The sequence below is a fragment of the Leuciscus leuciscus genome (genome assembly GCF_965113295.1).
Source record: "Leuciscus leuciscus genome assembly, chromosome: 17".
NCBI classification, from domain to species: Eukaryota; Metazoa; Chordata; class Actinopteri; order Cypriniformes; family Leuciscidae; genus Leuciscus; species Leuciscus leuciscus.
Window position 1 is genome coordinate 38,086,161 of NC_138741.1, and position 288,358 is coordinate 38,374,518.

Consider the following 288,358-nt stretch of genomic DNA (forward strand, 5'->3'; position numbering starts at 1 on the left):
CGTGTGTATCTGTCTCTCTCTCTGTGGTCAGAGGTGTGGTTAATGCCAGATAAAAACACATCTTTCCAGGAACAATGAGCTCAGCGTGAGGCTGCGTCTGACAGACTGCTGAGAGCACAACAGATGCCAGGGAAATAAACACCAGAAATCAAAGTGGACTGCAGAAACATTAATGCTGTGAATACATTTGCCATCTTTGCATAAAAAGTTTGTCAGAGATTCAATAAAAAAGCCTCGAAACGACCATATTGGTCATAAGGCAGAAAGTGAACCTGAACTCTGTGTGTTGTTTGGATGAGTTAAGCTTTATAAATGAAATGTTAGGCTGGTCTGTGTATGCGTTATGTTGGTAAGTCCTCGACTTTCACACAAAGTCTGAGTGTTTTTCGTGTGCGATTGGTTTGTCATCATCTGTGCAGGTGTTGAGTTAGTTGGGACGTGTAATGTGAGCCGCTTTGGACACAGAGAGCTGAAAAGGCCACAGACAAACGCTAAGGAGTAAATTCAGCCAGAAGAAGATGAGAAGGAAAGGTCAAGCAGGCGATGTATTGAAACAAGGCAAGAAGACATTGACTTTGGTATAGGACACAGGAAATCAATTTGAACATGAGCTGTGCATTTTCAGTATTCTCCGTCTGTTGTCTTTTTAAGTGCTTACGGCTTTTATTCACATTGTCAGCATGAAAACTGGGCCATTTTTTGAAAGCGAAAAATTTGGAATAATTTAGATTTTATTTGATAACAATTGAGCATCAAATCCTCATATTAGAGTGATTTCTGAAGGATCATGTGACACTGAAGACTGGAGTAATGATGCTGAACATTCAGCTTTGATCAGGAATAAATTACACTTTACTATATATTCTCATAGAAAACAGCTGTTTTAATAATAATAATATTTTTTTATAATTTTTCATAATTTCTGATTAAATAAATGCATCCTTGGTGAGCAGAAGAGACTTCAGTATATAACAGTGTCATTGTTGCATGGATTCCAATTTAAACTGGTTTTGTTCAGTTATAAGCAAAAACACTCCCATAGAAATAATTAAATTAAACAATTTTATTTTATGAATTTTAAATTGAAACAGTATTTTTGTTGATGTGCAGAACACTTACTGGCTCGCTTTACTGACTCCAGAAATTAATGTGAGTTTTATTCATTTTTCTGGTGTTTTTTTTTTTTTTTTTTTTCAGAAAAGATGATGCATATTTTAAAAAGACATCAGAAAAAAAAACATTAAGGTCTTTCGAAGTTGTCTATTTAATAGTAAGTAAACTTGTGAAATTGACTAACAAAATGTTTTATCTTGAGTGAAAATTCTACTTTCATAATTGTTTATGATGAATTAAGCCCAAAAAAAAAAATATATATTATAGTGGCCAACATTACGTAACACTTTTGCTTTGTCTTTGGGAAAATATTAAATACAAATTTAAGGATTGAACCAAACCATAAATATAATTTGGCTGTGACAAATTAGAGTATTTTTGTTCACGTTTTTCCATAATGTTGTTATTGTTTTTTTCAGTGCAGCTTCAAAATAATTAAAAAGTGTTAATGTTGACAAATTCATCAATTTTAAAATGCATTCAATTTGAACTATAAGCAGCTCTACAGAAGACAATAGTGTCATTATTCAGCTCAATTCAAACCTGTCTGATTATAATCTATAACAGAATTTGGTTACACTTTATTTTGTAACATTCTGTCGACTATAAGTAACTTTGCAACTACATGTCAACTAACTCTCATTAGAGCATTAGTAGACTCTCTGCTTAATATCTGATAACTCTTTATTGTGATGCTCTTCAACAGACATTCTACAGACTATAAGTAACTTTGCAACTACATGTCAACTTATTCTAACCCTAACCCTACCAGTCTACTAATACTCTACTAATACTCTAATGAGAGTTAGTAGACATGTAGGTGCAACGTTACTTATAGTCAACAGAATGTGTTAAAGGGACCATCAAAATAAAGTGAAATCCACAATTGCAATGCATTTAAGGCATTTACACATTTTTAGCAGTTCTTGCATTTCCCTGTGAATCAAACCCATGAAGTCGCCATTACAAGCTCCATGCGCTACAGCAATGCATTTATGTATGTTTTACTCTTTTAACATCGTCACCTGTTAAAGCGTTACAGCACAGCCTTGTCAAACACCCGTGCTGATATCTCCTCACAGGAGCCCCAATGAGCCGTCACACGCGTCCCCGTCTGCCAGGACTTCATACAGGGACACAGATGGAGCTCCAGAGCTTTCATCCGAGTGGATCCAGAGCAAATGGAGCCGAACACACGAGCACAGGTGAGACCAAATCAGCCTCGAGAACATGTAGAACGCCGTCACTGCAGGGCTTCGGCCAACAAAGTGTGAAATGCAATCTTTTCCTTATAAACGGCAAGAAATACAAACAGAGTCCTGAGCCAGTTTGTATAATACAAGTATTTCCTGGGTGTGTAGATTGAATTCACACAGTAGAATACACCAGGGAATCTGCACACTAAGCAAGTTCAAAGTCTAAGATCCATTGAGAAACGAATTGTTTTTACTGAAGATTTACATAAAGTCACAAAAGTGAAAAAAATTTAAACACAGCTAACGTTTCAGTCCATTTTGTACTATGTTCAATGCTTTAACCTTTTCAATATTAGTCAACTATATATATTCACGCAGTTCGAGGACATTTTGCAGTTTTCATTCACATGTCTGGCATATACAGCACCAGCTACAGCATTTCAATCACTAAAAACAGCGGGAAACACTAACATTAAAAACACTTAAAGTGCCTTAATGTGCTAAAACAGTGATATTAAATGATCAAATTCAGTATTTATATTGCATACTACTGTATATACAGGCGAATATGAAAGCAATGCACTAAATGGTTAAGCATTTTCTTTGTAATGGTTTACTATGGAAAAACACTTAACGAGAAACTTCACGTTGCATTTATATTCTGAGTTCATCTGCTCGCTCGTCTATAGTATGGATCATCAATGAGGTTTATATTGAATTTGGTCTTATCAGTGTCTTTATACACTTTATATAAATTAGTACTTAGCACTAACCTGGTGAAAATGACTTGCGGGCAATGGAGGAGAGCCTTGTTTTGCCCATAGGTGGGCGTTAGTAAACAGGTGTGACTTCACGTGAAAACTATGAATTGGAGACACCAGATAATGATCAAAATTAGAAGGATACTGATTAATTAATTACTCAGTAAGTGAATAATATGTAAGTTACGGTTACGGTTGCTACATCTGACCCAGGAGCTGAGTTACACATAAACTACCCAAACAATGGGTTATTACTTCTGAACCAGGAGCTGGGTAACACAAAAACTACACAAACACTGGGTTGTTACGTCTTACCCAGGAGCTGGGTTACACAAAAACTACCCGAACTCTGGGTTGTTATGTCTGACCCAGGATCTGGGTTACACAAAATCTACCCAAACTCTGGGTTGTTACGTCTGACCCAGGAGCTGGGAAACACAAAAACTACCCAAACACTGGGTTGTTATGTCTGACCCAGGAGCTGGATAACACAAACACTGGGTTGTTACGTCTGACCCAGGATCTGGGTAACACAAACAGTGGGTTGTTACATCTGACCCAGGATCTGGGTAACACAAAAACTACCCAAACACTGGGTTGTTACGACTGACCCAGGATCTGGGTAACACAAAAACTACCCAAACACAGGGTTGTTACGTCTGACCCAGGATCTGGGTTACACAAAATCTACCCAAACTCTGGGTTGTTACGTCTGACCCAGGAGCTGGGAAACACAAAAACTACCCAAACACTGGGTTGTTATGTCTGACCCAGGAGCTGGATAACACAAACACTGGGTTGTTACGTCTGACCCAGGATCTGGGTTACACAAAATCTACCCAAACTCTGGATTGTTACGTCTGACCCAGGATCTGGGTAACACAAACAGTGGGTTGTTACATCTGACCCAGGATCTGGGTAACACAAAAACTACCCAAACACTGGGTTGTTACGACTGACCCAGGATCTGGGTAACACAAAAACTACCCAAACACAGGGTTGTTACGTCTGACCCAGGATCTGAGTAACACAAAAACTACCCAAACACAGGGTTGTTACCTCTGACCCAGGATCTGGGTAACACATAAACTACCCAAACACTGGGTTGTTACGTCTGACCCAGGATCTGGGTTACACAAAATCTACCCAAACTCTGGGTTGTTACGTCTGACCCAGGAGCTGGGTAACACAAAAACTACCCAAACACTGGGTTGTTACGTCTGACCCAGGAGCTGGGTTACACAAAAACTACCCAAACTCTGGGTTGTTACGTCTGACCCAGGATCTGGGTTACACAAAAACTACCCAAACTCTGGGTTGTTACGTCTGACCCAGGATCTGGGTTACACAAAATCTACCCAAACTCTGGGTTGTTACGTCTGACCCAGGATCTGGGTAACACAAACAGTGGGTTGTTACATCTGACCCAGGATCTGGGTAACACAAAAACTACCCAAACACTGGGTTGTTACGACTGACCCAGGATCTGGGTAACACAAAAACTACCCAAACACAGGGTTGTTACGTCTGACCCAGGATCTGGGTTACACAAAATCTACCCAAACACAGGGTTGTTACCTCTGACCCAGGATCTGGGTAACACATAAACTACCCAAACACTGGGTTGTTACGTCTGACCCAGGATCTGGGTTACACAAAATCTACCCAAACTCTGGGTTGTTACGTCTGAACCAGGATCTGGGTAACACAAACAGTGGGTTGTTACATCTGACCCAGGAGCTGGGTAACACAAAAACGTAAAAAAAATATAAAAAATTAATTACTCAAAAGGTTCAACCCAGGATTTGGGTAGAAAAAACAACCTAAGATTTTTTAGAGAGCTGCAATAGTTTTTCCTCAATATTAGAATATCTGCCGGAGAAATTAGCTCAATTAAACGTCTGGCAACCAGAGATTTAGGGTCACAGCAATATTTTGCCTTATAAATCATCTCATTTTCTGTAGGCACAAAAACCAACAGGAAAAACTTCAGGAAAGGAAGCAGAAGGATGCGACAGCGAGGTGAGAAAAACAGCGGCTGCCGCCTCAGACAGAAAAAAGATGTATAACTTTAATAGTATCCTTTAACATCTCCTTACCCTGGCGCGCGGGACTCCCCTCACCCCCCCCACCCCGCGGCCCCGGGGCCGTTCCCTCGAGGGCTGTTTGATTCTCCTGTCTGGGGCCGCTGATGAGCTGCTCAGGCCACCGTGAAATGCACCATAACCTGCCAGCGCGAGCGGCCCGAGCGAGATTGCCGTATTTACTTTTTAATCTGGCCGCCTTAATACACACGATAAAAACTTTGTCACATTAGATGGTGACAGATGGGCCCGGAGATGTTATTGCTGGTCCGGGGTCCCGCAGCTGGGCGGCTGGCGAGGGGAAACGTGGCGTTTCGGGAGCGTTTCGGGGGGAAGGGTGAGAAAACGCTCTGCCCAATCACGGTAATTTTTCATCACTCCAATTACATTGTTGAGCGCGCTGCCGCACACACAAACACACACACACACACACACACACACACACACACACACACACACACACACACACGTCTGGTTCGCTATCTTTGTGAGGACTCTCCATAGACGTAATGTTTTTATACTGTCCAAACTGTATATTATTTCCCCTTACACTAACCCTACCCCTAAACCTACCTATCACACACACACACACACACACACACACACACACACACACTAAGCTGACCCCTAAACCTACCCATCACACAAAACTTACTGTACTTACTCATTCAGTATGATTTATAAGCTTTTGTACCCATGGGGATCCGCTGGCTGGTCCCCACAATGTAATATAAACCTGTACACACACACACACACGAAGACTCTCTCTCTCTCACACACACACACACACACACACACACACACACACACACACACACACACACACACACACACACACACACACAAACACACACACTCTCTCACACACACACACACACACACACACACACACACACACACACAAATACTCTCTCTCACACACACACACACACACACACACACACACACACACACACACACACACACACACACACACACACACAGAGAGAGAGAGAGAGAGAGAGAGAGAGATGGTTCAGTGCTTCCAGTTCAGTGACATCAATAAGATAAAATGAGGTCTCTTCCGCACAGTCCATTTTCTCTTAAACAAGGCCTAGGCTGCACTACATACTGTGCTGTTTATACCGCAAACTCTCTACCGTTTGTCCAAAACAGTCTGCATTGTGCAACAATAAACATTTAAAACACACTTAACATTTAATATTCAACAATATTTTTGATCTGCCTGCATTGACACCATTATATGAAATCTGAACTGAGCTGGACGATGACATCACTGTTTTCTCCAGAGCGGCTAGATATATAAACTAAATTAATAACTTTTTTACAACAAAAATGAACCACCACTGAACTTACTTAAGCTGGACTGCAGAAACAAACTTTGTTGCAGTATTTTCCTGTTATCACAGTAAAGCTGCTTCAATAACGGCATTTCAGGATTGAGTATAAAGGTAGTAGTGTAGACCTTATGTAGCCCCGCCCCTTTTCAGCGCGGCACTCGTTGTCTTTTGTCTTCTGGTCTGTATATTCACAGTGATCTTGCGTATTTATGAATGAACGGCTCGTTTAATATCTTCCCGGTCTACTGACATTTGTTAAGACATCTTCTTTAAACATTACAATCCTCATGATAACTTTTGTTAACTTTACAATAAGTAAATCCACTTCTCCAGCTAATCACTCCTCGACAGCGATGCCATAGAGATATACAGAGCGACAGCAAAAACGGAAGATCAAAGACAATATTCTAAAGATGCTGCACGCTTGTTTCTCTGGTGCATCAGGTCTATACCGCGGCAGCCCTCATGTGAAGACCGAAGAGTGTGAAGACCAGCGACTCTACCTGCACGAATCCACCGAGCAAGGACACAGACAAGGCACTTGAGTATTATTTTCTTGTTGTTTACTCTCTCTTCTACACACCTTTTCTTCTCATCTTTCTATTTGTGACCTCTCTTTCACTATGTGTTTTCAAATCACTACTATTACTAACACACGTAAATCAAATGTCACACGTAGGAGGCAGTACAATCATAGCAACCTGCGAACCTTTCCGGTGTCTTCTAGTACTTTATTCTCTTTTCCCATCGGTCTCTGGAATTGCCAGTCCGCTGTAAACAAAGCTGATTTCATTACATCTATTTCTAGTCATTCAGGTGTCAGCCTACTGGCCCTGACTGAGACCTGGATCAGACCAGAGGACACTGCCACACCTGCTGCCCTCTCCACTAACTTCACTTTATCACATACCCCTCGCCTGACCAGAAAGGGTGGAGGTACTGGTCTTCTCATCTCAAACGATTGGAAATTTGTACCTTTACCACCTCTGTGTGACAACGGTTAATTTGAATCGCATTCAATTACCATCACTAGGCCTATTAAAATCCATTTTGTAGTTGTCTGTCGTCCACCAGGTCAGCTTGGCAACTTCTTGGAGGAGCTTGATGTGCTACTCTCATCCTTCTCTGAGGATGGTACTCCTCTCGTAGTTCTTGGAGACTTCAACATCCACCTTGAAAAGCCTCAGGCTGCTGATTTCCTCACTCCGCTCGCCTCATTCGACCTCAAACGAGTATCTACTGCGGCTACTCACAAATCAGGCAACCAATTGGACCTTATTTACACGCGCTACTTCTCCACTGACCATACACTGATCACTCCACTGCACACCTCAGATCACTTCCTCCTCACTCTCAACCTCAACCTGCCTCAGAACACAACACACACTCCTCCACTGGTCATCTGCCTCAGAACACAACACACACTCCTCCACTGGTCATCTGCCTCAGAACACAACACACACTCCTCCACTGGTCATCTGCCTCAGAACACAACACACACTGGTCACCTTTCGGCAAAACCTACGCACACTCTCACCCTCTCGCCTATCCTCTTTTGTCTCCCAACACCTAGCTACTGGGGTGCCTCAGGTCTCAGTGCTTGGTCCACTTCTCTTCTCCATCTACATGACATCACTAGGATCTGTGATTCAGAAACATGGCTTTTCCTCTCATTCTCTCATCCTCCCACGGGTAAAGGTTGAGAAAGGGCAGGTTCCGTCTCAAACCCCCTGTGAGATCCATTTGCAAACCCCACGTTAAGAGCTTACGTGCTGCTTTGGCAGCAGCGGGGCCCGAACCGCAGGGAACGCTCACCTGAACACCCTCCTCAAAGAGTGACAGGCGAGAGCGGAGCAAGCGAAGCGGCAGCCTCTCACAATGCTCACAGTCAGCCCCCTCGAAGGCTGACTCGGCTCCCAAACACATCACACAAAGTTTGTGTGTATCCCCACCCATAAGATAACGAGGGCAGGGAGAAGCAGACAACTTGAATGATTGTTTGGACGCCATGATAAATATATAATGAAGCTGTATGTTTTTCAACAATAAATATAACAGACAGTTTGACACAGAGCGCTTGTTGAGGCACAGAAGCTAGCGCGGTTCTAAACCGGATGTGCTTTTATCCTTTCCTGGTCATGACGCACATTACCCGCCCGTGACGCTCACTCTCGCCATTGGACTAGTTGACACATGTGCTTCAGACACAATCGCGCAGGGGCGTTCCCAAAGCGTCATCGACGCAGCGCGAGTTTCCTCGAAAGCAAACTTGATTATGGTACGGGGTGTTACATTTACGACACACACTCAAAGCGGTTAACCAGTCACAACAGACTTTGGCCAGCTGACCAATCAGAGTCGACTAGGCTTTCTGGAAAGAACTAAAACGGAGCGTTCAGAAGGAGGCAGCAAAATTATGTGTTTTTTTGTTTTGTTTGTTTTTTACTTTAAATCACGTAAATGTATTCTAACAGGTCACAAAAATAAAACATAAATGTCTATACTGCAACTTTTGATCAATTTATTGCATCCTTGCTTAATAAAAGTAATCACTTCTCCTTTTGTTTTTTAAACTAACCCCAAGTTTTTGAATGGTAGTGTATCATAGTTTCCACAAAAACATGAAGCAGCAAAAACGTCGACAATAATCATAAATGTTTCTTGAGCATCAAATCTTCATATTAGAATGATTTCTGAAGGATCATGTGAAACTGAAGACTGGAGTAATGATGCTGAGAATTCAGCTTTATGCCAGCCAAGCAACTGCCATTGAGATGAATGGGAATAGAAACTGCAGATATTACAGACCTCATCACTGTTTACAGTCTATTTCTGTCACAGAAGATGTAGCGTAATTTTATCGGTGCTATTCCCAAAATAATAAGAATATTAATTCACTTGCAGTGACTTTAATCACTATTCCTCAGCATTTTTTGTAAATGATGATTGTGGTCTCATCAGAAATCTTAAATAAATACAGTCAAATCCGAGTGGTGCAGTTTTATCACAACAGGAGCATAACGTTTATGCCCCATATGCATCCACAGCTTGCAATATAATCACTGAACATTTGTTTTTATTAATTCTTTCTTCATCTCAGTCCACTGCATTTCCCTCTGTCTGTCTCGCCGAGTTTACAAACTCTGATTCCCATTTCCCCGTCTTTCATTTTTGGCTAAATGTAATGAGCAGTTTGTTTGTGAAATGAATGTGGTGGGTAATCAGGAAAGCGGTGAACAGCTGTTGAGGCCGTGGCACGTTGAACCATTGAACCCCGTCTCTGTGTCGCTCTCTCACAAGTGTTATGCTGGTGTAAGCCACTAATGAAAAGAATGTAGTCACAGATCTCATTTTTCAGGCAATTCTTGTGTAAACGGGATATTTTCCAGACTATCCGCTCTGCTGTGAAGGGGCTCCCATAAATCACGCGGGTCTCGACTCCTCCTCGACTGTGACGCCACGCGCTGCTTGACACAGATGCGCGTCTCTCACACACAATCACAATGATATGCAAACCATGCTGGGGAAATGCACCGCCCATTTAGTTAACGCTACAAAAATTATTCAGGTTGTCCCAAATCGTATTTAAGTAGATTGGACACAAATAGAGATGAAATGTTCTGCAATTGTGTTGCTTTAAAGTCCCCCTGTGGTGAAAATCGAGGTTTTAATGTTGTTTATATGTCTATGTGGTGTTTTTAATATGCTTTGCTGAGTATTTTCTCCTTAAAACTGCAGTGAACCAAAGACAGTCTCAAAAACACGCTTTGAAATCGCTGGTGTTTCTGACGTCACAAACTACCTTGTAACCAATCAGATCAACGTGTGATCGTCAACCAGTGGATCTCTGAGCTGAGTGAGTGAGTGGAGGCGGGGCTCATTTGCATATTCATAGAACCGCACATACTAAATGAGGCAAGGGTGTCGAGTTACATTCAAGACAGTCTCAAAAACACGCTTTGAAATCGCTGATGTTTCTGACGTCACAAACTACCTTGTGTGACGGATCGACTGCCTCTCCCTGGTAATCTGTTGGAGTAGAATTGGTGGTACTGTCGCAAAAACAAAATGCGGTCCTAGAAATGCGGTAAAAGCTTCCGGTATTGCAAGAATATAATATTGGCTCCAGGGCTTTTGTGAAAACTACAGATTATACTTCCACATTTTTGTATTCCTGCCCACGAACAGTCGGACCGACAGAGGGTTATTAACAGGAGAGTTGTAAGAGTAGGTTTATCACTAAGAATTGTATCATACTTTGTCTACTCTTTAAACTACATTATGGTAAAAATGGAGCACTATGGCAACAGCTTTCTTACTCGTCCTCGACGGCGTTTTGCGGACAGAACGACAGTTTCTTTCAGTTTTCCCCTCCATTTGGCCTAAAACACTGTGTTTGTGGTCATCCAGTTTGAAATGTTGACTTCAAACACAGAGGTTTTGTCCGATTTTTTGGTATTTACAATTCTCTGCAGACTTTAGCATCCGCCCTCAAAACACAGGAACCTTCACTGGAAATCGACAGTAACTCATTCCTGATAAACATTTACTCTGAATCCTTGCACTCGGGAACAATAGACACCCTAGGACTTTTATAGAAATGTTAAACAAAGGAAGTAAATGGTGTATAAAAATATATTTTCCCATTTATAAATTATTTATTTTTAATCTAGTAAATATAATAAAAAAAAAATATATATATATATATATATATATATATATATATATATATATATATAATCTTTAAACTAACGTATAATATAATATAATATAATATAATATGACATAATATAATATAATATAATATAATATAACATAACATAACATAATATAATATAATATAATATAATATAATATAACATAACATAACATAACATAATATAATATAATATAATATAATATTTCGGCCACCATCAAAAAATCAATATAGGATATACTATAATATAACATTACAATACAATATAATAACCGCTATGGAAACATCTTTTGTTTTGCTAAAGAATACATTCGAAACAACATGATGCTCAACTATCATGTCATTCCAAAAGCACATGATTATAACCTTAATTAATAATAATAATCAAATCAGACCATGATATTGTCCACCTTTTTCATTTTGAATTTCTCTCTTCCTTTATAGAAACAGTGGAAAACAATTAACAAGAGAACATGCTTAAAATCAGCAACAGAACTGAACTCTTTATAAAAAGAACTTCATCAAATCCTCCCTAATAATACAACAACAACACACACACACTCACTCACACACACACACACACACACACACACACACACACACACACACACACACACACACACACGCCTAAGGCAAGGCAACCGGTCGGTGATGCCTGCCTGCCTGCATGCAAGCCACTGAAATGGGTCATTTTTTAATTAAATACAATATTAATTACTGCGAGCATCATTAACGATATGTGAGATTTGACTAATTAGTGTAATAGTTTTGGAGTCACGCTCATTAAATATGAAAATTACAGCGGTCTGAAGAATCGCTTTCGTGATCAATCTTGTATGGACAGAAGGGAAATGATTTAGAGAGGCGCTTTTATTGTACAATTATCTTCATTACAACTCTGCCATACTTGAAGAGCGAGAGAGAGAGCGAGAGAGAGAGAGAGAGGCGAGTATCCACCTTTCACATGCGATCGTCTGCCTTTAACTGAAGAGACGCTGCTTCAGAGATGGAGGCGCTCGGGACGGACTCCCTGCCACAACAGCGCTGTGTGTTGGAAATCGATGGATGATGGATAGACGCACTTTTATGATGGATAGATGCACATTTATCATGGATAAATGCACTTTTATCATGGATAGATGCACTTTTAGATGCACTTTTATCATGGATAGATGTGCTTTTATGATGGATAATGTATGGATGTATGGCAGAGTGATGCGTTCAAGGGATAGTTCACCCAAAAATGAAAATTATCCCATGATTTACTCATCCTCAAGCCATCCTAGGTGTATATGACATTCTTTTTTCAGACGAATACAATCGGAGTTATATTAAAATGTTCTGGCTCTTTCAAGCTTTATAATGGCAGTGAATGGTTTTGAAGTCCATAAAAATGCATCTATCCATCATAAAAGTGCATCTATCCATGATAAAAGTGTATCTATCCATGATAAAAGTGCATCTATCCATCATAAAAGTGCATCTATCCATGATAAAAGTGCATCCATCCATCATAAATGTGCATCTATCCATCATAAAAGTGCATCTATCCATGATAAAAGTGCGTCCATCCATCATAAAAGTGCATCTATCCATCATAAAAGTGCATCTATCCATGATAAAAGTGCATCTATCCATGATAAAAGTGCATCTATCCATCATAAAAGTGCATCTAAAAGTGAATCTATCCATCATAAAAGTGCATCTATCCATGATAAAAGTGCGTCCATCCATCATAAAAGTGCATCTATCCATCCTAAAAGTGCATCTATCCATGATAAAAGTGCGTCCATCCATCATAAAAGTGCATCTATCCATCATAAAAGTGCATCTATCCATGATAAAAGTGCATCTATCCATGATAAAAGTGCATCTATCCATCATAAAAGTGCATCTAAAAGTGAATCTATCCATCATAAAAGTGCATCTATCCATCATAAAAGTGCATCTAAAAGTGTATCCATCATCATAAAAGTGAATCTATCCATGATAAAAGTGCATCCATCCATCATAAAAGTGCATCTATCCATCATAAAAGTGCATCTAAAAGTGCATCTATCCATCATAAAAGTGCATCTAAAAGTGAATCTATCCATCATAAAAGTGCATCTAAAAGTGAATCTATCCATCATAAAAGTGCATCTGTCCATCATAAAAGTGCATCTAAAAGTGCATCTATCCATCATAAAAGTGCATCTAAAAGTGCATCTATCCATCATAAAAGTGCATCTAAAAGTGAATCTATCTATCATAAAAGTGCATCTATCCATCATAAAAATGCATCATAAAAGTGCATCATAAAAGTGCATCTATCCATCATAAAAGTGCATCTATCCATCATAAAAGTGCATCTTAAAGTGCATCTATCCATCATAAAAGTGCATCTATCCATGATAAAAGTGCATCTATCCATCATAAAAGTGCATCTAAAAGTGCATCTATCCATCATAAAAGTGCATCTATCCATCATAAAAGTGCATCTATCCATCATAAAAGTGCTCCACAGGCTCTGGGAGGTTAATAAAGGCCTTCTGAAGTGAAGCGATGCGTTTGTGTAAGAAAAATATTCATATTCAACACGTTACAAAGTAAAATTCTAGCTTCCGGCCAAACGAACATTCGCAGTCTACTTGCGCCTATAAAGCACAACTTACGCAACTTGTGGTTTAGGAAGTCAAATTTTTTGTAATGATAACTTCGAATTAAGTTATGTTCCACTAACAAACAATAGCCTACTGAGTTAGAGGAACAATACAATAACAATACAATTTTACAATAATAAAAAAAAATAAAAAAAAAATTTGATTATTCAAATAAATCAAGTCACTCCAACTGCTTGAGTTGTGGCCGTGGAACCATTTAATCTGATCTATTTCTGTTCCCTTGTGTAACAATAAAATTACACTTAATTTCAACATTTATTCTCCTGATCCTGTTTTATGCAAGGCATAGGGGGAACTAGAAATCCACTGCCCAATCTCCAATGTTATCAAGACAATTTCAGTAAGGTACAACTTATTTAAAAAATAAAATAAAATCAATAAATCAAGACATGCAATCATCAGTGACTCTCATGTGTCTTGGAGTAACTTCTACCTTCTTGTCATCTATGCTGAAGATTTCTTACATTGAGCAACTAACATGAAAATAGGATGAACAAAATCTGAATCTACAACTTCAGACTTCATAAACATAATGACCTGCAATGAGTGAATAAAGTTGACATTCAACACTAAATAATTATATTGTCATAGGGTCAAAATTATATATTTTTAATCTAAAAAATATGAAATACAGTTACATGACAAGTCTTATAAATATTTTTTTTTTTTTAAATGGCCAGTAAGAAATCTTCCTTCTCTAACGCATGTAAATACGAATCTGTCAGTGTCAAATTCGTATGGGAAACACTGGATGCTCATAATCATCATCAATCAACATCTTATTTTCCATTGAAACATGGATAACCTGAGAATTAGTCATTGTTACACTGTACTAACAAATTACCCAAATTTTAAACTAAACTTACTGTAAGTCCTAAACCCTAAACCTAACCATGATTTTCACCAAGTCATATTATATTTAAAGATTTAACCATATCATACAAACTACTAAAGTTGTTTCAGGAAAACCCAGACAACTTCCGGCAAATTTAGATTTGCTCTACAGTAGTCTGGCAAAGAGCTCATTCAAGCCCATTTCTAATCCGTCGAAATCGCGGCACCAATCAGAAACGTTGGGACGGGCTTTACATGATGACGATCGCTCTGATTGGTTTTAGGTCTATCCAATTGCGTCCCAGAGGCATTTGAGCGACGTCTGTTGATGAAGCGCAACAACTTTTAAATGCATTATTATATTCAAATTGCAAACACATGAGGAAAGTCTCCATGAAAGACCCACTGGCAGATGAACATGCTACTACATTTCTCTCCGAAACGGTAGGAAATTAAATTAGATTTAATAGAGGATTTTAACTGTGACAAGATGATTGACAGGGCAGTTTACGTGACAGGACGCACGCGACAGATCCGTCCGATAAAGATGATGAAGTAGTATGTCCCAAAGCTTGCCTACTTTTTTGCTACACATTCAAAAGTAAATACCTTTTCTTCACAAAAAGAGTACATACTTTTATGGGGTAGTGTAACTTGGGCGAATTGTGACGCAGCATATGGCTTTACATGATGACGATCGCTCTGATTGGTTTTAGGTCTATCTAATTGCGCCCAGAGTCATTTGAGCGACGTCCGTTGGTGACGCCCCTTTGGAAATGAGTTATTAATGAAGCTTTGCCAGACCATAACTCAGTTACTACTGAGAATGGTCTGGTTTTAACCAGGCTAACCTTAAAGAGCACTTTCTATCCAATTTAACTGATACAAATTTGTTTTGTTGGTATAAAATCAATAGGTCAAAATAAATAGTGATGTTAAAGTGATGCTCAGTGATGTTAAATCCGACTTTAATAAGCCAGTTAATTCAGATGTTACCATGTTTTATCAGTGTGTGTGTGTGTGTGTGTGTGTGTGGTCTAGAGCAAAGCAGATCATTAGATTGTTGGTAGTTGTGATACGAAATGTTCATATGGAGATTTTTGATGGCAGATTTCAATATCTTGTGTGTTTAAGTGTTTTTGCAGTTAGCCTAATATCAAAAGTGTCGATTGTTGAATACCATAATTTGTGCAATTTCACAGTCTAGAGCTATGACAAAGACCAACGCTAATCATTCTGTTCGTGGTAAAAATAGTATCTCGAGTTATCAAACCATTTCCCTCTGCGTCTTGCATGAGATCTGAAAAGTTTGTGGTCGGGAGCCGCAGTTCTCCCACTAGTAAAGTGAATCATGGATGACCTTGTATCTTTGATGTCTTCACTTTAGCATAAATACATCTCCCTCGCGCTTTAAATACACGCAATAATGCTATCGCCTCTGGAATTCGAGTCCACTCATAATATTGTAATGCTCACCTCCAGTCGAGGTGCCCGATAACCAACGCTTTATCACATTTCATTTATTTTGTATTTTATACGGCCTCTGTCTTTGTGAAACGATTGCACCTGTTTTGATCTGATTAATTTTGTGTGAGCTCAAACAATTATTTCTCATCTTTATCAGTTAAAGGAATCACCCTCCTTTTATGGGTATCATTTATAACAAGCAGACAGCTACCTGTTTATTAGAATTTCAAGCAGCATATCGCCACTGAGATCTTTCACCGTCCATATTTACATTTCAACTTTGGCTAAACAAGCATGACAAATACACACACACACACCGCAGCAGGCCTCATTTTAATACGGCCCTCTCTCCCCCGTTCAGACGGCATGGACTTTATGCAGAAGTTGTCGGCTAGAGCGCGAGTCCAGGGACCTGACAGCGTGCCAGAGAAGGGCTTTGAGTCGGCTTTATGTGTTGCCGATTACAGGTGCGTGTCGATCAGTGTGTGTGTGTGTGTGTGTGTGTGTGTGTGTGTGTGAGCGTCTGTTCGAGTGTGTGTGCGAACGGCCGACAGAAAGAGGGACAGAGATCGTGACCCCGGGAAACACAGCCACGGCTCAGAGGCGCAGGCTAGGAATACAAACATATTTGCATGTGCCACGGCCGGAGCCGCGTTTGACATCTCAACAGCTGTTAATTATGAATTGGCCTGCCGAGAAGTCGACAGAGCTGTGAATATGCAAAACGAGGAGGAGCGGCCAGGGCCCGTCCAACACACGCGTGTCAACTCCCACCCTGCACCCGCGGCTCCCGGAAACGTCAATCATTCCGTGTGGCTGCGCACCTGAGTTGGGAAACTTCTGTTTTCCACTGCCAAATCAAGAAAATACTGTACACTCTTGAAGTTTTTATAAAAACTTAAAGTCCCCCTGTAGTTAATAATTGTATCCCTTAAAACTCATCTTTGATCACCAAAATGACATATTTAAATGTTAAAAATAGCTTGACTGTAACTCTACACTCTTGCCTCATTTAGTATGTGCGGTTCTATGAATATGCAAATGAGCCCCGCCTCCACTCACTCCAGCTCAGAGATCCACTGGTTGACGATCACACGTTGATCTGATTGGTTACAAGGTAGTTTGTGACGTCAGAAACACCAGCGATTTCAAAGCGTGTTTTTGAGACTGTCTTTGGTTCCCTGCAGTTTTAAGGAGAAAATACTCAGCAATGGTGTCGCCTTATGAATTTACACATGGTTTTGTCTTAAAGCATATTAAAAACACCACATAAACATTAAAAACTGGATTGTCACCACAGGGGGACTTTAAAGGGTTCTGTCAGGCACTTCAGATGAAATGCCGGGTTCCTCAAGGATCGATATTGGGTCCTGTTTTATTTTCCATCTACATGCTTCCTTTGGCTGATATTTGTCAGAAACATAATGTATACCTCTCCATATTAGATCCTGTGCCACTCTTGCATTTATACTGTATCTCATGTAAATTATCTTTTCTCACTTGCATTCGACTGCAACTTTAATTTGTGTAATTTTGTCTTATACTTCATAATTCTTGAATGTATGAATGTGTATGTAAAGCACTTTGGCCATGTTTTTAAATGTGCTATGAATAAATGTGATTGATTGATATGTAGAACATTTTCAGATTTCATTTTAGTCAAATTAATTTAGTTAATTTACAAACGAAAAAATCACATACTCTGGGTGGTTGCAACATATGTTCTGTCCTGTTTAGTTTCATTGTGTTCTGATTCTGTTTTCCTGAGTTTCCCCTATTCCTGTTTGCCTTTGTTCCCGGTCATTGTAAGGCTGACCATACACTTGAAGATTTTGAGCCCGATTTACAACCCCCAACGATCTGGGAGGTGTGGCCCGAATCAAGGCTTCTCGCAACTGACTTTTTGTCCAAAAAATCCTCAATTGTGTGGTGTCATTATGATTATTTTACTGCTCCTGATCGCCTTGGAGCCCGCACAATCCCAAATCGTAAATATCAAACATAATTGATATTTACGACTCTTGATCAGGCTGCCTCTGATGTGATACCCATGATAGCCAATGAGAGCGAGGATGTTGCGTGCTTCTATAGCTGAAACTTGGCAGCCATGAAAGTGGTACCCTGAACGTTTTTCTCCTTGGTTTTTATTCCAGTAAAACAGAACTCATGCCAGGAGAACCAGCTGACGGCGTTGATTGTCCTCCATTTGTCTCCATTTTCTTCTCAAGTCCTGTTTGATCTCGCGAATCTCTGTGAGATGTCGTCTCACTGTGAAAATGTTACTACAATCGACATGTGTGTGGTCTCTCGGTGCGGACGAATCATCTAGTGTCTTCATTGCCCTCACTGAGGATCTGCCTTTATGGAAATACTCTGCCCAGTTCTGTAACTTGGACCAGCGTTCCTGTCTGGATGATACCACTTTGAAATCAATTTACTTAATAGGAGCAAATTATTACAGACCGCTGGACTAGCCAGAGATGGGTGATCTCACATGGTAGGAAGCCCTTTTTCGTTGTTTGGACTTTGCATTTCCCTTATCAATGTCCTCACCCATGACCACCACAGATCCAGATCCAAAGCCCAGCAGCAAGCCACCACCCCACTGCACGGGCATTATGCCAGAGCCCACTGCAGACAGAGAGCTAGAGCCTGCCGCGATGAAAGAGCCAGAAACCAAGACTGAACCAACCATCGCCCGAGCCCCACAAGTCTGACCAGGTGTGTGAGCCGGCTACATTATCCGTCCCTGTGGGGTTGCTTGTTGCGTTCAAGGGCATGGAGGGAAGCCCCGCCCACACCCCTGCCGCTGTGGATGTGTTGTGCCTGGCCTCTGGGAATTTTTTTTAAATTAATGACGTTTTCATGGTTCTCCTATCCACACTAATCCCATCCGGCTCAAAGTCTCCTGTGTCTCCAAAGTTCCCGCCAAGCCTCCCTCTCCCGCCTCCTCTTCCATAATCAGCCCCTTTATCAGCCATTATCAGCCTCCTCCGCTGGTTCCCTTCAGCCCCTTGTATCGGCCTCTGGCCTTGGCCTAGGCACGAGGCATGAGGATCCCCCGGCTTAGCCTCCAGCTGCTGATCTCGTCAACTCTGCCTTGGCTCCATCCTCCCTCGGTTCCACCAGATACCACTGTCCTTGCAGCTCCCTTGTCCCTCCAACACCACCTTGGTCAGACGTCACCCTGCCTGCGGCATGGACTTGCGAGCTGTCCACTGCACTTCGTCTCTTCACCCCTTCAGCTCCATCTGGCTTGGTCCTCAGTCTTGAGGCACCCTAGCTCTATCTCGGACGCTCATCGATGCGGCTTCGCCTTGGGGGGGTTGGAACTATAACATCTTCTGTTTAGTGTCATTGTGTTTTGGCTCTGTTTTCCCTATTGGTCCTGTTTGCCTGTGTTCCCGGTCACTGTAAGCTGACCTAGTTTTCTAGTGTGTGCCAGTTTGTTCACTTAATTACTGATTACGTTTACCTGTTTTTCATTTAGTTCCCTCGTTTACCTCTATGTATTGTTCTCATTGTTTTCATGTTTCTTGTTCTATGTTAAATAAATCTTTACTGCTGCTTATACATCCTACTTTCAACTTTATTTGCAACCTATTGGTGACAGTGGTCTTATAAATGTGTTAAGATCAAATTTTATACAAACAAATTTCATCTTACACACACATACAGCAGCAATGTCACCCTGTAGCCCAAGACCGGTTGCCCACTGAAGCTAAGCAGGGCTGAGCCTCAAAGGTGTTCCCTTTCGAGGGAACTCGCACTGCGTCGATGACGACACTGTGGGTAACCCCCCCTTTAGCTTAACGCGTCTGAAGCATGAATGAAACTAATCCAATCCTATTGGTGTTGCGTGATGACGTAGCGTGTAACGGCATACACGGAAGCTACAAAGGGACGCAAGCAAATATTGATATAAAGTTCCTTGGCGGAGGCCCCGTCCGTAGCTCGTATCCGAGGGTCCGGAATCTGCATTTCCTGCCTGAAGACGAAGGCAGGGGCACAGCCGACCCCCCGAGAGGTATGGGACGGGACCATCCTGGTGGTGGTGGGGAGGATGGAGGTGAATGTAGGCGTCAGCATCTGCGAACTCAAGTATTAGAACTCGATTGGATAGATGAGAAGGTAATAAGTGACGTAACAATTGAGTCTTCCCGGCAGAACTTACGCTAAAGCTTTCATTTCTGAGAAGTATTTAAAAAGTAGACTGAAAGTATACTTTCTTATTTTTAGTTTTGCAAACTTGAATAAACTTCTTTTTCGTAAGGGTTGTGATGTTCGATTCTTGGATGAATCCTTCTTTTAAGCCAGGAACCGGTACACAGAATCAAACTGAATCAAACTTTATTACTTTATTACTTCTCGGTAAGTTCTTTTTAAATCACCCTAGTGGAAAAAAAAAGGATACTTTATTGTATTTGAAATATACTCCCTTTTTCAATAGTATATTGCAAATATACTAACAAAAATGTAACTATCTTTAAATATATTAAAAGTATATTAGCATCATCCTTTTACCTATTTTCACAATACAACTTTTAACACACTTTAAAATAATTGTACTTATATATTTTTATTTATATATTTTAGAAAAATGTACTTGAAGTGAAAATTCAGGTGTATTTATTTGCACTTTATTAAAAATTATTTTAACTGTGTGCTGGAAATGATCATTGTAACAATGCATTGAAAGTATATTTTCAAAATACATTATAGCATACAATAGTATTTTGTACAAAGTATAGCTAAGTATTAATCGTCTATTAATGTGCATTAAGACAAAGTGAAGACAAAGTGTGCAATTTGTGATGTAAACTTATGGTCAGTGTCGATAGCCTTGTGGATAAGTGCGCCCACATTTGCTTTGGGAGAACTGAGTTCGAATCCCGGCACGTGGACGTGGACCTTTCCCAATCCCCTCCTCCCTCTCTCTCTCTCATCTCACTTCCTGTCTAGCTACTGTCCTAAGCAAATGAAGGCAAAAAATATATATGAAGAGTTCAGATGCAAAAGCCTCTAAGTGCCATCTGAAATTTTCTTCTACAATGATCATTTTTATCAAGCTCATATATTTAAGTTCAGTAATTTCACTTAAATGACAATGAAAATTACCTATTAATTGTCATTTAAGTTAAATTACTGAACTTAAATATACGAGCTTGATAAAAATGATCATTCTAGAAGAAAATTTCAGATGGCACTTAGAGGCTTTTGCATCTAAACTCTTCATATATAAATACACTTATGGTATAATTCTTGTATGTTTCGAAGACATTTATAATGTACTTGTAACACAAATAAAGTACACTTTAATATCACTAATCAAGCATGTAATTAGTCCCTACACAGGCATATACTTATATTTACATATACTAAGTATACTTGAAGTTATTCCAATTTAGTACACAGAAGTACACTAAATACAATTAAAATTATGCTTTACTACTATTTAATTACAACTAAAATATACTTAGTACAAAATTAATTGTTTCAAAATAGCACACTTTAAGATAACTAATCATTGACACACTTGAAGTATACTAAATTAGTCTGGCTGCAAGTATACTTAGCAAATTTACTATATACTATGTAGGTTTGATTCGTTCATTTTGAACTGATTCTTTGGGTTTTTTTGGGGGGGGTTTTTTTTTGCTCTATCCGCTCAGTATCAGAATCCCTGATGCTGATTTCAACCAGTCACAATCAGACGTCCTACTTAAGTCAAATGTCTGCTTTATGCCTTGAGAACATCACGGCAGGCACTGAGGACCGAGGTTGCGGTGGGTCTGGGCCTTTAATGCGAAGAGTATCTCTGGGAATTTTAATTAATTTCCCTCCCCCAAACGCTGAATCTGCGGTAATATTCCCCCCAAGGACTTTTATAAATTTCATCATTAATAAAATCGGACATTCAATTAGTCCCAAAATCCAGATTGCCAACTGTTTCATAACAGTTGTGCTATGATTTCCCCTTCTTTGTTATAAGTTAGGAGGAGAGGTGGGGTGCTGAAAGTTAAAACTAATTTCATTAATCTAATTGTCATCACTTCAAACCATCTCTTAATTAGCACAAATTAATATGATTAATCACAATAATGACAAAGACTCATTCAATTACAGCTTTTGAATGGCGAGGGGGTGTGCTGGGGGTGATACGGGAGGAAAAATCGGGGGCGGCAGGTGGAATCAGCAGAGCTGGTCAGGATTCGTCTTGATTATTCTAATAACGGACAGGTTATCATTCACCCTCGCTCTTTAATAAGCAGAGAAGAGACACTTTGTCACTCATGTTTTGTTCTTGGTCTCACAAAAGCTCCATTTTGAGCATTAAATGCGGCCCATTTGTAGAGAACCGCCTGATTTGATGCGGTGAAACGAAGTGGCGGCTCTACAAGCCTTGAACAAACCTTGATATTGTTCACATTTATATTGTGAAATATGTTACTGTCATGACAAACAAATCACCAAAGTCTGCGTTTCAATGTGGAGATGCGGGGTTTCACAGGGTCCTTTTTATTGTAAAAATTAAACAAATTATTTAATTATCAAAGTTTTATGAATTCAATTGATTAGACATGCTTTTTGATTATTAAAATGTTATTAAACCATTAATTATTGGAATGATTCAAAATGGAATTTTTAAATTCCATGGAATTATTCATTGGAATTATTAAAAATTAAAATGGAAAACACAAAATTTGGGAAACTATTTTTGATTGGATTTCATTGGGCCCTAAAAAAAATCACATTTTTTGTTACATTTTTAATAATTTGTTGTTGAATTGTAGTTTAACAAAAAAGGATTAGTTTCACGATTCCAGTTAATTAGGCTTCTTTTTATAGAACATTTTTATTTAACAATTAAAATAGAATCAAAATTGGAATTTTCCCCAAAAAGGAATTTGGGAAAAAATGTAATGTATTCATCAGGTTTACAAATGACAAATTACTCAAAGACGCTCAACTTAACTAACCAGGGGTGTGTTTCCAAAAGCCAGCTATTGTCGCAAGTTTCTTCATTACCAACACAATTCAGCAGAACTTGCGACCATAGTTGGCTAGCGATGCTTTTGGGAAATGCAGCAGGAGGGCAGCGGGTCACACACAGATGGGCTCTGGACTCAAATGGGTGCATTGACTCAAATGACCCACCAAACCACGCAGGGGTAACCCTTCAGTTATTTGGACTAGGTGGTTTAGTGGGAAATGAAGCGACTTAGCTATAGTTCAGATGAGAGCAACTTCAGCACATGGCAGCGGATCTTTGAAAATTACCTACAAGTTATGGATGCTACAGGGGATGCCTGGCCAGACAAAAGACGGAGAGCTGTACTGCTTTACTGCCTCTGCACTGTAACAGTCTCGTTCTCCTTTGTTCTGATTTGGTTTCATTTTTCATTTTGTTCCTGTTTTCTCTGTCATTATTAGTTACATTACATTATTAGTAACAGAATACTGGGCCCAGACAAGATTAAATCAACGAAAAACAATGTACTTGCAGTCCGTTTACTCTGCCTGGAGCAAAGAGACCGCTCACTTCCAGACCGCTCGCTCTGCGTATTTTTCCACAAGGAACCCCATGAACGGTCTTTGAGAGGATTTCGCCACGTTTGTGGAGTGGGTGCTGGTGAACAACAGATCGGCGTTTACCATCTTCCATGCCAAGGGGGATATAACCAGCCCCACTCCGGACCCAGAGCCCAGCCAGCCGCCTTACACACACTGCAGGGAGCAAATGCCAGAGCCCACCGCAGACAGAGAGCCCGACTCTGCCGCGATGCAAGAGCCAGAGCCCCGGATCCCGAGCCCAAGGAAAATTCCCTGGCCCCGCTTCCAGCCGACGAGCCTTCACTCCACCTCGGCTCGTCCACTAGTCGGCTCCACCTGGGACCATCGTCCTTATGGCTTCACCGGGCTATCTCGTCCCTCCGGCTCTGCCTTGGTCAGACATCATTCTGCCTGCACCACGTACATACAGACCTTCAGCTGCACTTAATTTGGTGGTTAACAGTGGGACATGGGACACTTATGCATGTCATTTCAGTAATGCTGTGCTGTCGCAACCCACAGCCATATTTGTGATGTATTCGAAAGCCCAAATTGGTTGGATGTCTGTCAGCGAACGTTTCCCTACACGACCACTCAGTTCCTGCTACGTTCTTCATTGTGGACAGAGGGACACCACTCATGGGGAGGGACCTAATGTCTGCACTGCATGAGAGGATTGAAAACAATCGAGTCCTGCCTCCTAATGCCCTTCCGGTGCCAGTCTTTCAGTGCTAAAAACGTAGACCGCATAAAGCCGGATAAACCCATCACACCTGTGCGCCAAAAACTCCGCCGTCTGCCACTCTCTGTTCGTATTGTTGTGTCAGAGGAATTAAATCTCTTGCAAGCAGCTGGGGTGATAGAGCGCATCAACGCCTCTGCACGGGTGTCACCAACTGTTGTAGAAAAGGTCAGGTAAAATTAGTATGTGCGTTGATCTTAGAACGAATGACCGTTCCGTTTGTGTCTTGTTCCTTGGCTTTAGCGGCTGCGGCATTTCAGAAGATGATGACGATAATCCTGACTGGCTTGTCAGGGATTGCAAATTACCTGGAAAACATTATCATCCATGGATGTGACAAGTCTATGCACAACAAAGCACTTCAAGCAGTCTTACAACGACTAAAAGCTGCTGGCTTGAAGCTATAATAAAGACAGGTGACACGTCCGTCAAACCAGACAGCTGTTCTTAGGTCATACTGTACCAGGGGTGGGTCTTCTTCCTGAAGAATCATGTGTACAAGCGATTGAAAATGCCCCTGCTGATTATTTGTCACGTTTGCCCTTACCTGGTTCTCCCGCAGATGTTGCTCCAGCTCCTGTTCATGGTGTTGATGAGGAGTGTGTTGCTTTTATTCTCTGTCAGCTGCAGATGTTGATGCTGCATGTGCTTCTTGCCCTGCTCTTACCAAACTTCGTACACAGATTTCTAATGGTTGGCCTCCTTCACCCAAGGGACTGGCCGTTGAGTAGTTGCCGTACTATAATGTGTGTCTGGAACTGTCTGTTAAGGACAACTTTGTCGTGGTTGTTTGCACCTGCTGCTCTTCAATATGTGCTGGTCTCTGTGGCGTGCAAAGGACATCAGGGAGAGGTGAGAGCCGGGAAACGCCATTGTGGTCTCTGTTGGTGGCCAGGGATGGATATTTGGGTTCATGGTGCTGTACGTTCCTGCCGCTTGTGGGAGAACTGTCGGGTCATGTCCTGCTCCTCTCCGGCCTTCATTTCTGTCATCAGTCTTCAGATGCCATGGAAATCCTTTGAGTATTGTTACTGATACCAGTGTTCAGTTTTCGTCTACTGCTCTCGCTGCTTTTCTGGAAGGAAGGAAAATTCGTCACCATCGTTCCTCTCTCTTCTACCCAGCAACTAATGGTCCTGTAGAGAGATTCAACTGTGCTCAAACACACTGTCCAAATGGCCACCCAGCATTATTATCAGCCATGGAAACCTGTGGTAACTGACTTCTTGCAGGTGTACGATGCCACTCCACATGCTGCAACTTGTACTTCACCCTTTCAGATCTTCTATGGCAGGCAGATGCACAAAAGGCTGTCTAGTTTGCCATCTGCTCCTGTGCACTTGCTAACTGGTTACTCAGCTGCGACACAAAATGAAGAAGTACACTGATGCTAAGCGTGGTGTTCACGCTCCGTGTTTCCAGGAGGGGGATAAATTAAAGGGACAGAACCCCTTGCATATTCCTAAGGGACACAGAAAGTTTACTGATCCTCTCATGGGTGCATGTACATACATTCTTAGTGATGGATAGACATGAGGCGTTTCTCAATACCAAGTACACAAAGTTCGGACTTGGCAAGTTTGACTCAGGAGATTGAACTCCCGAGGATGGGAAGACGCAAGTCCGGTAATTCTGCAAATGGTACAGCAGCATTCTTGATAATGTCACTTACTTCATTTCGCCTTGGCTACTACGGTTATCTGTATGTATATTTACAATAAAACGGCATATGTTATAAAACGCCACCCTGCCTCTTTTCGTTTTCACTTATTAATAGCCACAAAAATGTGGTTCAGGCAACGCGTACATTGATTATCTTCACTGCATGAATGTTTATAGCAAAACTAAATGTAAACACAACACTGCCTCTTTTCGTTTTCATTTTAAAAATATGAAACATATTAATATGTGGTCCAGGCAATATGTGCATATGTACTCTGATTATCTTCACTGTATGTGCATGTACAATGAAATGAAACATGACAAAACACAACCCTGTCTTTTTTGTTAAATGTCAGTTTTAATGATCAATATTCCTCATAAAATGTAAGTATAAAGTATAAGAAGCTATACAATAAGAAATAAAGAAGTAAACAATTCAGTCAAATGTACAAAGTCAGCACTCTACTACAATGGTAAAGTTAAATAATCTCAACTTTCTCACAATTCTGAGAAATAAAGTTTTGCAAGATATAAACTTGAAATTGTGAGGAAAAATCTGAATTGCCAGTTATTATTATTTATATATTATTTATTTTTTTATTCCGTGGCAGAAGCAAGCTTCCCAAGATCACACTTATCTTATAAACGGCATCAAAATAATTGTTTTTGGCACTATAGCAGTACCATTGCTCTCAGTGAAGTACTGTGGATTACCATAAATGTATTTGGTGAAAATGGAAATTTTGGAAAATAATAAATGGAAAATACTATGGTGAATATTTAAGAAGAGGACCATTTTAAGAAAGGGAAAATCAGTGAAAGTTTTCACAGTATTCCAAATAGACAGAATAAAATCCAGCAGAAGGCCAGAAAGGTAAAAAAAATATGTCCAGTTGTTCATTATTTATGGATATGGATTTTTACAAAAGACTTTGCACTCACAAAGAGCATTTTCAGCCAAGTACATATAAGTGCAGATCAAAAACAAGTGAATGTGATTACATCTGTCATCGGTGAGTGAAATACAGAAGTGCAAAAAGCAATATAGTACTGTATGTGCATAGTGCATAGCATAATTTATGGTAAAGTGCACATTTTAAGAGATGCCGATCAAACAGTATTATACAGAATGAGCTTTTATATTTACGATGGAATTTTCCAAGCTTGCTATTTACACTTAAAATTGCCTAATGCACATGCTCATCACAGACTCATACTTTCACACGCCAGACAAGTTTGCACAATATGCATCATGATATTCCCACTCTTCCTACCAAAGTGAACCCAATTTCCACGCTTTCCGGTTTAAGTGCCCCTTCCACTAATAATGTGCTCGAGTGTCCGGTAACTATCTGAGGATGTGATTTATTGATGAAGTTCAGGGCAAGAGTAAGTGACAGAGGCTTCAGTGGGTCAATCCTGCCCTCTACTGGCCCATAAACTCACAGTTCTGAGCCTGTAACACACAGATTTAAGGCTCAAACAGCAAGTGCTGGGAACACTAATGTTCTGTGTTCTTCTGCCTTAAAGCAGAACACACAAAATAACCTGTATGGCAGAAATGTGAACTTTGGATTGAAGGTCTGAAACACGCACAGATATTTTGGTAACACACCTGCACTGCTTCAACTGGGAAAGTCCAAAAAGTCCAAAACTGATGTCAAAATTACATTTTAATAACATTTCTAAACATAAAAGCAAAATCACTTCCTAATGTTGTTCCAAACTCGTATGATTTTCCTCTACGGAACATTAAATAAAATATAGGTATTTGCAGTCCAAATGTTTCAAGCTCCAAAAAGGACAGAAAGGCAACGGCGATGTAAATGTAACTCAAACGACTCAAGTATGAACAGCAACATTTGAGTGGTCATTTATTCTCTATCAAATCAAACCATTGATCAAACATATAGAGCTTAAATCATACAGCCATATGGCCAGTGTAATCTGCAGACTTGCATGAAACCTGTTAATTTAGATGATTTTACATAAAGCTCATTGTTTAGGAAGGAACTGTAATATATATATATATATATATATATATATATATATATATATATTCACTTTTTCCTGCTATTGTAATTCCTGTGTAAATACATTACACTAGTGAAGTACTGAAATGAAAATTCAGGATCTAAAAACCAAAAAAAGTTTATTTAATAATCAATTAATTAATGCAATTTATTTATTAATAATCAACACTCAAATAATAGGCTACTGAGTTGAACAAACATTTAAATTACACATAAGGCAGTTTTTATATTGACTTTTTAATAACAGAATTATGTTTCTACTCCAATTTGTTGGTGAAATATAAACATTTAAACACGGGCCGCAATCGCCTAACTTGTTTTCATGACAGATTTACATTAACAGGCTACATTAAATAATGAAAGAATCATTGCGTTAGGTAAAAACATAATGAACAGGTTAATTAAAAATAATGAATGTGTAATAACATGTCAATATTTATCAAAATGCTCCTCTCTAGAGTTATTTTTCTAGTTAACTATCGAGTTTATGGTCATTGAATGGCTTTTCTGATGTAAATGTGACGTTAAGTGATATTGTTTATTAGCTGTTTTATTTAAGTTTTTCTGCGTATGAAACACTGATTGATCAATTATATGCAACATGATCATTGTATCTTTCAACATATATCTTCTGATGTTTATTCATGTTTATTTCGTGCTATAACTAGTAAAGAGGAAGAGATGATAGGTTCACAAGCCCGCGCGGACAGTGCGCGAGCGAGTGACTTGAGTGCTATTATCCCCTAGATAGTGCGCATACGCTGAACGTGTCTTTCTGCGCTCACGGCCAAAGAAGCTTTGAAACTTTGAAAGGCTCGCGTGCTCATCTGTGCGGAATAGAGTTGTCAAAAGTACCGGCTTTGTTACCAAGTCGGTACTGAAATTTAAAATTTAGAAACGATACCAGCATTTTCCTCTAGTATTTTGAGCGCTGTTGAACGGATTCTTAAACACGGGAGCATTTAAAAGCAGGCGTCTGTCAGTGGATCCCTAATATATCTGCTGATAGACGGATCCACTGGTAGACGGCGCTTTTAAACGCTCCCTTGTGTATCTATGTAAGAGCAAATACGTCATTGTTGATCATTGTAGCCAATCACAGACATGTCTGTTGAGCAATGGCCAATGGCCAACGTCAACACAATGCCCAATCAGAGGTGTTTTAAGAATCCGTTCAACAGCGCTCAAAATGCTAGTGGAAAATGCTGGTATCATCAAATTTTTTAAAAGTCGATGAATCGTGCTTTGAGTCTGGACCGGCCCTGTCTCACGTTATCCTGAGTCCCCGGCCCGGATATGTGCCTAAAGTTCCCACCACTCCCTTCAGGGACAAGGTGATGAACCTGCAAGCGCTGCTCCGGAAGGAAGTTTCTAGTAATCCTGAAGTCCTTGATTAGCTGGATCAGGTGTGTTTAATTAGGGCTGAAGCTAAACTGCAGGACGGTGGCCCTCCAGTTCCCCACTTGTTGAACCCTGAATCGAGTTCCTCCAGTCTCCTTCGGCAGTCAGACGCGGTGGAAGTGTGTGACACCAGGCCCAGTGCTCGAGGTGTATGTCCGGCCGGTCAGCCCCTGTACTGGAACAGATGCCTATATATGCTGTGATTCCCCCTGAGTAATCTCTTATGTGTACTCTCCACGATAAGGTTGGGAATCGAAAATTTACTCCAATTCTGGACTCGAATACTTGAGGTCAGGAATCGGATACTTTTTATAAAATGTAAATTTCGATTCCTTTTATCGATTCCTTTGTGAGTATTTCAACATGACTTTATACAATTTAAGCGTGAGACGACTCACACACTGTTTTCTGTGTGAAGCAGAAAACCTGCTCAGAGAAAATGTGATTTTAAAGCGATTCAAGCGCGAGACGCTTCAGGCTTTCAGAGCTGCAGGCGTGAGTAACTATACTGAGCAACTCTTAAAGTGACAGCAGCCGCCGTCTCCATTATAACACGGATCAAACAACAAAAGACAAAGAGAAAATCTACTCGTTCTTGACTAAATAACTTTTGTAACTATATTTCTAATGTATTATTTTATTTATAAAGTGCAGTGCTATTTTACATTTGATTACAGTTTCTGTTCCAGAAAATCTTAAAAAACTGTTTATTTCAAGCGTATCTTTGTTTATTTGTATATATTTGTTGCGATTGCTAATTTTTAATTTGTTCTTTTTTTTTATTACTGAGTGTTTACTTTTCTTAAATAATGCTTGAAAGTTATATTAGTTAGGCTAGTTGTTTTCTATTGTATTTTAAAGCCACAGGCAAACGTACCTTGCATAAGTGTTATTTAGCCTGTTGACTTTTGTTCATGATATTCAATTAAATGTTTTGCAGTAAGACTAAATGCGAACGATATCTATGTGTTTTTTTTTTTTTTTACCTTATTGGAATCGATGAGCAGAATCGACTTCAGACTTAGTGTCTCCGTTCTCTCCTTCAGGGAACAAGGATTACATCAGTAACCGAGATGTTCTGTGTAAAAATGCTAATGCTAAGCTTAAATGCAGTGTATGGAGTATTAGCATTACCCACTGTATAGTTATATCATGTGCCGTAAACCTATTATAAAACACTGAATCCTTTAAAAAAAAAAAAAGTTTACAAAAACAATTTGTCACAAATTCTAAAAGTACAGCAGCATTTGTGTGCGTTATCCACTGACAGCATTAAAAACCTCCAGACCTTACTGTTATTTCCAGTGCTCGTCTGTTATTTCCAGTGCTCGTCTGTTATTTCCAGACCGTACTGTTATTTCCAGTGCTCGGCTGTTATTTCCAGTGCTCATCTGTTATTTCCAGTGCTCGGCTGTTATTTCCAGTGCTCGTCTGTTATTTCCAGACCGTACTGTTATTTCCAGTGTCCGTCTGTTATTTCCAGTGCTCGTCTGTTATTTCCAGTGCTCGTCTGTTATTTCCAGTGCTCGGCTGTTATTTCCAGTGCTCGTCTGTTATTTCCAGACCGTACTGTTATTTCCAGTGTCCGTCTGTTATTTCCAGTGCTCGTCTGTTATTTCCAGTGCTCGGCTGTTATTTCCAGTGCCCGTCTGTTATTTCCAGTGCTCGTCTGTTATTTCCAGTGCTCGGCTGTTATTTCCAGTGCTCGTCTGTTATTTCCAGTGCCCGTCTGTTATTTCCAGTGCTCGTCTGTTATTTCCAGTGCTCGTCTGTTATTTCCAGTGCTCGGCTGTTATTTCCAGTGCTCGTCTGTTATTTCCAGTGCTCGTCTGTTATTTCCAGACCGTACTGTTATTTCCAGTGCTCGTCTGTTATTTCCAGTGCTCGTCTGTTATTTCCAGTGCTCGTCTGTTATTTCCAGTGCTCGTCTGTTATTTCCAGACCGTACTGTTATTTCCAGTGCTCGTCTGTTATTTCCAGTGCTCGTCTGTTATTTCCAGTGCTCGGCTGTTATTTCCAGACCGTACTGTTATTTCCAGTGCTCGTCTGTTATTTCCAGTGTTCGGCTGTTATTTCCAGTGCTCGTCTGTTATTTCCAGTGCTCGTCTGTTATTTCCAGTGCTCGTCTGTTATTTCCAGTGCTCGTCTGTTATTTCCAGTGCTCGTCTGTTATTTCCAGACCGTACTGTTATTTCCAGTGCTCGTCTGTTATTTCCAGTGCTCGTCTGTTATTTCCAGTGCTCGGCTGTTATTTCCAGTGCTCGTCTGTTATTTCCAGACCGTACTGTTATTTCCAGTGCTCGTCTGTTATTTCCAGTGCTTGTCTGTTATTTCCAGTGCTCGGCTGTTATTTCCAGTGCCCGTCTGTTATTTCCAGTGCTCGGCTGTTATTTCCAGTGCTCGTCTGTTATTTCCAGACCGTACTGTTATTTCCAGACCGTACTGTTATTTCCAGTGCTCGTCTGTTATTTCCAGTGCTCGTCTGTTATTTCCAGACCGTACTGTTATTTCCAGTGCTCGGCTGTTATTTCCAGTGCTCATCTGTTATTTCCAGTGCTCGGCTGTTATTTCCAGTGCTCGTCTGTTATTTCCAGACCGTACTGTTATTTCCAGTGCTCGTCTGTTATTTCCAGTGCTCGTCTGTTATTTCCAGTACTCGGCTGTTATTTCCAGTGCCCGTCTGTTATTTCCAGTGCTCGGCTGTTATTTCCAGTGTCCGTCTGTTATTTCCAGTGCTCGGCTATTATTTCCAGTGCTCGTCTGTTATTTCCAGTGCTCGGCTGTTATTTCCAGTGTCCGTCTGTTATTTCCAGTGCCCGTCTGTTATTTCCAGTGCTCGTCTGTTATTTCCAGTGCTCGGCTGTTATTTCCAGTGCTCGTCTGTTATTTCCAGTGCTCGGCTGTTATTTCCAGTGCCCGTCTGTTATTTCCAGACCGTACTGTTATTTCCAGTGCTCGTCTGTTATTTCCAGACCGTACTGTTATTTCCAGTGCTCGTCTGTTATTTCCAGTGCTCGGCTGTTATTTCCAGTGCTCGGCTGTTATTTCCAGTGCTCGGCTGTTATTTCCAGTGCTCGTCTGTTATTTCCAGTGTTCGGCTGTTATTTCCAGTGCTCGTCTGTTATTTCCAGTGTTCGGCTGTTATTTCGGCTGTTATTTCCAGTGCTCGTCTGTTATTTCCAGTGTTCGGCTGTTTTTTCCAGTGCTCGTCTGTTATTTCCAGTGTTCGGCTGTTATTTCCAGTGCTCGTCTGTTATTTGCATGTCAAACAATCTTTTCATATTTGCTTTAACAACTGATTCCCAGCTAACAACATGTTCTATGAATGTTTTGCTAATGTTCCCATTAAAGGAACTTTTTGGGACTTTAGCTTATTCCCCGTATCCCCCAGAGTAAGATAAGTCCACACATACCCTTCTCATCTCCGTGCGTGCTGTAACTCTGTCTGACGCACCCACCGCTAGCCTAGCTTAGCACAAACACTGGAGGTAAATGGCTCCAGCTAGCATACCGCTCCCAATAAGTGACAAAATAACGCCAACATTTTCCTATTTACATGTTGTGATTTGTATAGTCACAGCGTGTACGAATAACAAGGTCACATGAGACACAGCCATCGTCTAACCGTATACATACTGGGAACTATATTCTCAGAAGGTGAAGCACTGCTACTTGGGAGGAGTGATTTGCTCGCAGCGCCTGAGAAGCCCCGTGGTGTTGGAGCAGAGAGTAAATCACTCCGCCCAAGTAGCAGTGCTCCACCTTCTGAGAATATAGTTCCCATGATGTATAGGGTATGAATGGACTTATCTAACTCTGGGGGATACGGTGAATAAGCTAAAGTCCCAAAAAGTAGGCGTGTTCCTTTAAGGTTTGACAAATTTATTTCTGAATGTTTCCTTAATGTTCAAAATGTGCAGATTTTTTATGTTTACAAAACGTTCTTTCTTGGTTATGTGAACATTAAGGGAACTTTCTATTTTAGAATTTTGCAGACATTATGGGATGTTGCTTTTGAATGTTCTCTGAATGTTCTGAACAAGTAACATGTGATAACATTTTGAGAACATTATTAAAGACCAGATAACTTTGAACGTTATACTAATGTTACTGGAAGAACGTTTGTTCATAACATTGAGAGAACCTTTCCAGACTGTTGGACTAAGTTCTGAGTTGGCTGGGATTCTAGTGTGTTCTCCTGCTTTTCCTTGATCCCTGATGAGTCGTCTCCTTTAAATCTCAAGCAAGGGAAGTCTTGCATGGAGCTGAAGACACTACACATGTTGTAAAACACACCACCAGCCGGCAGGAGAAAGATTTTCCCCTTTCGTCTTTGTGAATCGGTCGTAACTGTCCCATTCCCTGTCTCTCTCTCTCTCTCTCTCTCTCTCTCTCTCTCTCTCTCTCTCTCTCTCTCTCTCTCTCTCTCTCCCTCCCGCTCCCACTCCCTCTCCCTCTCCCTCTCCCTCTCTCTCTCTCTCTCTCTCTCTCTCTCTCTCTCTCTCTGCACTCCAGTGATGTGTCGTTACACACTCGGCTAGCTCCTCGTCCATGACAGACTGTTACCTCCTGAAGCGGAAACGCATTTGATTGTTAACATCTGGGCCATTACAATTGCAAACTAGGGCTCTGTACATCAATCAGAAAGTGCTTTCAAAACAAAGAGACCGTCCTCCAATCAATCTATCGGGAAACGGGGGCATTACATGCTCCTGTAATCCTGGCTAATTAGCGGGATAATGGGAATGAGATTTATGAATCCGGTGCTGTTGAGGAGCTGCTGCAAATGAGCAGGGATGCAAGCCAGAGCCGCAATAAATGCAATGAGCTCTTCAACACATTGTTGTTTTTAATCAACTTCTCTCCTCTTTCCATCACTGATGTTCATCCCATCTATCTATCTATTTATCTATCTATCTATCAATCAATCAATCAATCAATCAATCAATCAATCAATCTATCTATCTATCTATCTATCTATCTATCTATCTATCTATCTATCTATCTATCTATCTATCTATCTATCTGCCTATCTATCTATCTATCTATCTATCTATCTATCTATCTATCTATCTATCTATCTATCTATCTGCCTATCTATCTATCTATCTGCCTATCTATCTATCTATCTATCTATCTATCTATCTATCTATCTATCTATCTATCTGCCTATCTGCCTATCTATCTATCTATCTATCTATCTATCTATCTATCTATCTATCTATCTATCTATCTATCTATCTATCTATCTGCCTATCTATCTATCTATCTATCTATCTATCTATCTATCTATCTATCTGCCTGTCTATCTATCTATCTATCATCTAAATTAATGGGAAAATGTAAAAAAGCATCCATTGTACACAGAATTATTGATCATAATGGCTCCAATTTGATTATAATGGGTTATATATATAAATATATATATACACACACGATGTAAAGCAAAGAAAGGCACAACAACACAATTTATAGGATGCAACACAAAATTATTTAAAGCTACACTGTGTAACTTTTTAAGTTGATTCTTAGCAAAAAACACTTTGTTCTATCAAAAGTATATGTGCTCATTCATGTGTAATTACTTCCACCATCGCTTATTCTCGTAAGCGTAAAATCTGCCATTTATACAGTTTTTCTCAGTCGCTTTGGTGCATTTCTCACATCACTATTTAGATTTGCACAACAGTTAATGCAGTTCTCAAAACAGTTAGTACACACTGCAAAACCTAGTTGATAACCTGCAAAAGTGTGTCACTTGCTCAAAATGGATAGATCATTCCTCAAAAGCAAGTATTCATATCAATGAAAGTGTCAGTGTCATCAAGATGAAAAGTCCTGACACTATTGTTTATGAACAAGATAGTCAAATGGCTTTGTCATGTTTTCATTATGACAGTTTACTCTGTAAATGTTTTCCAATGCAAAAAAGTCAGATCTTGGTGACACTACCTGAGAATGCTCAAGACAGCACTATATACTATTTGCACAGCCATTTGAAAAATACAGTAAAGTTACACATTACTGTATTTAGTGAGGTAACTGAGTACAAGACACTGAATATGTATGTTTCACATTTTTACTGCATATGCTCTTTGCAATTCTAATTTGTTCACAGCATTGTGCAAAATAAAAAGTACACCCTTATTTACAAGAAACATAAACTCCCTTTGGGTAGAGCTGTGCACAACTGGAAACAATATTGCAGTACATATTGGAACTGAACATTGGTTGCAACTAATGCTTCACACACCCCTTCTCATCAGTGAAAGCTGAGATTCACCTGAGAGAAATTGTTCAATTTAGGAGACATTTTCAGGAAAAAAACGTTTTTTTTTTTTTGTTTTTTTTTTGCTTGACAGATTTTGACAACTAGTTCAACATTTTTGTATGTAATGACTCAAGCAATGAAATGAGGACTATTAGTTTTATATGGAATGACTATTCAGCATTCACAAGTATAGTTAATTTTGACTGACATGACATAAGCAAATGATAATGTTATAAAACAGCAGAGAGTTGTATGAAAGCAATTGATGCATGTCCAAAAGCATTTGCAATTTGTTGGAAGGAATGATAAACTGCTACTATGATGTGCACAAATGACTAAATGTTGTGGAGGTTGAACTAACTGTTGTGCAAATGTAAATAGTGATGTGAGAAATGCACCAAAGCGACTGAGAAAAACTGTAATACATACGAGCGAGTCTCTCGAATGGCGGCAGCCATGTTACGCCTCCATCTTGAAAATACATTCGCCAAAGAGGGACATCCCTGGAAATTCAAGCAGTGACACAGAGACGAATGCGAGGGGGAGATTACTCACGACTGCCGGCAGATTTGAAAGATTGCTGATGGAGGATCACGCCTGTTCTCGAGGACATGTAGCAGAGTCGCCAAGCGAAAGAGAGAATTAAAACATCAACGCGACAGGCAAATCAGCAAGACCAAAGTCAATACTGGAGTAACTTTTCCCAGATGGAAAGAGCTCATGAGGAGCAAAGATTTTAAAACGGACGCCGAGGTTGCCTGCTTTCTTCTCGACAGGTAATTCAGCCTATTTGTGTAAATTCGAAGTTTTATAGTTGCTTGTCTAACCATAGGATGGTTGTGCATAACGCCAGAACGACCTCTAGTATAACTTGCGTTACTTTTCCTCGCGTCAATGGTGAAAACGTTTTGTTTACCTTGTAACATAAATCTGTGCTGCGACGGATCACAGGTGATGAAAAGTTTTAAAGGCGCAATTTTTTAAGCTATATAAAAAAAGGACATGCTAATGTAATCTTGGAATAATACGGAGTTAAAACGCCCTCGGAATTGAAAGGAACAGAAACTAATATTCACTGGGTAGTCATATACAATTTCACCACTAGATGGGGGAAAATATCACACAGTGTAGCTTTAAATGTATTCCATTACATTTCATTAATGTAACAAACAACATATTTTCTTAAATGACACAAAAAGTAACAGTATTCAGTTTGCTTTTAGATTAAAGGGATAGTTCGGCCAAAAATGATATTAAACCCATGATTTACTCACCCTCAAGCCGTTCGAGATGCATATGTCAATCATTTTTCAGACGAACACATTTTCAGTTATTTTAGAAAATGTCTTAGATCTTTCAGTGGATATAATGTCAAGTTATGGGGTCCACCTCCTTCAAGTCCCAAACATGTGCATGCATCCTTCACAAAAGTAATCCATCCGGCTCCAGGGGGATAAACGAAGGCCTTCTGAGGGTAATCCGTGCGGTTTTGTTGTAAAAATATACATATTTAAAACTTTATAAATGAAAATAACTGGCTTCCGGCAACGGTCGACGCGCGTTCACGGGAGATGGATGCTGGCGTATGACGTAGGACGTAGTTACCCTCAGAAGGCCTTCGTTTATCCCCCTGGAGCCGGATGGATTACTTTTGTGAAGGATGCATGCACATGTTTGGGACTTGAAGGAGGTGGACCCCATAACTTGACATTATATCCACTGAAAGATCTAAGACATTTTCTAAAATAACTGAAAATGTGTTCGTCTGAAAAATGATTGACATATGCATCTCGAACGGCTTGAGGGTGAGTAAATCATGGGTTTAATATCATTTTTGGCGGAACTATCCCTTTAAACATCTGGAATAATTGTGTGCCTTGAGATGAAAACTTCTCAGATCTCTCCATAACATGTTAGACAGTGTTTCTTCAGAGGTTTCCAGCAGGAGAGCCGTGACTGAGACTAGTATTCATGCGGTGAAACTGATTTATGTATTTATTCATGTGGGGCAACCAATAACTGAGACACAACTTTGACCTGAACACCCATCATTGTGATACGTGTAGCTGTATCCACAGAGGGAACGTGTAATGTATTGTAGATTCACCAATAAAAAAAAATTAAAAAAAAATTAAAAAAATATATAGGCACTGCAAACTTGCAACATCACTTTACCAAAGGATTGAGGAAAACCAACAGCTTAACTACACAGACTAATCAACTGCAACCGCAACAGGTGCAATCATATAACACACTTAGCAAGAAATACATGTTAACGTATATTTTGCCATGATTTTATATTTTCTTATGCAATTATGCTGCTGTCTGTCTTTGCCAGGACACTCTTTTAAAATAGTTTTTTTGGGGGGTTTTCATCATTTTATATTATCAGTAAGGGACAATTTTACATCATCAACCCCATCACCATGATGTCCTATTGATCACTGAAAGCGTGGTGTTTGTAGAAATGAGCATTAACTTTCTTACAAACATCTTGAAGTGACCTTGAGCTCAAGCCTGTCAGTCCTGTTAGCGTCTGCATTTCTAAGCTCCTGAGTTTCAGGTTTGCATCGCCGAGATCATGCGTTTGATTCCCAGGGAATGCATGAACTGATAGCATTTAACATTTCAATGCAATGTAAGTTGCTTTGGATAAAAGTGTTTGCATAATGCATGCACTGAGATGACACAATGATATTTGTTAACACTTAGTTTACTCTGATTTTAACGAAATGGAAAAGCAGCTTTTCCACAGAAAGACCCCGTCGTATTTGAGCGTGTTCTCCTCGACAGCTCGAGTCTCAAACTGCTGTCTCTTCATGGCTTGTTGGTTTGATGGGTCTTGTGTAAATTGTCTTTGTGCCGGACTGTCCCGACCCCCTCTCTCTGTCTAATACGAGCGTGAACAGGAACAGGTCATGAGAGCCGAAAGAAAGGAGTGAACATATGGAGGATCCTCAGCTGGCCTGGCAGATGGACGAGTGTTTCTCTCGCTTTACTTCATCCAGCACGCAATAATGGGCATTTCACAGCAGTATTCAGCATACGTTTATTGGTCTTACATGAAAAAGCAAGAAATACTCTTTTATTTTACTTTATTCATCCATCTATCCATTTTCCAAACCACTTGTCCGTACATTATTCCTGTCGCTCAAACACTCAGGTCATCATGGGTTTGATATGCATGAACTGATGAAATGTATTGCTCGAGTGCAATGCAAAAGCATCAAACACAAGGGCTGTAAATACAGACAGGGCTAACAAGGGAAACTCGGGAACAAAGCCCTGAGACAGTCAAAGACAGCCAGTCTACAGAGGCGCAGGAAACCAAGATTACACAATAAAAGTCAGTTTAACAGATGCATTTCTCTGGTGTTGTTTCAAACCTGCGTAACTTGAAACATAAAATGGTTGGAGTTTCAGGGAATTACAGCGTAACGCTGTCGTATGTCTTCAGAAGAGCTGAGAGTTATATAATGCACATGTCGTATGCTGTGAAACTGGCCAAAGATTTGGGTTTTTTGTCTTTTTTTAGCTTGACAGACGTGGTTAATATCACTGAGATAATATTATAGTTTTATATATATATATATATATTCAATTTGTTTTTATTTTTGTATTTTCCATTTCCATAAATTTAATTTAAAATTGTATTTGATGTTTTTTTTTTATATATTAACATTTTCAGAGTAAGTTAACGTTTATTTAAATTAATGTTTTTTTATTTTTTTTTTATGGTTTATGTTTTAATGAACTATAATAACCCTGCTATGAAGTGCTCATGTGTTCCTCCACAGGTTTGTGACGTCACGAGTGAGAACATGATGACAGATCTTCAACTTTTGGGTGAACTCTGTTCATTTTGAATTTGGATTTGGAAGTTACTAGTTTATACCGTTTCGGCTTTTAATCATTCCCAAGATATGATTTTTTGACATCAACAATTCAACTTTAACTCATTAAAATGATTAATTATTGATATACTGTATAACTGCCTTTTAATGGCAGATCATTGTGATATTTAACTGAACTGCAGATGTCAAGAATCACATTTTCTACTAGTTGAAATTAAATTTTCGAAATCAAGAATTCATATTTAACTAGTGGGAATGTAATTACTGATATCAAAATTAGTACAAATGTAATTTTTCTATCAAGAACTGGATTTCTGCAAGTGATGACGTCATTTATTTCCAGATATCAAGAATGACTATTGTTACTAGTGTTAATATTCCTGATATCATTAATGATCAATTTAACTCTTTCCCTGCCAGCGTTGTTGATCATTTCCACAAAGGTTTCATGGACCCCAGAATATTTTGTTAAATTTTGTAGAATTATGTTTCTGAACATGCATAGGCCTATCTATAGAATGAACAGAGCCTCTGCTTTAAAACAAATATGTTTTTATTCTAGTTTCATGCATTCCTTTTTTATCAACACTTCTGGGTAAGTTTCATTAAAAAAGCAACATTTTGAGCTGAAAATCTTAGAAAATCATGTTGTTGTTTTTTGTGAAAGGCTTCATCCAGATGAGATTCAGAACGATGATCAAAACACAGAGTCCATCAACACCACTGAAGCTTCACATTTCATTCAGTAACATCAGGTAGTTTTGATTTATATGCTGTTTAATATTGATGATCACGTTATTTTATGATTACATATGATATCGCTTGTTTCTGCTTCTTCTTCTCCTGTGTTTTGATCAGTAGATTCAGTAATCTTTCAGAAGATGTGTAATAGCGCCCCCTACAGTATAACAGTGTAAACACGGAGAGCCTGAAATTTCAGTCAATCCCGCTGAAGCGTTTTCTCTTAAATGACGGAAACCTCCAATGGCGTGGAAAGAGTTAACTAGTGAAAACTGTTGATATCAAAACATCCAATCCAGGGAATTATTAAAAAAATAAACGGTGTGTGAGTGTGTAGAGCGTCCGGCGTCTCCACGACCCCTGACCTTCCCTGCCGCCCGAGGACATCTCCCGTTAAAGGCCCGCGTTCAGATTCGGATAAGCCCATTTCTTTTCTTGCAGCATCTCTTTAATGTCAGGCCTGAAATATGAAGTCATTAGGCGATATTAAAACAGTGCTGACAAACTAATTAACAGAAGACATTATACGGGATGGGCTCCATTAATCCGCTTTAATTGCTCTTTTAAATGGAGGCCCCAATTAAAATTAATAAAGATTTACCGGTGATCACACAAAACCACGGCGAGGAGTTTCCGTGTGAAGGTTAGGCAGAAGTCAGGAGTCTCTGAGCTCAAGTTCTGCTCTCTGAGCCCTCCACGATCCCAAGATCAATCCCGTCCTCGGAAACCAGGAAAACACCACTGGAGAACAGTAAAGTCAGTTCGACAGTCTTTTCTTCCCGTATATCCGAGTGAAACGCTTCAGGAACAAGAACAAATGTGGTTTGCTATTGGCTGATCTCATGTGAGTGACAGGTTATAGCCCCGCCCTCATCATCAGAGAAGAGAAGAGATGCTGCAAGAGGAACTTATTCTCAAGATTATTAACACAATAATGATGATGTGCACCGATAAATCATTAAGAATAAATCCTACAATATTCCATAAAAAAAATAAGAATGGTCCATTTTGATTTCATGGTGACTTTAAATACGGCCAGGTTGAGCGCATTGGCTGCATGTAATCATAAGTTATACTCGTGTTGCCATAATAAAGTTTTACATGCAGTGAATCCACTAAACTGATGTGTTTGCTCACTCATTCAGAGCAACTGTGATCTCTCTCTGACTGATGATCCCGCCGCACATTCACACTGAACACAGTCCAGTGTCTCCCTCTTGTGGTCACAGGTGTGAAGCACAACACCAGAGTGCACAACACTCTATGTATGTTTTTGTTTATCTGGATCATTAATATGGTGATATTTCTATGTCCCCTTCATAGGGGGAACTATCCCGAACATGAATATATCAATGTTGATTCTATGCGTTGCATTTCACTTCAGTGATTTGTTTTCAGGTGAAGAGGGACAATTAATTGATGTTTTACGTTGCTGAAATGTAATAACTAGGCCTACAAAAAATGTAATTAAATTCTGTGAAAAGGGGAAAAAAATATCATTAATAGAATAAAAATATTCCAGGTGATTTTTCATTGTTTCTTCTCAAATCTAAAACCTTTTTTTTGTTGTTGTTGTTGTTTTTTTATGTTGTTTTACAGGTTTTTCCTGTCATCAATGTCAAGGGTTATAGTAACAAACAAAAGCCTGTTCATGACGTCATCCTGCAGGAAATGAGGTCATTTTGGAGGGAAATCAGTGAGTATCAATGTACTTGATGAATTCTGTGATTTCTTTCATGTTTTATCATATGGTTGATGTTATTAACATTTCAAAAGATGGTTAAAATTCATTTCAAGTTTGACGTCCTCGTGTAAGTGAACTGTAAATCCCTCTCTGACTGACTTCACAGAAGCTCTTCATCAACGTGCTTCATCAATAAAGTCTGATCTCGACCAAACGTTTGAGAAACCCTTAGAAAAGCATTTATTTTAAATAATTGAATGAGTCGGACACTTTCTAACCCGAGGCAGAAGGTTTTTATATTTTATTATATATATATCAAAATGTTCATTCTGACTCTGATACTGGCATTGGTAATATATGTGTGTGATTCACATGGTGGCGCTGTTTCCTCAGACTCTCAGTTCTGCACATGTGTTTGTTCTTCATCCCATAACCTTTGAACCCTTTTGTTCTAGACATCTGGTTTCCCTCTTGTACACTCAGTGATGTCAATGTCGGCCATGATTTTAGGAAAATGCTGGATAAAAGCTCTAATGTTTTGTATTCAAAACTCGTCGCATGGTTTTCATGCAATTTTCACTCAGAAATTGCCAGTGTTTTCACAAATCATCACACAGACACAGCAACACAGTGAATTAAACTTGACATTTTGAAGTAGAAAGACTGAAATCTGTAATCTGAAAATCAAATGAAATATTGTTTTTACAGTACTGTACATCTAATCTTGTTCTTCACTGGACAGACTCAGACCTGTTGCATCTATTCCTCGAGTTGTTCTTTATAAGCATGTGAAAGATATGATTCATGTGCATATTTCAGTTGTTAGCCAGATCTGAGAGCGTCTGCAGAAAGCTGAGAACTGTATGAACTCATCAGAGAAACGTCTTGCACTTCACACACAAAAACAGTCACAACAAATTAATCTGAGAGACACACCTCGACACAACTGTGTGTGCATTTTAATTGGAAACAGCTCAATTAATGTGTAGTAGATTGATCTAACTGGAAGAGAACGCTGCTTAAATGATTACTACGTTTGTATTTTGTGCTCTTCCTCGCAAACCAATTAAACTAATGTTTTAATTTCTTTAATTTTATCACTTCAGGAGTAATTGCTGCTTGAGTGCCTCGCAGGGCCGGCGGTTTAATGTGTTCCTCTGCCAATATGAAGAAAACATCGATGCGAAACACGGAAGCAGAAATAAACAGGGCTCTTCTGAGTCTGCACACTTATTTGACTCCAGTGGATATTCCTCAGGGTGAGTTTGTCTTTGCAAGTCCGTTTTTATACAGACAGAAACTTTAAAGTCTTGACTAAAAAAAAAAAAGAAGAAAAAAATTATGCTGATATTGACCAGAAAAAAAAGAGACGTTAACGGGGCATGTCGTCACACTGTGTGATAGGCTGTGCTTGGACCCCCAATAATACCTTTTAAAAGACGCATTCTTCTTTAAAATGTCCTCGTTTATTTGGTGCAAATGACTTTAGTGAAGGTTAAACTATAAAGGACCGATGACTTGATATTTGCATAAGTAAGTAGAAGTTCAATATCATTACTAGAAACTGGGAGAAATACTGAGCTAAGTTTTTCATCAGGATCATAGACTGCCAAAAATGTATTATTTAAAATGGTAATTTACTTTATGATAATTATTTTTGGAATCTCAGAAGCATATTGGCCCAAATCTCCTAATTGATTAAATGACAATTAAAATGATTAAAAACGTTTTGTCGAGTTTATGCAGATTGTGCATACCAAATCTTTTGCAAATTGGACAAACGGCCTAGGATGAGTTTGAAAAAGAAAAAAAAGTCAGTGACGAAGAAAATTTCGTATGTAAATGTGTAAGAAAATGATGATTCTAGCATCACAGTTACAGAGTTATTAACCAAAATAACCGTGGTTCAGATTTTGAAAAATTAAAAATGTTCAGGTGGCGTTTGGGGCCTTGTTAGACTTTAGCGATGTCTTGCAACGGCTTTCGTCATGGAGTTTCGATGAGAACTGACGTGTCTGTCTCCTTTTAGTTGCAGCCTAACAGCAGGTTATTACAAACTCTTTCAGAAAGTTATGACATGTTTTTAGTTGTAGCGCCTCCCGTTGGCAGATTTGATGCAACTTGACATGTGTCCTCAGAATTACCTTTTGTCTAGATGTATCAAGTTTTGTTATATGTATCACCCCCTGTGGTGTAAATCCAGCTTTAATGTAGTTTATGTGTGTATGTGGTGTGTTTAATATGCTTTAAGACAAACCATGTGTAAGTTCATAAGTTGACAGCATTGCTGAGTATTTCCTCCTTAAAACTGCAGTGAACCAAAGACAGTCTCAAACACACGCTTTGAAATCGCTGGTGTTTCTGACGTCACAAACTACCTTGTAACCAATCAGATCAACGTGTGATCGTCAACCAGTGGATCTCTGAGCTGAGTGAGTGAGTGGAGGCGGGGCTCATTTGCATATTCATAGAACCGCACATATTAAATGAGACAAGGGTGTCGAGTTACAGTCACGATATTTTAAGGCATGAAGAAAAAACATTTAAATATGTCATTTTGGTGATCAAACATGAGTTTTAAGGGATAAAATGATTCACTACTGGGGGACTTTAAGTTTGAACATTGCATTGACCAGATAAAGGCCAGGGCCCGTATTCATAAAGATTCTAAGAATCCTCTAAGAAAACTCTTAATTTAGCTTAAAAACTTTTACGTAGGAGTCTTAGCTTAAAAGCGATTCGGGACCGATCTGAGAGCAACTCTGAGTAAGGAAAAGACAAAAACTTTCATCTTAGTAAGGAGGCGGGGTTGACCCCGTTGCTATGTATGACACAATCTTTTGAAGACTGTGATTGGTTGGTTGTCCAAGAAGAAAAAAAAAAAAGTGATTTTAAGCCTTCACTTTGAAATTACATGCGTATTTTTTTCCTATTTGACCGTTCTCACACACACATTATACATTATATATATTTTTATATACCATGCAGTTAATTTCCTATAAGGTATTTGATTGGAAAGAGGGAACAATTTTTATCATTCTAAGCCAATTACACTGATTGCTGGCATGTCTATTTAAGTGGTGGTTTTAATGTTGGTTTGAATGTTGGTTTTAATGTATCAAACATGGAATTTTCCCAGTTGCCAAATATCGTAATGTAGTGATTACTTTCATTTCTGGCGCTATGGCATTTCTGTGCTGTGTCGGAGATGTTAGCGTGTCTCTAATAAGATCAGTCACAAACATGATCCCTGCACGATCTAATCTATAACGTCTTATTAACTCACTGTTATTCATTGTCTGCAACACATTTCTTCTCCCTCTTCGTCTTTCTGCCATTTTCTCCTCTGCTAAAGAAACTCTTAAGCCTCTTAAAAGTCCTCGTCCGTGCTCCTAACAATTTTGACCTTAAGACCTCTTTTAAGGGTTAAGATGCTTTCAGAATTACTTTTTTCTTTACTAGGATTTTTTGTTTAATTTTAAGAGTAAACGCCCACATTTCTAAGAATTTTCTTAGAATTTTGTCACTAGGAGCTACTCTTTGCATTAAGATTCTTTATGAATACGGGCCCAGACCATTTAATTGGCTGAAATATTCGAGAGAGGAAAAACAAAAACAAATCTTCATAAAACTTTTATTTTCAAAACTTTTTGTCATGAGGGTCTTGACATGATGTGTGCCGATTTTTGTGCAAATTGACACAACAGTCTATAATGCAGTTCGAAAAAGTAGGCTTTTCAGAACATTTTGGGGAAAAAAACATTAAAAAAGCTACCTAGTGTCCAACGGATGTGTGTGTGTGTGTGTGTGTGTGTGTGTGTGTGTGTGTGTGTGTGTGTGTGTGTGTGTGTGTGTGTGTGTGTGTGTGTGTGTGAGAGTGTGTGTGTGTGTGTGTGTGTGTGTGTGTGTGTGTGTGTGTGTGTGTGTGTGTGTGTGTGTGTGAGTGTGTGAGTGTGTGTGTGTGTGTGTGTGTGTGTGTGTGTGTGTGTGTGTGTGTGTGTGTGAGAGTGTGTGTGTGTGTGTGTGTGTGTGTGTGTGTGTGTGTGTGTGTGTGTGTGTGTGTGTGTGTGTGTGTGTGTGTGAGTAATGCGGGGGATTTGGAACCATCGCACCAGGTTCGGGATCTATACGACTTACGGTCTCTGACAACCAGATCCTTTTAGGGCTGGAAAAGAATAATTGGCAAAATGATACAAATATAATAGTTTTCCAGCACCTTCAGTTCTTGGATCTCTAATAACATGGTAATTAATATTAGTGTGTGCTGGGAAATTGAGACCTGAGATGTACAATAAGCAAACATAACAAATCTGCAGCATTTCCAGATATTTGGCAAGCTAAACACTCCACGGGCCTCAGCGACACATTCAATTCAGTTCAATACAATACACATCGTTCAAAAGCATGTTAAAGTGATCTGTTATCAGAGGTTACTGTCTTATGTATTTCAGAAATATACATATACAAATCACAGTTAGCAAAAAATTTCTTCATTTAAAAAAAAAGTATAATTTAGGGCAGAAACAATGAGCTCATTGAAGTAAAGATTTGGCATGATTTCTCTCTGATTTCGGCATTTCTCAGCGATTCCCACAAAACTGCTGGCGAGTGAAAGTTGGGGCTAAACTCGAGCCGTGTCTGCGGGGTATAAACCCTCAGGGCAGTTAACCGAAGCTGCACTCGCAACACCAACGTCATGGGTTCGACTCACAGGGAATGCATGAATCTATAAAGTATAGACCTTGAATGCAATGAATGCAATGCAAGTCACTTTGGATTAAAGCGAAATACATAAATGTGACCCTGGATCAAAAACCAGTCACGAGTCGCACGGGTAAATAACATTGTATGGATCAAATATCATTTTTTCTTCTATGCCAAAAATCATTAGGATATTAAGATCATGTTCCATAAATATATTTTGAAAATGTCCTACTGTAAATATATAAAAATAATAATAATTGTGAGTGGATGCAGCAAAATCACAAAATAAATGCATAACTTTAAAAGCAATTTTCTCAATATTTTGATTGACATCACAAACCATACATCACTGGAATAGATCAGCTTTCAGATGATGCATAAATCTCAATTGCAAAATATTGACCCTTATGACTGGTTTTGTGGTCCACGGTCATAAATGTAAGTGTTTGTTGTACTAGAACAGCTGAATCAGATTAGGATGTGTGTTCACACAGCAAGTGTCAAAACCTTTACCAAGTTTCGCACCATTACGATGAAGTAAAAAAAAAAAATTATAGAATTAATAGAAGGGCAATTAATAGAAGCTGCACTCGCAACACCAAGGTCATGGGTTTGATTCCCAGGGAATGCATGAACCTATAAAGTATAGACCTCGAATGCAATGCAAGTGGCGTTGGATAAAAGCGAAATGCATAAATGTAAATGTTTGAATCAGATGATGACGTTTGGTGTGTTTGTGAGGCAGTGAGTGACAGGAGTGATGAGTCGACTGCACGGGTGCTTGGAGGAGGAGCGCATGGATTCTGCTGCGCTGGCACATCTCTGCTATGAGCTCATGTTGCACATTACTCATGAGGAGAGAATGCATTGTTGTTGTTTTTAAGACACGGCCGTAGTGAGAGCTCGCGTGTCCCTCACAATGAATGCGGCCTTAGAAATGTGCCTTGAATTGGCCACAGGAAACAATGTGAGCAGCATACTTTCCCCAACAGCCTTTATTTGGTGGATTAGTTGCACCTTAGTGGCCTGGAATCGGGGAAAGATGTTTTGAATGGAGCTGTAGGGACTTACATGGGGGATGTCCAGTTAGCAGAACAGGAACACAGCCGTCAGGAGCTTTGAAAGGGGAAAGGAGGCCTAGCGGCATCAGTGTGTCGTTGTGCCGAACACGTAAGCTGATGTTTGTGAGGTGAAACGCTGAAGGAGAATCTTCACGCAGCTCTTTCCACTCGACCACAGTGACCACAGCCGTCCAAACGGGACAGACGCTACACGGGACAGAACAAACATTCTTCCTGTAACATCAATGAAACAGTCATTCAGAGTTAAAATAAGTTCTCAAAGGGTTAGCACAAAAACCTTATTTATACATCATTCATCATGGGACTTTTGTTTCTGAAATGGACTTTTGTCAAACTTGTTTTAAATGTCGCTACTTGTCACTAAGTAACATTCTAATGTTTGAAGAACGATGAAAACCGAATGTTCGGCAACATTTTCAGCTTGTTTAGCAAATATTTCGTGAATATACACACTGCGCATGTGCACAAGGGTTTGATTCAGAAAGCATTTGGATTCAAAGGTTTCCATATTATTCATTCAATATTTTCCTATTTAAGATCTACTCCTTTCAATCAGACTGAAATTCGGATCAAGCTCATTCAGATCGTTTGAGGTGTTTTACATTCAGGAGCCACTGAGCCATCAGTCCGATTATTAAAGTCCCCCTGTAGTCAATAATTTTATCCCGAAAAACTCATCTTTGATCACCAAAATGACATATTTAGAAAAAAAAAAATGCCTTAAAATATCTTGAATGTAACTCGACACCCTTGCCTCATTTAGTATACGCTGTTCTATGAATATGCAAATGAGCCCCGCCTCCACTCACTCACTCAGCTCAGAGATCCACTGGTTGACGATCACACGTTGATCTGATTGGTTACAAGGTAGTTTGTGACGTCAGAAACACCAGCGATTTCAAAGCGTGTGTTTGAGACTGTCTTTGGTTCACTGCAGTTTTAAGGAGGAAATACTCAGCAATGGTGTCGCCTTATGAACTTACACATGGTTTGTCTTAAAGCATATTAAAAACACCACATAGACACATAAACTACATTAAAAGCTGGATTTACACCACAGGGAGACTTTAACAGATTAGGGTGCATGTAGAAATTGCCAATCATTGTTTGTATTTTTTATTTTTGCTCCATTTTTAACCTTTTGGTTCTCTTTGCATGGTGATCAAATATGACCAATTTTTTATTTATAAATGAGATGAATGTACTATATTTTAATTCTAGAATGTTTTATATATATATATATATATATATATATATATATATACATATATATATTGTATTTGTTATGGTACTAAATAATATGTATGCAGTAATTTCATTTATTAACTTTTTGAGCACAGACCTGAAACTGAAACTTCCAATTAAAACTGTTGTAAATCTTGGATGTTTTGGATCACAGACTGAAGTTTGATCTCTTCTTTAAAGACGACACTTGGCAGATTATTGTTGAAGTGAAAAAAGTTTAAAAAAGTGAATAAAAAAAAAAAGTTTGTATTTATTGGTATGAAAAATGCACATAAATACTATTTTAAATTTGTATATGAAATTACTTTTTTCTAACACACGTTTTACTCTAAAACTGTGAGAAAGTCAAAGCCATAAATCTAAACATGTTGTGATCCCAATTTGAGGTTGATATCTCAGAAAATGAGCTTTCAGTGAGATGTTGTTCGGCTGCAGTACCAAACGCTTCCACTAGAGGATATTCGTCTCACATTCATTTTACAATGCGCTCATTTTTAACTGTGAGGACCATTTAACCTGTTCGAATCATGTCCATGATTATTTTTTATTTATTTTTTCACACAGCAAGTGTCAAAACCTTTACCAAGTTTCATACCTTTCCGATGAAGTAAAAAACTTCAAAACATAAAATGTTTCAGTCGAAAATGACCGAAGAGCATCAGAGGGTTAAATCTGAACACAATGGCGAGATTTAAGAGATGGAAGACTGTCAAACAGGTCAAAATTTGGTCATGTTTTGCTACAATAAAATAACAGCAAACAGGTTTGGATTGTCACAATTTATTTTATTTTTTTAATGTTTTTTTGGAGAGGGGGGGGGGGGGGGGGGGTGTTTCTTTATGTTGAAAGAAAGCGTTTATATCAGAACCCTCAAAAAATTAACCCCATATTAACTGCAGCAATATGAATCTTTTATTATTAAATGAAAAACCACACACTGCTAGATAATGATAAACAAGAATATGAAAACCAGTATACATGAGATTGGCAAATTCTGAGGGAAATGCTTCTACATGCAATATATGTTAATCTGGGGTCCCACATAAACAGCAATATTCCACCTTTACTCATATCATACAGCTAAATTATACTTATTTACACCTTTTTTTAATAATTATTACAGATGCTTCATGAGATACTTCACAGAAGAAACAAATGCACATTAAAAACACAAATCATAACTGCTTTTCCAGTTCATTACCAGGACTAAAAAACACACCACACATTTGTCTACAGTGGCATTATAAAAGCAAAATATATTACATTGAAAAACCAAAATCCAAACTATTATTATTATTATTATTTAACAAGCCTATTCCACAGACAAAATGAAACAAACTCGCTGGCAGTCAACAGCAAAATATTTAGAATATATATTTAGATTTGTCTATAAAGCTGACGATTCACTTATAAAAAGACACATGTGTGATTGACACTCATGATAAATAAAGCGTCCTGTAGGTGGCGCTCTGGGTTTACAGGTAGGAAGGGGATTTGAAGTCCTCGGGAACGTCACTGTCCAGTTTGCAGATGACCTTGTAGATGGCTTTCTTCCAGGAGGGGTCGGAGTCTTTGGAGAGGGAGACGGCGCTGAAGAACTCCTGAAGTGTGATTTCAGCGACCTCCAGGAATCTGTCAGGAACCTGAGGAACACACGTTTGAGACAGACGTCAGTCAGACACTGATTACACACTCAATAGACCCTTTTTACAAAAACGTCACTATGTTTACTAACTGAAAAGCGGTCTATAATGCAGTGTGTGAATCCTCACTAGTGCTACTGTGATCAGACTGAGTATGTAAGTGAAGTGTTTGTGCAACTTTCATCATGAGTGATTCTTCAAATTATGTGTTAATGAGAACAGCAAACCAGATCACCTTAGAAACACCTTAGTTACCAGCCAGAAACACAATGCCAGCACCTAGCAACAACCCAGGACCCACTAGGAACTACATAACAAGCATCCAGAATTCCCCAGCAATAACGTAAAATGCCTTAGCAACCACTCAGAACACCTATGCAACCACTTAGAGCCTCCTAGCAACCACCTAACAACCACCCAAAATACCCCAGCAACACCCTAAAATGCCTTAGCAACCACTCAGAACACCTATGCAACCACTTAGAGCCTCCTAGCAACCACCTAACAACCACCCAAAATACCCCAGCAACACCCTAAAATACCTTAGCAACCACTCAGAACACCTATGCAACCACTTAGAGTCTCCTAGCAACCACCTAACAACCACCCAAAATACCCCAGCAACACCCTAAAATGCCTTAGCAACCACTTAGAGCCTCCTAGCAACCACCTAACCACCACCCAAAAAACACCACCCAAAATACCCCAGCAACACCCTAAAATGCCTTAGCAACCACTCAGAACACCTATGCAATCACTTAGAGCCTCATAGCAACCACCTAACAACCACCCAAAATACCCCAGCAACACCCTAAAATGCCTTAGCAACCACTCAGAACACCTATGCAACCACTTAGAGCCTCCTAGCAACCACCTAACAACCACCCAAAATACTCCAGCAACAACCTAAAATGCTTTAGCAACCACCTAGGACACACATGCCTAGAAACCACTTAAATTTCAGCGACCTCCAAGAATCTGTCAGGAACCTGAGGAATAAACGTTTGAAACAGACCTCAGTCAGACACCGATTACACACTCAATAGACCTTTTTTGAAAAACGATGTTCACAATGTTTACTAACTGAAAAGGGGTCTATACTGCAGTGAGTGAACCCTCACTAGTGCTACTGTGATCAGACTGAGTGTGTAAGTGCAGTGAAACGCCTTAGTAGCCAGGCAGAATGCCATGGCAACCACCCAGAACCACAATGCCAGCACCTAGCAACCACCCAGGACACCCTAGCAACTACATAACAAGCATCCAGAATGTCCCAGCAACAACCTTAAATGCCTTAACAACCACCCAGAACACCTATGAAACCACCTAGCAACCACTTAGAGCATCCTAGCAACCACCTAACAACCACCCAAAATACCCCAGCAACAACCTAAAATGCCTTAGCAACCACCCAGAACACACTAGCCTTGAAACCACTAAACAATGCCTTAGCAACCAAACAGAATTCCCTAGCAACTACCTAACAACCAACCAAAATATCCAGCAATGACCTAAAATGCCTTAGCAGCCACCCAGAACACACTAGGCTTGAAACCACCTAGTAATGCCCTAGCAACCACTAAGAACCACAATGCTAGCTCCTAGCAACCACCCAGCACACCCCACCAACTACTTAACAAGCATTCATAATGCTCCATTGATAACCTAAAATGCCTGAACAACCACCCAGAACACCCATGAAACCACCTAGCAACCACTTAGAGCATTCTAGCAACCACCAAACAATCACCCAAAATACCCCAGCAACAACCTAAAATGCCTACTACTCAGAGCATCCAACATGGCAACCACCCAGAACCACAATGCCAGTACCTAGCAACCACCCAGGACACCTTAGCAACTACATAACAAGCATCCAGAATGCCCAAGCCACAACCTAAAATGCCTTAACAACCACCCAAAACACCTATGAAACCACCTAGCAACCACTTAGAGCCTCCTAGCAACCACCTAACAACCACCCAAAATACCCCAGCATTGACCTAAAATGCATTAGCAACCACCCAGAATGCCCTAGCAACCACCCACAACCACAATGCCAGCACCTAGCAACCACCGAACAACAACCTGAATACCCCAGTAACAACCTAAAATGGCTTAGCAAACATCCAGAACACATATATCCAGAAACCACTTAACAATACCTTAGCAACCACCCAGAATGCCCTAGCAACCTCCATAGCACCCATGCAACAACCTAGCAACCACCTAACAACTAAAAAGAACACCATAGCAACAACTTAAAGTGCCTTAGCCACCACCTAGAACACCCTAAGCCTATAAACCACCTAACAACCACCCCAAATACCCCAGCAACAACCTAAAATGTCTTAGCAACCACCCAGAACCACCATTCAAGCACTTGGCAACTATTCAAAACATCCTAGCAACAACATAAAATGCCTTAGCAACCACTCAGAACCAAAATGCAAGCCCCTAGCAAAAACCCAGAACACCCTAGCCCATAATTTATTTAATGTACAGTATAGAGTGCTTTTAACAGTATAGCAGCTCAAAGCAGCTTTACAGTGATAATAGGAAATTAAAGTGACAGAGATTGTTGTGGCTTTACAGCAGCTCTAGAATAAAGTTATTGTCCAGCCAGTTAGTTTTGATTGATTGATTGAAAAAGTAAAAAAACGTTATCATCTCCACGTAAACGTCAAAAACGTGAATCTATGGAAACGGTGACGGCGTGCTCATGCGTATTACGTGTTTAGTCCATAGACCTTATGTAGCCCCGCCCCTTTTCAGCGCTGCACTCGTTGATAACTTTTGCTAACTTTACAATAAGTAAATCCCCTTCTCCAGCTAATCACTCCTCGACAGCGATGCCATAGAGATATACAGAGCGACCACTGAAACAGAAGTTCAAAGACAATATTCTAAAGATGCTGCGCGCTCGTTTCTCTGGCGCAGAAGGTCTATAGGTATGCGCGCAAGTCCTTGATCTTTACGCAGCATCTTTAATGTTCTCGTTTTAAACCAAATACAGTGTCAGAATCATTAGGTGAGCAGCGTGGATGGACGCTTTGATTGTTGCATCGAACTTAACTGCTCGGAAAATGCATGAAAGGACAGGGTTCCCATCGCAGGAATCCAGGCGGCGCATCACTTTGAAGGACTCGGGCATGTGTGTGTGTGTGTGTGTGTGAGGGTGGGAAGAAGGTGGATCTATCCGGTGGCATTATTTCCCGAAGAGTAGCTCCGCTTCGCTGTTGACAGTTTTGTTTCTCGTGCATCTCCAGACACAAAAGCAGGCCCTGGGAAAGGAATGTCTTGGTGCTGAGGTAAAGACAACTCTCTCGGCTCGTTCCCATCGGCCGGCCCGGCACTCTTGGGATTTCTGGCTTCTTTCGCATCAGTAGCAATCCGAACGGCAGTCAGGCGTGGCCAGGGCATAATCTCAAGTTGTTTTAGCAGATGCTGCAGCTTCCTCTTCCCACAGTTTGGATCTGGGATCTGGGATCATGCGCAGATACAGGTGCGGATCCACTCGCGGGTCAGAACGAGGACACCCGACTGAAAGAACCGGCTCGGACCAGCCTGAATCTCTCTGAGGCTTCGTCTACATTAATCCGGATACATTTGAAAACAGCGTTTTCGTTTAGAAGCGCTCTCCGTCCACACTGGTGTTTGCAGGCGTTTCAGTGCGGATGAGAAACTTCTGGAAAACGCCTGAAAACGCTAAATTCATCTTCACTGCGCATGAGTAAACCCTCACACACACTCACTGAGATGATACAGACGGAAAATAAATTATAAAGTTATCGTGCAATTCTTCTGGCAGGATCATTTTATTTAGCAAAATATCTCCTCATTCACTGAAGCGTCCAGCAAACTCACTCAGCATTATATGTTTGGTGTAAAACGCTAAAACTGCTCTCATGTTCAGCAAATGTGAGTGAATCCTGTCATCTTTGCAGGACTGTGATATGAAGAGTTTGCAAAGTAACATATTTTAGCAACTGTGTGAAAGTGAATCGCACATAACAGACACAATACCGCTATAAACATCAATATCTATTGGTTCAATATGTGTCACATGACTAAACTCACGTCATCGTTTTCAAATACCTCTGTTTTCTCAGTCCACACTACAACACGACACAGCGTTTTCAAATTTGTCCACTTTGGAGAGCGTTTTCAAAAAGCGTTGTTTTCATTAATAAAAACGCCATCTCAGTGTGGAGGGAGGACAAAACGGGCCGAGGACAGCCGACTGAAAGAACCAGCCTGAATCTCTGAATCTGGTTTATGATGCAGATCAGCATGCTCTACGCTAGGATCCAGTCTTGATGTATATGGGTTTAAATATGTGACCCTGGACCACAGAACCAGTCACGAGTCGCACGGGTATATTTGTGGCAATAGCCAACAATACATTGTATGGGTCAAAATGATAGATTTTATGCCGAAAATCATTAGGATATAAAGTAAAGATCATGTTCCATGAAGATATTTTGTTATAAAAAAAATATTTTTGTGAGTGAATGCAGCAAAATCGCAAACATAAATGGACAACTTAAAAGGTGATTTTCTCAATGTTTAGATTTTTTTGCACCCTCAGATTCAAGATTTTCAAATCTCGATTTTAAAAAATGTACCCTTGTGACTGGTTTTGTGGTCCAGGGTCACATTTATCCTCTATTCTTACTAGAGGGTTTATTTAAAATGAGGTTTAAATATGTAAGGTATATTCAAGTGTAAATATGGAAGGCATATTGTTTGTACAATCATTTAATTATATTTTTTCTTTCACCTTTTTTCAGATTGATGTATTGGAGTGGTAAGCCATAATAATAATAATAGTAATAATTGTTGTTGCATACTTCCTTTTTCTTTTTTCCTTTTTTTATTTCTCTGTGTTGTTCTCTTTTCTGATTTTAGGTTATGTTTGTAATGCTTGAAAATTAATAAACACATTTATAAAAACAAACACAAAACATGCTATACGCTGGAGAAACTCTCACTAAATCCTGATGTGCATTTAAACAGTAACTGAACTTTATCTAGCAAATAATCATTATACTTATGTCATTTATTAACAAATATGGGAAAGGGAAACTCCTACAAATGCAATAAAGTCAGCCGCAAAAATAACCCAGTCCACGTCTTTTCAGCACTAATTTTGTCTTTAGTAAACCTGACAGTAGTTTTTAATGCCAAAAGAGGGTTTGTGCTGGAAGCTGTTAGTAAATCTCAAGATGAGCTCAATCGACAGCATTTATGGTATGATGTTGATTACTGCTAAAAAAATTATTTTGGTTTGATCATTTTCTTTAAAAAAGCACAACATGAGGCACTTACAGCGATGCCAATCTGTTAAACATTAAAGTTCCCCTGTAGTCAATAATCTTATTCCTTAAAACTCATCTTTGATCATCAAGTCCCCCTGTGGTGTAAATCCAGCTTTTAATGTTGTTTATGTGTGTATGTGGCGTTTTTAATATGCTTTAAGACAAACCATGTGTAAATTCATAAGTCGACAGCATTGCTGAGTATTTTCTCCTTAAAACTGCAGTGAACCAAAGACAGTCTCAAACACACGCTTTGAAATCGCTGGTGTTTCTGATGTCACAAACTACCTTGTAACCAATCAGATCAACGTGTGATCATCAACCAGTGGATCTCTGAGCTGAGTGAGTGAGTGGAGGCGGGGCTCATTTGCATATTCATAGAACCGCGTATACTAAATGAGGCAAGGGTGTCGAGTTACATTCAAGATATTTTAAGGCATGAAGACATTTTTATTAAGGAAAAAACATTTAAATATATCATTTTGGTGATCAAAGATGAGTTTTAAGGGATAAAATGATTGACTAAAGGGGAACTTTCACACATTTGACCATATTTACATGCATTCCACCTAAAACCAGTGCAGTATCTGCTTGAACTGGTCTATTTAGTTTCAGCAAACATCCAACATTCCGTGTACAGATGTAAAGGCGTGAGTACCTGGAAGTCGTTGGCTTTGTTGTAGTGCATGTTGAGGGCACGGAAGAGCTCGGACTCTCTGGTGATGGAGATGTCTTTCACATCGTTCACGCCGTCTATGATGGCCTGACGAGCAAACTTCTCCATCTGGATGTAGTAGAACTCTCGGAAGTTGCTGAACCACTTGATCAGCTGGGACGTGATGCAGCGATTGAACTAAAAACATTAAAAAATGATATATCAAAAAATATTTAAAAAATACGTGTCAAATTGAGAGGGACTCTTATACGCTGTCTGCATCAATGTAATACATTTTTATCACTGGTCTGACAGCGCTCGTCAGTGTCAGATTGATTGAGATGACCAATCATAAAGAAGGGGGGGTTTACTGTCCAGAAAACTTATTCCAGCGCGACTCTGGAAAACACTGTATCTAAACATTTAAAATCTGTTTGTGATTCAAACTTCTCTACTTTTTTTTTTCTATTTTGCCATTTTGAATTTAAAATACATTATTTACGTGAATTCGTAATTAGATGCGACAAGAGAAGAAACATTAACTTAGTCGTTTCAGCATATTAGGCTCATGATTAAGAGTGAATGGTGCGTATTTTAACCATAAAACATACAAACAGACACATCAGGCTATTTAAAAGAGTGCATTTGACAGAATATTTTAGAGTTGAGCAAATAACTACTTCACTAGAAAAATTACATAATTGTTTTCCACAAATTTTCATGGCCTGGAAATCACAATTTTAAAATTGCCTCAAGTTTCGAGGTTTTCTATGACCATGTTTCAACACTTTGACTATAGAGGCTATAATGTGCTCTTATGATAGTCAGTGTCCTCCTGAGAAGCGATCGGAACACATGGGAAGACTGCATGGAGAGCAGGAGGAATCCCGTATCACAAGCATCAGCAATCTAGAGTCGTGGCACTACTTGTTTCATAAACGTTTGTTGGGAACACTTTATAATTATGGTCCGTCATTAATAAGTAACTACAGGTGAAACTCACAAAATTAGAATATCGTGCAAAAGTTCATTTATTTCAGTAATTCAACTTAAAAGGGGAAACTAATGTATTATATAGAAAATTACATGCAAAGTGAGATATTTCAAGCCTTTATTTGTTATAATTTTGATGAATATGGCTCACAGCTTATGAACATTTTCAAAATTGCAAAGATTTTGAATTTGGGGTTTTCATAAGCTGTATATTGTAATTTGGCTTATTTGCATGTAATTATGCATAATTTACTGTTATTACTATAGTAAGTGCATGTAACATATGTAACAAATACACTGTAAAATAAAGTGTTACCCACATTAACACGTCAGCTACTACTATTAACTACTATAGAAACAAGATTAACTAATCAGTAAGTAATATCACATTTAGGAGATAGTTCCTTATTAGTTAATCAATGATTACTTGATGGGATTTGCCTTATTATTAACCATTAACTAAATGACAAATTATAAAGGACATTATCGTGTGTCTGAGACTCAATCAGTCATCATTTTTACTCTGATTATAGTCATAAAATGCATCACTAATTACTCAAGTGTTTCCTATTTTAGCTTATTTTAAAGTGAAAAACATCTTTTCCTCTTTATAATAATGGTCCAGATCTCTAGTAGTTCCTGAGGAGTGACTAGGCAACACTTGAGTAATTACTGAAGTATTTTATGACCTCAGACACGTTAATATTGTGATTAGTAATTAATTAATAATTCTTTATAATTTGGCATAATTACCTATTACCGGTAGTTCTTAATGATGACAATCTGATTAAGTAATTATTGATCACCAAATAAGGAACTATCTTAGGCCTAAATGTGAAATGACTTACTGATTAGTTAAGCTTGTTTCTATAGTGGTTAATAGAAGAAGCTTGGGTTACACTTTATTTTACAGTGTCCTTGTTACATATGTTACATGCACTTACTATAGTAATAACAGTAAATTATGCATAATTACATGCAAATAACCCTCAACCAAACCCTACCCTAACCCTATAGTAAGTACATGTAGTTGCTTAATATTACTCAGTACTTAAATATATAATTACACTGTAACAATGACACCTTAAAATAAAGTGTAACCTTAATGTGTTACTACTCATTAGTCCTGCTTATTAATGACGGACCATTATTATAAAGTGTTACCGAGTTTGTTTGTTGTGTTTGTTGTTATTCTAGCGCTGGCTTTCCACACTATTGTCAGCCACACACTCCTGTTTAATGGGCTGTGGTCACACCTCGTCTTTCCCAGCAATGTCTTGCACACAGAATCACCTCTATCCAAACAGCAGATGAAACCGCTATTCACATCAGCCCTGTTATTACAAGCCTGATCCGATCTCAGAGCTCAGAGCTGCCCAAGGGCTCAAAGACGCTTCTTCTGGTGGAGTGTGAGAAAGGGGTCAGAAGGAAAGTGGCTTCGGCTGACGGGAATGGGATCGGGCACTGGGATTAGTCCAGGCTTTGTGTGCTGTGACTTCCCACAGGAGTTCGCCGGGACTCTCCTTGCTCCTTGATTCCAGTTCACATTGATACGCGGAAGAAAAAATTCGGTATTATTAATTTTTAAGGCCAGACAAGTAATTTGGTGAGGTCAATTTGTATAGAAAGACAAACACGCCTGTGCACATATATATTCAAACGCACACACCTATAGACTAAACACGTAATGCGCATGTGAACGCCGTCTGCGCTTTCACAGATTCATGTTTTTGAAGTTTACACAGAGATGATTACGCTTTTCAACATTTTTCAAGGTTTGCGTTCTCGAGCAACGAGAGTCGTGTTAGCGGCCGCTAAGTTAATAACTAATGATCTTTGCAATGGAAGTGAATCAATCAAAACTAACTTTATCTGGACAATAACTTTATTCTAGAGCTGCTATAAAGCCTAAACAATCTCTGTTACTGTAATCTCCTATTATCACTGTAAAGCTGCTTTGAAACTATCTACATTATAAAGCGCTGTATAAATGAAGGAGACATGACTGGCTAACGATCAGTGGTCAGGAAAGCCTGTGATGGACGAACACACGAGACACAGTGTCAGAAAGCTCCTCATCTACAGTGAACTTCATTTTCTGGGCCTTTCTGTGTGTATCATTTGATTCCTTAAAGTCCCCATGAAATAAAAATTTTAATCTTGAAACAGATAATACAAATAGTCTTATTCTAAATGATTTCTCTGTGACATCTCTTCTCTTCTCTGATGATGAGGGCGGGGCTATAACCTGTCACTCACATGAGATCAGCCAATAGCAAACCACAACCATCCAATCAATTCCCCACAGACACAATCAAGCCCCGCCCACATTTGTTCATGTTCCAGAAGCGCTTCACTCGATATACGACACAATAGACTTCCCGTCATGGATTTGTCACATACTGTTGTGGTCATATTTGTTGCTATTGTTGGGAGAAGAAACATCCTCATGACTGATTCCTGATTTAACCAAACCTTCATGAAACACTACTTTCAAAACCAATATTATCAGACGAGCTTTTGCGCTTTTCTAATGTTAGGCTGTGGAGAATCTGTGATTTAAAACAGAATTTTATAGAAATTATCAAAATACACAGTAACACTTTATTTTAAGCTGACGTAGTTATACGTTCATGTGCTTACTAGTAATAACAGAAAATTATGCATAGTTACAAGTAACTAACCCTAAACCAAACTCTAATGTAACTCTATAGTAAGTACATGGTTAATTAGTATTACTTAATACTTACATCACCTTAAAATAACATGTAGCCAAACCAAACACTTCCGCCTTTAAAATAACATCTCTATCTATCTGACATTATATCTTTAACATCATCAGATCTGTCTGACCACATGATTCAGACTGAAACAGTTTCTCTAATCTCTCCTCAGTATTTTATGTTCATCAACCTCAGTAATTCAATCTCAACCACACAATGTTTTCCTGACACCAAAATACTGGTGTGACGAGGTTTAGTATAAATTGTGACTTTCAACAATGAAACAAGGATTTTTCTTCAATAATGTGCAATTTAGTACAAAGAACAAAACAAAACTGAATCTTATTTAAATATATAATATAGTTCTATGTAATATATAATGTTGAACTTCAGGGTTTGGCTTATGGATAGTAATTGTGGAAATTGTAGCCTTAGAAAGGCTGTAAGCACATGTTTAGGACTGTGGATAATAGTTTAACCTGTTAACTGTCAAATTTGAAGTTGATATCACAAAAAAATATTTTGTTTAGGCGCTGTACCAAAGATCGCCACTGGGTGACGGCCTCAGTTTATTGAATTTTATTGAAAGTGAAAATAGCGATAAATTCTATTTACCCTATGTAAAAAATAGCAGTATTTTCTTAGCAATAAGTAGACGTTAGATGCTGTTTATTAGAGATCGACCGATAGTGGATTTTACCGATACCGATATTTAGCTTTGACCGTACGTGCCGATAACCGATTAATCAACCGATATTTTTAAAATGGATACTAAAAAAAAAAAAAAAAAACATACCACTGCTGAACTGAATTGTGCTAAATTAAATAAATATATAAATATGAATATATTAAAATGAGATGTTCTACAGAACGAATTCTACAGAAAATAATTTAAACATTTAAATATTACAGGTTTCTTTAGCTATAGATAGTTTAAATCTATAGATATAAACTAATGGAAATAGATGGTAACAATTGCGACATTAAACAATAGGTTTGCGTGTGTTTTGTGGCTTGAGGTACTAATGTTAGAGTCATCTCAGCCTCGACGGCGAACACACTGCTGTTCTTTCTCTGCTAATGAAGCATCTAGTCAACAAATTAATTACTTTATAATGATATGGCAACATGTAACGTAGTGTTCTGTATTCATACCATTTGCTGTCTGTGTTTTAAATGCACATCTGAAGTGTCTCTCCGTGAAGCGCACAGCCTCACGTGTTACAATAAACAACTCGAGTCGCCAGTGATAGTTTGTTATTCTGCCTCTAGAGGGCGCTCTCGCTCTGTGTAATCACTGCACACTCTTCTCAGCCGCAACGGACGCAACCAGGAAAAACTGTCGTTATGGATTTTTGCCGATAATGATAGTTCCACCAATCAACTATCGGTACCGATATATCGGCAAAACCAATGAATCGGTCGACCTCTACCATTTATACTTATAAATAGTGGCAGATACTATTTGCAACACTGTGTTGTTATACATTAAACGGTATGCATTAATAGCATAGAGAGTAAATTATTATATTCATTAAAATCATTAGATGGATGCTGCTTTATTGGGACAATAAAGCCCTTCCTAACCCTACCCCTAACCTTAAACACTTTGTTATTAAACACGTTAGACACTTTATTTCCACTTTTTTAATATTTTCTTTATTTTTGTTGAACATAAATGCCTCTCTGATCTCATATGTGATGGGAAAAGGGAGTAAGTGGGTCAGTTGGCGGAGTTAGTGTAAATAGCCTTTTTTATGCGTTCTTCTTTCACAAATCAATACATTTCTGTCACAATATCACTTCTATCAAAACAGCAACCAATATGCGACCTTGAGTCTCCGACCTTTCCGTCCATACATGTTTTGTCAAGATTAGAAAAAGATTTGGTTACAAAATAGTGAAATAAATGTTGTAATATGAAACTTGACACCGCCCACAAGGGGGAGGAGCTTAATAAAAGGTATCAAAGTACCAGTTTCAAAATGTTTTTCACAGGATGATTTATGATGAATACTGAAATATGTGATGGGGGAAAGGCAGCGGGACATTGACAGCTAACGGGTTAAGAATCGTCCATTTAAAAACAAATTTTTTGAAGGATGTGTCCCTCTATATACTGTATATGAGGGACACGAACCCGAAACCGTTTTGCACTCTTGCACTTTATTTGTGGCCCCTGGACAATAAAATCCCGTGGCCTATATTTGTGTGCGGATCTCTTTTTTCTTATTTTTGATTTCCTTTTGGATCTACGCACCGCAAGAAGAAGATATCACTCATCAGTTTGGGACTAATGTTTGGCGCTACGCCTCTCCATCCTCCCGAAATATTCAAGCCCGAATGTTTCGGTTTCCTGGCGATGCGCCCGACTGAATGTGTGTCGTGTCTTAAACACAGGCTCGTTGATGTGCCGTCTGATGGAGAACCAACGAGAGAGTCATGAAATAACACACAAGCTTTTTCCTGTTGTGTTGACTCATCACAACACTTGTGCCTCAGGACACGTTACACACTCACAGGATATGCCGCTAGACACACACACACACACACACTATCCGCGGCTCAGCGCTCTGCTATTGTAGTGTGCTGAAAGCTGGCGGGCTGAAGGGTTAACGCTGAATAGAGGAGGTTGTGCTCCTCTCCACAGACTCTTTTGTCTCCTTTTGCTGACTTGAGAAACTCTTCTTTTAACTTTGTCAGAGTTAAACCAGCAGTTCAGGAATCACCACCCCAACACACAGGAATATTTGCTCAAGCGTCTAATTTTGTGTTATTTTCCTGTATTTCTGCCAAAGCAATGGAACGTTCTTTTCTGAATTCACAATCCATGTGAATTTATTTTATGCTTAACTGATTATTAGGATAAATATAGATTAAGATAAAAGAGATACAAGTAATAATGTTGTACTTATAATATTAATATAATTGGTTTACTGGACACTCTTATAGAAGAAAAGGTTATATATAGAAACATAAGACTTTTCATATAAAGAGTGAATTCATATTTAGTTTGAATTAATAGGGTCCTATGATGACGATGCAGAAAACGCGAACGAAATCGCGGAATTTACTGGATAATGCAGAATTTAACGGAATTTGTCCGATTTTTTATGAATAAATAAAAAGCAGGTCAGTACACTTAAATCAAATCGCGATATAGACTAGTTTCTGTGAATATTAAACCTCAAAAAGACTATTTCTAAATGAATCCTGCATGTTCTGCATGTCTGAATGGTTTAATTTCAACACGTCAAAATAAAATTTTGGTTTAACTTGAAGAAATTGTGACAGAAAAACGTTACTTTTGTACGGTAGCTTTTTAGGTAGGCCTACGTCTCAATGTATTAATAATACAAACACTAATAATAATACATTATTATTAAAACTTTATTTTTTAAGAAACAATCACAATTGTTCTTCCTTTTTTAATTGTAACAGTAAAGCTCTGTTGTGCAGCACTTTGTTTGACAAAAAAGTTTGTTTAAATTCATATGATTAAATTATAAATTAAATTAATGTTTTATGCTTTCATTTGATTGCCAGAAAAAGGCAAACTAAAAAAGAATCATAGAAATGAAAAAAAAGTAAAAAAAAAAAAAAAAAAGTAATTGTTTTTATGAATATAATTGATTAGACATGCTTTTTTATTATTAAAATTAAAATTAATTAAACCAGTAAAATGGAATCCAGAAAACTTAAAACAGAAAACACAGAATTTAGTAAAAAATAAAACGGAACTAGAGAAAAAAATTTAATAAAACCCTAAACATGTAATTTTTGTTAAACCTTTTTTTTAATTGTTGTTAAATTGTATAAGTTTCATGATTTCAATTAATTAGACATGATTTTTGATCACTAAAATTGAACTAAACCCAAAAAGTTTTTTTTTTTAAACGGGATTTGAAAAATAAATAAAACTGATTTAATTTTTAAAAAAATTATTAAATTTTTTTGTACTTTTTTTTTTTTTTTTTTTAAGCAGCTCATAAACATACTTTATCACTGGAAAAAAAAACCTGTTAAACATGAAATTATTATGAAAGACATTCCTCCTTATATAGAACCTTTTTGGTATAAAGGGTTCTTTAAAATTTTGTCTAGAGCCCTAGAGTTCTATATAGAACCCTATACTTTTCTAGTGATCACAATATGAACAACAGGAGAAGCAACACTGACCCATAATTTGACAGACACAAGTGCTCATGTAAATGAATGTGCCTTGTCCCTTTCGAAATAAAGCAAAGATAAACGTACTGAGAGCCACACTAGTGTGAAACACAGAGACATACCTTGACGTCAGGGAAGAAGTTCTTGAGTAAGTTTGAGCTCGGGTAGCGTGTGTAGAAGAACATCAGTTTGGCTTTCTTCAAATGGTTTGGGGTCAGACCTTCCTGAATGTGAAGAGCGTCAAGGCCTCAAAAACCTCACGATAAATAAAGATCACAGAGACTAACCTCGACTCAGCACTGCGCATTAACACACACTCCCAAACAAATACACATCAATTTGTCCAATTCATCGGCCCAAATGAACGAACAGCTCCGTGTTGACCAGAGAGTGGATTAAGACACGACAGCCAGAATAATTAGATTAAGCACCTCCAATACAAGCCGTCCGCTCCATATCTGCAGATAATAATTGCTTTGCTGTAAAACACACAGATGGTTTTCCTCAGTGAGGATGAAGAGGATCAGCTTACGTCCTTTTACATGCTCAAATAATCCTGTTTCTTTTTAAAATACATTGTTTCGCTCAAAGAAACACCGTAAAGCACAAACAGCTGCTATTAAACAATGAAGCACTTTGAAATAAATTATAAAATATAAATCTAATGTTTAAAAGCGAAGCACTCTGCAATACTGTCACATATGTGTGTATATATTACAGTCAAACCCAAATGTATTCACACTCCTTCAACATTTCTCACATTATCACAGTTTATTCGCTATAGTTTAGAAAATGGTAATAAAATATGAGCAGAACTCAGTTGATATTTGACTGGTTTTGTCCGTCCTTCTGTTAGACTGTCTCACACATGAATTATGTTGAATATCTGTCAGCTGTTAAATTTAACTACACAATTAGATAATACCAGTTTAGCTCAACCAATCACCAAGCAATGCTTCATTTTGTTCAGTCTGTGTGTAAAAAGAGCATTAGCAATTAAAGACAAAACACTTCAGAAAACATTGACTGAATCATTTTTGATCTCAACTCTTAATAACTGTTACTGATAATCACTGTATGAAGAATATTTTGGGTATAATATGTCACAGTTTACTGTATTTTGCTCTCCTCACTTACAGAAATGAACTATAGTGTCCTGCACACACTAGTAAAAAACATATCAGAAATGGTTTCTGGTGTCTGAATAATCTTTGGTTTGACTGCAGATATATATATATGTACGACTCTGGCCATTGATGGTGGTGTATAATGATGGCTGAGAGCCTGCTTTTCACAAACAACCAAAAGTGACCTCTCTCATCCACTCCGATCACATCGAGAGTGCAGAAACATATTCCGCACCTTTTCAAGTCCGAGGAGGGAAAAAATCAGAGAATTTCCAGAAGAGAAACTGTTGCTTTTTCTGCCTTTGAAAATTGGCTTTTGTTCCTAACAATTCTTATCAAAGCCTTGTATTCCTTTTTATTTGTCTTTTCCTGGACTTAAAGTCATTACTGAGCCCAGATTAAAGAAGATGCTACAATTTTCTTTGGGGTTATCGAGATCAAAGCAGAAATTCTCCTTGAAGTCTGCGTCGGTGGAACGGCTCACCGCTGCACTCAATCCTGCGATTGTTCGTCGAGCTCGAGAGCTGGTCGTTTGTTCAGCGCTATCTCGATGTTAACTACTGGATATTAAATAAAAACAGTCAACTAAACAAAGAGGGGGCTCTTTCAGAAGCAGCTCAAGCTAAACAAAGAACATCATGCGTGGATAAAAACCTCTCCTTGTTTCGTTCCTGCAAACAACTTTATGAGACTGTGAAAAGAGAAATCATCAGTGAGATTTCTTTAATCTTCTTTAAACAAGAGACTTTTCTCTGTCATCTGAGAAGCTTCTAATAATCAATAAGACTTGCAGATTTGCAGAGTCACTAAAGACTGTGACCTCAGTATATAACAGCATTTCTCATCTGCAGATCAGATCAACACTCCCACTTCTGACTCATTTGTGTCTATTTCATTAAGGTTTCATTTTTCATGAGTCTTTAGCCTTTATAAATCTTAGATTATGTTAATTTCAACATTAACTGATCAAAAAGTCAAAAGCTGTAACATGTTAATTAACACAAACAATTGATTTTCTATTATCTAGCATTAACCAATATTAATAAATGCTTTACAAAATATATTGCGTGTACTTATTGCATGTTAGATTATGCATGTTGACAAAATGGACCTTATTGTAAAGTGTTGCCATTTTATTAATACTAATGAATTTCAGGAGAGAGAAAAACCAAACCGAACTATTTTCTGGGCAATATTTGCACACTCTGTTACAGAACCGTAGAAGGCGCTTCTAATACGGAACCTTTTCGGCATTTAAAGAGTTATTTAGAACTCTAGAGTTCCATTTAGAACCCTAAGAGCTTTCATCTCAGTTGAGAGAGATCTAATTTCACTCGATCACTTCTGATATCATTTATTGTTCTGTTGTGGCATTAAAGGAAAGGGATGCACCGATATGAACATTTTGGCCGATACCGATAATTCTTCTTTTTTGAAAGCCGATAACCGATATATCGGCCGATAAATCTAAATCCAAATTTTTATATAATTTTTGAGAGCCTGATTATAAAAGCAAAAGTCTCATAATGTCCAAATCACACAATTATAATGATGTTCTTATTATAATTGTATGTCGCCTATGCGCTGCACATGTTGCACTGAACTGTATTTTCCTTTTTGAAGTGATTTCAATCATATTTCAAGCAATTCAAAACCCTCATGTTGAACAGTGCGCATTAGTTGAGAGAGATGGAAGTTTACTCAATCACTTTTGATATTATCATATCAGCTTTGATATATCGGCCAAATTATCTTATCAGGTCGATCACGATAACATTAAAAATGATCATATATCGGGCGATACCGATATATCGTGCATCCCTAAAAAAGACTTTCTTTCTTCTAAACTGATGTTTTGAGGATTGTCGGTACCCAGACCCTTTAGGTCGGACTGATACAGAAAACACTCGGGAATAATAAAGTGTTATTTATTTTTGAAAGGATATATTGAGGGCCATGAAGGAGCTCCTCTCCATGCTCTGCAGATCCGCACACTCCATCTTAACGTGCGGGAGACAGAGCGAGTCCACCGGGACCAGTCCTGCAGGATGATGGTGCTGACCCAGATGATGAGCCTTGGACCTCATGGCCACGCTTTCCCAGGAATGCTCCATGGAGTCCGGAGACGACCTCTCCAGGGAAGCGGGAACACAGGGAAGCCCGGAGAAGGCCGAGTGCGGGCCGTATTTCAGGAGGTGCTCCAGGATCTGGCTGTCGTGTAAGGGAGTGTTGTAGCCGAACTGGAAAGGGGTTTGGTGGAGCGGGAATGGTCGCTTAACGCCCGGGATCATCTGGGATTGGGAAGGCTTACGGACTACTAAGGATAACGCTTCGGTTTGGCTGTCGCTTTCAAAGTGCTCCCTGCTGACCTCCTCCGAGTCGGATATCTCGGAACGGGAGTCGTCCTGGCTCGGCTTGTACTCCGGACTCGTGCTCGGCTTCGTCGCGAGCTTCTTGAAGATTGAATCGATGCTTTCGCTCACGGTGCGGGTCAGCTCGCACTTCAGAGTCTCCTGGAGGTTCTTCACGCTGGATTCGCGGCTCAGTCCCGGTTTGGGCTCGCCCTCGGAGTCGTACACGTGCGAGATCTTCTCCTGGAGCTGGTGCAGGAGTCTCTGCATGCTCTGGAGCTGCTCCTTCAGCTTGTGGCACTCCTCGTCTTTGCTCGTCTTGGGTTTGGCGTCTGGCTCCTGGTGGAGTGGGAGCTTCTGCTTGCGTTTGTCTCGTCGGGAGCGAGCGGATTCGCACTCTCGTTCCGGATCCCCGTGTGATCCCGCCATTCCTCGGATTATGTTTTCCACGCGTGCACGCTTGGCTTGCAGATGCTGCTCGACGTCCACCGACAGGTCCTCGCCCCCGCTCTGCTCCTCGTCCGTCGCACCGGACTCGTTGGCGCAGTAAAGCATGTCGAGGGAGCTCAGTTTGCTGTGGATAGTCTTCCGCAGGAGGTGGGATATGACGGAGCCGTTGTAGGGAGCGAGAGGCTCGTCGTACGCGCTTCTGCGGAAACAAGGGAGCATCTGCTCGGATCGGTTGCCTTCACACCCGTCGCTCTGCTCTGCTGGACTCAGATTCATGCTTGTCACAGTCCGTTTGAGCCTTGCAAATCTGTATGAGTAGTAAATAAAAATCAGAAATACATTAGGCATTGCAATAACTCTGCATTCTGTACCACACACGGCTGTCTTATCCTTTAATGCACACAAAAATGTTTTTTTTATTAAACATATTCATTGAATTGTGAGAATTGTTTATTATATATATGAAAACAATTCTGTTCATCTTTTTTTTAGTAGTAAATCAAATCAGAAATACATTCGGCATTGCAATAACTCTGCATTCTGCTGTTGATTTTCTTACTGCATTATAAATATATAACGACACCTTAAAATGAAGTGTAACCAATATGTTTAATAAATAATAGTGTTGTGTGCATCTAAGGATAAGATTCCATTTGAGCCTTAAAAATCTGTATTATTAGTAAATAAAATCAGAAATACATTAGACATTGCAATAACTCTGCATTCTGGACCATGCATTACGCATCTTATTCTTAAATGCACACACAACTATTTTTTATTAAATATTGAGTTGTGAGTATTGTTTATAATATATGTTTTACTTTTTTGAGCTGATTCCTGTTATTCAAACAGAACAGAGAAATAACATAATATTATATTACATTAAAATAACATAAATTAACATTATTTCACAAGACTTCACAAGAGCAAAAAAATTATATATTTTTCATATATATTTAAAGTGCGTTTCATATCAGTTTGGACTCATCCACAGATGTTCTTCTAATTCTCTCTATATATGTCAATCTGAATACATACTCTACACATACTTTGAACGTTAATATTCAATGTAAACACGTGTTATAAATATGAAACATATACACATAGCCTACATATTCGACTACGTGTCTCTTATGCCTGTTTTATTATGAAAATAATTATGTTCAACTTTTTTGAGCTGATTCCTATGTTATTCAAACAGAAGAGAGAAATAACATAATATTATATTACATTAAAATAACATTATTTCATAAGATAGTTACAAGAGAGAAAAAAAATTATGTATTTTGATATATTTAAAGTGCATTTCATATCAGTTTGGACTCATCCACAGATTTTCTTCTAATTCTCTGTATATATGTCGATCTGAATCAATATCTATACACACTTTAGCACTCTTTACACACTTTGAACGTTAATATTCAATGTAAAAACACGTGTAATAAATATGAAACATAGTCTACATAAACGACTATGTGTCTTATGCCTGTGACTGCATATGCGTTTCGTTTCATATCAGTACTATAATGAAGAATTACTACGTTTATATCGCAAAGTATGTTTTTTCTCACAGAAAAAGAGGTAAAAAACAAAGTTAAGCCAATAAAATCGGCAGTTTTATGAGAGAAACTTCAGCACATGATGAGAGAGAGGAGAGGAGAGCGCGCGCTTACCTGTTGCTCCGGAGACGCTTGAGTGACAGTGAGCGCTCGCGGGGGCGCGCGCTCTGATCTCGGTCCTGTGGTGTGGGCGTGGCCAGAGCCTTCCGTCATCAACATGCCAGCCAATCAGAGACCAGACACACAGACGAGCGAAAACAACTCGGTCACTGAAGTCGTTTCGTGGATTTTATTTTAACTTTTATGTGAACAATTCATTCATTCATTCATTTTATGAAAATGTGATATACACACACTGCAATGAAAAGATGAAATTCGTAATAGTACATATGATGATATTAACAAGCATACATTATAATGCATTACAACGTGTTATTCTATCCTAAGTAGTACTATTAATAATAAAAAAAAAAATTATAATAAATAGTATAAAACAGTAGACAATATGTATGGTTCACAACAGTATCTATTGCGCATAGAGTCGGTTCGTGGATTTTATTTGAACTTTTATTTGAACAAATCATTAAATAATTAATTAATTAATTATATTATTGGAAGAACATACCTTTTGTTGTTAATTATTATTGCTGGAATTGCTGCAATGACAGGCTATTTGACTTTGATATATATATACAGTATATATATATATATATACTTTTCTTGCTTCTCATAGGAAAAACAAATCTCTACAAAATAAAAAATGATAAAAAAGTAATTTTCCATTTATGAGTAGGCTATAATAAGGTATGGAGTTCACTTTACTTGAGATTACTTAACATAATAAAATAATACATTACACACAGTCATGGACATGAACCAGCACATAATTTATGAAAATGTGTTATACACATGTTGCAACGAAAAAAGGAAATTCGTAAAAGTATACATTATAAACATGATGATACACAATGACCTTCAACAAACATACATTAATGCATTACAACGTGTTATTTTGTATGCTAATTGTAACAGATTAATAATAAATAGTATAAAACACAATGTGTGTGGATCACTAAAGTATATATTGCACATTTAATGTTATTAATGCAGATTGAATTTTAAACAATTACAATTATCTTTACATGATATTTAATGCTACGCTATTGAGTTGAAATAAGAGTAACAAATCAATGGTACATTCCATTCGCTCTCACCCCTCTCTGATTCGTGATGGTATGTTCCGGACTGCTTCCGGATTGCGGCGGCGCTGTTTCCGGTTCTGTGCTGTGTGAGAGCTGCAGTGCGCGCGGTTCACCCCGACGACATGTTGTCCCATTCCCGCTGTCTCTCCCGGAGCCTCGGGCGCTCGATCACCGCCCTGCGGCAGGTACGTGTGTCTTTCCCCGTGTGTGTCCCGCGGAGAGACCGAACGGTGATGAACCGTGAGCGTAACGACCGTTAATGATGACGGCAGCGGTAGGCCGCGCGCAGGCCCAAGGGCAGCAGGACACTCGCGCACAAACTCATATCTTTACATTATATTCATGACACTAACACGGGCTTTTCGGCCTTTATGTGATGCGTTCATCAAACTTTAAATAAATGCTGTAGATCAGTGAGGTCATTTGAGAAACGTCTGCTGTCAAAGACCTCATGTGATCAAGCTGTCACCTCATATAACAACACGACACGCGCTAAACATGTTCATATTCATGTTTGTTGTCATGTGTTATGCTAATGCATTAGTAGTTGTGTGTGTGTGTGTGTGTGTGTGTGCGCGCGCGCTGCTGTCATACTCGTGTGTCAGTCTCTGCTGTTTCATGGCATCACTTTCTCTGTTTTTCTCTTATCATTATCTTCTAAAGTGACTGTATTACATAAAACATTATTTTCGTTATTACTAAGTATTAGTGATATCTACCGTAATTTGGTCATAAAGATTACTGACTATAACTGCATTTAGTAGTCAATCTACTGTGGGTCACTTTCAAAATGTAACGCATACATTTATAATTATTCATTTAAGTGATATTTGAGGAAAACTTGTAAAATAAGCGTTTCATTTCAGTTTGTGCAAACATCTTATCTACAGTAATTAAAATGTACTATGCATCTATAAATATATCAGTCTTTGAAGTCATGAAACAGAAGTTGAACTGGCCTTCTAAAACAAGAACAAATGTGGGCGGGGCTTGATTGTGTCTGTGGGGAATTGATTGGCTGGTTGGATGGTTGTGGTTTGCTATTGGCTGATCTCATGTGAGTGACAGGTTATAGCCCCGCCCTCATCATCAGAGAAGAGATGCTGCAAGTAGAACTTATTCTGATTCAAGATTATTAACACAATAATGATGATGTGCATCGATAAATCGTTTATAATAAATCCTACAATATTCCGTAAAAAAATACGAATTTTTAATTTCAAGGTGACTTTACCAGGGACAGGCACTAGGACAGATTAATTGAGAAGTAGAGGAGGAAAATCCCCCAAATGAGTCTGTTATTTATCAAAACTTCAAACGCATATTGATAATCTTTTTCATCTTGTAGATATGAGAGTCCTTCCCTTTGACCCTGTGACACGCATAGATCACATGACTCGCACATGGGCCTGACTGTCACTCAGCCTTCACATGCCGATAGCATTGGTGTTTAACGGCCTGTCAGACGCAGTCATGTGTCAGTGCGCCTGTTTTTCCATTGATTTATTAGATAACGATGTAAGATTAACTATAAAACAATATGATGTTAAAGTATTACATTGAATATTACTTTTTCTAATATAAAATGGCAATGCAGTTTTTGCAACTTCACAGGTCCTGTTTTTTGGCAAATTATTATTTTATATAGGCTTTGCTTAGTTTTCCATGTGTATTTGATAAGTTCCCTACTCCATATGAAATACTAATGTGTTCATAAGTCACATGCAGCTTTAAATGAACATAGTTTGGTCAAAAATACTCTTCAGTAACGGACGAACACGGTCACACACACACACACACTACAAAGTTCCCGACTCCATGTGAACTGAGAGTCCGGCACTGACAATAAATACAACATGAATTGCAAAGAAACCATTTGTAATATTAACTTATCCTGTTTTTTTCATTATCAAACATAATCACTGTCAGGATAGATCATAAAACAAAGAGCTTCTGTGCGGGGGCGTGTCCGACATGAAAAATACATATTTTAAGACTGTTACGAAAAATAATATTCTAGATTATGATTAGTGATGCTCCGATCAGCATTTTTGGGGCCGATCACCGATTACCGATCACCAAAATCATGATCTGCCGATTGCCGATCACTGCTGATCACAGAATGGAAATATGCTAGAGTCAAGAAAATCTTGAAGAACCACCAATATTTATTTAATTGTAGTTAGAAAACAAGATAACATAAGGCTACTGTAGGCCACCTTTTCCAAATAAGGCACAGTATAATTTTTCAAAACAAAGAGGGGTCAGGCAGACTACAATGGATGTAGTTGAGGAACTAACTAGTACATCAGATCCAAAAAATAAAATAATGACAATGACATTTGAGGTTATTAAAACAGTAAGTCCCGCCCCTCGACTGCCAAAAATAAAAGTGTTCGAGCGAGCAAAATCAGCAGGCGAGAGGAGATCAAGCGCGAGCGTGTGGGGAATGATCATGCGCGCGCGAGGGCAGAGATGTCCGCGCAGGGTTTGAATGAGCTCGCGAGTTCCCGTTTCCTCGCGCGTAGATCTTTTATCCTCTCGCGAATGTCATTTACCGCGCGCGCCAGCATCAGTTGTGCGCTCGTTTATAATTGCCATTGAATTGCCGTCATAGGAGAACTCATTTTGCCACTGTTAAGCAAGCTCTGCTCTGCTGTTGTGTTGCCGCGCATGCGGAAAAGTTGCGCGAGTTATTTACGTCACGTGATCAGCTTTTTTGATCGGCGCTTTTGGGGGTTGCCGATCAAGCTATTTTTTGCCAATATCGGCCGATCATGATCGGCGGCCGATCAATCGGAGCATCACTAATTATGATGCATCAATGACTACGTTTACAAGCTGTTAAAATTCGGGTTATGGTCGGGTTAAGGTCACTATTTGGGTTTCTGAAACATTTTTTACATGCGTGAGTAGAGAGAGTTACTCCTGTATACATGGAATTTGTAATCAATTGGCATTTGGCAATATCCCGATGTAAACGGCGACGCACGGTTAGCGTCTGGACGTACGGACAACCTTAAGACGCAATATGCGTCATTTCCGATTCTTAGGGGTACCCCAGGGATCATATCCGGGTTTTTAAAAACCGGGATATGAGCATATCCGGGTTTTTGCCGGTGTTTACATGGCCGTGCGCGACCGGGTTATTGCTAATATCCCGGTTTTTAACGGGTTATTGGCTGCATGTAAACGTAGTCAATGTCATCGATAACGAAACCTCTGAAAGGAATAGCAGCTTGAGGTAAAGCTGGAGAACATGAAATGAGTTCGCGTTTTCGGAGCCATAATGAGAAATAACTTCTTTATTATTACTGCATTATTAATATCATCAATATCATCATTTTTGTCTATCAAGCTTGGAATATGACCGTCTCAAATAACCCAATCATAGTCAGTATCATCGCTGCATGATATCGAAGAAAAATGCGATAACTCATTAAATAATGCGACATGCGATACGATAATGCTTAAAGTGTGTAAAATAAACTTAAATTATCTTTAAAATATATTATAATGATATAACCTACATGTGTTTCACATCCTTTTTGTGACGAGAAAACATCCCTACAGCTTCTGCCAGTGAACATCAGTGTTTTACTGTATATATAAGAAGTGTTATTCTACCATCAGTGAGGTTCAGGTTATCCTACATTAGGGTTATTAACAACAGAAACTGAATAATCAAGTGTAAAAATAAACACTGCTTTGTTTTCACTGTATGAATTAAATACTGATTCTTATTAAAGCTACAAAAGTTCTTCAGCCGAGAGCAGCAAGTGATTTTCTCTTCTTCTTGTGTTCATGACCCCAGTTATTGCAAGCGGTTGTGATATATCACAATATATACATTTGCGATTAGGGCTGCACGACTTGGGGAAAATGTCATATTGCGATAATTGAGGTCAATATTGCGATTGCGATATAATAAACAAATGGTTTCATGAGTCAACTTGCTTGGTTCTCAAGGAAAATAAATGCACACACAGATTAGTGATAATCTGCCTAAAGAAAAAAGTTCTTTAGTCAAGAGCAGTGAGTGTTTTTCTCTGTTCCCTTTGTTCTTTGATTAACTTAAGCGACAGATATAATTAGTGGCTACTGTGTACTGTCCCTTTAAGAGCAGCCGCTGCTGACAGAGACGCGGATCTCACACGCGCCTCATTCTCTCACGAGTCACAACTCTTCACGTTCATCATAAGACTACTCATATGTTATGATGAACTCGACAAAAAGACATTTTGGCATAATTGTGTGTGTTATTGTTCGTTCAAGCTCGAAAGAGAACTGTATTCTGGGCTGTTTTGTGCGCGCACACGATATCAGCGCGAGTCTTTCTGTGTGTCAGTCAGGACATTCACTGACAGCGAGCTCTTTTTTGTCTTGTCGTGCATGAATGGTTTAAAAGCATTTGCATGAATAAGAGCGGGATCATGTAACACTAGCCAAAGGATGCCAAAAATGAACAGATGTTGCGTTAACAGCGCTAATTTGTTTATTTAATATAAAATCGCAGCATTTTGCGTCGTATAATCGCGTAGGCTTGACATCGTGATTGCGATATAATTAATCGTGCAGCACTATTTGCGATATTTCGATATATTGTGCAGCCCTAGGTCAGATATTACATTTGAGCTGAAACTGACATTTAAATCTGACATTTTGTTGATCAAAGATGAGTTTAAAGGGATGAAATGATTGACTTTAAGTTGTTTGTCTCAGTCTGGCTACATGATATAATCGTGTGTTTGTTGGACATTGCTCTTTGATTGGTACAGTGATGCTTCAGTGCTGTTAGTGCTCATTGATTGATTGCTGTCGTCTTGTTCTTCTAGGGAAACGGTGTTCTTGCCAGACGGGCTACTTCAGGTGAGCTCATGACTCTTGGTGATGTTTCCTCTGTTTTGCATGACATCGGTGGTGTTTTTCTAAAGGTTTTAACAGTCTTGTATCTTTCTTTTTCTGACAGTTGCAAACAAACATGATTAGATGTTCCTTTTTCCTCCAGGTATTTCATCCGCTAGTCAGTGCGTCTCCTTCAAGAACAGCCCGTAAGTATTCCTGAAGTCTGACTCTTCACTGATCCCAGAGGATGTATGTGGTGAGATCTCACTGGATTGTGCTGTTGATTTCTAGGAGGAGTGAGACCCGGTCCAGCGTCTACCAGATCAGATACTTCAACACCACAGCCGCTCACAGTACGTATCAGCTCACGCTCTGCTTCTGTAGGCTAAGGGGAAAGCTGCTAAAAAGGGTTGCACAGCATCATTAGCTGTGTTTCCATCCACCCATTTTTATGCCCATTTTTGGGAACGCTGAATGGAAACGGCAAGATATGCATAAATTATAAATGCGCACACAAAAAAAACACACATGCACTCAATCGAGGCGGATAATTTATCCGGGAAGAAGACATGCACATAAACTATGATGGAAACACATTTACTTAAAAAATCCCTGGATGCACAACAATAAAGTCATGTGACTGTCCTGAGGCTGTGATTGGATAACTGGAGTAACCAGTGGACCAATGGCATCGCAGCATCTCAGATGTTGGTTTGGTGACGTTTCATGGAATGGTTGGTCATGAATATCTGCCATGAATCTATTGGTAAACGTGTATGAATCCTGATTTATACGTTTAAGTATTGAATAATAGTAATTAATGTACTTACTTTAGGGTTAGGATTAGGGTTTGGTTTAGGGTCAGATGTATGTAATTATGCATAATTTGCTGTTACTATAGTAAGTGCCTGTAACAAGGACACTGTAAAGAGCGTGACCCTGAGCTCCTCATTAGTGGGTTTCACTGTTGATTATTTTGCTGAAATGACGGAATCTGAAGGTTATTTCAATGTCAGAATTAGATAATTTTTTTTAGAATAAAGAATAAAAAATGTATTAATTGAACAATAATAACATATGTATTGCATTTCAAAAAACTAAAAATACTGTAAAAAATACAGTCTATTTAAAAAAAAATAGTAATATGAATGAATACTTTTAATAACGGTTTGAATAAATGATTTAATGACTCATAAATACTTGTTTCATTTTGAAAAAAAATCTCTTGGATGAATTTATTCATTGACAAATACATTGTTTAACAGCCACTTGTCGCCACCTACTGGTGTAACGATGAAATCTATATCATTATGTGGAGCATCAAGTTACTTTCAAAATGATGATTTACTCCATTGTGATCGCTTCCGTAGACATCAGTGTTTACATCTGAACTGTGGACTTATCCCAGTACTTCTGTGATATGAGTTATTGTAAGACAGACATAATGATACTGTGTGGTTGAAAAGACTGTTAGTGATGCTGTTTCATACCTGTCCATGAGTGACCACTGCTCTCTGGATCATCAGCAGCTCAAACGCAGATCTAGATGTTCTGGTGTGATTTTGTCGTTTAATAGACACAGACGAATTGTTGTCGTTTAGGAATAAGATCGCGCTGGTGTTTGAATCGAGATTGTGATCTTTTAACGCTTAATCGTGCAGCTCTTGACTTTTGTTTTGTAAAATTATGCTATAATTATTCTGCAAGACACATGCACAAAACAAAAACGGCAAACGGACTGAATGAAATTACAGATTCACTCTCTGACAGTAGGTGGCGCTTATGGAACAGCATTATAGCGTTTCCTTGTTTACCGCTGTACACAGTCTTATAAACACTGCTGTATACGGCCTTAAGAGGACAATGCCATCGAAACCATTCTGAAGACAGTTCCCTTCATAAGCCGCGTTTCCATTTTTCCGATATTTTCGAAATGTCGATAAAGAACGATTGCGAAACGACGTCGTTTCCATTAACCGATGTTATGCAATAGAAAACTTATTTTTTTCCTCTCGTGTTAAGTCACTTCAAACATCATAGCGACAGATGTTGGTAGGTTTACATGTATCTCAGCCCCCGCACTAGCCATTATGTTTAACGGAAGGAGACGTATGTGTGTATCCAAGCATTAATGTCAAGGAAAGACCCTTATACTGTGAGCGGCTCATATGAGGAGTTTCTGGGTGTTTCTCCCTCATTTCTGCTTTAAGCTCTTGATCAATTGTGGCGTTTCTTACGGAAGTGCAAGTAGTTTTTAAATGAAACTGAAAACCGTTGTGATTTATGGTGCATCTCTATTTTCTGGCCATCATCGTGGGCTGTATGTTTGACACCCCGCTTTACATATAACGCACTGGTAAAGTGCGTACAAATGGATGCAGCCTTTTCAAACTCTTATCAGCCGTAGGATGAGGTCTCAGATTATTTTGAAATATTTAGCTTTATTGCATATCTCTAGAATACTTGATTCTAATTCGTCAATCTCAGCATTCAGTGGCATGATTATTATTCTGTGGTTTGTCTTGACTGAAAGCTGCTTGCTAGAACCTGATTTCTTCACAAAACTTTGCTAATAAAAGATTTAACGTTAATTAACTCAAATCAATATTTTGTGTGAAGTAATAAGCGCGATAATATAAAGGCACATCGTTGCCATGGATGCTGATAAATATTTAAAATGTGAGGAATCATGTTGCAATAATGATGCTAGAATACAAATCACGAAACCTGAAATGTTTTGAGTGCAGCATTGCACTTTAAGGCATTTGGTGATGTTTATCGAGTTATTAGCGCTATTAATTATTTACCTTACATGTAATAAACTCAATGCTGATGCAGACGTACTCAGAGCGTTTCTTATCTTTCTGTTGCTGAAGTGTTTGTGTCCACCGCACCTTTTTAATCCAATTAACTAGTGAAACAAATTGATTTTGTTTGTTTGTTTTAAATTACACAACCATTTTAGGCAGGCTCTTCTTTCTGTGCAGTCATGTCTTCAGTGGTGTGAAGATCTCTATTGGTTAACACATTTCTACTGTTGCACACCACATTAAATGTCTCGTGTGATTGCAGGGAATGAAGTTATTACGGTAAAAACCCCAGCGTTTGCGGAGTCTGTCACAGAGGGAGACGTCAGGTGGGAGAAAGGTAAGATGTGTATGTGAGATCAGGTGTGTGTTACACACGGTTAATCTGATTGGACCTCGTTCACCCTGTTTGTGTCTCTCTTAGCTGTTGGAGACACGGTCTCTGAGGATGAGGTCGTCTGTGAAATCGAGACTGATAAGGTAAGAATAGTTTTGTCTGTTTTAGGGGATGCTGTAAATACTGTCGCTTTCCGAAGTTTTTAATGTGATTTTGAAACTACATTAAATGCAATTAAGAACCGTTCTAATAATTGATATCATATTTGTCATGCCAGTGCAACTCTAACTATGTGCACAATGAAAGTCTGTATGTTAAAAAATTATTCAAATCATTATACAAAAAACAAGTAACATAAACTGGTTAAAAAAAGCAGCAGAAGGGCTGCAAACCACAGACTAAGAAGTGGTTTAGCAGGAACACATGTGCTACTCTGAACACAGTGAGCTGTGTGTCAGCACTCCTGCAGTTATAGTTCAGAAACATCAGTCGCATATATTCCAATTTTCAATTATGGTCAGTGTTAAATCTAGATTTGATGTTAAACATTAAATGTTTTGATTAAAATGTTTACGCTTGAGGTTCTGACTAATCAAGGATAGTAATCAGAATTTTTTTCCCCACTAATTGTTTATTAGCATTTTTTAGTAAGTTGTAGGGCGAGATAAATCCTTAACCCATGTGCAAACTCAACCGGCATAATGTACCATGTGCAAAATACACTGTGTTTGTTTCCCATTATACATGTAGGCCCTAAATTAGCCAGTCTTTCAGATTTCAATTCTGCTCTAAAGCAGCTTTTAAAAATATACAATAGTGTCTTATTCAACACAAGTCAATGTTGATTCAGTTCTATTACGGTGTGGAGTTGAGTTGAGTTCAGCTCTGCAGAAGAGGGCTCTGTGGTTGTTGACTGTGTGAGGGCCTGAAGTGTGTGTGTGAGGGCCTGAAGTGTGTGTGTGAGGGCCTGACGTGTGTGTGTGAGGGCCTGACGTGTGTGTGTGAGGGCCTGACGTGTGTGTGTGTGAGGGCCTGAAGTGTGTGTGTGAGGGCCTGAAGTGTGTGTGTGAGGGCCTGAAGTGTGTGTGTGAGGGCCTGAAGTGTGTGTGTGAGGGCCTGAAGTGTGTGTGTGAGGGCCTGAAGTGTGTGTGTGAGGGCCTGAAGTGTGTGTGTGAGGGCCTGACGTGTGTGTGAGGGCCTGACGTGTGTGTGTGAGGGCCTGACGTGTGTGTGTGTGAGGGCCTGACGTGTGTGTGTGAGGGCCTGACGTGTGTGTGTGTGAGGGCCTGAAGTGTGTGTGTGAGGGCCTGAAGTGTGTGTGTGAGGGCCTGAAGTGTGTGTGTGAGGGCCTGAAGTGTGTGTGTGAGGGCCTGAAGTGTGTGTGTGAGTAGGGCTGTGACGGTATGGGATTTTTTCTTACCGCGGTAAAGAAGCAACAAATCTCGCGGTTTGGCGGTTAACCGACCCCCCACCCACCCCAAAAATAAATAAATAAATTTTTTTTTAAATCACCCGCGGCCGCGTCACACACTGCAGAGGCGATCAAGAACGCATGTAGCTTGTAAATGACAATGGAAATGAATAACATAAAGCAGTATTCTTTATTAACAAATAAACAAATTAACAAATATTAAATTGTAAATATTAATAATTAACTATTAAGGCCGGCGACACACTGGCTGCGTGGTGTGAGTGTGGCGTTTCTGTTGCGTGTCAGCTGCGTGGCTTTTTTTTATGTCTTTGCACACCAGAAACAGCGCTGCTGCTGCTAGGTGACATATAAGCCTCATTGGTGATATATTCGACATATGGGGAGAGAGTTGTGGAAGGCCTATACTTAATGTTAAACATAAATATATAACAGCAAAGACAGCGTCGGCAGTATTGATGGCAAAATAGGCTACAGAATATTTCGTTCTGTATTGACAGGTGCAATATTTGAAAATCGATAATATTTTTTTTAATTACATTTATATCTGCATTTATGTCAAAACCTAAACTTTCAAACATCAAAATGTAATTTATTAATATGTATTCATGTCAAAATGACATACAAACATTTTTTTCCTATTCTATTTTGCCAGGAAACGCTTCCAACAGGCTTGCGTGAAAAATAGGCGTCGGTTCTATTTCTAGCATGCACGCTTTTTTCCGCGCGGCTCGTGCCGCAACTGAGACGTGCGTCTCACGCAGGCAGTGTGCGAGCTCTAACCTGTTAACATGGGAGCCGAAATAAAAACGGACACCACGCAGCCAGTGTCGCCAACCTAAGGTAGGTGTTCTGCACTTAAGTCCAGCAAACGCCACAGGATGGTTAATTTTTCTAAGATGTGGTCTTAAGTTAGTGGTATTTCCTCGCGAGACGGATACTTTTGTGCGACAAATACGGCATATTGCCTTGTCCAAATTCACCGGCTTCCCCTTAATTGTCACCTGCCTCAAAGGCGACACAGTATTTGGCTTAGACACTAGATTCGTGGCTATTTTTTAAATCATTCGGCTAGCGCCGTCAACTGTTATTGCCTATACCACATGAGAGAGATCGCTACTTGCAATTAAAATCTAACTCCAACTGTTTACGTTATGCTTGTCTTTTATGCCTGTGTTTGTTTGTATTTAATTGAACATTATCTGTAAACATCACAAGTACTGAAACCTAGCAGTTAATTAATAATAATCAGAAACACACAAAAAAATAAATCCCCCATATGTTTAACGGACTGTCCCTCCCTTGCGCAGGAAGCGTTTTTTTTTTTCTCCAGAAGCACTTGAACATGGGACTCGCAGATACAGTAAATTATAAGCAAATATTAATGTGTTTATAGTTCATATCACACACCATATGCACTCCTGTGACTTTCAAAAAAAAAGAAAGAAAAAAAGTGCGGTGATGACCTCACACCGCGGTAGGCATCTCATTAACGCGATATTGCGGTGATGCGGTTATCGTCACACCCCTATGTGTGAGGGCCTGAAGTGTGTGTGTGAGGGCCTGAAGTGTGTGTGTGAGGGCCTGAAGTGTGTGTGTGAGGGCCTGAAGTGTGTGTGTGAGGGCCTGAAGTGTGTGTTTGAGGGCCTGAAGTGTGTGTGTGAGGGCCTGAAGTGTGTGTGTGAGGGCCTGACGTGTGTGTGAGGGCCTGACGTGTGTGTGAGGGCCTGACGTGTGTGTGAGGGCCTGACGTGTGTGTGTGAGGGCCTGAAGTGTGTGTGTGAGGGCCTGACGTGTGTGTGAGGGCCTGACGTGTGTGTGAGGGCCTGACGTGTGTGTGTGGGCCTGACGTGTGTGTGTGAGGGCCTGACGTGTGTGTGTGAGGGCCTGACGTGTGCGTGAGGGCCTGACGTGTGCGTGAGGGCCTGACGTGTGCGTGAGGGCCTGACGTGTGCGTGAGGGCCTGAAGTGTGTGTGTGAGGGCCTGAAGTGTGTGTGTGTGAGGGCCTGACGTGTGTGTGTGAGGGCCTGAAGTGTGTGTGAGGGCCTGACGTGTGTGTGTGAGGGCCTGACGTGTGTGTGTGAGGGCCTGACGTGTGTGTGTGAGGGCCTGACGTGTGTGTGTGAGGGCCTGACGTGTGTGTGTGAGGGCCTGACGTGTGTGTGTGAGGGCCTGACGTGTGTGTGTGTGTGTGAGGGCCTGACGTGTGTGTGTGTGTGTGAGGGCCTGACGTGTGTGTGTGTGTGTGAGGGCCTGACGTGTGTGTGTGTGAGGGCCTGACGTGTGTGTGTGTGAGGGCCTGACGTGTGTGTGTGTGAGGGCCTGACGTGTGTGTGTGTGTGAGGGCCTGACGTACGTGTGTGTGAGGGCCTGACGTGTGTGTGAGGGCCTGACGTGTGTGTGAGGGCCTGAAGTGTGTGTGAGGGCCTGAAGTGTGTGTGAGGGCCTGACGTGTGTGTGTGAGGGCCTGACGTGTGTGTGTGAGGGCCTGACGTGTGTGTGTGAGGGCCTGACGTGTGTGTGTGAGGGCCTGACGTGTGTGTGTGAGGGCCTGACGTGTGTGTGTGAGGGCCTGACGTGTGTGTGTGAGGGCCTGACGTGTGTGTGTGAGGGCCTGACGTGTGTGTGTGAGGGCCTGACGTGTGTGTGTGTGAGGGCCTGACGTGTGTGTGTGAGGGCCTGACGTGTGTGTGTGTGAGGGCCTGACGTGTGTGTGTGTGAAGGCCTGACGTGTGTGTGTGAGGGCCTGACGTGTGTGTGTGTGTGAGGGCCTGACGTGTGTGTGTGTGTGTGAGGGCCTGACGTGTGTGTGTGTGAGGGCCTGACGTGTGTGTGTGTGAGGGCCTGACGTGTGTGTGTGTGAGGGCCTGACGTGTGTGTGTGTGAGGGCCTGACGTGTGTGTGAGGGCCTGACGTGTGTGTGAGGGCCTGAAGTGTGTGTGAGGGCCTGACGTGTGTGTTGTCCCGCTGCAGACGTCGGTTCAGGTTCCCTCTCCAGCTGCTGGAGTCATCGAGGAGCTGCTGGTTCCTGATGGAGGGAAAGTGGAAGGAGGAACGCCTCTCTTCAGACTCAAGAAAGGAGGTCAGCCACAAAACATCATAATAGGAATATATTAAAGGAATGTTGTGGACTAAATACATCTTATGTTGTGTTCTTTTATGGTTATCAGGCTGTAATCGTTGCCTGACATGATCATTGTGTTATTATGTTAACGATCCGCATAACGTTATGTATATTACTGCCATATTGACATAACTTTGACTCTGATTTTAAGATTGAAACATGCATTTTCTGTGATGCTGTTTTGAGATAATATATTTAATAAAACTTTGCTTCTAAACAAGTAAACTAACTTGTGAAATCTTTATCAGGGCGAAGTATATATGTGTGTATACCCACATTAAAAATTTCCATCTTCATTAACCACAACCATAAAAAAAGTATCAGGTCATTGTGTCCTAGGAAGTGGTTCTGAGTGTAAGTGAGTGATGTTGTGCTGCAGTGGTCTGAGCTGTGACTGTGACATGTTTCAGCTGTAGCTGCTAAGACGACGGTGGCGTCAGCTCCTCCTCCTCCTCCAGCAGAGACTCCTGCTCCTGCGGCTCCTGCTCCGGGTCCTGCGGGCCCCATCCCCTCCAGCATGCCCCCCGTGCCCCCTGTGCCAGCCCAGCCCATCCAGGCCACACCAGGTTAGTGCCCTCCAGGAGGAGTTTTACCTGGCTTACATAATCAAACCTCATCGTTGATTTCAAACGTCATTTCTTTTGTTCTATGGTGCTTATAGAGCCCTATGAAATCTGTTGGATTTTTTTGACCCCAAATTCCATTTATTTGTTCCCAAATTCTATTTAATTTTTTTCCCATATTCCGTTTAATCCCCCCCCCCAAATCCATATTATTGTGATCCCAAAATCTTTCTTTTTTTGTTTTGTTTTAGGTTCTCTGGATTCAATTTCAATTGTTTAATTAAATGTTTAATTTTTAATATCAAAAGCTTGCTAATTAATTTAATTCATTAAAAACAAATTTTTATGAAATGTCTTTTTAAAAAAAAAAAATTTTTATGTTGTCTATTTAAAATGTTCCAGCAATCCAGATATATCGTCTATATATATCGTACAAACTTGATATACCGCCCAGCCCTACCCATATTGTATACATTTTTTATTCTGCAGGTCTTAAAAGGCCTTACATTTGAAATCCTGCTTTTGTTACTAAACATTGCAGGACTGAACGCTCCTAAAACTGTCTTCTGTTGTGTGTGTTGACAGTTTCAGCCATTAAACCCACCGCTGCTCCTGCTGATACTGGGGCCAAAGCTGCCCGGTCAGAGCACAGGGTAAGACACACGTTCACACGGATAGCCTTCCGTCTGCAGGAACACACACTGCAGCTCATATACAGCTCATATACAGCTCATATACAGCTCATATACAGCTCATATACAGCTCATACAGCTCGAGTTCTGCACACTGCTATAGAATGTGTTTTCCACAGCTCAGTTTGACGGCTCTTGCTGCGTACGACCCTAATGTGCTCATTCTATTAGGATTTTTATTGGGTAATATTTAGGGATGCATGATTTAGGGATGCATGATATATATCGGTATCGGCCGATATATGTTAATTTATGATAAGATAAGAAAATTTTGCCGATATATTAAAGCTGATAAGTAATTTGATAAATAATTGAAATCACTTCAAAAAAAGAAAATACAGTTCAGTGCAGCGCAAATCTGTCATATCGGCTACATACAATTATATTGAGAACATTATAATCGTGTGTTTGGGACGTGGCTTTTTTTGGTGAGACTTTTTTTTGTAATCTAATTTAGATTTATCGGCCAATATATCTGTTATCGGCTTTCAGATATAACAAATTATCGTATTGGACAAAATTTTCTTAACTGTGCATCCCTAGTAATATTGGACCAATTACATCAAAGACGACTTGACTAATTTAGGGCTGATTAGACTGTCACAGCATTTGATTACTTCAGTCACTTGTGCAGTTGTTGTACATTAGCATGATCATGTTAGACCACAAAATGTCAAGCCTTCAGTTTCACCTGTGACTGTGATGTGGCTCATTATATCTTGACACTCTTCATCTCTGTGATGATAATCAGAAAGTTTCTATTTGATTTGAAATCACTTAAACGTAGGGATGCACCGATATGAAAATTTGGGCCGATACCGATAATTCTTTATATTTGAAAGCCGATAACGGATATGTTGGGCGATAAATCTAAATCCAATTTTTTTAATATAAGTTTTGAGAGCCTGATTACAAAAATAAGTCTCACCATTAAAAGCCATGTCCCAAACACACAATTATAATAATGTTCTCATTATAATTTTATACAGCCTATATGATGGACTTGTGTTGCACTGAACAGTATTTTCCTCTTTTGAAGTGATTCCAATCATATTTCAAGCAATTAAAAACCCTCATGTTGAACAGTGCACATCTGAAGTGTCTCAGCTGAAGGAAATAATGCATTATTTATCAGCTTTAATATATCAGACAAATTTTCTTATAGGGCCGATAACGATAACATAAAAAAATTAACATATATCGGCCGATACCGATATGGTGGCCGATATATCGTGCATTTCTACTTAAAAGGGTGATTTTTATTTTATTTTTTTATCATCTCCCAAATCAGTAGATCATGTTGAGATGTTGCCATTTGATTGATAATGTTTAATGCACAATAATGAAATATGATCAATGCGTCTTTTTCACCAAATAAAATGCACTATTTACATGCGTAACATGTTAAATGCCATTTGGAGATTTCCGTTAGCATTTTGAGTCAGGCTAAATTGTTGAAACAATAAAACAATTAATTGAAACAAGAAATAATTCCCAATTCAACTCAATCATCCGTTTTCCTCTGTGGTTTAAATCAGTTTCTGTTATAATAACTCCGTCTTTGCTCTTAAAAAAATCCCATAGCCAAATAAAAAGGTGCATTAAAATCATTTTTATATTGACATATGAGTGTTATATCACAGATGAAACAACTGAAAATAGCTTAAATTCTGGTTGTGAATGCTTGGCTCTGCTGTGGTTTTGTTGCAGGTGAAGATGAACCGCATGAGACTGCGTATCGCTCAGCGGCTGAAGGAAGCGCAGAGCACCTGTGCCATGTTGACAACCTTCAATGAAGTCGATATGAGGTTTGTTCCTGTAACATCAGCCTACAACTGCAGATAAAGGGTCATTGGTTCTTTTACATGTGTTTTTAATGCCCTACCAGTCAAAAGTTTGTGCACACCGACTCGTTTTTGTTAATGGGATTTCAGAAAAAGTGATTAACTCTGAAATCACATGAACGGTGGTCAGGGGATAACGTAGTGATGAAAGCACTTATATTTGAGCTGCTTCTTTGACTAGATGTCTCTATGCATTTAAAAAAAAAAAAAGTAAATAAAGAGTAATAAACTAGGCGAGTAAAGTTTGATGACAAACTTTGTTGTTAGCTTGTCTGAAAGTTTGAAGTAACTTTGAAAAGCTTGAAGTTTAAAGATTTTACTCTGTCAATAAAATGTTATTAACGTGTTTTAGCAAGTCACTAGTATGTTTAAACGCATAGTTTAAGCAAGTTGCTAACATGATTTCACCACGTTGCAGGCATGTGTCTAGCATGAATTAGCACGTTTCTTGCATAATTTAACATGTTAGCATGATTTAACACATTTTCTAGCTTGTGTCTAGCATGAATTAGCATGTTGCTAGCATTATTTAGTATGCTGTTGACGTTGCTAGAACAATTTAACACATTGCTAGCATGTTTTAACATGTTGATAGCATAATTTAGCATGATTTAACATTGTTAACTTGATTTAGCATGTTTCTAGCATTATTTAACACATTGCTTGCATGAATTAACATGTTATCATGATTTTGTACGTTGTTAGCATGTTGCTAAGCTAACATGATTTAGCACATTAACACGTTTTAACGTGTTAGCATGATTTAGCACATTGATAGCATTTTTTCCTCATGTTGGTTAGATTGATTGATAGATATATGGTGCATGTAGGTTAAAAGTTTTGACACCCTTAATGACAGTCTATGGGATTTTTCGTAGTTTTGTTCGTCCGTTTTACGAAAACTAAGTCTGATCAGTTATAAAAGATAACTGAGTCTAACTCTAGGAGGAGATACTGGGTGATATTTAGTCTCAGAAAAAGCAGCAGCCTAAATAGGACTCTCAAAAATTATATAAAAACTTGTATTTAGATTCGGATATCGGCCAATATATCGGTTATCGGCTTTCAAATATAACGAATTATCGGTATCGGCCAAAATGTTAATTTCAGAGCATCCCTAAAGTTTTTGGATCGAAGAGAGTCTTAAATTGATCTCTCTGTCTATATTTAGTTATTTATGATAGTAAGTGTTTAATCCCCTTTTGTACTAAAGACTTTCAAACACTTTCTTTGAAAAACTGAAATCTGGATGTTTATTGTACTGGAAAATGTCACTAGCATTATAATGTTATATTTGTGTACAGAACTGATGTCGAGCGTGTCCAGACACGGACACATAGGAAATCTGTCGATGGCCTGTGAAAATGTTGCTTATTGCCCAAACCCGATTAGAAGCTCCGCAATGCCCGTCCAAATGGTTATAGATTGGGATCTGGCCTACAGGAAGAGATTTCTGAAACCCGATCGCCACTTAAAGCGCGGAATGTAAATATTTGGTCCTAATGTTGGTCAAAACAAAGATAAGAAGGGCAAAATGGGCTTTATTAATTTACAAGGAAACGTTAATGTCCGCAGCCTCCCTCGCTCGCCCCTGAAGATGACACTTTGAGGATTTCTCCCCAGCGCAAATGGCCGTATTGCCTTTCAGCTGCTCGGGGTTCGTGTTCGTGCGCTAATCTCGTTGGCATTGATGGGATGGAGGAAGACTGTGCCGGTCTGGAGTCGAAGGAGCGCGCTAGTCTGCGGCCTGCTAGCATCTGCGCGGGACGTCCCCTGAGACGGGCCTTCGGAGGGAGCGTGCGAGGCAACCCGGACCGTTATGGGCTATTATGACGAGCCAATAAGATTTGAAGGCTTTGGAAAGTGAAGATTTTTATCGCGTCTTCTCTCCTTTCTCTGAGAGCGCGTGTCTTGGGACGGTCCTAATTCCGTTAGCGGAGAAACCGGAGAGGCTAAACGGCGTTAGAGACAGGAAAATGGAGAATTACCGTCTCGGCGCTTTTCACTCTAAATCTGGGCAGACTGTCGTCCACAACATCCTCGATTGGGGTTTTAGTGAGGAAAGTTAACCTGGAATGGCACTGGCCTCGCACACACAGGCTTCTGATGGCTGAGGGTCATTGCTGAGGAGTTATCAGTGGGTTATTGGTGTCCGATTGGATTGTGCTTTTATGTTTCAAGGAATTTGAAATCAAAATTAGAGGGATGCTCGTTTCTGTGGTGTATGAATGTCGTGACGACTGTTTAACAATAATCAAAATGTGCTTAAATTACTATTATATTATATATTATTACAAATTCAAAATATAGCATCGTTTTTTCTTTTTAGATATTCCAATCATACCAATAATGTCGCTATTGATGAAAATGATGAGGAAAATAACATATGGATTAGATCAACATTATAGATTATAATCAGTGTTTTTGTAAAAGTAAATATTCCAATTATGATTTGAATAAATTATTGTTTGGTGTGCGTGAGCTGAAGCTGAATGACCACGGGTACCCTGAAGCGAATCAAGATGAGATTTATCAATCAAAAATCACAGCCAATCAGAATAGTGTGTGGGCGGAGTCATTCGCAAATAAATCAATCAAAAATCACAGCCAATCAGAAGAGCCGATTTGTCATAGAAAACACTTGTTTGTTCACAGTTTGAATGTTGTTGTCTGAGGTGAATTTGATCATTGTCTCTTCCAGTACGCCTATAAAGCTCACACAAAATTATTATTCAAACTCACATTAAATTCTTAAAACATTAAATAAAGCACATAATCAGTAGCTGAGATTGTCATACTTTTTATATTGTTGTTCCAGCTGTGATGTCACAGAAAGAGAAACCATTTCTAAAACAAAATCGACAAAATTAGACAGTAATTAGCATGTGCTGTTAATTATTTTCCTCATTTTCATTATCAAAGCGCTAATCTTAACACTAACAATCAGACCTCAAGGTACCGTCCAAAATGCCACCATAACCAGAAAAATATCGAACTGGATGATAAAGAGCAGCGTGAGCATTCTGCTGAACATCTGCTTCAGGATTGCATGGTTGAAAGCCGTACCGGTTTGGGTTGGCACGAGGTTGAGCAACTGTTCCTTGTTTAATGTCTTGCATGTTTCTTTATTCCTCATGACAGCAACATTACAGAGATGAGGAAACAATATAAAGATGCTTTCCTGAAGAAACACAGTATCAAACTGGGCTTCATGTCTGCGTTTGTGAAAGCTGCTGCCTATGCTTTGACAGATCAGCCTGCCGTTAACGCTGGTATGTGTCTCCACACACACACACACACACACACACACACACACACACACACACACACACACCTTGCTAGTTCAGATTAAGCCGCTGTGTGGTTATGTGGTTGACTGTTCGAGTCTAAAGAACATGTTTTACAGATTACCTTTCAGTCGCCCCCCTCCTCTCTTTCCTTCCAAACCTCATTGGCTTGGCCTACATAGACAGCCACGTTTAACACGGTTTCATTAGGCCAGTGTGTGTCTATATTTGCCCAGAGACACACCATTGCATGTTCTTCATCGGAGACTTGCCTGTTCCTGCTGGTGAGGAAACACACGCCTGTAGGGCTGGCACGATCCGGGCTATTACTGCTCACTGAAACCATACACTTCTGTTACTCTCAAATGAACCAAACTTTAACTGAAATACAGTAGTCAACATTTGAAGTGGATCAACAAAGTTTTCCTAAGATAAGAACGGGTATTGGTCAAAATTCATGTGTAACTTTGATGAAAAGTTTTGATCCACTTCAAATGTTGAATACTGAAAATTAAAATATGAAAAGTTTGGCATTTGGTTTAACTTCATGGACTAAAATAACTAAAACAGAAATAAAAAGTAATAAAAACTATATAGATTTATAAACTATAAATTACAAAAATCCAACAAAATTACGAACAATTAAAATAAAAAAACATAAAAATTATTACAAATATTTATTAAAAATGTAAATTATAATATAAAAAACATTGTTTAACTTAACTAAGTACTAATATAACTAAACATGTAAAAAAAAAAAACAATATAAATGACGCATACACAACAAAATTATTAATGAAAATATAAAAATAAAAACTATTTCAAAATATTAATAATGTAGAATAAATTTTAAATTTAGTTTTAACTTGATTTACTAAATAAAACAAATAAAAACGTAACAAACAAAAACCACAACAAAATTAAAAAAAAATTTTAATGAATTAAATGTGCTAATAAAAACTATAATAGTATCTCAATGATAGTGTAACAACACCAATACTTCAGTAGGCCAGTGAAACCTTTCCATTCTTATTAACACACAACACACTAACATGCTTGAGGATGTAAAAAACAATTGTATGTTTGTATGTGTGTATGTATGTGTGTGTGTGTATGTTTGTTTGTTAACGGTTGTTTTTATGTGTGCAGTCATTGATGACACGACCAAAGAGATTGTCTATCGGGATTATGTGGATATCAGTGTGGCCGTCGCGACACCAAAGGTAATTCCTACAGATTTATTCTTCTTACAAAGACTCTTTATAAGACTGAAACGGTGAATCTCATGAGCCAGGTCACGTCAACTTTATTTATGTTGCACTTTTTACAATACAGTAAAGCTTTCAAATTAGCTTTACAGTGATAACAGGAAAATAATGCATCAAAGTCTGTTTCTGCTGTACAGCTTAACGTCAGTGATGCTTCACCACCGTTCAAAGCTCAGTCAGATTTAACAAAAAAAAATTATATTATTCATCAAGGACGCATTAAATTGATCAAAAGTGACAGAGACATTCATAATATTACAAAAGATTATTTTTCAAATAAATGCTGTTCTTTTGAAGTTTTACATATGCATCAAATAATCCTGAGAAATAACATGTATGACGGTTTCCTCAAAAATATGAACTCTTTTCAACATTGATAATAATCATAAATGTTTCTTGAGCATCAAATCTTCATATTAGAGTGATTTCTGAAGGATCATGTGACACTGAAGACTGGAGTAATGATGCTGAACATTCAGCTTTGATCACAGGAATAAATGACATTTTACTATATATTCACATAGAAAACTGTTATTTTACACACTCATAATATTTCACTGTGTTTTTGATCAGATAACGGCAGCTTTGGTGAGACTTCTTTCAAGAGCATAAAAAAATCGTAACATTAAAGAGCCCCAAATGTGACATAATTCTCATAATTCCCAGATCTTGTGCTTCTCCTGTGTGTTGTTACTCTTCTTCTGGTGGTAGAGTATGACTGTGCACCTGAACCCGTCTCTCTCTCCTCGTCTCTCAGGGTCTGGTGGTGCCAGTGATCAGAGGAGTGGAGGGAATGAACTTCGCCGACATCGAGAAAACCATCAACGAGCTGGGAGAAAAGGTGAGGCTGATGGGAACTGAGCGAATGATCTGAAGACATGCTTATTTATCTGCAACTGGAGCAACTGACCAGAAATCTTTATTTAGGTAAATATGTTACATGACCTAAAAAAACAGCGGTGGTGTCACTGGTGGAGCTGATGTCAAGTGGAGGGAAAAATCAAACCATTTAATTTCTGAAAAACGCTGTGGTTTATTCCTCTGATGACTCGGGCGGGTTTGAAGAGCAGTTTATATTTATGTTTCTAGCACAGGGGTTTTCAAAGTGCGGTCGCTGAAATAATATTGCTATATGTACGAACTTCAAGTCGTGTTAAGATATACAGACAAACCAACATTTATTACCTGACACCTTCAATATTCCTCACGTTATCACAGTTTATTACATGGCTTGGTTGAACTCTAATAACTCTGTGTTATTTCTTGATAACCGCTGCGCAGTATAACACACCGTTGCTATGATAAACAGAGCGTTGCTATGGACGCAGGATTTTAACCGTAGAGACGGTACGGACTATTTTCTTTAGCGGAAGCAATACAATCGTTTTTAAATCAATAAACTCCTTTTTTAATCAATATTTTGTCAAAATAATCAATATTTTGTCAAAATATTGATTTATTTGGTGGGTAGCCATGTAATAAGCGGGATAATGTATAGTGAGGCGGTTGTTATAGCGAATACAAGCCCTTCAGGAGCCGGGGTCCCGATCAGTCCTGTTCGCTATAACAACCGCCTCGCTCTACATTATCCCTTACTTATTCTCTATAGTTTAGAAAATGGTGATAAATATGAGCAGAACTCAGCTGATATTTGACTGGTTTTGTCCGTCCTTCTGTTAGACTGTCTCACACATGAATTATGTTGAATATCTGTCAGCTGTTAAATTTAACTACACAATTAGATAATACCAGTTTAGCTCAACCAATCACCAAGCAATGCTTCATTGTGTTCAGTCTGTGTGTTAAAAGAGCATTAGCAATTAAAGACAAAAACACTTCAGAAAACATGATCAGGTCAAAGTGTCCCAATCATTTTTGGTCCTAAATTTGTATAAATGTTACTGGTAGTCACTGTATGAAGAATATCTGGGTATAATATGTCACAGTTTACTTTATTCTGCCCTCCTCACTTACAGAAATGAACTATAGTGTCCTGCACACACTAGTGAAAACATATCAGAAATAACATCTGGTGTCTGAATAATGTCTGGTTTGACTGTATATATTCCGAAGCGAATGACTTACACTTGCGTCTCTGGTCGCTCCTGTTGTCTCCTATTAATCTGCTGGGAAAGGTAGCAAGCTAAGCTACAGCAACATGGCAAAAGTAGTTTACGACATCGAAGCTACTTCTTAAAATTTCATTTTTTATTGAACCAACTTCATTCCAAGTCAATGCTATCTCAGTGATCAATAAAGCTGTCAGTCACACAGAGAGACGGGCGTATGTTCAGTTCATGTGCTTATTCAACAACTGTCCAGAAACCAACATGTGATCCACGTAAACACAAAACCAGGTGTGAGTGTGTGTGTTAATCTGTATGTGTGTGTATGAGTATGCTCAGTTTAGACTTTGGCACATTTGCAGGACAAAGTGTAACTTAATTTAATTAAGTGAACTTAAAGTTATTTTAACTCTGCGCAAATTACAGTAGCAAAAGAATTAAGACCTGCTCCAAACAGCAACAACGTGGCTAAATAAAAACATGTCCTCTAAATAACTGTGTGTGTGAGTGTGTGTGTGTAGGCCCGTCACAAAGAGGAGGGGGGATTGTTGCTATAGTGACAAACAATTTGTTGTGTGTTGTGAAAAAAAGTCTAATGTAAGTGGACTTCTGTGTGTGTGTCTCCACAGCGCAGGTTTGACCTGATTCGACTGGTTTTCCCTGCCCTATAAATGGTCCTGCCTCCAAAAAAGTTTAAAACCCCTGATTTAGGAGACGCTTTATCCAGAGCGACTTACAAAAGAGGAACAAAAAGCAATTTATCAACAATATTAGGAATCTGCAATGCCAGGTTTAACAGCCGGCTAGATCAGGGAGAAACACAGAGAAGGAAACGGGTCGGACTGGATGTGTTGGTGTGTGTTGTAAGTCTTGTGCTCTGGTTCCTCATAGGCTCGTAAGAATGAGCTTGCTGTGGAGGACATGGACGGCGGCACCTTCACCATCAGCAACGGAGGAGTGTTCGGCTCCATGTTCGGGACACCCATCATCAACCCGCCGCAGTCGGCCATCCTGGGCATGCATGGCATCTTTGACCGGCCCGTGGCCATCGCTGGGAAGGTTAGATGTCTGAACTCCATTCATTTTATTCATGGAGAAATGTATTTTTAACAATGACTTATAAAGAGAGACGGGGTCAGAGGTTGTTAATCGAATGTTGAAGCCATCCATTCACATAATTTCAATGTATTTTTAAAATAATCACGTTTAACAGTGAAATTTGGGCTGGAAAACTACATTACCCATGATGCTGTACAGAAAATTCCACCAATCAGAGAATTGCAGCGAACAAATTGCGCCAGATGAGCACTTTAGCTCCGCCCACTCTCACAGAATAATAAAAAATAAAATAAAAATTCATAGGGACCTATTATTGTATACAAATTTATAAATTAAGTTTTTATGAATTAAATTAATTATATATGTTTTTGAATAAACCATTAAAATGGAATATAGACTAAAGTAAATGGAAAGCACAGAACTGGGGGAAAAGAAAATGGAATAAAAAAATAAAAAACCATTAAGAATGTAATTTCTGTTAAACTGTTAATAAATTAGTATTATTAATTGTATTGTTCTCACTCGTTCTGTGTGTGTGTGTGTGTGTGTGTGTGTGTGTTCAGGTGGAGATCAGGCCGATGATGTACGTGGCTCTGACGTACGACCACCGTTTGATTGACGGCAGAGAGGCGGTGACCTTCCTCCGCAAGATCAAATCTGTGGTGGAGGACCCTCGGGTGCTGCTGCTGGACATGTGATCGCACACACACACTGATACGCCACACACACACATCGATGCCACACACCCATACACCGATGCCACACACACACTGATACGCCACACACACACACGCCCTGATACGCCACACACACACACACCCATACGCCACACATACACACACCCATACGCCACACATACACCGATGCCACACACACACACCGATACGCCACACACACACACACACGAGTAACCGATGGCAGTGGGGGTCTGGAGTGGGATTCGCATTGATTAGCTTCATCTCAACTTGTTTTACCATGTAAATGTGTACGGTTTCAGAATATGACAGAGTCTGTTGCCCTGCAGGAACACCTGATGTTCTGTGTACAATTCAGCACACAACATGACCTGTGCAATTATGTTTCTAAATGATGAAAACTGATAGTAATATACAGTATGTTATATTTAATCTCTTCTGTGTAATGAACACTATGTTCCAGAAGTGTCGCAGGTGTCTTGTGTTTCACACCACGACGTGTCCCGCACAACTCTAGAGCTTCAGGTTCTCTCTGCCCCTGTAAAGAACCAAAACTATGAGATTTTAAACAATAAAATGGATGAAATGCTCCAGCTGTGTGTCTCTCTGGCTTCTCTCTACTGCAAACAGAAGCGAAGTCAGTCCTTTACACGAGAGCGTCCGATGGCCTTCAGTGATTAAAGTCCCCCTGTGGTGTAAATCCAGCTTTTAATGTTGTTTATGTGTCTATGTGGTGTTTTTAATATGCTTTAAGACAAACCATGTGTAAATTCATAAGTCGACAGCATTGCTGAGTATTTCCTCCTTAAAACTGCAGTGAACCAAAGACAGTCTCAAACACACGCTTTGAAATCGCTGGTGTTTCTGACGTCACAAACTACCTTGTAACCAATCAGATCAACGTGTGATCGTCAACCAGTGGATCTCTGAGCTGAGTGAGTGAGTGGAGGCGGGGCTCATTTGCATATTCATAGAAACCCGAATACTTAATGAGGCAAGGGTGTCGAGTTACAGTCAAGATATTTTAAGGCATGAAAAACATTTAAATGTCATTTTGGTGATCAAAGATGAGTTTAAGGGATACAATGATTGACTAGAGGGGGACTAAGATTCGTTCTCACCGAGAACAATAATAATAACGAAGATATCGTTCTAAAAATAGCTGTAAGTGTAGCAGAACTATAACGACGATACCAACACAGGAATGATGCCGACGGAATCACTTTCAGAACGATTTGTTGTTGACAGCCAATCAGAATCCATCCTGCTTTCAGAGCTCGAGCATTTAAAGTGACAGGCGACAAAACTGCAGATTAAACTGAGCGATATTGTGGACCGCCGGTGTGATGCTAATATAGTTATGGAACGGGCCTTTACTGATGATCACAGCACATGTGGAGATGAAGCCGTTCATACATCAAACTCTCTGTGTTTATCTGTGTTTATCTTAAACTAAACAGTTTGGACAGAATCTATTCCTTCATAAAGCGAACGGTTGTCAGGGTTACAGTGCAATTTGATCATTTGAATAATGCTGATATTTGTGCAAAACCCCACTTTCAATAATTTGATAATTATGGTATAATAAGGCTGACAAACATAGTAAATAAAGAGACCTTGAAAGGCTTCACTTCCTGAAAAGAACAGGTTTATTGTTAATATTCCCACATTTTATTTGCATGTAGGCTATATAACAATATATAGATCATATCATTATTATTGGGATATTTTTAACTGTCCTGCCACTGACACAATTTTCCGGCGATGTTGCATTTTTATGAAACTCGCCCACATTCAAGTGTTGATAAAAAATAATGCATGAAGCCAGAATAAGACAGGGTTGTTTAAGAACAGAGGGTCTGGTCTTTCTTATGATATATTGCAGGTTCAGATACAAAAAAATATATATAATTATTCTGGGGGCCATGAAACGTTTGAGAAAATGATCAAAAACGCGCGGCGGCGGCTGGCAGGGAAAGAGTTAAAGGGGGAAATATGAGCTTATCAGGTTTGATGCAAGACTTTTATTTTGGTATCACTGATATACTATTATAGTTTTTGTTAATATTTTGTATAATTTTATATTTTCTGATTTCATTTTAATTGTAAAGTTTTACTAATTTGTGTTTGTCATTTTTATTCTTGTTTTTTTCTAAATGTGTTTAGTTTTATACATTTTTTAGTTTAGGAGGTGGATTTTGATGAGCCCAGAACCTCCTAATGTCTCCTAATTGAGATGCATATTTTATATTTTATGACATTATATTTATTACCATTAAAAAAAAAAAAGAAGAACTTTTACTTACGAAAGAGTAAACATTTTAACAAAACAAAAAAAAAGTATATGGAAGCTTGATTCCGCCACAGAATAACAATAAAAAAGGTAAATTTTTTTAGCTCACAATTGCGCGTTTTTTTTTTTTTTTTATCAGAAATTGTATGATATAAAGTCAGAATTGTTTGATATAAAGTCAGAATTGTGAGATATAAAGTCAGAATTGTTTGATATAAAGTCAGAATTGTGAGATATAAAGTCAGAATTGTTTGATATAAAGTCAGAATTGTGAGATATAAAGTCAGAATTGTTTGATATAAAGTCAGAATTGTTTGATATAAAGTCAGAATTGTGAGATATAAAGTCAGAATTGTTTGATATAGTCAGAATTGTGAGATATAAAGTCAGAATTGTTTGATATAAAGTCAGAATTGTGAGATATAAAGTCAGAATTGTTTGATATAAAGTCAGAATTGTGAGATATAAAGTCAGAATTGTTTGATATAAAGTCAGAATTGTGAGATATAAAGTCAGAATTGTGAGATATAAAGTCAGAATTGTTTGATATAAAGTCAGAATTGTGAGATATAAAGTCAGAATTGTGAGATATAAAGTCAGAATTGTTTGATATAAAGTCAGAATTGTTTGATATAAAGTCAGAATTGTTTGATATAAAGTCAGAATTGTGAGATATAAAGTCAGAATTGTTTGATATAAAGTCAGAATTGTTTGATATAAAGTCAGAATTGCGAGATATAAAGTCAGAATTGTGTGATATAAAGTCAGAATTGTGAGATATAAAGTCAGAATTGTGAGATATAAAGTCAGAATTGTGAGATATAAAGTCAGAATTGTGTGATATAAAGTCAGAATTGTGAGATATAAAGTCAGAATTGTGAGATATAAAGTCAGAATTGTTTGATATAAAGTCAGAATTGTTTGATATAAAGTCAGAATTGTTTGATATAAAGTCAGAATTGTTTGATATAAAGTCAGAATTGTTTGATATAAAGTCAGAATTGTGAGATGTAAAGTCAGAATTGTTTGATATAAAGTCAGAATTGTTTGATATAAAGTCAGAATTGTGAGATATAAAGTCAGAATTGTTTGATATAAAGTAAGAATTGTTTGATATAAAGTCAGAATTGTTTGATATAAAGTAAGAATTGTTTGATATAAAGTAAGAATTGTGTGATATAAAGTCAGAATTGTTTGATATAAAGTCAGAATTGTGTGATATAAAGTCAGAATTGTTTGATATAAAGTCAGAATTGTTTGATATAAAGTCAGAATTGTTTGATATAAAGTCAGAATTGTTTGATATAAAGTCAGAATTGCGAGATATAAAGTCAGAATTGTGTGATATAAAGTCAGAATTGTGAGATATAAAGTCAGAATTGTGAGATATAAAGTCAGAATTGTGAGATATAAAGTCAGAATTGTGTGATATAAAGTCAGAATTGTGAGATATAAAGTCAGAATTGTGAGATATAAAGTCAGAATTGTTTGATATAAAGTCAGAATTGTTTGATATAAAGTCAGAATTGTGTGATATAAAGTCAGAATTGTTTGATATAAAGTCAGAATTGTGTGATATAAAGTCAGAATTGTTTGATATAAAGTCAGAATTATTTGATATAAAGTCAGAATTGTTTGATATAAAGTCAGAATTGTTTGATATAAAGTCAGAATTGTGTGATATAAAGTCAGAATTGTTTGATATAAAGTCAGAATTGTGAGATATAAAGTCAGAATTGTTTGATATAAAGTCAGAATTGTTTGATATAGTCAGAATTGTTTGATATAAAGTCAGAATTGTGAGATATAAAGTCAGAATTGTTTGATATAAAGTCAGAATTGTTTGATATAAAGTCAGAATTGCTTGATATAAAGTCAGAATTGTGAGATATAAAGTCAGAATTGTTTGATATAAAGTCAGAATTGTGAGATATAAAGTCAGAATTGTTTGATATAAAGTCAGAATTGTGAGATATAAAGTCAGAATTGTTTGATATAAAGTCAGAATTGTTTGATATAAAGTCAGAATTGTGAGATATAAAGTCAGAATTGTTTGATATAGTCAGAATTGTGAGATATAAAGTCAGAATTGTTTGATATAAAGTCAGAATTGTGAGATATAAAGTCAGAATTGTTTGATATAAAGTCAGAATTGTGAGATATAAAGTCAGAATTGTTTGATATAAAGTCAGAATTGTTTGATATAAAGTCAGAATTGTTTGATATAAAGTCAGAATTGTTTGATATAAAGTCAGAATTGTTTGATATAAAGTCAGAATTGTGTGATATAAAGTCAGAATTGTGAGATATAAAGTCAGAATTGTTTGATATAAAGTCAGAATTGTTTGATATAAAGTCAGAATTGTTTGATATAAAGTCAGAATTGTTTGATATAAAGTCAGAATTGTGAGATGTAAAGTCAGAATTGTTTGATATAAAGTCAGAATTGTTTGATATAAAGTCAGAATTGTGAGATATAAAGTCAGAATTGTTTGATATAAAGTAAGAATTGTTTGATATAAAGTCAGAATTGTTTGATATAAAGTAAGAATTGTTTGATATAAAGTAAGAATTGTGTGATATAAAGTCAGAATTGTTTGATATAAAGTCAGAATTGTGTGATATAAAGTCAGAATTGTTTGATATAAAGTCAGAATTGTTTGATATAAAGTCAGAATTGTTTGATATAAAGTCAGAATTGTTTGATATAAAGTCAGAATTGCGAGATATAAAGTCAGAATTGTGTGATATAAAGTCAGAATTGTGAGATATAAAGTCAGAATTGTGAGATATAAAGTCAGAATTGTGAGATATAAAGTCAGAATTGTGTGATATAAAGTCAGAATTGTGAGATATAAAGTCAGAATTGTGAGATATAAAGTCAGAATTGTTTGATATAAAGTCAGAATTGTTTGATATAAAGTCAGAATTGTGTGATATAAAGTCAGAATTGTTTGATATAAAGTCAGAATTGTGTGATATAAAGTCAGAATTGTTTGATATAAAGTCAGAATTATTTGATATAAAGTCAGAATTGTTTGATATAAAGTCAGAATTGTTTGATATAAAGTCAGAATTGTGTGATATAAAGTCAGAATTGTTTGATATAAAGTCAGAATTGTGAGATATAAAGTCAGAATTGTTTGATATAAAGTCAGAATTGTTTGATATAGTCAGAATTGTTTGATATAAAGTCAGAATTGTGAGATATAAAGTCAGAATTGTTTGATATAAAGTCAGAATTGTTTGATATAAAGTCAGAATTGCTTGATATAAAGTCAGAATTGCTTGATATAAAGTCAGAATTGCTTGATATAAAGTCAGAATTGCGTGATATAAAGTCAGAATTGTGAGATATAAAGTCAGAATTGCGAGATATAAAGTCAGAATTGTGAGATATAAAGTCAGAATTGTGAGATATAAAGTCAGAATTGTGTGATATAAAGTCAGAATTGTGTGATATAAAGTCAGAATTGTGAGATATAAAGTCAGAATTGCGAGATATAAAGTCAGAATTGTGAGATATAAAGTCAGAATTGTGTGATATAAAGTCAGAATTGTTTGATATAAAGTCAGAATTGTGAGATATAAAGTCAGAATTGTGAGATATAAAGTCAGAATTGTGAGATATAAAGTCAGAATTGCGTGATATAAAGTCAGAATTGTGAGATATAAAGTCAGAATTGCGAGATATAAAGTCAGAATTGTGAGATATAAAGTCAGAATTGTGAGATATAAAGTCAGAATTGCGAGATATAAAGTCAGAATTGTGAGATATAAAGTCAGAATTGTTTGATATAAAGTCAGAATTGTTTGATATAAAGTCAGAATTGTGAGATATAAAGTCAGAATTGCGTGATATAAAGTCAGAATTGTGAGATATAAAGTCAGAATTGCGAGATATAAAGTCAGAATTGTGAGATATAAAGTCAGAATTGCGAGATATAAAGTCAGAATTGTGAGATATAAAGTCAGAATTGTGAGATATAAAGTCAGAATTGTGAGATATAAAGTCAGAATTGTGAGATATAAAGTCAGAATTGTGTGATATAAAGTCAGAATTGCGTGATATAAAGTCAGAATTGCGAGATATAAAGTCAGAATTGCGAGATATAAAGTCAGAATTGCGAGATATAAAGTCAGAATTGCGAGATATAAAGTCAGAATTGCGAGATATAAAGTCAGAATTGCGAGATATAAAGTCAGAATTGCGAGATATAAAGTCAGAATTGCGAGATATAAAGTCAGAATTGCGATATAAAGTCGCAATTGTTATAAAATCAGAAATGCGTGATAAAAAGTCGCAATTATCTTTTAAAATGTTGTATTCTGTGGCGGGAACGAGCTTCCATAGTAACATGTAAAAAAAAAAAAGAAGCTTTTTTTGTGAATTGTTTTTTTGGCACATGTATATTAAGGAGGCCGAGATGCTGCTGCACTGGACACACACACACACACACATCACTAATGCAGCACGAGATGAGGGTGTGTGTTTGTGGTTGTGTTGAACACGCTCTCAAGGCTTCTGGAGAATATGAAAGTAAGGTACAGTGCAGGTCTGGTGTGTGTGGTGACACATGCTCATGCTAAAGATGCTCTGAGGTCACTGGGGGTTTTTATTCTCACGCCTGGAGAGATGACAGACCATAAACACCTGCTTCACACTTACACACACATGATCATTGGTGCTTTCTAATCAGATTCACACTTTGCTCTGACAGATTTGCATTTGTGTTTGTCCTCCAGAATAATTCACAACAACTCGTAAGAAATGAGTGGTTTTATTGAATGCAATCACGTCAGATCAAGAAAAGACATTTATCTGGAAATGTAGAGGATTAAACTCGTGATGAGATGTTTGGTGTTCGGTAATATTGCCTTTTATCTGCAGAACAGCAAGTGCAAAGTTATAATGCCCCGAATCGACCTTCCAGAACATTTATGTCACATGAGAAAAAAGTCATGCCTTGGCAAATCTAATTAAAAGTCGTAATTATAGCGTACAGGCCCGTTTTCACAGACAGGGTTTAGATGAAGTCAGGATTAGGCCTTCGTTCAATCAGGACATTTAAGCAGCTTTTATAAACGTGCCTTAGAAACATGAATCAATGGCACTGACATGTTCTAAGATGAAACCGATCAAACATGCATTATAGTCTGAGGCTAGATTAAGCCTTGTCTGTGAAACCCATCATTTCACATTTTTACGTTATACGTCATAATTTTACTTTTTTATCTCTTAAATGTCATAATTTTGACTTTTTGTCGTTATGATATAAAAAGTCATAATGACATAAGTCAAAATTGACATGATAAGCCGTAATTATGAAAGTTAAAACAATATTTTATTTACAAATTATGACTCTTATAATTTTGACTGTCATAATTTAGACTTTCTATATCATAATTATGACAATCATATACATTTTTTATTTATATTAAAAATGACTTTTTATGTCAGAAATTTCTACTTTCAAGTCATAATTATGACAAATCATATATCTACTTTTCATCATAATTATGACTGTTCTCATTTCGATTTTTCATCTATTTTAAATGAAATAATTTTTACTTTTAATGTCAGATTTTCTACTTTGTCATAATGTTGACAGTGTCAATTTGGATTTTTTTAAATAAAATATTTTGATTTATCTAATTTTCATCTTTTTCATCTAATTTTCATGACAGTTATTATTTAGACTTTTCATCTCTTAAATATGAATAATCGGTTATATGATTAAAATTTCATAATTTTGACTTTATATCATAATTATGACAAGGCAGAATTTCGTCGACTTAGTATGTCATAATTTCAACTTCTCATCTCTTAAATATGTCATAATTTGGACTCTTTGACATAATTATGATATAAAAAGTAAATTTGCATACTAAGCCATAAATATGAAAGTTAAAAAATTATGAAATAGTCTAAATTATGAATTTATAATTTTGACATGTCATTATTAAGGCTTTCTTTATCAACATAATGACTTTTTACGTCTGAATCTTGACTTTTAAGTCATAATGTTGACATAGTATGATTTTTGTCAGAATTATAACCTTTTAGATCATATATCTACTTTTTCATAATTGTCATAATTTCGACTTTTCATCTTTTAAATATGACAGTATATCATAATTTTGGCTTTTTATGTCAGATTTTCTACTTTTAAGTCATATTATTGACTTTTTATTTATTTATTATGATTTACAAAAGCATGATTTTCTTCTTCTCTTAAATGGCAGAATCCAGTTGTTCACTGCAGGTCTGTGTGTGTGATGTAGAAAACTGCTGATGTGGAGAAATATCTCCTGCTTCCACCAGATGGTGGTAAAAGTTCATGATGAATCCAGAAATCCTCCAGGATCAAGGCTGTGCTCCACGTCAGGGCTTCAGTAAAGATTCACCCACATCACTGTTTCTGCCGTCTAGTCATATAAAAGCATGCAGAGGTGTTTCCTCTCTCAGGGCAACACTGACGTAACGCGCGTAACTCCATCTAAAACTGTTATAATCAGCATTTACTCAATCTTTTATAATTATTCTGCATGTGGTTTTTATGAGCTTGTGTTATGAGCTTGTGTTGTGAGCTTGTGTTATGATCTTGTGTAACTGAAACACCACAGGGAATATTTGATTTTGTACTTTTAAATTAATTGATAACCTGACACTTTTAGCTCATGTTTGGAATAGCATTCTAGCTCACTACTCTTACCATATCATTAATATGTAGTTTTATATAATGTCCATAAAGTATGGTAATTTATTAAATGCAGAAACGCCCAAATATACAGACTGTATATTTGTGAACACATCAGCTTTGAACATTTCTCATTTAGACTCACTATTTTCTTGACCTGCCAAAAGTGAAATAATTGTACAAAAAAAAAAAAAAAAAAAATCATGCAAGTTCAATCAGAGAGTTTCAGAACGTTTTCACCAAAAAAAAAAAAACGTTAAAGTTCTAAGAACATTCAGAAATAACGTTTTCATTACTTAATGGCAACTTTAGTAAAACATCCTTACAATGTATTTGTGTTAGCTGGGTAACATTGTGTAGTTGTTGTGAAATATTTTCAAGGGCAAATACAGTCAAACCAAAATGTATTCCGACACCTTCAACATTTCTCACATTATCAGTTTACTCGCTATAGTTTAGAAAATGGTAATAAAATATGAGAAGAACTGATGATATTTGACTGGTTTTGTCCGTCCTTCTGTTAGACTGTCTCACACATGAATTATGTTGAATATCTGTCAGCTGTTAAATTTAACTACACAATTAGATAATACCAGTTTAGCTCAACCAATCACCAAGCAATGCTTCATTTTGTTCAGTCTGTGTGTAAAAAGAGCATTAGCAATTAAAGACAAAACACTTCAGCAAAACATGATCAGCTCAAAGTGTCTGAATCATTTTTTTATCCCAAATTTTTATAGATTTTACTGGTAGTCACTGTATGAAGAATATTTGGGTATAATATGTCACACTCAAAGTTTACTTTATTTCATTTATGTAAGTGAGGATAGCAAAATATAGTGTCCTGCACCCGCTATTAAAAATGATATCTGGTGTGTGAATAATTGTGGTTTGCCTGTATATATGAAAGAGAGGAAACTCAGCCTCAGTGTTTTGATGATCGTGCTCAACACGCAGGGTCTTTATCTGGAGGTGTAACAGCAGAAACAGATGGAGGGGGTGAATACTTTCACACGGCACTACGGCGTAATCGTGAGCCACGGGACGGAGGAGAAGAACGGATGGCACTTGATGTCACTCACACCACCGCCTCCTGATCCCAGACGATAGCCTGCATCACACTGGAGCAACTGCGGGAAACGAGGAGAAAACGCTTGCGTTCAGGGAACCGTCAGCGGTGGCTCACAGTTAAGGAGAATATACAGAGACAGAAGAGAAAAGGTTTTATATACTAATATAAAAAGCTTTATAACAAGACGGTGATACACCACAAACACATTTATGAGTACAGATTATACATGCAGATCATTAATAAGTACAGTTTACTCACTGCATTCATGCTCTTACTAGTTTTCCATGTAATATCCATGTATGTTTTATGTCATATCCATGTATAATTATATTTATGATGATTTTAAGTTGTTCGAAGGAAGTCTAGAGTCTCACTACTCAGAAACCACTGGTTTTAATAACTTAGTTTTAGTGGAGTGACGGGGGAAGTGTTCACGACAACCACATTTACACAAGATACAGTATGAACTATATTCGAATCGTTTAGTAAATGTGTGCAAGATGGGATGTTTGCTGTGAAACCTATTTCATTTTAAATTAGGTATATATAGATGTGTGCCATGAATGCAGCATTAAGCAGCAGGTTAACCTTGTTCCTTAAATAAATAAAAAAAAGAGTAAATAGCTAAATTTAGTTAACTGGATTTGCTTTTATTGTATTTAAGTAAAGAAGTATGCAAACATTGTTTTTGTCTATAATTTAAATGCCAAACGATACATTAAAGGTGACATATTATGTCCCTTTTCACAAGATGTAATATAAATCTATGGTGTCCCCAGAATGTGTCTGTGAAAGTTCAGCTAAAAATACCCCTCAGATCATTTATTAGAGCTTGTCAAATTTGCCCCTTTTTGGGTGTGAGCAAAAACGTGCTGTTTTGTGTGTGTCCCTTTAAATGCAAATGAGCCGCTGCTCCGCCTTCGTTCAGAAGAGGGCGGAGCCTTTACACAAGCTTCAGAAACTCCAGCAATAACAAAACAGGCCAATCTCACTCATCCAGAATCCCAGAATAACCAGTAGCGAGTGCAGCCTTACGGAGAGCCTTCACTTTTAGACGTTTCTGAATGTTAGTGGAGACATTTCTGTAGTTGTTGTGGAGTTACATTGATCATCTCATCATCATGTTTAACTTCTACACAAGTGTCCACAGTTCCTGACGTCTTTATAAGACAGCGGTGACATGTTTTGGTCAGTAGTGTTCAGTGCTCGTCTGTGCTCAACCACAGAACAGTTTCATGCTTGTCTCGAACTTTTGCCATTGCGTTAGAACCGGTTACACTGTTGTCGTGTGTGAAAACCAAATGGCGGCGCCGTGCGTGGAAACGTGGCTCCTAAAAAGAATGACATTTACAAAACCCAAAAAACCTTACCAAAATTGTTATACGTTAGTGCATTTTATTTTTTTATTTTTTTGAAATCCAAGTTTTGGAATTGAGAATATATTGTCGAGTCTGATTTATATATCTCATTGAAATTTTATGTGATATTGTACTTATATATATATATATTTTTTTTTATCTATGTTTTGGAATACATTGTTGACTTTGATTTGTTACACTTTAGTGCATCGTTATATTATGTTTTTTGTGTGTTTTTTTTTACATATTATGGTTCAAAATTATAGGTTTAATTATGTTTTGGTGAGATATGTCCTCTCTATTTATCTAACAATTTCTTCTCTATTGTGACTGTTCTGCATTACATAAATAGGTGGTTGTCACATGACTCAAGCACTGCACACACTGTCCTATCAGCTTGTATTGAGAGAGCAGTTACCTCAGTGAGAAGCGAGGCGGCTGCTGTACTGATGAACTCTGGGATATGGAGTGGCGTGTGAGGGTGAATGCCTGTCGGGTGGCACTGCCACAGCGGCTGGAGAGAAACAAAGTTGAACAGGTGAAAACAACACATTAAAGACCTAGGAGATTTGCTGTTCCTTTTTGAGTTCGGTTCACTCAACATTGCATCAGTAGCTGATAGGGGTGTGAACCTACACTGGTCTCGGGGTGTCTACAACAGCTCGGGGTGAAAACAGCTAACGTGGTTTATCAAGTTAGTGGTATTACCTCCTGCATATTCTATTTGTGCGTGACATGAGCGCACACAGCGCATGAGTCTTCTGCAGGTCGTGCTTACCAGGTTGTTCATCAAAGCCGAATGTGCCCAGATGTAGGCTTTTAAAGTAGTTGGAGCATTTTTTTTTTCTCACACTCGCGTCTCACCTCCCTCTGCCATTGTATGCTACCTCGACAATGCACGTACGCGACAAATGACGTCAGAAAAGCATCAGTACATTATAATCGGTTATGGACTATTACTGAACCGATACCGAATCGTCCTCGTCTGCATCGTGATGCATCGTAGAAACGATTAATTTCGACACCCCTAGTAGCTGACAACGAAGGTGAGACCTGTTCTTCCTGTGGGGAACCTCTCAAAGACAAGGATCACCACAATTGCTGTTTTCTGCCTGGGTCGCGCCAACGCTGAGAAAGCGCTGAGTGGCTCGGACTTTCTCTCCGCACTCGACTTGCTCTCGTGCTGGGCTCCTGACTCCAATCGACCACTCGAGCCAAGCCGCAGAAAAAGCAGATGTGCCCGGGAGGGAGTGACCAGCTCCCATCGGCTCAATGCCCTTGGCCCCTTGTCCGCCTGAGCTATCTTCGCCAGTATATTTTATAGAAGCTAGCATTCGCCCCTCCCCTGGAGCCCATGATGTAGTTTATTTTGGCACATCCGAGGATGATGAGGATGTTATGTCCACAGCGGCGTCGAAGAGAGAGGAGTGGAGCTCCATGTAAGAAATGTTGATGCTTCAGACGGATGTGAGAGCCCAGATCCGGCCCAACACTATGTTGCTGTCTGGGTGAGTTTCACACAAACATGAATGAGGAGCTGCTGAGGATCCTCATATGGTTGAGGATGAGCTGGGGTTGGAGTGGTCTTCCCCTGCAGAGCCTGTAAGGAGGCAGATGGACAAGTGGTAACCTTCAGTTGAGCTTCTGCTGGAAGACCAGTCCCCAAAAGCTGGCATGATCTTCCCTGAGGTTCATGAAGAGATCTTTAAGACCTGGCGTGCCTCTCACCTTACGCGCGCTCATGCTTCTGTAGTCTCAGCCTCAGACGTCGCATTCTTTATCTGTCCGCCTGGAAACAAATGCCGTGACGCCCTTACCAAGATCAACTAAACGCTGGATTTTCAAAAGTATGAAGTTCGCGGCTCCATTGTTGAAGTAAACTTGCACAACGTTCTTGAATGAATGATCTTGCAGCGCTGAGCTGGAAATCCCAGACATTTCATCAAGCGAAGATGCTGAAAGAGATGTACGAGACCGACCCAGACCTGGACGTCCTCAAGGAGCTCTGTACGCTACTGGCTTAAAGGGTTAGTTCACCCAAAAATGAAAATTCTGTCAGTAATTAATCACCCTCATGTTGTTCAAACCGCGTAAGACCTTCGTTCATCTTCGGAACACAAATTAAGATATTTTTGATGAAATCTGAGAGCTGATCACTTCTCCATAGGCTGCTAGGTGACCGAAACTTGCTGGCCCAGAAAAGTTATTAAAGAGATCGTTAATATAGTCCAAGTGACTACAGTGGCTCAATCTTAAGTATATCAAGCGACGAGAATACTTTTTGTGCGCAAAAACAAACAAAAATAACGACTTTATTCCACAATTCATTTCCTTCTCTCTGGGCCTCTAGTTGGTTCACGTAGTGTTTTAGCGCAGCGCGTCTGTGTTATACGTCACCACGTAGGCTCACTATTGGCCGACGCTGTTTATGTGTGTGATGCGTGATGACGTATAACACAGACGCGCAGCGCAAAAAAACTACGTGAACCAACTAGAGGCCCAGAGAGAAGGAAATGAATTGTGGAATAAAGTCGTTGTTTTTGTTTGTTTTTGCGCACAAAAAGTATTCTCGTCGCTTGATATACTTAAGATTGAGCCACTGTAGTCACTTGGACTATATTAACGATCTCTTTAATAACTTTTCTGGGCCAGCAAGTTTCGGTCACCTAGCAGCCTATGGAGAAGTGATCCAGCACTCAGATTTCATCAAAAATATCTTAATTTGTGTCCCGAAGACGAACGAAGGTCTTACGGGGTTGGAACAACATGAGGGTGAGTAATTACTGACAGAATTTTCATTTTTGGGTGAACTAACCCTTTAATGCTGAGAGCAACGAAAACGACGGCCCAGTCTATTGGCCGCACAATGGGGAGCTTAGTGGTGCTGGATTGGCATCTATGGCTAACACTCACAGCTCAAAGGACTCCGGCAAGGCCGCGCTCCTGGTTGCACCGGTATGTCCAACGGGTCTGTTTGGCGACATGGTGGAAGCATTCACTGGGTGCCTAAACAGCCGCCCCTGTCCGTCCAAGCTCCCGCTCTTCATCCTCTCAGCAGCCATTGCAGCGACTGGCAACCAGCTCAACTTCAGCCTCTCAGAGAGAGCCTGAACCTGAAAGACGCAGGGAGCAAAGCGTTTCCCCTACCCGAAGTGCCAGGGTCCTTGTCGCAGTAAACCGGGGAAGGAATTCTCTGCCGTGTACCTGACATCATTGGCCGGAGGACGGAGCGCTGCACAGTCACGAAGAAGAGTCAGGAATGAGTCGTTTCCAGGAATGAGTCGTTTCCAGGAATGAGTCGTTTCCAGTTTCCAGTCACGATTCAGAGGAAATAGCGTTCAGAGCCACGTTATATAGATGGGGGAGGCACAGCCTCCCAGCGAGCTTGAACGCTATTGGCCTGTGCTCTACACCGGCGTGATTCAATGAGGCTTCAGTATTTTCGAAGAAAGGTGTCATCCCTAATCCCTGATCATCCTCATATACTGATTGGCTTCATCACTCTGTCTCCTCTCCACCAATAAGCTGGTGTGTGGTGGGCGTTCTGGCGCAATATGGCTGCCGTCGCATCATTCAGGTGGATGCAGCTCATTGGTGGTGGTTGAGGAGATTCCAACTTCCATATGCAAAGCGCTCTGAGTGCCGAGAAAAGCGCTATATAAATGTAACAAATTATTTCCCCATAGCTTCAGCTACTGACACAATGTCTCATTCCCTCCTCTCAGGAAACCAGAGTTATGTGAGTAACCAAGATTAAGTTTTGATACGCCATGTAATTGTAGAAAATTTTGTTCAAAGACGACTGCAAAAATACCTCAAAAGCCTATACATGACAAAACAGACAAATTTGACTTTCACTAACAAATACATAGTAAAGGTGTCATCCAACAATCTGAGCTGTTTGCAGTGCATGTGATTCTTGGGTTAGTTTTAAATCTTTACTTTTAAAGCAGATTTGTTTTGCTTACCATGCCAGTGAGAAGCTCATATAATAAAGCTCCAAGACTCCACCAATCACACGCCTCTGTGATTTTCAATACGCCTCCAATTTCTGCACCAAATTAGTAAAAAAAACTAGTTATTACATCGTAAGAGAACAGAATGTGTCTGAATGTGTTTGATGTGATTGTGAAAAACCAATTGAAATGTCTTACCTGGTGCACAGTACATCTCTTCCATTGCTTTCGGGTTAATTTCAGGCTGAACTTCCGTCCATAGTCCAAAGTACGTAAGACACGCTTCACCTGTGTGCAATATAGTTGAACAACTGTTTTAAAATACTAGAATGACGTTCCAAACCTGTTGTCTTTCCTCCGTGAAACACAAAAAGAGATGCTGGACATAATGTCCGAGCTGCTCTTGTCCATCTAATGAAATTGACAATGAAATGACAAAATAGTTCCGTAAACGACAATAAGCCCTATATTGCAAAATCTTCTAAAGTCATATGATACAAAGCCGTCACAATCCAATGATGATGAACCAATGATGTTTGGTAACAATGATATCAAACCTAGTGCGACGCATCTAAATCTGCCATTTTTCCTTCAGATCTTGACAGTAAAAATCACTAATTATTTCTTTATATGGACAAGAGTATGTTCTTGTTTCCCGTGGGTGAATTAATGATGGATAAATTAGTTTTTCTGTGAACTTTTCCTGTATTATATCAGATAACTGAAAAAGATTCAACATACTGTCAATGTGTAGTTCAAGGTTAGCCAATCCTGCTCTTGGAGGTTTACCTTCCTGCAGATTTCAGTTTCAACCTGGTCCAACACACCTGCCTGTTATTTTCATGTAATTCTGTGATTTGCAGTCTCAGGTGTGTTGGAGCAGGTTTGAGCTGAACTCTGCAGGATGGTAGCCGTCCTGGAGCAGGATTATATATGTATAGTTTCAAAGTTAAGATGCATAGGACAGTGCTCTTCAACTCCAGTTCTGGAGGGACACTGTCATGCAGAGTTTTGCTCCAAACCCAATCAAACTCACCTGCCTGTAATTTTCTAGTAATCCTGAAGACCTTAATTAGCTTGTTCGGGTGGGTTTAATTAGGGTTAGAGCTAAACTCTGCTGGACAGTAGTGATGTTCTTTTAAGCCGGTAACCAGTCGAGCCGGTTCACAGAATCAAACTGAATCAAACTTTATTTCCGAGTTGATGATACACGTGATTTTTTTCCCAAACCAGTTCAGCGGAAATCCCGCCCTGCAGCCGATTTCATTGGTTTAGGTTACAGTGACAGGTAGGTTTAGGAATCCGTGTTCGGTGTAGTCAATCAGGGGTGCGTTTCCCGAAAGCATCGTTGGCCAACTATGGTCGCAAGTTCATCGCAATGTCCATTGAACTCTATTGGCAACGAAGGAACTTGCGACCATAGTTGGCTAACGATGCTTTCGGGAAACGCACCCCAGTACAGTGATTGACATGACCAATGAAAACGTTAGAATCGGCTGCAGGGCGGGATTTCCGCTGAACTGGTTTGGGGGGGAAAATCACGCTTAGGATGCAAGGCACACTTCCAAAGTAGCTTCCAAACGCTCCTTTGCAGCACTGAAAGAGCCAGTGACCATGTCCAGATGGGTTACTGAATCAAAAATAAATTAATCAAAAAGTACTGATTTGACCCACTGGTTATCCTCTGAGAACTCTGTCAGCTCATTCGGTTCTTTTTCCAGTCAGACATAATCAAAAAGCTGACTTTCAACTCTGCCTGTAGTTTTGATTCTTAATTTCTGGATTTGCTTATTGGTTTATTCTGTGCTGCGAAAGAAGCTTGTGCGCTACTTCGGATGTGCATCTGGTGTCATCAACCTGGAAATAAAGTTTGATTCTGTGAACCGACTCGACCGGTTACTGGCTTACAACAAGGATTTGTTCAAGAATTGAACATCACTACTGGACAGTGGCCCCGCAGGATCAGATTTGAAGGCTAAAGACTTGGCAACAGAAGACATACCATTGCTGCGAAGTAGAACATTTCTTGGGTTTAGGTCCTGGCACATGATGCCCTGCTCATGAAGACTTTCTAATGCCAACAGAATCTGAGCTCCCCACAGTCGCACCTCATCCTCAGGGAGTCCCTGTCTACCCCACTTCCATTTGGCACTGAAGTTCTTGGCCTTAATTTGTGCATGATGGCCCAAGCCGTTCACCTTAATCAGCTGTTCCATATGAGGGTATTCTAGTTTAGTTTCACTCCAACAGGAGCTGTTTGTGGTGGGTGCTGATGGGAAAGAGATCATGCCAACTTGAGGTTGTTTATATGAAGGGCTGAAACAATGCCAGTTCTCCATGTCCTCCTTCCCAACCTCCCTCACCATATCAACAGTGTTCACCCGAGAAGTCATCTCTGTGAAGTCTAAAGAGATACCTTCTTGCTTTTGAGTTGTACATTCAAATGGATAGCGATGAGAACGGACTTTGCTCAACTCAGCCACAAACTGTCCAAGCTGTCCATTTCCACTGGGTTTACAGTTAGAAACACCCTGTTCTTGAGGATATCCATCATGAGCTTGGTTTCGTGGAGGTAAATGTGATGTGTTGGGAACTATCCGAACTCTTTGTGGAAGTACATCAACTGTGTTGCAAAGGGTTGGTTGTGCGTTTTCACCAAATAAAGAGGCTGGAGTGATCTGAGCTGCACAGCTGAATCCTAGAATATCCGAGTTTGAACCTGGAACAGTGAAACTTTCACAACCCTGAGCAGGTTCTAAAGCAATCCAGGCTTTGTTCAGATCCATGCAAGAGTCAATCCGCTCAATGCGGACATCATTTCCTAGAAGGTCGGAAGTGACATCAAGAGGATCCCGAGTGTCCACAATCACACAGGGATGAACGGGAAGAGGAACATTATCCTGAGGTAAAGAATTAAGAACATTGTGTGGACAGACAGAAGGAAGCGCATTATCTGTCCTCATTGCATACAATCCTGGAGAACCCCCCTGTTGGCGCCCCGTATCTTCACAGTAGGAATGGGTTCTACAGTTCTCAAGACAATGACCAGCTGGGATCCCTGGCCTCTCAAGAGGTGTAGTTCTCTCACATTTCTCATTGAGGTAAATATCCTGGTGGATAGCAGGGAGGGTGTAGCTGTTCTTCAGGTAGATCTTGTGCTGGTTGGGGCTGAAGCATTCTGGATACTCCCTGACTGCTTCACTTCTGACCCTGTTCAGTCTGGAAAAGAGTCTTCCACCTGTAGAAAAGCAGAGCTGTTAAACTATATGTCATTGTGAGCAGATGAACAACTCTGAGGAACTTATGGCCTACGAACTGTTGAAACAATATAGATAAGTGTTCTTCAAATCAGGAACTTGAGGTCCACTGTCCTGCAGAGTTTTGCTCCAACCTTGATCAAACTCCTGGAGAAGTTGATCAAGGTCTTCAGGATTACTAGAAAATTAAAAGGCAGTTTACTGTGATTAGGGTTGAGGCTAAACTCTCCAGGGCTAGATATGAAGATTCCTGATATAGATATTTTTTTCAGAGCGTGTGCAACAAATATTCCCATGCATGCATTTTTCTTGACCTTTATCTCCTGACCTTTGCACCATCGATTTCATGATTAGACCTCAGTACTGTTGGTGGCATCCAATCCTGATCCTAGAAGGCCACTGTCATGCAGACTGTTGATCTAACCTGTTCCAACACACTTGCCTGGACGTTTATAGTGATCCTGCAGACCTTTATTGGCTTGTTCAGGCGTGTTTGATTAGGGTTGGAGCCAAACTCTGCAGAGGAGTGGAGCTTGAGGGCCAGAGTTTAGAATCCCTGCTGTAGAGTTTAGGGCCAATGTCATGCAGAGTATAGCTTGATATGGATCTTTTTGTTCAGTGTGCAACACATTTTCCCATGTAAAACATTTTTCCTGACTTTTATCTCCTAATTCTAGCTCCGTCCCTTTGATTTAGATACTGTTGAGCAGGGGTGTCCAATCCTGCTCCTGATGGGCCAATGTCCTATAGAGCAGGGGTTCTCAAATCTGGCCCTTGAGGTCCACTTTCCTGCAGAGTAAGTTCACTTAATATTCAACAATATGATTGATCTCCTTCAATTGACACCATTGTATGAGAACTGAACTGAGCTGGACGATGACATGACTGTTTTCCCCAGAGCTGCTGTATAGACAAATTAACTAAATTAATAACTTTTTTTTAAACGGAAATTAACCATCACTGAAATTACTTAAGCTGGACTATGACACTATTTTCTTCTAGATCTGCTGTACAGCCGAAAAAAACTTTGTTGCATAATTTTCCTGTTATCACTGCCCAAACAGCAACATAGGTGTGTGTTGGACATCGGCTGCGGCTGGATGTAACCGCTTTCAGGCGAGAGGAGCTGAAAACGGAGACGTGAAGTCGGACTTTGTGTTTGCATACTTTACCACAGCTGAAGTGAAATAAATGCAATATTTGCCAAATACACAGATGTTTCAGAGACATTTTCATTCAATACTTTATGTACTGCTTCATACAGTATCTGTTTGAACAAGGATAAAGTTCAACATAAGCCTATAGCAACTATCAGCCTATGGAGTCTACGTTTTTTAATACGTTTTATTTTGATAAACATGACACAATATAACATCGCGACTTCATGAAAAAAGTGTTTACTGTTATAAAAAACTGATTTGTGAGCTTTAGTGGAACTAAAGTTGAGAGAATAAACACGAAACACACATGATCGTTGTCATGCGGTCTTTCCATCTTTACTCTCCTCATGTTACGTTACGGAGATCGACTACTTTTGACTGACAAAATTCCAGCCACTGAAAACACTAACTGATAAAGTGAGTCGTACAAAACCTTTCTTTTTAGTAAACTCTGTGTACACAAACAATGTTGTCACTGCTAGAGTTCATGTGTAGAGCCCCTGTTGATACTTCAAGCACAGTTTCATGTTGTGTCGAGCCTTCTTAGTGTTTTAAAAATAGCGATTTTGATGCTATCACAGTCGTGCCCCAAGCACTCCCATTCAAAAGGCATTTTGACCGAAAAAGAAAATACGGTCAATCTTAAAAGTGGCGTTTCCATTCTAATTATGCTTTTACACGAATGTTTGACTCGGGTAGATTAACAAAAAGAGCCTAGGTTGCAATTTGGCGTGAGTTACCCTTTAAAAGATCTTATATCAGATATGACCTTTTGATAGAACTAACAAAATCGAGAGCATGTAGGCTCTTATCATATATGGATCCTAAGCTCTGGAATAGCCTTCTGGGTTATGTTTGAGACAGACACAGCTTAAGTTAGGACTGAAAACCATCTGTTCAACAAAGACGATCCTCATATTCACTGAATATGCATTGCATTCTCATCCTAGGGACGTCATAAACTGACGCTTTTGACATTTCGTCTACATCGAACGCACATGGCACCCTTTAGCGTCAATATGACACGCACAGAGCTTTGTTCGGTTATGGGTAGGTTTAGGTCTGGGGTAGGGTTAGGGTTAGACCGCTAGGAGGCGCCTTCTGGTCCATATCTATCTGCGTCTCATATTGACGCTAAAGGGTGCCATGTGCGTTCGATGTAGACGAAATGTCAAAAGCGTCAGTATATGACGCCTTGGGATGAGAACGGGCTGGAATATGATGGTTGGGTTCCCCAGCAGGATCTTGGTTCCTGTTTCTTCCTCATCAACACCGGTGAAGTTTTTTCCTTGCCTCTTTCACATTTGTCTTGTTCACTGGGGATATACTATGTCGAACTGCTTTGGAACAATATACAATGTGAAAAGTGCTACTCACCTTGAACACGTTCTAGATGGAGGAACACAGTGTCTTCACTGACATAGTATTTTAGCAGCTTCACCATGAAGGGCACTCCCTGAGGAATGATGGTCGACCTCTCACGGCTCTCCCAGCTCGACTTGGGTAAACTCTGTCCACAAAGCAGAATTTTTCACACCAGAATTAGGCCCTTTCTGGTGAGCTGCCTCTTTAGACAGCCTTTTAGGGCAACATAAATGAGCTCCTGACACAAAGTCTGTTCCAAAAGGAAGGCAGCATTGGCATGACTGGACTGCCCTTTAGTATGCTGACTAGTAAGATAGCTTGATTTAACCAAATTCTAAGGCTTGGTTCAGACATACAGCACCATAACTACAAGCACAGGGTCACTTGTGCTTTGATTAATAAAAAAATAAAAAAACATAGGGATGCACTGATATAAACATTTTGGCCGATACCGATAACCAATAATTCTTTATATTTGAAAGCCGATAATCGATATATTGGCCGATAAATCTAAATCCACATTTTTATATAATTTTTGAGAGCCTGATTACAAAAACAAAAGTCTCACCATTAAAAGCCACGTCCCACGCACACAATTATGATGTTCTCATTATAATTTTATGTAGTTGATATGACAGACTTGTGCTCCACATGTTGCACTGAACTGTATTTTCCTTTTTCAAAGTGATTCCAATCATATTTCAAGCAATTTAAAACCATCATGGCAGACAGTGCACATCTGATGTGCCTCAGCTGAAGGAAATCCATTATTTATCTGCTTTAATATATCAGCAACATTTTCTTATCAGACCGATTACGATAACATTAAAAAATGAACATTTATCGGCCGATACCGATACGGTGGCCGATATATCGTGCATCCCTAAACATTTCTGCTTTGTAGCTCAAACAGTAGAGCATGACACTAACAACGACAAGGACATGGGTTTGATTCCCAGTGAATGCATGAATTGGGAAAAAATGTATAGCTTGAATGCAATGTAAGTCACTTTGGATAAAAGTATCTGCCAAATGCATAAATGTAACAGACCTTTGGCATTATACAGAATTAATGTGATTTCTGGATTGCTGTGTTGAGTATTTCTTTTAATAAAAACAACAACAAAAAAATCTAATTTTCATTACTGTAATGCAGAAAAATAATGATATATTATTGAAATTGCACATTATTTAAACAGCATGGTAGTATTTATTGTATTTCCTATAGTGTTTGCCGGTTTCAAATGACTTTTTTGTTTTGTCCACCTGTCTCTATAGCTGGCCAATTCTAATATCTCAAGTGTCTGGTTTCAGTAACCCGAGACGAGTTTGTACTCAGATTTAGCTTTTAACAGGATCAATCCAAGCAGACTCGCAGTAATAACAGCCCAGACAGCAACACAGTGTCGGCCCGGATGGCCTGATTCCCACTCACTTCTGAAAGGAACCCATACACTAGAATACTTCTGTTTCAAATGCCTACCTTAACAATAAATGTCTCCTTGCTTATCAGACTTTCAACCGTCAGCACCTGTGGAAAACACACATTATAACTATTGCACTTCCAATGACTTTAATGTCTTGGCATATAGAGAATTGCTGACTAGTTGTAAGCCATGAGAAGCATGAGAGGAGCAGATATTTCTCACATACTGTACCTTATCAATGATTCCAACGACTTTGCACATCGCCAGATTCTCCACCGGCGAACTTAGATGTCTGATCGACCGAAACCGTAAGCTACTATAACCCTGATGACCAGGAGAATAACACGTGTCAGAGAAAAAAACATAGTCATATATAATATAGTCATAGGATAACATAGGATATTAACTAATAGCAAACATCTGGTTCACATTGCAGCTTATTCTGGCCAAGAACCGCCCACTTCAGACCTGTTCACTCCAAGGACGATAACTATAACGATAATTATAAAGATTTAATAATCGCTCTAACTCTAAGAGAAAAGCGAAGTCCACACCACAACTACAACTATGACACCACAGAGGAACGACATCGTTAGAATTACTTTTAGAGGGATTTTGTCCAGCTTATGAACTATAAAAACATCGACAGCCAATCAGAATCAATCCTGCTGTAAAGAGTCCGAGCATTTAAAGTGGAAAACGACAAAACTGCAGCGCTTATAATAAACAGAAGGATCTCGGCAGTTGGAGGGGTGTGGGATTTCTGGGGTTTTTCTCCCCCATTAACATTTTTCTGGATTCCATTTAAATTGTAAAATTAAATGTTAGTACTCAAAAAAAAAAAAGCATGTCTAATTGATTAAATAATTTTTTTAGAATTTCATGTTGTCCCGAATTCCATTTGATTATATAAACTATATGTATATATATATATATATATATATATATATATATAGGTGTGTGTGTGTGTGTGTGTGTGTGTGTGTGTGTGTGTGTGTGTGTGTGTGTATATAATTACATATTTAAGGCATTTTAGTCATTAAAAACGCATGTCTATTCAATTGCATTCATAAAACTTAAATACATTTTATATTTTATCTTTTAAGAAATTGTGTGTTTACTGTTAAAATTAAATCATGGAAGAAAAATAAAGTTTTATTACTATTACTTTGAGTATTACTAAGTACATTCTACTCTATAATAGTAATATATTTCTGTTACAATTTCTTCACGTTAAACTTTAGATAAGTGAATAAAGTTACTTATCCACATTTAACCCCTTAAGCCCTGAAGGCAAGTTGTTTTTTCTGAGTGACATACACGAAAGGACTCATAACTCCAAAACTTATTGATTATAAATATTTATCAGCAAATAACTCAGCACAACTTAGGAGTTTATTCAATTGGCTACATGCATTGAAAGGTTCAGACTCTAAGCTTTCAAATGACACTGATTTTGTGTTTTTCAAGGCAGTAGTTTTGAAAAATATGATTATTATTTTATTTTATAATTATTATTATACACAGACGGTAAACTCCCGTTTAGAGAGACTGCTCAGCACTCGTTAATAGTTGATTAAAATGGTTAGATGCATTAAAAAGTGGAGTTTCTAAGCTGTAAAATAATATTTTGTCTTATTCAATTCAGTGGTTGCTTAGAAATTTGATTATTCAAGTTTGGCCATAAAAGTAACAACAACAAAAAAACAAATCAAAAGAGAAAAATCATGTTCAGCAAGATCTCATCATGCACATTGGTCACCTACTCCTAAATGAGTGGATCCTTTAGAGATGTTGTCCTGCAAGTAAGAGATGAAGATCTCCTCGGCTCGCTTCAGATATTGAGTGGTCTTCCGCTTCACGGCTTCACGTCTCTCTTTATTTGGATCCACTGTAAGACACGGAAGACTCTGCATTAGCGTGGAGATCTATGAGTGACCCTCTGCTAAACACAGTCTTAATGTTATCTATCCTACCATCTGCCATTTTAGCAGACTTTTCCAATCTAAACCATGTAATTATCAAAATTATCAAACAATATAGTTCCCAGAAAGATCAGAGGATGCAAGTGTTTTGGTTTTCCTTTTCCAAATCAAAATAGTTCATGCTGAGATTTAAATGATGTATCGCCCTCATTACAGATTAACCTACGCTTGCGTCTTTTCTCTTTTTCTTTTCATGGGATATTATCACGCGTGGAACGTTTTTCAAAGCTCTGGATGGCAACCATATATGCAAATATAAGTTAGATTTTGTCTTTCTTCTCAAACAAAGGCTCACAAATGAATTCTATTCTAAATCTCCAATTCTGATATACAGATGTAATTCGTTCTGTTTGTGAATTTGTTTAAATTCTCTACATTTATTTGTGGACTTTAATCTCTTCGAAAAGGAAACTTTCCTCTATTTTGGAAATACACAACAATTATTACCTCATTAATTAGAGGTGTTCAAGTTAAGTTTTATATGTACAGTTTCATTATATATTTTTTGAGTGATTACTGATTACCTCTATGTATTGGTATTGCAAAACTTGCAGTGCACTTGTTCTGTTCCCTGCAATGTGTTTCTTATTACTGGTTTTCCACTTTCAAAGCAATGTTTATTTAGCTGGAAAATATTTGAAGGCAACATGCTGTTTTAATGTATCTTCGTCAGCCCTGTCAGTACAATCTTATTTTGAAGTTGATTTCGTGCCGTTGTACCTGTCTTTGCTTTTCCTGTGGTTTAGCTTCTGTTTTCATGGTTGCCTTGATCTCTAAGGTTGTTCTTCACCCTCAGCAACTGATTCTCCACATCTGTGACTTCTCTAGTTCCTCATTTACTCTGTCTATTTGCAGCCCTATGTTTCAGTTCTCTCTTCTCTATGCATGTCTTTGCTCGTCATTATGCTTGGGTTTCATATCTGTGTTCGTCGTCTTCTTTTGGATTATTTCTTATTTAAAATCAGATATCGCTTCAATTACTCCTTCCACCAGAACCTGACAAATCTATTACTTACTTAGAATTTTATTATCAGCATAAACATTTCATTTAAAAAATTTGGTAGCACTTTACAATAAGGTTCATTAGTTAACATGAGTTAACTACGGTACCTTAGTTAACATGAACTAAGAATGAATAATACTTCTTCAGCATTTATTAGTTAATATTAATTTCAACATTTACTAAGACATTATTTCAATCAAAGGTTGTATTTGTTAACATTAGTTAATGCACTGTGAACTAACATGAACAAACAATGAACAGCTGTATTTTTATTAACTAACATTAATAAAGATTAATAAATACTGTAACAAATGTATTGCTCATTGTTAGTTCATGTTAGTTAATACATTAACTAATGTTAACTAACGAACCTTACTGTAAAGCGTTACCAACATTTTTATTTCCAAATAGTTACATTTAAATCGTTTTCTTATTGTATTGAAATTGATAGATTACATTTTACTAGGATTGGTAACGATAACTGAAAGTAAAGGATAAGTAAAGAATAATCATTTTTTGACTTCTGTTTACCTTGACTGAACTCAGTTAAATGAAACATTAGAAGTGAATCAAGGCAATGAGTTTGCACTTAATAAGTCAACAACGGTTGGCAGTGCACATGTGATCCAAAAGTGTTTTTCAGCATCACTGAACCTCCAGGTCAAAATGTGTTATTCACAGTCAGTAATAATTTTCAGTCACTATATAATTTGATGAGCTCTTTTAGCTATAAAGCCAGAGGACACAACAGTAAAGTACCTTGAACTCCATTGAGCAGCAGATCGACTCCATTCTTATAGTAGCTGAACGCCGCCTCATAATCTTCATTGACTTCTCTGTCCAGCGCCATTCGAATCTGCTGGGCTGCATCGAGCAGATAGTCTTTCTTTGCCATGTTTGTCATCAGTTAGAAAGGGCAAATGTCCACAGGAACCAGAACCAGCCGATGGATCTGTAGTTGTGAAAACACTTCTGAAGTGGCACATTTCTGGTCATTAATAACCCTCCACAAGGCCTCTGGTCTCTCTTGCGTTCACACACATGTGGAGCGAGGCCAGTGTCCTCCTGCGCAACACAGAGAAAATATATAGGTAACACTTTACAATAAGGTTCATTAGTTAACATTAGTTAATGTATACATTAGCTGTAACATTAACTAACATGAACTAACAATGAACAAAACATATGTTACAGTATTTATTCATCTTAGTTAATAAAAATTCAACTGTTGAACATAACTAATGTTACCAAATACACCCTTTGTTTTTATTAATGTATTAGTAAATGTTGAAATTAATATTAACTAAGATTAATAAATGCTGTAGGAGTATTGATCATTCTTAGTTCATGTTAACTAAGGTAGTTAAATAATGTTAACTAATGAACCTTATTGTAAAGTGTTACCAATATATATATATACAGTATATATATATATATATATATATATATATATATATATACACACATATTAGTTCAATTGGTATTATTTATTATATGCTGTATGTGCAAACTGGTAATGATTCTTCAATACTGTTTTAAAACATGGTATATCTGTGGGCAGAACTGTTTTAAGTTATTTTCTAGGGTGTAAAGGTACGTGTATTTGTCCTGAGCCGTCACGGTACAGATGTCAGGGTTCAGTGCATACAGTCAGATGATGAATACAGTCAGACGACGAATTCAGTCAGATGATGAATACAGTCAGATGATGAACACAGTCAGACGATGAATACAGTCAGATGAGGAATAAAGTCAGATGATGAATACAGTCAGATGATGAACACAGTCAGACGATGAATACAGTCAGATGAGGAATAAAGTCAGATGATGAACACAGTCAGATGATGAACACAGTCAGACGATGAATACAGTCAGATGAGGAATACAGTCAGATGATGAACACAGTCAGATGATGAATACAGTCAGATGACGAATACAGTCAGATGACGAATACAGTCAGATGACGAATACAGTCAGATGACGAATACAGTCAGACGACGAACACAGTCAGATGATGAATACAGTCAGATGACGAATACAGTCAGATGATGAACACAGTCAGATGATGAATACAGTCAGATGATGAATACAGTCAGATGACGAATACAGTCAGATGACGAATACAGTCAGATGATGAATACAGTCAGATGATGAACACAGTCAGATGATGAATACAGTCAGATGATGAATACAGTCAGATGATGAATACAGTCAGATGATGAACACAGTCAGATGATGAATACAGTCAGATGATGAATACAGTCAGATGATGAATACAGTCAGACGATGAATACAGTCAGACGATGAATACAGTCAGATGATGAATACAGTCAGATGACGAATACAGTCAGATGATGAATACAGTCAGATGATGAACACAGTCAGATGATGAATACAGTCAGACGATGAATACAGTCAGACGATGAATACAGTCAGATGATGAATACAGTCAGATGATGAATACAGTCAGATGATGAATACAGTCAGATGATGAACACAGTCAGATGATGAATACAGTCAGATGATGAATACAGTCAGACGATGAATACAGTCAGATGATGAATACAGTCAGATGATGAATACAGTCAGATGATGAATACAGTCAGATGATGAATACAGTCAGACGATGAATACAGTCAGACGATGAATACAGTCAGATGATGAATACAGTCAGATGATGAATACAGTCAGATGATGAACACAGTCAGATGATGAATACAGTCAGATGACGAATACAGTCAGATGATGAACACAGTCAGACGACGAATTCAGTCAGATGACGAATACAGTCAGATGATGAATACAGTCATATGATGAATACAGTCAGATGATGAATACAGTCAGATGACGAATACAGTCAGATGATGAATACAGTCAGATGACGAATACAGTCAGACGATGAACACAGTCAGACGACGAATACAGTCAGATGATGAATACAGTCAGACGACGAATTCAGTCAGATGACGAATACAGTCAGATGATGAATACAGTCAGATGATGAATACAGTCAGATGATGAATACCGAATACAGTCAGATGATGAATACAGTCAGATGATGAACACAGTCAGATGATGAATACAGTCAGATGATGAATACAGTCAGATGATGAATACAGTCAGATGATGAATAGTCAGATGACGAATACAGTCAGATGACGAATACAGTCAGATGATGAATACAGTCAGATGACGAATACAGTCAGATGATGAATACAGTCAGATGATGAATACAGTCAGACGATGAAGAATACAGTCAGACGACGAATACAGTCAGATGATGAATACAGTCAGATGAGGAATACAGTCAGACGACGAATACAGTCAGATGATGAATACAGTCAGACAACGAATACAGTCAGATGACGAATACAGTCAGATGAGGAATACAGTCAGACAACGAATACAGTCAGATGACGAATACAGTCAGATGATGAATACAGTCAGATGATGAATACAGTCAGACGATGAAGAATACAGTCAGATGACGAATACAGTCAGATGATGAATACAGTCAGATGAGGAATACAGTCAGATGACGAATACAGTCAGATGATGAATACAGTCAGACAACGAATACAGTCAGATGACGAATACAGTCAGATGAGGAATACAGTCAGACAACGAATACAGTCAGATGACGAATACAGTCAGATGATGAATACAGTCAGATGACGAATACAGTCAGATGATGAATACAGTCAGATGATGAATACAGTCAGACGATGAAGAATACAGTCAGACGACGAATACAGTCAGATGATGAATACAGTCAGATGATGAATACACAGTCAGATGATGAATACAGTCAGATGATGAATACAGTCAGATGACGAATACAGTCAGATGATGAATACACAGTCAGATGATGAATACAGTCAGATGATGAATACACAGTCAGATGATGAATACACAGTCAGACGATGAATACACAGTCAGATGATGAATACACAGTCAGATGATGAATACAGTCAGATGATGAATACACAGTCAGATGATGAATACAGTCAGATGATGAATACACAGTCAGATGATGAATACAGTCAGATGATGAATACACAGTCAGACGATGAATACACAGTCAGACGATGAATACACAGTCAGACGATGAATACACAGTCAGATGATGAATACAGTCAGATGATGAATACACAGTCAGATGATGAATACACAGTCAGATGATGAATACACAGTCAGACGATGAATACACAGTCAGACGATGAATACACAGTCAGACGATGAATACACAGTCAGATGATGAATACACAGTCAGATGATGAATACACAGTCAGACGATGAATACACAGTCAGACGATGAATACACAGTCAGACGATGAATACACAGTCAGATGATGAATACAGTCAGATGATGAATACACAGTCAGATGATGAATACACAGTCAGATGATGAATACACAGTCAGATGATGAATACACAGTCAGACGATGAATACACAGTCAGACGATGAATACACAGTCAGACGATGAATACACAGTCAGATGATGAATACAGTCAGATGATGAATACAGTCAGATGATGAATACACAGTCAGATGATGAATACACAGTCAGATGATGAATACAGTCAGATGATGAATACACAGTCAGATGATGAATACACAGTCAGACGATGAATACAGTCAGATGATGAATACAGTCAGATGATGAATACAGTCAGATGACGAATACTGATGAATAGTCAGACGATGAATACAGTCAGATGATGAATACAGTCAGATGATGAATACAGTCAGATGACGAATACTGATGAATAGTCAGATGATGAATACAGTCAGATGACGAATACAGTCAGATTATGATCCCAGATGATCCCAAAACCAAGGTATGTACCGAACCGTGACTTCTGTGTACCGTTACACCCCTACTATAGAGTGCTGTGAAAGTACAGAGCAGGATTTGCTCAAAACGAGGAAGAACTAGAATTATTTGTTTACAGCTGATGAGTGACACATTGTTCACAAATTAGACTGTGTCTGTTATTTCACATCCAATCAGAATCTAGAGTCTGAACTATTTGTTTATTAGTAATAGTAATATTATAATACTGATAGTTTGTGAAATTAAACAAAATGCACGACTCACCTTTGCGACCCCTGACTTCTGTCACATAAAGCAGCCGTGTGTTTCCATCTGATCATGTTGTGGAAGAGGCTTTATCCTGAATAAAACCAAACACAGAAGTTCATATTCACTCTATACTCAAACAGAGACTGAGAAATACTCAGTGTTTTCTGATGAAGAATGACTGCGATCCTGTAATGTTTATTCTAACAAAGCACTTTACATCAAGTCAATTTATTTACAGCTCTTTTTACAAAACACAAAGTAGCTTTAAATATTGCTGTATTAATGTCACAAGTGCTCATTAGTACCTACGTTTGGGAACTAACCCTAATAGTATATATCAATAATACTAAAATAACACTGTATATGAACAGGCATGATATAATTACCAAAATATGACGAGGTGTGGCAAAACTCACATGACTGTTTTAAAAAACCTGTTCATTCAGTTTTGCCCAATGAAAGTTAAAGTCCGAATAGCAAGGGAAAATAACTGAAGTTCCCTAAACATAATTTACCAAGGGCATTCATAATAGTTTCTGCAAAAATACTATAATTACTGCAATAAATCACAATAAGGCTTGAGACACAATTACCACAAATGAAAGACACTTACACGGCGATCCCATACTCCTTTAAATAATTGTGGTATTTTATGGTAATATTGTGTGCAGGTTGAGCTAGACACACAGAAACAGCAGGAACACAATGTCATGAACATGTGAAGCTATAGCTTGTGTATAGATCGTATACAATCACCATCATACAGTCTCAAACGCGTGTGATGTCACTCGCGACCCCCTTATATGACGGTGATGACGAAGATCTTTCCCAGCAAATACTTTTATAAAACATTACAATATTAAACTGCGCCTGCATATGAAGTAGAACATTCTATCGTATGTTATTAACAGTTAATATGCGCTGTCATTATATATTACAAGAGGAACAGAAAACGAACCTTGCGCGAGATCCTCATCCTCAGCATCCGCTCCGCATCATCAACATCAGGAAGCAGAAACAGCAAACGCTTCCTATTGGCGGATCGTGATCCCCCCCACCCCCGGTGACGTCAGCACGCCCGCCCTGGATGCTGTAACTCACAAACAGTCTGTTACAGAATTTTCAGCACATGCTGTAAATATTAAAGCTAATCAATCACCTGCCTAAGATAACAGCATTTACAACATTCAATTGTGACAACATGCCCCAATCTGGCCTTTATGAAGAATACTCTTGTCCTGAGAAGGCAATTTCAGAGTTCTATTCAAATCTGCCTTAAATCTTAAAGTGACTCTTGTGTAAATGTATTGTGCTCACAACAGATCAGTGTTGTTTTATGATCACTGAGAGAACTGGAATGCCTCGGTCTCTGATGCATTTTGAAAAGGGAACAAAAATGTATATACACTCAACTTCAAAATGATTGGCACCCCTAAAAAAACTACACAAAAAATATGAATATATGAATATTATATAATAATATTTCAAATCTTCCTCACAATGTTTGGAGAAATTGCGCATTCATTTAGTAAAAATGATTCCTTCAAAAGTGGTTTATTTTTTTAAGTAATACTATTAATAACATATATGGACCAAAATTATTGGCACCATTTTTTTTTATGACCTTATATCCTGTTGTCCAAGGGTATTAATGTGAGATTGCAAAATTTTCAAATCATTTTCTCATCCATCAACACAGATAAAACCATTTGATTGTAGCGCTGCACAGAATAGTCATAAAAAAATCAGTAGTCAATTGAAATTAGCAATTTGCACAATTAGGGCAATTATAAAATATAAAAAGCATGAAACAGTTGAAATTTTGCCAGGAAGAGGACGGATGCACATAGTATTCCCATTCAGTGAGGAGGATGATAAGAGAGGCAAAGAAGATTTGGGAAAGCATCGTTTAGTTTTGGGGTTTTCACATTTCAAAATCCACCAAAAAAGCGCTTCCTAACAGCAAGCCACAAAATGCAATGCTGGAACTTTGCAAAACATTATTGTAACTTTGACCTGAATTGTGTGATGTGGTCAGATGAGACAAAAAATTTGACATATTGGTCATGCACATATTCGTCATGTTTGGTGGTAAAAAGGCAGTGCATGCAGAGAAAAGCACCTGAATTACGGTGGTGCGTCATTGATGCTTTGGGGCTGTTTTGATGCTACTGTCTTGGGACTCAAGATTGAAGCCTTAATGAATTCTCTGAAATACCAGGAAATTTTAACCCCAAATCTGGTTGCCTCTGCCAGAACGCTAAAACTTGGACCTTTCAGCAAGAGAACGACCCCAAACACCCATCAAAATCCACACAGAAATGGCTTCAGGAGCACAAAATGAAAGTTTTGCAATGGCCTTCTCAGTCTCCAGATTTGAACCCTGAATGTAAAGAACGTTAAGAAACTGGAAATGTCCTGCAAAGCATGGTTTCAGATTCCTCAACAGGTTTTCTCCAACGTTGTTAGAAATGATCTCAGTGCTGTTATTCTTGTCAGAGATTTAGCAAATATCAATAACGGGGGTGGCAATGTGTGTGAAATCAGTGCTTTTAATTGAGTTACCACAGTAAACATTATTTTGTTCCAAAAAGCTGTGTAAAAATAAAGATATGCATGTATCCTTTAACTTAAGCACACAATATAATTTATTGCATGTGTTGTTTATGAAAACTGTTAATTTTAGATCATTTTCGTAAAGTGTGCCAATAATTTTGCAGTAGGCTATACTGAGTCTGTATATGCCTGTGTGTGTGTGTGTGTGTGTGTGTGTGTGCGTAAAGCAGGGCCATAACCATGTCTTGATGTCTTTTTAATTTAAAAAATAAATAAAATGTAGCCTATTTTATTTTAAAATATGCTCACAGTCATTCACTCATTATTATTCATGTCAAAAATGCAAAACGTTTCTTGTCTCGTAACATTCACTTATGAATTACAGTGGTTACAGCTTTACTGGTGTAAAGTAAAGGAGACAGACAGTGATGAAACAAAATATATTTAAAAAGGTAAATGCTTCCCATTTTTAAATAAATCTGTAGCCAAGTATTCGTCAGGCTCCCACTATTAGCTACTACATCTTGTATTTCTTGTATTAGGCTACATTTATGAAATCTAGTTCAAAACCACCTGATGCTTTGGTTGTATCACGTGATAGGCCCTAATGTAAAATATATGAATTTATGTATTTTATACCACAAGAAAAAGCATGTAATAAAATAATGTATGTAATAAAAATACATTCATTTCCAATCAGGCACTGACTCAGACTCCGTCGTTCTGGGGTCCTTGAGGGGAGCGTGAACGCGCCCGCGACTCCGCTAGGACAAACAAAAACGAACGAGGTGGGTTCAATATACCTGTAAATTACTGTAATGAGAAAAGCATAGGCCTACAGCATATGTGAAATCAGTTACCAGACTGTAAGTTGAAAACGCCAGTCACTGTCACGCACTGCGCGAAGTATAGCTTTTTGTTATGAAGTAGTTACCTTTACTACATTGGCGCAGCCTTGTGTATAATATCGTGGATCGAAGAGTACTATTTCGTATACTTAAACCTTAAAGATAGTCTTGTTTCTGTCATCAGAAGCTGTAAAGACTTGTAAAGGTTTATCTGATGATAAATGTGATTTAAATCGGCGGTTGTTTGGGGTCTAGGGCGGAGGAGTGATTTTGGCGCGAATAACTCGGGGCGCCTGTAAACTGTTATAAACTGGAATAAAATCTTGCCAAATGTTCCTTATAATGGCACCTGAGAGACCATATCAAATTCTACATTGAGATTCGTTATTTTTGGACAAATTATTGTTTGATTGGGGAAGATAGTCCTTCAGGGAAGGCTTTAAGAGCGGTTCAGAATCCTCTGCCGCCTGATCGCTCCCGCTTCACAGCAAGATATCCGTCCTCGTAAGTAATAATTAAAGGGATCGTTCAGCCAAAAATGAAAATGATTGCATGGTTTACCCACCCTCAAGCCATCCTAGGTGTATATGACTATCTTCTTTCAGACAAACACAATTGGAGTTATATTTAAACATATAATTGCTCTTCCAAGCTTTATAATGGAAATAAATGTCTTTCCTGATTTTGAAGTCCAAAAAAGTGCATCCATCCATCATAAAAATAATCCATATTACAACTCCAGGAGGTTAATAAAGGCCTTCTGAAGCAAAGCGATGGGTTTTTGTAAGAAAAAAAATCCATATAAAAAAACTATTTAGTTTCCGGCAGACGGGCAAGTCAACTTGTGCCAAAAAAGTAACTCGTGACGCATGTATGATGTAGGAGTAGCGTAAGCTTTAAAGTTTCTCGCGGTTCAAACTAGGGCTGTCAAAATTGCTCAAAAATGACATTCGAATATTCCCTCTAAAAAACACACGAATATTCGAACTATTCGAACATCTGGTTGCGCATTTTTTCAATGACGCGCATTACGTCAATAACAGGACAAATTAATACAAAGAGACATACATAACTTGTATAGGTAGTTAATTTAAGTTTAAACATATTTGACAATGTATTACCAACACAAAACCAAGTAGGCTAAATAAACTAATGGCCAAGACCGCAGACCTCAGTCTCGCTCACTCGCAGGCACTCTCTCTCTCTCTCTCTCGCGCCCTCGCGCTCACGCTCTCTCTGCGCATAACGGTTTAAATGAACAACAATAAGCACATGTTGAGTGCTGATCAAGAGTTTTGTGCAAGCAATTTAAGGTCGCACCTCTTGCCCCAAATATAGCAGGCTTCATTCTGTGATTGAAACAAATGTATTAACATTAATTGAAGTTTTACAGTATAGAACTGACATTGAACGCTCCGAGCGAGCTGTGGTAAACATGGAACATTTCTGTTTAACTTTAAATAAAATGAGGCACACAATTCCGAGAAATGTGACAACAAAGAACTTTTACCCTGAGGTTCATAAAAAATAAAGTGCTATTAAAAAAGAAAAAGGCTACTTACATTATTGGTGCTTGTATTAAAAAAAGGAAAAACTGACTGCAATTTATTCCATTGTCTTTTAGTGCACTGTCAACTTTCAGCAGTGACGCTGTGCTAGACAGTGCGACTCGTGTGACCTGTCCCTCACGGCAGCGCGCGCGCCCACTCGCAAAGCAGACAGCCGCGCCTCTGCTTCCGCGGGCGTGTTTTTCCATATTCGAAATTCACATTCGAATATTAATTTTCACGTTCGAATTTCTGTTTTTTAAAACCATTCGAATATATATTCGAATTTAGAATATTCGTTGACAGCCCTAGTTCAAACTAATAAGGCTGGGCAACAAACTCAAGCTCCTCTTCTCTTATATCGAAATCCTCCGACATTTTTCTTTGAAAATTCTGGTTTTAGACTTCTAATTAGTGACTGGTGTTTTGTTTCGCTCTATCCTCTGCGCTTCCACACTCATCAATACGTCATGCGTCGGGTCAGAGGTCACTCTTTCGCCGTAAATCAATGCCTACGGATATCTGTCAGACGCTAGTTATTTTAGTTTATTATCATTAATTCAAACCGTTTTTTTATTAAATATTTTAAATAGACTGTCAGAAATTCTAGTAAATAATGTTTTGTTTAGTTGTCTGTTCAGAATCGTGGGAGAATCGTGATATCTTTTTGAAACAAAAAATAAATAAACGTGATTCTCAATTTAACCAGAATCAAGCAGCTCTACTGTCTGAGATCGCGTCAAGGATCAGACAAATATCTTTGTGCATAGTCAAAAGTGGTTAAAGGATTAGTTCACCTCAAAATGAAAATTGCCTGATAATTTACTCACCCCAATGCCATCCAAGATGTCCATGTCTGTCTTTCTTCAGTGGAAAATAAATTAAGTTTTTTGAGGAAAACATTTCGGGATTTTTCTCCACACAATGGAGTTGAATGGCAACCAAATTGTTGAAGTTCAAATCAATGCCGTTTCAAAGGGCTCTGCACGATCCCAGCTGAGGAATAGGGTCTTATCTAGCGAAACGATCTGTCATTTTCTAAATAAAATAAAAATGTATATACTTTTTAACCACAGTTGTTCGTCTTGTGCTGGTCTGCGACGCGCCAGGCATTACGTCATCACGTTGGAAAGGTCACGCGTCACGTCATCTTTCTAGGTTATTTGTCTGTGTACTCCGGTTCAAAAAGGTCGGGTAGGGTGAAAAATTCCATCTCATTTTCTCTTCCAACACAAAATCGTACGACATCTTTGTTTTAATTTATTATGATTATTATTTTCTTTCTTTTTTTCGTGACCTTTCCAACGTGATTACGTAATGCCTGGCGCGTCGCAGACCAGCACAAGACGAACAACTGTGGTTAAAAAGTATATACATTTTTTTTTAATTTAGAAAATGACAGATCGTTTCGCCAGATAAGACCCTATTCCTCAGCTGGGATCGTGCAGAGAACTTTGAAACGGCATTGATTTGAACTTCAACAATTTGGTTCCCATTCAACTCCATTGTGTAGAGAAACATCCTGAAATGTTTTCCTCAAAAAACTTAATTTCTTTTCCACTAAAGAAAGACATGGACATCTTGGATGACATTGGGGTGAGTAAATTATCAGGAAATTTTCATTTTGAGGTGAACTAATCCTTTAAGAAAAGTGCTAAGGTGAATTTTTGTGAACAATTGAAACTAGTCAAACGTGCCTTTTACCCCGGTGCACCTTTATCCCTGTTGTAGTTCTTTTAAGAATTATATTGTACATAAGCAAAACAAGTCTTGCTTGTGTTACATTCTACTGAAGAAAGTCATACTGGTTTTGGGTGAACAACCGCAAACACAAAATAATTTCACAATGTTTTATTTTGGTTGCTATTAGTTAATGTTGCAGCACAACATTTAAAAAACAAATGACACATTTGTCAGACACAAGCCAAGTGAAATGTTTTGTAATTATATGTAGACCAGGGTTGTTAGTAATCCCGAAGAACTTGATTAGCTTGTTCAACTAAACTCTCTCTCTCTCAAAAAAAAACTGAATTAGTTTAAAAGTGCATTTAAAGGAATGGCTCATGTGTTTGCTTCTACAGGTATGGCAGAGTTTGCGATGCACATTGAGGTGAAGCACTACATTGAGAGTGGTGGCTATTACCATGTGGACACAATCAAAAGAGGCGGAAACAGGAAGAGAACTGTCAGACGAGCGTCAAAACACTTCATCATGGAAGGTAGGAAATGACGCATTAAGCTTGATGTCGAATAGTCCCTGGTCATGTGATTTTGACACTAAAAAGCATGGCTGCCTTGCAGAAGACAACAGCCCTTCAGACTGTTCTGACTTCTAACTGATCAGACGTTTTCGTGTAGGGATGTCACGATACCAAAATTCCAGTAGTCGGTACCGATACCATTACAATTTTACGGTTCTCGGTACCACAGCAAAATCTGTTGGAACTATTTTTCTGTTTTATTTAACTATTTAAAAAAAAAAACAATTAAATTCAATGACTTTATTTATGACGGTAATCGTAAGTAAATAATACATATAAGCATTAAAGGCTACATGCTGTTTAAACGTAAATATTGCTCATAAAAAAATCCCATGGAGACGTAGCCAAACCTTCTGTACAGTAGCCTCATTATTTCTGTCAATTACTTCAAGTTAAACCAAACTTTTATTTTGACGGGTTGCCGTGACGTCCTTTGAGTTTCTGTGTGTGTGTGTGATATGATGATAGTTTTTTCTCAAATTAAACGGTAAAATGCTCATGAAGTGACTCTTAGAGCAGCTCTGGAGATGAAGTTCATCATGTCATCATATCGTGAGGCAGCAGAGACTGAAAACAGCTCGAGCGTCACTCGTGCTTCTGTGTGTGTGTGTGTGTGTGTGTGTGAGAGGTAAATTAAACCGCGCGTCTGCGCCATTCATTCACACAGAGACAAGCAGAACATGCAGGGTTAATATTTAAATAGTCTTTTTGCAGTTTAATATACACAGACACTATATATATTGTGGGATATATCGGCTACAGACAGTGCTCCAAGTAGAAAAGTTAGTCTGGAGCCGCTCTTAGATAAAAACACGGAAGCGACTTAAAGCAGCTCCTATTAGTGGGTACCGAATATACCCGGTACTACAGAAATGCTGGTATCGTCACATTTTCAGTACTGACTTGGTACCGAAGTACCGGTACTTTGACAACACTATTTTCGTGTAAATCACGTAACTTCAAAAACTCCCCCAAATCCCATAGATTTACATCGGCTGTAATACTAATGCTGCTCTATAGAGGGGGCCGCAGGATAAGACATCTTTGAAGCTCCGTTTCCATCAGTTAAAATGACAAATAGATGCATACTGTGAGAGCGCTCCTCAAGTTATGTTTGTTTGTACCATCTGGATACTCAATATTGATCAGGTGAATGCACGTTTTACACCGTTTATTGTACAGGTCGGTTAATCACCGTTCTAACTTAATGCGCTGCTGTAACACACACACGTACAGACAGTAGCGCGCAGATCACGCACACTGGAACATTCATAGCGCAGAAATGTGTTGTCAACACTGTTCTGTGATTTATCAATAAAATAGCTTAGAAACTGAAACGTTCTAGCATATATTTCTTTCTGTTTTGAAGTAACTGAAACCCACAGCTTCACTATTATTAGAGAGACGCTGCACAGACAGGGAGGATTAATTCACACATGCAATGGCTCTCTCACTAATGCGTTCAAATAAATGCACTCTTACTGTGCTACTTTACCTGTATCTGATTTAGAACGAGCAGAAATGTAAGAAATATAACAACCCGTGGACTAAATAACTATAAAGCTATAAAAATAAGCTGTTATGTAGGTGCAATAGACATTTAGCATTCCCATCTCTTGTGTTTTTACTAATCATCGGCGATTAGTCAACGTGAACTCGACTTTAATTACATAACTAAGTATCCGCTTAAAGGGGACATATCATGCTAAATCCACTTTTTTAGCCCTTAACCCTCTGAGGTCTGAGGGGTTTTTGGGGTCCTTGAGATGTTCTGACATGCCCTGACATTTGTGCTTTTTTCAGTTGCTTATAAACATATTAATGGCAAAGGTATAATTACACTCTATTTAGCACAAACAGGGCTACCATAATATGTGAGCAACATGCATGTACATGTTTGTATTTTTGAGAGAATAATGTTTATGCATGGTTATTGAAAAAACTAAAAACTAAAGTTTCTGAAATAAGGCCACAAAACACATACTAAATACGTGTCAATAAGACTTTTGACTAATTGATGTCTTTGCCTAGAATTTTTTCTTCAAAATGATGTGAAAATCATCCTGCCCTTATCATTCACATAACACAATACATTGATTTAAATCTTGTAAAACACTTTTTGTTTGTAAAGGCAATATGCGCAAGGGGCGTCAACCATTCAACAGCATCATGCATATGTAGTGGTTCACACCTCAGGAGACAATGGGGCCCGCATACTTAATGAGCCATTCATTTAGGTGTGTCACCTATAGCCACAAGAAAGAATGCAAGAGCAATATATATACAGTATATATATATATATATATATATATATATATATATATATATATTCTACCAAATTGGTTCACAGTTGGAAGCATGTCAAATTTTGTTTTTTTTTTACAAATTTTGCTTGCAAATTGTATAATATCCAAGGAAAACATGTCTATTAATTGTGCAGTTAATTCTCATACTGTATTTTCAGTTTTGGAATATGTATCCTCTCCCCAAATTTGTCAATAATAAAACACAATAAAAATTATTTAAATAAAATGCTTATATTTACCTTTTAAAATTTGTTTACATCTACCTTGTAAATATATATTTTTTTATTAAAAAGGTTACAATTACAACAACAATTGAAGTGTAATCTTTCTTTGTAAAAACTAAAGTATACATTTTATCATACATATTTCAAACTTCGAATATAGCCTACATTGACAAAACATACTATATTTAACATATTAGCAAAAATTGGCAAACAAAAGCTTATTTGAGGTGGCAGATATTTTACAGTAAAAATGTGTAATCTATCCAAAACTAATCAACGAAATGTTGTCTTTCATATGTCTGTAACATAAGTCTTTCGTTTTTATTATAAGGAATATAAATGTTAATTTGCAGTTTAATACGTTGCTTATACAAATACATTTTATTTCAACATTTCAATCGATTTTACTCAGTATAGCTAAATAGTTTGCTAAAAGCAGATCATTTATTCACACACAGAAACGAAATTCAAATTTAAACCGTCTTTTTGCGAGTTGTGGTTAACAGCGCATCTCTGCGTTTATTCATTCACACAGAAACGCGATTTACTTGAGAATGAAAAAAAAAACTTACTACATTATTCCATCCGTTGCTCTTCGAAATACCAGCACTTCTGAGTTAAGTTTTCCATTATTATTATTCCTCACAGCGCTGCGAGACAGTGTAGACAACTACACTTATCTGAATAAACTTGATGTGTTTTCTCGAGCTGATATGTGGGCGTTCACAGTTTGTATGGGATCGTCTCAGTCATTTGCGTTTGAATAGCGCGCGCTCTCCGTGGGCGGGGCCGATTATAACGTAATGAGATGAGATGAGCTCGACTGGAATCGCTCTCTTTTAATACAGATTTCACAAGATTAGAATATTTGTTTTTTATATAAATTACTTCATTTAAAAGAAGAAAATTCAAGCTTCATGCCTGTGTGTCTGTATGCCTGTTTGACTGAGTATTCGCTGAGTTATTGTTCATTTTCGGACGCGTTTCAGAATGGACTTCACTGGCAGAGAGAAGGCAGAACTCGCTTCGTGTTTATTTTTCTTTATTTGGCAAAAAGCACAACACTTTGTTTTTATTGTGAGTATACACAAAAATAATACACATTTAACAGAATCGATTGATGTATGAAACTCCTATGGAAAATCAAAGTCAACAGAGAATTTATGAGTTTCTTTTACATTGACAAAAAAAAAGCGAGCTGGTATCGCCGGCGATACCGTAGACCTCAGGGGGTTAAATGCATTTTGTTGTATATTTGGAGTGTTTAGAAGTACAGAAAAGTTGAAATTATTCTCTTCAGGTGCTTCGTTGATATCTTTATATTCTGGTTTGGTCATATTTTTCAACCTGTTCCGATTTTTGACGTTTTTTGAACTATTACGTCACAGTATTTGCAGCGGAACTGCCAAATAAGGACATTGACTTCCGGCCCACCACTTCCAGCAATCCGCCATTTTTATTTCTCGCTGCAATTTTGTAGTCCAAGCTAAAGGATGCAGAAGTTACGAGAGGGTAAGTTAAAATGTTCGGTTGTTGGATGTAGTAACCCACACGCTTCATTACACCGTCTACTGTAGATGAACTGCCGCGCTTGTGAAAAGGCGCATGTTTAACTGAAAGAACGAGCAGAGAGAGAGACCCGGTCGCGCACGCACTCTCTCTCTCTTCGGAGCCAGGCGAAAGTGTAAACAAGACTTCACCGTCTCCAAACTAGACGCTGTCTTGCTCTCTCTCCCTCGCACATATTAATCAAAATAAATCGACACGGTGGTAAAAGGTCGGAAGACCAAAGTTTCATGTGTAAATACAGTAACACACCATTGCGATACATCCATATGAAGACGTTGTTCTGCAGGTTCGTCGTCTTCATTTTCATCTCGCTCCGGCTCCGACTCTGGCTCGAACATGTAAGGCTGGCTGGACAAGTCTTCCGTTGTTGACATTTTGTTAATAACGTGTGAATAAAACGTTTCTGTGCCGCTAGATAATCGTATCTCTGCTATCAAACTACAAAAATGGCCGAACGGGGTGGAGTTGAACCGAGTGTCACCGCTACAACCTGGAGAGGGGGCGGGGTATGAAGTGTCTCAATTGCATTTAAAGAGACCGCACCAAAACAAGTTGCTCTCAGACGCACATCAGAAAAGGGGCCTGTGGAGCTATAATAATGAGGAATTCAGACCCAAGCATTGCAGTTCCGCTTTATATAGACTACAAATGTATGATTTATATGTAAAAATGAACGATTTAAAAGCATGATATGTCTCCTTTAAAAAAAAAGTAGTTACGAGTGACTGACAGTGATGAAGCCTATCAGAATGCAGTGAAATGCCACTAAAGTTCAAGATATGAGGGCAAAAATGCCAGTGTGGGTTTTTATTTATATTAACTGTATATCATATAGTTTAGCAATATTACACACGCAAGAGTGCAATTTTTCTCGATTAGCAGCATGGATGCAAATATGAAATTGATTCTATACAACAGTTTAATAAACAAGTTTAAAGGCATAGTTCACCCGAAACTAAAACTGGTCATGTACTCATCCTCATGTCGTTCCAAACTTGTAAGACTTTCGTTTGTATTCAAGACACAAATAAAGATATTTTAATGAAATCTGAGAGATTTCTGTCCCTCCATTAACAGTCTACGCAACTACCACTTTGACGTTTTAAAAAGTTCATGAAGAGATCGTAAAACAAATCCAGATGAATTGAGCGGTTTAGTCCAAAATTTTCGGAGGAGACACGATCGCTGTTTATATGATGAACAGATTGAATTTATGCTTTTATTCAAATATAAACATAAGCTCAAGCATGCTTGCTTGACATTCGAGAACCAATGAGGTTCTTTCTCATGTGTAACGCAACACCAGAGTTACGACACTCCCATAGACTTCCATACACTGAATACGGAATAGTTCCAGCATTGAATCCCATTCATTTCAGTGTTTCTCAAGCACACTCGCTGGTAGTTTCTATGAAGACTGGCCAATCAAGGAATAATTTATCTAGCACCTCACTGGATGTATTATACCAGGGGTTCCCAACCTTTTTTATGCCAGTATATTTATAAAAAAATAAAAAAATCCAGGGACCAGTTGGCAATTTTAATGCCTCAATTTTAAGATGCATCGTTTTGAAACACAGCACTGTGTAAAACAGTAACAGCCTATCATTTATTTGCATATAATGAACTAGGTGGCAACAAAGGCTAATTGTATGAACATACAAATATTTTTTAACTTTCAGGCCAGTCCACAAAATGTTTCCCTTTTCTCCCATACAATCAGGCCTACTTCAAAAGCAACTCACATAGCACTCACTCACTCACCCACCAGCAGGTGGCAGTAATGGCAAATTGTATGAAAATACCAGCCCATTTCACCAGTCAGATCTCTCCAAAACCACTAAAGACAATCACTTCAATAGCAACCCAGTGTTTCCACTCACCAACACGTGACAACAAAGGCTAATTGTATGAAAATAAGAGCCAGTTTCAACAGTCTGACAGTTTCAGAATACAATAGCAACACACAGTGATTTCAGCCAATCATTTCTAAAATTATAAAATTAGAGATCAAGCTTTAACCTTTAACAAAAAATACCAGACCAGACCAACGACAACAAAACTATTTTAATGTGAGCATGAACTGCTTATTGATATTACTGTATTTTTAGCTGTGCTTAAGATAAGCTTTTCTTCCTGAGCATCCATAAAATAAAATAAACCACATAGCCTTTGCATCCAAAACAATGCACACAAATTCCAGGATATGATAAAACTAAATTTAAAAAGGACTGCTTCACAAATAGTAATGAAAAACTGATATCCATATCAGTGAGACCCTTGGGATTGCTTGGCAGCCACAAGAACATCATACCGGGGCTTGATCGTTGAAAATGAGACACGCAGGGTATTCCTCACATCCAGTCTGTTTCTAAGTCTGGTCTGAGTGGCAGTCATGGCAGAAAATGAAATCGCGACACTCAGATCCACGAACCTGTGTCGCGGTGTGAGAAGGCAGAATCGTCACACATCCCTTCCAACTCCCAGAGTTATCCTTCCCGTCCAGATCCAATACCACATCTTTACATTACTTTTGGGCAGTTCCTGCGTTATGGACGTGACATTTGCAGTCAAAACTTGAAATAGGCCTATAAATGATCAGAAAATGCGTTTAATACTAATATATTGAAACGTCCGTTTATACATCCATACTCCCTTAATAAAGGAGTCCAGATGTTAGTAAAATATCAGTCTACACATGTTTTATATTCCGGTATATTTTGATCTTTAACTTTTAGGTGGTAAAATATGTTTTAGTAATTCTATGAATTACACTGCGCAAACCGAAAGTAATATACCCACCGGATGAAGAAGGGTCGGCTCTCCACAGAACATGATATATTCATTTTATTAAATTTTTTGTGTTCGCATTTATGAGGAAGAAACAATGTACGGACGTGAGCGCTCTGAAAGCGGCACTATAAGACAGCTTTAAAACTTTTACAGAGATCTCAAACAGGCATTTAAAACACCAAATATTAAGGATTGGAATATCAAGCAAAATAATATTCGATGATTGATCGAAAATCGTATCTCTCCCCCCACATGCTCACCGGCAAGACACTCCGACAATAAATTTCCCTGTATGCTAATAGGCCTATGTGTTGTAGCCCAGTCATTAAAAAACGATTTAGTTTCATATTCATGTTTAAATAAAATAATTTGTATTTATTTTATTTTATGTTGATTATATGAAAAGTGAAAAGCATAAGATAAGATGATCCCGAAAATATCGGGAGACAAATGGAGTGGGTCAGACCTGATTTTGACCACTTCATAAAGTTTGTTTTTGTAGAAAGCCTTTCTTTAAAGTGAATTTCGTTTTGTATTAATTGTATCTTAATTTTAATCAATGTTTCATCAACCAATTGCCTGGATTTAATAATTAAGAAGTAAATATAGCAGGCAATATAATCAGGACACGGAGGCGCCGGCGCGTGGAGCTCGCGTCTCTTAAATGAACCGAAACTCAGCGTGTAAGCTACTTGCCTCACAGACCTGAGAAATATATATATATATATATATATATATATATATATATATATATATATATATATATATATATATATATATAGAAAGCATGAAATGTGTACTTTTAAACAAAACAATTCAAAACGAAAGAAAACAGACTGCTCTCTGCTTACATAAATGTAATCCGTATGAAATGTACATTTCTCTCTGGTGCGTTCACTAGCCTACTGCGAAGATCGCGAGTCAGCATCGTCAACTTCATCTTTGACACAGAAAACACTTGTTTATTAACAAACAATTGAAATGTCTCCTTGATATATTTGACATATTAATAATCATTACTTTTCCCAGTTCTTTCTGACAGCTTTTAGGTGCATTATTGGCAGCGCCACCCTTACACATGAACGCGTCACCGCTCAATATTTAATATTATTCTTTGGTGTTCAGTTTATACAGGTTTTCTAATTATTTAATATAAATGTATTAATCTTTTTTTTTTACATTGAATCTTTAAAAAAAAAAAAAATAGTCCGACCTTTTTTTTTTTTTTTTTTTTTTTTTGGCTGTTACGGCAAACCAAAATATTTTTAAGGATGGCCTCAATGGTGTTGAATTAAAGCCAGTTTTCAGGCCTCCGTCTTTTCTGAGCTCCAGCAGCTCGTCTTGTCTTGATGAGAGCTGGATCTGACCGTCATCATCTTCAGAATTAGAATCAGAATTGACTTCTATTGCCATGAAAGTTTTCACATACAAGGAATTTGCTTTGGTGTTTCGGTGCATAACAAAATTAAATATAAGAAGTATTGATGTTTTGAAAAATGTATTGAAATTACTATTTTGCCAACTTGAAAATTAGATAGAAAATATATTTTGGGGAGGGGCATTATATATGAATATGTAATGTGCATATATTTACCTTGGAATGGATTGCGCATCCATACTTTGCCATTCTTTGGGTCTTTTTCACATGGGACATAACGTTCAAACTCATCAGACAGTGATGTCAGGTGGCTATGTATCAAGTCCTTCAGCATCCTCAGAAAAACTTTGGGAAAAAAGTTGCTGAACATGTCAAAAACACCCCGGTTGATGCGCCGTGCCCAGGTTTCCAGCTTGGCTTTAAATCCAGCGATTTTATCCACCAGCCTGAGTGTGTCAGCCATCCTCCCCTGTATTGTCAGGTTCAAGGCCATGAAAATGTCACTGAAGTAGGCCAGTTTTGCGAGCCAGCTCTTGTCACTGAAGTGCGCCGCTAAGGGTGACTGCTTGTTGGAGAGGAGTTTCTGTGATTTCTCTCTTAGCTCAAACACTCGTGTTAGGGCTTTCCCTTTGGACAACCACCTAACTTCTGTTTGTAGGAGCAGGCGCTTGTGATCAGCATCCATGTCCTCACAAGATTTCAAACAAACGCGTATTCAGGGCATGAGCTTTGATGTGGTTAATGACACGTATAGCATCATTAAAGGGTTAGTTCATAAAGGGTTAATTATGTCATTAATGATGTCCACCGTAAGACCTCCGTTCATCTTCGGAACACAGTTTAAGATATTTTAGATTTAGTCCAAGAGCTTTCTGTCCCTCCATTAAAAATGTATGTACGGTATACTGTCCTTGTCCAGAAAGGTAATAAGACATCATCAAAGTAGTCCATGTGACATCAGTGGGTTAGTTAGAATTTTTTGAAGCATCAAATACATTTTGGTCCAAAAATAACAAAAACTATGACTTTATTCAGCATTGTATTCTCTTCCGGGTCTGTTGTCAATCTGCGTTCACGACTCTGCAGTGACGCTGCTGACGTAAGACTAAAGATTTTCTAAACTAAAAATCTAAACTTGTAAAAAATCTAATGTTTGATAATGTCTAAATGCAAAACCTAAAAGAATAAGCAAGCAATCATGACTGACAATACTCTGGAGCAACTAGACTAAAGCTATATAGATGTATATTTATTTAAGAGCCATACAGGCATCTAGTTGGAGGTGGAACGGATCACAGTAGATCCGTGCGGACCAGGCCCCACGGTTCGGCACGCATGTGATGCGCAGATTACTAACTGCTAAATTTAACCATCGTAGAGTGAAAGTTTATAATTTGGACATGTTTTGTATTGCCAATTTAAATATTCAAACAATATTAAACGCAAAAGAAAAGGCGAAAATCGGGGAGAGAGAGACAGACAGACAGCGCTCAAACACCGAATTGATTCCTCTTTCGCGTTTCTTTGCCCTTGAACGGACACATAAACACAAAATGATGTCTAAAGACCCGTCTCGGCAAGTATTCTCTCCGTTATGTCAATAAGTGAACAGTTGAGAAAGAAACCGAATGATTGTCAGTTTTTTCGGTCCGTGTAGTCGGTCTGAAGTGACAGCACACACCTACTGTTGTCTGTGTCATTAATATTAATAAAACAACAAAATACAGCTTGAAAGGGATGGTTCAGAGTAAATTCAACTTAGGGTCCTTTGCACCATGACCTCGAGTCAAACACCCCCCAGAAGCCTTTTTTCCCTTGGTCGAACATCATTAAAGTTAGAGCTTATTTAGAGATATCAGCCGAATGGTTTAGTGCAGACGCTAATGGATCCAAGGCTGTATCTGGTAAATTACCCACTAATAATGCCCAGAATGGTACCAAACTTCTACAGTAGTACAAATAGGTTCTGTACTCATAAAACTAGGCATTGGAAAGTTTGTAAGTACATCAGGAGTTTATTTAAATAACACATGCCTCATGGCTCATGCTACCGCTAACCCGGACGTCGACGTCACTTCAGTGATTTGGGAAAAGCACGTAAAAGTCCTGGCAGAAAGCAATGCATGAGGATGTAGTGTAACGACACCCAGTTCCAGGAATGCACTAATATTTTGTTGGTAGTACCAGTTTGCAACAATTATTAGTTAACACTAAGTTGTCAATTTTTTTTTTTTATAAATTCACTAGCTTTTCCCTTACACTTGTGAGTTTTGCAAAGGACTTTTACCCCCCACTGGCACACAGTTGGCCCAGGGGTCTACACAAGTATGTATTGTCCCCAGTGAGCCTCATTGCACAGGCTGTGCAAGGTCAGAGAGGACGCAGAACAGGTCCTAATGGTCACGCCTTATTGGCCCAAGCAGACCTGGTTCTCAGGGCTCACACTGATGGTGTCGGCCCCTCTCTGGCGAATCTTCTTGAGAGGAGGACCTTCTTTCTCAGGGTCTGGCCACAATCTGGCACCCATGTGCAGACCTCTGGAGCCTCCATGTATGGACCCTGGATGAGGCAAGGAGGAATTCAGAGGGTTATCATCAGCGGTGATAGATACAAGTAATTAGGCTAGAGTCCCCTCAACAAGATGGCTATATGCTTTAAAGTGGCGCCTATTCGTTGCTTGGTGTTCTTCCAGAGGTATGCAGTATTTGGTCAGTGCTTTCCTTCCTCCATGAGGGCCTGGAGAAACACCTGTTTGCCTCCACCTTGAAGGTGTTTGTGGCTGCGATAGCAGCGAATCACGACACAGTGGATGGCAGATCTTTAGGAAATCGCATCCTGTTTCTAAAGAGGTGCGCGGTTTTTAACAACTTCGAAAGTGACCGATAGAAAAGGAAAGTCTTGGTTACTATTGAAACACTCGTTCCCTGATGAAGGGAGCAGAGACATTGTGTCCCTCCTGCCACAACTCTGAACTGCTGCTGAATTGGTCGTGACACCGTCGTGGTTCCTCAGCCCAAACCTGAATACGTCGGAGGTGATCGGGGCTTCCAAGAGCGTTAACTGAGCTGTTTTCTTTTGTCAATTCAGGAACAAGAGCCTCTGTGGTGTCTGAATGACTCTCTTCAGCAGTACTAACTGATAACTGATTTGTAATTTAGATGGATTGCTTTTCTACAAGGGCAAAAACGGTTCAAATCGTCTGGTTGTGATGAATACGATGCAAAAGAAAGCCATCCTTCGAGATTCTCATGACAATGCAGAGACAGGTCGACATCAAGGGCAGAACAAGACGTATTACAAAGTTTCAGCCTCATACTACTGGCATGGCATCACAGAGGACATCATCCAATGGGTGAGATGATTGTACAGCAGTTGATATTGCTATTGTTTCTAGGGCTTGCAATTGAGTATCTGGTAAATGTGAGATTACCAACAAATTTTAATAAAGGTATAGTTCACCCAAAAATAAAAGTTTTCATCATTTACTCAATCTCAAGTTGTTACAAACCTGTAGGAATTTCTTTCTTCTCTTGAACACAAAAGATATTTTGAAGAACATTGGTAACCAAACATTTGATCGGCTCCATTGATTCCATAGTAAAAATTATGGAGGTCAATGGGACCGATCAACTGCTTGGTTTCCGACGTTCTTCAATTTGGCATTCTTTTTTGGTGAACTATTTAGATCCAGAATTATTGGCTGTCAAAATTAAAAGTAAAAATAGTTAAAAATATTTAATACAGTTAATGCTGCATTAATTTTCCCCCGTCATCCATAATCGCGCTCTTATTAATGCAAATGCTTTTAAACCATTCAAGCATGACAAGACGCACAGTATCGGTGTGGTTGTCACGACAACGGCCACATTGAGTTCTCTTTCACGCTTGAACAGAGGAAAAAATACAACAATGTCCATTTTGTTGAGTATTCTTGTAAGCACAGTCTTAAATGAGTTAAAGTCTTAAATTAATGTCTGATCCACGTAATGTCTGTCGGGTCTTAAAGTGACTGCAGTGACTTAAAGTGACTAATAAACCCGTAGCTGTCTGTCATTAATGTTAAAGCGTAACTCTCGCCAAAATGCAACCTAGGGTCTTTTTGTGAATCTACCCGAGGCAATCTTTCGCGTAAAAGCATAATTAGAATGGAAACGCCACTTTTAAGATTGACCGTATTTTTGTTTTAGGTCAAATTGCCTTTTGAATGGGAGTGAATGGGGCACGACTATGATAGCATCAAAATCGCTATTTTTAAAACACTAAGAAGGCTTGACACAACATGAAACTGTGCTGGAAGTCTCACCAGAGGCTCTACACATGAACTCCAGCATTGAGAACATTGTTTGTGTACACAGAGTTTACTAAAAAGAAAGATTTTGAACAACTCACTGAAGCTGTTGTTGTTTCCATCAGTCAAAATGACTATTTTGTCAGTCAAAAATAGTCGATCTCCGAATGCAATGTAACAGGGAGGAGAGTAAAGATGGAAAGCTCCTAAAGCTTAGTTCCATATAAATTCACTGATAATTTGTTGTTTTGTCGTTAGTGAAAATCAATTTTGACCTTGTATTTGAAAAGGATCCTCATATAAGAAACAATATTAAAATTCAGAGTCAGTTCATTCACATTCGGAGATCGAGTATTTTTGACTGACAAAATGCCGGCGGAAACAACAACAGCTTCAGTGAGTTGTTCAAAACCTTTCTTTTTAGTAAACTCTGTGTACACAAACAATGTTCTCAATGCTGGAGTAGTGTTGTCACGATGCTAGAATTTCTAACTTCGATACGATACCTTGAAAAATATCGATATTCGATACCACAGACAAAAAAACTGCCACAATATTAAGGGGGTATTTTTTTTTTATTTAAAGGTGCCGTAGAATGGATTATTTTATTATTTTATAATGTTTCCTGGGGTGCCCTTATAATGTTAGTATGTTTTTTAGATCAAAATTGGTTATAATTTAGAAATAAAAGGCATATTTCCTAGCCTGATTTCATCTATTGATTTGAACGCTCTGTTTGAAGGGGCGTGTCTGCTGTGAGACTTCAGTGTTGTTGCCCACTGCTGTGATTGGCTGACATGCTTGCATATGAAATATCTGGCATTACATGTAGAGCTATCTGGAAAACTTTTACTATTACAGCTTTTATACGTTTTTACTATTACAGCTATCGGGATTAACGTATCATGAGAAGTTTTTTAAGTATTTAGATCTATTCCCATCACATAAAAGGTTGCAGATGTGCATTGAACAGATGACAGCCTGTTGATCGCGTGAATGAAGATCTTATCACTGCAACACGATTTACTGATGCATAAACAGTGTTGAACGACTTTGAGAGAAAGATTATCTGTCTTTGAACTTGAACAATTACACATCAGAAATTCACATAACCCACTGGTTCTTCAGAGGCACGGATGAAGGAGCTAAAAAAATACTTTTGTGTTCATTTGTACATCCAAACACTGAGCAACTGCCATGCTTCGTTCGCTCGTTTGCAAGCCACGATGTCTCTCGAGGAAAAAACAATATCGCGCTGGATCTAAATAACACAGTGTAAATTATCGTTAATAAAATCACTACTTACCGCTTGCGGGAATATAACGTTAGTTGAAATCGCCCCCTTCGTCCGTTTGAGACGCCGAGAGAAGCCTGGCTGCTTGATATTGTTCCAGGTTAGAAAAACAGTCCGTGGTGAAATGGGCAGAGCAACTAACAACTTCGAATTAAACTGTAGCGGTATCCGATTATATATAGATAGATTATAGATAGATCTGCCATTTTCCCAATGATCCTCCTCCTGCTTGTTTCTTCACCTGCAGAACTTCTGATGATTCGGCTGTGCAGTTTCGCCTGGCACTGAGCATGGGCTGGCATATGCAAATTTTTAGAGGCGTACATATTAATGATCCCGACTGTTGCGTCACAGTTGGTGTTATGTGGAGATTCGCCTGTTTTTCAGGGGTGTTTTTCAAAAACGAGATTTAAATAAGAAAGAGAAAACTATGGTGTTTGAGACTCACTGTATGTCATGTCCATGTACTGAACTCTTGTTATTTAACTATGCCAAGATAAATTCAATTTCACATTCTAGGGCACCTTTAAAGATAAATATAACAAGTCTACATGAACAAAAATGTCCTGAGGTAGTGCACTTGTTGAAAAGCATAAATGCTGGTTAATACATTAACGTTATTTGATGAACAGATTTAAACGCAAACGTGCATCACACGCGAAACACTGCTCACTGGATCGACATGAAGTCAAGTCACCTTTATTTATATAGTGCTTTTAACAATACAGATTGTGTCAAATCACTTAACAGGATCAAATTGGAGGATAGCGTGTCAGTAATGTATAATAATAAGATTAAATCACTGTGTAATCAAATGATAATCGCTAATGAAGGCAAATTGCAGAATTAAATAATATTTTTTTTGAATAAAGTTAAATAAGCACAAGTTAATTTACATTTGACCACAGTTAAAATATTTACTTGTCTAAGATTCCTCAGTCAGATTATATTAACTTTAAGAATTACGGTGAAAAAACGAGACAACACACACTCATATCAACAACAATACTAGGCCAACTTGGTTAATGTTTCAGAAATGTTAAAGGTCCGGTTGCATGCGATTCCATGTTTCAAACTTTAGTTAGTGTGTAATGTTGCTGTTAGAGCATAAATAATATCTGTAAAATTATAAAGCTCAAAGTTCAATGCCAAGCGAGATATTTTATTTAACAGAAGTTGACTACAAAAAACGGCTCGATTGGACTACACCCCTCTACATCCTGCATTAGTGACATCACCAGAACCGTTTCTTGACTAACCTCCGCCCACAGGAATGCTCCCTCAACTCTACTGGCTACTTGCGCACTTCTTATAACTTAGCCTACTGTGTTTACTCAGCTCTTACGGTGATTTTCTGAAGTAAAACTGACGCTTCATCTTTTGTGTGGTGTACAATAAATTTATTAAACTCATCAGTACATGTTTGATCATCATTCAGACAGCAGACTTGTAGGCTATTAATAAATAATGGATACATAGCCTACAAGCAGATGACAAATAAGTTATAATAACCGTAATTAAACTACTAAACCATACCTGTTTCATCTCTATACAGCACTCTGACTCTGTAGGCATTATTGTCCGACTCGAAATGAACGCCGTTACAGAGAGTTTCTGATATTATCATCATTCCGTGAGATGAATTTTTCCTGACAGACTGAGCACGAGCTCATGAAGCTCCGCCCCCTGTGTCGTCCAGCAGCAGCTCATTTGCATTTAAAGGGGACACACTGAAACGGCTCGTTTTTCTGAGCCCCAAAAAATGTCAATTTAAACATGCTGTAAAAAATGATCTGTTGGGTATTTTGAGCTCAAACTTCACATACACACTCTGGGGACATCAGAGACTTATTTTACATCTTGTGAAAAGGGGCATAGAACGGGACCTTTAAAATAAGAAGAGTTACCAACCTCTCGAAATCATTTATATAGATCCGGGTGTTGGTCTTTCAGGTGCTTTGCTATATTAGGCCTCGATCACACCTAACGCGTTTTTCAGGTTCAGGTCACAGCACTCATCACACAGAACGAGCAGTGCGCTGCGTTTATGTTGCTAGGCAACCACTGAAACAGCTGTCCTGTCAGTCAAGTAAATGTCAAATCAGCCTTTTAGTAACTTTATTTACTTTCTGTTAACATTGTGGTAGTTACGGTTCGTGAACTCGTTAAGCTCCTGGTAACCCGCGAGAGCACCACAAGTTTATCCTCCATCATCGCACTCTCCGGGCGTTCAAGCAACTGTAGCTTTCATCATTAAAACGGAAGGCCCGCGAGGCGCAGCAGCCGCATAAACAGCGCGCAGAACGCTCGCTGGAAACCAATTGAAAATAGGCGCCTCTCACTGCAAAAAACGCGTCAGGTGTGATCGGCCCCATTCACTTCACTTTTGCTATTTAACCAGAGCGAATGAGACGAGTGCGCGTGTGGTGTTTGTCAACACGCCTTTGGAGAGAAGGCTAGTATCGATACTTCGGGAAATTAGTATTGGTACCGTTCAGATATTTCAGTATCAATATTTATCGAAATATCGATATTTTTGACAACACTATGCTGGAGTTTATGTGTAGAGCCTCTGGTGATACTTCCAGCCAGGGTGGGAATTATACCGCGGCCACGCGGCCATGGCCGCCGTTGCCCTACACTTTGGCCTTCATGCCCCGTGAAAAAAAAATCATAAATACGGCCACAGTGGCCTGTGTGCCCTGGCCCTGTCCAAGTTCCATGTATAAAGCGCCAGTGGCATAGTGGGCTTGCTTTGAATTACAGCGAGCCACCCAAGTAGTCTCTGAACTTCAATTAGTTCGTGGATTCGCGCAGGTGCAGTGTAGGGCTGGGCGATATATCGATATAAAAAATATCCCAGCTGTATCCTTGTTCCCCGCGCCTCCTTTTCCACTCTGCGTGCGTGTTTAGAGCATGTTATGTTATGAGAGGCGAATCATGACTACTTCAGAAAACCCAGCACAATAGGAACTACCAGGCAGTGACATAAGTGTACGCTGAGATGAAGTTTTTCACCTCATACATTTATACATTTTCACCTGACTTTCTTGTCCTGATATCCTGTACTCGTAGCGCACACTCTTCAATTGCACGCGCAAATGCGGCGGCGCGCGCGCTGTATCGCCTCACTGATCATGTGCAAAATAAACTACGAGCATGCAACGCCGTTACGTTGTAAATTACACGAAATAAAAGTAATGCAGGGATGATTTTCATTCTATTCACCAGGAGCAGTTTCCATGTTTCATTAACAGTTATTGTTAAAATTGTGTATTCACCATGGTAACTGTCCTTTCCATATTAACCCCAAAATGCCACTATTTTTTCTTTGTGTTTTTTAAAATATTTTTAAATGACTGTAGTGGCTCATACCAAAAACAAAAACTAGTTTGGGACTGCTATTTAATAACTTTAGCATAGGCCTAATGTTTATTTATTAGTACTAGTCTTTACTATTAGTCATATTCTTACAATTTATGTTATATATATATATATATATATATATGTATGTATATGTATGTATGTATGTATATATATATATAGGCAAATTATAACATGTTTACACAAAATTTGTTTATAGCCTATATTGAATGTAAACTTTGATAATCATAATTAACTCACATTCTCACATGATATAGAGGACTGAATTAATATTTTGAATGCTTTTATTGGCATTTGTGTTGTTTCTATTGTTGTGAGGGTGTTTACCTTCTGGATGAAATGGTTCTCTCTCTCACACTCACACGCTATAGAGCAGGGGTTCCCAAACTTTTTCGTTCTAGGACCCACCTAGACAAGTATAATCAATCTCAAGACCCACTTGCACTGGTGCTACCAACTTTATCAGTTGGTCGCACCAGCATGATTTGGTCGCAAATCTTTTTTTTTCTACATGCAATGGGATTAATCAATGCATGCTTGATGGTCTTAATCTGCATTCCCTAGTGTTGCACTGATGTAAAAAGACTGACAGTGACAAGACCTCATGTTAGCAAAATATTTTAAACGTTTAACTCTTAAAAAAACGTTTAAAAACATGAATGTTCTTTAATGTTTGATTATAATTTTACTGTCTTCACATAGGGATGGGAAATGATACGATTTTATCAATAATAATAATGCCACTGACGATTCTGATTATCGATCCGATTCTCTTATCGATTCTTGTTAGCACTGTGTGGAAAAATGTAGTCATATGGTTTTCAAAAAAAAACAAGGGGTTTTATTTATTTTAAAGCTTGAGTAAGCAAACTGTACTTTTTATGTAATTTATGTAATAAATAGAACTTTATTGTAAAGTGTTACTGATTCAAACGTCTCCTGAGTTCACTGTTGGAAAGATCAGTTGTCCATTCATTAAAATGAATCGTTCAAAGGAGTCATTAGTTCGCGAATTGGACATGTCGTGCGCGTTGTGTGATTATCCCAGCAGTTAGGGACATAGACATCCAAGTTTTGTGTGTCAACACAGAAAACATTTCATCACTGGATAGTTTTTTTTTTTCGTTTAATTAAAGTGTTGTTTTATGTCAGCTGAATGTCTGGGTCGCTTTTCAGAGAAGATAAGGCAACAACTTATTTAGCACAATTCACACCCAGTGGTAATTGAGGAAGAAAAAAAAAAATCTCTGAATGCTCCACATGAAACTTTGGTCTTCCGACCTTTTACCACCGTGTCGATTTATTTTGATTAATATGTGCGAGGGAGAGAGAGCAGGACAGCGCTTAGTTTGCGCTTAATACCTGAACTTCGTATTTTGAGCACTTCTTGCGTTGTTGTTGCTTTTGCCTCTTTATGATGACTTGCTGAACTTTGTCCTAATTTGTAAGTCGCTTTGGACAAAGGCGTCTGCTAAATGACTAAATGTAAATGTAAATGTAGTTTGGAGAAGGTGAAGTCTTTTTTACACTTTCGCCTGGCTCCGAAGAGAGAGAGAGAGAGAGCGCGCGCGCACGACCGAGTACTCTCTCTGCTCGCTCTTTTAGTTAAACTTGCACTGTGACTTTGTCAGCATCTACATTACTCAGCGATCAAATAACACTTTTGGCGGGCGCTAAAACTCATAGTCGTTTGGTCATTAATCGGACTGGTTTTGTTTCACTCATCGTAACGTAAATTTAGCTGCAGCTAAGTGCCTTTGTGCGACCCACCTTTTCTCACTGTGTGACCCACAAGTGGGTCGCGACCCACAGTTTGAAAACCACTGCTATAGAGGACTGAATGAATATTTTGAATGCTTTTATTGCCATTTGTGTTGTTTCTGAATGCTTTTATTGGCATTTATGTTGTTTCTGAATGCTTTTATTGGCATTTATGTTGTTTCTGAATGCTTTTATTGGCATTTATGTTGTTTCTGAATGCTTTTATTGGCATTTATGTTGTTTCTATTGTTGTGTGAGGGTGTATACCTTCTGGATGTAATGGCGCTCTCTCTCTCTCTCTCTCTCTCTCTCTCTCTCTCTCTCTCTCTCATTAAAAAATGTTTTTTTTTTTTATTAAAAAAGTCATAATCCATGTCTTATTCCAAATTAGGATGTTATGGTATCAATCTGAATGGGAAAACCATCGAATTGTACTCAATGGCCTTTGTGCCCTGTCATATGGCCTTGGTGCCCCTAAAAAAAAAGAAAAGGTGGAGGCCAAATGGCCTTGCCCCTAAAATTACATAATTCCCACCCTGCTTCCAGCACAGTTTCATGTTGTGTCGAGCCTTCTTAGTGTTTTAAAATTTTTGATTTTGTGATTTTGATGCTATCATAGTCGTGCCCCAAGCACTCCCATTCACAAGACAATTTGACCGAAAACAAACATACGGTCAATCTTAAGTGATATTTATATGTCTGACAATGTTAAGTGTGTTGATTTTAAGGCAATTTTTTCAAATGAGGTATCAGGCACTATAAATAAGTTAGCAAATAATAAAGCAAGCGGGTTGGATCACATCACTGCTGAGCACATTAAATATGCCAGCATGAGGTTAGCCCCCCTTCTTGGTATCTGTTTTAATTCCTTTTTAATTCATGGTTTTCTGCCGGATACAATGATATCTGTCTTGCTTGTGCCGGTGATTAAGGATAAGTCTGGTAAGGTTGGTTGCTCTGATAACTACAGACCAATAGCCCTTGCCAGTGTATTGTCTAAAGTTTTTGAAAGCATCCTGTTGAGCAGAATTGTGGACATTATCCCCTCTACTGACAACCAATTTGGTTTTAAACCTAAACATGGCACAGATATGGCCATATATTCCTTAAAGGAAATTGTTAATACGTATAGAGATAAGAACTCCTCAGTTTTAATGAGTTTTATTGATGCCTCAAAAGCTTTTGACCGTGTCAATCACTACAAGTTATTTGACAAAATGAGTAAGAGAGGTGTATCTAAATGTATTGTGAGAATTCTGTCCTACTGGTATGCCAACCAGTCTATGTTTATAAAATGGGGCCACTGTGTTTCTGCCCCTTTTGGGGTCAGGAACGGGGTCAGACAAGGTGGAATCCTCTCCCCTATTCTTTTTAACATGTATGTTGATGAGCTCTCTGTCTGCCTGAATTTGTGTAACACTGGGTGTATGATAGGCAACACTATAGTGAATCATATTATGTATGCAGATGACCTTGTGGTCTTCAGTCCTAGCAGTGCTGGTCTTCAACAGCTTCTTAATGTTTGCTCTGACTATGGAACTGTTCATGATATGAAATTTAATACAGACAAGAGTGCGGTGATGATTTGCAGAACAAAGGAAGATAAATGTCTAATGTTTCCTCCTTTTAAATTGGCAGGTAATATCTTGAGAGTTTTGAGCAAATACAAGTATCTTGGGCATCTCATTACAGACCAGTTGAAGGATGACCTTGACGTTTACAGGCAATGCCGTTCTTTATATGCTCAGGCGAATAGTTTGACTCGCAAGTTTGGTGGGTGCACAGATAGAGTGAAAGTTGCTTTGTTCAGAGCATACTGCACTCCTCTCTACACTGCACACTTGTGGTCTAGTTTCAGCAAAGCTAGCTTGCATAAACTCCAGGTAGCTTACAATGATGCACTGAGAATTCTGCTGAGAAGACCACGCTGGTGTAGTGCCAGTGAGATGTTTGTGGCTGCAGGTGTTAATACACTGCAAGCCACATTGAGAAATGTTATGTACAAATTTATATGTCGGCTAAATAACTCCGAGAATTACATAATTATGGCATTGACCAGCATCAAGTTTAGCACTACACGGTATAAGTCCAAGTTATGGAAGCATTGGTATAGTTGTCTCCTCTGAAGTTTTTATTGTATTGTGTGTACTGTCTTGTTTTTTATTTGGACCTGTGAGTCTGCAATAAAGTTATTATTATTATTATTATTATTAAATGTGGCGTTTCCATCCTAATTATGCTTTTAAACGAAAGTTTGCCTCGGATAGATTCACAAAAAGACCCTAGGTTGCATTTTGGCGAGAGTTACGCTGTAATCAAAGAACAAAAGAGTAAATCACTCACTGCTATTTACTGAATAACTTGTATCTTTAATAAAAATGTATCTATATTTAATTGATATTTTATGCAGTGAAAACTGAAGTGTTTTATAACCATTCAATTTCTGTATATTTCTTACCTTTTAGTTCAAACATTTAAAATGTACTGTTATGTTGTTTCTACATTAATTTGGAGATTGAATGTGAAATTATTACAATATAAAAAATTATTGTTACGTGCGATTAATCGTGATTAATTACAGAAAAAATTTGATTCATTTTTTTTTAACCGATTGATTAATCACTAATCAAGATATATTGTATTTATAGTGTTGTATCTAAATGTGTAACAACCATAGTAACATTTAAAAAAGGTTTAAAAAAAACACAATAACTTGTTATTGATTTTAAATTATCTTTTCAAACTGGACGAAAAAGGTGTTTATCTGTATTTTTTTATATATAATTTAACATCTTAAACTGGAGTTGTGTATTGTACAAGCAAAAATATCACATACTATATTAGGCAATCAAAGTAGCATTTTGATATCGCTCATTGATGGATGCATTGTTAGATATCATCATTATTATTGTGACTATTATAATACAAAAATAATAAACCACATTATCAGTGAAGATTACATTTTCTAAATTTATTCATTTGTATTTTTCACATTGTTTGGAGAATTTTATGGATTTTTTTTAATTATCAAGATATTCATTAGTTGCAGCCTTGGTTACCTGTAACATTACTAACATGCTTATTCTTTCAGATTACCCATTGTCCTCAATGCCAGAGAAGCTCCAGTGATGTACCCGTACATTCCCAGCGCACCGTGGACCGTCATAGTCATAAATCTGACCCGTCTTTTCCCAGTCAGTCTTCAAGGGAACAGTCATATACTTACGATGACTGACCTCTTCACAAAATGGGCCATTGCAGAACCCATGAAGAGTCCGACTGCGTCTGAGGTGGCACAAGTCATCATGAAAAAATTACTTGAATTCGGACAAGTGAAAAAAATAATTACAGAACAGAAGATGGAGTTTGAGGACCAGGTTGTTATTATTAATGCTAATGATAATTGGTATAATCACTGGTGTTTGCTAGTACTAGTGCTGCTTGGGATGTGCTGAAATCCTATTGCAAATTAGATTTTCACATCGTTATGAATTTATTGTGCTTAGGGCTACACATATGGAAGTAGAATAATGTCAAATATTTTTGAAATAAAAAGCCTGTTGAATTGAACTACTTGAAAAAAAATAGGCATTGCATTAACCATGCTTGCATTTTAATGCATTGTATTTTTAGTGCTGACATTTTTATGGGCTGAAATTCAACATGGTTGAATATTTAAGCTGTGAATATGTCAATTAAAAACATTTCAAACACCTTTTCATTATTAAAAATTCAATAATCCATATTCACCTTTCATATTTCACTTCCAAAATATTCAAACTGTTTAAAAATACAACCAATAATATTCAACAGGCAATTTTCGGTCCATTTTATTTCGCTTTGCAAATTCGCTTCCACAAATTCAGTGGTTCAAATTCGACAGTAAATTCAACATTGACGTCCAGGAACTGCAGGAAAAGCAGTAGATTGCCGAGCATACTCTCCATCTGCTGTTAGTCGACCTCACCATCAGATGGTGCAAAAGCGCTTGTTGTTGACGAAGACATTCATTCATAAAATGAAAATGATTATCTGTGTCAGTATATGCGGAAAAGATGATAAACACACAAAAGCTGTGTTTATGTTTCATTCAATAACTTCATTGTTACTTTCCCTGTGTATTCTACATGTCATCAGCTTTCTCTACCATGAACAGGATTATAATCGGTTTCCCTCAATACCTCATACTCAAGGATTTCCCTTCCGTTGATAGTGATATGAAAGACCAATCTTGCACCTTATTAGGGAAGTAGGCTGTAGGCTATTATATAGGCTACAGGCAAGAAGATGGACTCAGAATATGAACTTAACGCGCAAAGTTTCATGCTGAGCGTTTCGTGATTTACTGGCATAAAATCAACACATACATATATATATAGTATGCATACGTGTATTGCATTAGCTTAAACTGTCACAGCACTTGCATATTGTCCTCCTATTGTTAGTTTAACTGTAAATCGCTTTGGATAAAAGCGTCTGCCAAATGACTAAATGTAAAATTGGCTTGACATTGGACATTAGCACATTTAGGGACCGTCTCTAAAGTTGCATACAACATTGGCATACACGTTTCTAACTTCAATAGCAAACTTAAATTTATTTGAATAAATATCAAAAATCCAAAGGGTGCGCAGTATGCCTGACACTAAATGAACACTTTACAGTTGGTTTTATGACTGTAAGTCGTTCTATTCAAATGCTATCGGAGTTAGAAACGTGTATACCAAAGTCGTATACACTTTAGAGACGGTCCCTAAATGTGCGAATGTCCAACATCAAGCCGTCTTTATGCCAATCTATCACTGGGAAACGCTCAGCATTAAGCTTTACGCGTTATTCTGAGTCCATCTGCTTGCCTGCGAGTTTGGTCTTTTACATCACTGTAGTCCATTATAAGTTACGTTAAGCGTTGTATATGTCCAGCAGGGGAATCCTGAAGTATTGAGGGAAACCCTAATAGCCTGCATGCAGCACATCCACAATATAAAGTTAAGGCAACTAAACAACCAAGAGAAATATATGTCAACCTCAAAAATGTAACATTGGATCTGTACCTCCGCATCGGGGAATAACATTATAATCTCGTTCACGGTAGAGAAAGATGCATGTAGGCTACACAGGAAAAGTAACCGTGAAGACACTGAATTTAACATAAAACATCCGTCATAATAATCACAAATACACTTACATTGCTGTAAATGAGTTTTATGAATGAATGACTTGTTCTAACTGTTGCTGGTCTTCAACACGCGCTTTTGCACCATCTGATGGTGAGGTCGACTAACAGCAGATGGAGAGTATGCTCGGCAATCTACTGCTTTTCCTGCAGTTCCTGGACGTCAATGTTGAATTTACTGTCGAATTTGAACCACTGAATTTGTGGAAGCGAATTTGCAAAGCGAAATAAAATGGACCGAAAATTGCCTGTTGAATATTATTGGTTGTATTTTTAAACAGTTTGAATATTTTGGAAGTGAAATATGAAAGGTGAATATGGATTATTGAATTTTTAATAATGAAAAGGTGTTTGAATTTTTTTAAATTGAAATATTCACAGCTTAAATATTCAACCATGTTGAATTTCAGCCCATAAAAATGTAAGCACTAAAAATGCAATGCATTAAAATGCAAGCATGGTTAATGCAATGCCTATTTTTTTTCAAGTAGTGCAATTCAACAGGCTTTTTATTTCAAAAATATTTGACATTATTCTACTTCCATATACACAATATATCGAAAATAAAATCAGTATCATAATATGGCTTAGTGCGATTATTAAATAAAATAAAATTAATGAATATATTTAAAGGGATAGTTCACCCAAAAATGTAAAAATGTTTCAAACCCGTTTGAGTTCCTTTATGCTGTTGATCACAAAAGAAGATATTTTGATTGTTGTAACCAGACAGTCGTTGGCACCCATTAATTTCCATAGTAGGAAATAAAAATGCTATGGAAGTCAATGGGGACCAGAAATGTTTGTTACCAACATTCTTTACAATATCTTCTTTTGTGTTCAACAGAAGAAACTCATACAGGTTTGGAACAACATGAGGGTAAAGAAGTGAGGACATTTTTTTTTTTTTTTTTGGGTGAACTATCCCTTTAATTAAATACATTTATATTGTGTATATATACAGTGATTTATTAAATATTCAGTTTCTTATTTTACAGTACAATAATTACAGTAACACAATATATTTCTTATTTAGTTTAATATATAAATTAATAAATAATCAAAAAAAATCGCAATTATTATTTTATATGTAATTGTTTAAAAGTGGGAATGTGCCCTATGCAAACTCAGTTTTTTAAACTGTTAATTTTATGGTTGTTATATGAAAGCTCGTTTCTGCCGTGGAATAAAAAGCATCTTTTGACTTTTTTCCTCTCAATTGTGAGATATAAACTTGCAGTTGCAAGTTAGAGTATGAATTGTGAGGAAAGAGAAAATTGCAATAACCTTTACATTTTTTATTTTGTGTTTAAAAAAGCTTCCATATTACTGTAAGAGTTTTGTGTTTGTTCTTGTAAAGAGTCATTTTAGGTTGAGGGTAGATGGGGATCAAATTTAACCATGTGCTGGCCGAATTACCTTTTTTTTTAAACTGCATTTGTTTTTACAGTGAAAAGATTTTATTCGATTTTTTTAATGTTTTATTTAAAAAAAAAAAAAAAAAAGATTAGTGATGCACCGATTTTAGAGTTTTATGGCCATTCCAATTTATCTTTACAAGCAAATTGGCCGATTCTGATACCGGTTTTATTTTTAATTTTTTTATTAAATGTTAAATGTATTTGTTGTTTATTATTTGCTCTAGAACAGGTCAAACTGACCTTAAACAAAAAATGTGTAGCCATTTGATATTAGAGGCAATCACTGCATTTTAATCTAAATCCAAACAGAGATGCTACACACGAACATAAGCAGTTCTTTTTTTTATTTAAATTAGATTTGTATAATTTCAAGATTTATAGGAAAAACAGAATGGTCCGAACCAATGGTCCAAACGTAGCTATTCAAATAATCAGGTGAACATTCCTGGATTTCTTCATATCGCAATATATATTGCAGAAAAAGTAAATATTGCACTGTCAGATATTTCCTCCCAATACTGGGCAGCCCTAATTGTGCTTTATATACCTACTGAAAACAGGTGAACGAGGTCATATTTGAAGTCTATGGTGTGTGGAAGTGTCTGACATCGGGTTACAACTCCCAGGCGAAAGAGCTAGTAAACAGGACCAATAAAATCATCAAGAGGACATTGCCGAAGTATTGCAATGCTGAGCAGAATGACTGGGACGAGCGCCTGGGTACAGTCATGTACGCCATCAACACCTTAGCGCAGGTTTGTTACGCTACAACAGAGTCATTATTATACATTGATTAGCAGGATTTGTTCGTCATTTGAGCAGCATTTTGTGTTTTCAGGGCTCTACGAAGGTCACACCGTTCTTTTACATGTTTAACCGCCATCCACTTCTTTACAAAACAGTCGAGGCAATGCATGCAGACATTGTCATTAACAATCCAGAGCTCGGCACTGTAACAAAGATTGCTGAGGTGTTGCCAAATAATGCTAAGGTAAGTCACTTGTGTTTGGGTAGTTGTGATGTTCAGCACTTTGTTTAAATCTGTACGTGTGGAAAGATGTAGGCTATATTCTGTAACTGGTCACCATTTCTTTTAACAATTTTACTGGGTTTTTCTTCATTCAAATGGTCCTACGGTATTACAAATGATCCTTTAGGAGTACAAATATTCCTCGTCTCAGTATGAGCTTATGAAAACCACACAATAATTACAATACAGAACAATAGCGGTTATGCGCGTCACCGTTGGCTGGAGTGACTGCGGTCACACACACCGAGCGGCAGAAACACTGAGTGGCAGCATTGGTTTTCAGCGTGAATGCAGAGAAAAACACAAAACGCATCTAAAATGGGAAAGAGCTTTGAGATTGACTTTACAAATAAATCTGAGGTATGTGTTTTTGTGAGGTAAAGAAATTTGCAGTAAACATGCAAAAAGTTTTTTCCAGGAGTGGATGCCAAATATTTCCTGAAATTATGAAATTACTGTTACAGATTTGTATCATTAACCCTTTTAAACCAGCTGTGTCATCGGCGACACATACAAACAAGCTGTATTCATTTTACCATAACTCTTCAACCGTTTGCACTATCAAAACCATTCAAATTGCGCCTGACAGTAGACAACATGCGCTTTTTGGCAATATACGGCTTATTACAGTAATTTCATGCTTTCAGTCAGCAACTGACAGCAGCTTTCTGGCAGAGCGGGAACAGAGAGATACGAAGCGCGGCAGGTTAGTGTGTTCTGGATTGCATAAAATAATAAAAGAAATGAACAAATACATGGCGAAAGAAGTGGTAGACAGCAGAAGAGGGGATTGGGATGATTTTTAATGAAACTTGGGAGGCGATTGGCCGTTACTCTTTCACGTATCTTAGCATGTGGTGTGTGCTCGCCTATGTATGCATGCATTTGTGTGTGTGTGTGTGTGTGTGTGTGTGTGTGTGTGTGTGTGTGTGAAAAAAAGTGTCCTAAATGAAAACTCTGCAACCCATTGTCACAAAAAAAGACTTGTATGTATACATAGCATAGCATTGTTGTATATATAGCAACAGCGCCCGAGATCCGCCCACAAAGTTACTTGCGTTTCGCGTTTGATACTTGCGTTTCAGATCGTTAAAATAGGGCCCCTAATGTTTTAATTAATATAATTTGCGATACGAGTTATATGTTCATTCAATGTTTGAAGTATTTTTTACATTAATAGCCTATTATATTAACAATATTGTTAATATATATTAACAATATTGTTAAAATATATTAACAATAAAATGTGCTTTTGAAGCTAGTTGTGTCTGTTTATTGTCTTAAATATTCATAATGTCAAGGGCAGCAGACATGGTCATTCGGTAAAACCGATATAGTAAATATTTAAATGGAATAATATTGTTTATAATAACTAAAGGGACTACAATAATACAAATATAAAGCAGACAAGGCTTTTTATTTTTATTTTTATTTTTTTTTTACATTTCCCCTTTCCTCCTTTCCCTGTGCAATGTTTTATGAATATGTTGGAGTGTTTAGAGTAGTCCAATAAAATGATTACATTTATGAGATCAGTGATAATTTTATTTAATATTTCTTCTGTGGTACACACTATAATACTATCTCAACATCAATGTCAAATCATTTTTTTTCATGAATAATTATTTGCAAATTAATAATTTTAGATATATTCATGGTTAAACCGAATGACTTTTTTGGTGACAAATTTTTCCATCTTGTAAAAAATGACAAAAACAGTGTTAATTGATTGTACAAACCACAAAATCTTATTAACACCTAGGTAAACAAAAAAATGGTTTCAAATATAGTTATATCTCCATTCTACTTTTTTACACTTTTAAAAACCTTATTCATCAATGACCCATATATGTATATAGTTCATTTTTCAACTTAAAAGTGTTAGTTTCTTTCGTTCGTGATTTTTCTGGGTTTTTTGTAAATAAAAATCGGTATATTTATTCTCTTTTTTTTTTTTGGGTCTATTTAAATTCTATTTACAAACTCACCACACACAGTAATGGTCAATAACTGTAATTTGTTGAAAGCAAATTTTTTTCTGAAAAAGATGACACCTTGCACATGAAGATAGCACGTTGTTTTAGAATTTTACAGTCAAAAAATCTAAATACGTGAAAAACACCTATTTTAGCTTCAGGTTCTAAAGGGTTAATATTTTACAATAAAACTTTAGACCTTTCTAATGATTTATTGGAAAATGGAGCTGTATTTTCAAATGCTCAAGCAAAACAGATGGATTTCATTTGGATCGGGATTAATGATATTGGGCTGTATAAACAAAATTGACTTAATGTTAAGCAAGAGGTGTTATGTTCCTGAAGTCTGCCATTTTGGGCAAATAAAGAAAATGTTTGTCTGAAAACATTTCTTGCTAACGTTTGCATTTCGTGTGCCCTGTTTTGAACATTAATGTCCTTTGTCAGTCACATGCCTGTTTAAGTGGTGAACTGCACCTACTTGTGGTTGTTTTCAGAGATGGTAACAGACATTTTATTCTTGTGCAACAATTCTGTGTTCTGTGCTACACAACTTTGAATCTCTGTTGCACCAGTGCTATGTGCAAACAAATGTTTTTTTCTGGTACATTTATAACGGCTAAAAATAAATATAAAATGCTAAAAAAAAAAACACAATCTAAATCTTCCTTGTTTGTATTTCTTCTGTCAGGTGTTTAACACAGAAAAAGCTCCAGGGAGGCAAGAGCCTTTTCAAGAGTCCCACGAAAAGAGAAAATCATTACATTTCCATGAAGGAGAGGATGTACTGTTTGAAAACAAGAAAAAAACAGAACACGCATGTGTGGAGAGCGGCTTGACCGGACCGTTCCTGGCGAGAAATATTTCAAGCCAAGGTCAGGTTGCATGGGCAGATGAGTCGGGCCGCATTGAGAAAGCAACCGTGTCCCGTCTGAAGACATGCTTCAAATGCGAACATGAGTTGGACGCTGGGACAAAAAATGGTGAGTCAGAACTTGGCTCAAGTTTTATTAAAATTCTTTGTATTCAAATTGTCAATCTAATTTATTTTTTAACAATCTCAGTTCATACCACTGACCACGACTACAGTAAGAAAGCAGAGGTGGCTGCTGATGGTGATGATGCATCAGTTTGAGGTATGTTGTTTGAAAGCAAAGTTCTCAATTTACAAGCACATTTGATCAAATCAGATCATCCGAATCTGAATGTATAAATATATAAAATATATAAATACAAATCTGAATATATATATATATATATCAGGGTTTTTCCTGGCTCAAAATGAGGCGGAGGTGGTAAAATCCTAATAATGTAATAATAAGGTAATAAAAATTGTATTTTTCGTAAATCATAATATAGCCTAATGTGTTTCCCACATTATTTTTGTGGGTGGAGCTTGGTACCTCTAGGGGGGTCCGGGGGCATGCTCCCCCTGAAGAAATTTTTTGTACATTTTAAAGATAAATTCATTAATCTGGTGCACTTTGAGTCACCCCAATCCACTGTTAAAAATAAATAATCCACCTGCAAACCGCCCATAATCTTTGATTTAGATATCTGCATCTGATCATCATATTACAATTATTCATATTCTCAGTGTTAAGCATGAATGCAAATGCATGAATTAGTCCTTGATGGTAACGTATCACACTGAATTTGGCTAATTAAAAATGAATATTTATTTAAAATAAAAGTTCTCCTTTTGGCAAAATTACATTTCCTTAATAGCCTAAACAGAGGCTTTACTCCCTTTAAACTTAAATTGTCAATGTTTCATTACATCACTGTTTGAAAACACTCAGAATAATTTTTTGTACCTTTTATAAAGGGCATTTTTTCCATAAATGTTTGCTCCATTTCTCATTTCAAATTCTTAAATTTGATCAATATATATTAAATTAAAATAATAAGACACTTGGCTGTTACCAATCAAATTAAATACTTTACATTTAAAAATTATAACTGTATTAAATGAGATTATTTTAAATATTTTTGAATATACAAAAAAGGAATGTTGAAAAGAATGATACTTTGAAACTAAACCGCCAGTAGGAGGCGGCAGTCGACCGTCTTAATGAGCGAGCCATTCAGTCATTAATTCAAACGATTCGTTCAAAAGTCTGATTTATTCAGAACGAGGCAGTTTATGAATAGGTAATTGAATCTTTGACTCAACCCATTCGTTCAAAACGCTGAATCATTCAGTAATGAAACACGGCTGAGTGTTGCTGTGAGATGCGCGATGGTTCTGCGGTGATCTTTGTTTGGAACTATTTTTGCTGCTGAAACAGAACAATAACAGTCATTGCGTCTAAAATGTAAGTGACTTAATTTTAACTATTTGTTTATTGAACTCTTATGAAATCAGTCTCGGTTTCAGTCTTGATGGCATTCAGGAAAACATCACTCAGGTCGTGTGTAGCCTAGGCTATATATTGTTTCTTAACTCTGTTATAAATAACAGCGCGAGCCTCAACAGCGCAACTTTGTTACCGTCAGTAGCCTACTTACATTAAATTAAATAAAACAGAATCATCCTCACGTTTTCGGTGATTCCTTAGTTATTTTTTTATTTTTATATTAAAATTTGTTTTAATCAGGGCATTTGTCCTGATGGGCTACAATTCTCTCTCGCTTTTCCCTTCAAATAAAAAAAAACACACGTGTCCCGGACACATTCTATGGTCCCGGACAAGCGTTATTGTCGAGTCCTGATATGTTTTCCTTGATTTGTTTTCCCTGAAGAGAATTACATTGTTGAAAACGAAAGTAGAGTGACGCACGTTCATTGCGTTTCAGCGTGATGAGAGTTCCGTGTCTTTATTAAACTCAACACATTATATCTGTCATCCACCCTCGAATAATTGGAATGGAATGTTTTTTTATTAGGCTACTTGACCCGCGGACCGCGCAGCACTATACGGTTTGAGAATGGACACAAGCAGTAACCGCAACAGAACCGTCACGGTGGAAAAAGTGTATCTGACCATGACTGTCTGTCCGAGTTTTGTCGAGAGCCGGAGGCCAGTGTTGCCAACTATTTTCAAAGGAAAGTAGCTAACGCCTCCCCTAAAAGTCGCTAAATGTCGCTAGATGACGTCATACATCAATTAGCATATTCATGACGTCATCGCGGCGTACTTAAGTTCTGCCTGCCTAATGTTTTTTCTCGTTAAAATCATGCTCACATACTGTATTTTAATATAACATAATATAATATAATATAATATAGCCGAATGTCCAATAAAGCTGAACATTCTCATTTACTATATTTTTTTGTCAGACAATAGAACGAGTAGCTATTGAATGACTATTTTTTATATGTGTAAAATTATCTGAATTGAGAGAGTTCGGGAACTGGGTGAACTGTGATAGTGAGTATTACAAGTGATAAGCATAAGTAATAAAATAAAATGGTCAAACTAAATTCTTTAAATATAAAACAAAAGATAAGTGATAAGTCCGTGGAAACAACACTGCTCATTCACGTCTGTTAGCTGCCGTGCTGCTGCTCCTCTCTCAGCCATTCACTGAACAGGGTAGACGCAGAGAGAGGTGTGTGACGGCAAGGAGAACGCAAACCTCGCGCTCGCAGGGCTGTGCTGGCAACATTTGGAGGTTACTGAGGTTTGTCCAAAAAGTAGCTAGATTTGTCGCTTGTCGCTTTTTTGAAAAAATGTCGCTAAAGGGGTCTGAAAAGTTGCTAAAAATAGCGACAAAGGCGCTAAGTTGGCAACACTGCCGGAGGCGGCACGAAATTTGACGAAGGCGGCCGCCTCATAATTCTCTATGCAGGAAAAACCCTGTATATATATATATATATATATATATAGTTAAATGCCTGAATATAATATAATATATAAATGTAAACCATGATAAATAAATGTAAATCTGAATGTATAGTTATAACGATGTATAGAATGTATAGAGTCCAAAGATGAAGATAAGTCAAAAGTTCTAATCCAAAGGTATTTAATAAAAGAATAAACCCAGAATAGCCAATGGGACTATTTGGTATTGAACAGGCAGATGCTGCAGCAAAGAAAATCTCTGTCTCTGAGAATTACAGATTCCCTCATTGGATCTCAAACCTATACTAAACTTGAGTGTATATACAAAAAATTACAAATGGAATGGGACAACTGCATTAAAGGGATAGTTCACTTTGAAATTAAATTTTGGTATGTTTTAGCTTACCTCAAGGGCATCCAAGATGTAGGTGTCTTTTTTCCGCAGTAGTTTCAATTTTGATATTTTTAGGTCAAACCGTTCTTGTCTGTCAGTCATATTATGCAGGTCGATGGTCACTGTCTCAAAGAGCATGCACAGAGTCCAAATTAAAACAATTCCCCATCGTCCAAATTAAACAATTCCCCATCGTAAGTACACATTGATGTCCCAAGACACGAAACGAGCGGTTTGTGTGAGAAAACGAACAGTATTTATATCGTTTTTACCTCTTGAACACAGCTGCGTCCAAATGATCTGAGAGCGCGGGCGGGTATAGACATATACACTAGATGTCGCATTGGCTACCGAGAAACCGTAGCCAATGCGACATCTAGTGTATATATCTATACCCGCCCGCGCTCTCAGACTTGGACGTGTTCAAGAGGTAAAAACGATATAAATACTGTTCGTTTTCTCACACAAACCGCTCGTTTCGTGTCTTGGGACATCAATGTGTACTTTAATTTCAATGAGAAATTAAAGTCTGACAGAAGATTTCAAATTATTAATTTGATCTGTTCATCTGGATGAATGAATTAACTCATACATCCTGCTACATGCTATAGTGAATAAATATTTGCAGGAATTTACCACACTATAAGAGTGGAACTTGCGGAATTTACGAGTAAAATACCCGTCCAGGTAGTGTAACCATTGTTCCTTTAACTTTGAACTGCGAATTATACTTTCATGAGTCTCGGGGGAACATTTAGTGCCTAATCTATCTTTTTGTATCCTGTTCCTTGTTTGTGAAGGACAATGATAGCTTCTCTTAAATTTTTGAACCATTCTTTGCCATATTTCTAACATGCAGTCAAACGTTACACTCATAAACCTAGCCAATTCAGATATTTTATGTGTTCTAGCTCAAGCACACCTGGTGCAACTAATGAAGCCCTTGATGAATTGTATAATGTGTGCTTGAGACGACACCTGTTTTGCAGATTTGTGCTGTTGTGAGGGATTCTGTTCAGGGGGTTGAATAATTTTGAGACTGCGGATGTCATTAAAAGTTGCATTTTCAGTTGAGTTTGGGGAAACTACTTGAAACATTTTTTCCCTTTCAGTCGGTCACTCTCGACATCAAGTCTGATGACCGACGGATAGGAATCTTGCTAGAGAGGCCAATCTACTTTGAGTGTAACTAAAACGAGGCATGCGATAATTGCATCAGCTGCGCTGCATCGCGGCACGTGCATATAATGAGTAGCAGGTGCATCGCATCTTCAGCCTTTCGCTTCGGAGCCGAGCGGTTCATGTTGTCTGCTCTCTGCAACAGTGTTCTTTAAAGGAACACTCCGACTTTTTGAGACTTTAGCTTATTCACATTATCCCCCAGAGTTAGATAAGTCCATACATACCTTTTTCATTTCTGTGCGTTCTGTAAGTGTTATTTGACGCACCCACCGCTAGCCTAGCTTAGCACAAAGACTGGATGTAAATGGATAGTGTTAGCATAGTAATCCCAATAAGTGACAAAATAATTCAAACATTTTCCTATTTACATGTTGTGATCTGTATAGTCACAGCGTGTACAAAAAACAAGGCTATATGAGACAGAGACCATTTTTAATCGTATAAATACTGGGAACTATATTCTCACTCGGCGTAGGAGCACAGCTAGCGTTACTTGGGCGGAGTGGCTACTTGGGCGGAGTGATCAGCGCAGCACACGAGACGCCCTGTTCTGTTGATGGTTCCGTAAACAAAACAAACGTGACTAACTCGCTAGACGTGACTCATGATCATGGCTGACTTTGAGGAATTGTCAGACTCAGAGGAATTTTACTGTGTATCAAACCAAGATCCCGAACCATATAGGTTTGAGCCAGAATACACAGACGAGGAGTTACAAACTTTGGAAGCTGTAAGACAAGATGTCGAACAGATTGATGTCGAAGGGAGAATCAGAACGAACACGGACTGGTGGTGTAAATGTGGAACATGCCAACCTATGCCCACAGAAACCGAGTGTCTTTGTTGTAATGAATGGGACCGGGTATTGCCATCAATGTCAAGGGCTGATGACAATCAAAATATTTGCGTCACTTCCACGGAAGATTTCTCTGCCCTAATACACCCGGCAGTTGTCGTTTTTTTTCCCAATGTGACAAGATCAACTGGAAGAAACGCCCCATGCCGAGTGAACCTAATGGTCAGCTGTCCACCAAGTAAGTGATTTTGTTATAATGATCATTCATAGTTCAATGAAATTGTAGTATTGCCATTGCATACAGTGTGTCTCGTGTGGGCGTCTCGTGTGCTGCGCTGATCACTCCGCCCAAGTAGCCACTCCGCCCAAGTAACGCTAGCTGTGCTCCTACGCCGAGTGAGAATATAGTTCCCAGTATTTATACGATTAAAAATGGTCTCTGTCTCATATAGCCTTGTTTTTTGTACACGCTGTGACTATACAGATCACAACATGTAAATAGGAAAATCTTTGAATTATTTTGTCACTTATTGGGATTACTATGCTAACACTATCCATTTACATCCAGTCTTTGTGCTAAGCTAGGCTAGCGGTGGGTGCGTCAAATAACACTTACAGAACGCACAGAAATGAAAAAGGTGTATGGACTTATCTAACTCTGGGGGATAATGTGAATAAGCTAAAGTCTCAAAAAGTCGGAGTGTTCCTTTAACAAGCAGCTCTTTTTGGAGAAGCTCTCTCCTCGTCAGTGTTGGAGAGACAGTGTTGCAGCGGGGCTGGATTTCCTCTCGTTCCTCTTGTTTTTTTTGTTGTTTTGTTTTTTGTTGTTGTCTAAGCACACCATAGGCTGCACTAACCCTATCTGTGTTGCTGCGGCCGTTCCCCTGTGTGCTTCAGCACTGAGAGGCAGCAATTCTCTCAAAGAGTTTACACAGGTTTCAGCTTGCATCTTTTTAAAGATGACATTCAACCCGCGTGTTTCTGGATGCGGTCGTTATCTGGCGCAGAGGGATGGTCATGATCGCTGTGTCACATGCCTGGGCTTCAAACACACTGAGATTGCGTTCTTGGATGAGTCATGCATCCATTGCAGGAAGATGACCATCGCAGAGTTCCTTAGGGGAACCAACTCCCTAGCTCCGCAGCCAGTAGAGTTGCTTCAGGAATGCGCTGGACCATCTGAAGGCGTTATACCAGCCATATCCTTTGGGGCTTCTCCCGACGATCAGATGTTGATCACTGCATCGGAGGGTGAACCAGACTCCTTTGGAGATGACGATTTGGCTATGCTGCCTCCTTTGGGAACCATAGTGCTGCCCAAGTCAGACCCTGAGATTATGGCTATGCTTTCCAGGGCAGCTGAGAGGATTGGGCTCGAGTGGAACCCATCACCGTGTCCAGAGCCCTCACGGCTGGACGATAGGTTTGTCGGCGTGGCCCGTGCTGGTTCTTAGTCCCACGAGGTCCACGAGGAGCACTCGTCGGATTTAACCGGCGAGGCTTACCAGGCCTGTGGGAAAGCTGCCTCTGCCATACACGCCATGGCGTTGTTGCAGGTCCATCAGGCCAAGGCATTGAAGGACCTGCACGAGGGTGGTCACAACCTAGAAGTTCTGCACGAACTTTGTACCGCGACAAACCTCACGCTTTGTGCGACGAAGGTTATGGCGTGGTCGGTGGGTTGTGCGATGTCCACATTAGTGGTCCAGGAACCAACTCTGGCTGTGTCTGGCCGACATGAGGGAAACCGACAAGGTCAGGTTTCTTAATTCCCCCACCTGCCTCTCCGGCGACGCAGTTGAGAGCTTTGCCCAGCATTTCTCAGCCGTCCAGAAGCAGACTGAGGCTCTCTCACACATCCTGCCCTGGTGGTCCGCTGCTGTTTCCGCCGGCTGCATCACCAAAGTCTACTCATCAAACCATCAAATCCCGCCAAACCAGCCGGGAAGCGCAAGGGTAAGAGACTCTAGGACGGGTGACCCAGAGATAGAGGGGATTGCTGTTCGGGAGACTGTGACCACACCCCCGGAAGAGGGCCGGGTGGAGAATCTTGTGCTCCGTTTTGTTCATTCTGGTGCTTTGAGCACTTCAGAGCGCGCACTTTGGTCCTTTTCATTCAGCAGATTTAAATATTCTGTCTATAAAGACTGTTGCTGGTTTCAGTGGTCTCCATCAAGAGGGTAGGGGACCTGCAGGCATCTTCATTCGACGAATCGGGCCTAGAGTTCATACCGGGCAAGACCCCGGCCTGGCTATGTGCCCATGGTTCCAGGCTGCGAGCTTACTCAACAAAAAGTGTTGCATCCTCCTGGGCGTTGGCGTGGTGTCTCGCTAACAGTTATTTGTAGAGCTGCGGGCTGGGCGGCACCCAACATGTTCGCTGGGTTCTATAGCCTACGTGTAGAGCGTTTTCTGTGGCGCTTTGGTAGGGGATTCCTGTTAGTCGGTCATCCGAGTGACCGACTGATAGGGAACGTCTCGGTTACGTATGTAACCCTCGTTCCCTGAAGAAGGCAACGGAGACGTTGCGTCCCGTCCCCACATCTACTGTGCCCCGCTGGGGCATCTACTGTGCTCCTCAGCGAAAACCTTAAGATGCGATGCACCTGTTGCCCATTATATGCACGTGCTGCGATGCAGCGCAGCTAATGCAATTATCGCATGCCAATGTGCATTGGCTCCTTTTAGTAACACTTGAAGTAGACTGGCCACTCTAGCGAGATTCCTATTTGTCGTTCATCCGACGTGACTTCTCCGTTCCCTCCTTCAGGGAACGGGGGTTACATGCGTAACCGAGATGTTGTGTTGAGCTATTTTCAATTACTTTTGTATGATTTGTTCATTGTCTGTAAATTTTGCCAATAAACCTTATTTGCAATGGGGGTGGGATCATTTTAATTACAACTGTACAGTGGGGAGAACAAGTATTTGATACACTGCAGATTTTGTAGGTTTTCCCACTTACAGTGCCCTCCACAATTATTGAACCCCCTGGTAAATATGATCAAAATTGGCTGTAAAAAATAAATCTGCATCGATTATCCTTGTGATCTTTCATTCAAAAAATGTGCAAAATTCTAACCTTTCATTGAAGTAAAAGAATTGAAAGTGGGGGGAAAATCACATTATGAAATAAATGTTTTTCTCCAAAACACGTTGGCCACAATTATTGAAACCCTTTTATTAAATACTTTTTGCAATCTCCTTTTGCCAAGATAACAGCTCTGAGTCTTCTCCTATAATGCCTGATGAGTTTGGAGAATAACTGACAAGAGATCAGAGATCATTCCTCCACACAGAATCTCTCCAGATCCTTCAGATTCCCAGATCCATGTTGGTGCTTCTCCTCTTCAGTTCACTCCACTCATCAGGTCAGGGGACTGAGACGGTCATGGCAGAAGCTTCATTTTGTGCTCCACAACAAATTTTTGTTTTGATTTTGATGTTTGTTTTGGATCGTTGTCCTGATGGAAGATCCAACCACGGCCCATTATAAGATTTCTAGCAGAAGGCATCAGGTTTTGATTTTTTATCTGTTGATATTTGATAGAATCCACAATGCCATGTATCTGAACAAGAAGTCCAGGACCTCCAGCAGAAAAATATGCCCACAACATTAAAGATCCAACAGTATATTAAATTGTACACATGGGGTACTTTTTATCCTTGTGTTCACCAAACCCATCTAGTGTGTTTGCTGCCAAAAAGCTCTGTTTTAGTCTCATCTGACCACAGAACCCTGTGTTGTTTGAAGATCCAGTCGTGTCTGACAATTAAATTTGCTGGAATTTGTTTTTGGATGAGCGAGGAGGTTTTTTTTTAAACCCTCCCAAACAACATGTGGGGATGTAGGGGTTGTTTGATAATTTTTTTTTTAGGCTTTCTGACCCTAAGACTCAACTAATCTCTGCAATTCTCCATCTGTGATCCTTGGAGAGTCTTTGGCCAGTCAAACTTTCATACTCGCCGTGCATTAAGACAGTATAGACACACGTCCTTTTCCTGGCAGATTCATAACATCTTTAGTTGGTTATAACTTCTTAATTATTGCCCTGATGGTCAAAATGGGGATTTTCAATTCTTTAGCTATTGTCTTACAGCCACTTTCTAGTTTGTGATGCTCAACAATCTTTTGCTACGCATCAGAACTGTATTCTGTGGTTTTACTCATTGTGATGGATGATTAAGGGGATTTGGCCTTTGTGTTTCCTCATATTTAAACTCCTGTGAAACACGAAGTCATAGCTGGACAGTTTCATGTTCCTAGTCACCCTGGTGTACTAAAAAAGGTAAATATTAATGGGAATATACTTCAGAGATATTTTACTCGTAAAAAATTCTAGGGGTTTCAATAATTGTGGCCAACATGTTTTGGAGAAAAACATTTATTTCATAATGTGATTTCCCCCCACTTTCAATTCTTTTACTTCAATGAAAGGTTAGAATTTTGCACATTTTTTGAATGAAAGATCACAAGGATAATCGATGCAGATTTATTTTTTACAGCCAATTTTGATCATATTTACCAGGGGGTTCAATAATTGTGGAGGGCACTGTACAAAGCATGTAGAGGTCTGTAATTTTTATCATAGGTACACTTCAACTGTGAGAGACGGAATCTAAAACAAAAATCCAGAAAATCACATTGTATGATTTTTAAATAATTGATTTGCATTTAAATGCACAACATTTAGTAAAACCTGCAAAATCGGCAGTGTATCAAATACTTGTTTTCCCCACTGTATATATATTCAGAATTGTAACTATATATTCAATTTCATATAATTATTTCCTTTCATGTTACTTTATTTGTACCCATAGGTAGATTTGTTTTGCAATGTCAGAGTTATCCACACATTTAAGAAACAAACACAGACAATAGACATTAGACAATATATAAACATCATAAACCAATAAATAAATAAAATAGATAAATAACATTCCTCTGTGACATCTATGCATTTTGTTCCTCTGAACGATGGCTGCTGGAACAAAACTATTTTGATACCGCTTTGTTCTGCACTTTGGGACTATAAACCTTTGTCTAGAGGTATGAAGATGAAATTCACTGTGCAAAGGGTGTGAATCATCATTTAATATTGAGCCAGTTATCCACTATAACTGCCTGGTGTACAGGGATACTGGGTTAAGCTGTGACACACCAATCAGCTTACTAGACCGTTTAACAATTTTATTTAGTTTCTGTTCTTTAAGGATAGGTTCCTAAACAATGACACCAAAGAGAAGGCATGGTAGGCATGGTAAAAGCATGGTAGAATGCGACCATTAAGGTTTTGTCATTGTTAAAATAAGACTTGTTTTTTTGTTTTGTTTTTTCTCAAACAAAACAAGCGCTGGTGCCCCTTTTTGCACACAGCTTCACAATTTGCCTCAAAGTTCAGTTTTGAATCGATAATTGTCTGAAGATATTTGTAAGATTGGGTACATTCAACTGTTTGATCTTTAATGGATGTGACTTCATGCGTGTGGCCATGTTTTCTGAAATCAATGATCATACTGTATGTTTTGTTTTATATTATACGTTTAGTCCTTCATAGTGTGTTTATATATCCCATGTTTTTTGAGAATTAATTTGGTTGAAGAATGCGGTTGTCACTCCCATAAAATACTGAACGTGTGTATAGAATGGGATTAAGCACTAAAAGGTGAACTGACAACCAAATTTAGATTCACTGTGTACATGGCTCTTTTTTATGTTACTTTTAAATGTTTTTTTTCTTACAGAAACGCAACTAAAATCACCATGTGCCACTGTTTTCTGTTTGCCTCATCACTGGCTTGTTCTAATGCTGGCACTAGGAGCGTTTGTGATCATGCACGCTGTTGTATAAGTTAATGTTGCTGTTGATGCAGAGAAGGCAGTGTGTGTTGCTTCAGTCTGAAGGCTGCATCTCCCAGCATGCATTGTGTGCAAAGAGACCAGTCCAGATGCTTGCACTTCCACACTTCAAGATGTTTGATTAAAATACCTTTTTTTTTTATTCTTCCAGTTCATCAGCAGTCATGAATGGCAAGTCAGAATCCTAAAACTTTGAAGAAAAGACTTTGACTATTCCTGTTGACTGTATAAGTTTGTTTTATATGTTTAATATGTATTTTTATATGTCAGCTGAAGCACTTTAGTTTATGCTGTCAGCTTTTAAGCTTTGAATGTTTCACAAAGTAAATGTTTGGTAAACCTGAACAACTATGACACACAAGATAATAACATGCAAGAGGTGATGCTTGTGTATGATTTTATTGTAATATTTGTATTTCCACAGAAAAGATTACATTGTCAATTATCAGTAAAGTTTGAAAGCAGTGGTTTATCTAAGCCTTGAACTTCACATTGTAATACACATAGTATCCGTTGTTGTACATATAAAGTCTCTGATCGGCAGGATTGTAGTCCAGGTACACGTAAAATTCCTGGAACTTCTCGAAGCGAATGCTAACGTGGCTTTCCTCGTTTTTATTGGTGTCATAAGTGTAAAAGATCTCCTCTGTTTGGGTATCTACTGACCTGGTTGCGTACAGAACGCCGCATATCATGAATGCATTTGTGATTGACTCCTTGTATTCGCTGGTCTGCCAAACCTGCTCTACTTCAAATGTCTCCTCGTTGATCTTCCCTAAAACCAGGTTACCGTTCGATTCCTCCGTGGCGTAAGTTACCCACAGGCCGGACTCATCGGCTGCGAAGTCCAGGTTCTGGTTGGCTGAGTAATGGTAGGAGAATCTGGCGCTGGCCTTGGGAATCACCTTGAACTGAGCTGTTACACTGGTCATGTTGAACTTTGCCATACCAAAAGTGCTTCTGAACTGATAGTACAGGGTGTTTTCTCGCACAACGTAGTTGTTTCCAGTGCCTTGCCAATCATATTGGTATCTGACGTAAAGCTCATGTGTCTTAAAGACCTGTCTCATGATCAGCTTGTAGTAGTCTGAGTACTGTGTGATTTTAGTGACCAGAGTGTCCGTATAGCCATAGTACCAGTACATGTTCTCAGAGCCAGGCAAGGGCTTGGAGTCTTTACCCCATCCTCCATACCTGAAACCTCCATTCAAGTCTGCGTTTAGCTGGCTGATGACGGGTTTTCCAATCCTGAGAATGCCTCCATGCTTACAGGACCCTTGGAGATTTTAGATAAAAAAAACTTTTATAATAACACTTAACACTTAATTTGTTAACATTAATGCATTAGCTAACATTTAATGCATGTAGTTAGCAAATGAAACCTGATTGTAAATGTTTAATTGTGATGCATAATTGACATGAGTATAAGTGTGTAGTGCGTCATTTTGGACAACTTTTCTTGAAAAGAAAATTCTGCAAAAATTCATGATGGAAAATGACATGGTGACGTAGGGTGCAGTCGAATCTTGAGGCAAATCAAAGGAGAATTTTGTTACTAGCCCTTAAAGGAGTAGTTCACTTAAGAATAAAAATTTCCTGATAATTTACATCTTGGAACATCATCCAAGATGTTCATGTCTTTTCTTTCTTCAGTCGAAAAGAAATTAGTTTTTGAGGAAAACATTCCAGGATTTTTCTCCATATGCAAGAATGCAAGATTTTGAAGTTGGACAAGAAAAAGTTTTTCGCCCTTCCCTACATTTTTGAAGCGGAAAACGCGTGTCCTTCCAATGTGATTACGCATCAGAGAGCTACATTATTATAATTTTTTTTTTGAAAGATAAGACATGAACATTCCTCGGCTGGGATTGTGTGGAGCGGCACTGAAACTGCAATCTGGACCTTCAACCCGTTGGACCCCATTGAAGTCACTATATGGGGAAAATCCTGGAATGTTTTCCTCAAAAACCTTAATTTCTTGTCAACTGAAGCAAGAAAGACATGAACATCTTGGATGACGTGGGGGAGAGTAAATTATTTGGGAATTTTAATTCTGTAGTGAACTAATCCTTTTAAAGTTCAAAAGTTATTAGCATAAACATGAGTACAAGTTTGGTCAGCTAGTGGCGCTAGAGGGATTGAGTTAGAGACTCTGCCATAGACTAAAAATTTGAAGAATAAGAAAATGAATGGATACAAGAGATGCCTATGCACATTTAGTGTAATAAAATAAAAATAATAAAATCCTTCTTGTTACATGTATCATATAAAACACTTCAAATAAGCCAAAGGTGTATCATTTTCTCAGAAAATTTGTATTAGCCTACCTATTTGTGCATTAGAGTAGTCTTCCTTATCATCCTGACATTTCTCCAGTTTCCGCTGAAGTTTGGCGAACTCGATGCGAATCACTTCTAAGTTGCTTCGGTCGTAGCTCTCCAGTTGGTCCACAACTAAACTCATATTGCGAATCTTACAGAAGAAAACAAATTACAGTCATGCAAAAACTATAATGCCATGTTTTGTGTAAGTGAAGGAAGTTTCACCTCTATGAAAAGACTCTCGAAGGCGGGTGAAGAGGAGTTTAGAGACGTTTTCAGTTGCATGACCAGAGCCTCAAACTCTCTGAGCTCAATGCGGAGGAGCTCAAACTCTAGTTTGATGTACTTGTCCGGTCCGCTCTCCAGATTCTCCACGCGAGCTGTCAGGTTGGAGAGCTGGCCGAGGAGAGTGACTAGCTGAACTTTCAGACTGCTGACCTGAGCACATTAAATGGAATTTAAAAAAATGAGAAATGGATGATTAGCATATAGGAAAATGCTTTGATTTAATTGACTTTTAACAGCGAGATGGAGAATATCTTTAGTTGTTGATGTCAACGGTTGTGTGTTCGATCACAAACTCTTCTGTCAGTTGGTAGAACTCATCAAATCAAACAGATATGAACAGGTTGTGTGACGCCCTCATTCTCAAAAAACCATCAATAAAACTACACTAGGTCAAAGAAAATATGACAAGGATGAACATGGCCTGTGCTGTAAATGATAGTAGTAGTTAATAAGGTGCACAGAGTGTCAAAATGATTGGTGACCTCTTGACCTTGCCCCACCCACTGGGCCACTGAATGGGTAGGCTTACTATGATATTAGACCACATAGCCTATAATAAAAGAGAATGGATTTCAAACCTGAACCATACATGTTTTTATTCAAAGATCAACAGTCTGTCATTAGTCTTTAGTCTGCCACAAAAAAACAACATTAATATCATGAACTCAAATGTCATTGTGAATAAAATGACCCACTCCTCCTGGTACCTGCAGAGACGTTTTTGCTTTTTAGCGGCGTGTTGGGGTTCCAGTACACCAGCCATGCCAACGAAACGAATGAATGAAAATTAGCCTATCAATGCATATCTAAATTCGCACCTTCAGTATCTTTGTAGAACTTAAAAAAAAAAAAAAGAAACAGAAAAGATGCTGCAGCCAATGAGCAGCCGACGGGGGCTGGCTGCAGGACGACTCAACCTCCATGGACAGTTTTTAAGGTTTTATCAGACAAGAACTACTCAAGATTTTGCTTAAGTATAATTTTCGGGACAATTAGGGCCGTATTCGGGATTCGGGACAACAGCTTAGATTTGGGACGTCTGGTGACCCGAGGGTGGTCAGTGATCAGGATGAGACATTCTGAATGTTTTGTTACAGCTGAATTTATTTCAAATTATAATCTCAAAAGTTTAAATTAGATCTTTTAAAAATTAAATGTTTTAAATTAAATGTAATGAGTTCTTTAAAGTCTTAATAAAAACAAATATTCTACATCGATGGTCTATGGAAAATTTGACTTAAACTTAAAGTATATTTTTTATTTATCATGGGGTATGTAAAATACTTAAAAATTTGAAGTGTCACAAGTCATCTCACACATGAGAAATGTTCAGTATATTCTTAAAGGGATACTTCACCGATTAGCATTGAGCTTTGTATCCGTAGAAAACCTGTATTATTTTCGAATGACCGTGCTTCCCTCCCTCATGTCCCCTTGAGACGAGAGATTTAAGTATTTTGTTTCTGGAAAAAATCCTCTGATGACGCAAAAAACGTCATTTTGCGTCATTGAAGGATTTTTTGGCCAGAGTTGAGAGACTACAGCCAGTAGGAGGAGCTCGTTCCGCACTTTTTCAACCCGCCCATAGAGGGTGGGATCTCACTCACAGAATGTACAAATAGTGTCAGCCATCTTTTTTTTGAAGCTAAGCTAACAGGCTCTTGTTCTGTGGAGAAAGCTGAGTAGTAGGGGTGACCATACATCCTCTTTTTTCCGGACCTGTCCGGCCAGGTTTTCGAGATCGCCCAAAATGTCTGGGATTCGGCTTTTGCTTTCTATAGTCGCCATTCATTATGTTTGCATGCACACCTTTTGTTTCATTTAGACTGAATTCATTCCGATTGGCGAATCTGAATGTAGTGTTTACATGAACACTAAACATGATCGGTTGATTTGCGTTTTAGCAGTGCTAAGAAAATTCCTGTGTTTTCGCCTCAGTCGGGATCCGTGTGAAGCAGAATGCATGACCTGCAAAGCTGGCACGTATGTGTCAGTGTCAAATAATGTAAATGTAACGAGGTTTGTTTTTATGGGAAGAAGGAGGCGGGAACCGGCGAACATTTATAGACTTAATGAATTAAAATAAAATAAATATAAAACAAAAGTAAAAGACAGCAACCCCTCACGGACGACTGCTGTCACATCAAATAAAACATAAACATCAAATAAACTCCAGGCCGGCCTCTCTCGATCTCCACTGTCGTCGCTCCTCCTTTTATGCTTCCGCTCCTCCGTGAGAGATAAGAGACCGGTGCGTCTCACAGGTTTCGCTCATCAGTTCTCCCACGGCCCTCAGCCTCGTCTTGCTCGCCACAGTAAACATAATGAATGGCGACTGTAGAACGCAAAAGCTGAATCCCGGACATTTTGGGCAATCTCAAAATCCCGGCCGGACATGTCCGAAGGGCCCAGGCAGACTCGAGCTGGGGCGGACTAACTCGTCACGGAGACTCATGATAAAAAGGCGTCTTTTCAGTTTCGAGTCAACTAGTACCCTAGTTGTATAATTTCTTCCGATACTGCCCTCTGTATCCGGTAGGCATGGCTTGGGAGTGGTCTCATATAGGGCAGCAAAGCAGGTGCATTCTGGGAGTTGTTGTCTTTCATCCACATGAGCCAAAAATACATTTTCTGGCTTTTCTCAGTCTAGAAGGCACCAAATTCTAAAATAATGTAACATTTCTACTACATAAATGACCCAATTTAAATAAACATTCATCTTTCCAGCAGTGAAGCATCCCTATAAGAAACTTGCCACATAGCCCTATCTTCAGAGAGAGAGAGAGAGAGAAACAATGAAAACATTTAGAGCCTGTGATGCCTCAGGCCCCGCCCCCCATTGACGGGATGCTTAAAGGTCCTTCCAATCACCGCCGCGTCTTCAGATAAATAAGTTACTTGAGGATCATTAATGATAGCTTCAGGATATAGGGTGACAGACCAGCTGAGCCTTTGGGCATCATGTCATAAAACGTACTCAGTGATTGCTTCTCCACTGAATTCGCTTTTGTTTAGCATCTGTGCAGCCTACGGGCACGATGCTTTTCCCATCCATCACGCACATTGATAAAAATACTGCTGCGTCAATAAATTACTCCTGAGAGTTAAAAAAAATACACAATAGGTCTCTGAGCTCCTCTGTGAATCACATCGTAAAATGATGTCCGCTGAATTATCCATTGTTTCGTATCCTATGTCTGTGACATTATGTTTTCCTCACAGACCATAGAGCGCTGTGGACATCTAGCACTCAAACTCTGTCATAGATTAAAAACAATAAGTAGAAATAATTAATATAAACACCACAAAAATATCTTAAGTTGCTTATATTAAAATACAATCATATATGTATATACATATAATACTTATATAATTATATAATATTAATTATATCAACGAAAGCGATTGATAGTGTTTACCAAACGAAACATGCAAATATACTTCTCCATATTAGTGTGTGTATATGTATGTATGTATATATATATATATATATATATATATATTACACATATTATTCATACCATTATTTATTTTTGATTTGATGTGATTTATTTAATTATATCCAGAATGCCTTACCCATGAAACAAAAAGGCACCCGCCTGCCATCCGCTGATTGTTTTGCGGTCTATGGACGATGCAATGCTCTGCTGATGCGAGCCGCAAGCCCTTTTCTGTTCTAGAAAGGATACAGCAAAGATATTTAATGCTAATGTATGAGGCATAGGCCTACGCCGAGTTTCATTCATTTACGATGAGATGCGCTCTAGTTCACAATGCAATGCCTGCGCCTCCATGTTACGGTTATTATATTGTCTGCTATATTTGCTTTTTATTTATTAAATACATGCAATTGGTTGATGAAACATTTATTAAAATTAAGATACAATTTGTACAAAACGAAATTCGCTTTAAAGAAAGGCTATTAACAATGCAATGCAAGTGAACGCGGCGCGCCGGCGCCTCAATGTCACGGTTATTATATTGTCTGCTATATTTGCTTTTTATTTATTAAAAACATGCAATTGGTTGATGAAATATTTATTAAAATTAATATACAATTTGTACAAAACGAAATTCGCTTTAAAGAAAGGCTTTCTACAAAGCAAAGTGGTAAAAATCATGTCTGACGATTTACAAAACAAAACTTTAAGTGGTAAAAACCATGTCTCCCGATATATTATGATCCTATCTTTTATTACAATTGTTTTTGAGCTAAAATGTAATACACATCATATATATACACACTGTATTATGTTTCTTTTATCAAACATGTTTGGGGCAAGTCAAGGGGTAATTAAACTGCACGATCAGTTATCGGTAACGATACGTTGTTTATTATTGCAAATGTTTATTGCTAATGTTTATTATTGCAAATGTTTTTCATTTGTTTAATAAATCTCATAATTATGGCACACCACTATATCATAGTCATAGCTTTTATTTCTATCTCAAATGATTGGCGGTCGGTCAGGGGCTACTTGGCAAAGAATCAAATACAGTTGGAAACGACGTAGACCATTAATAACACAGACTGTTAACAATTGTTTTTAATTAGTATTTAAACATTCTCTATGATAAAAAATGTTTGTAAAAAATATTTTAATAACACGGTTTTGGCGGATATAGAGTTCTAATGACGGTGTTCAACTATAACCGTCGGTCTCACGGTTATATACTAACCGTCACACCCCTATCAAATTGTATAGAGGATAAAAACACAAAGTCCAGGACTTATTTCCATTGTGGTCCTCAACACATAACATCAGACCAAGACACTTACAAACTGTGTGATAATCAATGAGATAACATAAAAACATTTTTCTAAAATAAAATAAAAACGGTAACTGGCCCCTGGTTCTATTCCGCTACCTTCTCTAGTAACCAGTCCTTGATTCTCTTTTAAAAAAAGTTCATGCTGGAAATGACTTTAATTTGCCAGTCTAACTTGTTCCACTGAACATGCTGCCACGAGTGTAAATATTGTGTGTCTCCTTTACCTTAGTAATAAGACACGACAAAAAATTTGGGACATTACCAAACAATATTTTATGGGTCATGGTCAGACTTGACATAATAACACGCGACTCAACAGAGAGCCAGTTGAGCTCAACAAATTGTGACCTACCTATATGAGACCTATGGCCCAGGTTCAGAATTACTCTTATAATTTATTCTGTGCTGTTTGCAGCCTCCCTTTAAGTCGTTTTGTTAGGCCTCAATCTGTTTGTTAGGCCTCAATCTGTTGTGTACAATCTGTATTGTGAAAAGCGCTATACAAATAAACTTGACTTGACTTGACTTGACTTAAAAACTTAGTGAGCCCGGTGACTTTACTCAGAACCTTATTGGCCATATTCCTGCCATCCAAGCAGTGTTGTTTTCGTCAACGATGACGATAACGAAATTATTTCGTTGACGCACCTTTTTTTTATGACGATAACGCGACGATGACTAGCTAAAAATGGCTCTAAGGTGACTAAAATATGACGAGACGTTTTCGAGTTTTCGTTGACGAGACGAGACGGAACGAAAATGATTATAAGTCTGACGTTCAATTAGGGTTGCCAACCGAGAAAAAAAAACCGACGGTGCGGTAGATACTAATTTCTCCCCCTGTTTGTCTATGATCAGCGTAGCGTTTTTAACATCTTGGAACATCATCAGAGAATGCCTTTTTAATTGGTCGTTTCGCATTGTGAGTCACGTATCGTAGCAACGATGACGACAAGTGACAACAGCGGGAAATGTAAAAATGACTACCTCGCTCCGAGCAGCCGGCCGCCGGCGAGAAAGAAAAGAGCACAGAAATGTAAAATTGAATGGTAAAATGACTACCCGTAGCTGGAATGCGTGAGGGACAATGAATACAAGGCCAATTGTACCATATGCCGTCGCGTTTTTTCTGTTTGTCACGGCGGAGTGTGTGATATTAAGCAGCACGCATCAGGAGATAATCTAATAATTCTATTGAATAAGTTCGCACACAAGGCTACAGAAAACTGTTGTGTTTATTTTTCTTCAAATGCAGTCTAAGCCGGTGAGTTTTGAATGTTATATGTTGTATTTGTTTAAGTTAAAAATAAAACGTATTATAAACTAAACAAATCCATGGTTCATTGTTGGCAAAATTATCATGATAGCCTTTATATTTCACATCTATGTGGTTCAGTCTTGTATATTAGGCCTACTTTGCTATTCTATAAATATATAGGCCTAATAAGTTGTATTATAATATGCTATAAGGTATGAAATATATTTATCTAAATGTATCAATTAGTTTCCACAATATTCACCAGAAGTCATCATTAAGGGGTTATTTAAAAAAAAAAAAATGTTATGAATTGCAACACTTGCTACAACCTGTCAAACCTAAGCCCATGTCCAATACTTTTTAACCTAAATTAATTTTTTAAAGACTAAGTTACTTTCTTTTTTTTTTTTTTTTTTTTTACTAAAATTGACTAAAACTTGACTAAAACCTTTTTGCGTTTTCGTCGACTAAAACTTGACTAAAACTATCAAGTTTATAAGTGACTAAAATGTGACTAAAACTAAAAAGCATTTTCGTCCAAAAGACTAAGACTAAGACTAAAACTAAAAGGGCTGCCAAAAACAACACTGCATCCAAGTTGTTTTCTAGGATGCAACCCAGGTATTTTACTGACGCTTTTGTACTGACCACAATATTCAAAATAACCCTAAATTCTGAGCATCTATTCAATCTGTATTTTGAGCCAAACAAGATGGCCTCTGTCTTATCAAAATTAAGGGGCAGCATATTGTCAATCAGCCAGTTGTTTACAGAAGATAGCTCAGAGCTCAGGTTAATCTCTAGAGTGGATTGTTGTTTATGAGACATTAAAAGTGCCGAGTCATCAGCGTACAGAAATGTTAAAAATAAGGACGGTCCGAGAATACTTACTTGTGGAACGCCACATTCAACTACACAAGGGTCTGACAGTACTCCCCCTAAGACCACCAATTGTTCTCTCCCTGATAGGTAAAATCTAAACCACCTACAGGTGGAGCTGTCTGCCCCTAATGGTGCGTTTACACCAAACGCGAATAGAGCGTCTGGCGCGAGTGATTTCAATGTTAAGTCAATGCAAAGACGCGTTTACGCGCGTCTGGAGGTCCTGCGGTGCGAATGAGGCGTTTAGCGCGGCGCGGTGGACGCGAATGATTTTATTTGGTGCTTTTTGTGCATTCCAGTCCCTCCAGAAAAACACTGAGTTTTTTTGTGATTGTTGCGGGCAAAAATCCTTGATTATGCGGCACGTTTTCTTAAAAAATGCGATGGAATATGCAGGATATTTATGCAATTTTATGCGATGAAATTGCGGGAACTTGCAAAAATTGCGGGAACTTGAAAAAAAAAAAAAAAGAAAAAAAAAAAAGTGATTCTCCCAACACCCTATTCATTAGGCTACTACTTTAATGTAAAGAGTCATTTCTTATTACTTCCTATGATAAGCAAGCATACTACATCACATAAAGTGCTGGGAATATTTAAGTTCTCATCTTGTTTTATTTCAGACCTTAATAAACACATGGCTCAAACTTACAAATCATCATGGTTTCATCGCATCGCGGGGTTTGCAGCTTTTCAATGATGTCGCGTAATTACGTCACTTCATAACGTTCCCATGGCAACAGGGGAAATGGTTGCGCTTGTGCGAAGTAAACGCAACATTTTTCAACTTAATGCTAAGATATATGTGACTTTTTGCAACGAAAATGCGGGGATTATGAAATCATGCAAGCCCGCATATTTTGCGCGCGGAAATCTGCAATTTATGCGGCGAAAGTGCGGCGTATTTGAAAAAATGCGTCCCCCGCATAAATATGCGGACTTTGGCTGATTATGCATTGAATCATGCGATCGCATAATCGCGTTTTTCTGGAGGGACTGGCATTCACGCGTCTGACGCCCGAGTTGAAAAATCTGAACTTTGGCGTCAGTTCGCGCCGCGTTAACCAATCAGGAGCCTGCTTGCTGCTGTCACGTGGTGAAGTTAAAACAAAGTAAATCTTTTATCACAAAAACTTGATTTCAATATATGATATATATTCATTTTGTATTAAATGCTATTTATTCCATATCTAATTCCAGATTATATGAAACATCATTATTCTTATGTAAAGACAACTTGATTTCAATATATGATATATATTCATTTTGTATTGAATGCTATTTATTCCATATCTAATTCCAGATTATATGAAACATCATTATTCTAATGTAAAGACAACCAATATATTTTAGTGTATAAGAACATAGTTCGTGTCTGGACAGTGTTGTGTGAGAAAGAAAAGAAGAAAAAAAAATCACAGGACAGGTTAATTACTTTTGGAGGCTGGCTCCATTTATCATTAATACAAAAATAAATTACAGATTATGTGGGCGAGGGTGATCCTCGCTCCGATGCGGGACAACAGGTCATCAAACTGGGCGCGGGACAGGCGGAGGCACCGCTGATAGCGGCCGTCATCCAGGCGCAGCTCCTGGAGAAAATGGTGAAACTCGCCAAACTGGGTACGCCTCCGGAAGGTCTCGGTGGACGATGACCCCTATGCCGATGTTCTGCTTTCAAAAGCAAATACAGAGCGGTAACTCTCTCGAGGAATGCTTGATCAACATCAGCCATTTACAACACAAACAGACAACCGCCTAGCACTTGCCCCTCCCACAAGAAGCGGATTTCGCCTCAGACACGTGTCAATTTCGCTTAAAACTTTTGCTTTTTACGCGCGTCAATTTCGCTCTGGACGCGCGAATGGATTAAAAATGTTCAAGCGTCCAACTAGACGCGGTAGACGAGAATTTGACGCGCTATTCGCTTTTGGTGTGAACGCACAGTAAGGCCTCAAGTTTGGCAATCAGTCTGTCATGATTCACCGTATCAAATGCCGTTTGAAGATCCAATAACACCATTGCGCAGAGATTTCCATGATCTATTTCCCTGCGTATGGTGTCGGATAAATAGAGTAGGCATGATTCGGTATAATGTGACTTCCTAAATCTGGATTGGAATTTAAACATGAAGTTGTATTTATTAAATTGCTCATTGACCAACCTTTCAAAAATTTTTTGATACTGTGCATAAAATAGAGACCGTTCTGTAATTACCAGGATTGTGGCTGTTTCCCTTTTTTAAAAGGGGAACTACCTTGGCCCTCTTGAGATCATTGGGGAAAACACCAGTTTCAACAGACAGGTTAAAAATATGGGAGATGAATGGGGCTATTTGGGCAGCGACATCTCGTAAAATCTGAGGGGATAACCCATCTAACCCAGGGCCCTTAGAATGATTTCACCCTATTAATGTTGAATAACCCATAGGAAGGTTGAAGATTTGAGGCCAGCTGTTCTGCTATTGAAGTGAAGTAAGTATTAAAGGTATAGCGGAGGATCTTTCCAAATTTTAGATAAGACCCGCCCTCTCCACTTTTTGAAAAGTTTGATTGATTCACCAGAATGATTGACAATTAGGAGGACCAATAGTTTAGACTACCCACCAGGAAGTAAAACATCCTCCGCTATACCTTTAAAATGATTAGCAACCTCTTATTGAAATTTAGGATACCCTTAATTGTTGCTTCTTGGTTTCTTAGTATTTGTCTTAGCGGCCAACCAATTCCTTTAAGGTCTTTCACAACTTTTTTGGGATATCTTTATTATTTGATATATCATTCTTATAGTGATAGTCATTCTATTTTAACACATGAACAATTTACAACAGGGGACCAATCCACATCAGCCAGCATCTTGAAAGTTTCCTGGGAGTAATATTTAAATGATCTCGATAGTACAGTCTTGTGAGAGTAAAAGTTTTTTTTTAACCCGTTTTTCTTGTACAAAAAATTATATTATGATCACTTATGCCGTAATAATAGTACCACTTTGAGATATTTTAGTTTTGTCTGATACTAAGATCAGATTAATAATACTCTCACAAGTCTTGCTTATTCTCATGAACTGTTTTACAAGCTGTTCAAGACCAAAAGAGTGACACAGGTCCTCCAGCATTTTGCCGGAAGGATGAGCACAGCCCGACACATTGGTGTTCATATCCCCCATTCAAATCATCTCAGAGCTCTCTTTGTCTGATAGGCTCAAGAGAACTTTTTCTAACTTATCATAAAAAGTGGTATGGCCCAGCGGTCTGTAGCAAGCCCCCAATAAAATGGGTTTGGTTTTTGGTAAACATATGTCCATCCAAACAATCTCTAAATCACTAGCAATGTCATCTCTACAGTTAAAAGCCACATCTGAGCGCACACATACACAAACCCCGTCCCCATTTCAATTCCGGTCCTTCCTAACTATACAGTAATTATTAATGGCAATTTCCTCATTGCTTATAGTTCCCCTTCAGTCGGGTAACGTTCGACTTAGTCGATCGTACCGACTGATGGGATCACGCCAGGGAGCCAGATGTCTTCGATATAGTATACAAATCAAGCCAAATGAGCTTTGGCAGGTGCGCAATCCACGCCCCGCCCTGCAGCGTGGGTATAACAGGGAAGTGGATGCACCCACCATTCATTCTTTTCGCTTCGGAGCCGATCGTTTGTTATGTCGATATCTCTGAAAGTGTACTTTAATAACAAGCCTGTGTGTGTCGGCACTTCTGTTGGAAGCTCTCCCAGTGCTGACGTTACAGCGTGTGGCAGCGGTGATCGCGAGCTTCTGAATCTCTTAACTGCTGTTCTCACAGCAACCTTTGAGTTTGTTGGCTGACGGTCGGTTTAAGGGTGAGGAAAGTGAGTGCTTCACTGACGGGGTTTCCCGCGGACATCCCTGTGTGCCCCAGCACTGGTGAAGGGCATTATTCCAAGGAAGTAAACACGGGTGAATTTTTCATCTTTCTTCTCCGGAAGAAGGATGTCTTTCCACCTGTGCGCTGCAGGGTTTGGTCGTTCCCTAGCCCTCTGTGATGGTCACAATTTTTGTGTTGCGTGTTTGGGCATACAACATGCTGAGGCAGCTTTGGTGGATGGTGCATGTTTTCTGTGTGAAAATATGCCTTTCTAGGCGTTGAGATATAGACTCTCGTTCGCTTGCGAATGTAGAGTCCCTGATTTTGCGCCACTCCCTCGCCGGTGGTGTGAGTCAGGTGATCGCAGAGATGTGTTTGAGGCTCCGCCCGGAGATTATTCCCCGTGGACTCATCACAACTCCTTCACATCGATACCTTTGGATTCTAGTGTTGAGCGCACTGATTCATCTGTAATGGGTGAATTAGACGTTCCATTGGAAATTCACCAGGGGGATAGGATGCCGACCACTACATTTGAGGGCGAGCTGTATACTGTCTGGGACGATTCCCCCGTGCTGTCCCCCCTGGGTTGTACAGCATGGCCTGAGTCAGATCCACAGTCGTCAGCTATGCTGAAACGGGCCACCGAGGCTGTCGGGCTCGAGTGGAATCCTCCGCCCGGGCCCGCTCAGTCTCGGCTGGATGATTGGTTTCTTGGAGCGGGTCGGGCTTTGCCCACCGCTCCAGTACCTTTCTTTCTCGAGATGCATGGGGAGCTAACCAGGTCATGGAAGGCACCCTTTAAGTGACCAGGATGGCTCCTCCCCCCTCACTATCCTTGAGTGCTACATCCGGCTCTGGCGAACCGTGTTTCCCCTCACAGGCTCTGGAGTCGTTGTCTGCTTTGTCAGACGCGGCTTATGGAGCCTGTGGGCAACCCGAATCGCCAAAGGGACAAATTCTCAACCCTGGGTTTCAAGAGGTTCAGATTATCAGACACCCCAGATCAGTCTGGCCTGCCTCAATCCCCTCTTGTGTCGCCAGTTGGCAGACGAGTACGGTTCAAGGACCCAGGTTTGCCTCCTCCCGTACTCAATGCCACCAAGTGGAGGCAGGTTTGTGTGATACGTACACAGACCCCCCTCCGGACCGCCTTAGGGCCCTCCGGGTTGGGTCCCTGCCCTCCACTTCGCTGCCCTCCTCCTGGTACGTCAGTGGTGCCACATCCAGGAGATTGGTTTGCAGCGGTAGACCTGAAGGACGCGTACTTTCACGTCTCCATCCTGCCGCGACACAGGCCATTCCTGAGGTTCGCGTTCGAGGGTCGGCGTATCAGTACAAAGTCCTACCCTTTGGACTGTCTCTGTCCCCCCGCGTCTTTACGAAGGTCCCTTGAGAGAACAGGGTGTTCGTGTCCTCAACTACCTTGACGACTGGCTGATACTGGCTCAGTCGCGGGAACAGTTGTGCAAACACAGAGACTTGCTGCTCCAGCATATCAGTCTATTGGGTCTTCAGGTCAACTGGGAAAAGAGCAAGCTCACCCCCAGGCAGAGCATCCCTTTTCTCGGTATGGAGTTGGACTCAGTCAAACAGATGGCACGTCTAACGGAGGATCGTGCCCAGTCGATGCTGAACTGCTTGGATACGTTCAAGAGCAGGAAGGTGGTTCCACTGAAATACTTTCAGAGGCTCCTGGGGCATATGGCTTCCGCAGTGGCAGTCATGCCGCTGGGGTTGTTACATATGAGACCACTTCAGCATTGGCTTCTGGGCCAGGTCCCATGGAGGGCGTGGAAAGACGGCAGGTTCCCGGTTGCGATTTCTCGAACTTGCCGGAAATCCTTCCAACCTTGGTCAGACGCTGTGTTTCTCCGGTCCGGTGTGTCCATGATACAAGCGTACAGGCATGCGGTGGTGTTCACAGATGCCTCCAAGACAGGTTGGGGGGCCACGCACGACGGGTATGCAGTAGAAGGACGCTGGACAGGTCCTCAGCTGCATTGGCATATCCATTGCCTCGAGTTGTTAGCGGTACTACTTGCTTTGAGACGCCTCAAAACGCAGCTGCTCGGCAAGCATGTACTGGTCAGATTGGAGGAGTCAGAAGCATCTGAGGTCGCTTTGTGCCATTCATATTCCAGGTCTGCTCAATCGTGCCGCTGACAGGCTCTCACGACAACAAATAAAGCCTACAGAATGGCGACTCCACCCCCAGTCGGTTCAGCTGGAACCTGTTCGTCGATTGGTGTTCTACTCGGAGAAAACCCCCGAGTTTTATTCGGTTGGATCGGTGCTTTCTTTCCTGTAAGAGGGGTTGGAGCGAGGGCTTTCTCCCTCCACCCTCAAAGTGTATGTTGCCTCTATTGCCGCTCATCACGATGCAGTTGGTGAGAAATCCCTGGGGAAGCACGATCTGATCGTCAGGTTCCTTAAGGGAGCAAGGAGGTTGAACCCTCCTTGCATCTCTTCCATACCTTCTTGGGACCTATCTCTGGTGTTAACAGCACTTCAGAGACCTCCCTTTGAGCCCCTGCGGACAGTGGAGTTAGCAATTCTGTCTCTCAAGACAGTTCTCTTGCTTGCACTGGCTTCTATCAAGATGGTAGGGGACCTGCACGCTTTCTCGGTAGACGAATCGTGCCTGGAATTCGGGCCGGCTGACTCTCAGGTGACACTGAGACCTCAGCCCGGATATGTGCCGAAAGTTCCCACTACTCCCTTTCGAGATCAAGTGGTGAACTTGCAAGCGCTGCCCCTGGAGGAGGCAGACTCAACCCTAGCTTTTCTCTGTCCAGTCCGCGCCTTACGGACTTATCTGGACAGAACGCAAAGCTTTAGAACCTCAGATCAGCTCTTCATCTGTTTCGGAGGCCTGCAGAAAGGGAAGGCAGTCTCTAAGCAAAGGCTGGCCCACTGGATAGTGGATGCCATCATCTTGGCATACGATACCCAAGGTGTACCTTGTCCCCCAGGGTTGCATGCCCACTCTACACGGAGTATTGCTGCTTCCTGGGCGCTGGTGCAGGGTGCCTCGCTGGCAGATGTTTGTAGAGCTGCGGGTTGGGTGACACCTAATACGTTTGCTAGGTTTTATAGCTTACGTGTTGAGCCAGTAGCTTCTCAGGTGCTCTCTTCAAATAGAGGGCACCCTTGAGTCAAACACGCTCATGTTGGCTTGCTACGTGAAAAGATTCAAGGCCCAGAGAAGTAAATGAAAAGTGGAATAAAGTCGTTATTTTTGTTTGTTTTTGCGCACAAAAAGTATTCTCGTCGCTTTATAAACTTAAGATTGAGCCACTGGAGTCACTTGGACTATGTTAACAATGTCTTTAATACATTTTCTGGGCCAGCAAGTTATAGTGTCTTAGAAGCCTATGGAGGAGTGATCTAGCACTCAGATTTAATAAAAAATATCTTAATTTGTGTTCCGAAGATTAACGAAGGTCTTACGGGGTTGGAACAACATGTGGGTGAGTAATTACTGACAGAATTAAAATTTTTGGGTGAACTAACCCTTTAATCTCTCTGAAAATGTAAGATGATTTAATTTAAAAAAAAATTAATCTAAAACTAAAATAAATGGTTAACTGTGTTTCAGTAAATTTAGAAAGGTGTTTATTTGTATATTGAGTGATTGTTATCATTTAATTTATATTCTTTTAGAAGAATAGAATGTTTTGCACCTTTTCAACTGTAGTTAGTGTGTAATACCAGTTTGATGTGTGTGTGTGTGTGTGTGTGTGTGTGTGTGTGTGTGTGTGTGTGTGTGTGTGTGTGTGTGTGTGTGTGTGTGTGTGTGTGTGTGTGTGTGTGTGTGTGTGTGTGTGTGTGTGTGTGCGTGCGTGCGCGCGCGCGCGCGCGCGTGCGTGCGTGTGCGTGCATATTGTGATATGGGCTGTTAAAAATTTTCCTTAATCATCATTAGACCTGCATTTACATAAGCATGATATGGAATGCGGATGCCACTGGATGTCATAGGTCAAAAATAACCCTCAGGACTTAAATTATAACATGTCAAAGCTCAAAAATTAATCAAAGGACGTATTATACTCAGGAGGTCATAGGCCAACATAGGCAAACCAATCATCCAATGGGGTCATAGGTCATTTTCATCCCCGGAGGATACCCAAGGTCAAAGGTGACACCGGCCTGGGTGGTCAAGGTCGTCGGTAGGGCACGACCTGGGTGGTTCAGTGAGATGGCAAGGTCAAGAGGTCACCAATCAATCATTTTGACACTCTGTGCACCTTAATAACTACTGATAGTCTGCAGAAAGCCATCAAATTCATTGAAATGACTGAAAACCAATGGAGGCATTTAGAAACTAAATACTCAAACTATAAAATTTTTGGTTAAATTATTAAATTTTTACAAAAATCAGTTGTGGTAATTAGGGGTGTAAAAATAAATTGTCACAATATATCACAATACAAAAATGCAACAATATGTATTGTGGATAGTTCACCCAAAATAAAAATTACTGTGTGAGGAAAAAAAATCACGTTTTCAGAGTTTTAGTGAAAGTTTTAATTATTACTACATGAAACTACTATATATAATGTTGAATATAATGTATAATACACTGTAAAAAAAATTTACATCCCCAAGTCAAAAATTTCAAGTGACCGATAACATCTACATTTTTCAATTAGTCTGACATATTATTTCTCACTGAGCCAATGTTAACAGACTATTGCAACAAGAATTTCACTTGGGCCAATTGAAAAATGTAGATGTTATCGGTCACTTGACATTTTTGATTTGGGAGGGTTAGAATTTTTTTACATTGTAATGCAAGGGGGAATATTAGTGTGTCCTGATAATGCCAAATGTCTGATGTTTTAAATATATCTAGTCAGTGTGTAACGGTCACCAGCTGGAGTGCCCTTGAGAGCCACCAGAGGGCACTCCACATAAGACTATCATATTCACTCACAGACTACATTTCCCATCCTGCATCTACCTGGACTGATTACTTCATACACCTGCACTGCATTATTCACCTGCATTGTTCCTGATTACAGTCACACCTGATCCTCATTCTATGGACTATTTATGTCTCACACATTCTCACCCTCACTGCGAAGTCTTGTTTTACTGTTGTGAACTCTACTGAGCATTTATTCCTGTGACTGCCTGTTTGTATTTTTGACCTTGCCCGTTTCTGGATTTCTCCCTGTCTGCTGCTTGCCTACGTTACCTCTGCTTGGATCTCTGACTTTGATTGTTTGCTGCCTGCCCTGATCTTCTGCCTGGTTTTGTACTACGATTAAGCCTTGTCTTCACTGCTGTATCTGCTGGTTCTGACCTTTGCCTGTTTGACTACTCCTATTAATAAATCACGCTGCGAATGGATCCCCCAGACTCTGATGCTTCATAACACAGTGACAGAGATCAAGCATATTCATCTACAATAATGCTGTATTTTCATCTTCAGAATCATGAATATTGGTATTCTGGTGTCTCTATTGTCCTGTGCTTTTTCCAGCACACAAGTCCAAGCCTGTTCATTTACACACACAATGTTAAACCAAATTTAGCATTATAATCAGCTGTAAATTTTTTGTTAACCTTTTACCATATGTCTTGGAGTATCGCAATAATATCGTATCGTATCGTTATACCCCTAGTGGTAATGTGTTGGCTCCAGGGTTATTATAGTTAACTAAAACTAAAACCATTAAAAAAAAACTAAAACGCCTTTGTTACTTGAAATAAAATAAACATTAACTGGAATAAAATTAAGGAAACATTTCTCATTTTCAATTAGTTTATAACTTGCTGTACTGTACAATCTAACCCTAACCCTAAAACTGACATAAAATGAATAAAAACTATATAGACATTTTATATATATATATTAAATCAAAACTTTTAATTCATACAAATTATAAAAGCATCTCTATGATGCTAAAATAACACTGGTTGGGTTGAATATAAAATCTGCTTATCTAGACTATATAAACATAAATCTACCTTGCTGATGTGGAGTTTGATTTTTAAGGAGAGCTGATTTGAGGACGTCTGTATTTGCTCCACACGGTCCGCTGGGAATGAAGTATCAGGCAGGAACACGTTGCAAACACACTGTCCAAACTCCCCGACGGAGCCGTCGACTCTGCCAGAGCCCCAATCCTCTAGAGACTGGAGAAACATTATGGGATTATTCATCTTAACGTTAAGATATGTTTGAAAATCGAATCTTTGGAAATGGTTCAGCAATGTATCAAAACTGAGATAGTGAGTGTCAGGGGGACTCTTAGTAAGTCTCTTACCAGCCATGTGTGAGCAGGAGCCACGAGCAGGAGCACAAGCAGCAGGAGATCCATCATGTGTCCAAATATTTGTCTCTTTCTCAGCTACGGTCTTATATGCAGCATGTTATCAGAACTAATCTACAGCACGTCTTATTCTCATGACAGTTGTGTTTGACATCCAGTGGATGTACGATGAAGTTCCTCATTAGAACATATGCACACAGTTCATGTTTGCTTAATACGTTTGTACATGTTTTATTGTCATAATCGTTCTGAGAGGAAACATTGTTTGCCAATCCTGAAGAAGGTTCAAGGATTACTGTAATAACATGCCATCACAATGCCTGAGTGCTGATGTGATCTAGACCTCTGTCTGTCCGCCTTTGTGCGTCCATCTATTCATCCGTCCATGCTAAAATAATGCAATAATATTAGGAGTGTCTAATAAAAAGCAACATAACTGGTAACACACACACAATGTTTTTTAAATAAAAAAGAAATGTATTTTGGGGGTGGCCTTGATAGAGTAAACTTTAATTCATTTTATTTAACTTTTTTGTATGTGGATCAATTCAATAAAAAATGTATCGCAGGGAATGTGCCTTTCTAAATTATAAGGTGATTCTGACTTTTCACTTGCAAAAAAGAAAAACCATTTCAGCAATATTTTGTAGTAAAAGTATACATATTGCCTTAAGTATACAACTTCTATTAATTTTAAGGTAGTTCATACTAAAAACCTTTTTTCTGTAAAGGTACATGTATTGTCTTTTAAAATATAGGAAACAATGGGGCTAAAGGCACAACTTAATTTGCTTTTCACTATTCACATAGTGTATGATTGCAGAATAAATATGTTGTTTTTTTGTGTGAAAATAAATCATAAAAGTGGTTTATTTTGTTTAAAAATATTATAAATGTACGAGGTCACGAGGGGGTCTTTTACCCCACAGACACACGGTAAAACCAGCATGGGGCAAAAAATAGACACAGTATTGATACAAATACTTCAGCTAAAATAAAATGTTTTTAATAATGTCGAAGTTAATACTTGTTCAAAACAATCACGTTAGCAAAGTGTTTCTGTTTATTTTGATAAATAAAATAATTCATTTTTGTTCAATAAATGTACTATATTAATTAATATAATTAATATTAATATATAAATATATTAAAATGTTAATATAAAAATATTTTTTAAAAATACATGCAATTATTTAAAAAAGTAAAGATTGTGAAAGCATTGAATGAAATCCCATAATTTAATATAGATTTACAGGCCATAGGGTGCCCCGTCTCTGAGACAGCGGGTCCAAACTCAGAGGATTAGGCCGGGGAGGGGATGTCACAAGGAGCATGAATTCTGGGAACCAGTTCCGGTTGGGCCAATACATGCAACTAGCAAGACCTGCTCCTTTTCCTCCCTAACTTTGTACATGGTCTGTGCAAGTAGGCTCACTGGGAGAAACGCATACTTGCGTAGGCCCCGGGACCAGCTATGTGCCAGTGCATCCGTGCCAAGGGTCCCCTTGGTCAGGGAGTAAAACAACTGGCAGAGGGACGTGTCCGGAGAGGCAAACAGGTCTTCTGTACTCCTCTGAAGCATCTCCAGATCAGTTGGACCGCCTGGGGATGGAGTCTCCACTCTCCTGGAAGCGCAGGCTGTCGTGAGAGCTCGTCAGCTGCACAACTGAGCAGTCCCGAAATGTGAATGCAACGAAGCGACCTCAGATGCTTCTGACTCTATGGGAGAAGATGGTGGGCAAGTTAGGACATGTGACGGAAGCGTAGACCCTTTTTGATGATTGATGTACGCAGCGGCCACAGTGCGGACCAGTACAAGCTCACCTAGTAGCGGCTATTTGAAGCGGCCCAGCGTAAGACGTACTGCTAGCAACTCGAGGCAGTTGATGTGCCAATGCAGGTGGGGGCCCGTCCACATAACCGAAACTGAATGCCCGCTGTACGTGGCACCACAGCCAGTGGTGGAGGCATACGTGAAGACAACAGCATGGCTGGACACTTGCTCTTGCTCCTGCCCGTAGAAACAAAGGGTCTGACATAACCGACTGCGTTTACGTGAATGCTCGTCAAGTCGCCATTTTGACACATAAGTGCGTGTATTTGATAGGTAAAGCGCAGGAGAACTGAATTGGGTGCTTGAACGCTGACAGAAGGCTTTCAGTGCGCACGCTTCGAGTATGTGCTCACGGAGGGCTGCCTGTTAGCATGCGAGTGCTGAATTCAGATCTCTTGCATGGTTTATTGCAATTTTAATAACTTAATAAAGCACGTTTTGCCTTTTTATTTTCTCATTCAGCCAAGTTTCTTTATCGCTTAAACGCGTCAGTTAGGCTACTTTAAGCAGTCATGGCAAAACGCATTGACACGGTTGTAAAATTTCTGAATACAACGGGTGACAATAAAATGTCAATCTTCACTGCGGTGACTATCTGGTTGCATTTTAAGACTTTTGAAACATGGATTTAAGACATTTTAATTTTTACATAAAAAGTCTTAATGTCTTAAATTTGTTAAAGGATTTGTGGACACCCTGGCCTTTGCTCCTGCACATTACAATAACCTTATAAGATGGGTGTGAATGAGTGTGCATGCGGACATGTGCATCTGTATATGTTTTTGACTGTACAATGTCCTGATCAGCGTTAAAACCAAACTTTCCACACAGTTACACATTTACCACATGGCAGGTAAAATTGTTGTGCCGAAGCAAATTTACCCTCATAACATGTATCATACAGGGTACAATATACAATCTTTTGTTTCAGTGTAATATTAGGGTTGCATTTGTAGTGGCGTAGTGATATCTTAGTAGTTATCATTCGAGAATGGGCCAACTGTTAATCAAAAGACTTCCATTCAAGAATTCTGTTTAGAATTCCACTCCTTAAGATGCATTGATCACAAAAACGTATATTTACAACGGTAGATTAATCGTGACTCTGCATAGTTTGAGGAAGATGAGAAATTATAAGGAATTCAAAGACAAAAATGAATGAAGCACAGTTATTGATTAGCATAAGAAGAAATCTCACATATATCATAATGCTCATAAGAGTTTATTACACACAGTGAAATACAGCACATTCATTGCTGTTCTGTTTTTGACAGATTAAAGGTAGGGTAGGTAATCCTTTTTCTAAAAAAAAAACATTCCAAATTTGTTTAAACTGTCTTTATATACCAATACATAATTAAAATGTAAGTACTCTGAAAAAGAAAATATAAAAATCGAGAGACTGTAGACCTTTTAATCTGCAATAAACACAGCTCATTATTTCCATTCACTCCACCCCCTCCCTTCTGAGCTCCTTCCAAAGCCACGCCCCCAAAACACATGAACGCGCGACGCCAAACGCTCAGGCTGGAACAAGACGCATTTATTACCTGAGACGAGTGGAGAGGAAGGAGCGCAGTACATAGAGTGACATCATGTCAGAATCACATGTAATAAAATACCTAACTTTATCACTATGAATATAAACAAATAAGATTTCTTTTAGTACTCACTATCAAGCTAGCATATCGATAATGGTAAAGTTTCATTCGGTAACGAGCTATATTTATAAGGCAAAACTAAAAACAGGTTGCATTGATACACGTTTTTCCATTACCATCAGTTACACTGTGATGAAGATGAATTTCGTGTAAGATTCATAACATATACGGTGTTTTGCATGTAAGAGTTTCCATGATGAAAACATTGTTGACTCTAATGAAGACTAACGTACACTCCGAGTCCGGAGACAAGTAGCAGCTACCGCATCGTCGGCTCGAGGACAGGTCCGGGGTTGAGGGCGAAGCAGAGGAGGTCGTTCAAGAGCGCGGGCAGGGTCCGAGGAAGTCGTTTTTGCCTTGTTTGCCTTTGCTGACTGCATATGCAGGTGCTTTGAGCTGAATATTTCCGGGAACGGTGACATGTGATGAGTGCACGCCGGGCAGCGCGCGCAGTGGGGCTCGGGGCGGGCACGAGACATGAAGGCATCTGATTGGTTCTTTACATTCGCACCGAATGGCAGTGATTGGTCAGAGTTTTTACTGTCCTGCAGCTGCTACAGAGGTCTGATTTTTTTCATTCCTTTTTCTAAACACATAATGTATTGACTACTATCAGGATGGAAGGACCATTTCACCCAGTATAAAAAAAAGTGTTTCTGAACAGGATTACCTACCCTACCCTTTAATCAAATATTCAGAATTCTCAGATCATTTGCTAATCAAGAGTTTATCTCTTGAGCCCTCACGGTTGAACCAAACATGATAGCTGATGTAATAACCATTGTTGTACATGTAAAGTTTCTGATCGGTTGGGTTGTAGTCCAGGTAAACATAGGAGTCCTGGAACTTCTCAAAGGGAACACTAACATAGCTTTCCTTTTCTGTGCGAGTGTCAAACGTGTAAAAGATCTCTTCAGTTTTAGAGTCTACAGACCGTGTGGCATACATAACACCACACACCATAAAAGTGTTTCCTACAGATGGTTTGAAAATACTGGTCTGCCAAACCTTACCTACCTCAAATGTCTCCTCGTTAATCTTCCCTAAAACCAGTTTACCCTTCGATTCCTCTGTGGCATAAGTTACCCACAGGCCGGACTCATCGGCTGCAAAGTCCAGGTTCTGGTTGGCCGAGTAATGGTAGGAGAATCTGGCGCTGGCCTTGGGAATCACCTTGTACTGAGCTGTTACACTAGTCATGTTGAACTTTGCCATACCAAAAGTGCTTCTGAACTGATAGTACAGGGTGTTTTCTCGCACAATGTAGTTGTTTCCAGTGCCTTGCCAATCATATTGATATCTGACATAAAGCTCATGTGTCTTAAAGACCTGTCTCATGATCAGCTTGTAGTAGTCAGAGTACTGTGTGATTTTAGTGACCAGAGTGTCCGTATAGCCGTAGTACCAGTACATGTCCTCAGAGCCAGGCAAGGGCTTGGAGTCTTTACCCCATCCTCCATACTTGAAACCTCCATTCAAGTCTGCGTTTAGCTGGCTGATGATGGGTTTGCTGATTCTTCTAATTCCACTGTGATTGCAGATTCCTGTTAAAACAAGTAAATGAGTTGATAAATTGTTCAAGACAGATACACATTCAGTATTTTGATACAGAAAGACTTACCAATGTTGGGGTTAAAGATTTCATTATGGCGTATCTCACACGCCTCTAGTTTCTGCTGAAGAATTAAATATTCTCGACGTGTCACAAGAACCAGGTTCTTGTCGTAGGTGATCTCCAATTGAGTCAGCGCAGAAACCGTAACTCTGATCTGTTTTCATCAAAAAGAAAATTTGATCAAGTTAATCTCAAGCCAAAGGCGGGAAATCACCCAGAATAGTCCACCACTGAGTTCACATGCATGCAATTATGCAATATGCAATTTTATAGTCTCCAATTCACCTCAAGTCTTTGGTTTGTTGAACACCCAGCAACACTTACTTGGAGAACATGCAAACTCAACCTATTTTGTTGATCCTGGAACAACATTCCTGTCTTAAAATTTTATCCTAACCATATCCTTATCATAAACCTAACCATAACTTATCACTTAAATCAGAGGGAAATGATAGGTGAATAATAATGATGTAGAAGCACCTAGCCCTGTTTGTAAGCCTAAACTGTAAAATCATCCCTCAAAAATTATTGTTTGTTTGGAATGTTTTTCCAGGATCAACCAAGATGTTGATCCAGGAACACATTGTATTTGGTCAAATCACGTTCACCTAATACAGAAAGGCCTCTCGAGCCAAGCAGGAATAAAACAGTGACTTTCTTGCTGGACGCAGCAGTGATACCCACTGAGCCACCGCTTGAGAACTAGAAACTCAAAAAGACCAATTGATTGTTGGCTGAGCGAAGACTCGTCTGGACATTGGCAAGAGTTTGAAGGTTAAATACCCTGCTGAAAAGACCAGCATGAATCTCCATACCAGACTGGTTTTGACTGGTTAGTGTTTTTTTTGGTGCTATTGTTGCTGTTTAACCAGCTTTACCATGCTGTAACACCAGTTAGCTGGTGAAGATTAGTTTGTGGCTGTAGCTTGAAATCTACAGGAAAAGTTATAGTTTAATTTTTTTTTTTTTTTTAAAGAATCAAACTCAAGCTTTTACAAAAGCTGTAGGTTTGCTTTGTCAACCCAACCAATTTTTATTTATTTTTTTATCAAAGGTTCAGAAAGTGTCACCTGTTCGCGTATGGCTATAAGCACGGCAGAGGTGGCTTGTATAGACGCCTGCAGTTCCACAATTAGAGCCTCCACTTGCTTGATCTTGATTTTCACCTTCTCCAAGTGGAGCTCACTGTAGGAGTCAGGGTCATTCTCCATCAGCTTGATCAGCACTGTCAGGTTTGTTATCTTTGCCATGTAGATGCTTAGTTTAAACTCATAAGTCTCCACCTGTACAAGAACCATTAAAGAACCATTAAAGCATCTGCATGTTACTTCATTTTAGTCTCATGAGTTATTGAGATTGTACCAAACCTTGCTAATCTCTATCTCCAGTTTGCGGTTGATCTCAACTGCTGTGCTCTCCAGCGAGATGAGCTCTCCGACTGGAAATGTGCTGTTGGGCAGGAAAGCCTTACACATGCATTCTCCACTGGGATCTCCACTGCCTTCAGTCCAGAGACCCTGTGCCAACAGAAGAGAGGTGAAGGCCATCAGCCTTTCTCCTCTTCTACATCAGTTTGCATTTCATGCATTTGTTAAAGAGATTTACATTGCATTCAAGGATTTCATCTTATTAGTTCATGCCTTCACTGGGAATCAAACCCATGACCTTGGTGTTGCTGGTGCCTTGCTCTACTGCAGGCATGACAAAATAATACCAGCTCTGACCCACCTCAAGTTCTAGCATCAAAGTATGAATAAATTCAGTCTGTTCATCATATAAAGTGATCAAGTCTCTTCAGAACATTAGGACTAAACCACTTTATTCATGTGTACTTTTTGAAGTAACAAATGGTAGTTCCTTAGACTGTCAATGGAGGGACAAAAATCTCTCAATTTCATTTCAAATATCTTCATTTGTGTTCAGAAGATGAACGAAAATCTTACGGGTTTGGAATGAAGAGGCTAATTGATGACAATTATGGGTGAACTAACCCTTTAAGGCTTTACAAGATTCAGTACCAAAACTACATATCCTTTGCATTGATCTTTTATTCATTTTCAGGTATCTGAGATATTCCAATTAATATTTTATGGTCTGCCGCTTTCAAATCTATGAGTGAGCATGGTTTCTCTGGTGTCTCCTAAACTTTAATCATTTTATATTGTTAAACCATTCAAATCTCATCTTAAGACCTACTTTTTCATTTTGCTGCTGCTGAGTCAAAGCAATGACAATGGGATCAGTAAGTATCATGTATCCTCTGCTTACTGTTAATTTATCTGTAAAGAGCTTTCAGTTTTTGCTGCTTTCAAACATTAAGAAATAAACTGCACTCACCCCCTCGACCACAGCAGACCTGAAGAGGACGAAATAAAGAAGTGTGACGATCATTGTGCATCAGTTAGTTGTGTTGCAGGAACAGAGTTCACTGGCTTTTAAAGACGATCTTATCTTACATCCCATAAACAGCATCTGGATTTTTCATAGCATTATTGTCTGACAAATTATGTTCCAATTTGTTTTTTACACAACACTGCTAAGGCACTTTATTTTATGGATTTAAGGCAGTGGGTTAAGGCAGAGAGGAAAAACAGGTGTGTTTTCACATGAAATATGTCATCAGCAGTTCAGGACAAGACTCGGCTGTGTTGTGTAATTTAGATAAACTAGCACATAAGAAGGAATGATGTAAAGAAACACTTATGGATATTTGTTATCATCAGGTCACCCAAATTATTATTGAGAAATAGGATATTAGAAGAAAAAGTTATTTCTTTATTTATAAAAAAAAGAAGAAGATGTTTACCAACAATCTATAAGCAAAATTAACTAAGGTCCCAAATAAGCAAGACACTATTGAGTAACTTAATTTGGGCTAAATCTGCAACCCTGTAAATATTATGAGCAATAAATCATAACCGGCAATTACTTTTCAATATATACTGATATCAGCTATAATTTGGAATAGACAAATAAATTGTATGTGTATCCTGGTGCTTTGTATGCTACATTAAAGTGGCATTTAGAAAATTACTGAAGCAGTATTTAGGAGAAGTATTGGTGGTAGAAGACATGACCATGCTATATGTAATATATATTTATAACTTTACATAAGTTTATATAAAGGTATAAATAACTTTACTGGAGCTCTGCAAATCATTTAAATACTTTTTCATTTACTTAATTTGGGGAATCGACCTGGAATCACATACACTAAAATCACGTACTGTCAAAGCGTGTACTGCATTTGATGTGGAACGAACTTCTTGAGGGAAGCACAGCAAGAAGGTTCCCGGTTCGAGTCCCGCCGCCACTAAGCAAAATTATGTTCAAAAGACCTCTTTTCAAGCGTACGTTAAAGAGACGTCCACTGAGGAGCCAGAATGAAAGTGTTTATGATGTCTTTTTTGACGAGTTCTGCACGTCCGATATAGACGTTCATGGAACCTCCGTACAAGTTTAAAAACCAGTTCAAATGTCATTTTGGACATATTTTCAACATCATTTAAGGTCTCATTTTGACGATTTATACTGTTTGTGGACCAAATAATCACTCTCAGGATGCATTCAATTTAAACTCACATTTATTTCAATGTAATTTCCATCTTTAATTGCAAAGCAACTCACAGACAGTGTGTGTTTGTACAAAAATCATGAAAATAAAAGAAACCACTCACACCTTTAGACAACTTAGCATCTGTAATTCACACATCTTTGGATCGTGAGAGAAACCAGATCTGAAGGAAAGACTTTCTGGCTCAGACAGTGTTTGCCACTGAGCCTCTTGTGCTGCTCTTAATCACAGACATAAAATACAGATACTTTGACTATTTCTGTCAGATGTCTACAGAAGTTCACACTGAGAACTGACAGAGGTTTAGACATTGATATTTGTTTCATTTGAAGTCACCATTGAGGAGGTCAGTGTTTGCTTTAGTTGGGCTCTTTTGCCTTGACTAATTGATGTCAGTTTTACTCTGCCTGCTGTAAGTGTGTGGTTTAGCAAGAGAACATGTGATCAAGTATGTTGGCTACTTGTTGATACTAAGAGTCTGATCATAATGTAGTGGCTTGATTTCATTCAGGGACTGAATGTCTGGTATCAATTTTACATGATCATAACAATCTAGGATTTCTACACCATGAGATCCTGATGCGTTTTCATCAGAAAATATGGAGTATTTAATATAACAAAACCTGTGTACAGTAAGTTTCAAACCTCTTCATCGAGACAAAAATAAACCTCAAGATTTTGAGTAATTTTGGATTTTGTGAAAAACCTACTTTTGCGCACTAGTCCTCGGCTTTTGGCCCAATCTGAACCAAACCAGTGCAGCAAGATTCTCTGGAGTCTGATTGTCAATAATTATTAAGAAAATTAGAAATTTCGCTGCACGGTCGCTAGGGGGTGTCCAAATGTTCTAGATGTCAGCGGCCATATTTACAAAAATGGCTATAACTCATGAACGGAACTAGATATTTTCACCAACCTCGGGACACATGTGTATGAGCTCAATCTGAGGTTACGTGAAAGAAATTGCGACAATTGGCCACTTGGTAGCGCTAAAACATATAAAAATGTATATAACCACCCAACCATTATCCCAAATGACTTGAAAATTGGCATGCGCTGTGTTTGTACGAGGTGCCATGATAGTCTATGAGGACATTGGCGTATCTCAAAAAACATGGCCGCCAATGAAATTTGAGTAGCTATCAGACAGGGTTACCAAAGGCTGATCAGAACGAATCTCTGTGAGCATGTTCGACTCATATCTCTAGAGTTCTGTAAGAATTTTGAAAGAAATTGGCCCCTTGTTGGCGCTAACTAGTTTATGTCTCTGTAATCACGTTGTTTTTCACACATACACACAATATTCATATAATTTGCTCCATAGACAAAATAACAGCTGAAAAGTAATGTCAAACTAATAGCTTTTTTTGTGAAGCAGGTAATGTATTATTAGTTTTATTCATTATATTAAAACTGTGATTCTACAACATAAGAGCTAGCAGTTTTGTGGCAAACAGATAAAGTGAAAGATTTAACAAACAGTTTGTGCACAAAAAGGTATCATCTAAAATACTCTGAAAACAGATACATCTAAAAATCTCTGTGGTATTATGCTGACTCACACAGACATTAAGAATCAGCAAATAAATCTCAGCAATGGTGATAAAAGTATTTGTGCTACAATGCATGATGGGAGTCTGGGTGAGTACCTGTGCTGGTACCCAACATGCACTGTGACATGAAACTTTTAATGTCACCATCGTTGAGATTCATATGCTAATTCTTGATCTCTGTGTGAGTCAGCATAATACCACAGAGATTTTTAAATCTGATTTTCACAACAATGGATCTTACAGTATCACATTTCTACAATAATTAATAATAAAAAACGAATAATAGATCACCTGTTTAAACAGAGATTAGGCTCTGGATAAAAAGGGGTTATAAAAAGGTTAATATAAAGGGGTTAAATATCTATATCTAAAACACAAAACCACCACACAATAGCAGAGGACAGCACTCATTGGCTCATTCTGCGCTGTAAAATAATTATTTTCAAGGGTTTTGCATTTGAAATCATATTTAAACTTTATAAAATCTTTAAAATAGCATTACAAATGACTTTATCAAAATGTACCTCTTCAATTGTTAATTTTATGCATCATATTTTGCATTATCACATTAGGATTGCAATGACACGAAATATTTTAAATGGGAGGCCTGAAATAATCATTTATTTAACTATCGTTTATTTCAAATATCTATATCTACAACAAATTGTGTGTGTGTAAGCATGTTTAATGGAGTTTAACAGACACATTTAAATGAAAGCAAGCTAATGAGTGGTCCGATGCTGGTTATAATAGTCTTTTTTTCTTACTACTTACTGATGTGTTTCTATAATTCATATTTCGAAATTATAAAATCACTATTATAACATTTACAATCATATTTGATCAAAATTCATCTATTGAAACATTAGTTTTGACAATTGTGCTACATTATTAGTAATATGAAACCTGAAAATGGTGTTTTACAAAGGACACTTGCAGTAAACATTTTGTTACCCATCATATATTTCAAATATCTGTATCAAAAACAAAATGTTTGCATGTGTAAGCATGCTTAGTCTATATTAAGTATTATTATTTATGCCTTTCATTCTTTTGTGAATGTGTTTTAGCATATTCTCCATCATGGATATTTTATGGTGTCAGGCTGTGGTTGGCCTAGACCTTAACAGCATAGTTGGCATCTTAAAATGCTTGAACCCCGCTAATTGCTGCTTGCAGCTATATTTATTAATATATTTTCACCAGCAATGCTTTCTTGCCAGAGATCAAACATTCTGAATTAAATTTTTAGATACATTGTAAGAAAAGAAAAACCTTTAGATACACACACAAACATCAAGAATCAGCATATGAATCTCAATACATATTTTGCTACTGTTGTTATTTATCTGTAGTGGTTGATGAAGATGAGTGTCATTAGTGTTTGTTTTTGTGTTATTGATGTGTTATACATGTCATATTTTGAGAAATAACAGTATTAAGGCCCGTTCACACAAAGGACGATAACTATGAAGATAACGATAAAGATATAGTTCTTAAAATCGTTCTAAATATTATAGATAGTAGAGTTTACACCACAGTTATAACGAAAATAGGCATTGAGAAGCGATATTGTTGTAATCACTTTCAGAATGATTTTTTCTCCAGCTGATGAACGTGTTTTGGATATTTTACCTGTTTCAAAGAAATATTATTTGCTTGCTTTTAAGTTAATGCCATATAAAGATGCTTGAATGCTGCTTGGAAAGAACCTGCATTACTTAAAATGGAGTTAATGTAGAAACAAATGTATTTGAACTGTATTTTGTAGAGCAGGATGAGATGAGCAAAAGTTTTGAAAGTTAGGTTCTTGAACTTAATGTTTTGTAACCAACCACAGAGATTATCAAAAGGATACACAGGATTGAAGAGAACGTGTTGAAACCGTCTGCAGAGATGAGATAGATGAAGACTACAGTGAAGAAGAGCAAGAGTGCTAGAAGAAGACAACAGCATAAACGACAGAGGAAGGACATCCAGCTTATTAAGCATGATTTGCAGAAACCTTAACTCACCTCAAGAAGTTTCCTCTTTGGACAGAAGACAAAATTACCAATCCAGTTTAATCAAGTTTGGCAAAACAGCAGCTGGTTATTATAACCCAACTGGATAGTTTATGAGGGGGTGCATCATTTCTACTGTCAGTGAAATTTAACACCGTGTTCATATGGAAACCATCAGCAGGGTGTTAAAGAAACACAGGCAGTGTAATGCTGGGTACACACCAAAAGAAAATCGGCCTGATTTTGGGCCAATTTCCCCCTTCCGACAATCCTAGCTATGTCCCGATTATCTTGATGGTTCTACAGATTATCTTATCAGATTTTCCCTTGGTGTGAGGTGTGTTAAGAGTGTCCGAAACTGATCGGAAGAACGTCGGAGCCGCCCCGATCGCAAATCATAAATATTCCTTTTTTTTTATTTTTATGATGATGAAAATTATATCACCTGATCATTTTTGTATATGCTTCCTTTGCAACAAATTTTGTGTTACAAAAACCACAAACTCACATAAAAAGCCAAGAGTCAAACTGCCCAACTAAAGGAAACACTGATCACCATAATGGTTTCTCTTTTCTTCAGTGATTCTGCTCATTAACATCAGGTGTCTTCAATAATCAACCAATCATCACTCAATTAATCACTTAAGTATTGAATTAACTCTAACACTGAGTCTGTGTTTCTTTAACACCCTGCTGATGGTTTCCATATGAACACGGTGTTAAACGACAAATACATCCCAGAATGCATAGTTTTCTATGGTAGATTACCTTTTTAATGGAAAATGGTATAATAATGTCAGAACTTTATCTTTTTTTACAGCAAGTGTTATCAGTGTGGTTATTCGTTGTTAATAGATTTTCCCCAAGTGTTTTGTAACACTTTTACAAAAACCACAAACTCGCATAAAAAGCCAAGAGTCAAACTGCCCAACTAAAGGAAAACACTGATCACCACAATGGTGACCAAACATTTTCAATAAAACATCAACATCTAAACCTTTGTTAATTCTCAAAAAGAATTGTAGACAAATGACAGAAATAAAGTCAGTCTGGTTTGTAAAAAGAGATATTTAATGTATTTTCAGTTGATTTCATCTAAAGCTGTGGTTGAAGTCAGTTGTAGTTCTTGTGTTTCTCTTTTCTTCAGTGATTCTGCTCATTAACATCAGGTGTCTTCAATAATCAAACAATCATCACTCAATTAATCACTTAAGTATCAAATTAACTCTAACACTGAGTCTGTGGCTGCGTTCGAAACCGCATACTTCCCTACTATATAGTAGGGGAAAAAGAGTAGGCGAGCGGAAAAGTATGTACGAATCCTCTGTATTCATAAAAGAGTAGGCGAGAATTACCTGGGTGACATACTAATTATCGCGAGATTTGGACGTACATATACTTATAGTGCGTTCGAATATGCCTACTTTCCTACTATATAGTAGGCGAAAACAGTACGTGAAAGAAAAAGTATGTTCGAAACATCAGTATTCATAAAAGAGTAGGCGAGAAGTTCCCGGATGGCTTACTGCTTACTGGTGTTAAAGAAACACAGGCTGCGTTCGAAACCGCATACTCAATGAGTTGGTACTTAATTTCAATAAGTACTTACTTAACGAGCGCTAAAAGAGTAGGTACTTTATAGCCTGATCTCGTTAAGTTTGAATGCGAACCGGACATCTGCCATGTTGACGTTATCATGTGACCTACGACGCGTTATCACACGCGCAACAACTTAAAAGATTTGAACGACACGTTTAATTCATCTATCTGTAAATATCTTGATATTGATTAAACTTGCTCATTTTTGGTCTTTTTGAAGAAAATACATTTAGGGTTGATTTAAGTTCTTATTTTTAACCCTACTAATGTGACCCACCGTTTTATCCTTAACGATATTATTTATTTTTATTATGAAATCCCCAAATTGTCATCTCTTGAATATGTTGTTAATTTCTTTATTTTATATCCAAACGTTTTCATCCACAAGCAAAAGTGGCAAACTGCTTTATGTTTTCCTCTTTTTCTTGTGAATTTAACTCTCGTTTCATCCCTCAGGCCTAGGCCTATAAATAACAAAAAAATAATTTTTTAAATGTATTATAATGAATTATTTAAGAAAATATATACTAAGATATTCAACCTTGTAGGTTCTTTTTTCCTGTGTATAAAATCTCATATTATGTATGCAAACCATAGATGCAAACCCATGATATATATACCTCATAACATCAGTAACTCGAAAGCCCTACCTAGAACGGTTTTCCCCAGCGTTTGTAATGTCTGCACAAAGGGCAGCTGTGCGAAGATTCGCCTTTGGAGAAAACTGTTGATTTTATACTCAAAAAATGTAAGTATCATTAATATTAAAAATGTATATTACCCCAGAATGAATTGCATTGCTATCCCATCCCAAAACATACAATAATAACAACGATAAATGCTGACCAATACTTAATTATATTACTTTTAACTGAAAATGATATAATTCAATAAAACAAACAAAATGTAATGTATGTCATATGACATAGCTATGCATGAATACACTCTAGATGTGTATATAGTGAACATATCTACATTTTTATTCAAACAATTAATTAAAGCATTAATTAATTAAATAATTATATTTTATTTACTGACAACGAGAAATATTAATAAATTAGTAAAAGAATGAATGAAAGTCACCATCACACAATAAACAAATGCATATACTAGTCAACAAAGCTTTATTCAAACTACAATCATGTATGTAGGCTAATCAGCTGACCGCCAGAGGTGAGCCGTGCCTTCGTGCCTGAGATTGTTGCGTGATTAGTTGTTCTTCACAATCTGAGGCAATAAGGTCCGGTGGAGTGATGGTGGGTCTCGTAAGGTCCAGTGGAGAGATGGAGGGTCTCATAAGGGCAGGAGGAGAGATGGAGGGTCTCGTAAGGGCAGGAGGAGAGATGGAGGGTCTCGTAAGGGCCGGTGGAGTGATGGAGGGTCTCGTAAGGGCAGGTGGAGGGATGGTGGGTCTCGTAAGGGCAGGTGGAGTGATGGAGGGTCTTGTAAGGGCCGGTGGAGAGATGGAGGGTCTCATAAGGGCAGGAGGAGAGATGGAGGGTCTCGTAAGGGCAGGTGGAGTGATGGAGGGTCTCGTAAGGGTAGATGGAGTGATGGAGGGTCTTGTAAGGGCAGATGGAGTGATGGAGGGTCTCGTAAGGGCAGGTGGAGTGATGGAGGGTCTCGTGAGGGCAGGTGGAGTGATGGTGGGTCTCGTAAGGGCCGGTGGAGTGATGGAGGGTCTCGTAAGGGCAGGTGGAGTGATGGAGTGTCTCGTAAGGGTAGGAGGAGAGATGGAGGGTCTCGTAAGGGCAGGTGGAGAGATGGAGTGATGGAGGGTCTCGTAAGGGCAGATGGAGTGATGGAGGGTCTCGTAAGGGCAGGTGGAGTGATGGTGGGTCTCGTAAGGGCCGGTGGAGTGATGGAGGGTCTCGTAAGGGCGGGTGGAGTGATGGAGGGTCTCGTAAGGGTAGGATGAGAGATGGAGGGTCTCGTAAGGGCAGGTGGAGTGATGGAGGGTCTCGTAAGGGCAGGTGGAGTAATGGAGGGTCTCGTAAGGGCAGGATGAGAGATGGAGGGTCTCGTAAGGGCGGGTGGAGTGATGGAGGGTCTCGTAAGGGCGGGTGGAGTGATGGAGGGTCTCGTAAGGGCAGGTGGAGTGATGATGGGTCTCGTAAGGGCAGGTGGAGTGATGGAGGGTCTCGTAAGGGCAGGTGGAGTGATGGACGGTCTTGTAAGGGCAGGTGGAGTGATGGAGGGTCTCGTAAGGGCAGGTGGAATGATGGAGGGTCTCGTAAGGGCAGGAGGAGAGATGGAGGGTCTCGTAAGGGCAGGAGGAGAGATGGAGGGTGTCGTAAGGGCAGGAGGGCAGGAGGAGAGATGGAGGGTCTCGTAAGGGCAGGAGGAGAGATGGAGGGTCTCGTAAGGGCCGGTGGAGTGATGAAGGGTCTCGTAAGGACAGGTGGAGTGATGGAGGGTCTCGTAAGGACAGGTGGAGTGATAGACGGTCTCGTAAGGACAGGTGGAGTGATGGAGGGTCTCGTAAGGACAGGTGGAGTGATGGTGGGTCTCGTAAGGACAGGTGGAGTGATGGAGGGTCTCGTAAGGGCAGGTGGAGTGATGGAGTGTCTCGTAAGGGCAGGAGGAGAGATGGAGGGTCTCGTAAGGGCAGGTGGAGAGATGGAGGGTCTCGTAAGGGCAGGTGGAGTGATGGAGTGTCTCGTAAGGGCAGGAGGAGAGATGGAGGGTCTCGTAAGGGCAGGTGGAGAGATGGAGGGTCTCGTAAGGGCAGATGGAGTGATGGAGGGTCTCGTAAGGGCAGTTGGAGTGATGGTGGGTCTCGTAAGGGCCGGTGGAGTGATGGAGGGTCTCGTAAGGGCGGGTGGAGTGATGGAGGGTCTCGTAACGGTAGGATGAGAGATGGAGGGTCTCGTAAGGGCAGGTGGAGTGATGGAGGGTCTCGTAAGGGCAGGTGGAGTAATGGAGGGTCTCGTAAGGGCAGGATGAGAGATGGAGGGTCTCGTAAGGGCGGGTGGAGTGATGGAGGGTCTCGTAAGGGCGGGTGGAGTGATGGAGGGTCTCGTAAGGGCAGGTGGAGTGATGATGGGTCTCGTAAGGGCAGGTGGAGTGATGGAGGGTCTCGTAAGGGCAGGTGGAGTGATGGACGGTCTCGTAAGGGCAGGTGGAGTGATGGAGGGTCTCGTAAGGGCAGGTGGAATGATGGAGGGTCTCGTAAGGGCAGGAGGAGAGATGCAGGGTCTCGTAAGGGCAGGAGGAGAGATGGAGGGTCTCGTAAGGACAGGTGGAGTGATGGAGGGTCTCGTAAGGACAGGTGGAGTGATAGACGGTCTCGTAAGGACAGGTGGAGTGATGGAGGGTCTCGTAAGGACAGGTGGAGTGATGGTGGGTCTCGTAAGGACAGGTGGAGTGATGGAGGGTCTCGTAAGGGCAGGAGGAGAGATGTAGGGTCTCGTAAGGGCCGGTGGAGTGATGAAGGGTCTTGTAAGGACAGGTGGAGTGATGGACGGTCTCGTAAGGACAGGTGGAGTGATGGACGGTCTCGTAAGGGCAGATGGAGTGATGGACGGTCTCGTAAGGGCAGATGGAGTGATGGAGGGTCTCGTAAGGGCAGATGGAGGGATGGAGGGTCTCATCCATGGCACCATCTCCAGGGTTCAGTTCTGAGCTCCTCATCCTCAGTGCTCACACCAGCCTGCTGACATTTCAGATCCTACAAAAATGCACAAACATAACACAAAAGCAGTCATTTTAACAGCACAATGTCATTTGATTTCAGTATTATTTAGAAGACAAAAACGCTTTTTTTCACAAATGCCGCCATCATCTTCCCTTGCATGTCCTGCTCCACCACAAAAGATCTGCAGCAAATGCACAGAAATAAAGAATCAGAAAAGTGCTGTAATAGCTCTGTTTGAAATTACAATAATTCAAATAAACTACAACTTAATATTTAAATAGTTGTTGTTATTCATTTCTATAGTATACTCACTCAAAGCCTTTTATGGCAGCATTCAGCTTCATGAGCCACTCTCCACTGGAAAAACACACATCTGTTCATCTGTCCCTGTAACATCCAGACGAGATTCACATTACCTCTGTGATGAGCTCAGCACTACATTTACATGTTGAGGTTGTTTAACATTAATGTTCCTCAATTTATCAACTGTACTAATGGACAAATAAAATAGATAACTTATGTTTAGTTACTTTATAGATTTGTTCTACATAATAGCACACATACATCACTCAGATGTCTATTTCATGTTGTGATGTGCTCTTCTGCAATACTTATTGAAGATTTTCCTGTCAGATGTAAATAGACATTTAAAATAAGCGTTTTTAAGATGTATATTGTTTATGTAAATCCACTTTAGAGACGTAACTTATGTGTCCGTACTGGAGCTCCCCTGTTAGCTATAACGTTAAATAATAAAACATGTTTTTACAGCAAAATCACAACTATACTGTGTAAAGTCTTTACACCTTCAACAATTCAACAGTTTACTCTACAGTAGTTCAACACATGCAATTTTAACACAAGGAACCATGTTTACTCACATTTGAAAGCACCCGCGTCGCTGATCTCTGCGATGTTTGATAATGACGTATCCTCTCGCGTGGCCTCCTGGGATAGAAAAGTATCCATCAGATGAGCACTCGAAAATCTGTCTGGAAGCAGTAAGCCATCCGGGAACTTCTCGCCTACTCTTTTATGAATACTGATGTTTCGAACATACTTTTTCTTTCACGTACTGTTTTCGCCTACTATATAGTAGGAAAGTAGGCATATTCGAATGCACTATAAGTATATGTACGTCCAAATCTCGCGATAATTAGTATGTCATCCAGGTAATTCTCGCCTACTCTTTTATGAATACAGAGGTTCTCTTACGAGAGGTCTCTCGTACTGCGTAAGATATCTTACGCTAGGGGAAAATCCTTTTCCGCGAGATATTGAAGCCAAAAATTATCCTTAATTTTGTAATAATGCAAAACGCGTTGCAGCAGCAATGCAGACATAGGCGAGACAGCTCGCGCGCCTATTGGCTGCTCTGCGGCAACTGCAGCAGCCTATCGAGCGAGGCCTGGCGTGACGTCAGACCCAATCAGGGCACTTCGCGCCCGCTGCGTCACGTCCCGCCGAAATGGGCGTGGTCTAGGCCTATAAATATCGCTCGCAGGCAGCTATTATCTGATTTTTCATCCTTCAAGCGAAGCACACGCATCGCTGGAGCTGGATTAGAAGCCGCGCCGTCGAGAGAGTGCACCTTCAGCGGGACGAGTCACTGAAGTCGCTGGCCGCGCCGCCTTCCTGCCTTCCTGCTGCGCTTTCCGGCGCTTATATCCTTCTCTTTTATTACACTGTATTTCTGTGTGTGTGTGTCGCCGCCGCGACACACATTTCTAAAAGAGCTAGCGTCTTTTTAAAGATGCCTTCCTGCGGCTCGTGCAGAGCCACACTCAGCGACGGGGACCGCCACGTGATCTGCGTTTCCTGCCTGGGTGAGGAACATGCAGCTCTCGCGCTCGCTGACGGCGGATGCCCTCACTGCGAGCTGATGGCAATGGCGACTCTGAGGACTCGCCTAGCCGTCTTCACCGAGACTGCTCCCCCGCCTGCCGCGGCGTCGCGGCGTAAAAAGCGCCGTGCCCAGCGGGCCCCGGAACCCTCCCTCAGCCGCCAAAGCTCGCCGGTTCGCCCGCTTGCTTCCCCGGCTTCTTCTGTTTCGCTTCCTGACGGACAGCGGCCGCCGTCTGCCGCCGCTTCCGTTGATATCGCGGATGAGGAAGCCCTGCTGGGAGAGGATGATTCCTGCTCTATCCTGGCGTCAGGCAGTGAGGATTGGGCGGGCTCTGAGGACCCCGCACCCCCTGCCCGCACGTCGTCAGGCAAGAGAGCTTCCATTGAGACGGAACTCATGCGAGTGCTCGCACAGGCCGCGGCGAGCCTCGGCCTCGAGTGGTCTTCGCCTGAGCAGCCCGCTCACAACCGGCTGGATGGATTTTTCCTGCCTGGGGAGCGCGCTTCGCCTGCGTCCAGACCGGCGCCCTTTCTTCCTGAGTTACACGAAGAAGTCGCCAAGTCCTGGAGCGCCCCCTATTCTGCTAGAGTGCGTCCTGCTGTTTCTTTGGCATTCTCCGCTGTTGACGATGCCAAGAACAAAGGATACCTCTCGCTGCCGCCGGTTGAAGAGGCGATAGCGGCCCACTTATGCCCGCCCTCCGCTGGACGGCGCGCTAAGCCGGCCCTACCCTCTAAAGCTTGCCGCACGACGTCAAGCCTGCTCCGCCGCGCTTTCTCCGCCGCCGGGCAAGCTGCGTCAGCGTTGCACACCATGGCAACGCTCCAGATCTTCCAGGCCGATCTCCTCCGTAAGTTGGATGAGGAAGGACCTGACGCGATCTGCGTGCCGGACTTAAGGAGTGCCACGGACCTCGCTCTTCGTGCTAAGTCCGCAGCATAAGCCATTGGACGGACTATGGCTTCTCTCACCGTGTCTGAGAGACATCTCTGGCTGACGCTCTCGGAAATGGCCGAGTCTGAACGCACCGCGTTCCTCGACGCCCCGCTTTCCGCCACAGGCCTCTTTGGATCCTCCGTCAAGGATTTCGCGGAGAGATTCGCAGAGGTACAGAAAGCGTCTCAGGCTATGAAGCACTTCCTCCCGAAGCGCTCCAGCTCTGCAGCAGGCCGTGCGAAACCGTCTGCTCAGAGCTCACAGCCACAGCCACCGTCCACTGCCTCCACTTCACAGCGCCGCCAGGCCAGAAGCGCGAGACCGCGCTCCCGCTCATCCGGTCGCCGCCCCACAGGACGTGGCTCGCGACCTAGGATCACGGTGAAGCCCGAGGCCCCGAAGTCGTCCTAGCACAGCTAGGAAAACGACGGTGTTCCAGTCTCGCTGCAGCCGGACTCACACCAAAGCTATTCGCTCGTCCAGTTCCAGAAAATGTGACTGTTCCAGTGTTTTCTGCAGCCAACAAGTCGGTTCTGTCACCCGCTTGCCTGCACACAAATGCCGTTTTCACGGCTACCCAGATAAATCCCCAAAAGAGTGTATTTTCTGGTGTCCCGGCCACGGCCGATGGTGTTTCATGTGTAGTAAGAATGCCCACTGCCCAGTGCCCATCCCTACACACAAGCACAGCCTGTCACACAGGGCTCGCGCACATAAAACCGACTCAGATCGGTTGCGCTTCAAACATGGTGAACGTGCCCACTACCCAGTGCCCACTAACACCACGTTATGCATGTCTCACGGTTTCTATAAAAACGAAACCAACGTGCACTCGCTTCACGCAAGCGAACGATGCTTTCGGTGTGATAAATGTGCCCGCTGTCCCGCGCCCACATCCACACATAGACATGACAGTTCCCACGGGAACCGCCCAGCCCTCCCCCTCGCGGTTAAACACCGCAGAGGAGTCGAGCGCGGGCAATCTGCCCGCTGTCATCAGCCCGCCCCATGCTTCAAATGTCACGAGCAACACGCTTGTGTTACAGCACACCGAAGCTTCTCCATCGCTGAGCGAGCGGAGCGCGCTTCGTATTCAACCCCTAGCTATCCATGCAGACGCATGGGCAAAGCTACCCGGGGTTTCGAAGTGGGTGCTGAACATTATAGAAAGAGGCTATTCGCTGCAGTTTCGCCCACGCCCTCGCCGCTATGTGGCGCGCGTCGAGACCACGGTAAAAACAGAAGTAGCACATCTACTTCGAGCCGAAGTGACGAAACTATTGAGCAAAGGGGCCATAGAGCCTCTCTCTCAAGATCAGAGCGAAGGAGGGCTATACAGCAGATACTTCCTGGTACCGAAAAAAGACGGGGGTCTCAGACCCATACTAGATCTAAGGCAACTGAACAAAGTGCTTGTGAAGCGACAGTTCAGGATGCTCACGACCAGGCAAATCCTTGTGCAGATTCGCCAAGGAGATTGGTTTGTGTCAATAGATCTGAAAGACGCGTATTTTCAAATACAGATAGCGTCACGTCACAGGCGATATTTGAGATTCGCCTTCGAGGGCCAGGCATATCAGTACACAGTCCTGCCGTTCGGTTTGTCCCTAGCACCCCGTACATTTACGAAGTGCATGGATGCGGCGCTCGCACCCCTCAGAATGAGAGGTATGCGAGTGCTGAACTATTTGGACGATTGGCTGACTCTAGCGCAATCTCGCGCAGTGCTCATAGAACACACGACAATTTTACTCGATCACCTCGAGGATTTGGGTCTGAGTGTCAATTGGGCGAAGAGCTCCCTGTCACCCAGTCAGAAAATATCTTTCCTGGGCACAGAACTGGACTCACTATCCATGATAGCGCGACTATCACAACAGCGCGCGGTAGACATTCGACGCACAGCGAACTCTTTTCGCTGCGGCGCGTCTGTCCCGCTCAAGAGATTTCAGAAGATGCTAGGTCTCATGGCCTCAGCATCGTCAGTGCTCCAGCTGGGTCTGCTCCAGCTGGGTCTGCTCCGCATGCGCCCGCTGCAGTTTTGGCTGAAAGCGCGAGTCCCACGCGAAGCGTGGGCACCCGGTTTGCTTCGCCTCAGGGTCAATCAGAAATGCGTTTCAGCTCTGAAACCCTGGAAAGCGAACGACTGGTACCAATCAGGTGTAAGCCTGGGGACTTCCTCGAGGGTGAAAGTGGTGTCCACGGACGCGTCCACCTCGGGATGGGGAGCGCTGCTCGAGGGCAGACCGTTCTTCGGCCAGTGGTCAGAACGGGAGAAGCTCCTGCACATAAACTGCCTCGAAATGCTGGCAGTAGACAACGCGCTGACGCGTTTTTGTCCCCAAATAAAAGGTCACCACGTCTTGGTCCGTTCGGACAACATGTCTGTGGTGTCCTACATAAATCGCCAGGGCGGCATCAGATCCGAGAAACTGTACAGGCTGGCAGAACGCCTCCTGGTATGGGCTCAGTGCAACCTGCGCTCGCTCAGAGCAGCGCACGTGCCAGTGATCTTGAATATAGGACCGGACAGACTGTCCAGGAACAATGTTCCGGCAGGCGAGTGGTCTCTACACCCACAGACAGTCCAACTGCTGTGGAAGAAATTCGGCAGAGCGGAAGTGGACCTGTTTGCGTCTCAAGAAAACGCTCACTGTCAAGAATTTTTCTCCAAGAGCAGGAGCGCGCTGGCCCATGTGTGACCCCGCCGCCCGCTCTATGCTTTTCCCCCCGTCTCTCTCCTGCCTCAGGTGATAGAATGGATCAGGGAAGAAGGATGCTCAGTACTGCTGGTAGCACCGTTCTGGAAAAACCAACCTTGGTTCCCAGCCGTGATGCAGTTAGCAAGTACTGCCCCGTGGCCAGTACCAATGAGGAGAGATCTCCTCTCACAGGCCCGCGGCTCGATCTGGCATCCTCACCCGGAACTATGGTCCCTTCATGTCTGGGCCATCAACGGGTACATGTTGGACTCCCTAAAGGAGTATTAAACACGATCACGCAGGCAAGAGCTCCGTCTACAAGACGACTCTATTCTTCGAAATGGTCAGTGTTTTCGGGCTGGTGCACAGCCCGTGGTGTGTCACCCACAAACTGTGATGTGACGGAGGTGCTTTCCTTCCTACAAGAGCTGTTGGATGGGGGCAGGGCCCCCTCCACGCTCAAAGTTTATGTGGCGGCTATAGCAGCGTTCTCAGAAACAACGCTTGGTCAGTCAATAGGAAGGAACGATTTAGTCATCCGCTTCCTTAGAGGAGCTAAGAGACTGAATCCTCCCAGACCTCCCTCAGTCCCCGTATGGGACCTTTCTACGGTTCTGGAAGCCATGAAAGGTGCGCCATTTGAGCCTTTACAGTCAATCGATTTGAAACACCTGTCTTTCAAGACGGTGTTTTTACTGGCTCTCGCTTCAGTGAAGCGCATAGGGGATCTGCACGCGCTCTCTGTGAGCGCGGCATGCATGGAGTTTGGGCCCAATGACTCAAAAGTTATACTCAAACCTAAGCACGGTTATGTTCCAAAATCCCTCAACACACCGTTTAGGGCGCAGGTTATCTCCCTGTCAGCCCTACCGGTCCCTGATGAGGAAAGAGACGCGAGCCTCCTTTGCCCAGTCAGGGCATTACGAGCTAATGTGTCTCGCTCGTCTGTTTTCAGACAGACGGAGCAGCTCTTTGTTTCGTTTAGCGGACGTTCTAAGGGACTAGCCGCGTCGAAACAGAGCCTATCCAGATGGATAGTTGATGCTATAGCGCTGGCATACGCCTCCAAGGGCATGCAGTGCCCTTTGGGTGTCAGAGCGCACTCCACGAGAGGCATGGCCTCTTCGTGGGCCTGGTCAAGTGGGATTGCCTTGCAAGATATTTGTATGGCGGCAGGCTGGGCCTCCCCGTCTACATTTATAAGGTTTTATAACCTAGAGGTTCCCGCCCTGCAGGCCAGGCTGCTGTCGGTCTAAACTACCAGTATTATCTGACCTGATGCGATCAGCTCAGAATGCTGCGTCTGCTGAGCACAGCTCAATGTTCGACAGTATAAAGCTGGGCAAACTGTGTAAGACCCACATTTTCCCCATCAGTTCAGGCCGTACCCCGCCCTGTCTGTATGATGAAATTCGCGTCCCATCGACGCTACTTTATGTGGAAAAGTGAGGCTGCACCCCTCCCTCTTCCCGGACTCCCTGTGAGTTCCCTGAGTGATTGTGCACTATATGTACCCCGGGCTTTCGCCCTTGGGTCTTTGGTGTCAGATCTCAGCATGCACGGCGTTTTACATTGGGTCCCCTAGCGTAAGATATCTTACGCAGTACGAGAGACCTCTCGTAAGAGAACGTACTCGGTTACTAACGTAACCTCGGTTCTCTCTAGAAGAGGGAACGAGTACTGCGTATCTTGCCGTGCATGCACACGCTCTGGTTGCTTCGATGATGAAAAACCAGATAATAGCTGCCTGCGAGCGATATTTATAGGCCTAGACCACGCCCATTTCGGCGGGACGTGACGCAGCGGGCGCGAAGTGCCCTGATTGGGTCTGACGTCACGCCAGGCCTCGCTCGATAGGCTGCTGCAGTTGCCGCAGAGCAACCAATAGGCGCGCGAGCTGTCTCGCCTATGTCTGCATTGCTGCTGCAACGCGTTTTGCATTATTACAAAATTAAGGATAATTTTTGGCTTCAATATCTCGCGGAAAAGGATTTTCCCCTTGCGTAAGATATCTTACGCAGTACTCGCTCCCTCTTCTAGAGAGAACCGAGGTTACGTTAGTAACCGAGTACGATTCGTACATACTTTTTCGCTCGCCTACTCTTTTTCCCCTACTATATAGTAGGGAAGTATGCGATTTCGAACGCAGCCACAGACTCAGTGTTAGACTTAATTTGATACTTAAGTGATTAATTGAGTGATGATTGTTTGATTATTGAAGACACCTGATGTTAATGAGCAGAATCACTGAAGAAAAGAGAAACACAAGAACTACAACTGACTTCAACCACAGCTTTAGATGAAATCAACTGAAAATACATTAAATATCTCTTTTTACAAACCAGACTGACTTTTTTTCTGTCATTTGTCTACAATTCTTTTTGATAATTAACAAAGGTTTAGATGTTGATGTTTTATTGAAAATGTTTGGTCACCATTGTGGTGATCAGTGTTTTCCTTTAGATGGGCAGTTTGACTCTTGGCTTTTTATGCAAGTTTGTGGTTTTTGTAAAAGTGTTACAAAACACTTGGGGAAAATTTATTAACAACGAATAACCACACTGATAACACTTGCTGTAAAAAAAGATAAAGTTCTGACATTATTATACCATTTTCCATTAAAAAGGTAATCTACCATAGAAAACTATGCATTCTGGGATGTATTTGTCGTTTAACACCGTGTTCATATGGAAACCATCAGCAGGGTGTTAAAGAAACACAGACTCAGTGTTAGAGTTAATTCAATACTTAAGTGATTAATTGAGTGATGATTGGTTGATTATTGAAGACACCTGATGTTAATGAGCAGAATCACTGAAGAAAAGAGAAACCATTATGGTGATCAGTGTTTCCTTTAGTTGGGCAGTTTGACTCTTGGCTTTTTATGTGAGTTTGTGGTTTTTGTAACACATAATTTGTTGCAAAGGAAGCATATACAAAAATGATCAGGTGATATAATTTTCATCATCATAAAAATAAAAAAAAAGGAATATTTATGATTTGCGATTGGGGCGGCTCCGACGTTCTTCCGATCAGTTTCGGACACTCTTAACACACCTCACACCAAGGGAAAATCTGATAAGATAATCTGTAGAACCATCAAGATAATCGGGACATAGCTAGGATTGTTGGAAGGGGGAAATTGGCCCAAAATCAGCCCGATTTTCTTTTGGTGTGTACCCAGCATTACACTGCCTGTGTTTCTTTAACACCCTGCTGATGGTTTCCATATGAACACGGTGTTAAATTTCACTGACAGTAGAAATGATGCACCCCCTCATAAACTATCCAGTTGGGTTATAATAACCAGCTGCTGTTTTGCCAAACTGGAATAGACTGGATTGGTAATTTTGTCTTCTGTCCAAAGAGGAAACTTCTTGAGGTGAGTTAAGGTTTCTGCAAATCATGCTTAATAAGCTGGATGTCCTTCCTCTGTCGTTTATGCTGTTGTCTTCTTCTAGCACTCTTGCTCTTCTTCACTGTAGTCTTCATCTATCTCATCTCTGCAGACGGTTTCAACATGTTCTCTTCACTCCTGTGTATCCTTTTGATAATCTCTGTGGTTGGTTACAAAACATTAAGTTCAAGAACCTAACTTTCAAAACGTTTGCTCATCTCATCCTGCTCTACAAAAAAGAGGAAGTCAGAACTTGATCACATGTTCTCTTGCTAAACCACACACTTACAGCAGCCAAAACTGACATTAAATAGTCAAGGCCAAAGAGCCCAACTAAAGCAAACACTGACCTCCTCAAAGGTGACTTCAAATGAAACAAATATCAACGTCTAAACCTCTGTCAGTTCTCAATATGAATATTCTGTAGGCATCTGACAGAAATAGTCAAAGTATCTGTATTTTATGTCTTTGATTAAGAGCAGCACAAGAGGCTCAATGGGAAATACTGTCTGAGCCAGAAAATCCTTCCTTCAGATCTGGTTTCTCTCACTATCCAAAGATGTGTGAATTACAGATGCTAAGTTGTCTAAAGGTGTGAGTGGTTTGTATTTTGACAAATACAAATTAAGCAATCATACAGTCTGTGAGTTGCTTTGCAATTACAGATGGAAATTACATTGAAATAAATGTGTTTAAATTGAATGCATCCTGAGAGTGATTATTTGGTCCAGAAACAGTATAAATCGTCAAAATGAGATCTTAAATGTTGAAAATATGTCCACAATGACCACATTTGAACTGGTTTTTAAACTTGTACGGAGGTTCCATGAACGTCTATATCGGACGTGCAGAACTCGTCAAAAAAGACGTCATAAAAACGTTAATTCTTGCTCCTTAGTGGACGTCTCTTCAACATACGCTTTTGTGACAAAGACGTTGAAAAGACATCTTTTGAATATAATTTTGCTTAGTGGGAGACCATTCTGTGTGGAGTTTGACCTGCATCCCAGATAGCAACAGAGTCTGGGCCAAATCCAGCTTACATTTGGCACTCCTGACTTCATTCTGGCGTTGTTGTTGTTTTTGTGTTTTTTTTTGCAATCTTGTGTCAAAAGGCATTAGGCTGAGTTCTGAGTATTTTTCATTGTTTTTTATCAGCATTAATAAAACGTTATACTTTGCATTTGCTTGGTTTCTGTAGTTTAAAAAAACAAAAAAACATTTCCAAATATACAAATATTATGAAGCGGCCATTTTCTGACTGTTGTTGGTGAGTTCTGGGGTATAGGGGGTGGCAGTTTGGGCTTTTCTGGCTGGCATTTGAGGACCCGGGCCCTGTTCTGGGCCAGTTATGGCTGATTCCTGGGGACATAGAAGATGTTGAGGGTGAGCTTTGGTCTGCTTCCGGCATGGATCTGGTTAACTTTTTGCAAGTAGCTTCTGGGCCAATCTTGGGCCATATTTCCATGTGGTCCAAACTCACAGCCAAAAATCAACCAGATTGGTCCCAAAATCAATTTGCTATCTGGGATGTATTTAGACTGTAGGGTAAACCAAAATTAAATACAGTATACTGCGTTAGACTAAACTGGGAAGGGTCACAGCACTTGCATATTGTTGTCCTATTGTTAGTTTAACTGCTTCTGTTGCTCTCCTCATTTGTAAGTCGCTTTGGATAAAAGCGTCTGCTAAATGATTAAATGTAAAATGTTAAAAGGATAAGAAATTTCATAAAAATTGTCCATATAGCCCATGTGCTACATTGCAAGTTTTCTGAATGTCGTTATTCACTGAAAATGTTCTCTCTGTGTAGCTTGACAGGCATGGACACCATATCCTTTTGCCATTATATCTTTTATTTTATTTTCTTGGTCTTCTTTTTCATCCCTTTAACCTTTGGTAGGTTCCCTATCATGTGAAGGTGCACATGCTCGTTGCTCATGTTATTGACGGAGTAGCGGCTGCTGTTGGACATGATTATATGGTGCCAGGAGCTGAGCGGCGTGGCAGAGAAGTGCTGGGGGCCGCTGGAGTCCTCTTTGCCCGGCTCCTGGTGATATTATCATGGAGCTCCGTGGGCTCACGGCCTCTACGGCGCTCTCGAAGGTTTTGAGAATCCTGTCGCTCTTCTGCTTCTCCTTCTTCTGCCGCGACTCCACTTTACGCAGTTGGCGCCGGTGGTCTCGCATCATCTGTTTCCTAGTATCTGCCAGGCCTCTGTGGTGTAGTAAGGCAATAGTTCAGCAATAATAATTCCACTTGAAGGTATTTTTGGTCAACAAAGTGCAATGAGAATGGAAAGTGGTGTAACAGGCCTATATTTCTATGCTTATTTAATGCACAGATTCAATCTTTTGACCATGCCCGTTTTATCATCCCACCTTTTTACATTCAACTTACGACTTGACTTGTATCTGATATCTGTATTTACATAAATCTCCAGCTCAAACTGAAGACTGCATTGGTTTTAAATGTGAGCGCCACATTGACCCTCAAGTTTTGAACGGTTTGAATGTCGGTCAGTTGAGAAGTATGGGTAAGACCTAGAAGGCAAGAGTGGTGGGAATAAGTTTACACGTTTAACGAAATGTAATTATGGGTTCAAAATATCCGCCTCAACAAGAGAAGCTTTGAGTTTTGTACAAGTGCTTACTAGGGTTGTGCCGATAGACGATAGTATCGTGTATCGACGATAGTCAGAGATATCGCTGCTGGCAGATGCCTTTGACGATATCAATACCATAATTGGCTCGTTTTCCCATTAATGTATTAAATCATTATTATTATTATGAAGCTAGTATTGTTATTAAATTAATTAGGAACTACAATTAATTTGCCTTGCCTAAATTCATAACAACATCACCACATAACCACACTTGCGACATCACCGACACGTGTGTATGAGGACTCCTCAAAGAAAATGTTTTTAAAACAGACAAAAAAACTACATCTCACAACAAAATTTAATTATAATAATAATAATAATAATAAGTTTTATTTGTATTGCACTTTACACGTGAAGAACACATCTCAAAGTGCTACAGGTGCACAGGTAAAAACACTGAACATAAAAACAGCAAGAAACAAAATTATATTAAGAAAATGCAATACAAAATAAGTGAGTCTTTAAATTATTTTTAATAACCTCAATAGATTGTGGCACCCTTAGGTGGTTGGGGAGGGTATTCCACAGACGAGGCGCAGCCACCTGGAAGGCCCTATCTCCCATAGTGCGGAGTTTGGACTTGGGGACCTGGAGTTGGTGGCTATCAGAGGAACGGATATGTCGGGTTGGGTTTTGCCTATTGATGAGGTCTTTGAGGTACACTGGTGCGCTGCCGTAGACACACTGATAGGTCAGGAGACAGATCTTATACTCAATCCTGAACCTAACAGGAAGCCAGTGAAGTTTATGTAGGATGGGTGTGATGTGCTCAGATTTACGCACCCTCATCAGGACCCTTGCAGCGCAATTTAATTGCAAGGTGATCCATTCACAAATTGTCAAGAGTGCTTGTTTTAACAGACGCATCATTCTTATACAGAGCCATGATGAAGACGGCATCGTTGTTCGTCAGTATTTTGTTTCCATAGCACATTAACAAAACATTTAATGACAATAATAACACTAAAAACAACACAATTACAAAATATTAATGATAATAATAATATCAATAAAATGATATAGGCCTAGGCCTAATACAAGTCTTTAGTTCACGAACGTAGCACAACTCTGCCATCTGTGAAAATCAAAAGCAACTTCAAACACTTGTTTAACAAGAAGTATTCTTCTAATTTTTCCACTGTCAATAATGTAAGTCCACAAGAAAAATATTAAGCCAGTAAATTAAGATAGTTGCTATACCGTTATATCCACCGTCGTCTCTGAGAGAACGCGCCGTTAATGCAGTGAAAGCTCAGTCCGTTTCTGCTTTCATTTTCAGGGAATGAGTGCGTTTAGCTTACATGCACGTTATTAACTCGATTATGCTGAATAAACTGACAATGCATGTGGTCATGTAAACGCATTAACCCGTTTTCCTTTATCAGAGTCAAGTCATAAGTTTAAGTATAACCGATCGACTTTTAGATTTTTGCCTCTGATTTCTCCCGGCATTTAAAACACATTAACCCGCGTTCTTTGGGCTTATTGAAGTGCGATATGTGAAGTGCATCCAGACAGAGAAGAGCACTGGTAGGAGGATATTGCAGACTCCGACTCTTTCTTGACCCAAGAAATTATTAAAACGTGTTTTCATCTCGTGCAGAAGTACAGTCAAAATGCTGCATCTGTAACGGCATGAGAGGATAATGTGTGTCCGTAAATTTCCCGCTGACATGTTGAAATACTCAGAGTCAGATACAAGAATGATTAGGATATTTTTTTTACCTCACTATACCGGGAAATAACCTGATTTAGCCTATTAATAAACACTCCACCTTTGCTAGCAAAATAGAAAAAGATTCTCATATATAAAACGAAGTAATAAAACAAGCAAATTGATCAGTAAATATGCAAGTTAATAATCAAATAAGTAAGCCCCGCCCCCCTCACGATAATATCGTGTATCGCCGATCTCACAGGCTGACGATAGGACGATATGAAAATGTAGCATATCGCCCAACACTAGTGCTTACGTTTGCGAATGCGCTAGGGGTGGAACGGTACATGTATTCGTATTGAACCGAAATGGTACGGGCGTCACGGTTCGGTGCATAAATTTATACGGAGAATACACGGTATAAAAATAAATAAAACTCGCGTGCAAATTCATTATTGTAATGCAGAACTACTAGATACGCGGGTTCTTTAGGGACACCTAATCTGTAGCTCCACCTTAGTTCTGAAGCAGGCTGCGATGTAAAGATTGCAATGCTGGAATATGTTGTGTGTGTGCGTGTGAGTGTGCGTGTGCATGTGCGTGTGAGGGTGTGTGAGAGAGAGAGAGTGATCGAAAAGTCGCAAAGTGTATCGAACAGTGGAAGACGTCATTCAAACTGCAAAGTGTTTAAGTTTCTGTTAATTAAAATTTTAAGGAAAACAAATATATTAATCTGAAATGTAGCAAATTAATTTCCAGTTCATTCAGGTACAATTACCAAACATATCTCAAGGTCTTTTTGTCTTTTTATTAATTTAATTAATAAACTAATTGTATAAAACTATTGTCAGTGCACTACAAATAAACTGGTTCTATGCCTTTACTTTATTAATAAAACTTATTTAAAAAATACAAGGCTTAAGTAATTTATTTTCCTTTGGTGGTATAGCCTGAGACATGCACAAGCCTTCTGCAATTTGTTTTGCTTTTCCCTCCATTGTACCGAACCATGATGTCTGAACCGAGGTATGAACCGAACCGTGACTTCTGTGTACCGTTCCACCCCTAGAATGCGCTAACATCTTTCCCTCACCATCGCACACTGAGGAATCGGATTTACGTGTTTAGACGTAGGCTAGATAAATGATATAAAATTTGGACTTGACAGATCACTGTATGGTTTTTTTTGTTTACACCAAATGTGCCGCACTCATCCTGAAGAGTGAAGCCAAAGCATTTTATTCTCCTCCTGGTGGCTGGCTTCAGTGTGAGTTATAAACCCCACCCTCTCCATGTAATTGAATGCGATGCGAGTGTACGACAAACATATCAGACACACAATTATTTGTTATATAACAATTAATCCATAATATACCTCACCCAACAAGCAAACCATGGGATAGAGTTATCTGAACTACCCCCGACATGCAGCTAACACACAGGCAGAGCCAGGTGTCCGGTTACAGGACACATTAAAGGGTAACTAAACCCCTGGTCAGAGCCTGACTCCACCCACTGGCAATATTTGAAAAATGCTTGAAAAGTGGGCAGAGCCCAGCGGAGATAGAGGGAACGAACCGTGAGCGGGGGGGGCGTGCACCTGAGAGTCCTGCTGTCAGACTCTCTAAAATGGAGAGTGACTCACAGGGTCGCAAGACGACGTAAAGTACATGCATCTGCTAAGTTTTATCGAGTTGATGTCAATAACGCGTGCTCTCTGTAGGCATATTCATATTTTGCCGCTATGTGAAAAAATCTAGCAAAATGTGCCGACGCAATTCCGCGTAAAATGCAGGTTTCACACTCACGGTCTTCCAGGCCGAGTGCATGCAACCACTGTCGCCTAATTTACAAGTCTGCTGGAAAGCTATGCAGTCCAACAGTGATGTTGCAACCAGCAACACTACACCTACGTATCCTCCTGACCACTGTGATAAATCTACGCTAGCTCATCATACCAAGGGCGTGGTGAGCTCGTACCAGGGGCGTGGTGAGCTGGAACCTGCTTACGGCACGTAGTACCGCCTACGTCACGTAGGCGGTACTACGTGCCGTAAGCAGGTTCCAGCTCACCACGCCCCTGGTACGCCCCTGGTAGTACCGCTAACATCCAATAGGAAAATTCAACTGCAGTAGCCACCGTTCAACCTGAAGAGGGCAGCACTCAGACGTTTTTACACCATATATTGTAGAATTAAAACACTTTATACACAAATGTCAAAAAAGTTGCTCGAATCAATGAACAGCACTAATAAAGCCCCATTCTTACAGATCATTAACTAAAAAAAGTTGGTTTAGGGTTTAGTTACCCTTTAAGACTGATAAAACTTTAGAGAATTTAGAGAGAGTTTTTTAGAGAGAGGTTTCCTTCCGAAAGTACAATTCCTCATTGGCTCACTTAAAAGATCAGATCACTGATAACAAGATCACGGCCGATAACTCTGACGTGAAGATGATGCGAAGATGACCCCTAAGTTTGTGCCAGGCTGCGGCCTTATCTTTCCATTCACCAAAGATCCTATGACTTGTTCTCTCTCATCAAGATCAACTAGAGTTTTGTTCAAATGAGCGAGACATGCAAGTATCAAACTTAGTCTCATTATTTGATACATTAAGTATCCTTACCCCTTTAAAGAAGGGCATGTTAGAACTGATGGTTTGCTCAAGGCTGTTTTTTTCAAAGATGGTTTCTTTCATTTTAGGTAGTTCTTATAACGCTGACGTATGTATATGTGACCCTGGACCACAAACCAATCACATGGGTCAGTCACATGATATTTATACATCATCTGAAAGCTGAATAAATAAGCTTTCCATTGATGTATAGGACAATATTTGGCCGAGATACAACTAATCTGGAATCTGAGGGTGCAAAAAAAAACCGAAACATTGAGAAAATCTCCTTTAAAGTTGTGCATTTATGTTCACGTTTGTGCTGCATTCACTCACAAAAATATTTTTTATATATATTTACGGTGTGAAATTTACAAAATATCTTCATGGAACATGATCTTTACTTAATATCCTAATGATTTCTGGCATAAAAGACAAATAGATCATTTTGACCAGTACAATGTATTGTTGGCTATTGCCACAAATATACCCATGTGACTTGTGACTGGTTTTGTGATCCAGGGTCACATATTTAATTAACTGTCATGACTCTAGTACAGACTGATAACAGAGTCACTGACTGGGATTTCACCATCTCCTGTCACCCCTGAAGTGAGGTGTTTTTTAGCGATCACTCAACTCAAATTAAAGCACCACCTCCTTTAATGATGACACTTAAGGTTTGATGACTAATGGCCCTGAAAACAAGGTGATTAATAATTATAACTACCAAACAACAGCTAGTACAAACAAATTAAACATACAAGAAATACACGTGCCCCCACATGCTTACTGAGATATTGCAGTGAAGCACTAATCAAAATGTTCAAAAGAACACTCTCAAGCCGTACGTAGCAAGCCGACATGAGCGTACTTGACTCAAGGGTGCCCTCTATTTGAAGAGAGCACCTGAGAAGCTACTGGCTCAACACGTAAGCTATAAAACCTAGCAAACGTATTAGGTGTCGCCCAACCCGCAGCTCTACAAACATCTGCCAGCGAGGCACCCTGCGCCAGCACCCAGGAAGCAGCAACACTCCGGGTGGAGTGGGCATGCAACCCTGGGGGACAAGGTACACCTTGGGTATCGTACGCCAAGATGATGGCATCCACTATCCAGTGGGCCAGCCTTTGCTTAGAAACTGCCTTCCCTTTCTGCAGGCCTCCGAAACAGATGAAGAGCTGATCTGAGGTTCTAAAGCTTTGCGTTCTGTCCAGATAAGTCCGTAAGGTGCGGACTGGACAGAGAAAAGCTAGGGTTGAGTCTGCCTCCTCAAGGGGCAGTGCTTGCAAGTTCACCACTTGATCTCGAAAGGGAGTAGTGGGACCTTTTGGCACATATCCGGGCCAAGGTCTCAGTATCACCTGAGAGTCAGCCGACCCGAATTCCAGGCACGATTCATCTACCGAGAAAGCGTGCAGGTCCCCTACCCTCTTGATAGAAGCCAGTGCAAGAAAGAGAACTGTCTTGAGAGACAGAATTTTTAACTCCAGGGACCAGACCTGGAGTCTCCACAGGTCTGGATGTGGGTGCCAAATGGTGTCCTGCCCCTGAGAGAGAAGGTCCTCCCTCAGGGGGGTGGGCTGAAGAGAGGAGTATGAGTTCGGAGAACCAGGGGCCTCATTTATAAAACTTTGCGTAGGATTTGTTTCAGAAGTGGCGTACGGATGAAACATAGGACGTGCGTACACACAGAAATATCCGGATTTATAAAACCGTGCGCACGCACATCCTACGCAGTTTTCCCTTAATAAATCACAATCAATTCTAAATGTAGAGCAGCTTTTGCGGCTTCATGTCACGTCCAAAGTTGCCCATAAATAGTCTGTGAAACGCCCACAAGTTAATATTCATCGATTGCGAAATCATGGCAAACACAGAGAGGAAAACCAAGAAACGTAACTTCACTCAATGTGAAGTAGAAATTATCGTTGGCGAGGTAGAAAAGAGGAGTAAAATGTTGTTTGAGGGGCACAGTGTGGGCATTACTAATGCCAAAAAGGCACTCGAGTGGCAAAAGGTTGCAGACGCCATTAATGCTGCAGCCTCACAACCTCGGACCGTGGTCGAAAAAAAAAGAAATGGTCGGACATCAAAGTCGATGCAAAAAAGCGTCTAGCGCTCCATCGCCAGAGTGTGTCTGCCACGGGTGGGGGAATCTCTTGATGAGAGACTGGTGGCAATTATTGGGGAATCCCTATTAAGTGGAGTGGTGACTGAGGCAGAGGGGGACACTGACGCACCAGATGCACACACTTTCATACACTTTCACGTGTTTCTTCCATCTGCCGACGGTGTCGCCATTTCTCATTTCACCCGTTTTTGTGCGTACGACTGGGTCAGAATTTGGGTGAAGGACCGCACATTTTCCCGTCAAGTTTGCTTTTTATAAATACCAATTATTGCGTAGAGAGCGGCGTACACCTTCTTTTGTGCGTACGCAATGTTTATAAATGAGGCCCCAGGTCCGGTTGGGCCAATAAGGGGCAACTAGCAAGACCTGCTCCTCTTCCTCCCTGACTCTGCACAGTAACTGTGGAATTAGGCTCACCGGGGGAAACGCATACTTGCGTCGACTGTCGGCCAGCTGTGTGCCAGTGCATCCACACCGAGAGAGTCCTTGGTTAGTGAATAAAACAACTGGCAGTGGGTCGTTTCAGGAGAGGCAAACAGGTCTACCTGTACGGCCCCGAAACGATCCCAGATCAGCTGAACCGACTGGGGGTGGAGTCGCCATTCCGTAGGCTTTATTTGCTGTCGTGAGAGCCTGTCGGCGGCACGATTGAGCAGACCTGGAATTTGAATGGCACGAAGCGACCTCAGATGCTTCTGACTCCACCAAAGGAGGAGACGGGCAAGTTGTGTCAGATGACGTGAACGTGCACCACCTTGCTTGTTGATGTATGACACGGTCATGGTATTGTCCAATCTGACCAGTACATGCTTGCCGAGCAGTGGCATTTTGAGGCGTCTCAAAGCAAATAGTACCGCTAACAACTCGAGGCAATTGATATGCCAATGCAGCTGAGAGGTCGACCTGTCCAGCGTCCTGCTACTGCATACCCATCGTGCATGGCCCCCCAAACCTGTCTTGGAGGCATCTGTGAACACCACCGCATGCCTGGACGCTTGTATCATGGACACACTGGACCGGAGAAACACAGCGTCTGACCAAGGTTGGAAGGTTTTCCGGCAAGTTCGAGAAATCGCAACCGGGAACCTGCCGTCTTTCCACACCCTCCATGGGACCCTGCCAAGAAGTCAATGCTGAAGTGGTCTCATATGTAACAACCCCAGCGGCGTGACTGCCGCTGCGGAAGCCATCTGCCCCAGGAGCCTCTGAAAGTATTTCAGTGGAACCACCTTCCTGCTCTTGAACGTATCCAAGCAGTTCAGCATCGACTGGGCACGATCCTCCGTTAGACGTGCCGTCTGTTTGATCGAGTCCAACTGCATACCGAGAAAAGAGATGCTCTGCCCGGGGGGTGAGCTTGCTCTTTTCCAAGTTGACCTGAAGACCCAATAGACTGATATGCTGGAGCAGCAAGTCTCTGTGTTCGCACAACTGTTCCCGCGACTGAGCCAGTATCAGCCAGTCGTCGAGGTAGTTGAGGACACGAACGCCCTGTTCTCTCAAGGGAGAAATGACCCTCGAATGCGAACCTCAGGAATAGTCTGTGTAGGATGGAGACGTGAAAGTATGGGTCCTTCAGGTCTACCGCTGCAAACCAATCTCCTGGACGGACACATCTGCATATGTCCTTGAGTACTATCATCTTGAACGGGAGCTTGTAAAGGGCCCGATTCAAGATGCGTAGGTCCAAGATTGGTCTTAATCCACCTCCTTTCTTTGGCACAATGAAGTAAGGGCTGTAAAACCCTCGCTTCATGTCGGCTACAGACACCGGTTCTATTGCATCCTTCGCCAGTAGGACAGCAATTTCCGCACGCAAGATTGGGGCAGATCTGCTCTTAACAACCATGGAGCGAACGCCAGTGAATCTGGGTGGGTGCCGGTGGAACTGAATCATGTAGCCGCGTGCAATGGTGCTCAGGAGCCAGCTGGACGGTCTGCAGAGGTCTTTCCAGAATTGCAGAAACCGTACCAGAGGGGCTCATGGCACCAATGACGTACCAGGAGGAGGGCAGCGAAGTGGAGGGCAGGGACCCAACCCGGAGGGCCCTAAGGCGGTCCGGAGGGGGGTCTGTGTACGTATCACACGAACCTGCCTCCACTTGGTGGCATTGAGTATGGGAGGAGGCAAACCTGGGTCCTTGAACCGTACTCGTCTGCCAACTGGTGACACAAGAGGGGATTGAGGCAGGCCAGACTGATCTGGGGTGTCTGATAATCTGAACCTCTTGAAACCCAGGGCTGAGAATTTCTGTCCCTTTGGCAATTCAGAAACCACTGTACTCCGGAATGGTGGAACAACAACCACCAGAGAATCTTTCGTCCCCAACCCTGGGTCCCTGTATCAGGGACGCTTACTCTTGCCTCCTGGACTGGCAAGATCTGACACAGGCTGGGCAGCCTGCCTACGGCTAGCTCTATGCTGAGGCCTGAGCTGTGGCGGGGGCCTAACAGGCTGAGCTGCCTTAGGAGGGCGCCCTCGGCAATGTGCTGGTGGAGTGACAGCTAGCGGCGGTCTTCTTCCACCTGCGACTGAGCTACAGAAGGCTGCTGGGCACCACCCACTGCAGCGTCGCCGAACAACCCAGTCTGGGAAATTGGGGAGTCCAGGATCTGAACCTTGTCCGCATCCTCCATATCAACCAGACCGAGCCAATGATCGCGCTGCTGAACCACCAGAGTGGACATTGCCAGACCGATCGCGCAGGGTGCCACACTTGTGCTCCGAAGAGCCAAGTCGGTTGCCTTACAGAGCTCACCCATGAGCTGACTGTCTGGCCTACCCTTTTGCACGTCCTGGAGTGTTTTAACCTGAAAAAGCTGTAACAAGGCCAAGGCATGCATATAGGCGGCGGCTTGCCCACAGGCTCCATAAGTTGCGTCTGACAAAGCAGACAACGACTCCAGAACTTGTGAGGGGAAACACGGTTCTCCAGAGCCGGATGTAGTGGCCGCCGGACACAGGTGTGCCAGAACAGACAGATCCACCGGAGGGATCGCCGTATAACCACTCGTTGCGCCGCACTCAAGGGTAGCGAGGGGGGAGGAGCCATCCTGGTCACTTAAGGCAGTAAAGGGTGCCTTCCATGACCTGGTTAGCTCCCCATGCATCTCGGGAAAGAAAGATACTGGAGCGGTGGGCAAAGCCCGACCCGTCCCAAGAAACCAATCATCCAGCCGAGACTGAGCGGGTCCAGGCGGAGGATTCCACTCGAGCCCGACAGCCTCGGCGGCCCGTTTCAGCATAGCTGACGACTGTGGATCTGACTCAGGCCATGCTGTACCACCCAGGGGGGACAGCACGGGGGAATCATCCCCGACACTATACAGCTCGCCCTCAAATGTAGTGGTCGGCATCCTGTCCCCCTGGTGAATTTCCAATGGAACGTCTAATTCACCCATTACAGATGAATCAGTGCGCTCAACACTAGAATCCAAAGGTATCGATGTGAAGGTAAATAAGGCTAGATATATGGTGAATTTTATAATATTTAGACCCGTGGTTACTGTTAAATACTGTGTTTGTGGATATCTGCTCAAACGTAGATATGTATAATATGTTAACCATAATGTTTCATATTTTGGAGCGCGCTGTGCGTTTGAATGTTTCATATTCAAAACGCGCTGTGCGTTTGAAAAGCAAAACGCACCAAACATTAGGCTTCATGTTTTTACTCCAATCTCATTTCATAACATCATAACGAATGGAAACATTTGAAGTAACATGATAATCAATATATTTTTCTCTAGCGTAGTTGTTACTGAAGTGTTCCTTTTGAAAGATTTATAGGCTGCTATAGGTTATTGTGATTATTATTATTTTATGCAGCACTGCGCGTAGCCTATGCCTACAAGGCACAACAAACCTGGTGTTCATTATTGTTGGAAACATTTGTATGTGTGTGTGTATTCTGTGAAATTTAAAAAGCCATTTTAACCAGAAAAATCTAAAATCTATTCCCGAAATTGTGCAACCCTATAGTTTCTATTGATATTAGCATGTTCACCGTTTTTTTGTTGTTGTTTTTTTAACAGGGACCAGATGCCCCACTGATGAGTCCTGCTGACTTCAATATTCACATGAGTCTCTGTACATGAACATGGTAAAGTGAAAATCAAACAGCTTGGAAATTAAAGGTATGTACAAAGTTTTTAGGAATGGCACAAAGGTCTCTGTCTTTGGATCATTGTTTTCAATAATGTGCTTTTTTGTCATTTGTTGTGTATCTTTGGATTATGTTGTGTTGTAAATAAATCCAAACAATCAAAAAGCCATTCTTTTTTAAATCTCCTCATCAGATGTCGATCGCTTCATCGGAGGGTGAACCAGACCCCTTTGGAGATGACGATTCGGCTATGCTGCCTCCTTTGGGAACCATAGCGCTGCCCAAGTCAGATCCTGAGATTATGGCTATGCTTTCCGGGGCCGCTGAGAGGATTGGTCTCGAGTGGAACCCATCACAGTGTCCCGAGCCCTCATAGCTGGACGATTGGTTTCTCGGGGTGGCCCGTGCTGGTTCTCAGTCCCACGAGGTGCACGAGGAGTTCACTAGGACGTGGAACTATTCACTTTTACTGCCCGAAACCGTCTTGGTAGCTTCTCCCCCCTCACAACCCTTGATGGTGGGGCTGCTAGGTTACACAACGATTTCGTCTGTGGAACGGCACGTTGCAATGCAACTGTGCACTAACTGCACCTGGCGGGGGAATCCGTGTCTCCCTTGCCGGGCCTGTAAGCACTCATCGGATTTAACCGGCGAGGCTTACCGGGCCTGTGGGAAAGCTGCCTCTGCCATACACGCCATGGCGTTGTTGCAGGTCCATTAGGCCAAGGTATTAAAGGACCTGCACGAGGGTAGTCACAACCCAGAAGTTCTGCACAAACTTTCCACTGCGACGAACCTCACGCTTTGTGCGATGAAGGTTAAAGGGATAGTTCACTTTGAAATTAATTTTTGGTATGTTTTAGCTTACCTCAAGGGCATCCAAGATGTAGGTGTCTTTTTTTCCGCAGTAGTTTAAATTTAGATATTTTTAGGTCAAACCGTTCTTGTCTGTCAGTCATATAATGCAGGTCTATGGGCACCACCTCAAAGAGCATGCACAGAGTCCAAATTAAAACAATTCCCCGTCGTCCAAATTAAACAATTCCAATGTCCAAGTGATCTGATCTGACGTGTACGCAGACTGGTGCATAGATATATACACTAGATATCGCCTTGTCTACGGCAGTTCATTGGAACGAATGTCTTTAAGGCGACATCTAGTGTATATATCTATGCACCAGTCTGCGTACACGTCAGATCAGATCACTTGGACATGGCTGTGTATAAGAGGTAAAAACGATATAAATACTGTTAGTTTTCTCACACAAACCGCTCGTTTCGTGTCTTAGGCCATCAATGTGTACTTACGATGGGGAATTGTTTAATTTGGACGACGGGGAATTGTTTTAATTTGAACTCTGTGCATGCTCTTTGAAGTGGTGACCATAGACCTGCATTATATGACTGACAGACAAGAACGGTTTGACCTAAAAATATAAAAATTGAAACTACTGCGGAAAAAAAGACACCTACATCTTGGATGCCTTTGAGGTAAGCTAAAACATACCAAAAATTAATTTCAAAGTGAACTATCCCTTTAAGGCGTGGTCGGTGGGTTGTGCGATGTCCACACAAGGGTAAGAGACTCTAGGACGGGTGACCCGGAGATGGAGGGGATTGCTCTTCAGGAGACTGTGACTGCACCCCCGGAAGAGGGCTGGGTGGAGAATCTTGTGTTTCGTTTTGTTCAATCTGGTGCTTTGAGCACTTCAGAGCGCGCCCTTCGAGCCTTTGCAGTCAGCAGATTAAGACTCTATTGCTGGTTTCAATGGTCTCCATCAAGAGGGTAGGGGACCTGCAAGCATCTTCAGTCGACGAATCGGGCCTAGAGTTCGTGCCGGGCAACGCCCACGTGGTACTAAGACCCCGGCCTGGCTATGTGCCCATGGTTCCAGGCTGCGAGCTCACTCAACAAAAAAGTGTTGCATCCTCCTGGGCATTGACGTGGTGCCTCGCTAACAGTTATTTGTAGAGCTGCGGGCTGGGCGGCACCCAACACATTCGCTGGGTTCTATAGCCTACGTGTAGAGCATTTTCTGTGGTGCTTTGGTAGGGGATTCCTGTTAGTCGGTCATCCGAGTGACTGACTGATAGGGAACGTCTCGGTTACGTATGTAACCCTCGTTCCCTGAAGGAGGCAATGGAGACGTTGTGTCCCATCGCCACATCTACTGTGCCCTGCTGGTCACCGGCTCGGCTCCTCAGCGAAAATCTTAAGATGCGATGCACCTGTTGCCCATTATATGCTTATGCTGTGATGCAGCACAGCTGATGCAATTATCGCATGCCAATGTGCATTGGCTCGTTTTAGTTACACTTGAAGTAGATTGGCCACTCTAGCGAGATTCCTATTTGTCGGTCATCTGACGTGACGTCTCCGTTCCCTGGGGTTATATACATTTACATTTACATTTACATTTAGTCATTTAGCAGACGCCTTTATCCAAAGCGACTTACAAATTAGGACTAATATAAGCGAGTCATCATAAAGAGGCAAAAAACAACAACAACACAAGAAGTGCTCAAAATACGAAGTTCAGGTATTATTCAGAGTAGTATAAGCCTGATAAGTGATGTTTCAAAGGAAAAAACATCGTTTTTTTTTTATTTATTTTTTATGAGGTTAAGTGCTCACGGAAGAGATGGGTTTTTAGCTGTTTTTTTAATGTTGTCAGGGATTCTGCATTCCGGATGAGGGTGGGGAGAGCGTTCCACCAGCATGGAACGTCGCTCGTTGACCGATCGTAGGTGTCTGGTAGGGATGTAGACTCGTAGGAGTGAGTGAAAGTAGGAGGGAGCTGAGCCTGTGATGGATCTGTAAGCAAGCGTCAATGCCTTGAACTCGATGCGAGCAGCGAGAGGTAGCCAGTGTAGAGAGATGAACAGAGGAGTGACGTGGGCCCTTTTGGGCTCGTTGAAGACAAGACGAGCTGCAGCATTCTGGATCATCTGTAGGGGTTTGATTGCACATGCTGGAAGTCCAGCCAGAAGGGCATTGCAGTAGTCAAGCCTAGAGATGACCAGGGCCTGGACGAGAAGTTGTGTTGCATGCCCAGTTATGAAAGGCCGGATCTTCCTGATGTTGTGCAGTGCAAACCTGCAAGATCGAGCTGTCTTTGAAATGTGGTCTGTGAAGGTCAGCTGGTCATCGAACGTTACTCCAAGATTTCTGACCGACCTTGATGGGGTGATTAATGATGATTCTAGCTGGATGGTGAAGTCGTGCTGTAGAGACGGATTGGCAGGGAGGACGAGAAGCTCAGTCTTTGCCAGGTTGAGCTGCAGGTGATGTTCCTTCATCCATGTGGAGATGTCCGCCAGACAGCTTGAGACCCGTGCAGCTACTGTGGGATCATCTGGTTGAAATGAGAGGAAGAGCTGCGTGTCATCAGCATAGCAGTGGTAGGAAAAACCGTGTGCCTGTATGATGTGTCCCAGTGATGTGGTGTAGATGGAGAAGAGGAGGGGACCAAGAACTGAACCCTGGGGAACCCCTGTGGTCAGCTGATGTGCCCTGGATACCTCGCCTCTCCATGTGACCTTGAAGGACCTACCTGTGAGATAGGACTCAAACCAGTGGAGTGAAGTTCCTGTGATGCCCAGTGATGAGAGGGTGGACAGAAGGATCTGATGATTCACAGTGTCGAAGGCAGCAGACAGATCCAGGAGAATGAGGACTGAAGATTTGGAAGCAGCTTTTGCGATCCGTAGGGCTTCTGTGACTGACAGTAATGCAGTCTCAGTTGAATGCCCTTTCTTGAAGCCGGATTGGTTGACATCTAGCTGGTTGTTTTGAGACAAGAAGGATGTTACTTGGTTGAAAACAGCTCTTTCAAGTGTCTTCGCAATGAATGGTAGGAGAGAGATAGGTCTGTAATTCTCTACAAATGATGTGTTTAGTGTAGGTTTTTTGAGCAGTGGGGTAACCCGAGCCTGCTTGAATGTTGTAGGGAAAGTGCCAGTATGGAGGGAAGAGTTGATGATGTGTGTGAGTGATGGTAGAATTGTGGGAGAGATGGCTTGTAGAAGGTGTGAGGGCATGGGGTCAAGTGGGCAGGTGGTAGGGTGACTGGAGAGGAAAAGTGTAGATACTTCTTCCTCGGTTAGCGAAGAAAAGGAGGACAGAGGGATATTGGCTGTGGAGGGGGTCGGTCTGGGTTCCTGTGTGTGTGGAGCTGAGAACTGACCGTTGATAGCTGTTGTTTTGTTGGTGAAGAAGTTTGCAAAATTGTCAGCAGTTAAGGAGGGTGTGGGTGGTGGTGGAGGTGGACAGAGGAGAGTGTTGAATGTCTTGAAGAGGAATCGTGTGTTGGAGGAGCTGTTGATCTTGTTGTGGAAGTATGAAGATTTTGCTGCATGAACATCAACAGAAAAGGAAGAGAGGAGAGATTGATACATACTCAGGTCAAATGCGTCTTTTGATTTGTGCCATTTCCTCTCCGCTGCCCTGAGATCGGTCCGGTGTTCCCGAAGAACCTCAGATAACCAGGGATTAGAGGGAGTAGCGCGTGCTGGCCTGGAGGAGAGAGGGCAGATACTATCTAGAGAAGAGGTTAGAGTGGAGCATAAGGTGTCCGTTGCGGTATCCACATCCAGAGATGCGAATTGTGAGGGTGGGGGAAGAGAGGATGACACGGCAGAGGAAAGATGGGAGGGGGAAAGTGAGCGCAGGTTTCGTCTGAAAGTGACTGGTGGTGGGGGTGGTGGTGCAGGGGTAGAGAGTAGTAGACTGAAAGTAATGAGGAAATGATCTGAGACATGGAGAGGTGTCACCAGGATGTTTTCTGTGGTGCAGTTGCGAGTGTAAACCAGGTCCAGTTAGTTGCCTGATTTGTGAGTACCTGTGGTGATGAGTCGTTTGAGATCGAAAGAGGCTAGGAGAGAGGTGAAGTCTGTTGCATGTGGCTTTTCGAGATGAATGTTGAAGTCACCGAAGACTAGAAGTGGGGTGCCGTCCTCAGGGAAAGTGGACAGCAGCACATCCAGCTCATCTACAAAGTTACCCAGCTGACCTGGGGGGCGATAAATGACTACAATATGGATTTTAATGGGAGTTGTAAGTGTAATAGCATGATATTCAAATGAGTTGTTGTTGCATAGTGAAGAGAGCGCAGAGTATTTGCAATTGTTAGAAACGAGAAGCCCTGTACCCCCACCTCTCCCAGACTGGCGAGGGGAGTGGGAGAAGGAGAAATTGCTAGAGAGAGCAGCAGGGGTTGCTGAGTCTTCTGGACGAATCCAGGTCTCAGTCAGCCCCAAGATACTAAGAGTAGAATGAGATGCAAAGGCTGGAATGAAGTCAGCTTTATTGACTGCTGACTGACAATTCCATAGACCCACCGAAAGAGAGAGAGGAGTATGTGCGGATGTGAGGATGGGACGCAGATTGGCAGTATTGCGCTGCCTATTGTGCGTGATGAAAGGACATTGCCGAGAGATAACAGGAATGTATTGAAAGCACATGTTTATTAAGGTGAACAATAAGGTAAGTAGAGGGAAGAGAAAGGGAAGAGGAGATACTTAAGAGCCTTTCTGGTGTCCTTGCTCGGTGGAGTCGCGCAGGTAGAGTCGCTGGTCTTTTCCCGAGTCGGTCTGAACACGAGGAGGCTGAACACGAGAGCTGAACGCTTCCGCTGACGCTTCCGCGACAGCGCGCAAATTACACAGATATACAGATAATGCTTTCACCGCTTGAGTGAGTACAGCTGTTTCGGTCGGGCAATTAAGTCAATAACGCGAAAATGTGCCAATTCCAAACTGCTAGGAGCAAAGGCTTAAGTGCAAATGTAACAATAATTTTAATTTTCACTCGCGGCTGTTGTTAATTGTGCCAACGCGTCTAACTAAAATACAGAATTATGTGAAGTTAAAAATACAAGATAACAAGAGAATCGAAGATAGGCTTACCTTGACTAAAATACAACACTGAAATAACAGGGGAACAGAGTATTCTGGCAAAAACACTTGCGCGTTCTTGCTGTGCCTCTAGTATGCTTGTCGCTGGTCCTGCTGGAATGATCTGAAATTCCTCTATTTATATCTATTCTTACAGATGCTGTTTCGGTCAGGCAATTAAGTCAATAACGCGAAAATGTGCCAATTCCAAACTGCTAGGAGCAAAGGCTTAAGTGCAAATGTAACAATAATTTTAATTTTCACTCGCGGCTGTTGTTAATTGTGCCAACGCGTCTAACTAAAATACAGAATTATGTGAAGTTAAAAATACAAGATAACAAGAGAATCGAAGATAGGCTTACCTTGACTAAAATACAACACTGAAATAACAGGGGAACAGAGTATTCTGGCAAAAACACTTGCGCGTTCTTGCTGTGCCTCTAGCTTGTACTAGAAATACGAAGATATACGAAACCGAGATGTTGTGTTGAGCTATTTCAATTACTTTTGTATGATTTGTTCATTGTCTGTAAATTTTGCCAATAAACCTTATTTGCGATGGGGGTGGGATCATTTTAATTACAACTGTATATATATTCAGACTTAGAACTATATATTCAATTTCATATAATTATTTCCTTTCAGGTTCAGGTTACTTTATTTGTACCCGTAGGTAGATTTGTTTTGCAATGTCAGAGTAATCCACACATTTTAGAAACAAACACAGACAATAGACTTAAGACAATATACACTCACCTAAAGGATTATTAGGAACACCTGTTCAATTTCTCCTTAATGCAATTATTCCAGCAGGATAATGCACCATGTCACAAAGCTCAAATCATTTCAAATTGGTTTCTTGAACATGACAATGAGTTCACTCTACTAAAATGGCCCCCACAGTCACCAGATCTCAACCCAATAGAGCATCTTTGGGATGTGGTGGAATGGGAGCTTCGTGCCCTGGATGTGCATCCCACAAATCTCCATCAACTGCAAGATGCTATCCTATCAATATGGGCCAACATTTCTAAAGAATGCTTTCAGCACCTTGTTGAATCAATGCTACGTAGAATTAAGGCAGTTCTGAAGGCGAAAGGGGGTCAAACACAGTATTAGTATGGTGTTCCTAATAATCCTTTAGGTGAGTGTATATATAAACATCATAAACCAATAAATAAATAAAATAGATAAATTACATTGCTCTGTGACATCTGTGCATTTTGTTCCTCTGAACGATGGCTGCTGGAACAAAACTATTTTGATACCGCTTTGTTCTGCACTTTGCAACTATAAACCTTCATCTAGAGGGATGAAGATGAAATTCACTGTGCAAAGGGTGTGAATCATCATTTAATATTGAGCCAGTTATTCGCTATAACTGCCTGGTGTACAGGGATACTGGGTTAAGCTGTGACGCACAAATCAGCTTACTAGACCATTTAACAATTTGATTTAGTTTCTGTTCTTTAAGGATAGGTTCCAAAACCATGAAACCAAAGAGAAGGATAAGATTTATTGAATAAAAGCATGGTAGAATACAACCATTAAGGTTTTGTCAGTGTTAAAATAAGACTTTTTTTTTTCCTCAAACAAAACAAGCGCTGGTGCCCCTTTTTGCACGCAGCTTTACAATTTGCCTCAAAGTTCAGTTTTGAATCGATAATTGTCCGAAAATATTTGTAAGATTGGGTACATTCAACTGTCTGACCTTTAATGGATGTGACTTCATGCGTGTGGCCATGTTTTCTGAAATCAATGATCATACTGTATCTTTTGTTTTAGATATGTTTAATTGAGGGTAGGACGTTTAGCCCTTCATAGTGTGTTTATATATCCCATGTATTTTGATAATTCAGTTGAAGAATGCAGTTGTCACTCCCATAAAATACTGAACGTGTGTACAGAATAGGATTAAGCACTAAAAGGTGAACTGACAACCAAATTTAGATTCACTGTGTACTTGGCTCTTTTTAATGTTACTTTTTAATGTTTTTTTCTTACAGAAACGTAACGAAAATCACCATGTCAAAATCACTGTTTTCTTGTTCTAATGCTGGCACTAAGAGCGTTTGTGATCATGCACGCTGTTGTATAAGGTAATGTTGCTGTTGATGCAGAGAAGGCAGTGTGTGTTGCTTCAGTCTGAAGATGGACTGGGCTGCATCTCCCAGCATGCATTGTGTGCAAAGAGACCAGTCCAGATGCTTGCACTTTCACACTTCAAGATGTTTGATTAAAAGACCTTTTTTTATTCTTCCAGTTCATCAGCAGTCATGAATGGCAAGTCAAAATCCTAAAACTTTGAAGAAAAGACTTTGGCTATTCCTGTTGACTGGATAAGTTTGTTTTATATGTTTATAGCTGAAGCACTTTAGTTTATGCTGTCAGCTTATAAGCTTTGAATGTTTCACAAAAAGTAAATGTTTGGTAAACCTGCACAACTTTGATACACAAGATTATAACATGCAAGAGGTGATGCTTGTGTGTAATTTTATTGTAATATTTGCATTTCCACAGTAAAGATTACATTGTCAATTGTCAGTAAAGTTTGAAAGCAGTGGTTTATCTAAGCAGCCTTGAACTTCACATTGTAATACACATAGTATCCGTTGTTGTACATGTAAAGTTTCTGATCGGCAGGATTGTAGTCCAGGTACACATAAAAGTCCTGGAACTTCTCAAAGCGAATGCTAACGTGGCTTTCCTCGTTTTTATTGGTGTCATAAGTGTAAAAGATCTCCTCTGTTTGGGTATCTACTGACCTGGTCGCGTACAGAACGCCGCATATCATGAATGCGTTTGTGATTGACTGCTTGTATTCACTGGTCTGCCAAACCTTCTCTACTTCAAATGTCTTCTCGTTGATCCTCCCTAAAACCAGGTTACCGTTCGATTCCTCCGTGGCGTACGTTACCCACAGGCCGGACTCATCAGCTGCGAAGTCCAGGTTCTGGTTGGCCGAGTAATGGTATGAGAATCTGGTGCTGGCCTTGGGAATCACCTTGTACTGAGCTGTTACACTAGTCATGTTGAACTTTGCCATACCAAAAGTGCTTCTGAACTGATAGTACAGGGTGTTTTCTCGCACAATGTAGTTGTTTCCAGTGCCTTGCCAATCATATTGATTTCTGACGTAAAGCTCATGTTTCTTAAAGACCTGTCTCATGATCAGCTTGTAGTAGTCTGAGTACTGTGTGATTTTAGTGACTATAGTGTCCGTATAGCCGTAGTACCAGTACATGTTCTCAGAGCCAGGCAAGGGCTTGGAGTCTTTACCCCATCCTCCATACTTGAAACCTCCATTCAAGTCTGCGTTTAACTGGCTGACGACAGGTTTTCCAATCCTGAGAATGCCTCCATGCTTACAGGACCCTTGGAGATTTTAGACAAAAAAAACTTTTATAATAACACTTAACACTTAATTTGTTAACATTAATGCATTAACTAAAATCAAATGTATAAATATTGTTGAAAAATTTGGTCCTATGAAACCTGACTGTAAATGTTTAATTGTAAAGTATAATTGACATTTAACCAGGCCATAAAACAGTCACTTAATTTATATACAGTGCCAGTCAAAAGTTTGGAAACGTTACTATTTTTAATGTTTTTGAAATAAGTCTCTAACTGTACGTTCACACCGCCGCCGACTTGAGCTGCAAAGAAGCTCTGGCCGCCCAGTCAAGGACGCTTGTCAAAAAAGTACGGGGAAGCTTGTTGACGCTTTGGCCGCTCTGAAGTCTGTGTCACACCATGAAATGTAAACAGGAAAAAAAACAAGCAATACATTGATACTAGGAACCTTTTATAATGACAGCATTTTTATAACCGATTTGGTCGGGGAAAAAAATATTTTGATTAATATGCGCGAGGGAGAGAGAGCAAGACGTAATGTTTGAAGACGGTGAAGGTGAGTGCGCGCGCGGCCGGGGCTCTCTCTGTTTTGTAACTGGTCCCTATATGAAAATAACGTCATATCATAAATGATAGGAAACCCAGCAACAACGATTATCAGTTTCTCCTCCATTTTCTCGGAACTAATGTTTTGGTAGGAACGAAAGTTTACATCGTATGTTTCTCCGGAATCAGCCAGCGCGAAGGACGTCTATATTCCGATTGGTTGCTGGCGTTTGCCGCTGCTTGCCGCTGAACCGCGTCATAGCTCATTACCATAAAGTTGAGATACTTTCAACTTTCAGATTGACGCTCAAAACGCTCAAAACGCCCAAAACGCGACGCCGATGGATTTGACGCTCCTTGCAGCTGAGAGAAGCCAGCTTCCATTGAAAATGAATGACTTCCAGTAACTTTGGAAGCTCAAGTCGGCGGCGGTGTGAACGTACAGTTATGCTCATCAAGCCTGCAGTAAAAAAAATAAAAAAATAAAAATAACTAATATTATGAAATATTATTACAATTTAAAATAATGGTTCTCTTTTTTAATATACTTTAAAATGTAATTTATTTTTGTGATGCAAAGCTGAATTTTCATCAGCAAGTACTCCAGTCTTTGGTGTCTTATGATCCTTCAGAAATCATTCTAATATGATGATTTATGATCAATGTTGGAAACAGTTGTGCTGCTTAATATTTTTTTTATAACCTGAGATACTTTTTTCAGGATTATTTGATGAATAAAAAGTTAAAAAGAACTGTATTTATTTCGAATAGAAATCTTTTGTAACAATATACACTACCGTTCAAAAGTTTGGGAACAATAACTTTTTTTTTTTTTTAAGAAATTAGTACTTTAATTCAACAAGGATGCGTTAAATTGATAAAAGGTGATGGTAACGATTTATATTGTTAGAAATGTTTTTATTTTGAATAAATGCTGTTTTAATGAATAAATGCTGTTAACGTTTTACTCATCAATGAATCCTGAAAAAAGTATTCCAAAAAAATATATTAAACAGCACAACTGTTTCCATCATTGATAATAACTGAGTATCAAATCATCATATTAGAATGATTTCTGAAGGATCATAAGACACCAAAGACTGGAGTACTTGCTGATGAAAATTCAGCTTTGCATCACAAAAATAAATTACAATAAATTAACCATTATTTTAAATTGTAATAATATTTCATAATATTACTGTTTTTTGTTTTGTTTTGTTTTTTAACTGCAGGCTTGATGAGCATAAGAGACTTCTTTCAAAAACATAAAAAATAGTAATGTTTCCAAACTTTTGACTGGTACTGTATGTATATATATATTAGGGGTTGCACAACGTCTCCGGTTACTTTCGTAACCTCGGTTCCGTGAAAGGTAAGGAACGAGACATTACGGATGTTGTATATGGGAACTCCTCTCCTCCTTCACTTCCGCTGAAATCTTATAGGCTAACGCCATAGGCTGGCCAGTTGTCAAGTCAAGTATATTTGTATAGCGCTTTTCACAATACAGATTGTATCAAAGCAGCTTCACAGTATTAAATTAAAATAATACAACAAGGTTTGTTTCTAGTGGAATTTATTGATTGATAAAATTAAATTAAATATTCCCAAAATATCCCCAACTGAGCAAGCCAAAGGCAACAGTGGCAAGGAACCGAAAAAACTCCTAATGGTGACCTGAAACTCCATCAGGTGACCTAATGGAGAAAAGAAAAAAAAAACCTTGGGAGAACCCAGGCTCAGTCGGGGGCCAGTTCTCCTCTGGCGTTTATGAACTAGAGGCCGGATTGTAGTTTGAACTGTAAGATTAAAAATATTATATGAATGCCTGGCTGAAGAGATGCGTCTTTAATCTAGTTTTAAACTGGGAGAGCGAGTCTGCGCAACGAACAGTATCAGGAAGGCTATTCCAGAGTTTTGGAGCTAAATGTGAAAATGCTCTCCCTCCTTTGGTGGATCTGGATATCCTAGGTATGACCAAAAGCCTCGAATTTAGTGATCTTAAAGAGCGCGATGGATTACAGGGCGATATAAGATCCGTTAAATAGACTGGAGCTAAGCCGTTTAGGGCTTTATAAGTCAGTAGCAATACCTTGTAATTAATAAGGAACTTTATAGGTAACCAATGTAGTGATGATAAAATCAGTGTTATATGATCATATTTTCTTGATCTAGTAAGAACTCTAGCGGCTGCATTTTGGACTAACTGTAGCTTGTTTATTGAGGATGCAGGACAACCAGCTAATAAAGCATTAAAGTAATCTAGTCTCGAGGTCATGAATGCATGAACTAACTTTTCTGCATCAGAAACTGATAGCATATTACGTAGCTTAGCAATGTTTCTAAGGTGGAAAAAGGCCGTTTTTGTAGCATATGAAATATGATTTTCAAAAGACAGGTTGCAATCTAGTATAACACCCAGGTCTTCTACTGTAGAGGATAAAGTAACAGGACATCCTACTATGTTAAAGTTGTATTGTGAGAGGTTTTGTGGGCGGTTTTTTGAACCGATAAGTAGTACCTCTGTCTTGTCTGGATTTAATAAAAGAAAATTACGCGTCATCCAACACACTCTGTCAATTTGGATAATTTAGCGTTTTCATCCGGCCGTGATGAAATATATATTTGAGTGTCATCAGCATAACAATGGAAACTAATTCCATGTTTCCTTATAATATTTCCAAGTGGCATCATATATATTGAGAATAATAGAGGGCCTAATACAGATCCCTGCGGCACTCCATAGTTTACTGGAGTTATGATCGATTTTTCTCCATTTAAATAGACAAAATGGTAGCGGTCAGATAAGTATGATCTGAACCAGCTTAATGCTTGTCCTTGAACACCAGTATAATTTTGTAGTCGATCTAAGAGTATTGTGTGATCTATAGTATCGAACGCAGCACTAAGATCAAGTAAAACTAGTATTGAGATACAGCCTTGGTCAGAAGCTAAAAGTAAATCATTTGTGATTTTAACGAGCGCAGTTTCAGTGCTATGATGCGGTCTGAATCCAGACTGAAACTTTTCATAGATGTCATTTTCTTGCAAGAAAGAGCCCAGTTGAGCGGACACCACTTTTTCTAATATTTTAGACATAAATGGAAGATTTGAAATGGGTCTATAATTTGCTAGGTTATTATGATCTAATTGTGGTTTCTTAATGAGTGGTTTTATAACTGCCAATTTAAATGTTCTTGGAACATGACCTAAAGTTAAAGATGAGTTAATAATATTGAGGAGAGGCTCTTCCACTATAGGTAACACTTCTTTCAGTAGTTTAGTTGGTATAGGATCTAATAAACATGTTGTTGTTTTAGATGAAGTGATAAGTTTATTTAACTCTTTTTGTTCTATAGTTGTAAAGCACTGTAATTGTTCTTGCGGGGTGATAATTGAGGCTGAATTATAAGGCGCGATTGAAGATTGAAAGTTTACAATTGTGGTTCTGATGCTTTCTATTTTCTCAGTGAAGAAGTTCATGAAATCATTACTACTGAACTGTAACGGGATATTTTGTTCGGGTGACGTCTGTTTATTTGTTAGTCTAGCCACGGTGTTAAATAAAAACCTTGGATTATTTTGGTTATTTTCTATTAGTTTGCGGAGGTGCTCAGCCCTGGCCGCTTTTAGGGCCTTTTTATAACGTGACACACTGTCTTTCCACGCGATTCTAAAGACCTCTAAATTAGTTTGTTTCCATTTACGCTCTAAATTACGGGTTTCTCTCTTTAGAACATGCGTAGTATTGTTGTACCATGGTGCTTTAATTTTCTCTCTGACCTTTTTTAATTTAATGGGTGCAACAATAGAGAGAATGGTGCTCATAGTGCTAGTTAGTTCTTCTAGTTCATCCGTTTGTTTGGGTTCAGGCAGCAGCTGAGACAGATCAGATAAGCAATTTGAGAAATTATCTATGGTGGATGGAAGGATTGTTCTGCCTGGTCGATAACGCGGCGTCGCATGACATATTACAGCAGTACGTAATGTGCAAGTTACCATGTAATGGTCAGTGACATTATCACTTTGTGGAATGATATCTATATCGGTTGGATCGGTTCCATATGATATAATTAAATCGAGTGTATGATTTAGACGATGAGTGGGACCAGTGACGTTTTGCTTGACCCCAAAGGAATTTAATAATTCTGTAAACGCAGCCCCTAACGCATCATTTGAATTATCTACGTGTATGTTAAAATCTCCAACAATTAATGCTTTATCGACGTTGACCAATAGATCTGAGAGAAAATCTGCAAACTCTTTTAGGAAATCAGCGTAAGGCCCTGGCGGTCTATATACGGTAGCCAAAGCTAGAGATAATAGGGATATTTTTCTTACATCTGAGAGAGTAACATTTAGTACAAGTACTTCAAACGAATTAAGCTTGTCACCTGTTTTCTGGGTAACATTAAGAATATCTCTATAGATTGTTGCAACACCGCCGCCATGACAATCAGACGGGGCTCATGCTTATAACAGTATCCTGATGGAGTAGACTCATTTAGACGCCGGTCTCTCAGCTCGGCTTGTTTCTCTAAAAGGTCGTGGATCTGCTTCTCTACAGCTTCCAGCTCAGAGAGCACCGCGTGCAGCTCGAATGTGTCCTCACCTGCACCAAAAGGTAGACAACATACATCTGATATATTCGCCATTTTAACAGATGGACAGTAAGTTCGCAACGACGCTACCAGTGTTGCTATCAATATTAATACTAATTTATGACTGAAGTCTTGGATATAATCCGTCTTTTAGTGGTACGGGTGTAATGTAGACGCACGATAGGCGAGAAAATGTTCGTTTGTAAGTGAGTGTAAAGAAGACGCGCTCAGCCGTGACCCACAGGTGAAAACCGGTGTTGGGTCACAAATCGGCTTGAGACGCATCTGCTAAACAGTCCGCGTTGTAACTATGAGGTTTGAGCAGCAGTGCTTCTCAGTGAGGAAAAGTAGAAAATGTTCGTTGTAAGTGAGTTTAAAGAGAAAAAATCACGGATTATGAATCAAATCGATGGAGCTCCAAATACAAACAACGCGTTCAGACGCGACGCATGCGCAGATCCAATTGACGCAAAATATGCAAATACTGAAACACCGTTGCAGTAATAATGCAAGTGCAGCGTCAATTCCCTCAGAATGGAACAAATGCTAAATCAATAGCGAACACGGCGGTAAGCGTAATGTCTCGTTCCTTGCCTTTCAGGGAACCGAGGTTACGAAAGTAACCGGAGACGTTCCCTATCAAGGCTACGGAACTTCGACATTACGGATGTCGTAAATGGGAACTGTATAGAATCCCGCCGTGGCAGCATAACAAACCACTGACAACAGAACCCAATACCAAAACCGCCCCCCCCAGCATTCGAGCATCTGGTAGGCCGAGATTGGCCAATAGCGAACCTCTAACCTCTGATAGGTCCAAAGAAACCAATCACAAGCTCACAAAACACTGCCAGAATTTGCATATCCCGAGCAGTAGTTTGCAGTGTCGAGCAACAGGGCAACAACAGTAAGAGAAGGTCAACGCATAGCGGTGACAACTAGGGCTGGGTACCGAGTTCGATACTTTTTAGGTACCGACCGAATTGCCTCGATACTATCGAGTATCGAAAAATGACTTGTTTTTCGGTACCAGATTTCGATACCTAAGGGGTTAACTCGTCAACGTCAGTGCTCAAACAAATACATATGAAATGCACAACGACACGCCTAAAGTCGCTCACGCACATACACGCAAACTCTACACACACGAGACGCGCGGAAGTCTCCGCGCACATACTCATGAGACGCCTGCGGTGCGCGCACAAACTGTCCACGCACATACTCGTATGAGATGCGAGCACATGCACACACACAAACTCGTGCACATACTCAATGAGACGCGACCACACACACACAAACTCTCTGCGCACATACTCATATGAGACGCAGGCACACACTCACACACAATACCCTAAAGATGTGGAAAAGTCGATCAAAAGTGTGGCTACATTTCTCCAGGCTCGATGCCAACAGCGCGCGATGCAGTATTTGCGGTAAAATAATTGCTGCAAAGACCGGTACCACGACAGATATGATGAAGACCTTGACAGTGGAGTAAACATAAGAGCAGAAAGTTGCTGCGTCTTCGACTGGTAAATGAAGAGATACCTTGTCGATCACTCTGACTGTGTTTATATTGCAATAATGACCTACTGAATGTACACTGCCGTTCAAAAATGTGTTGGTTAGTCAGAATTATTTTTCAGTAAGGATGCATTAAAGTAATCAAAATAATTTAATGTTACAAAAGATTTCTGTTTCAAATAAATGCTGTTCTTTTGAAATTTGTATTCATCAAAGAATCATGAAAAAAATGTATCATAATTTCCAAAATATTAAGCAGCAAACTGTTTTCATATTTCTGAAGGATCATTTGACACTGAAGTAATGATTTTGAAAATTCAGCTTTGACGTCACAGGAATAAATTACATTCGGAAATATATTCAAATAAGATTTTAAATTGTAATACTATTTCACAATGTTACAAGTTCTACTGTAATTTTGATTAAACAAATTCAGCTTTGGTGAGCATGAGCTCTTTAAAAAAATGTTGTTCCTTTGTGCACTGGCTAAGGAGCATGAGTCAAACTGAAAAAATAAAACCAAAGTTTTTCTGAGGTAATGTGTTATGTAATATTGTTAAAATGGATTTCATAAAATTGGTATCGAAAAAAGTATCGTTCAGGAACCGGTATCGAAATCAAGGTATCGGTATTGGTATCGAAATTTTTTGAACGATACCCAGCCCTAGTGACAACAGTTAAAACGTACACAATAGCACATAGAACAACCCATGAGCCAAGTGCAGAGCAGCTCCCTTAATGCTATGCAAAGCAATCAACTCACCGAAAGCACCCGAGACGCTACAGAGGGTATATCCAACTTGTAAAACCTGGCAAACGTGTTCTGAGAAGACCAGCCAGCCGCAAGACATTTACATTTACATTACATTTTACATTTAGTCATTTAGCAGACGCCTTTATCCAAAGCGACTTACAAATTAGGACAAAAATTCAGCGAGTCATCATAAAGAGGCAAAAACAACAACAACGCAAGAAGTGCTCAAAATACGAAGTTCAGGTATTATTCAGAGTAGCATAAGCCTGATAAGTGATGTTTCAAAGGGAAAGGATTATTTTATTTTATTTTTATTTTTTTTATAAGGTTAAGTGCTCACGGAAGAGATGGGTTTTCAGCTGTCTTTTGAATGTTGTCAGGGATTCTGCATTCCGGATGAGGGTGGGGAGAGCGTTCCACCAGCATGGAACTGTGAATGAGAATGTTCTGGAAAGTGATTTTGTGGCTTTCTGTGATGGAACCACGAGACGTCGCTCGTTGACCGATCGTAGGTGTCTGGTAGGGATGTAGACTCGTAGGAGTGAGTGAAAGTAGGAGGGAGCTGAGCCTGTGATGGATCTGTAAGCAAGCGTCAGTGCCTTGAACTTGATGCGAGCAGCGAGAGGTAGCCAGTGCAGAGAGGTGAACAGAGGAGTGACGTGGGCCCTCTTGGGCTCGTTGAAGACAAGACGAGCTGCAGCATTCTGGATCATCTGTAGGGGTTTGGTCGCACATGCTGGAAGTCCAGCCAGAAGAGCATTGCAGTAGTCGAGCCTAGAGATGACCAGGGCCTGGGCGATAAGTTGCGTTGCATGCTCAGTTAGGAAAGGCCTGATCTTCCTGATGTTGTGCAGTGCAAACCTGCATGATCGAGCTGTCTTTGAAATGTGATCAGTGAAGGTCAGCTGGTCATCAAACGTTACTCCAAGATTTCTGACCGATCTTGATGGGGTGATTAATGATGACTCTAGCTGGATGGTGAAGTCGTGCTGTAGAGACGGATTGGCAGGGAGGACGAGAAGCTCAGTCTTTGCCAGGTTGAGCTGCAGGTGATGTTCCTTCATCCATGTGGAGATGTCCGCCAGACAGCTTGAGACCCGTGCAGCTACTGTGGGATCATCTGGTTGAAATGAGAGGAAGAGCCTGTATGATGTGTCCCAGTGATGTGGTGTAGATGGAGAAGAGGAGGGGACCAAGAACTGAACCCTGGGGAACACCTGTGGTCAGCTGATGTGCTCTGGATACCTCACCTCTCCATGCGACCTTGAAGGACCTACCTGTGAGATAGGACTCAAACCAGTGGAGTGAAGTTCCTGTGATGCCCAGTGATGAGAGGGTGGACAGAAGGATCTGATGATTCACAGTGTCGAAGGCAGCAGACAGATCCAGGAGAATGAGGACTGAAGATTTGGAAGCAGCTTTTGCGATCCGTAGGGCTTCTGTGACTGACAGTAATGCAGTCTCAGTTGAATGCCCTTTCTTGAAGCCAGATTGGTTGACATCCAGCTGGTTGTTTAGAGACAAGAAGGATGTTAGTTGGTTGAAGACAGCTCTTTCAAGTGTCTTCGCAATGAATGGTAGGAGAGAGATAGGTCTGTAATTCTCTACAAATGATGTGTTTAGCGTTGGTTTTTTGAGCAGTGGAGTAACCCGAGCCTGCTTGAATGCTGTAGGGAAGGTGCCAGTATGGAGGGATGAGTTGATGATGTGTGTGAGTGATGGTAGAAGTGTGGGAGAGATGGCTTGTAGAAGGTGTGAGGGGATGGGGTCAAGAGGGCAGGTGGTAGGGTGACTGGAGAGGAGAAGTGTAGATACTTCTTCCTCGGTTAGCGAAGAAAAGGAGGACAGAGGGATATTGGCTATGGAAGGGGTCGGTCTGGGTTCCTGTGTGTGTGGAGCTGAGAACTGACTGCTGATAGCTGTTGTTTTGGTGGTGAAGAAGTTCGCAAAATCGTCAGCAGTTAAGGAGGAGGCGGGTGGTGGTGGAGGTGGACAGAGGAGAGAGTTGAATGTCTTGAAGAGTAATCGTGTGTTGGAGGAGCTGTTGATCTTGTTGTGGAAGTATGAAGATTTTGCAGCATGAACATCAACAGAAAAGGAAGAGAGGAGAGATTGATACATACTCAGGTCAGATGCGTCTTTTGATTTGTGCCATTTCCTCTCTGCTGCCCTGAGTTCGGTCCGGTGTTCCCGAAGAACCTCAGATAACCAGGGGTTAGAGGGAGTAGCGCGTGCTGGCCTGGAGGAGAGAGGGCAGATAATGTCTAGAGAAGAGATTAGAGTGGAGCATAAGGTGTCCGTTGCGGTATTCACATCCAGAGATGAGAATTGTGAGGGTGGGGGAAGAGAGGATGACACGGCAGAGGAAAGATGGGAGGGGGAAAGTGAGCGCAGGTTTCGTCTGAAAGTGACTGGTGGTGGGGGTGGTGGTGCAGGGGTAGAGAGTTGTAGACTGAAAGTAATGAGGAAATGATCTGAAACGTGGAGAGGTCTCACCAAGATGTTGTCTGTGGTGCAGTTGCGTGTGTAAACCAGGTCCAGTTGGTTGCCTGATTTGTGAGTACCTGCGGTGATGAGTCGTTTGAGATCGAAAGAGGCTAGGAGAGAGGTGAAGTCTGTTGCATGTGGCTTTTCGAGATGAATGTTGAAGTCACCGAAGACTTCACCTACCAGAGTCACCGGCGCCTTCTCCTCCCTGATTTTGCACAACACCATGGGCAAAATTTTCACCGGAGGAAAAGCATAGAAGCAAACTTTCGGCCATCGCACGGTCAGCGCGTCTCCCTCCCGGGGGGAACGAGACAGTGAGAAGAACATCCGACAATGCGTGTTCTCGCTCGTTGCAAAGATGTCGACCTCCGCTCTGCCGAAACGCTTCCATATCAGCTGAACCGTCCTGGGGTGAAGCCTCCATTCCCCTTGAGGAATCCCGCTCCTCGAGAGCATGTCCGCCCCGCGGTTCAGAACACGGATGTGAGCCGCTCTCACCGAGAGGAAAAACCGGTCCGCCCACAGCAGAAGGGTTTCCGCCTGCTTGAATAGGGCTCTGGAATGTACTCCGCCTTGGCGATTTATGTACGAGACCACGGATGTGTTGGAAACTCACCGGGGGTCGAACCTCGACTCCGCGGTTGGGGGGGCCCACCAGCGGCTCGGTGGTGGCAGTGGGCCTGATCCCCGCTGCTGCGCGAGCTTCATCCCGCCTGGCCTTGAGAGCTCGTAAGGACAAGTCCGCGCAGAGTTCGCAGGACCCGCCATCCTTGAGGGCTGACTCGGCATGGGCCAGCCCCATGCACGCAACGCAAAACAGGTGCGTGTCTGGGGACACGATGGGGCCCGAGCACAAGTTGCAAATGGTCGCCATCGGATGCAGAAGACAGAGAAGTATCTTCGGCGCACCTTCGACGACGGCGAATATCCTTAATAAGTTGTAGTGGAGTATCAGCTTTCTAGCACACGATTTGAGCGTGAAGAGAGAGATTCTGAGGGAATTGACATGAAATGAAATGGTTCTTATCAATAAATATTAATTCACAGCGTAATGCAATTATTACATAAGTAAACTCTCAAAACAATTATGACATTACAGATTTTAATTTATAATATAAAATAAATAAATAGCCGTTCTTGCCTTTCATTTCAGACGCAATGTCCGCTTTTAGGGGCCGTTCACATATCGCGTCTTTTGCGCACTCAAGTTCGTTATTTCAAATGTAGGCGCGCAACAAGTACACTCATGGAAGCGGCGTGGTCGCAACGCGCATGCGGTGCGGTGCGCTAGTTTTTCAGGCGCGTGATGCCTCTGCGAGATGAAAACATCTCAACTTTTCAGAATGCCGCAAGTGCACAGCAGGTCTTCGGCCTTTCCGTAACAGCACGTAGCAAGCACTTGTGGAAAGAAGGAGACAGCGGCACAGCCGCACTTTCCACGCGTTTTAGACGCGATACTGTATGTGAACGGCCCCTTACAGAGTTGGCAAACTACGATATTATTGTCATCCTTCATGAAATACTTCCACACATCTGATGTGTGGTGTCTGTTGGTGACGTTCGCCATTTTGAATTGTTATGGTTAATGCACGCTCGAGTAGTCGATTGTTTTTCCGACAGCGCCGACTAGTGGTGGAAGTAGTCGATCTCTCGACTAGTCTATGCAAGCCCTAAAATATATATAGTGTATATATATATATATATATATATATATTTGGTTTGAATAAGCTAAAGCCTTGTGGAGATAAAGCCTTGCATTCATTTTGGATCGTCAAATTCATTTGTGTTGTTTTTCACAAATGGTTTAACGGAGCTTGAATTCCATGTTTTTTTGTCAGCATCGTCTGAAGAGTCGCATTTTCGTAAAAATTGGATGAATGGTGTAGGAGGTGGAAAAAATAGGGTTCTGTCCCAATTCACATACTTATGCTCTATTATATCGACCCTATCGACCGAACACGTGATGCGCATGTGCGCGCCGTCTGCGTTTTTCGCGGGTTTGTGTTTTTGAGGTTTGCGCAGAGAAAACGGATAATCGTTTGCACCTTCGAAAGGTGCAAACAATTTCTTTGCACCTATTTCAGGGAGTGTGTTCTCGAGACACCAGGCACTTTTTGTGCGAATGGGTGGCCGGATGGCGTCAAGGGTTTTCTGTTAGAACGGTGTCGTGTTAGCGGCCCCCAAGTTAATGACTAACGATATTCACAACTTCACTGTTACGCTAATTTCTATTATCACTGTAAAGCTGCTTTGAAACAATCCATACTGTTAAAAGCGCTATATATAAATGAAGGTGACTTGACTATATCGAATTTGGAAATCCAAAAAACGTTTAAACCCATCTAAGGTTAAAAATTTAATTGATGTTCAACAAATAAAAAACAGCTATAATACAGATGAGCAAATGCTAAAGCTTGGGTTGCTGAATATTCGATCGCTTACTTCAAAAGCACTCATTGTTAATGATATGATTTCAGATAATAATCTAGATGTGCTGTGTTTGACAGAAACCTGGCTAAAACCAAACGATTACATTACTTTAAATGAGTCCACCCCGCAAGATTACTGTTATAAACATGAGCCTCGTCTGAAACGCAAAGGGGAGGTGTTGCTGTAATTTATAATAATATTTTCAAAACCACAAAGAAATCAAGTTTTAAATATAATTCTTTTGAAGTGTTAGTACTTAATGTAAAAATATATAGTATAAATGATAAATCACGCTTGAGATTTATGCTGGCTACTGTATACAGGCCACCAGGGCACCATAAAGATTTTATCAAATAATTTGCGGACTTTCTATCAGAATTAATATTGACTGCAGATAAAGTACTAATTGTTGGTGATTTTAATATACACATCGATAATGAAAAAGATGCATTGGGATTGGCATTTAAAGACATTGTAAACTCAATTGGAGTTAGACAACACGTGTCAGGACCTACTCATCGTCGTAATCATACTCTAGATCTAATATTATCACATGGAATAGATGTTGATGCCGTTGAAATTCTGCAGCAGAGCGATGACATCTCATCTAGTCTCGTGTAAACTTCATTTAGCCAAGGCTTCAAAGCCGACTCAGTGTTTCAAATATGTTAGACCTATCACTTCTGCCACTAAAGATTGCTTTATTAATAATCTTCCTAATCAGTTTCATCATCTCAGCATCCCAGATAGCTTAGAAGAACTCGATATTGCAACAGAAACTTTTAACTCTCTCTTTTCCAGCACTTTAGACACAGTTGCTCCGTTGCGCTTAAAGAAGATTAAAGAAAATAGTCCAACGCCGTGGTACAACGAGCACACTCAGGCCCTTAAGAGAGCAGCCAGAAAAATGGAGCGCAACTGGAAGAAAACAAAACTAGAGGTATTTCGCATTTCATGGAAAGAGAGCTCGATTTGCTTACAGAGAGGCCTTAAAAGCTGCTAGATCTGCTTATTTTTCAAACCTATTAGAAGAAAATAAACATAATCCTAGGTATTTATTTGAAACGGTGGCTAAACTAACGAAAAAGAAAGCTTCAAGCACAGAAGTTTCCAAGCAACACAGCAGTAATGACTTTATGAACTTCTTCACTTATAAGATTGATAATATCAGGGAGAAAATTATAACTATGCAACCGTCTACTACAGTATCGCATCAGGCAGTGCATTGTAGTCTCCCGGAGGAAAAATTTGATTCGTTCGTTGCTATAGAAGAGGAAGAATTTACTAAACTCGTTAAATCATCTAAATCTACAACATGTATGTTGGACCCTATACCGACTAAGCTACTGAAAGAGATGCTTCCAGAAGTCATAGATCCTCTTCTTAATATCATTAATTCATCTTTGTCTCTAGGATACGTACCAAAAACCTTTAAGCTGGCTATGATTAAACCGCTTGTTAAAAAAACGCAACTTGATCCTACAGAATTAGTCAATTACAGGCCGATCTCGAATCTACCCTTTCTGTCAAAGATATTAGAAAAAGCAGTATCTTCACAACTGTGTTCCTTTCTTGAAAGAAATTATATCTGCGAGGATTTTCAGTCAGGATTTAGACCGTACCATAGTACCGAGACAGCTCTCATTAGAGTCACAAATGATTTGCTCTTATCATCCGATCATGGTTGTGTCTCTCTATTAGTGTTACTCGATCTTAGTGCTGCATTTGATACTATCGACCACAACATTCTTTTAAATAGACTCGAAAATTATGTTGGCATTAGTGGAATTACACTAGCATGGTTTAAATCATACTTATCTGACCGTTATCAGTTTGTAGCAATAAATGAAGAGATGTCTCATCGATCACAAGTTCAGTATGGCGTACCACAAGGCTCAGTACTAGGACCGCTGCTGTTCACTCTGTACATGCTACCATTAGGAGATATCATTAGGAAACATGGCATTAGCTTTCACTGTTATGCCGACGATACTCAGCTCTATATTTCTTCAAAACCTAACGAAACTTACCAATTCACAAAATTAACGGAATGCATAGCGGATATAAAAAATTGGATGACTCGTAATTTCCTACTTCTAAATTCTGAAAAAACAGAGTTTCTAATTATAATAATAATAAACTTTATTTTTATATAGCGCCTTTAAAAAGCATCTCAAAGCGCTTCACAAAGCATACACCTACAATAGAACAAACAATGCATTAATAAAATAAAACAATGAAATGTATAATAAATAACAATAATATAGCAATTATAAACAGTTATATAAAAGCTACCCTAAACAAATAAGTTTTCAGGGAAGATTTAAAAACACTAAGAGATTCAGCTTGCCTAATCTCCAAAGGCAGGGAATTCCAAAGTTTTGGAGCATTCGCCGAAAAGGCCCTATCACCCATGGATTTAAGTCTAGTATTCGGGACAATTAAAAGGCCAGCATCCGAGGAGCGAAGATCACGTACTGGTGTGTAAGGGTTTAAAAGTTCAGTGATATAAAGAGGTGTCAGTCCATGCAAGGCCTTGTAAGTAAGCATTAAAATTTTAAAATCAACACGGAATCTGATAGGCAACCAGTGTAAGGATTCCAGTACCGGAGTAATGTGATCCCCTGTTCTGTTACCAGATAGAATTCGAGCGGCTGCATTCTGTACCAACTGCAGTTTGTTAAGGGTAGCTTTTGAGACCCCGGCCAGCAAGGCATTACAGTAATCAACTCTAGAGAATACAAAGATGTTAACTAGCTTTTCAGCCACAGGAAGTGACAACATGGGACGCAATTTGGCTATATTTTTTAGATGAAAAAATGATGTCTTGACGGTGCTCTGGACATGAGGAACAAATGTTAGATTACTATCAAATATTACTCCCAAATTTTTTAATTTTGTTTGAAAATGAAGTGTAGAACCTTCTACACTTAAAGCTGGAGACCCAGCCTTACGTAGCTGGTGAGGCGAACCAACGAGCATTACTTCCGTCTTGTCACTGTTCAGACATAGAAAATTACTAGACATCCATTTTTTTTATCTCAGAAATACATACAGAAAGATAGGACACAGCCACATCAACGTCAGGTTTTGAATGTATATAAACCTGTGTGTCATCTGCATAAAAGTGAAAACTGAGACCAAGTGATCTCAAAAGTTGACCCAGGGGATAAAGGTATATGTTAAAAAGTATAGGGCCCAAGATAGAACCTTGAGGAACACCAGATTGCACTACACCAATAACAGACCTACAACCACCCATAGCGACAAACTGCTTTCTATCAGAAAAATAGGACCTAAACCAGCTTAGTGCAGTATCAGAAACACCAAAAACAGATTCTAACCGAGCGAGTAAAACATTATGATCAACAGTGTCGAAAGCGGCACTAAGATCAAGAAGAATTAAAATAGAGAGACAGCCAGAATCCGAAGCAATTAACAAGTCATTAGTGACCCTAACTAATGCGGTTTCAGTGCTGTGGAGTCTCCGGAATAATGATTGGAGGGGCTCATAAAGATTATTTGTAGCTAGATGGGAATGCAATTGAGTAGCAACAATTCGCTCTAAAATTTTGGCGAGAAAGGGAAGATTCGAAATTGGCCGAAAATTATTTAGATTATCAATGTTTGTGTCTTTTTTTTTTGGTACAGGAGTCAGAGCAGCAGTTTTAAAAAGTGCCGGCACCACACCAGTGCACAGAGAATCATTCATAATATTCAGTACAACAGGACATAAGGTAGCAAAACATGATTGGAACCGACAAGTTGGTACAGGATCAATTATGGAAGTGGCAGCTTTCATTTTTGAAACCTCATTACAAAGTGATTGAAAGTCCAATGTTGAAAAATTTGTGAGAAGGGTACCGGAAAATTCAGTAGTGATCTTGTGAGGAAGAGATGAAGGCAGAGCAGAGATAATACATTTACGGAGGTTATCAATCTTGGAGCTGAAAAAATCAAGGAACTTATTACAGAGATGAGTCGAAGCTGGAGCAGTTGAATAACTGTTACATTTGAGTAGTTTGTTAATAGAATTAAACAACTGTCTTGGGTTATTCTGATTGTTGTCAATTATCTGTGCAAAATAAGCAGACTTGGCCGATGAAATTTGGAGCTTATATTCAAGTAAATGTTCCTTCCAGGCCTGGTGAAAGACAGTCAGACCAGACAAACGCCACCTGCGCTCCATTGAACGACAGGATGCCTTCATAGCACGCAGATTCTCATTATACCAGGGAGAGGAACGACCAAAGGAAACCAGTCGTGATTTCAAAGGAGCAAATAAGTCCAGTCCAGATGAGAGAACAGAATTTAACATGAGAACTTTGTCCTCCAGTGCATCAGATGACGAAAACACGCTCAAGGAGGAACCAATAAAGTCAGAGAAATCAGAGGGTTCAATCGATCTCCATTTACGATAGTTAAGAATGCGAGAAGAGATGGTGTTTATGTCAGGCAATTCCATATTAAAGACAATAGACAGATGATCAGATAGCCCTAAGTCAGAGGTGTACAACTGTGAGACAAATGAGCCGTTTGAAATCACCAAGTCAAGAATATGGCCTTTATTGTGTGTAGGACAGTCCACGAGCTGGTTCAAATCAAAGCACTCCAATAAAGATAAAAACTCTTTTGTTGTTGTAGAATCTTTTTTGTCCATATGGATGTTAAAGTCCCCCAAAATTAAAGTTCTCTCAAATTTGAGGCATAGCAAGGACAACATATCTGCAAATTCAGATAAAAAGTCTTTATTGTTCTTAGGAGGCCTGTAGACTGTAGCTATGGCAGTGGAAGTGGGGGCAGATACACTCAAAACAAGACATTCAAATGAGTTAAACTGTGGAACAGCCACAAGAGACTCATGTTGATTTGGTTATTATGTAGTACAATAATACCCCCACCTCTGCCAGAGGAACGCGGGAGATCAAATAAACCATATCCAGCAGGAGTAAGTTCATTAAAAAGAAAACCATCGGACTCTTTGTGCCAAGTTTCTGTTAAACACACAAGATCCAGTTTCCGATCTGTAATAATGTCAGATAGTATCATAGCCTTGTTGTTAACAGATCGTGCATTGAAGAGCGCCGAATTCAACAGACGGGGAGCCGATGGAGCTAGAGAAGCCACCTCGCGCTTAAAAAACGACAGGTTGTTGAAATTAACCCCCCTAGGCCTACACAACAGCGTTTGAGATTTGCGGAGAAATGCAGGATAAATAACAGTGGATGTAACAGATGATAAGGAAAAACTACGCCTTGAAGAGCGATGTATATAGCGCGTCGGTCTCAGTATTCCAACATGACTGCAGAGCGCGCGTGTGTCATCCACCAGATAAAAGTTACCCTTAAGGTTCGACAGTTGGCGAGCAGTGTACCTTAGGGCCATGTTGGGGAAGTCCACACCAGCCGGGACCTCACAGTTGTGCAAATCCTGGGAGGGACAGCAGAAGAGGCGATTCCAGCGAGGAACAGTCAACGATAAAAGCAGTAATCCAAAGAGTGAAACGTGATTCCACATCATAAAAGTCGTAATCCAACGGGTGAATCGTAATACCTCCTCAGGATTAAATAGGCTTTCTTCGTATACTCCAAAACTCTTAGTAAATGCTCATCAATAACAATAAAATAACAAAAACAAACAAACGGGAGAAAGGAGCGGCAGCCAAGACGCGCCAGCGTACCCTCTCAACCGGAAACTTTAGAAGTAATTATTGGACAAAAAACTTCCTTACGTAATAACCTAGAATACTGTCTAATACTTGATGGCTGCTCTGTTAAGTCTTCGTCGTCGGTTAGGAACCTGGGTGTGCTCTTTGATACCAATCTTTCATTTGAAAGTCACGTGTCTAGTATCTGTAAAACTGCATTTTTCCATCTTAAAAATATATCTAAATTACGTCATATGCTCTCATTGACAAATGCGGAACAATTAGTTAATGCGTTCATGACCTCAAGGCTAGATTACTGTAATGCTCTACCCTGCACGCTTAATAAACAAACTACAGCTAGTTCAAAAAGCAGCAGCTCGAGTTCTTACCAGAACCAGGAAGTATGACCATATTAGCCCGATTCTGTCAAAACTGCACTGGCTCCCTATTAAACATCACATCAATTTTAAAATATTGCTGATCACGTACAAAGCACTAAATGGTTTAGCTCCGCAGTACTTGAGCGAGCTCTTAACACATTATAGTCCTTCACGTCTATTGCGATCTCAAAATTCCGGCCAGTTGATAATACCTAGAATATCAAAATCGACTGCTGGCGGTAGATCCTTTTCCTATTTAGCACCAAAACTTTGGAACAGCCTTCCTACCATTGTCCGGGAAGCAGACACACTCTGTCAGTTCAAAGCTAGACTAAAAACACATCTCTTTGACCTAGCTTTCACATAATACATTATAGACTTCTATAATTTAATGTTAGGCTGCATAGATTAGGTCAGCTGGAACCGGGAACACTTCCCATAAATCCTGATGTACTCGTTACATCATAAGAAGAATGGCATCTACGCTAATTTTAGTGTCTTTGTTTATCCCGAGGTTTTCCCGCAGCCTGCCGGATCCAGGCCGTATCCAGATCTGATGAAGGACCGTCGCCTGGACCCGATGACAACGCAGTGCTGAAGTGCCAACTAGTCTCTCCCTATGGAGGATCCCTTTACCACTCTACAGATTAAGCGTTGTCGGGAAACTCAATTCGCGTATCTACCCCGAATTGATAAAATAAAATAAATTCTGTATCAAAAATTATAAGGAAACACCAGTACTTTGTTTAGGCTTGGTTTGTAGGGAATTACAAACCTGCGTACATATATTCAAACGCACATAACTATAGAACCAATTCTAAATGCGCATGTGAGAGTTTCTCACAGGTTCGCGTTTAAAGTCTATGTAGAGAGAATTGTGTCGTCTTAGCGGCCCCTAATTTAATAACAAATGATTGTTGTGACGGAAGCGAATCAATCATAACTAACCTTAGCTGGAAAATAACTTTACTAAAGAACCGATATAAAGCCAAAACAATCTCTGTTACCATAAATTATACGTTTATCTCTGTAAAGCTGCTTTGAAACAATCTACATTGTTAAAAGTGCTATATAAATGAAGATGACTTGACTTGACTTAATTTACTCTCCCCCACGTCATCCAAGATGTTCATGTCTTTTCTTTCTTCAGTCGAAAAGAAATTAGGTTTTTGAGGAAAACATTTTTCTCCATATGCAAGAATGCAAGATTTTGAAGTTGGACGAGAAAGTTTTTCGCCCTTCTACATTTTTGAACCGGAAAACGCGTGTCCTTCCAGTGTTATTCCAATGTGAGAGCTAAACATTATTATTTTTTTTTTAAATTACCAATGGTTTGTCTAGATAAGACTCTTATTCCTCAGCTGGGATTGTGTCGAGACTTTGAAGCTGCACTGAAACTCACATTTGGACCTTCAACCCGTTGGACCCCATTGAAGTCACTATATGGAGAAAGTCCTGGAATGTTTTCCTCAAAAACCTTAATTTTTCGACTGAAGCAAGAAAGACATGAACATCTTGGATGGCGTGGGGGAGAGTAAATTATCAGGAAATTTTAATTCTGAAGTGAACTAATCCTTTTAAGGTTCAAAAGTTATTAGCATAAACATGAGTACATGTTTGGTCAGCTAGTGGTGCTAGAGGCATTGAGTTAGAGACTCCAAATTTGCTGTGGATAATGTTGAGACTGTCCTCTATCTCTGTGCCAAATGTCATTACATTCCCTCAAGTGGTTCTATGGACTGCCAGACTAAAGATCAGACGAACAAGAAGAATAAGAAAGTTAATGGATACAAGAGATTCCTACGCACGTTTTGTGTAATAAAATCAAAATAATAAAAACCTTCTTGTTACATGTATCATATACAACACTTCAAATCAGACAAAGGTGTATAATTTTCTCAGAAAATTAGTATTAGCCTACCTATTTGTGCATTAGAGTAGTCATCCTTATCATCCTGACATTTCTCCAGTTTCCGCTGAAGTTTGGCGAACTCGATGCGAATCACTTCTAAGTTGCTTCGGTCGTAGCTCTCCAGTTGGTCCACAATTAAACTCATATTGCGAATCTTACAAAAGAAAACAAATTAGAGTCATGCAAACACTATAATGCCATGTTTTGTGTAAGTGAAAGAAGTTTCACCTCTATGAAAAGACTCTCGAAGGCGGGTGAAGAGGAGTTTAGAGAAGTTTTCAGTTGTGTGACCAGAGCCTCAAACTCTCTGAGCTCAATGCGGAGGAGCTCAAACTCTAGTTTGATGAACTTGTCCGGTCCGCTCTCCAGATTCTCCACGCGAGCCGTCAGGTTGGAGAGCTGGCCGAGAAGAATGACTAGCTGAACTTTCAGACTGCTGACCTGAGCACATAAAATAGAATTACAAAAAATGAGAAATAGATGATTAGCATAGGAAAATGCATTGATTTAATTGACTTTTAACAGCGAGATAGAGAATATCTTTAGTTGATATCAACGGTTGTGTGTTCGATCACAAACTCTTCTGTCAGTTGGTAGAACTCATCAAATCAAACAGATCCTCATCCTCAAAAAAACATCAAGAAAACTACACTAGGTCAAAGAAAATACAACAAGGATGAACATGGTCTGTGCTGTAAATGATAGTCTGCAGAAAGCCATCAAATTCATTGAGATGACTGAAAACCAATGAAGGCATTTAGAAACTAAATACTCAAACCATTATTATATAAAGTTTTTGGTTAAATTATAAAATTTGTACAAAAAAAAAAACAGTTGTGGTAATTAGGGGTGTAACAATATATTGTCACAATATATCGCAATGCAAAAATGCAACAATATGTATTGTGTATAGTTCACCCAAAATAAAAATTACTGTGTAAAAAAAAAAAAAAATCACGTTTACAGAGTTTTAGTGTCGGTACTGCATGAAACTACTATATATGTAGTTGAATATAATGTATAAAAATGCAATGGGGAATATTTATGTCCTGATAATGCCAAATGTCTGATGTTACCAGTAAAAGTGTCCTACATTATTTTAAATATATCTAGTCAGTGACAGAGATCAAGCATATTCATCTACAATAATTCAGTATTTTCATCTTCAGAATCATGAATATTGTTATTCTGGTGTCTCTATTGTCCTGTTCAGTGGGTTTCAGCACCAAGTCCAAGCCTGTTCATTTACACACACAATGTAACACCAAATTAAACAGCATTTTAATCAACAGTACATTTTTTGTTAACCTTTTACCATATGTCTTGGAGTATCGCAATAATATTGTATCATGATATGTATCGAATCGTGACACGAGGGTATCGTTATACCCCTAGTGGTAATGTGTTGGCTCCAGGGTTATTATAGTTAACTAAAACTAAAACCGTAAAAAAACATCTTTGTTACCTGAAATAAAATAAACATTAACTGGAATAAAATAAACATTAACTGGAATAAAATGAATAAAAACTATATAGACATTTAAAAAATAATTTTTTTATTAAATTAATAAAAATTCTAAAAGCATCTCGATGTTAAAGCTACAATATAAAAAAATAAATAATAATTGTTGATGACGAAGTGAAATGCGGAAAGCGAGGATAGCGCGGATATTGCGTCATTGACAGGCGACATTTTTTTCCGGGACGGGCTATTATTTAAAATTGGAATTTCTCTGAAATAAAAAATCTTTGGAGACTTTTGGGATATTGTAAGTACACAACTGCAGGAAATATATCACACTGTGCAAGTGATTTTTGGATATGTTATTACAAAATTCTTACATATTGTACCTTTAAAATAACACGTTGTGTTGAATACAAAATCCGCTTATCTAGACTATATAAACATAAATCTACCTTGCTGATGTGGAGTTTGATTTCTACAGAGAGCTGATTTGAGGACATCTGTATTTGCTCCACACGGTCCGCTGGGAATGAAGTATCAGGTAGGAACACATTGCAAACACACTGTCCAAACTCCCCGACGGAGCCGTCGACTCTGCCAGAGCCCCAGTCCTCTAGAGACTGGAGAAACATTATGGGATTATTCATCTTAACGTTAAGATATGTTTGAAAATCAAATCTTTGGAAATGGTTCAGCAATGAATCAAAACTGAGATAGTGAGGGTCAAAGTGATTCTTTGTCTCTTACCAGCCATGTGTGAGCCGGAGCCACGAGCAGGAGCACAAGCAGCAGGAGATCCATCATGGGTCCAAATATGTTTCTCTTTCTCAGCTACGGTCTTATATGCAGCATGTTATCAGAACTAATCTACAGCACATGTCTTATTCTCATGACAGTTGTGTTTGACATCCAATGGATGTACGATGACGTTTGTCATTAAGACATATGCACACAGTTCATGTTTGCTTAATACGTTGTTCGTGTTTTATTGTTAGATTATCATAGAAGACATAGTCATAATCGACCTGAGAGGAAACATTGTTTGCCAAACCTGGAGAAGGTTCATGGATTACTGTAATAACATGGCATCACAATGACTGTGCTGGTGTGATCCAGACCTCTGTCTGTCCGCTTTCTGTGCGCCCATCTACAGTGCCCTCCACAATTATTGAACCCCCTGGTAAATATGATCAAAATGGGCTGTAAAAAATAAATCTGCATCGATTATCCTTGTGATCTTTCATTCAAAAAATGTGCAAAATTCTAACCTTTCATTGAAGTAAAAGAATTGAAAGTGGGGGGAAAATCACATTATGAAATAAATGTTTTTCTCCAAAACACGTTGGCCACAATTATTGAAACCCTTTTATTAAATACTTTTTGCAATCTCCTTTTGCCAAGATAACAGCTCTGAGTCTTCTCCTATAATGCCTGATGAGTTTGGAGAATAACTGACAAGAGATCAGAGACCATTCCTCCACACAGAATCTCTCCAGATCCTTCAGATTCCCAGATCCATGTTGGTGCTTCTTCTCTTCAGTTCAGCCCACTCATCAGGTCAGGGGACTGGGACGGTCATGGCAGAAGCTTCATTTTGTGCTCCACAACAAATTTTTGTTTTGATTTTGATGTTTGTTTTGGATCGTTGTCCTGATGGAAGATCCAACCACGGCCCATTATAAGATTTCTAGCAGAAGGCGTCAGGTTTTGATTTTTTATCTGTTGATATTTGATAGAATCCACAATGCCATGTATCTGAACAAGAAGTCCAGGACCTCCAGCAGAAAAATATGCCCACAACATTAAAGATCCAATGGTATATTAAATTGTACACATGGGGTACTTTTTATCCTTGTGTTCACCAAACCCATCTAGTGTGTTTGCTGCCAAAAAGCTCTGTTTAAGGGCGTTTTTCCACTGGGTTCGTTTGCTGCGGTCCGAACCCGAGTGCGCTAGTTCCCGGCGCCTCCAGCAGCGTTGGTCTGGTTTCACACTCAATTAATTGTATCGAACCCAGGTGCGTTTGCAGTGATCTTACGTCATCGCAAACGCAATCAAACAATGATATCGACAGTGATACGCATGCGCGGGATACTATACTTCCTGAACAAGCGCGCACCCGAGTCCGTGTTGCTTGCACATTAACGCGAACCGCGCCACGGTTCGGGAGCAACCGAGCTCAGACCACCTCCTCCAGCTAGTCTCGGGTTCGGTACTCTAGTGCGCACCCGGGTCCGATGACAGCGTTCACATTAACGATTTTTCATGCGAACCGTCCCCCGGTCCGCACTAAACTGCCAGTGTGAAAGCGCCCTTAGTCTCATCTGACCACAGAACCCTGTGTTGTTTGAAGATCCAGTCGTGTCTGACAATTAAATTTGCTGGAATTTGTTTTTGGATGAGCGAGGAGGGTTTTTTTTTAAACCCTCCCAAACAACATGTGGGGATGTAGGGGTTGTTTGATAATTTTTTTTTTAGGCTTTCTGACCCTAAGACTCAACTAATCTCTGCAATTCTCCATCTGTGATCCTTGGAGAGTCTTTGGCCACTCAAACTTTCATACTCGCCGTGCATTAAGACAGTATAGACACACGTCCTTTTCCTGGCAGATTCATAACATCTTTAGTTGGTTATAACTTCTTAATTATTGCCCTGATGGTCAAAATGGGGATTTTCAATTCTTTAGCTATTGTCTTACAGCCACTTTCTAGTTTGTGATGCTCAACAATCTTTTGCTACGCATCAGAACTGTATTCTGTGGTTTTACTCATTGTGATGGATGATTAAGGGGATTTGGCCTTTGTGTTTCCTCATATTTAAACTCCTGTGAAACACGAAGTCATAGCTGGACAGTTTCATGTTCCTAGTCACCCTGGTGTACTAAAAAAGGTAAATATTAATGGGAATATACTTCAGAGATATTTTACTCGTAAAAAATTCTAGGGGTTTCAATAATTGTGGCCAACATGTTTTGGAGAAAAACATTTATTTCATAATGTGATTTCCCCCCACTTTCAATTCTTTTACTTCAATGAAAGGTTAGAATTTTTTGAATGAAAGATCACAAGGATAATCGATGCAGATTTATTTTTTACAGCCAATTTTGATCATATTTACCAGGGGGTTCAATAATTGTGGAGGGCACTGTATTCATCCGTCCATGCTAAAAAAAAATGCAATAAACTCTATGGAGTGTCTAATAAAAAGCAGCATAACTGCTAACACACAATATTTTTTTAAATAAAAAAATAATTTATTTTAGGGGTGGTCTTGATAGAGTTAAATTTAAGTGTTCTTTTTTTGTATGTGGATCAATTCAATAAAAAAAGTTATCGCAGGGAATGTGCCTTTCTAAATTATAAGGTGATTCAGATTTTTGACTTGCAAAAAAGAAAAACAATTTCAGCAATATTTTGTAGTAAAAGTATACATATTGCCTTAAGTATACAACTCGACGACTGAGCAATCTCGAAATGTGAATGGAACGAAGCGACCTCAGATGCTTCTGACTCCATGGGAGGAGATGACGGGCAAGTTGGGACATGTGACAGAAGCCTAGACCTTTTTTGATGAATGATGTACGCAGCGGATGCAGTGCGGACCAGTACAAGCTCACTTAGTAGCGGCTATTTGAAGCGGCCCAGGTGGGGGCCCGTCCACATAACCGATTTGGCTCACCTGCCACGGGGACTGGTAGATGAAAAAATTCACCAGCCAATATATTTTTTACCGGCCAAAATAATATACAGCCTTTTTTTGTCACATATACATTCATTTCAGTACTTTTAATTGAGATAATAAGGTAGGCCTATTATGTTGAATACAAACATAAAAAAATGTCCAGAGCAAAATTTGAAATGTATAATAAAAAAAAAATCTATATATATATTGATGAAAATGTGAGAAATATATATAAATATTACTATCATTATACTATCACAAATATTACTACATTTTTTTTTTGTCAGTTTTGTTACCTGACTCATGTGGAAGGGAAGGCTGTACTCGGTTACTTACTTACATATGTAACCTCGGTTCCCTGAGAGATAAGGGAACAAGTGCGTTGTAAACGCTATGGGAAAACGGCCATGGTGTGTAAAGCAGAAGCAGCCTGGCCAGCGGCGGAGTATGCACGATCCGCGAGTGCTGAAGACATTCTGCACGGCAGATGGGTGCGCAGCCCTTGCTCCCCAATTGCCAGCAGGACACAAATGGGCGGCGACCGCTTCTTCCAGTGGTGGCGGGAGCTTTTTCCTCAGCGCCGTCAACAGATAGAGCGTTAACTGTACGTACACACCACCGCCGACTTGAGCTGCAAAGAAGCTCTGGCCGTCCTGTCAAGGACGCTTGTCAAAAAGTACGGGGAAGCTTGACACTTGGCCGCTCTGAATAGTGAATCATATTTTAATTTTATATTTTGGTATGAACATACACCCGCCAGTGTGGCGGATAGTCTTTTGAGATTTACTCGCCAAACAGAAAATCTACCAGGTGTGATCATACGTGCGAAAGGGTTAAATTAATTGCAACAAAAATATATAGGGCCACTTTTTTTTATAGAAATCATCTCGCGACCCCTGCGCCGGGGTCATGCGACCCCCACTTTGGGAACCACTGCTCTAGGGGAACTCCTGCCTGTAGAAACAAAGGGTCTGACCAGTGGCTGAAGGGGCTCAGCAGACTTGCAGGGTACACTTCACCCCTGAGAGGATTATGAGAGGAAAAATTTAAAGCAGGTTTTGGCAGCTTTGTCGTTCCATTTTTTTTTTGGCAGCAATATGCTTCCATATTGCCAAAGTTCTTCAGGCACATCTGGGAAGGCGGCACGGGGGCGGGGCAATGCCATTTACCCCCAATGCAACAGCCCAGGAAAGCATGGCTGTCAACTCAGAGTCTGATTCAGCATGAGCACACCATTATAGTGGGAAGCTCAGCATCACCTTCATCTCCAGAACGTAACAGCCCTCTCTCTCAATGCAGAGATTGACATCTGATCCTCTGCTGGAGCCCCGAATTAAATGCTGGGTCACCCATGAGAAGGACCAGCAACCCCATCCGGAAGCTTCACAGCTTGCAATGCGGTAGAGGAGTGAGGGGCCCATGGAGATGTACTTGGTGGGGAAGCCCTCACTGTAATCCTCAGGTCACCCTGGCTATTCGCTGAAGTAGTCCTCTTCTGAAGCCCAGGGGGAGTATTACAGAAAATGTCTTAAGTCTTAAGATATGACAAGTTAATTTAGGATTTTTCACAAATTCTTATTACAGAAGCAAATCTTAAGTTGATTTAAGATTCTTATCCTATCTTACAAAATCTCATCTGTAGTTAGGAAATCTTAAACCCCCCTCCATTGAGTTGGGTAATCTCTGGGTAAAACTCTCAGGTCTGTTACCAAGCAACCTACGACACACAAACAGCTGCTGTGTGAAGTAAAATGGAAAAACTCTAGAGATTAAAATGAAGATACAAAATATGGGGTTGTAACGAAGGTATGTTGTTGTGTGAAGGAGGCGGGAACCGGCAAACATTTAACAACTTTAATAATCATAAAATAAGAAAAAACAGAACGAAAGTAAAGGCGGCAGCCCCTCACAGCCATCTGCCACACACAAACTAAACAAAACATAAAATAACATAAATAGTCCAGGGCTGGTCCTCTCTCGTCGCTCCTTCTTTTATGCTTCCGAAGCTCTGTGAGATACGAGACCGGTGCGTTGTGCAGGTGTCGCTCATCATCAATCACGCCACCGGCCTGCTTGCCACAGGGGTACTTTTTTTATTAAATTGAAAAAAGTTAATTTTTCAATTTAATGAAAAATGAAAGAGAACACCTCTCCAAAGTACCAGACGGCATCGAATGTGAGCATTTGCCCACTCAAGTTGGTTACGATGACGAACTGAAGTCAGGTCGAGACCCCGATGAGGACGACGAGCATGCAGATGAGCTTCCCTGAGACGGTTTCTGACAGTTTGTGCAGAAATTCTTTGGTTATGCAAACCGATTGTTGCAGCAGCTGTCCGGGTTGTTGGTCTCAGACGATCTTGGAGGTGAAGATGCTGGATGTGTGTAGGTCCTGGGCTGGTGTGGTCACAATTGGTCTGCGTTTGTGAGGCCGGTTGGATAGACTGCCAAATTCTCTGAAACGCCTTTGGAGGCGGCTTATGGTAGAGAAATGAACATTAAATTCACGGGCAACAGCTCTGGTGGACATTCCTGCAATCAGCATGCCAATTGCACGTTCCCTCAAAACTTGCAACATCTGTGGCATTGTGCTGTGTGATAAAACTGCACATTTTAGAGTGGCCTTTTATTGTGGCCAGCCTAAGGCACACCGGTGCAATAATCATGCTGTCTAATCAGCCTCTTGATATGCCACACCTGTGAGTTGGATGGATTATCTCGGCAAAGGAGAAGTGCTCACTAACACAGATTTAGACAGATTTGTGAACAATATTTGAGAGAAATAGTCCTTTTGTGTACATTATGTTGCCCATAGTCTGAAGTGATTAACAGTTTGGATTTTAATAATAATAATACATTATTATTTGGAGATACAAATATTTCTGTCTTAAAGGGGACCTATTATGCAAAATTCACTTTTGCATGTTGTTTGGACATAAATGTGTGTTGGCAGTGTGTGTACTCAACCAACCTATAGTGATAAAAATCCACTCCTTTTTTTTAAATCCCCATAAATCATAAGCAGTGTCTCCCAATGACCTGTTTTCAGCCATGGGGCTGGTGTGATGTCATCGAGAATGTCTCCCAAGCGTTGTAGGTGTTATGTGGTTGGATGTATTAATCCACATAGCTCTCTCTATTTACCGCTGAAGATGAGGTGGATTAATTTTGTTTTCGAAGAAAATGCTCCCTCAACTCTATCAAAATTCATTTATGTACTTACACACTTCTTATGCTGTGTTTACTCAGCTCTTAGGGGAGAGTGGGGTAAAGTGAGACATTTTTTACATTTGTTCCCCTCTAAGTGAGCTAAAATGATATATCAGTCAAATTTACACATTTCCTATTAATTCAGGATGTTTCCTAGCAATGGAAATTATTAGAATGTATTCAGGACGAAGGGCAGTGAAAATATGATTGTTTTTAAAAAAGTGGTCTTGTGTCTCACTTTACCCCAGCTTAGGGGTAAACTGAGACAGACCAGAGAAATCAAGGGGGTAAAGTGAACCAGCAGGGGGTAAACTGATCCACTTACTTTTTCCACTCTGAAACTTCCATAACAACACATGTTGTAACAGTTAGAATTCTGACAGCTAGCTTGACAACCACACATTCCAGAACTAGTAACAGAATCATGGGTATTGGTCAATTAAGCACATTTTTTTTGATGACCCAAAGTGCATCCAAGTGAAGGTGCAACGCCCTTGGCGTGCTAAGGGTGAATGGCACACTGGAGGAAATTCCTCCTAAAAAAAAAGAACTATGTCCAAAATATTGTGATACATTTGGAAGCTCAATGCAGTCAGACCTCCCCTGCATGGCCAGCCCAAGGAGGGTGTCCCATCCTGGGCCAGATTTGGATTTGTCCGCCACCGCTGGAGTTCCGTCTGGAGCAAAGTCGGTCCTAAAACGGACCTTTCGGTCTTTGTGGAGGTGGGACAATGCTCCGCTTGGACAAGGAACACGGACCAGAGAACCGTGGTGGTCAGACCGGGTGGGGAAACCGCCTGACCCAGCCCAGAGAAAGAGCATTTTGTGCGGGCGAGACTTCCAGTAAATAGGGTCTGGTTTGGACACCCAGTCCCTCGGTGCCAGGGCGTGCATACCGGTGAACATGCACCATCCTGGGTGAGCTAGGGGTGAAAGACACACTTGAGGATATTCCTCCTCATAAAAATTTCCAAAAATATCTTGTATTTGAAGAAGAGCTTCATGCTCGCAGACCTCCCGGGCCACACCTGCTGGCGCTCCTGCTGAAGCAACGACGGTCCAAACACAGACGCTTGGGTTAGTTGGGGCACCCCTGGCATGCCTTAAGTGCCAAACTTCGCCCTGCGCCTCCCCCCGCTTTGAAAGCATCCTTCCCGGTTACGGCCTCGATCCAGATGCCTCCCGCCCCTGCCCCCGGTGGATGGTTCCTCACGCAGCCTGTGAGTGGCTGTGTCGTCTCGAGCCCAGGCCCGGGTGGAGCGAGACCCGTGTGTAGGGAGCCTGCGCATCGCGGTTCACCGTCCGGGGCTTTTCGGTTGATCCAGAGGTAAAACGTATGCTTGTCGAACGGTCGGTCTGGATAAACGGCGAAGCGACTCCAGGGGCTTGAGACACCCCTGGAGAAAAAGCGGTGGAGGAAGGTCCTCCTCCGAAAACAAAAACGGACAGTGTCCGTGAGGTTGCAGATAAACGAGATTCCCATGCTGACTTTAATTCTTAGAAGGCTCCCAGGGAGAGTGCGGAGCTCCTGTCAGAGACGACCTCGGTCCTAAAACGAACCTTGGGGGTTTTGTCGAGGAGGGGACAAACGCTCCATTCGGACAAGGTGAGAGGGAGAAGGTGCTCCACCTCTTTGCCTCAGCTACTGCACACTAGGCTACTGATTTTACTTCCTCCTTCTTTTTGATGGCTTTTCTACAATGTTTATGATATTAAAAATAAAACATATGTCATGTAATATTACGTTAAAATATGTTTAAGACTAAACTTAACTTGTGCCTCATGTCTCACTTTACCCCACAGCATTTGTCTCACTTTACCCCACCGCCACATTTTAGAAAAAAACGATCTCTCTTAGCAATTCAGGCTTATCTTCAGCTAGCATCATCACATGGTTTTATATGTTGGTAGTTCATCAACATGTATGATATAAGTTTTTCTACCTGAATCAATTTGCTTTGGCACAACAGTTGATTAAGTTGACACCAAGAAAATTTACTTTTACATGCAAAAAAAATATTTTTGTGAAAAAAACATGCTTACTACAGCACCATGAGGTCCTCTCCTTCATGGGCAAGGGGAAATTAGAGGGGCTTGAAAACATAATGGTCAAATGACCAAAATTGTGTTCCATTGCCTAGATACAGGGGGCGTCTCACATTACCCGATGTCTCACATTACCCCATTCTCCCCTACGGTGATTTTCTGGAGTAAAACTGATGCTTAATTTTTTGTGTGATGTACAATAAACTTTATTAAACTCATCAGTATATTTTTTGCCATCATTCGGATGGGGTCCGCTACGGCAGGCTTGTATTAATAGTGGATACAAGCAGATGGCAAATACGTTATAACAGTAATTAAACTAAACTATACCTGTTCCATCTCCATACAGCATATATTCTCTGACTCTGTAGGCATAATTGTCTGACTCGGGTTGAAATGAACACCGTTACTGAGTTTGTTTTGATATTATCATCATTCCGTGAGGCTCCGCCCCCTGTGCCGTGCCGCAGCAGCTCATTTGCATTTAAAGGGCACACACTAAATTATGTTTTATTTAGTGGAGAGCACTCAGCAAACAATGATAAGAGGTGTATATATAGATGCAGCAGTCTCACCTCAATCCATTGATAGTTTAGCAGCATCTTGGTTTGCTGTTCTGCTACCATGTCGCAATCGCAACATCAAATTTCTTCATCTGACTAAGAAACAAACATCCCCAGGGATCCGCCTTCGCATTCCGCCGGCCCCAGGACCATTCCTCCTACGCCGGACATTCCACCTGGGCCCCAGGTTTCTTATTAGCGTGGCCGCACGTCTGCCCGAACAGCCCTGCGCTCGCCAAGACGTCGAGGCCTGTCTTCGCTGCCCCTGGCAAGACTTCCATCTTCCTCCCCGGCCTCTTCCTACTGCTTGGCCGTCCCGACGATCCCACCTATCGGGAAGTAGACTGTAGCAGGATTGAGGCAAGCGCTGGGTAACTCGGACATACAGGCTTCGCGAAAAATGAATAAAGCGGAGCTGTATGATCTGTACGTTACCCTGCAGTCAGCCAACCTCTCTCCAAAGTCTGTACCAACTCCCAGGACGGCTCGCAGGCAGAGAAAAGCCTGCAGGGCCCAAAAGTCGCCTCCCCAGACACCACCGTCGACCTCCCGCACAAGATCCAGCTCACTTCGCCCATCGAACCGCAGCAACAGGCCTTCAGCGAGCCTGGGCCGAGCCCCAGATTCCGCCGTTACAGGTCCACTCCCACCTCTCGACGAGGCCCAGCCCTCCACCATGGCTTCTGTGGCCGCAGCGCCGTATGCAGCCGGGCCCAGCGGCCTCCCCACAGCCTCTCAGTTCTATACTCACGCTGTTTATAACCCTTTCCCTTTTCAGTGGCCTCCAGCTCCCGCCACAGAAACTAGCGCGAGGCTATCGCCGCTAGCAACACAGGCCCAACCATTTCAACAGTCTTACCCAACAGGTTACAACCCTGCCCACATCCAGTGGCCTGCAGCTCCAGTAGCTCAAACAAGCGTGAGCCCGCCTCCGCTTGCAGCATAAGCCCACACTTCATACTACCATCCTTCCTTTCCTTCCTATCATCCAACTAACTTTCCTTTCCAAGCCACAGCGGGTAATCCAAGCGTGAGGCCGCCGCTAACATTCGCAGCCCCAGCTTATACCCTTCCCAGCTCTCTCATATAACCTAAACCACATTCTCTCTTCACAGCTACACCGATGCCCGTTCCGTCCAACGCCGTCGCCATGGAACCACCACCAGTGTCTCAAAGCATCCGCGCTCAGATCCTCTTAGGTGCGGATGTAGACCTTTCTTCTCTTCTCTACTCCCCGCAGGTGAACCAGACCGTCAAGTAGATTGTGGTGATTTCTTCGTTACCCTGAAAAACACAAACACACACTCATCCCACGTTCTTTAATATTCTGAATTTTCAATTGCCTTTTCTCATTTCACTGAAATTATCTGTTCAGCTTTCCCCCACAGACGGCGCAAACTGAATGATTATCTATCAATCATAGCCGAGCTCACACTGTCCTATGGGGAGGGCACTTCTACATGTAACATAAACTTTTTTCAGCCAAAAGTGGCATGCGAGTCGCACAGTGGAGCCAGTGCACATACTGGGGCGCACTCGACCCAGATCTCCACAGCAGGGTGTTTTTAGGCTGCAAAAACAACTGCTCAAAACCCATCTGATAATATACTCAACTGCTTCGTGCCCGCAGGTTAACCCTACCTCTCTTTCCGGCCCAGGAACAAGCACTGCTAAATCCACCAGCTACGTGCCTCGTGCAGCAACCACCAGCATAAACTAGGATTTCGAAAGGAGAGTCTCCTCTTTCGACGAAAGCAGACAGCCCTGTAACCATTTCAACTCGAGTAAATGTATCAGATCGTGCTGCCGGTTCATGCACATCTGTAGCTTCTGTGGCGGTGCTCATGCCCGCATTGTATGTCCAGTGTACAAATCTGTAAATAATAAATCTATTATTTGGCGACTCCCGTAAATATTTTGCACATGCACCTCGAACTAGCTCATCACCGGACGCTGAATTTACTCATTATCTGCTGTCAGGCCTAAAAAACGGCTTTAAACCCGGCCTAGAATGCCCGCTCTCCCAAAACATCATATGCAATAATTTTCAATCCTCCCTAATAGAACCTGAGGTTGTAGACAATCTGATCAAAACAGAAGTCGAGTCAGGCTTCATGATCGGCCCGTTTGACAATCCTCCATTTAATCTGTTTCATATCAGCCCCATTGGAGTGGCGACAAGAAAATTCTCGGGTAAAAAACGCCTAATAATCGACAGCTTGATCCCTCTCAACGAATTTTCGCTTAAATACCATGACATAGATCAGGCAATCAACATGATCAAAATCGCAGGTCGGGGCGCTTGGCTCGCCAAAATTGACATTACGTCTGCTTTCAAAGTAATGCCTATCCATCCAGATTCATGGCACCTATTCGGAGTTCGCTGGCTCGGGAAATATTATTTCGCAGTGCGTTTATCTATCGGATGCAAAAGCAGCCCTAAAATATTCGACATGCTATCAGAAGCCGTTTGCTGGATTTTGTTGAACAAAAGCATAACAGTGAAAGCTAATTCCATGTTTCCTAATAATATCTCTAAAGGGTAGCATGTACAGAGTGAACAGCAGCAGTCCTAGTACTGAGCCTTGTGGTACACCATACTGAACTTGTGATCGATAAGAGAATCCACGTCAGAATGACGCGTGTTGTCTAACTCCAATTGAGTTTACAATGTCTTTAAATGCCAATCCCAATGCATCTTTTTCATTATCTATGTGTGTATTAAAATCACCAACGATTAGTACTTTATCTGCAGTCAATATTAATTCTGATAGAAAGTCCGCAAATTCTTTGATAAAATCTTTATAGTGCCCTGGTGGCCTGTATACAGTAGCCAGCACAAATCTCAAACGTGATTTATCGTTTACACTATATATTTTTACATTAAGCACCAACACTTCAAAAGAAGTATATTTAAAACTAGATTTCTTAGTGGTTTTGAAAATATTACTATAAATTACACCAACACCTCCCCCTTTGCGTTTCAGACGAGGTTCATGTTTATAACAGTAATCTTGCGGGCTGGTCTCATTTAAAGTAATGTAATCGTTTGGTTTTAGCCAGGTTTCTGTCAAACACAGCATATCTAGGTTATTATCTGAAATCATATCATTAAAGGGATAGTTCACTTTGAAATTAATTTTTGGTATGTTTTAGCTTACCTCAAGGGCATCCAAGATGTAGGTGTCTTTTTTTCCGCAGTAGTTTCAATTTTGATATTTTTAGGTCAAACCGTTCTTGTCTGTCAGTCATATAATGCAGGTCTATGGTCATCACCTCAAAGAGCATACACAGAGTCCAAATTAAAACAATTCCCCGTCGTCCAAATTAAACAATTCCCCATCGTAAGTACACATTGATGGCCTAAGACACGAAACGAGCGGTTTGTGTGAGAAAACGAACAGTATTTATATCGTTTTTACCTCTTATACACAGCCATGTCCAAGTGATCTGATCTGACGTGTACGCAGACTGGTGCATAGATATATACACACTAGATGTCGCCTTGTCTACGGCAGTTCATTGGAACGAATGTCTTTAAGGCGGCATCTAGTGTATATATCTATGCACCAGTCTGTGCATGCTCTTTGAGGTGGTGACCATAGACCTGCATTATATGACTGACAGACAAGAACGGTTTGACCTAAAAATATCAAAATTGAAACTACTGCGGAAAAAAAGACACCTACATCTTGGATGCCCTTGAGGTAAGCTAAAACATACCAAAAATTAATTTCAAAGTGAACTATCCCTTTAACAATGAGTGCTTTTGGAGTAAGTGATCGAATATTCAGCAACCCAAGCTTTAGCATTTGCTCATCTGTATTATATCTGTTTTTTATAATAAATCAAGATTTAACATTTATTTTTCAGGTAAAATGTATCATGCCAATTACACAAGTGATTAAAAGCCAATTCAGAAATAATAAATACATGACATAAATGACTCAAAGATGACTCTAAAAGTAAGCAGTGCATTCCTGACAGAGACACACAGTGGTGTGTCAGGAAAACACTGAAACAGCACTGTATGGGGGATGATCCTGGTAAAGGGTCCCAATGACTACTCTGTCACCTACCCTTAAACACCCAGACCTGAACAAAAGGGTTATACAAATATTGTTTAGAGTTGTTTTGGGTCAATTCATGTACCCCAGGGGGTAACACCTGGTTTCGGGAGATATCTTGAAGAGACATCATCCAGAGAGGAGAACAGGATTCTCCTGAGTTCTCAATCTTTCTCATTAAACCAATGACTGCAATGAAATTAAGACCATTTTACCAATCGCACTGAGACACTTAAAATGATACCAAACATGAAAGGAAAAACAATAGATTCACAAGATACATCATATGTGATATTTGGACATTCTTAGTGAACTTTTGGTGACTTGACTCGCGAGAAGAGGAAGGGAGGAGGGAGAGGGGGATGCAGAGATAAGGAAGAAGAAAAGTTTGGACAGGCTAAGTCACACTCAATAATGCAGGTCTGTCCTGTGCTCTGTCTTTGCTATCTTTTGTCCAGGGTGCGTTTTATAGCTTTATTGCAGGGTGAGTTTGGTCTTAGCAGGAAAATCAGTCCTTACAATATTTAATTCATACAGTGAAAACCAGTCCCTCCAGGATTTCGCGGGCCTTTTTTGTGATTGTTGCGGCCTAAAATGCCTGATGTTGCGGCCACTTTTCTAAAAAGTTGCGATGAAAGTTGCGATGTTCTTCAGCATTTGTTTTTAGGTTAAAACAGCAAAGGTAGATAGATTTTTACTTAAAGGGATACTTCACCTCTGTAAAGATGAATGTGTATTTAAAATGGGTCATTTATGTAGTAGAAATGTGAAATTATTTTAGAACTTGGTGCCTTCTAGACTGAGAAAAGCCAGAAAATGTATTTGTGGCTTATGTGGATGAAAGACAACAACTCCCAGAATGCACTTGCTTCGCTGCTCTACGAGGCCACTCCCAAGCCACGCCCTACTACCAGTAAGTGAGCGCAGTTAAACAACAAGGCTATCTACTAGTGAGTCTCTGTGACGAGTCTGCACGGGATTTCGAGATCACCAAAAATGTCCAGGATTCGGCTTTTGTGTTCTACAGTCGCCATTCATTATGTTTACTGTGGCGAGCAGGACGAGGCTGAGGGCCGTGGGAGAATGATGAGCGGGAATTTTCTTAGCAATGTTAAAATGCACATTGACCCATCACTTGTTTAGCGTTCATGTAAACACTACATTCAGATTCACCAATCGGAATGAATTCAGTTAGATCGAAACAAAGGTGTGCATGTAAACAATGAATGGCGACTGCAGAAAACAAAAGCCAAATCCCGGACATTTTGAACGATCTCGACGGCCGGAAATGTCTGGGAAAAAGAGGATTTGGTAACCCCTACTAATCTTTCTCCACAGAATAAGAACCTGTTAGCTTAGCTTCCAAAGAAAGACGGCTGACACTATGTGTACATTCTGTGAGTGAGATCCCACTCTCTATGGGCGGGTTGAGAACATGCGGGACAGCCCCTCCTACTGGCTGTAGTCTTTAGCCTCTGGCCAAAAAATCCTCCGATGACGCAAAATTACGATTTTTGCACCATCGAAGGATTTTTTACAGACAAAAAATACATAAAATCTCTCGTCTCAGGGGGATATGAGGGGGGGGGGGGGGGGGGAGCACGATAATTTGAAAATACTACAGGTTTTCTACTAATACAAAGCTTAATCCTTAATCCTGAAGTATCCCTTTAAAGTGCTCATATTATACTTTTTGGCTTTTTCCCTTTCCTTTATTGTGTTATCTTTTTTTATGCATGTTATAGGTTTACAAAGTGAAAAAGCCCAAAGTCCACCCCAAAGGGACTTACCATGTCCCACAGAAAACACTGTTCACCATCTTATCTATTGTAGTCCAGCCTTTACTTCAGAGACAAATGTGCTCACTTTGTAACACACGTTATAATAATCCTCGCCTATAGCTGCAAAACATAATGGTGTATGTAACTTTGAAATGTGTTTTACCTATTTTGATACCAATGTGAATCAGCAAAAATGGAAATGTCACTTTTTTAGAATATTCAAATTTTAAAGATAATTTATAAAATCCACAAAAGTTTACGGGTGTTTATTTTAAAGTTGCCAAACAATGTGTTTTATTCTTGTTTTGCATATTCACATTTTTATAAATGCCACCTCTGATGCAGATTCTGTTTTCGCTGCAGTGGGGAAAAATATTTTTTGTTGATACTAGTCAATTTGATTGGTAAAAGCCATGTAGTGAATTAAAATGTATAGAATTTGACATGAAAGATGACAGTTAGGGGGAAATTACCTTTATAAATGTTTTAAAAAATGCAATGAGAATCAATTTAAGATTATTGGTTCAGAATAAATGACTTTTACAACACAAAAATTGAGATTATTGGTTCAGAATAAATTACTTTTACAACACAAAAATTTAACACTTTACTGAAGTAGTTAGTTATTGCACCACCACAGGATTTTATAAGGGTAGAGATTTTATTATAATATTAGATCAATGTAGCTTACATGAGTGAGTCGCCAACTGAGGAGAGTGAGTCGCTCGCTGTGTGAGGAAAGTGAGTCGCCCGTTGTGTGAGGAGAGTGAGTTGCCCGTTGTGTGAGGACTGAGGAGAGTGAGCCGCTGTGTGAGGAAAGTGGACGACGCTTTGCTGGAGACCACGATGATTGGTCAAAGTTGCAGAAAAGTTGCGGTAATTGGGCAAAATTGCAAGACGCACTGAATTCACGGGGATTTGTTGAAGTTGCGTTAATAGTTGCGATCGCAACATCGCGAAATCCTGGAGGGACTGGAAAACTATGCAGTTTTTTTTATTTGATGACTATTCAATTTATGTATTATTTCTTACTTGAAAAATAGGCTACACTTAAAAACACTGCCTTATTGGCCCACTGTCTTTGATTAAAAGCAATGCAATTTAAAGGGGACCTATTATGCCCCTTTTCACAAGATATAATATAAGTCTCTGATGTCCACAGAGTGTGTATGTGAAGTTTTAGCTCAAAATACCCAACAGATCATTTTTACAGCATGTTTAAATTGTCACTTTTTGGGGCTCAGAAAAACGCGCCTTTTTCACGAGTTCACACTTACATACAATTAGAGGGGGTAAAGTTGAATGCATATTTGGTGTGCTGTCCGGGGGGAGGACTCTGAGCTCGGAGTTCGACCCAAACCAAGAATACTCCCCCCGTATGTAAGTGGTTAGCACTAGTTAACGCATTGACACGGTTGTAAGATTTCAGAAAGCAACGAGTGAAAATGAAATATTAATCTTCACTGCGGTGACTATATCCGGTTGCATTTTAAGACCTTTGAAACGTGGATTTAAGACATTTTAATGCTTATTTTTACATAAAAAGTCTTAAATTTGTTAAAGGATATGTGGACAACCCTGTCCTTTGCTCCTGCACATTACAATAACCTTATCAGATGGGTTTGGATGAGTGTGCATGCGGACATGTGTATGTTTTGACTATATGTTTTTGTCTGTACAATGTCCTAATCAGCATTAAAACCAAACTTTCCGCACAGTTACACATTTACCACATGGCAGGTAAAATTGTTGTGCCGAAGCAAATTTACCCTCATAATATGTATCATACAGGGTACAATAAAAAATCTTTTGTTTCAATGTAATATTAGGGTTGCATTTGTAGTGGCATAGTGATATCTTGGTAGTTATCATTTGGGAATGGGCCAACTGTTTATCAGTATATTGCATGGTTGAGCATTTATGAGTATCAAAAGACAAGAATTCAAGAATTCTGTTTAGAATTCCACTCCTGAAGATGCATTGATCACAAAAACTTATATTTACAATGGCAGATTAATTGTGACTCTGCATAGAAATTATAAGGAATTCAAAGACAAAAATGAATTAAGCACAGTTATTGATTAGCATAAGAAATCTCACTTAGATCATAATGCTCATAAAAGTTTATTAAACAAAGTGAAATACAGCACATTCATTGCTGTTCTGTTTTTGACAGATTAATCAAATACTCAGAATTATCAGATCATTTGCTAATCAAGAGTTTATCTCTTGAGCCCTCGTGGTTGAACCAAACATGATAGCTGACGTAATAACCATTGTTGTACATGTAAAGTTTCTGATCAGTGGGGTTGTAGTCCAGGTAAACATAGGAGTCCTGGAACTTCTCAAAGGGAACACTAACATAGCTTTCCTTTTCTGTGCGAGTGTCAAAGGTGTAAAAGATCTCTTCAGTTTTAGAGTCTACAGACCGTGTGGCATACATAACACCACACACCATAAAAGTGTTTCCTACAGATGGTTTGAAAACACTAGTCTGCCAAACCTTCTCTACCTCAAATGTCTCCTCGTTGATCTTCCCTAAAACCAGTTTACCCTTCGATTCATCTGTGGCGTACGTTACCCACAGGCCGGACTCATCGGCTGCGAAGTCCAGGTTCTGGTTGGCCGAGTAATGGTATGAGAATCTGGTGCTGGCCTTGGGAATCACCTTGAACTGAGCTGTTACACTAGTCATGTTGAACTTTGCCATACCAAAAGTGCTTCTGAACTGATAGTACAGGGTGTTTTCTCGCACAATGTAGTTGTTTCCAGTGCCTTGCCAATCATATTGATTTCTGACGTAAAGCTCATGTTTCTTAAAGACCTGTCTCATGATCAGCTTGTAGTAGTCTGAGTACTGTGTGATTTTAGTGACTATAGTGTCCGTATAGCCGTAGTACCAGTGCATGTTCTCAGAGCCAGGCAAGGGCTTGGAGTCTTTACCCCATCCTCCATACTTGAAACCTCCATTCAAGTCTGCGTTTAGCTGGCTGATGATGGGTTTGCTGATTCTTCTAATTCCACTGTGATTGCAGATTCCTGTTAAACATGTAAATTAGTTAATAAATTATTCAAGACGGGTACACATTCAGTATTTTGATACAGAAAGACTTACCAATGTTGGGGTTAAAGATTTCATTATGGCGTATCTCACATGCCTCTAGTTTCTGCTGAAGAATTAAATATTCTCGACGTGTCACAAGAACCAGGTTCTTGTCGTAGGTGATCTCCAATTGAGTCAGCACAGAAACCACGACACTGATCTGTTTTCATCAAAAAGAAAATTTGATCAAGTTAATCTCAAGCCAAAGGCGGGAAATCACCCAGAATAGTCCACCACAGAGTTCACATGCATGCAATAATGCAATTGTATAGTCTCCAATTCACCTCAAGTCTTTGGTTTGTTGAACACCCAGCAACACTTACTTAGAGAACATGCAAACTCAACCTATTTTGTTGATCCTGGAACAACATTCCTGTCTTAAAATTGTATCATAACCATATCCCTATCCTAAACCTAACCCTAACCATAACTTATCCCTAAAATCAGAGGGAAAGGTGAATAATAGGTGAATAATAATGATGTAGAAGCAACTAGCCCTGTTTGTAAGCCTAAACTGTAAAATCGTTCCTCAAATTTGATTATTTTTTTGGAATATTGTTCCAGGATCAACCAAGATGTTGATCCAGGAACACGTTGTATTTGGTAAAATCACGTTCACCTAATACAGAAAGGCCTCTCGAGCCAAGCAGGAATACGGGACTTTCTTGCTGGACGCAGCAGTGATACCCACTGAGCCTCTGCTTGAGAACTAGAAACTCAAAAAGACCAACTTTGATTGTTGGCTGAGCAAAGACTCGCCTGGACATTGGCAAGAGTTTGAAGGTTAAATACCCTGCTGAAAAGACCAGCATGAATCTCCATGCCAGACTGGTTTTGATTGGTGTTTTTTTTTTTTTTTTTTACTAGTGTAGCTGTTTAACCAGATTGACCATGCTGTAACACCATCTAGCTGGTGAAGATTAGTTTGTGGCTGTAGCTTGAAATCTATGGGAAAAGTTAGTTGAAAAATTTGGTCTTGGAACAGAGATTTTTGAAAAGAATCAAACTCAAGCTTTTACAAAAGCTGTAGGTTTGCTTTGTCGACCCAACCATTATTTTTAAGTGCAGTTTATGCTGACTGATCAGAGGTTCAGAAAGTGTCACCTGTTCGCGTATGGCTATAAGCACGGCAGAGGTGGCTTGTATAGACGCCTGCAGTTCCACAATTAGAGCCTCCACTTGCATGATCTTGATTTTCACTTCCTCCAAGTGGAGCTCACTGTAGGAGTCAGGGTTATTCTCCATCAGCTTGATCAGCACTGTCAGGTTTGTTATCTTTGCCATGTAGATGCTTAGTTTAACCTCATACGTCTCCACCTGTACAAGAACCGTTTAAGAACCGTTAAAGCATCTGCATGTTACTTCATTTTAGTCTCATGAGTTATTGAGATTGTACCAAACCTTGCTAATCTCTATCTCCAGTTTGTGGTTGATCTCAACTGCTGTGCTCTCCAGCGAGATGAGCTCTCCGGTTGGAAATGTGCTGTTGGGCAGGAAAGCCTCACATCTGCATTCTCCACTGGGATCTCCACTGCCTTCAGTCCAGAGACCCTGTGCCAACAGAAGAGAGGTGAAGGCCATCAGCCTTTCTCCTCTTCTACATCAGTTTGCATTTCATGCATTTGTTAAAGAGATTTACATTGCGTTCAAGGAATTCATCTTATTAGTTCATGCCTTCACTGGGAATCAAACCCATGACCTTGGTGTTGCTGGTGCCTTGCTCTACTGCAGGCATGACAAAATAATACCAGCTCTGACCCACCTCAAGTTCTAGCATCAAAGTATGAATAAATTCAATCTGTTCGTCATATAAAGCGATCAAGTCTCTTCAGAACATTAGGACTAAACCACTTTATTCATGTGTACTTTTTGAAGCAACAAATGGTAGTTCCTTAGACTGTCAATGGAGGGACAAAAATCTCTCAATTTCATTTCAAATATCTTCATTTGTGTTCAGAAGATGGATGAAAATTTTACGGGTTTGGAACGACGAGGGTAATTGATGACAGTTATGGGTGAACTAACCCTTTAAGGCTTTACAAGGTTCAGTACCAAAACTACATTGCACTGGGCTGGGTTTCCCGAAACCTTCTTAACACTACGTTGTTCTTAAGTTACACCTTAAGCTGTAGCTTATCGTTAATACGTGTTTCCCGAAACGTTCTTAGTTAAGTATACCTTCTGTAAGTCATACGTTCGGAAGGTTGGTCTCTGGACCACTCTTAGCTTTACCTTATCACTGTTGCAGGTCTATATGAATATAATTCTGAAGTTTTAATACACCCAGACAGTGTTCAGTTAGGCTAATTCAAGTGTTTTCATGCAAAGAATAAAATTGTCATTACACTGATTGTTGTTAGAATTTTAATTATATTATTATATATAATACATTTTTTATAAATTAATTTTAATTAAAGAGCGTTTTTAAAGGCCAGTGAAAGCATAGGCTACAGTCAGTTAAGTTCTATTCGGACGCTAATATTGTTTCTCATGGGCTCGTACGGTATTTTAAACATTTACAGGGGTAAGTCGGTTATTTTAGTGCCGTCCGAATCCATAATATCAGTGTTTTTTCTCACCCAACCCACGTAAAAATCCCTGGCCAAATTAGTACCTACTGTTTTTTGACAAACAGGTCGTGTGGGGATTTAATTGCCGTCTGAATCCACATCTCTGCGTTTACAAGAAGAGATTCAAAATTCACTGTTTAAATCCTTTTTGATCACTACCGAGCACCGTACGTGACGTACACTTTTATTACTGAAATGCTTGAAAGTATTTACAAGAACAATATTTCATCACAGCTTCACCTCAGCGAACACAAATGGGAAAGAGAAAATGTATGCTGTGAAAAAAAATGTAAATGGTTATTATGGCAGCAATAGCCTATATATGATACAATTTTAAAATGTAGGCAATGCTATTATAGGCTATTATAGTTTGGATTATTTTTTATAATATCCCATGAGTCTAAAGTTTCTAAAGTGCTTTTTTTTTAATAAAGAACACCGCTTTCTCACATAAACAGCCCCTGCAAGAGAGAATAATTGATTCTCGAGCCATCGATATCAACCAATTCAGCAGCATCGCCACGGACAGCATCCGGTAACGTCGCACGTAAGAAGGTATCTTAAACAGCTTCCTAAGGTATAGTTTGGGGAACACGCCTAGAAATGGTATACCTTCAGTTAAGTTATACCTTAAGAGTCTTCGTAGTGCGCTAAGAGACAACGTTATCGGGAAACTCAGCCTTGATCTTTAATTCATTTTCAGGTATCTGAGATATTCCAATTTAAAATCTATGAGTGAGCATGGTTTCTCTGGTGTCTCATACACTGTAATTATTTTAAATTGTTAAACCATTCAAATCTCATCTTAAGACCTACTTTTTCATTTTGCTGCTGAGTCAAAGCAATGACCCCAGGTGAAAAAAAAGTGCACTAAAATACATTTTATTTAAGTGCACTTAGTACACTTCCATAATACACTTTCATAATGTACTGAAAGTGCTCTATTTTCGACACACTTATTTTGCACTTAATATACTAAAAGCTTATCTTTAGTACTGCTTAATATAAACTTAAAATCATCTTAGTGTACTCAATTGTGCTTTTTTGAGACACACTGAAGATGAATTTAAGTGTATTTTTAATATACTATTTCATATTTTTTAAAAATGTATTTTGTTACCACTTTAAGTATAATTGAAATCATCTTTAAATACAATAATAAACTATTTAAATTATAATAATATTAAATTATATACAAATTATACTTAGAATGTATTCCTAGATTAAAAAAAGTGCACTAAAATACATTTTAGTATACACTTCCATAATACACTTCCATAATGTACTTAAAGTGCTCTATTTTCGACACACTTATTTTGCACTTAATATACTAAAAGCTTACCTTTAGTACTGCTTAATATAAACTTAAGATCATCTTAGTGTACTCAATTGTGCTTTTTTGAGACACACTGAAGATAAACTAAAGTGTATTTTTAATATACTATTTCATATTTTCAACAAATGTATTTCGTTACCAGTTTTCGTATAATTGAAACCATCTTTAAATACAATAATAAACTATTTAAATTATAATAATAATAATATGTAATTATATACAAATTATACTTATAATGTATTCCTAGATTAAAAAAGTACACTAAAATACATTTTATTTAAGTGCAATTAATACACTTCCATAATGTATTTAAAGTGCTCTATTTTCACGCACTTATTTTGTACTTAATATACTAAAAATTGTTCTTTAGTACTTCTTAATATAAACTTAAGATCATCTTAGTGTACTCAACTGCATGTGCTATTTTGAGACACACTGAAGATGAACTTAAATATGCTTTTAACATACTATTTCAGCTTCAATTTTATCTTTAGATTAAATCTTTAATACATTTTTAAATACACTTATAAATTATTTAAAATATAAGAATATATCAACTGTGCTATTTTTATACAAACTTAAGATGAACTTAAACATGATTTTAAAATATTATTTCAGCTTAAATTTTTTCCCCCCTTAGAGCAATAGAACCCATCTTTAAAACATTTTTAAATACACCTTTAAATTCTTTAAAATATAAGAATATACAATAATATTATATTTATGGAAACTAATTTATTGTAAAAATGTATTTTAACTATGTCAAAAGTACTTTTATAAAACATTTAAATGTTAATGGGTTTTTTTTTTGTCAAGTACACTATTACTGTGTTATCAGTAGCATTTTCTGCCTCATTTATGCTGAATATGTAAAATGCTAAAATGTAAATGGTAAAATTGTCCACCAATGATGAAGGCGTTTAATACAATAATCATTTTAAAGTTAGATGTAATGCATTTGATAAAAATAACCGGTAAATGTAATTCATGTAAATGAAAACACCTATAGTTTAAAAGGATACAGGAGGAATGGTATGTGTACAAACAAAAAGCATCTCTTTCTTAAAAAACACTTTATTTTTTTTAAACATTATTAAAGTCCAAACAGAATGTTGGGAAACAAAATAACACAAGTGGCAAGCTTAAACTAAAAGCATTAAAGGAGTTCACCCAAAAATCAAAATGATCTCAGTTTTTACTCACCTGCGTGTTGTTCTAACCCCGTATGGCTTCCATTTATAATTGCATAACAAAATATTATATTTATGATGTAATCTGAGCGCTGGATAAGTCTTCCATTGACTTCCAAGGGGCTTAAACTTGCTCGATCAGAAAACATATAGACATTGTTTAAAATAGTCCAAGTGACTTCAGTGGCTCAACCATCGAGAATACTTTTTCTGCGCCAAAAACAAACAAAAATAACGAATTTATACCAATATCCATTTACTCGTGTTGTGCTTGAAAGTTGTTTACGTAGTCTATCTGCGCAGCGCTTCTGGGTTCTACGTCACCACACAGGCTCACTATTGGCCAACGCAGGTCTATGTAAACAACTTTCAAGCACAACACGAGTATGGATATTGGAATAAATTCGTTATTTTTGTTTGTTTTTGGCACAAAAAAACTATTCTCGTCGCTTGATAAATAGATGGTTGAGCCACTGGAGTCACTTAGACAATTTCAAACAATGTCTTAATACGATTTCTGATCGAGCAAGTTTAAGCCCCTTGGAAGTCAATGGAAGACTTATCCAGCGCTCAGATTCCATCATAAATATAATATTTTGTGATGCGATGGTTAATGGAAGTCTTAAGGGTTTAGAACAACACGCGGGTGACTAAATACAAAGAACTTTTCGATTTTTGGGTGAACTAACCCTTTAATAAAATGATTAAACTACAGATTACTGTACGTATCTTATATGAACAAAACACAAATTTATATGCACTAAAAATACATTTAAAATATCAAT

The 288,358-nt window shown here is 39.8% G+C and overlaps 8 protein-coding genes and 3 long non-coding RNA genes across 13 annotated transcripts in view; 2 read left to right on the plus strand and 9 right to left on the minus strand.

Annotated features, from left to right (window-relative positions):
- Positions 1-7,164: 7,164 nt before the first annotated feature.
- LOC309479332 lies at positions 7,165-8,050 on the minus strand. Its single transcript, XR_014199203.1, has 3 exons — positions 8,003-8,050; positions 7,760-7,934; positions 7,165-7,554 (listed from the first exon to the last, which is right to left on the minus strand). It is a non-coding gene; the product is annotated as an uncharacterized lncRNA (long non-coding RNA).
- Positions 8,051-49,947: 41,897 nt separating this feature from the next.
- prox2 (prospero homeobox 2) lies at positions 49,948-70,729 on the minus strand. Its single transcript, XM_082143522.1, has 5 exons — positions 70,234-70,729; positions 67,704-68,867; positions 64,755-64,860; positions 56,750-56,944; positions 49,948-50,770 (listed from the first exon to the last, which is right to left on the minus strand). The coding sequence occupies exons 2-5, from the start codon at positions 68,834-68,836 to the stop codon at positions 50,603-50,605; spliced, it is 1,602 nt and encodes a 533-aa protein (XP_081999648.1). The 5' UTR covers positions 68,837-68,867; positions 70,234-70,729; the 3' UTR covers positions 49,948-50,602.
- Positions 50,778-52,190, minus strand: LOC309479536. Its single transcript, XR_014199281.1, has 3 exons — positions 52,140-52,190; positions 51,466-51,644; positions 50,778-51,366 (listed from the first exon to the last, which is right to left on the minus strand). It is a non-coding gene; the product is annotated as an uncharacterized lncRNA (long non-coding RNA).
- LOC309479544 lies at positions 52,311-53,476 on the minus strand. The gene is made up of 4 exons (XR_014199289.1): positions 53,133-53,476; positions 52,837-53,052; positions 52,572-52,603; positions 52,311-52,339 (listed from the first exon to the last, which is right to left on the minus strand). It is a non-coding gene; the product is annotated as an uncharacterized lncRNA (long non-coding RNA).
- On the plus strand, positions 64,814-213,764 carry LOC309479447 (uncharacterized protein). The gene is made up of 2 exons (XM_082143589.1): positions 64,814-65,846; positions 212,175-213,764. The coding sequence occupies exon 2, from the start codon at positions 212,723-212,725 to the stop codon at positions 213,755-213,757; it is 1,035 nt and encodes a 344-aa protein (XP_081999715.1). The 5' UTR covers positions 64,814-65,846; positions 212,175-212,722; the 3' UTR covers positions 213,758-213,764.
- dlst (dihydrolipoamide S-succinyltransferase) lies at positions 71,355-95,931 on the plus strand. 2 transcript variants are annotated; one of them, XR_014199212.1, is made up of 16 exons: positions 71,355-71,506; positions 76,157-76,190; positions 76,330-76,372; positions 76,458-76,519; positions 79,239-79,313; positions 79,398-79,453; positions 83,714-83,822; positions 84,275-84,430; positions 85,013-85,080; positions 86,830-86,927; positions 90,105-90,235; positions 91,400-91,473; positions 92,276-92,359; positions 94,476-94,643; positions 95,207-95,396; positions 95,493-95,931. XR_014199212.1 is itself a non-coding variant. In XM_082143553.1 (15 exons), the coding sequence occupies exons 1-15, from the start codon at positions 71,444-71,446 to the stop codon at positions 95,339-95,341; spliced, it is 1,356 nt and encodes a 451-aa protein (XP_081999679.1). In that variant the 5' UTR covers positions 71,355-71,443; the 3' UTR covers positions 95,342-95,931. The 2 variants fall into 2 exon arrangements, 1 of the variants encoding a protein (XP_081999679.1); XM_082143553.1 differs by having other exon boundaries at positions 95,207-95,931.
- Positions 104,577-127,010, minus strand: rps6kl1 (ribosomal protein S6 kinase-like 1). 2 transcript variants are annotated; one of them, XM_082143474.1, is made up of 12 exons: positions 126,961-127,010; positions 126,018-126,093; positions 121,675-121,980; positions 119,694-119,818; positions 118,159-118,251; positions 117,984-118,031; positions 116,513-116,645; positions 112,721-113,956; positions 110,917-111,006; positions 110,731-110,813; positions 107,181-107,276; positions 104,577-105,462 (listed from the first exon to the last, which is right to left on the minus strand). In XM_082143474.1, exons 3-12 carry the CDS (start codon positions 121,817-121,819, stop codon positions 105,352-105,354), a joined length of 2,160 nt encoding a protein of 719 aa, XP_081999600.1. In that variant the 5' UTR covers positions 121,820-121,980; positions 126,018-126,093; positions 126,961-127,010; the 3' UTR covers positions 104,577-105,351. The 2 variants fall into 2 exon arrangements, with proteins under 2 accessions (XP_081999600.1, XP_081999601.1); XM_082143475.1 differs by lacking the exon at positions 126,961-127,010 and adding an exon at positions 126,616-126,905.
- Positions 174,218-193,681, minus strand: olfm4.2 (olfactomedin 4, tandem duplicate 2). Its single transcript, XM_082143543.1, has 5 exons — positions 193,488-193,681; positions 193,189-193,356; positions 176,384-176,596; positions 176,165-176,309; positions 174,218-175,113 (listed from the first exon to the last, which is right to left on the minus strand). The coding sequence occupies exons 1-5, from the start codon at positions 193,542-193,544 to the stop codon at positions 174,311-174,313; spliced, it is 1,386 nt and encodes a 461-aa protein (XP_081999669.1). The 5' UTR covers positions 193,545-193,681; the 3' UTR covers positions 174,218-174,310.
- LOC309479413 (olfactomedin-4-like) lies at positions 196,531-201,102 on the minus strand. The gene is made up of 6 exons (XM_082143541.1): positions 200,941-201,102; positions 199,971-200,120; positions 199,674-199,886; positions 198,610-198,757; positions 197,671-198,532; positions 196,531-196,602 (listed from the first exon to the last, which is right to left on the minus strand). The coding sequence occupies exons 1-5, from the start codon at positions 200,992-200,994 to the stop codon at positions 197,697-197,699; spliced, it is 1,401 nt and encodes a 466-aa protein (XP_081999667.1). The 5' UTR covers positions 200,995-201,102; the 3' UTR covers positions 196,531-196,602; positions 197,671-197,696.
- Positions 213,765-241,391: 27,627 nt separating the features above from the next.
- Positions 241,392-264,933, minus strand: LOC309479414 (olfactomedin-4-like). Its single transcript, XM_082143542.1, has 5 exons — positions 264,775-264,933; positions 264,480-264,647; positions 262,791-263,003; positions 262,572-262,716; positions 241,392-242,296 (listed from the first exon to the last, which is right to left on the minus strand). The coding sequence occupies exons 1-5, from the start codon at positions 264,829-264,831 to the stop codon at positions 241,491-241,493; spliced, it is 1,389 nt and encodes a 462-aa protein (XP_081999668.1). The 5' UTR covers positions 264,832-264,933; the 3' UTR covers positions 241,392-241,490.
- A 16,549-nt stretch (positions 264,934-281,482) lies between these two features.
- Positions 281,483-288,358, minus strand: part of LOC309479773 (olfactomedin-4-like) — a 7,842-nt gene continuing 966 nt past the window's right edge. Inside the window, exons 2-5 of the mRNA XM_082143963.1 lie at positions 283,879-284,028; positions 283,582-283,794; positions 282,490-282,637; positions 281,483-282,413 (exon numbers count right to left, since the gene is read on the minus strand). Coding sequence (XP_082000089.1) covers positions 281,578-282,413; positions 282,490-282,637; positions 283,582-283,794; positions 283,879-284,028 — 1,347 coding nt within the window. The 3' untranslated portion in view covers positions 281,483-281,577. The remainder of the gene's footprint in view (positions 282,414-282,489; positions 282,638-283,581; positions 283,795-283,878; positions 284,029-288,358) is intronic.

What these genes read in the sequence shown, in the direction of transcription:
- olfm4.2 (XM_082143543.1), bottom strand. Translation starts at nt 193,544, where the DNA reads ATGATGGATCTCCTGCTGCTTGTGCTCCTGCTCGTGGCTCCTGCTCAC. An exon ending in TCAAACTCCACATCAGCAAG is followed by an intron (nt 176,597 to 193,188) that starts GTAGATTTATGT and finishes TAATGTGCTCAG; the next exon opens with GTCAGCAGTCTGAAAGTTCA. An exon ending in CTACTCTAATGCACAAATAG is followed by an intron (nt 175,114 to 176,164) that starts GTAGGCTAATAC and finishes AAAATCTCCAAG; the next exon opens with GGTCCTGTAAGCATGGAGGC.
- LOC309479447 (XM_082143589.1), top strand. Translation starts at nt 212,723, where the DNA reads ATGCCTTCCTGCGGCTCGTGCAGAGCCACACTCAGCGACGGGGACCGC.
- LOC309479414 (XM_082143542.1), bottom strand. Translation starts at nt 264,831, where the DNA reads ATGATGGATCTCCTGCTGCTTGTGCTCCTGCTCGTGGCTCCGGCTCAC. An exon ending in CTCCGGCTCACACATGGCTG is followed by an intron (nt 264,648 to 264,774) that starts GTAAGAGACAAA and finishes ATGTTTCTCCAG; the next exon opens with TCTCTAGAGGACTGGGGCTC. An exon ending in CTACTCTAATGCACAAATAG is followed by an intron (nt 242,297 to 262,571) that starts GTAGGCTAATAC and finishes AAAATCTCCAAG; the next exon opens with GGTCCTGTAAGCATGGAGGC.
- rps6kl1 (XM_082143474.1), bottom strand. Translation starts at nt 121,819, where the DNA reads ATGACAAACATGGCAAAGAAAGACTATCTGCTCGATGCAGCCCAGCAG. An exon ending in AAGGATCCACTCATTTAGGA is followed by an intron (nt 118,252 to 119,693) that starts GTAGGTGACCAA and finishes CCTGGTCATCAG; the next exon opens with GGTTATAGTAGCTTACGGTT. An exon ending in TCGTTGGAATCATTGATAAG is followed by an intron (nt 118,032 to 118,158) that starts GTACAGTATGTG and finishes TGTTTTCCACAG; the next exon opens with GTGCTGACGGTTGAAAGTCT.
- dlst (XM_082143553.1), top strand. Translation starts at nt 71,444, where the DNA reads ATGTTGTCCCATTCCCGCTGTCTCTCCCGGAGCCTCGGGCGCTCGATC. An exon ending in GTGAAATCGAGACTGATAAG is followed by an intron (nt 79,454 to 83,713) that starts GTAAGAATAGTT and finishes GTCCCGCTGCAG; the next exon opens with ACGTCGGTTCAGGTTCCCTC. An exon ending in TCAACGAGCTGGGAGAAAAG is followed by an intron (nt 92,360 to 94,475) that starts GTGAGGCTGATG and finishes GGTTCCTCATAG; the next exon opens with GCTCGTAAGAATGAGCTTGC.
- LOC309479413 (XM_082143541.1), bottom strand. Translation starts at nt 200,994, where the DNA reads ATGATCGTCACACTTCTTTATTTCGTCCTCTTCAGGTCTGCTGTGGTC. An exon ending in TTATAGCCATACGCGAACAG is followed by an intron (nt 198,758 to 199,673) that starts GTGACACTTTCT and finishes TGATGAAAACAG; the next exon opens with ATCAGAGTTACGGTTTCTGC. An exon ending in AATCTTTAACCCCAACATTG is followed by an intron (nt 198,533 to 198,609) that starts GTAAGTCTTTCT and finishes TTGTTTTAACAG; the next exon opens with GAATCTGCAATCACAGTGGA.
- prox2 (XM_082143522.1), bottom strand. Translation starts at nt 68,836, where the DNA reads ATGAATCTGAGTCCAGCAGAGCAGAGCGACGGGTGTGAAGGCAACCGA. An exon ending in ACTTCTTCCCTGACGTCAAG is followed by an intron (nt 56,945 to 64,754) that starts GTATGTCTCTGT and finishes TAATGTTTTTAG; the next exon opens with TTCAATCGCTGCATCACGTC. An exon ending in ACAAAGCCAACGACTTCCAG is followed by an intron (nt 50,771 to 56,749) that starts GTACTCACGCCT and finishes TGTGTTCCTCAG; the next exon opens with GTTCCTGACAGATTCCTGGA.